At 38.0% G+C, this 246,170-nt stretch overlaps 1 protein-coding gene across 14 annotated transcripts; it reads left to right on the forward strand.

Annotated features, from left to right (window-relative positions):
- Window positions 1-1,514: 1,514 nt before the first annotated feature.
- nrxn3a (neurexin 3a) lies at window positions 1,515-242,413 on the forward strand. 14 transcript variants are annotated; one of them, XR_008963687.1, is made up of 25 exons: window positions 1,515-1,687; window positions 6,076-7,249; window positions 11,382-11,399; window positions 11,559-11,588; window positions 11,746-11,757; window positions 48,672-48,973; window positions 51,148-51,309; window positions 57,985-58,423; window positions 59,870-60,253; window positions 74,224-74,427; window positions 76,891-76,917; window positions 80,774-80,893; window positions 81,509-81,890; window positions 82,698-82,888; window positions 82,975-83,148; window positions 84,630-84,644; window positions 85,907-85,933; window positions 87,741-87,860; window positions 177,736-177,917; window positions 199,611-199,782; window positions 210,580-210,669; window positions 211,714-212,018; window positions 229,754-229,838; window positions 236,736-237,304; window positions 239,074-239,188. XR_008963687.1 is itself a non-coding variant. In XM_057344272.1 (25 exons), the coding sequence occupies exons 3-25, from the start codon at window positions 6,553-6,555 to the stop codon at window positions 240,003-240,005; spliced, it is 5,070 nt and encodes a 1,689-aa protein (XP_057200255.1). In that variant the 5' UTR covers window positions 1,515-1,687; window positions 4,034-4,129; window positions 6,076-6,552; the 3' UTR covers window positions 240,006-242,412. The 14 variants fall into 14 exon arrangements, 11 of the variants coding, with proteins under 11 accessions (XP_057200255.1, XP_057200256.1, XP_057200260.1 ...); XR_008963688.1 differs by having other exon boundaries at window positions 229,754-229,829; XM_057344272.1 differs by lacking the exon at window positions 236,736-237,304 and adding an exon at window positions 4,034-4,129 and having other exon boundaries at window positions 239,074-242,412.
- The last annotated feature ends 3,757 nt before the right edge of the window (window positions 242,414-246,170 follow it).

Raw genomic sequence — 246,170 nt, forward strand, 5'->3', positions numbered from 1 at the left:
GCAACACAGGAAGAGTGAGAGTGTGTCAGTCAATATGTTGTTTACTTAGTCAATCTAAGTAAATCTGCTCTGAACTCATACCTGCAGGCGCTGCATTGATCCACTTGACCCAGGCAGCTTCCAGGTTTAATTGAAAAAGAACGGCTGAGACCTTTATGAATTAACTGAAGAAATCAATATCTCTAGAATGCCATCCTGTAAACTCTTTCTGTACATGATGGTGGTACGGTACGAAATCAGCCATTGGGCAGGGTGCTTGTAGCTCTTGTGAAGGTAAATAGGTTTCTTTTGCGATGTACAGGTGTACTGTATTGTTTTACAGTATGTACTGTATGCATTGTTAGTAATTGCAAATTCAGACATCTGTTCCTTTTTTGTTTGATGTCAGGGAATCCTATAATGTGTGCATTATCAGCTGAAATCTGACAGCCATATTGAATGACAACAGGTGGCTGATATCACACAGTAATGTTTTAGTATAGATTCCCTTGAAGCAAGATTCTCATTATATATAATGCTTTACAAGTTATTTGAATGGCTCAAATTTAGACTGCATTTGTTGAAATGTTATCTTATAGGAGTTTTGAGCGCTTCTGGGTGTGTGTGCATAATGAATCATGTATATATTTCATCATGCATCTCCTTTTTTATTTGAAATCATGTCAAGTATTTTTGCATGTAGTGACAGCCTGTGGCAGATGTTCCAGAAGTGTCCAGAAGAAGACACAATCTCAACATGTTATAAAGATCTATTGAAGGAATCCCTTTATTGCAACATATTAACTTTGGCTTTGAGATCTAGCTCGGCGCCTTAAACACTTATCATCCAGCTTTAGATGCAACATGGAGTGGTTCGATCCATTCAGCACCGAGACGCTCAATATTCTGTAGGATCTATGATGGATCATTTGGGCTACAAATCAATGACATGGTCAACGCCTATCGATCGCAGTGTTAGTTTTTGAAGCGTGTAGATTTCACTCACGTCGCTTAAAAGTAGCAAACTATCGGGAAAATAGCTTTATACTCTTTCGGAGCTGTTTAGAAATGCACAACGCTTAACCCTCGGTCGATTACAATGTCTTGCGCAAGAGTTCATGGGTAAGTAAAAGTTCAGCACCAAGGACAGCTGCTGCGTAAAGCCAAATTAAAGAGCTATTTGTGCTTTTTGTTGTCTAACTACACGCTATTGCGTTCCATTCACACCGTGTTTATTTTGGTGATATGTCTTTAGAATCTATGTTGTCAACAATTTTAAGAAAATATGATGCGGTTCTATAAGGAACGCTTTAAATCGGCATGCATCAAGGCTTCGTTTGGAAACCTTGCGTAGTAAGTTTTTTGGTACACCAAATAGGTTTAGGATATATATTATCAAACAAGAACTCGTTTGTTTATGTTGAAGTTTTCCCTCTCAGATTTTACTACACCTTTAAATGGCGCGAGGCTCGAGGTAGGAGGAAGGCGGGGCGCGCGGCGCGCGTGTGAAATTCTCGTGATCGCTCATCAGACTCACTGAGCGAGCCGCTCTCCGTAACTGCACTCGAGCACAGAACGAGGAAAGTGTACGCGGGTAAAAAAAAAGACTGCCAAAAAGCGTTATTTTAAGTGACGTGGACCAAATAAGACCCTGTTTGGAATGTAATGTGGATTATTACGCGTTGGGATATTTTTTACGAAAACCGAGGTTAGTCTCTTTCTTTTTTTGGGCACAGAATCAATGACACGTCTCTGGGGTGTTATAAGTTTATCGCAGACTTCGATTACTTGCGCTAAGTTGACTTGTATTTACGTTGTTTTTGGTGTTATTGTAGATCGTTTTACTTTTGTTTATGTGACGTTGAGACGTTGACATTGTTTCGCGGAGAAGCGTGGTATAAATATGAAAAACACTGTATTATCGAGGGCCCTTTAGAAAGAATGCATGTGTTACACACGCTGTCAGGCTCTAAAAATACGTTTAGCCTATTTATTTTTCTTAAAGGTTTTTCGACATTCACTACAAACTAGGATACACCTCTATGTGGATAAAGTGGGAAATTCCAGTCATAGTTGACCGGTTTGCACAACACGGAGAGCGAAGTCTTGAATGAAAATAATTAGGCTATGTATTCGCTGCCTTTGAATATTAGTACGGGATATTTCGTTTATTTTATATGCGAATTAGACAATATATGCCCATGTTTTGGTTGTATGCACGTTGAAAAAAACCCCATTGAACATAAAACAAACAATTTGGCACCAGGAGACCTGTGTTTTTCTTAATCTGTAAAAGTAGCTGTGAATAATAAATAAGAGTTCTCAGGTGTCTGTAGAGTCCATGCAGGGGGCATCATGTTCAAATGCCACTCAAGAAAAACACCACGCATGCCCACTGCAGCTCCATCCTTCAGTTTATCCTATTTGACTGCACCTAGACATAGGCTGGTCAAACGAATAAAACTGCAGGTCAAGTATTCTATTCATTTATATAATTTTTAGATAAAAATATCTTATAAATAACCTTATTTTACTTGGTTGCATTAATTGTATTCTCTTACCACATGTAGCCTAGTGTAGTTAGCATAAATACAATTACAGATTTTTATTTTATGTTTTAAACAATTCCTTATCTAAAGCCGAATATTTTTTTAATATTCTAAATTATCAGATGTAAATAACTGTGACGTTTGCTAATCCAAATTCGAGGGAAAAGGGATTTTTGGCACGTTTCCTCACTTCGGGTCTTTTGTCTTCCTTTTGTTGAAGCGGTCAAGTGTGCAGCACATTATTAGAATATCTTAATTCACTCTCATCAATTTGTAGTGGGTAATTTTAGATCTTCCAGAATTTAATGGACTTGGTAATAATCCGCAATCACACAAAGGCATTTATTCAGCACACCCTCACACACTCCTTTTAAATATATGCTATCCAAGGCTTCGACCTTTTTAATACATTTTACGTTTTTGTTGAAATTCTACACACTGTATTTGTATCTGAATTGTGTTTAGCAAATTTTTAAAGAAACACATAGACACTACGTTAATGTTAAATGCGAGTAAATCGTATTTTTATAGCGCGGCCTCTTTTTCATTCTTCCATCGAGGAATTATTTCACTACTGCTAACAGAAATAAAAATGAACGCATTATTATGTATTAAAATAATAAATCACACATTTTTCGACCGCACTTAATTTTGCCCTAAATTATATATTATATAAAATATATATTTTGCCTGTGTTGCGTGTGACCTTAAAATATTACGCAATGTGCTCTAACCAAAACTTAAATTCTTATATTGTAGTGTGTGTGGATACATGTGAATTTTATCTGCACGACAGAAATCGCATGTGTTAGGTAATTTATTTGCGCGAGACAATATTAATTTGTGTATAAGACAAATGATGATGTTGCCTTTTTATTTAGAGTTTCATTATATTATTTTATTTGACATTTTAAGGCATTTATAGATCGTAAAATTCTGATATTTGAAACTGCTGCAATATAGCCAGATGTTCTGAGACAAAAAGGCTCAGTCATTTTTAACCCGTATTAACGAATTTTTACTTACAGTATACGTGGTCATTATTTTAATTAGGGTCTTTTTCATTATCTAGCCTATATCTTACGGTCTAACACATAAAATGGTTTAATATAAAAAATACGCATTTTGAGCTTTTAAATGAATATTGTGTCGTTTTAAAACACCTTATGTTATCGTTTGGGAAGATCTGTGTGTTTGTATCGTTTTTTTCTCACGCTTACTGTCCTATAATCTCATTTTACATATCAAGCCAAGACAGCCAAAATATCATAACATAGGCTGAGGTATTTTTTCCTAAAAATAAACGAAAATTTAAATAAATCAAAATTGCTTATTTCTTTTACTTATTTTTGAATAAATTATATAATAGTATTTCTGTATAAAACATTGCCTCTTTATAAAAAAATGTGGTCTGAATAGGCTATTTTATTGCATTTTATAACGAATATCGTTTTGGTCGCGTTTTAATATTATTGCCAAAAATCCCTTTTTTTTGTGTGTCGCAGAAAAAAATGTTTCCTGTTGGCGTTGTATAATCTTCAGTTTCAAAAACACTCCTCGAATGTGTGCTGCCTTCCCAGTAGGCTACGCCGCAGTGTGACGTGATTTTTCTGAACCCTATAACACAGACAGTCCGCACCCATGTTACAGTGATACATGCTGAGAAATAATAATACAAATCCCGTGGTAATGATTATGAGGGAGTATAGTGAATACCATTATAAGTATATTGTGTTTATATGGCATAGTGATGTAATGTTGTAAATAACTGCGGCAGAGCTGGTTTGCCCCAGAGTTGCTGGTGGTACCCGTGCCCACTCTGGGTAACAGAGGGGTAGCTGGCTGAGGCCAGGTAGAAGCCTCACGCCTCCCTCTCACCGGCTGGCAGCCCAGGAGGAGAGTGGCGAGCGGACGCTGATGTCATCCATTTTGGCCCAGCTTTCCTCGCCCCCACACCTTCACCACGCAGAAACTCGACGGTCGGTAACCGTGTCACGCTCGCAGCCGAGCTCTGCGTTACTCCTCTCAAACGGCGTGCGCCTCCTCTCAAAGCCTCCATGATATCATCGGGGCGCACTGGAGGACATTTTGTTGCAGCTTTTCTGGTGTAATGGCAGACCATAATTGAGGCACCTGTGGTAAAACCCAGCTTTGTGTGTCTGATGAATGGTTGGGCCTGCTGTCATTACCGTCCCTCCCCGCCCCCTTCCACCATTACACCTCCCTCTCCTATTTTCTGCCTTTTTAAATGGGATTCATATGCAAGAGCTTTATTTTGTGGTGTTGTGTGTGGTTCCCAGTGGGGTGTGTCAATCATGCATCAATGAGGACAATAATGTACTGAGTTTAGCCTTTTTACCTCTCCTCCCTTTCGCCAGCCCTTGCTTGACAAAAAAAGAAAAAGCACACATACATATTTTGAGGTGTGGGCGCGAGCCAACGTGGAGTATCTGTTACAAGCGCCCAGTCTCTGGCTCTTTTCCCTCTTCAGCTGCGGCAGGTAGAGCAGGCATCTGCCTTTGACGGCATGCATTGTGTTTCGGCTTGGCTGAATCGCGTGGGCTGGTAGCACTATTGTCCTGATGTACCTGCTGCCTACGCTTCTGGCAAAGACACGGGCAATATTAGATGTCTATTGGGTTACAGCGTGCATGTTGCCATGTAATTGGAGCCTATTCATTTATGCACATAGATGACACATGTTAAGAGGAGCCGGAGCTGCGTTTTGCTTTCACAAAAGTCTTACTAATCTGTGTTGGTTGAGGGCCAATCATGAGCTCAGCATGCGAGTCTTCTGTCATATTTATAGAGGGATATTTTGGTTGGGCATTTAGCAGTTTGTGTTTCTTTAATAATCTTTTTTATAAGGATAGCATTTTATTTCACAAAACACTGCATCGCCTTTTTTCTTTTATGCTCTACTGATACAGGAATCCAACAAAAGCTATTAGACACATTAAATACACACTTTTATTTGAATGTTGTCTTTATGTATTAGTTCTATTTTTGATTTGTTTGTTTTTCAAAATGTATAGCCACGACTTAAATAATTATGTAATATTTTCTAAGGATTTGTAAGGAATGGCATCTTTGGCTGCTAAGATGCTGGTAATGTGGAGTATATGTCATGGAAATGTGTAGACATGCATATCATTCTATTTATGCATTGTGCATCCCGCAGAATGCCTTTTAATTTTCCACATCATCAGATAAACGCAGGCTCTGTGCAAGTGACTGATAGCTGGAGCTGCCATGTGAATAATGCTGGTAATTTACGCACTAGATGACCGATAACACTTGAAGAATCTTATGGGTAAAAGCCTGAAAAACAGAAACTTTTAATTAGTCTTTATCAAGTGTTATCTTACAATTGATCTATGAGTGATGTAAAAGACTTTTTAAATTATTATGAGGGAAATTGAACGGAAGAATTATTTTGTTTTGAATTATTTTTTATTCTTATATTACAAAAATGCTTAAATGCAAACTAGATAGACTGACGCGTCCACGAATTCATTTGTAATTTGATGCTTTTCTGTTTTGACAGCTAGTGTGCAGTAGACAGGCCGGATAAACCGTGAGGACTACATTACCCACAAGGCATCATGAAGACTGTGCTGCTTTCCCAAAATATCAAAAGAGTCTGGATGGTCGAGAAAGTGTGTTAAATCTGGGGAGATACCCGAAGGAAAACAGCACCTGAGCAGGCACGCACCACCGCATCCACTGGTCTTCTCAAGTTTATTCATTCCAGGAAACAAAGAAAGAGAACCTTTGAGAGATTTGAATTGTTGTGCAATGTAATTGGCCTTACGACTGTTACTTAAGACTGTTCTCCCTCTTAATACCCTCTCCTCTTTTAGGATATTCTTTTTGTGTCTCTGCGTTGACGATCTCACCTCTTCTACTGCTATCTCTGGGTATACTGTGGGATGTACTTTGGATATACGGACCTTTGAACCAAAGCAAATTCAATGATTTCCTCCTGTTCAGGATTATAACCCCGATCTCCAGCACTTTGAAAATGAATTTCATCAGATTCCCAGTCCAGTTGCAGCTGCTGATGAGTACTGTGCTTGGGTTCTGTTCGGGCGTGGAGTTTACAGGGTCGCAGGGCCAGTGGGCGCGCTATCTCCGCTGGGACGCCAGCACCAGAAGTGACCTCAGCTTCCAGTTCAAAACAGACGTGTCCACTGCCTTAATCCTGTACTTTGACGATGGCGGCTACTGCGACTTCCTGCAACTCATGGTGGTTGAAGGGAAGCTCCAGTTGCAGTTTAGCATCGACTGCGCCGAGTCCACTGTCGTATCGGACAAGCGAGTCAATGACAGCAGCTGGCATTCCGCCACCTTGAGCAGGTACAACCTGAGAACTGTTCTGGGGCTGGACGGAGCGAGCAAATCGGCTGAGGTGCGGCCTCAGAGGCAGTACATGAAGATCGTAAGCGATCTCTTCCTGGGTGGAGTCCCTCAAGATATTCGCATTTCTGCGCTCACTCTCCCGACAGTGAAGGATCTTCCGCCATTTAAGGGAATTATCAGGGAACTGAGGTACAGTAACAAGGAACCTACTCTGCTAAGCAGCCAATTGGTCCGCATGGACATAGAGGGAATCTGCATGGAGAACCTGTGCGAGAACGGCGGGACGTGCTCCATTGTCGATGGGGAACCGATTTGTGATTGTTCTAAGACGGAATATGTTGGCCGATTCTGCAACGAAGGTAAATATATTTAATTTGCATTGGTTATGCATAGGTAAAAATGATCGAAACATACAAATTAAATGGTTTAATGCTCTTTTGTGCAAAATATATTGCACCCACTTTCATTAACATTGTCAGTCTTGGTTGGTGAAATGTAAACAATGTTTACATTTGTGGAAACAATGTCCCAGATATTTTATGTTTGGCTGTTTCATGCAAGTCTTATGAGTCAGGGTGTGACTCTGGGGTCGAGGTTAATGGCGTCTCTTAGCCTGTCTACAGAACGCTGCCCCATGTCTCCGTTCTGTGCAATGGCAGGTGTTTCGTGCTGGGAATTCCTCGTTCAGCCTCGATAAGACCCTCCTCTATCCCCCATCGCTTCTCACGGTCAATTGAAAATGAATGTCATTGAAATGTAGTACAAGCAAAGCCTGAATTTGTTTATGCTCTTTGTTGTGTGAGCTTTTTGTGTTAATTGTGCCAGGCTGAGGAGGGGGGGTTGATACAATGTTAAGGTGCCTTTTCAGATCCTTTGGTTTTTTTTCTGAAGTGGCCATTTTAGTTTCTCTGGGGATTTAAGGAAGCCATTTCACAGCTCTGGGTTTTCTTGTTGCACCTCTTCAAAACTAAATGAATCAATGGCAGGGGATAATTGGCTATTTTAAACATGTCAATTTCAATTCTTTATAGTGTTGTTACTGATGAGAATTTCATGACCTTTCTTAATGCATCTACCTAAATGCTTCGGTTCATGCACGTTTATTTAATTGACAAATTTTGCAATTTTTGCACAGAAGAAAATGACATCTTTGAGTTCTTCCCCATGAAAGATATTTTACATTCTGGTTGATGGTCCTGGTAATGAAAGGTACATGATGTACATGTTTGTTTTTTCATACTCTTCTGTTGCATTACCAGTGCTCTTTGATTAAATTCTTTATTTTAAAGTTTTTTATATCCTGGTTACTACACAATGCTTTACATTGTGGAAAGACGAGTCTGAACTATCTTTATCTGATTAAATGAATATTACATTTGAATGAGAAAGCATTCAGACAAGAGAACGGCTGTATATCCTGTCTTGATTGGGTCTAAACTTTTCTTCCCTTGTGATTGGAGTGCTTAAGCTGGGTGATTGATCTGTGATCAGTGCTCTGAGCCCATGAGTTGTTACCCTCATTGTAGACACAACCTCTCCCTTGATCCTCTCCTTAATTACACAATGTGATTAAAACGTCTGCGTACACAATACCAGGGTGCACTGAAATAAAGTGTGTATGCATGTACTTTAAAAGTATTTACAGCATTATATGTGTGCGTGTGTGTGTGTGTGTGTGCGAGAGAGAGAGAGAGAGAGAGAGAGAGAGAGAGAGAGAGAGAGAGAGAATGTGGTATGTACTGTATAGCGACCATCAGCAGAAGACCAGGCACTAGGTTTAGATTTATAGGCTGTAAAGAGCACAGAGTTTTGGGCTTGATTTATAGCTGTTGTTCCTCTCCATCTTGTTTGGCTGACTAGGTCCTGCAGTCAACTGATAGGAGCTAAAGCCAGACGTACAGTAAAAGCAGCTTTGATGGCTTTGAATGCTGGGAATTGGTTCAGCCAATCATGAAAGAATAAATAAACCTTTTTGGGGGGTATTTTGGCATGTCGTGCAGTATGTGTGGCTTCTAACCCAAAGGCTACAGCAAACCAAAAGTCCATCAAAACTGATATTATGAAATCAAAATACATTGCTTAAAAAAACTGTTCCCCCAAAAATGAAAATTCTGTCTTTATTTACTCACCCTCGAGTTGTTCCAAATCTGTATAAATTTCTTTGTTCTATTGAACGAAGAGAAAGATATTTGGAAGAATGCTTGTAACCAAACAGTTATTGGCCACCATTGACCACCATAGTAGGAAAATTGCTTTATAAATTTCTTTGTTCTGTTGAGCACAAAAGAAGATATGCAGGATTGAAGAATGAATTAAAGCAAACAGTTCTGGGGCACTTTTGACTACCATTGTAATTTTTCCTACTATGGTAGTCAATGGTGGCCAAGAACTGTTTGGTTACACGGATGCTTCCAAATATCTGCAAATCAATGGGTAGACCACCGTTGTTCGGTTACCAACATTGTTCAAAATATCTTCTTTTGTGAAGGAAGCAAGAAAGTCAAACTGACAAGAGGGTGAGTAAATGATGACAAAAATTTCATTTTGGGGTGAAGCATCCCTTTGATGTCTGTCAACAATATTACAGATAATTTAATCTTAAAGGGATACTTCACCCAAAAATGAAAATTCTGTCATCATTTACTCACCTTCGAGTTGTTCCAAATCTGTATACATTTCTTTGTTCTGATGAACACAGTATCCCTTTAATCTGGAGTGTCTGCAAGGTTTTTAAACATCTGTACATAATAAATATCGGGTCAGAGCCATATGGCAAGCTGATTTGAAGTGTTAAGCATTAGCCTTCTACGTACGTTTGACTGAATCCGATTGCTATAGCAGCGGCGGCAACAATTTGACACTTCTCTCGACGGCCAGATGGCTAAAATGGCCTCAGAACAGTTTTTCGTCGCTGTGGCGTATGTTCCTCGCTCCATGGCCAGCGCGGCAGCCATGACGCTACATCATTTGTGAAAGCGCGTAATCTTTTGGCGGATTAGTATAATAAACATTTGGCAGCTAAACCAATACTCAATCTGTTTTCCCATGTGGATGCTGTTTGAATTGGTATGCTGAGGTTTATGGTTAAGCCTGCCACTGTTTACAAATCTCCTCGCATGTTTTAAATGTGAGCAAAATGAAATTGAAAAGCGCCTCAAGAGTATCAGAAGTACAGTTGCTTTTAAAAATGTCAGTTTTATTCCCTCTGTCCAGAAGTTTTGGGTATCCTTAGGCGACTTTTCTAAATCATCGAAGAGAAGTACAAATTAATTTCATTTTCACCACCCTATCTGATGGGTCATTGTGGAGGGCTTGATAGTACACGCAGATCATCATTTTCCAGTCAGACATCAGAACTCCAGTGCGGGTCATCTCAAGAGCTCAGCACATCAATCAATTCACCATAGCACTCACATCCCCAGAGTAACTCAGCGTTCTCCTCTCTCCAATCATGTCCTAATATTTTCCCCAGCAGGTTAATGCATCTCATCAGAGGACTTAATGTTCTGTACCAGACTTTAACAGGCACGGCAGACAGACACACACTTACACACTGGAACGTGTCCTGGAAATGAGTGACCATGAGAGACAACATATTACGTTTTCAGCCGGTCCGGACAGCAGCACATACAGCACTAAATTAATGTCTAATGTAGCCGTAATTACTTTGCACTAAAAGCGTTTCATGGAGGCAGACCCCATCAGATCCCCCTTAATTTCCTGTATTAGATGCAGTTGTGCATTGGCAACAGAAAAATCTGTTCTTTTGCCTGTCAGCGCCGGTACTAAAAACTGTAATCCTTTAGGTTTAGCTGATAAAAAATATCTATATCTGGATGATCTTGGATTGCCAGAATAAATTAGAAAAATGGTAGATCGGCTGTTCTGCCATGCCCGTTTATCATCATTTGGTTCAAGACAGGAGTGCATTAATGAAATAGGTTAGTTTGCAAGTTAAACCCAATGCGACAGTGCCAAAGTCGGTGCCTGGTGACAAACAAAATGAGAGAGAGAGTGTGTATGTGTCTACAATGATAGGGAACACTATACCCGGCTCCGAGTATGGAACGGTGCTCTAGACAAACATCAGCGTCTCATAAATCCACAACCCTCTCTAAAGGGAACAGGTTCTGTTGCCTGTTTGGATTTATGACCCAGGCGTGGATGTGGGCTTTGGGAAAGTGTGTAAGACATGGAAGATGAACTAGACCTCTTATAGTAGATGCTGGTGTGGCGTGGTGGGTCAAACGCCACAGATCCGATCACCCCGCTCTACTTCCCTGTGAGAAGAGGGGGCAGATGGATGGTTTGAGAGGGTTTTTTAAGTGTTTCTGTGTACATGCACAGGGCAGATGTCTGCTTGGTGCATGCTAGTACGTGTGTCAAAGTTTGCATGATAGCATTCATGCAAAGGCTATGTGAGTGGGCTCTAATGGCTGCAATGTCTCTCTCCTTCCCCCCCCTCTGTGTCCTTTGCTGCAACGCAACCAGAGGCCAACAGCATCCCAGGTGAGTTGATAATATTCTTTATCACATATGTTTGACTTGTGATAATTCTTGCCTTTTGTACATAGTATGCGTTAGTGATGTACAATATATGGGTGGCCATATGTACAGTATGTTCTAAAGAAACTTTTCTCGCTCTGTTCCTTTCCGTCTTCCTCAAAGGTTTCGCACACATGATGATGGCAGATCAAGGTATGCCACGCCACTTGTGTCACTCTGCTCCGATTGATTATATTCCGCATGCCTGAATTTGAATGCATAGATGTGCTTTAACTGCTTCTTTATATTTCCTCATGCTTGCCTTCTGCGGATGCTCATTTCTATGTCAACTTTCGTCTCTTTTCTAAAGCCAAGGGAAAAGGTACAGAACCTTTTGATTCCTTATTGTGCTGTGTGTTTACATACTTGTTTTTAGCACACCTTTCGCTAATAGCTACTCGCTGTGGGTGCCTGGATCAAGAGTGTAATAAATGAGAGCTAAATGAGGGCGTACACACAATGGCTATTCTGAATGGTGTCGGCCACCCTGGTGGTCATGTGCCCAATAGACATTTGTGTCAGCTGCTAAAAATACCTAAATCTCACAGTGTGATTATGTCTCTTGATAGATTAGCTTAGTGAATAACGCTTATTTTTTCAGTCTCAGTTTGTTGTAGTTTTGGGTCTTGCATGTGGAAATCGGAGTTTTCTCTTTGTCTAAATCTGTTTTAAGAGTAAACTAGGCTTGATTTATTCCTGGCTTTTGTTGGGTGCTTTAACTGTGTGTGCAGATTCAAGTTCATTTAGCATTGAAGTCTGGCTTGTTTTGTTGAAGTAAATCTGCGAATAAGTCAAACCTGTCATGAAATCTGACCCTACCTGTGAAAACCCAGCCATAGTAATTTTTTCTGCATAAAATCATACACAATGTAAAGAACATTCAGTGAAAATATAACCTTAATATCTTAAAGACTTTAGTCTGATTGGGTCACAAATCAGATTTGTCACGACACGGTTGTAGTGGCCAAACGAATTTACAATAACAATATTATCATGGTATTTATCAATATGTTTTTTAAAGCGAAATAAATGATGCCATCAGTCAAATTCATCTTTAATATCGTGCTCTGTCTGTTATTTGGTGAATGAATTATACTTAGAATACAAGTGCAGGGATGCAAAGCGAAATTGTAATTATTAAGGCAACTTTTTAAATGGGTGCTGAATAGTTTTTAATATTACGATATGTGTAGAATGAACACAATATCGATAATCGTGGTTTTTAATATCACAGTTATTGTCAATACTGGTATGTTGTGACACCCCTAGTACACACTCAGAAATGTCATCCAGGTGATAACACTAAAGGCCTGTTTACACCAAGAATTTTAACTATAACAAAGGACGGTATGTTATCTTTTTTCTGAGTTTGTGGAACAGTTTTACCATTGAAATGCACAAGACCTTTGTTTGTGAGTGTTTCAAAAAAACGCTTAACAATATCTGTCCACTGTATAGTTATCATTATAGTTTTGGTGTGGACTCAAATTTATCTCAAATTTTGAAAATTGTTCAACTTTATTTTCATAGTTATTGTCCTTGGTGTTAACAGGCCTAACAGTGTTTGCCTAAAAGAGGTCAATAAAAAGAGACAAGATGCACATACAGTATATTTATTTGTGAAAATATATGCATAGTACAGTATAAAATATTCAATGTAGCCTGCAAGAATTCAGAATCAAACTAAACTGAATACAGGCATATGTTTCAATTCCTCTAGTCAGCCTGGTTTCTTCCCTCAACCCATCTTAAGTGCTAAGTCAGAGCCCAGTCAGCAAGAACCTGGCAGACAGACAATAAAGTATATCCAGTCCGATGCATTAGCACACATTTGCTTGCGTTGCATCAGAAGCCCTGTCACATTGTAACGTGGTTTCCTGCACTGTCTGTCTCTCTCGCTATCGCCCTGTGTTTAATCCTACTGCAAGACGGGAGGACATTATTACAAATCAGCCTGGCTGTACGCCCAAGTTAAGACGGCAAGAGCTGCCATTTAGTAGCCTATTTGCATTTCTGCTGTGCGGAATGATACTATGAACGTTTATCTGCTGTTGTTTCTGTTGCCGCATCTCATCCCTACCTGTCATCACTGCACAAGTTTGTACAGCACATACATCTTGCAACCCTACTCTCTTAAACCTCAGTCACATCAAGTAAAACCTCAGTAAGGGTTTAATTGTAGTGCTTTGTAATGTTTGACAGTGTTGTGTCTGTGGGACTTAAATGGAAGGATATGAGAGGCAGCAGCTGGTTCGGGTAGCCCAGGGCTCGACGCTGGTATCTACGTGCCTCAGTGCTTTCAGTTCCTCTGAGCCCATCTGAAGTCAATCATATCAGTCAGCACGTCGCTCTTCACAATGGCACAGGCATATGTCTGCAAACAGTGGCAGGTCATAGGACAAAGATGACGATGACAAAAACGGGTCTCCGGGGACTTTCGATCTTTCAATGGTTATGGTTCAGTCCTCTCTCTTCAGTCTTTCTCTACACCCAAAAATGAAAATTCATTCATTTCAAACCTGTATGACTTTCTTTCTTACGCAGAACACAAAAGAAGATATTTTGGCACCCATTCACTTGCATTGGTTTAGTTGTCCATACAATAGAAGCGAATGGGTGCCGGAGTTGTTTGGTCGATAAGACTTGTTCAAAATATCTTCTTTTGTGTTCTGTGCAAGAAAGAAAGTCAGACAGGTTAGAAATGACAGGAGGGTGAGTAAATGATGACAGAACTTTCATTTGTGGTTGTACTATGCCTTTAATAGTGTGATGTAACCGGTTTTTCGTTTACTTGGGAGGACAAATTTCATGAGACTCAATGGAGTTGAGTCATGTTTGTTTTTGATATTTCTTCAGAATTTGTGCAGCTCTGTTGGTGGAGCATTGGCTTAAGAGCCGAACGTCTGTGAGTTTGATTCCCACATGCGAATGTACTTTCAATGGGAAGTTGCTTTGGATAAAAGCATCTGTTAATGCGTGAATGAAAATGTAATTATTTCTATAGTACAAACAGATGTGCTGATGAAATCTGAAATGTATAATGCTTAAAGGGATAGTGGTTCTTATGACTTTTGTGGAACACCAAAGAAGATTTTTGAGAAATGTCTTAGGGGTTTTGTGTCCATACAATGGAAGTCAATGGGGCCAGTGTTGTTTGGTGACCGGTATTCTTCAAAATATTTTTTTGTGTTCTGCAGAAGAAAGAAAGTCAAGCAGGTTTGAAATGACACAAGGGTGAGTAAGTGATAACTGAATTAAAAATCTCCATTTGTTTTCCATTTAATCTCATTGCAGTCCACAAGAAACAAATGCCTAAAGATAGCAAGTATTTACCTCTCTTTGCATTTTCTGAGCATTTGTAGAGATGTTCGTGGTCCATTTTAATAAAGTTTAATCAATACAAGACTGCGAATTGTTTGCTTTGCCCAGTGCTGAGATATTAGGGACTGTGGCACCGGTCCAGACCTCTTTTCCAGAGATTTCCGAAGGCATTCAGCAAGTGTGCCGGCCTTTGATTGATATTAGTTGGTACAGGAGCCAGTAAGTTAGTTGACCTTTCCGGATGGCAAGAGAGGGGCAGAGCTTTGTTACAGGACAGAGGGGAATGGAAACACTGTAGCTCGCGCCGTGCTGATGAACTCACATGCAAGGTAATGAATTGCGGTGCTATTATGCAAATGGTATGCTAATTATCTAATCAGATTTGATTCCATTAAGGATGTACCCAGCTTCCTAACCTTGAGAAGGCACTGATGATCAGAGTCTGATCAGCTCACTCTTCATCCTTCTTTCTTCTATTTTTCTCTTTTTCTTTCTGAAGCACAATAGATTAGAGGTGGATTTTATCTAAGCTCTTTTCCTTCCCTTTGCCTTTGCATGCTACTTTTATCAATTGGACAGAAAGAGAGAGAAAACAGGAAATGATGGAAGATCAATTTGAATTCATATAGGCCATTTGTGCAACACAGCTCAATGTTTCAGGAAACATTAGCTAACTGATAGGTCGCAGCTCTGTTTAAATGTTTTTATTTCAAATCAAGAGTCTTGTTTGTTTCACACATTTCCACTTACTTTCTGTAGTATGAGAAGCTCATGGGAAGTCAGTGATTAGGGTTTCTCAGAGTGGGTCGTTTTCATGGCACAGAACAGATTTAGCACAGTGTTACCACACATCTGAAAGCAGGTCTCCCTGACAGTGAGGCGTGACACACGGCGTGTGTGAGAGGCAGATAATGAAATTTTTATCACATGTTTGGGAAGCCTGTAATTCCATTTGCTCAACTAATCCCTCGGTCATTCATTTACTAAACAAACCTGCCTAACCAGAATTCTGTTGATCCACAGTTTAAACTAATTTAATTTAACTTTTGAACACAACATAAAATTAAAATACATAGATGCATATTTATTAAAGAAAATTTGCTATTCATACAAAGACGGAAAAAATTCAGTAACAATAATTCTTGAATCATTTACTCACCCTCATGTCATTCCAAACCTGTATGACGTTCTTTCATCTCCAGAACACAAAAGAAGATATTTTGGAGGACATTGGTTACCAAACAACATTGGACCCCATTGATTTCCATTGCATGGACAAGAAAACCACTGAGGCGTTTCTCAAAATATCTTCTTTTGTTTCACAAGAGTCACACAGTTTCTGAATGACATGTGGCTGAATAAATGATGGCAGAGTTTTTATTTTTGGGTGAACTATCCGATCAAAAATCATAGCCCACAAAATTCTGATTTAAATGTTTAAGTATAAGTATAATTTCCTGTTGTCTGAAATGCAACATATTAAAAACATATTACTGTAGATGATATGTAGTGTTGCTTTAAGCAAGTAAACATTTTTGACTAAACTTGTTCAGTACTTTATTTTTGGAGAGCCATGACACTCAATATTGACCGTATTTTTTATAGTTTTTATTTCAATGTCATGCACGGAAGACTCCTCAGACCCCATCAGTGTAGGAAGAGCTCTTAGAATAGCCTGATTGAACCGCCTCGCATGCTGTGTACTGATCAGAGAGCTTCGACCTCTCTTGTGTAATCAGGAGCAGCCACACAGGGCGTCCTCTAACAGAATAGCCTCATCACTTCCCCCCCATGTGATCTCCCCCCTCTCTATACGCTGTAACCGAGACAACAGAACCCCTCCTCACGGCCCTCTATTTCCAACTCCCAGAGGCTCTTTGAGCGTAACACTGAAAAGAACATCAATCACAACCTATACACACACACACAAACAAACATGCGTCCTTACTCCCCCCTTCCACTCATCAGAATGCAGTTATGCCCATAATTGCCTCCAATTTTTCTGAGTCACACCTGACATATTAAGCTACTGTACACAACGATTTTCCTTCTGGTCCCCAGAGGAAACAAGTGCCATTTGATTATGGCTAAATGTGATTATTGTCCTCTCCTCCAACTGGCTTGTAGCGGTCTTTTGTCCCTGACAAAACAAGAGAACGGGCCGATCACTTTGATTGTGACGGACCGGCCTGGATGCTGCCCATGCCGTGTGAACAAAAAGATGTTAATTATCTGTTGGAATAGGCAATCGTGACAGAAATGAGCTGTGAGGAAGAAATCAGATGCACAGAAATGTTTGGGTAAAAAACTTTTTCACACGAAATATGATGGGAAAATGATCATTTGAAATGACCTGGTTATTTCAAACCATGGTTGGGTGAAATACAGTATGCACAAACCCAACCGTTGATTTAAATTAACTTAGAAAATCTCTATTTTTGACCCATTTTTCCACATTTATCCAATGATAGGTTGAAACAACCTATCCAAGAGTGGAGAAAAGAATGAAAAAAAAAACACTTTTAAAAAACACAATTCTAACTCTGGATCTGATTGGATGTGTCATTATGTCAAATTTATATAATTTGAGAATGCAATTTGTGCACACAAACCCCCCTGACCCATGGTGAAATGGCTGTAACAAATGTCCTTGAGTGGTTAATTGCTTTAATTCATCTGCCTGTCTGTATGTTTTCAGAGCTATAGACGGAGGATATTTTTGGCCAGGCTCATTAGACATGCTCAAGTAGGAGGTGCATTTGCAAAATGGACTGCTTATTTAAAACCACTTCAATTAGCAAGCTTCAACTCACAGTAAAATCGGCAGTGTTAAAAAAGGTCAATTTAACACTCACAGTGTTTATGTAATCAAATATTATATATATACTGTGCGTGTTAATTTGACCTTTTTTAACACTAGCGATTTTACTGTGTACTCCATTCTGGTGAGAGAGAATGTGCATGGATCAATCCAAACCTGTTTTATTTTTTATGACAAATGACCTTGAATAGTTGCTGTCTCCTTTTCTTTTTTCTTTTTTTAAAGTAAACCATGCATCTCTGCTATTCAGGTCCATCTCTGTCTCAGTGTTTTTTGAAACATCTCAATCACTAGGTTACATCTTTCTGAAAATGTTTTATGTCAAACAATAATAGGAATCTTTTCTTCATATGAATAAATGGTATCGCTCTTTTATTTGTCATTCTGAAATGTCATGTTCCAGTAATGGAAATTGATTCAGAAATGACACAGCCTGTCTTGATGACATTTGACAAAAATAAGACTGCGGCAGTGGACCTCCTGGCCGTTTATACAACACTTTGAATATGTGCAAATAATCTTTTTATTTTGCCTCTGTCCAACCTCTATAACGATCCATTTAAACTGCATTTAAATTGCATTTAAATTATTTCATTTAATTGAAATATTTTTCCAGAAATTTTCCAAATGTTATGTTTGAACAGAGGATTGTTTATGTTTTTGTCTGTCTGATTCTGAGGTCACACAGCACTTGTGGCCGAGCTGTAATTGTGTTGCTAAACATGGGCAGAGGTGAACATCTGGTGTCCAGCGATACACCTATTGATCCTCATTACTCTGTGTACTGGAGACAACAGAGGACGTTCTTTCCCACAATCACTCTTTCATTGTGCCATGTACAAATTGAGCATATTTAGGCACTGTTAACGGCTGTTGATTCAGACTCTGTGTGTTTGCAGCATATTGAGTCTTGTGTACATAATGGGCCCACAGGGCATCTTTATGTACTGTTTATTTAAATGATATAAATCAATATAGGATCTTGATTCAGGGATGCCCGGTTTATCTAGAACGGACAAAAGGCATGACAGAAGGCGTATTCAAAAAGTTAGAAATTGAGAGATAGCCCAATGTATTTCTCCATTATTTGATGTACTGTATAAACTATACCAGCAGTGATACATTTTTGCCTTTTTCTTTAAAGATTTTGAACTTATGATTCTGATCGTTATTGTCACTTAAGCTTGAAGTAAGCTGAACATGACAACCTCTGACTTTGGAAACATTATGGGACATCTGCAAAAAATTATTTTAAAAAAAATGTTTTCTTCAAGGATTTGGGTATTGTTTATGGTTACTTATAGGATAATGATGCAAGTCTGTGGAATGTCTTCATTGGGATGTATGTAATATGAGAGACATACAATACACCTGCCAGTAATTGACACCTAGGCGGAACATGGCCGCCATGGTTACCCTTCCCAAACTGTTTGAGATGATATGATGTGTAAGCGTAATGTTTGGCCTGGTTTGGGTAAAAATCCTACTATCAAAGTGGACAATTGTGTGCATCATTAAAATGTACTTTGAATTAGTCATGAAATAATGGACCAGCTCATGCAGCACCATTTTTCTTGACATCTAATCCAAATGTAAGATTAAAGTGTGTCAGAGTACTGACTCACACTTTCATAAATATCATTAAGACTTTAGCATTTGTCATGTGGGCATCTCCCACTGCGTGGATGCATTTACAGAATACAAATAGCTACTTCAACACCGAAAGACGTCATTTCCAGTGTACTGCATGAGCAATATGAGCAATATACGCCAATCAGATCAGCGTGAACAATTCTGAGTATATGTGTGACACAAATACAAACACAATGGCAGACAGGACAGAATGTTAAGCCCATAAAACGAATAACTGAGTCATATGCATTTCGGTTGAATACTTGTATAGACCTCAAAAACGGGAAGAATGAAATAAAACAGAACCAAATGGTATACACAATGGCTACAAAACATAGATAGATGTGTGTTTTTCTCTTTCCAAATACAGATCAGAGAACAAAATGACTCATATTTTACACAACACTTGATTCTGATGACTGCTGCAGGAATCTTTGGGTGGATGGTAGATTCTGACCCACTTTTTCCTCTAGTCTGGCTAACCAGCCGTGTTTGTGTGTGCGCGCTGAGCGGCATTTCAATTGTGTGCCTTGTGAAAAATGCATGAGTCTTGCCTGGGCAAATAGCCATGTGGAAGCAGGTCAGTCCTGGCCTGGACTTGAGAACCTGTTAAGTTTACACACATACACACACGTACACACACATACACCCTGGACTTCACCTAGCACATGTTGAACAGCAAGTATTTTTAGTACTCACAGTAACAGATACAGCTTATGTCAGGCCTGAATAGGAAAAGGTGATTTTTGTCATATGCTCTTAGTCTTGCTTTTATGGTTCTGGTACTGTATAGCAGTGCATTACTAATATTTGTCAAATTATTACTAATGACTAATTCATGTTCCACCTCATGCTTTTATAAAAAATGTTGTGCATGCAAGAGTCACCATTCCATACATTTTTGTAACTGGAATATCCTTTGGCTTGCCAACCACCTGTAAATGCTCCCTTTCTAATTTTAATGGGTAGCGCTTTGATTGTACTCTTGTGAGACAGGATCCCCGGCACATTGTGCTCACTCTGACCTGTGCTTTTGGTTAAACGCTACACATCTTCTCTTACCTGAAACACACACAGACACACACACACCGAAAGTAACTGGTATCCGTGTTGTGCTACTGTAAGGTTTCAGTAACACCCCCCTCAGTGTTTTTGGAAGCCTGATATAGTCACCTGATCTGGCCTCACTGTCAGAGCATCTTAAGTCAGGTGACGTGCCTTTCCAACAAGAGCCAGGCAAAACAACAATAATGATGGATGATGGACTCGGTTCTTAAAGGCAAACAGTATGTCACTAGAGGGCTGTGTTACTACGTGCAAAGAAATGTTTTAACTCACTTTTAAATCGAGCCCTCTGATGATGTTTTGCAAGAGATTATACGTTTGCATACTTATTTCTGCAGGATGTTTGAATTGGAGTTTTTACAAAAAACATACACTACTGGTCAAAAGTTTAGGATCACTTACTCATTATTTATTTATATTTTTTCCACATTTTAGAATAATAGAAAGCCCATTATACCCAAGAATAACAAAATGTATTATATATTGTGACAAAGAGCATACAGAATAAGTTGTATAAATCCAGCTTCTTAAGGTCTCAACCTGCGAAGCTTTTTAAACAGTATTGAAGGATTTTCCATCAATTCTGGACTCTTATTGGCTGCTTTTTATTCATCCATTTAAAAAAATATGTTTTTAAATCATTTAGTTTTCTAATGAAAGAAATTTATAGGTTGGCACAATTATATTTTCATCTACAAAAGTAATTTTAAACATTGAAACATACACCTTCAGTTTAAAATATTGAAGATCATGAGACATTTTTTCTCAAGAGATCCTATCTTTTGACCGGTAGTGTTTGTAGTTACCATTTAACATGTAATCTGTCCTCTATACCCTTTACCGTGTCTTACAGAAATTTACATTGGAAAACAAATAGTCAACAATATGTCGGTGTTGGTTTCAGATTTATCACAGATTTTACCCAGTTATTCTAGTTGCCTGAAGTATGTCAGCAGAAGCGTATGCCAAGAGAAATCCGGTGCTGTTCCTTTAATAGTGTCATGATATTATCAGTAGTTTCCGTAAATCAGTTGAGAAATCCCGTTGGCCCAAAGGACAGTTTTACCTCAGGCAAAGTCAGCAGAGGCCAGACTATAATTTATCTGGTGCACACATCTGTTGTGTTTCGAAAACATACTGTAGGGGCCAGACACCACGAGATCCACTTTACAATTCTTAAATGTCTGTAAAAGCATTCACTATTAATACACATTTTAGGTTATTTTTATATAAAATATGGTAATGATTTTCAATGTTAATGTGAAATAAGTCAATCGAATGAGTGTCTGTATCAATGTAGAAAATGTCAATACAGTGTTACTTTCTTGTGTAGAGCAGAGAAAATATATAAAAATGATTTAATTAATATTCAACTCAGAGTATGAAGGCAAATATTTTTGTTTCCTTGTTGAGTAAGTAAATCAGAATCAGAAAAAGCTTTATTGCCAAGTGTGCTTGGACACACAAGGAATTTGTCTTAGTGACAGAAGCTTCCAGTGCACATACAGGTTTAAAAAGTGACAAGGCACAGGTAACAAAACGTGAAAAATAAATATGTGAGAGACAATACACATTTGACAAAAAGGACAATATTAGACAAAAGGACAATAGACAGTATATTGTATGTATAAATGTGCTATACAAATTATACAGTGTTATATACAAGTTATGCAGGGGAATGTGGATAGCTGAATATTAGATCAACAACATATGTTTAATAAATATGAGTATATATATAGTTGTGTATTGCACGTGTTTTTATTGCACAATAGAACATTTAACTGTTCACGAGGTAGATGGCCTGAGGGAAGAAACTTTTCCTATGTCTGGCTGTTTTGGTGCTCAGTGCTCTGTAGCGCCGACCAGACGGCAGCAGTTCAAAGAGAAAGTGTGAGGGGTCCAGCGAGATTTTGCGAGTTCTTTTACTCACTCTGGATGAGTACAGTTCTTGTAGATTGGGGAGGTTGTGCCAATGATTCGCTCAGCAGTCCGGACTATCCGTTGTAGTCTTCGGAGGTCAGTTTTTGCAGCTGAGCCGAACCAGACAGTTATGGAAGTGCAGAGGACGGATTCAATGACAGCTGAGTAGAACTGTAAGAGCAGCTCCTGTGGCAGGTTGAACTTCCTCAGCTGGCCTTTTTGACAATAGAGTCAATGTGAATGTCCCACTCCTTTGAGATGGTGGTGCCCAGGAACCTGAATGACTGAGTGCCGGGGTGTTTCTCCTAAAGTCCACTGTCATCTCCACACGCAAGTAAGGTGGGTGTACCTGTCAGCACAATTGCTCTGGAACCTGATGTTCCAAATATGGTAAGAGGCGTTACATTTCCTTCACACGCTTGCAGTATTCGACCAATCACTACGCTCTGGTTAACTGGCCAATCATAGCACACCTCGCTTTTCAGAGCGATGAGTTTTGTAAAAAAATCTGCGCGTTTCAGAGAGGCGGGGCAAAGAGGAGATACAAACATGCACGGTATGTGGAAAATACAGCGTTTTTGAACCTCAAATCGTGTATACACATTACATTACATCTAAAACAAACGATACTATTCGTTTTAACCCTGTCATATCACCCCTTTAAGGCCACTCTTTGCAGTGTTTAACAGGAATCCAAAGGACTGCCATTCCTTTGAGGGAGCGGTTAATGCTTTAAGGTCTTCAGATCCACAGGTTTAAAAGCATAGGGAGAAAAAAGCTCTTCCTTTTTAATAAACATTGTGAGGCCTTGTCTCTTCCGGAAAGCTCGATTTATGAAATGAAAGACTTCAAAGGCAGCGTTTTACCCTTTCATGTCGCCAGATTAAACATGCTATGACTGCAGGAGTGGGTTTACAACATGCGGGGAAATCCATGCTGATGTGCAGGCAGGGCATTATTGGCGTGTGTGAGGTCTTGACACAGCCGGGTATACCCGGCTCCATGAATTCAAGTTTGGTCACTGTGGCCGAAATGTAAAAAAATCACAGTTAAAGGCCATATCTATTTAAACCCTTGTTTTGCTTCCTTCTTTCTGCATATTTTGAAAAATGCATTAAAAGCATCCTTTGTGTTCTCTAATTACCCATAATTCTTTGCACACATAGGTTCCATTGTGGGGCTGGCATGATTTGTGGACACGTGCTTTTACTGTACTGTTTAAATATAGAAGCTTGAAAAGGACTGGTCTAAGAATGCAAGAAGACTTCCAGTTGGGTACCACCCATAGATGTGCACTTGGATAGGATCGGTTTAATATTTTCTTGTATTCTCACTTGATGGTTATGCTTTTTTGTTTTGAGCATTATAATCTGTGGATGTTGTAGGCGGGTTTCTATTTAGACACAGCAATTACAGTTTGGTGTCATGACTCTGGATTTGTATAATGTTATAATAGCAGCGAGGACTAGATGTTCGCAGATAATGCAAAGTGGTGGAATAAAGCAGGACCTAGATTTGAAAAATCTAAGGTCGGTGAGACTTGTTTAAGTTTTAACAAGCAATATGGGAAAAATGTAGTTCATTTGAATCGAAAACTCTTAGATGATAAGATATGCCCTAGAACTGCCCCTGTTTGATGCTATGGTGTGTGTTTCTTTCTATTGTGATCTTTTCTTGTAGTACCTCAAAGCACATGGATTCATTTTGTATGTTTATTTGATCAAAAAAGTCTACATTCTACACATTAGGAAAAAGGTATGGTTTTCCGTGCTTGTTTTTATTAAATGAAGATAAAGAATATTTAATATTTTTGTATGTATTTGCATTAGCATAACAATTTAATATATAGGGGCCAGTTCTAGTCAGAAATACATCATATGACACATAAACTTACATGGTGTCCTTGATGTGGCTTGTGGAGAAAAGCTGGCAGATTCGTTCTGAAGGTGTGGACTCGCTGTCAAGGGGTCACTGCTTGGATTACCATTTCCCCCGTCACTTTCTCTCGTGGATGAGCTCTGGGAGTGATAGGTAACGTGGCTGAGAGGGAGACCACCAGACATTCGTGCTTCTGGGCTAATCACAAGCTGTTGTTTGGATGTCATCATGTGTTCATGTGTCAAGTTTGCTGCCAGCGTTTTGCAAGTCTTGCTTGCCTGTGCCAGGAGCGTTACGTTGAATGAGGACTTCCTCTGTTTACACCCACTGGCATCCGACATGGCTTATGAATTTAACATTGCCGACCTTTGGTATGAGGCTGTTTGCTATTTTAGGAAGCTGGACTGTATTGGAAAAAATATTCAGATGTTTCAGTTTGGCTCTGGATCTGCTGTGAGAGAAACTGTTTACTTGAAATCTGTTCTGATGGCAGATGAGTTGTATGAGTTTATCATGTTGGTTAAAGAAAATAACAAGATATGTTTATTTTATTTAGGCTTTTTGCTTTTTTCAGCCTCATTTAATGAATCAATGAAAATTATTTTGTGTTTAGTTTCTAGTTTGAGATATTTTAGCCAAGCCTTCTAAAGTATCCTTGGTTTTGTTGTTAACAAATAGTATAAATAGATCTTGAGGTTTTATTGTCTTGAAGAAAGTATAGCACTGTGTATAGAAGTTGTGTACTGCCTATAAAGTCAGCATGAACACTCTAAAAATGCTGGGTTATTTTCAACCTTGGGTCAAAAAGGTACAAATCCCAACAAAATGAGTTAAATTAACCCAGAAAATATTCTTATTTAACCCAACAATGGGTTAAACAACCCAGCATTTTGGCTTGAAACAACCCAGCATATGTTAGGTTTGTCCCCTTTTGACCCAAATTCTGCGTTGAAAATAAACCAGCATTTTTTGGAGTAAAAACACAACAATCCGTTTTACTAGGAATCGTTTTCCTAGCAGATACATACTTAATATACGTAATATTCATTAATTATTTGGAAGTTGTTGAACTGCACTTATCTCTTGCGGCACGAATTAATCATGGTGCCCATCATGGAGTTCCAGGTTCAAGTCATCATTTCCAAAACTCAGAACCCTGCTTATATTTTTGGCAGGATTTAAAATTCTCTGTGGTTAGATTTTCAGTATTTCAGTAATTGTGCCTAGAGTTTTTTTCTAAAGAAAGAAGCTTTTTAAGTTTTGTTTCTGGCACATTAGCACTAGCTGACATTCTGATGTGGCACTTACAGCAGATGCGACATCGTCATAAAAACATTGGTTTGTTACGCTAGTGTCAGTGAATAATGACAGCTCGTTTTGAAACTTAAAATAATGACTGCTCCAGAGGTGTTTTTTCACATTCATCGAACATTTGGAGAGTTTAAAGTGTCAGTCCTCACCTCTGTCAATGAGCATAGGACAGAAGCTGTGACGAATAACCCACCCTTGTGTCACATGCGTCTTTCCAGATGTCGCGTACATTTGACAAGAAAAAGTCTCAAAGATGGTGAGGAGGTGCTCACTCCCATACAGTCAAACCGAAAATTATTCAGAGACCTTTGAATGACTCTAACATTTCTCACATTATTTTATTCAGTTTATTGGCTGTAGTTTAGAAAATGGTAATACAATATGACAAGTTAAACTGTGTCAGAACAAATTTATCTTGATACTGTCAGATAACTGGAGTAGATTAGGAGGTTGAATAGCTGTCAGCTTTTAAATTTAAATTCACAATTTGAAAATACCAATTTAGTGCAAACAATTACCAAGCATTGCTTAATTTTGTTCAGTCTGTGGTGTAAACAGGTCACATTAGCAATTTAAGAAAAAAACACTGACCAAAACATGGTCAGATCAAAGTGGCTGAATATTTTTTTATCAATTTTACTGGTAGTCCTCTTTAAGATTTTTTGTGTATAATAATGTCACAGTTTACTTTATTTGGCTGTCCTCACCTGCATAAATGAACTACAGTGTCCTGCACCCACTAGTAAAAAACATAAAAAAAATGATATCTGGTGTCTGAATAATTTTTGGTTTGACTGTATATGTTTTTGCCGATGGCACTTTGCCAAGGACTTATAAAAGCTTTTCTAAATGTTTTTGAAACGATTCTCTGTATTTTTTCAGACCTAAAATACTGCAAAGAAAACCAGTTCAGATTCACTTTTAAGCAATACAACAGTCACTTTTGTACATGTATTGAGGAAAAGTTAATTGCTACGTATTTTTAGCTAAAAAACGTTAAATATTTGCAAAGCTTGTACCTCATTAAGATATTTGTATCAGTACGTTTCCATAATTGTATCGATAAGCGATTGATATTTTTAGACCCCTTAACCTACCCCCAAACCTAAACCTACCCATTTAATAACAAAAATATAAAAGATATAAAATGTAATAGACCGAAATATGCAGGAAAATGATGATTTTAGTAAGAAGAATATACCATTAAAAAATATTTTATTGTTGCAAATCCTCCTCCTACCTCTAAACCTAACCTGTACTTTAACCTAAACTTTAAGTCTGTAAAGTTGTTCATATGTATATAATTAACATTTTATGTGTTGTCAATACGTCAGTATTGTGCGTTTAGATGCTGTAAATACGTCATTATTTTGCGTTTTAGTGTTTGTGCAAACGTAAGTAAATATGCGTTTTTTAGAACCACATTTTACGTAATATACATACGAATTCTCATGAGATCACGTTGGTCTTTCACATTGCTGTTGGATGACTTTATGTTCCTCCTGCGGTTTGATTTTGTTGAAATTCAACAGACACTGGACTGGAATGACCACAATACATCTAGAAATGCTGAATAAATGAAATTTCTCTCCGGCTGTATATTGTATAATCTCAGAACTATCGTTTAGTCCAAGACAGAGTGTGTATCTTCATAGCCATTGAGCCGACTGTTGCAACACCAACACTGATGTTCCGCTGGATGATTCAGGGCATTAACAGTGCCAGTGTGTTTATTTCTCCTCATTTCTATTTTTAGCAGCGGGCTAATATTAACAGTTTTGTCAACTGTAACAGTCTGCGCCTGTGGCAAAAGCACTTAAGTGTATCTTTTGCAATTTAAGTGACCTGCTTTCCGGCTTCGACTTTTCCCATTACTGGGAGTGACATTTCATTTAGGGCCCATCATTCATCTTTCTTGCGCCTGGGTCTGGGCCAAAAGCATCCGTGCCCTCCTGCAGCTGAACGTGCCTCCATGAGTCTGCTGGAGCTCTGCCTCTGTCCTTTGTTTTTTATCTATTTTTTTTACGTATTTCTTTTTTTAAGGATGGTAATAGTTTGGGTTTCTAGCAGTTTTGCCTTCTTAAAGTTATCATGTTTAATGTTATCAAATTATGAGACTTTGATATGTGGTATCCCTGACTGGCTCATACGTTATTGGTGCGGCTTATACAGTACATACGTTGCATAATGGGTTGTAGATCTTGTCCAGCACAGCAACATTACTTTCTTTACTATACATGGCTGGTAGATATGTGTGAGCATGTGTATGTGTGTTGACTTCTGTCACAAAGTGTGTCCTTCTGCTGGAAGCGCTATCAGATTGAGTCTGAGATTGCGGGTGCTGTGCATTCTGGGAAAATAACCACCCCTCCAGGGAACTGGCAAGATCCATTGATAATCTGATACAGAGGCAAACTTGATGTCTAATGCATGCCTGAAGAAAACCTCTATAACTTTGTCTATATTTTATTTATCTATTTAAATACATGAGCATTATTATAATTTGAAATAATGTGCTTTTCATGATTTTAGTTTGCATTTTGCATGTACGCCTTTATAGTGTTATGGCATCAGTTGTTAAGATTACACAAAATTATGTTATTGATATTTATTTAAAGTAGAGAAAGTTAGATTTTGTTGAAGATTTAGCAAGCAAACAATTTAGCATTTTCCGTGGAATACACTACACTGATGGTTGTTTTCCATTCACCATTGTTTGTACACTGATCTTGATGCTCTGATGCCTTTTGCCCTCATGTTCTCGAAACGGGTAAAAGTGTTCTGATTTGATACTGTTATCATTAATATTCATGTCTTGTATCACCAAGGTGGTATTCTGGTGAAATGTTTTTATTTTTTGGAGAAGTGTACCGGCAGCTTCAGCTCTGCCGCTGGCTTTCAATCAGGTTTGCCAAAGAAAATGTCTCATCTTAGGCCACCTCCATTTCCTTCAGTCACAATGATTGGAGAAACATATATTTTTTTGCCCGATTCTCCACAGTGGAAGAGCTCCCCCAGGGGAATATTCCAGCACTGAAATAGAAGTGTTCTGTGCATCCAAGTTTGTGTATTTTTTTGTGGGTTCTAATGTGCATCTATAGATATGTGCCAATATCAATCTATTTATTATGTGAGCTTGTTGTCCACAAATATGAATATATATATCAGTCCTATTACTGTCTCAAAGCTATTAGCCATAAAGAAAATAGTCCATTTTAATGGCACACACACAGGGAGATACATCTGTGTGTCCTGTGAGTGGGCAGATGGGATACATGCTGTATCATTCATTCCAATTCCTAGCTGGTCTCATACATATTAGGTTGCATGGTTTTGCCTTATGTTGCTTTTACCATGTACCACAGTTATCAGTAAGACATGTTCCAAACTGGTGTGTTTTTGATTGACCGTAAGATTTGTTTGGGGTGACGATTATTGCGCCGATCTAGTCTGAGCAAGTGATTTTGGGATGATTGGGAGGCTGGGAGAAGGTCCAAATGCACAGCGTTCCCTCTGAGTTCCTGCCAGAACAGAATGCTCCTCTCTGAGCCACCATCAAATTATTTATAGCTATTTACAGAACTTTTACATAACGATTGATTTAAGCGGAACCCAACATTATTTTATCTTATGTAAAATGTATCATTTTGATTGTCAAATTAAAAATGTATAGTATACAGTGCATATGTTCTCCATCATATATTACGTTCCCAGCTACCTGCTTCATTCCGGGTCATATCTGAACAAATAATCTCACAAATAAAATGCAGGTTTACTTTTGCCAAGCTAAAAGGCACTATAAGAATTAATTGAATTAATGATACACTGGTTGTTATTGGTTGGCAAGTGATGTGGCATTCTGTCTGTCTCCTGATTGGTTGCAGGAGCTCTCCGTGGTGCTGAAGTCAAGAACAATGGTGCTGTAGTGTAGTAGGGTGGCTGGTGCCCCAAGGACAGATAAGCTGGCCCTCTTTATTCTTCCTCTTAATATTTCCTGAAAGGATGGGGCTTCCACTGATTGCACAGGCTGAGTCTCATGTGATTTCATGGGGGATGATTTTGATGATTTCATTGAATTGGTTTGGGGTAATCTTCTTTTGTCTGACTCCCTACCGTTTGCCCACTGACATAAAATGGTGTCCTCTGAGTCAATTCATTTTGATGATGCATGGGTGCAAATTTCAATATTAATTTTATACATACACACATACATATCGTATATATAAATTGTTAACATGTAGATGTTCAGATGTTGCTCTACACATGAGTCCAGTCAGCTGTACAATCCTCCTCAGGCTGTTTATATAAAGCATGTCAATTCAAGCACATGTACTGAGAGAAAATTAACCCAATTATGCCCCCTAATCAGTACCCTGCTCCCATCCAAACGAGAGTAATTGTAGGGCTGTGATCAGCACTTTGAAATCGAAGGCGGAAGAGGCCCCTGTCATTTTTGGGGTTCTAAGATGTCATATAAAGCTACAGCCAATTACTGTAATCAGGTCCAGACAGCATAATGTGCTCCAGTCATGAACAAAAATGACAAAAGAAACAGTCTGTATCTTTGCTGTTTGGTCAGTTTCTTGGTCTTATATTGGGATAACAATATTGTCTATAAAAACATTAAAACTGTAAATAGATCTATTTTATCAAAAAAAATGAATAAATGTAAATTATAATAAATGCATGTATATATAAATATTACATCAATATTTCCTTAAAAGCTTTAGTATACTGAGATGTATGTCTGCTATATTGTATACTTTTTCAAAATCTGTAAGTAAAACATCAATAGGTTTTTTTTGTTTATTATTCAGTGGACCACGAATATAGCCCCGTAGATGCTGGAATGGCATTAAGAATAAATAAATAAGTAAACAAAAATAAATAAATATTATTATTTGCCATATTATAATCATTATTTATGGCATCAGCAGTTTACCTTGTATAGACATTTTTTTATGCATTAGGTTTAGGTTTTATACATAAGGTTTAGGTCATTTTTTATATATTACACGTCATTTTTATAAATATTTCATATAAATATAGTCATGTTCACAACAAACTATAGATAAAAGACGTAAAGGAAATAAAAAACAATATAGAATATTCACTATAGTAGAGTAGTACTAGTGAATGTGTATGTGTTTATGTACTTTGGAATAGATGCTGTCTGCTTGTGCTATATTAGCTGTTTCAGAAATGTATCTGTACACTGTTTTCCACGAAATTGAATTACTTTTCTCCAACAAAATCTAATTTGTTTGAAACGATTCTTTATAATTTTGTTGTATGAACTTAATTTTTTAGTAGTCTTGATTAAATTAATTTGTGTTATATACGTGCATATTTTACATAAAACCAATATAAAAAAACAATTTTATCGATTAGATTATTTAATGAAAGCACTCAAAAACATTTTATTATATTATACATTTTTAACATTTATTAGACATTACTTCATTTAACTTCAATAAAAAGATATTGAATTAATAGAACTCAACAGAAATGCAAATAAAGGCTTGTGACTGCCCACAAGCTAACCAAAGGCAACGCTTTTTTGAACAATGGTAACCACAAAACTCAAAAATATAACAAACTCTTTAAAACCTTAAAGATAAATTAACATTAAACACTAACAAGTGTTTCTTTTTATTGAAAAATGCATAAAACAACACTTATTTAAGAAAATAACTCTCAAAATGCAGTTATACGGAAAGCGTGCTGGGAAATATAAGTCTTCTGCCCAATTGTAACTGTTATATGTTAACACAACACAACTCCTTTATGTTGTCCCATCATGAAGGGATTCAGTTATATGACTAAACATAAAAAATCATGTTGTGACCAAATTTTCCAAAAGTTGTGTTCATTTAACTTAAGCAAGTTAAGTAAATTGAACAAGCAGCAAAAATCATTTTTTGAGTGTAGGTATAATAGTTATGGTTCATAGCTTCTGTTTCAGTGATATTTTCATTTCTTTTTCCTTCTGCTGCAGCACGCAAAACACGCACACTCTCGTTTAGAGATTAACATATTAACAGAAAATTTCAAAAACACATTACACTAAACGTCTTGTGTTCTTTCTTCTGTTGACTGAGTTCTCCAGGAGATTGTCTTTGAAGCCTGAAACAGGAAGGAGTAGAGAGTGATGCCTCGTGGGGCTAATGAGTGGAGTCACTGCGAGTTTTGTTGATTAGCTAATATTTGATTTCTTCGCTGCCCATGCCTTGCAGGAATTTAGCTGATCGAGTTTGTTCAGGAAAAACAGCGATGACTTTTGAAAGCCAGATTACAGAAACCAAAATTACAGAAAATCTTTTTCTTCGTTACACCTGGAGAAGGACCATGTACTTACAATTATGATACAATTTTTATGACCATTTAGTGTGATATTAATACGTATACATGAAAATGCTAAAGTATGGATTTAAATTTCTATAACCTCCTCCTTATAGCCCAATAAGAGTAAACAAACAACAGTTTTGTTTCATTTTGGGCAGTTGCTGTGTAATGGGAGGTGAGGGAAGGAAAAGGGAAGAGAGAGGATAACTTTTCTTTTGTTTTCCTCTATTTGTGCCAGTCACTTTGCGCTGAAACTGTCCCTTTAGATCTGTGACAGCCCAGCAGATTCAGATAAACAAAAGGGCTGCGTATGCACTTCATTGCGACTTTGACTGGAGCTCCTCTGGGAGATTCCAATCCTCTCTGATTTTTTCTTTCCTTTTGAGGCTTCTGGCAAACGGTGCGGCCTCAGGATTTTCTACATCTAACAGCTGAAGAATGTAGACATCACACTCTTTTGATAATGGAGATTACACTTGAAAGTCATATTTTAGGATCAACCCTTTGCTTGTCTGTCAAAGCTGGCTTTAAAATAATATGATGCTTCCTTTGATTGTGGTTTTCAGACCAGCAGTAAAAAAACAGTCCACCCAAAAATGAAAATCTGTCATCATTTACTCAACCTCATATTTAGTCCTTTGTTATAGTTAATCATGATCAGTTACAAAATGAAATAGATCCAATGGCATTTGGCATCGCTGATGACACAACGCAGTCTCAAGGGAATTTGTGGCATTGCCATGAACTGTAATCTATTAATTCGTGTTCATGGACATGTATTATTTTGATACGCGGTATCTTTCATATGTATAAATAAATATTTATCAACGCAATCTGATGGGAATTCATACCTATTTTACAAGGTGGCTCATTCCTGTGAATTCCTATTTTCTACAATCTCATTGGTATGTTTTGTTATGATTTGACTTTGCCCCTGTGCCTTTAGGTTTAGGGGCGTGGTTAGAGTAGCCATTTATCATTGCTTTGCCCCTTGTGAAACTCGCGTGTTTTGCAAAATTAGCCTTTGCTCCTGTGATTTTAGGGTTTGGGGTGAGGTATGGAGTTGCTTAGCCACGACCTAAAATATGTACGACTTCTTTTAATATCAGGTCATAAATAAATAAATGTACATACACTCGCTGTCTGTGTATTAAAATTTCGTGACTATGCCACGAACTGCCTTGAGACTGGGTTGGATGACATCATCCCTTTCTTCCTCAGACGATTTTTTTGGGTGAATAAACAATGACAAAATATTTATTTTTGGCATTTTTTCTTAACATAAGCCATGTTATGTCACATTTAAGTGAACATATCCATTAAATGAATAGATTTGAAACTAGGCTTTCCACAGACTGTCCATAAATGTAGATTAGTGTAAATGTACTGACCCCAATACTGAGCGAGTCGTGTTTTCTACTATCTGACGCATGCTTGTGCAGTCTTTGACTAGAAAAGGTCAGGACAGAATCCCTACAAGCTCTCTGCAGATACTCTGAGTAGATAAACAGTCCTTTCGTCACATCTCACCGGGGCTGTTACAGGCTGGGCCGCCAGAGCGATGAACAAACATGGCCGCCGTTCCTGTCTCTCTACTGTCTTTATGCTCTGAAGTGATTGTTATGTAAATTTTGTTTCAAGTCATTAAGTCTTAGACCACCTTTGACCAGACCTGCAGAATCTAGTCCGGTGTAGTTTTGACTGCTGTCTGCCACGTACAAGCTGATGGTACAAATTTAGATTGTTGTCATGGAGTCAGAGCCTTTGTTTTGTGCTCTAAATGCTAGTTAATTAAACAAGTGATTGCATTAGACTGTAAGCTGTCAGACCTGTTTGAGTCTGTAATCGTTTGTGACAGTATACGGTGTGTTATGTAATGTGCTTTCTTGTTGGTCCCTTCACCTCTAAAACCAAAAAGCTGAAATTAAACAATACCAAGACTAGACCAAAGTAGGCCTAGACTGAGTCAAGATCAAACCAGCACTCTTCAAATTCAAACGAAAGACGAGAAAACAGCTTGGTAATAGTAATATTGCGGTATAACATATTAAAAACAAGTTTATACAAGGTTTTCTGGTTATATTTTTTTAAACATTTTTAACACATCCCACTGCCATTTCTGACCAGGCACAACAGTAACACAATCAAATCAAAATTATCCAAATTTTACATCCATGTTGTGAACAAATAAATCAGAAAATGCACCAGCAATTTAATGATTGACATCTCCGCAGATTTGGTTTCGACTGAACTTGAAATAAAATGCTGAGTGTTCTTTTTCTGAGACCTAGACAAACCAAAGACCTTCAAGAATTCTTGAGACCAAGACCCGTCTTGATTACTTCAACCGTAGTGTGTGACGTCAACTCATAAGGAAGATTTTAGTAGAATAAACAAACCTCTAAACATCCTCTTGCGGTGTCAACTCTACAGAATAAAAAACAAGTTTTCCATTCAGGTGCACAGAGCGGTAAAGAAAGAGGGACGGCCAGACATGACACTGTCAATCTTTTCTTTGAAAAGCTACATGTGCAAAAGCAGGCAATCAAGCCGGTGTGTGGAGCTTCACACACGACTGGCTTCCACTTACCCGCCCTGCCCATCTCCAGACAGAGCCAAGCCAATCCAGAACGGCCCACATGACAACCCACACACACCACTAGCCATACCTCATCCAACTCTCTGTGTTTATCCATCAGCTTAAACCTGGCTGGGAGCGGGCCTGCGGTGGTAGCCGTCCTTTGTTTGGTGGCCGTTGGCCCAGACTGAAGGAGAAGAATGATTTAGACTCAGGTCATGGAATAATATCATTCGCTTTATGCCTGCGTTCTTCCATCATTCCTCTTCGCTGAGCAGAGGTCTCAAACTCCACACCCACCCTATCCCTCTCTCACATACAATACAGATAAACATTTTACAGTAAGAATGTTATTTTGGTACATTGTGTGGATTAGCTTTGAATTTGTACTAGATAGTGTTGTATGCCAATGTTTGTTAAATATTCACGCATTTATTGAAATTAAATTATATAAAACATTATTGATGGCTTTACCCATGAAATATGGAGCCCAAAGCCCAATGGTTTATAAAAAAAATCTAAACTTGAGTCAACTCAGCAACTATGTACAACCACTATGTAAAACACTACATGAATAATAATGATGATGATGATGATGATTATTATTACTATGGGTAATCATAACAACAACATCAATGAATATTATTAATAATAATGATTAATACAAGTTTATTTGTATTATGATTCTGAAGATTTTTGTCTATATTATTATTATTTGTAGTAGTATTAATACTATTATTATATTGATATTAATCATTATGGTTGCTAAAAGTAACTACTGCAATTATTATTATTATTAATAGTAGTAGTAGTAGTATTATCATTATTAATAATATTATTATTAATGATTAACAACAGTTGGTTTTTTATGATGATAATGATGAATATTATTATTATTATTGTTGTTGTTGGCTTGACAAAGCTAACATACTGTTGTTTCACTTATTATTACACAATTATTATCATTATTATACAAGGAGAAGCTCATACTGTACACATTCAATTATTAAACATACCTTTTTATTTGCTACATTTATACATCCTCATATCTTCAGCAGCCTCCTTCCCAAAAAGCGAGATGTCAGAGAGAATTTGGGACAGATTTAGACAATGCGGTCTGAGGAATGTCAGACTGTACTGCATCGAGAGACAGTAGGGAGGGGGAGATGGGGGGAGACGTTCTGAAAGGAGATGATTACGGGTCTCCTGGGGACTCCTTCTGTCTGGTACCCATGAGAAAACGGGTTAAAAACACTTAGCCCAGGGGGGCCTGTTGGGGGAAGGGGGGCTGTATGGATAGACTGAAGTAGGGGGTATATGAGAGAGGAGGGAAAGAGAACAGGCCTTCCTAAGGCCCCCTGTGGATAATATGGACTTCTGAGAGTCTTTGCAGGGTCATTGTGTTTGACACTGGCTTGCCGTAGGGCTCATCCGTCGCTGCTGGCCTGGCGCCTGGTTCCTCTGAGGAAGACCCCAGCAGTGGAGCTGTCAGATGCATCTGTCTTTCTGTCGCTTACAGTTTATTGAACGTGTTCACGGCCGTGTCTACAATCTGCGTTTAATCTGCAGATTCATTAAAGTGTCGTTAATGCGATGAGAAGCCGGTTTACTGTAGCTTCTTGAAGAAGAATAATTCTAAAGCAGGACGTGAAAATAAATATATAGCTAATTTGAGTTGAAGATGAAAGAAACCAAACTATTATTCAAATACTGTTTTTTGTGCAACAAACAGTTTCATTTTATTATTATTGTTATTAACATAAGTAAAACATAATGTATTGATCATTAGTTTGGGAATATTTAAACATTGAAATTTATACATTGCATATAAAAAAATGTTGTACGAACATTTGGCAGTTTTTCCAAAACAGAGTTAACACAGCAGAGCAGTGCAGTGTTGGCTTGCTCACCGGGAGACTGCATTTATTTATTTATTCATTTATTTATTAGATATTATTTATTATAATGATCTTGCTTGGTCTATAAACACCATGAACTGTGCTGTGTTTTACCTTTCTGTGTTTTTCTTATTTGCTCCTGTAAAGCTGCTTTGGAACAATGCACATTGTGAAAAGCGCTATATAAATAAAATTGAATTGAATTGAATTAATATTTCAAGTGGAGTTTTTTGTGTGCATGTGTGTGTGTACTCGACCAATATCAAGATTGATGTAGACAGGCGTATAAATTGCCTATCATTGTCATTACAATTAATGTTCCCAAAATGATGAAGCTCATTTCCCAATGCCAAAGGGCATAAATGTGGCCCTGGGGAAAACAGTCCAGACTTTTCATACAGGCATACAGATTAAAGCTGTATTTTCCTTTTCCTGATGTCTTCCTAGAGGCTAGCGTGTGAACACATGCCTGCGGCGTCTTTGTGTTTTTGTATATTTGCATTTGTTTCCTGCATCTGTAAGATAAATAATTGGGCTTGTTTCTTGACTCAGGTCAATAGTTTAATTTAGGAAGAACAAATAGAGACAAAGGGATTTGTACTATTCTGGAGACTTTTTTAAAATTTCTCTGCTCTTGGGATAAAAAAGCAAACCCTTCCGTTGTTTTTATGGAGATAAGTTTATTGTTTCTGCCACGGGACTCAGTACATGTAGTTGAAGCTGGTTTTGTTTGCATTTTATTTTAATGTATTTGTGTGCATTAATGTGTTTCTATGGCTTACACCGTCCTCCCAAAAACACTATACAATGTACATTTGACATGTAAAATGAAGTATGTCTGTCAGTTATCAGTTTAATCTGCAATGACCTTTCCTTAGCCGTTGTCATTTTTCTTGAATAACATTTTTGTCTGTCCATTCCCATTCACTTACATAACAAGAAAACACATTGACTTTAATATGCGTAATTCATCACAAACACTCTGCATGCTTGCGTAAATTAGTTTAACATTTTGATTAATCTCTGCTTGTGCGATTTTTCATGTCAAAGCGCAATTACTTCCTTTAACGGGTGGAAGACAGTACGGGCCTTATGAAGAATTATGAAAATCGGACACGACAGCTGTCTTCAATACTTCTGAATCCTGTGCGCACACATCTGCATCCTTTAAGTCTCTTTAATCACTAATCATTCATGGCTAATAATATGTCAAAGTTGATTCACTAGCATCTTCATATAGCGTTTTGCGACCTTTCATTGATTTGCAGGCAGGAAAGACATGGAGTGTTAGGATTCGGCTTTTCCTTTTTCTCACTCAGATGAATGGGTGTATGGATGAATGGAGCGATATCAAAGGGAAAAGATGCCCTTGGTGATCAATATCCTTTATCACTGTCCCCTGCTCTTTCTCTTTGGAAGTGAACAGCCTATTACTTTGTGTTTAATGGTGTTTGTTGGGTCGTGAGGCTATTGACAGGTGCAAGTCATGGATATATCTCGGTGGAAAGTAAAGGTCATTCTGTTTATGTATGTCGAGCAGGGTTAATGTGTTTTTTTGGGCATATGTCTGTAGGGGACATAATGTGCCCTCTTTGTCCTTTTGCGTCGGTGGTTGTAAACACTGCAGATACTGTTTTGTAAGTTAAAGGGACTGTTCATCCCCCTTAAAAAAATTTTTTTTTTTTTTTTTTTCCTTAATTTTTTTTTTTGTTCTGAGGTATACAGAGAAAGATATTTGGAAGAATGTTTGTAACCAAACAGTTCTTGGCCACCATTGACTACCATAGTAGGAAAAATGACAATAGCAGTCAAAGGTGCCCCAGAACTGTTTGCTTTCCTACATTCTTCGAAATATCTTCTTTTGTGTTCAACAAAACAGAGAAATTTGCTAAGAAGTTCTTTCTACTATGGTATAGTCAATGGTGGCCAAGATCTGTTTGGTTGCAAGCATTCTTCCAAATATCTTTCTCTGTCTTCATCAGAACAAAGAAATGTATACAGATTTAGAACAACTTGAGGGTTAGTAAATGGGTGAACTGTTCCTTTAACCTAAAATATTTTTTAAATCTTTAAACTTGAATACATTGGGTGGTACAATTTAAAGTCATTTTAATCATTTCACTTTTGGAATCTTGAGTTGTCTATTTTTCATTACAGATGGGAATGGCTTTGAAAATATATGACAAAAAAATCCCATAAGTGATCTATTCTAACGCAAATCATTGCAATAGGTGCAATTTGTTATTTGTTTTGGTACGACATCTTCCCCTATTTTAATATAAATTTTAAAAAATCAAGATTTTATATGATGTATATGTACTTGTATGATATGCATTTACATGATGTACTATGTACGATTCTAATGGCCTGCCATTTTGTATCGCAGTTGAATTATGTATTTAGCCTCTCACCACTTCTACGACAATGCATCTTTCCTGTAACATCCCGCTGTACGTTATAAAGCAAGCTATCTCTCACTCTTTCTCTCTCGCTCTCAGGGTGTAACAACATGTGAGATGCAAATTAAGGGGGTTGGAAAATAAATATTGAATTTGGGCTGTGGCACTAAATGCCTGTCTTATCTGGTTCAAGTGGAAAATGATGGGCCAAGCTCCACTGCCCTACACCGGCACGTCTCCACGGCAACGCCAAGGCAGCTGAAAAATGGCATCCAGACATAGATGCCCCTTCATTAAATATCAACACAGCGGCTGACAGCAGAGATAATGGCCAATAGCACTGTATTACGTTGAAAGTAAATGAAATGCTCGTGGGACTGGCAGTCACGCCTCGGGCTGGAAAACAAACTGACCAAAAGAACGGGTGTACTGTATATAAGCAGTCCTGTAACGCATCCTTTCTGGATAACTCACAAACGGCGGGTTAGTGCTCAATTTATGCCTGCATGCTTAAAAAAACACACACCTCTATGTCAATGTTGTTGCCTCGTCATTTTATTGAGCATATTTGGACACTATGTACATTTTCTTATTAGATTTAAAAGAACAGCAGACGTCATGAGCTGTTCATTGTAATGAAATGACAGGCAGCAGTATCTGGCTTTTGTTCGAGCAAGATCTGTTGTTTCTTCTTTGTGACGTTAAATTCATTGACATCCGGGCTTTCCGCTGGTTACAGGGACTAACAAACGACTTCTCTTGTGTGTGCCGAAATTGCTGATGATTATCTGGCTCTCTTCCATTGGTGGAATCTCTCTTCTCCTCTCTGGCTTGTCGCGTCTCATTTTGAGGTGTAGTTTAGCTTTCCTGTCCCTGCTTTGCCCCCGAGATGACAGCATCGCTTTCCTTTGATGCCGTGCTTGTTCTAGTTTTTCCGCGCCTTTCTTTTGCCTTTTTCAGGATTACATCAACCGCTCAGTGCCATTACACCAAATTACAGCAGTAGTAAGGCAGCCTTTCAGAGGGAAATGTCACAATAACTCTGGAGTAGAGATACGAGGACATTTTCAGGGAATGTAGATGCTGGTGAGGAGCTCATGTGGAAGAATCTGCTTTTCCTCTTGTGCTTATTGAATCCCTGCACTTAATAAATGCGTGTGACACGTCATTAGCGGCATCATTACTCCTAAAGCTAACAAAATCTCCAATGGTGCAGGAAATGCAGCTTCAGTACCGCATCCTCAAAAGATTTGGTTATTTATAGGCTGTTTTAGATGTCCTTGAATATATCATTGTTTTAATTTTGTATAGTGATATTATTATTTTTACTTACCTTCATGTTTTGAGTCATCCATGAACCATGCGGTATATAAGGCGAAGATATCTATTTGTCATAATGACCCGCTGACTCTGTTACTCCACTTATTTCACATCTGTTTACCAAATATATAGTATGTAAGACATCAAATACTGAATTATATCAAAAATTATAGTGTAGTAAACAAAAAAACAGTGGAGAGAGTGTCCTGTCAAACGGTCCATTGTATAATATTTTTTCAGGCTGATCTTGTATTACTGCAATATTATCACCTTTTGATCTCTCTTAGTAAAATCAAATGTACTCTGTATTATTAAAGAAAGTTTATTTTTAGAAATCACATTCCCTTAATAGCTTACCTGTGGTTATTTCTCTGATCTGATAACCAGTCAAAGCAGTTCCTTGTTTATGTTATTATAAAAAATGATTACATTCATTCTTAAAAATAGCTTTTCTGCTGTTGAACTGACAGTGCTTTAATAGTTTTGTTTTCTTCTACTCGGATGGTCTCTCCATCCCAGAGCGTCATACCTGTAATTGAAAATATGAGAAAAAATTAATGAAATACATTTAATGCCGGAGATCAAAAAGAGCTGGCAAATTTGAATTAGCTGGGTATGAAATTGCTTTCACTGGATTGTGAAAGCAAAAGCTTCAACAGTATCCTAAAGCTTTTCAAAAAAAGGAATAACAATTTCAATGGAATGGGACAGCGATGCTGATCTGTATGTAGCATGTAGTTTTAGGTTTGCAGTAGTAAATAAAGGAGGCAAGAGAGGCGATAATATTCTCATCTCTGACAGCTGGGCTGATGAACCCTTTAACTGGGAGGAGAACGCTTTTATCTTTTCGTTTCTCATTCCTCAGTTCTATGAGAAAAGGCTTTGCTGGGAAATGATCTGGTTTAATCGTATCCTTCTGTGTTTGAAAAGAACTCATCCAACTAGATTTTAAACAACAGGGAATGTTGATTAATACATGTTTTGTAACATTATAGATACAATTTTTTGTTTCATATAAATCTTATTGCATTAATTCTAAAGCTATTTTATTTATCTTATACAAACCATGATAATTAATTACATATTTTCTAAATTACTTTTATTGTTTTCATGGCTGTACCTAAAAGAGCATAATGTATTAAAAATACATTTTTGCATATGTAGTTTCAGTTATTCACAAGAACATATAACAAATTATAAAGTACATTTTAATTGCATTATGCATTCTACATTCCTATACAGTGCGTTGTATACAACCTATATTTTATATTTGTATCAGAAAAAAAGTGTAAATGCACTATGAATTATGTGACTGTCATGTTTGCTTGCTCTGAAAAAGACCAACAGATGGTCTGATCTGGAATTCCTGTCTTCTCACACCTGGTCTGAGTCCAGAACTTCCCGCTGTTTTTACTCCCACTCCTGTTCTAGCTAGTCACGTCACACACACGCACACAAGATCACGCACACAAGATCACGCACACTTCCACTTACTCCACATACCACAATAATAACATTACGTCATCCTTACCACCACCATATGCACATCCTCCGGTATGAGAACTCTGTTGTGACCTACTGTTCTGTCTGTAGCGCAGCAACCTTGGGTCAAGGGCATTTAAGGGATCTTCTGATGTACTGTAATCATGTCAAGGAACATCAAATATTATAACTTCATCTCTTTCTGTGTTATTCAGCATACAGGTTTTAATTTTTCTTCCAAGTAAAACAAGCCGACAGGCACCCAGACACCTGCAGGAGGCAGACAGTCTGAGAGAGATAGACAGAAAAATGAGAGAGAAAGCTAATAGTAGCAGCCAAAGCTGCAGTAGGGAGGAGCGAGGCATTGAAGCGGAACTTGGACTGCGGCAGGCCTCTCTTACCCAAATGTTCTCAGAGAGGGAGATTTAAACACACATCAACAGAAACTAAATACAGCTATTCTACTTATGTAACTACATCATTTAGTAGTGACAACGGCTCAGGTTTAGTAAAGCACTTCTTTGTTCCACAGGTTGCACTTTAATGCTACATTGTCGAGCGATATATAGCCTAATGAAACTCCCGCTTGCATAGCATTGAGAAGTCCAGTATGATTTAATTATACATTGTTCAAAACATGGTTTCATTTTAAAGGTTTGTTTTTAAAACCTAGCTAAAAATTTTAAATCATCTTTTTTTGTTTTTAAGTATTACAATAGATAAAACATCACCATCTCTATTAGATGAAACAGTGCTATTTTCATTTTTTGGGTGAATTATCTCTTTAAGTGGGATCCTTGTTTTTGTTCTAGAAAAATACTGCTTAATTAATTGTATCTGATACATAAGTCCAGTGTATGAAATTTAGTGGCATCTAGCGGTGAGGTTGCGAATTGCAACCAACTGCTCTTTCCACCTCTCACTTTCGAAAGCATACGGTGGCTGACACAGAACTTAGATGTCTTCACTTTTTTGCGCAATGAGATAACGTATTTACGAAACTCGCTCTGTAGGGCAGTTTGTCCGTTTAGGGCTACTGTAGAATCAACATGGTGAATTCCATGCAAAGGAACCCATGGTGTATGTCAGTAGCGGTTTTTGGCACGGGCGAACCGGGCAGCTGCCCGGGGCGGCATTTTTTCATGAAACATGCGGGGAGGCACGAGCAGTTAAAAATCCTCTGCACCGCCACCGCGAAGCGGTTTTCTATTATCTGTCATTTCACTGTGTGGGGAATTGGCAAATTGGCGCCCCTGCTTGCTGAGAAGGTGCCGTGCACAGAAGCTGTGTGAAATGGCTAATAAAATTGGGTAATACAAAACGATTATGTGGTCACCATTAGAGTGTTTTCACGACGCGTCATCAATCAATACTTCTCGTGAGTGAAGTTCAGAGTAGAAAATAATTAATTATACTGCACGTGATGTTACAGCACATGGCTATAGCGATTCTGGGGTGTGATCGACTTGCATTAAAGAGCTTTATTTTCACAGTTATTTCTAAAGAAGAATCATTTTTTCTCCAGCAAAATCTGCGATTTCCATTAGGTTCAATAGCAGTGCTTACTTTCAATGCCTCCAACATGGCCGACTTCCGGATTGATGACGCGTCGTGAAAACACTATTGGTTTAGTCTTGACTTCTGGTTGTGTTGGGGGGATGGGAAATCTGTTGATTGTCGAGTGCCAAATAAACACAGAGATGGACAGGAAAAGGTCAAAGCCATCAGGTGCCCAATTTAGAAAAAAAAAGAAAAGAAGAAGAGGAGAAACGAGCAAAAGCTCGAAGGGGGTCTCACCCAGGGTGTAATTCAATGTAGAACCGCCACTGGTGTATGTAGATAGAAATAGCTCATTCGAAAGCCCTGTTTGGACGGTAATTGTTTCTCATAGGGATGTAAGATATTTTCACCATTTACGGGGGTAAATGGTGATTTTATTGCCGTCCGAATCTAGAATGTCTTTGTTTTTTTCTCCAACCACCGGCGGAAAAATCCCCGGCCGAATAACCTACCGTTTTTTGACAAACACCAAGGTCGTTTATAACAAGTTTATAACAGGTGTTAAATCCCAAATATGTTTTGTAAGTCCGTTCTGACCAATTAAAAGCACCGTAGAGTTTTGCTCTTCAAGAGGTTCAGGGATTATATTGTCTGATGCATTGAAAATACCATAAATGGCAGCATAAAAAGTACAATATGACTCACGTGCACCTGAAGCGATTCTGCGAACGGAGAGAAACAGTTCACAGACGGCAGAAAGTGCATCCTTTTGGCTTTATTTAACAAAAGCACAATGTTTTGTGGTTATCGTGGATCTACGCAAATAATTAAAAAGCTTCGAATGATATCATACGTGTCTGTATGATGACCAGATAATACAGAGTTTAATACGTTTCGGCTGTTAACGTGATCATGTAGATGCATTACGCGAACACACACAACATATACGCACGCACAACATATACACACACACACAAGTTCACATAAGTTCTAGCTAACTTGACCGGTCAGGATCGCTGCTTCACTACAGAGAGGGAGATGATAAGAACAGAAAGACAAAAAAACCATGAAAACATTCGACATTGGCATTTTAAAATATAGATTTTATTCCATTATAATGATTAAATACGTGCTAATTGTCATTTTACTGAACACGTGAGAAGTGCATTTTCCGGGTTCGCAGGATTACAAACTCTCACCTACACCGTGAATTTATGTTTGTCCGAATGCATGAGTTTTATCACCAAGGAGCAATGCAGATTTCTTTTTACAGACGTCCTTTTGAGAAACAATTATCGTCCGAGTAGGGCTGTATATGGTAATAAAAACATAACGCTTCATTATGTAAGGTCTTTATACACCTCTAAAGACATAGTTATGTATATTATATTGCATTTCTGTCCAGATCCTCCAAAAAATGACACACTTGACCTTTAAGTAGTTATAGGCTACTTTTCTTTTGTATAATAGGCTAGCAGTGTACACGCACCCATTAGTAAATGCACTCCTGGCCCTCGGATCAGCGAATACCACCTGCCATTAGCGGTTCAATTGACAGCAACCTAAAATCTATGTCTGGAAATGAAGAAAACAAGCACTTCAATAACATCGGCCGTGACACAGCTATTCTCCCTGTGACTTCACTTTTTTTCAAAATCAGTCCTCTGGGCTTGCAGAGTACAATAGACATATAATTGCAGCAGTGGGCGGGTTCGGTTGAAGTTTGATGCGAGTTAACAATTGAAGGTTATTATATGGTTGTTAGAGTCCGGTGAGTCAGCAGCTGTCCGTGACGAGAGTGCAGCATGGACACCAGGGCCTCTCCAGGTCAGCCTGAGGGAGACGGTCCCCGGCCCTGCTTCTCTCTGTATTGATTCTCTCCGTCACCGCTGCATGATGGATGCTCAGGCCGCCCCGTCTGGAAGCTCCCTCTGGATCTGCAGGGATAGATTAGCCCTAACACTACCCATAGTTGACAGATGAGAAGAGAGAGAAAGACTGATTAGCTCTCATTATTTACTCCATGCAATGTGATCATCGATTGATCATTTTAAAGATGGCTTGATTTTAAACCCAGATGTGCTTATAACTAATAAAGAATAAGAATAATACGTGTATATACTGTATATATATATATAAATTTGATATCATGGCAGTCATTCTAACATGCATCTCTATACAGGGGTCCATCTGTGTCTGTCACGGTGGGCTAGAGATCTGTGAAGGGCACTACAGCAAGTGGCACACTGCAGTTTTGTTTTTGAAGTTGAGAGGCCGATTGGGCAGAATGTTGCCTGCATCCTCACACACATGATTGACAGCTTGAAAGCTCTCACTCTGTAATGGTGTCCTCCCCAAAGCAAGCTGGATTTGATGGCTTCCCTAACGACACTACTTTTCTCCACTGACACCTTTACGCACGAGCACGTCTATGACCACTGCGCCACCGCAATCCTCTTCTGTGTATCGGAAAGAAAAAGGCATTAGTGAACCATTACAATTATGACCTGATAACAATCTCTGTCCCCAGTGCCAATTTGACTAATAATGATGTTTTCATTAAGATTTCATAATTCAGCACAATTGCTATCTCAGGCACAGCCCGTAACCTCACCCCTCCTTTCTGTTGGCTCCCCTATTATAGAGGAGATTAAGTACCTTTGCCCCCCCTGAGGATTTTCATTAAAAATCTATACAGATAAGGTTTGTTTTGAAAGGAGTGTGGTGGGGAGACGGAACTGCATGGGGGAAATGTACTACAGTGCTTGGGGTTTTTTGTTCATTCGCTGGACTGCGTGGTAGTTCAGATTACAGTCTGGAAAATGAAAAGAAGATATGGAAATCTGTATTGTAAAGCTGGAATCCGTAACTTTTCGTCTTTGTCGTCTTCTGTGTTTGAAACGTAAATTGCAAATCATACCTGACAGCTTATTTTATAAAACATTTTTTTAAAACTTAACGTAATGAACTTTTTCATTCCAGGACCCACCAAGTACATTCAATCTCAAGACCCACCATAATATTTTTAAATGGAATACAAAAACATCCTGGTTCACAACAGGGGGCAGATTTTCTTTTCTTTTTCATATGAATGAAATATACCCACACACTTTTCCCACTGAAAACATGATCAAAAATGATCATTTTGCCTAAGCACATAAAAAGTAAATTCAGAAAAACTGAAAATAGGTATTTTTTTCTGCGGCTGTATATCTCTGTATTCCTTTTTCACTAATTGACCCACCTACTTTTGTGTATCCATCACATCATCCATTCTGCTCACTGTACATGCCCACATCATACCGGACCAGTGTTGGATGATTCATATAAACTCTTCAAAGCTCGAGACGAACGGTCAACATCTGGCAGCAGTGCAGAGCAGTGTCTTAATAAAACTATACTCTGTTTAATTCATAATTGATCAGTACTCTCTCTAGGCACTTTAGCGGCGTGGCAGGTTCTCAGCTATGCGGTTACCTCGTCGTCACAGTCAGGAGGTGGGAGATAAGGTGTCAAGGAGCTATTCAGGGGCTCTCAGAAACACCTTGCTAACGGTAGACATACTCGAGGGAGATCTAATGCATCTGTTGAGGTGTCAGCAGAAGCCTTCAGTGTTGCCATGTAACATGCAGTAAAACGTTTGTGTAAATAGGATAAGAGCCTGTTCAGCAGGGAGAAATCAAGTTTGTTTTTTGCTTATAGTTGAGGTTTTCTGATCTGTTTTATACAACAGGTGCTGGCAGGTGACATTGGTGAAATATCCTCTTTGTTTTATACTCCATGCATGCAAATGTCATTTTTATCCTGAAATAAACGGCTTTGAACAGAATGCCAACAAAATATCTATGCTTGGTTGAATATCAGGTCAACTGACTCGATGGCAGACCTAATTCATTTTGAAAATACTACGTTTTTCATAAGCCCACATGGCCCTGTCTAGTAATCTTTACTGGCTAAACATTAAGCCCTGTCTGTTTTTGTTCTGTACAGCTTAGCCAAATATTAATGGACTTGGGAATCGGTTCAGCAATGTGGGATTTTCACTTCGATGTGCCAAGTATATCTACCTGCCACTATTTGACACATAGATTTCATTCCCATACGCCCATAGCCCTTCCTGTTATTCATTGGCATCTTACGTTAAAGGGATAGTTCATAGACATGTGACTTCTGCAGAACACAAAAGAAGATCTTTTAAAGAATGTTGGTAAGCAAACAACATTGGAACCCATTGACTTCCACTGTATGGACACAAAACCACTGAGGCATTTCTCGAAATATCTTGTAGTCATATACAGGTTTCGAACAACATGAGGACGCGTGTGAATGATGACAGAATTTTTATCGTTGGGTGAAATATCCCTTTAACTCTTCTGCTGTATAGGGACTGTAGAACTGGATTGTCGTATTTGGTTACATTATGCTGGGACCGAATCCTTTCTAATGGAGGGCTACATATAATGTTACCAGCTGCACCCCGTGTGCTTCCAATACCTTCCACTATCAGTCAAATTCCACCGTTTTTAACCCATGAAGTTATTACCATGTGAAGTGTATTGCAGCTGGGCACCAGCACCAGTCTGATGAGGAAATCAGCCCAGCAACCCTGGACTCCATTCAGTCTGATGTATTTCAATGCAGAAGTAGCCAAAATGTCTTAAGGCATCAAATCCAGCATTCACTAATGCTGATTGCTTAGGTGGAACGTAGACTTGGATGTGTGAGATTTAGCAGGAGAATATATTGACCTCACAGTGGCCCATGTGAGGTGCTGATAAATCAATCCTGCTATTAGTGCTTCTCCTAATGTAAATGTACAATGTTGGTTTGGAGAACTGTCTGTTAGATGTGTATTTTTGTCCGGTCTGCACCGCACGGCCGTAGCTTAGTGATTAATGGACTATGGTCCAGAGGGACCATCAGTGAACTTATTTCCATAAGTGTGCATGTAGTAGATCTTCTCTGAATTCCAATGACCACTGGGCCACAGGACATCTTTTTATTCATCCTGACATATAAGCTACATTGTAGTATATTGTATTTTGTTGGAATAAAATACCCTCTGTAACATTGTATATTTTTGTCCTTAAGTCACACACAAGTGTTATTTCCATACATAAACCGCATGTTTAACTTTGTACTTTACCAAATACCACATTTGAAACTGTATTTGACTTTTTTTAAACTAAAGAATGAATGAATGAATCAAAAGCTTCATCATCACCTCGTGTGTTACTTCAGTTTTGGAAGCGCTGACGTAACGTGTTTTTAATTTCATAGTGAGTTTTGAGTAATTATTTGTTAAAATAATTGTTTCATTTCAGATATTTTATGCACTTTTGTATCTCATTAGCTATAATTACTTTGTATTAAGCTTCCCAGATATTGCCATTAAAAACTCGCATCAATCTTCTCCAAACACTGAAAAAATCTGAGGGGGCTGTGCAATTTATGAGCCAGATGTGCTCACCAAACATATAAAGGTTTAAAGAGAGAGATGTCATTGAAGATGAATGATCTCACTGATGGTCTCACCAAATGTATAGCTTTAGATCCACGTTATCTAATGTCTATGAGGACATCTTGCTTACAGTCCATTGGCTTACCTCATCTCATAATTTTGTGTCATGTGGCCTGCTTTTATTTATACATTTATTCTTTAATGGACAATCCCCGCGACACCAGGTTTTTCTTAAAGACAAGCGTATATTCAGGTTGGTTTTGTATCAAAACGTTCACCTCCACTCTTAATGTGTTCTCTTACAGCACGAGAAGAGAATGTGGCTACGTTCCGAGGCTCTGAATACTTCTGCTATGACTTATCTCAGAACCCCATCCAAAGCAGCAGCGATGAGATCACGTTGTCCTTCAAGACCTGGCAAAGAAATGGTCTCATCCTCCACACCGGCAAGTCCGCCGATTACGTCAACCTGGCTCTGAAAGACGGGGCCGTTTCGTTGGTCATCAACCTGGGTTCCGGAGCTTTCGAAGCTATCGTCGAACCCGTCAATGGAAAATTCAACGACAACACCTGGCACGACGTTAAAGTCACACGCAACCTCAGACAGGTAACGCTAAAGAGGCGGGAAGCTGGCCTTTTGTTCTCAAATTTGGTTCACAGAAGAAGACAAAAAGTGCAGTATTATATATATTTGAATGAGCCTTCCATGCCAACACAACATTTCTCCTCTGAGTTCTTCTACCTTTATGTTTTGCTTCCTCAGGCAGTAACCTCTGTCTGAAGCTATCAGCAGTGTGATGGCTTCAAGAGGCCGTCTCTCTTACACCTCTAGATATGCACCTCACTTTTCCAAATGGTCGCTCTTATCAGGGCAGTGGGGAGAGGCTCAAACCAACCACAACCGTTCTATTTACCCACAGCCAATCCTTGTTGAACTGTTAAATCACTCCACCGCTGCATTTTGAAATATGTAAATATTTAGGGTGGTTTTGCCCCTCAGGAGTGTCGCTTTTGTGCGGGAGTGAGGGGAGGCGCAAGTGCCCACGAGCGTGAGCTATTTTGGCTCTGATCCACTAGGACTGCATCGTTTTTTCCCTCGCCTTGTTTAATAGCTGTTTTACTTTCACATGCATTACAAACACCTTATGCAATTGCCCGGGGAAAGTCAAAAACGACGTGAATCACAGCGAAGAGGTAGTTAGAGGTCACCGTTCATAGTTGTTAATAAATGGCATGAAAATGAGATGTTACTTTACATGAGAGATTATAATGGAAGGTAGACATGTTTTGACAAAATAAATAATACAAATAGGAAAGTCTTGCTAAAGAATATGCTCTATTCTGGAGGGCTTTTCATGTATGTGCTCACATTTTTGTTTTTCACACAAATCCTCAACCTATTAAAAATTTTACAGGCTTTGGATAAACCTTGAGTCCGCTTTATTTTTCGTGTTCCCCCAACTTCTCTTATTCTCGCTCATATGCTTTGCTTGTCTCTTGATAACATTTTGTTCAAACCTGGACTAACCACTCACGTACCATTGACTAGAGTCTTTCATTTTACTAACCAGAACCTAGACTAACATGCTAGCGGCTTGACTACTCATCATGACTTCTTTTGAGTTTCCATTTTATTAACAACCCTTTTGTTCATTGTTAAATTTCCTTTCTTCCTCCTTTTCTCAAAGCATTCAGGTATTGGACACGCTATGGTAAACAAACTCCATTGTCTGGTAGATATCATTTTTATTGTCCTTTTTTGGGTTTTCCGTGTGTTTCCCAGCCCTCTTTCTTTATCTTTTTTGGGGGTTACATGGCATCATGAAAAATACACAAGCTGGGGTTTGTATTTCTGGGATTTCTTCCTTTATTTCTAACATCACATTTTTTCTCAACAGCTTTCCATCTTTTTTCCTTTAAACTTCCTCTTCGCTCCAAGTTTTCAAAAGGCTTAGAATTGTTTTATTTTTCAAAAACTGGCAGAAGCTTTCCAAAAACTCACAAAGTGATGGACAAACAGCAACATAAAAGTAAATAAGGATGAATAATAAAAGCAATATCAGCACGGGAGCTCTGACAGTTGATTCCAGTTGTTTGCGCATGACACGCTGACCCATTCATGCATTAAAACATCTGGATCGGTCTGTTTTGCCCTCTGTTACTAATACCTAACATCTTGTCCGAGCAACTACCTGCCTCGTATGTCTTGTCCTCTCTGTGTTGTGGTGAAGGTCACGACTTTATGTATCCTCCTTCATTTCCCTCATGGCTTTCGGTTTGGTCGTGCTTAACATTGCATGCTCCTGCTTGATGAAGTTGCGCTTCTACACATTTGCAGTCATGCATCTCTCACTTTTATTAGTAAGAGACTGTTGTAATTTGTTGCATGCTCATTTGTGGTGTTATTAATAAGACAACTAGCTCATTTTGGATGCATGCATATCTGTGTGTGAACTAACCCAATGTGCACTAAATTCGACCTAAAACAAGCACAAGCAAATTGTCCATGGTTTGTTACATAACGCCAAATCTCAACAAACGTCCCAGAGCTCATTTCTTTCACCATCAAAGATAAAGAAAATATGCCGCCAAATATTTTCTTTACCTGTCCTCTATCCAATACAAGACAAGAACGCTCTGCTTAAAATCCCAAAGTCCAGGTGCTTGGCGCAGCCCTCATCCAGAAAAACCAAAGATAAACTTTTCCTGTTTATTCCTATTAATACCAAGACGTTTATGAATGGATCTCTCCCTCTCCTTTTTGTTGTTCATTCCAAACAGGTAACCATATCTGTGGACGGCATCTTAACCACAACAGGCTACACCCAGGAGGACTACACCATGCTCGGCTCGGATGATTTTTTCTACGTCGGAGGAAGTCCAAGTACAGCGGATTTGCCAGGGTCCCCTGTTAGCAACAACTTCATGGGCTGCCTGAAGGAGGTATGGTCCTGTGGTAGACTGACTACAACTCTTCCTGCTGCTAAATACATTCATCATCTTACCATGTTTTTGTCTGTGTTGAGAGAGTGAAAACAAGAGTAGACCATCCGAGAAGGATAATAGATTCAGCACAGCTTATCTTGCAAAATGGACATGGCAGACATCATAACCCGTGATGTGTTTCTGAAATGAAATGCGCCGGAGTTATACGTTTTTGCCCCTACGTGAAATTGTTTCAGGCATATTTAATTTGACTTTTCAATTGTGGTGAATCATTTGATTAGGGTTCTAGAGAAGGCAATGTGATTGGATGAGATAGGACTTTGCATAATGATATGCATCGTGCTCAGTGTGAGTCTGGAGGTGATTTGGGTTTCACACTAAAATCTGAAAAAAAAACATTAAAAAAAAACTGTTATTAGGGCCATTAAATTAGAAGCAGCACAAAAATACTTTTTTGTGCAATCATTTTTAGAAAATATATTTACGTTCATTCACCTCGGAGATGGTTTTATCCAGAGTGATATTTTGGGACATGTGCCTAAAATAATAATAAAAATAAAATATATACATAATATTTAATATATTGGTACTGTATTTCATTGTAATTATATCCATAATTTTTTATGGAGGTCATTATATTTTTGTAATAATGTATAATAAACCATATACATTTATTCACTTAAATTTACCGTCTTGCAGAAGTTAAATGTCATTCCCTTAGATCAGCTGTTCATTACCACACTTCTCATTCATCAAGTCTGGATAACATTATCAGTAACTGGATTGATCTCTAATTTAGCAAGAAATAGGCAATTACTTTGTTGTGAGGTCCTTCATTAATTCATCCTGAACAAACAGCAGACAACACAACCTCCTTTTTCTCAGCAAGCGCTACAACCGTCTGCTATCTTTTAATGACCCTCCATCAAGCTATCGCTGCCATTTTGATCTCCGAGCATTTCTCCTATCACACGGCTAAAAACATCTGCGTTTTTGCGTAAGAAAATAAAAATTTAATTTGTACTTTATTGTGCTAAATTTTGGAAAAGTCCCACCCGTGTTACAGATTACAATGAATTATGAACTGTGATATAGCGAATATGGTTACGTAACACTCACTGATGTGTTTGCTGGGCAAACAGAATGGTAATTTCAGCTTGAGACGATATCAGTCAGAACTCACATTTCCTTCACCCGTCACAAGCGGCCATAATAAAAGAAACCGAATTCTCATTCCTCATAATCTGACTTTAGGGATAAAAAGAAATGATATACACTTCTCATCTATTACAGCCTCACATTTGATTCACAAGTAGAAAATGGCAGTCATTACAGATCATGCATGGCTGCTCAAAGTCCGTAATATGGCATGAAAATGTGCCCATCTTTTCTGGATGTCTTGAGCGTTCCTGGTTTCTTATCCACCCTAATGTGCTCTTAGCTGGGTGGAGTCTACCAAAATGTCTATTTTTATGTTCTCTATATTAAAATAGCATTCAATATATTTTTTATTTTTTTAAGTAAGCAATATTTTACTACACTGTATGCCATTATTCCATTTCCAACAATAATTCCACTTAGGTTTACGAACCTTTAGCCATGCTAAAAAAATATTATTTTATTATTTATTATTATTATAATTCCCCCCAACACATTTTCTGTTCTATGGGGTATTGTAATCGGACACTTTCTTCATAGTAAATTGCTATTGGATCTGTAGTGAAGTGTAGTAATGTGAAGTGCACCCCCTTGTGGCATAGGATCCTTACTGCACTCACAGTCGAAAAGAGAATGTAGAGAAACACCTTTTATCATTGCATTATATGAAAACTTTGCTCTATGAAAACTGTTATAGTAATGCTTTACTTTTATTATTTAATGTCTATGCAATCTTTCAAGTTCTGATTTTTTAAGCACATAATAATACCAAAGGAATCTGTTTCTTTCAGTGAGCCAGGCTATTGTTTGAATGTAACTGACAATCACAGGCCTGCACAGACCAGCCTTGCGTCCGTCTCTGAAGTTAAGTGTGAAGGGCAGTAATCAGAGTATGGCGGGGCATTTGGTGGCACCAGGGGTCTGCCAGCACTCATGACTGTGGACGCTGCTGAGCTGGACTCAAGTGATCTCTCTGTTCACGCAATCAGCTTCAAGGATGCGTGCATGGAGACTGTCATTTGGTACTGTGCTGGGCTGGCTGGATGAAACTGTCTGTGCTCTTTAGACACTTGTTCGTGAGCCAGCACTGCTCTACGGATGCAAGACAGGTCTGAGAGTTTTGATAAATAGGCTGACCCAGCTGTCTCTCTCTCTCTCTCTCGCTCTCTGTCTCTCTCGCGCTCTCTCCAACATATTTCTGTCAATGTTTATTACTACATGAATATTTGGCAAGATTTCAGAGTAGGGACACTGGCCAGCCATTGAAAAAACCTAATTGAAAGACACATTCGCATTAAGCCATGTCTTGTAATTTTCTAGTAATGTTTTCTAGTAAAGTTATAGTAAAGTTTGACTTTAGTTGAGGTTAGATCCGTTTCTCTACTGTGATGCCCACTGTATAGCTGATCCTGACCTATACTATGTCCAACCAGGCCATCGAGGACTTTTCTGCACCTCATTGCCCTAAGCCCCCATGCAAAACATCCACAAAGGGCCACCTGCTACGCTTGACTAGTGAATAATCTATACCGATTTCCAAGTTTGCTTCAGTCCGACCTGGGGGCTATTAATTCCTTGAAAGTGGTGGGTAGGCACTGTAGGCAGAGATTTATAGTAGAAGCAGACGGCTGTGGATGATGAATGCGGGTGCCACTGCAGGCCCACCAAAGACAGAGAGGAGTCCGCAGGCATGGGGGGACCCTGACAATGTGCCACTACTCCAGTTCTCGAATCAACAGCATGAACCCCATATAGTAAACAAATATATTTGGGAAGTTGTATTTAATCACAGTACAATATATTGAATGGATGGTACTTTATATATCACATGGGCTGTGTTACAGAACCTAAAGAGCTGTTTTGATGTCTACCACCTAGATAGGCAGAATAAAAATACAAAGCACATATAGATATTGTAAAAGTTTCATTATATTGCATTCCAGCATTTAAAGTTACGGCCATTCTGACTAGTCTGGATACAATTTTTCATGAAACTCGTTGCAATGCATTCTGGGATTGAATTATATATAATGCAAGGCTGTTTTCGAATTTGGCCAAACTTAGATGTTTAGAACCCCTATGATACCCCAACGTGCTATCTAGCTAAGCGGTCTTTTATAACAGAGCTATGGTGTCTATTCTAAATCAAGTCTATTATGGAACTGAAATTTGTCAAACGCTGAGTTTGGATGTTACAGTGATGGCCTTTTTGGTTGTAAATAGCTTAGTTGTACAGTAGAAACTTAAAAATAGATCCAAAAATAAAATATTGGTCATCATTTTTCACCTTCGTGTCGTCCCAAACCTGTATTTGAATATGTATATTTATATCCCTCTTTCCTCTGCATAACACAAAAGAAGATATTTTCAGAAATGGTTTTGTGTCCATACAATGGAAGTCAATGGGGCTCCAGTGTTAAGGCACCAACAATCTTCAGAATATCTTTTAAAAAAGTCATACAGGTTTGGAATGACACGGGGGTTAATAATTGATAAACGAATCTTCATTTTGGGACGAGCTATCCCTTTAAGACACTCCCTTTTTTAGTTTCTCCTTTTTCTAGTTGATTTCAGAAAATGTCTGCAAGGCAAGATAACAACCTGATGAAATTCTAGTCCATCCACACGTTCAAACAAATTTCTTTCTGAGTCTGGAACCAGTCAATCCTTTCGTTCCCTTGCGGCCGAACCCATAAAGCCGAGATAGCTCTATGTAGACAGATTCATGGTGTGAGTCCCCTCATGTCTATCTGTAGATTAAGACTCAGTTACACCTGCCTGCCTCTCCTGCACCGCATCTCATACCAGGTGTTGTTAGATAAAGCCTTGGCATTATATTCAAATGTCACATTTCTACAGGCCTTCCATTGAAGCAGTCGCATCTTGCCAGTCTTTTCTCCCAGGTGTGACATTTGGTGCTTTTTTGGTCTGGTTTGCATCACACAACAAAAGTCAATTAATGGCATAAAGACTATTTGAGGTTGAACAGTTTGGACAACTAGAGTGTGATTTCTCAAGCTTGGTTACAGAATCAGCGTTCGGGATATTTCACAGTGCCGGGCATCTCATCAGCCGAATTAACCGGCTGACATTTCATGGGCCGTCTGAGCGCATCAAAATGACAATGCCACAGAGCAGCCCGGATTGCAGAGTATCAATTTGTGTCAGAGACAATAGCTGCCCCTGGTGTTGTGGACAATTTGCAAGATGAAACTTGATTTAGATAATGAGAAATGCACCAGACAGGCATTTGGAGGATAAATAGAGCTGATAATGTTACAAATAACAGCAATCATCGTCTAATCAATGTCTGCCAGTTTTCAGTCATGTATAAGTCCTCAAGGTCAAATTTGCACCTGTGAGGGCGTGCTAGGATTTTGTGCGCAAAATAAAATATCTCTGTCTCTCTCTGGTAGGAAAAGATTATTTTTGTATCTGTCCCTGTGCCTCTATTTAAAAATACCAAACAGTGTTTCGTGGTCTTAAATAAACTGCATCTGTCGAATCATTTCATTGGGTCTTTAAGTGCTTTAATTTGTTTATGTAAAAATCTGTGACTAAATGAAAAAGCGTAGGCTTCGCTCAGTGCACAAATCAGCAGAGCTCTTTCTGTTATGAGAAATGTATAATATTTTTGTAATGTTGCTTGATCTTGAACTTCAACTACCAATATTAAAGCTGATCGATGATGAAATATACAAGTTAAGGGTATAGTTAACCAAAAAATTGTCATTTTACTTTTGTATCATTTAAAGTCTGTATGACTCTTTTAAGGAAGCACTGAATGAAACATTTGACCAAAGGCCGAATACCGAACACTTTTTTTCTGTTTATTTTTTGCCAGTTTTTTCACTATTGCATAAACTGAATGCATGTGCTTTTTCTATTATGTCTTACTTTTCAAGACACAACACTGAACATTTAACATTCCATAAAAAGCACAATATGATTAAAAAAAAGTAAAACTAACAAATTAGTAAAATACTGTCAAACCGCTCGCTCCCCTCTAAAGTACACCAAAAGTTACCGACCGGTAAATGCGCTTTCGTTTGGAAATTTACTCTTGCGCCGTTTCTTTCTCTGACACTTGCCTACATGTTTAATGAATTTATAAAGCGTGCTCGTCTCTCTCTCTCTGTGCTAGTTTCTGCTGATCGCATCATCAAAATCAACAGTGTTTGGTAAATTGATTAGGCCATTTCACTTAATCGGTCGAAACATGCTTTTCTTGCTATTTTCGGTCGAATAATTCCGGTTGCCGAACAATCTGTGCATCCATAGACTCTTTCTTCTGTGGAAGATAAAAAATATATTTTGAAAAATGTTGCAGTTTTGTCCATACAATGGAAGTCAATGAGGACCCATGCTCTTTGGCCACCAGTGTTCATCAAATATCTTTTGTGTTCTGCAGAAGAAAAAGAGTCATACAGGTTTGGAATGACATGGGTGATAAAATAATGAAAATTATTTTATCACACTTTGTGTGAACTATCCCTTTAACAGCCTACAAACAGGACAGAATTTGACATCGTGGTTCACGGTTATGCCTTAGTTTCGAAGCAGGCAAAGAAATCTTACCTTCAAGATCTCAGACTTTAACACAGCCAGGGTGTCAATCCACCTGACAGGACCGTGATGGTTTACAGAAAGCAAGAAGAAATGCTATTTTCTGAAAGAGCGATAGGAGACTGCAGCAAGTTTTAGTCTTCTAGAGAAAAGTAATGGTGCTTGTGTGAGATGTGAACCAACGTAGGCTCTGTCTGAGAAATGGATCCCCCTCCGGGAGGATGATATTTATGATCTATCTGATAAGCAACACGACAGAGGAGAAAAGCCTGGAAATCTCGGTGGCTTTTCTGCAGGAACACAAGGCAATCCTTCTATTCCTCTCTGCCCTTTTGCCACCTGAGAGGAGGTCTGATATATGCCCACCACCTTTAGGATTAGCTGTAAGGGATAGAAAGCGTTTTTTTTTGTCTATTACATGTATTCCTAAACAGAATCTAGAAAAACATTTACATAAATAGATCTCTCTCAATTACTGTAGGTTCTGCAGACACACCTGAGAGATGACTATTTCATCTTTATTATGTAAAAAAAATCTGTTCTATTTTGATGGGTATTGTATCTTACATTTGGACTGGCATTAGGACCCTGCGGATGATTTTGGAAGCAGGCAGGGGGCAGGCCTTGCTTCTCAGAGCTTTTGTGTTAGAGAGCGCTGTTCCAGCTTTGTCGACCCATTACCATAGTTATCAAGAAAACCAGACCCGCATGCCCGTGCCAACGCAGCCAGAGTCAATTACCATTAAGAGACAGTCATTTTCAGGCAGTGGCTTGGCCTATTGGTATTATCACCGGTCATATTTGAATAAAGTCACCTTTCCTGCTCTCTCCATTTAGAATCCTGCCTAAAAGCCTCATTTGCATATTCACATTCATTATCTCTAAAGCCAGATAAACATATCTCATACATCATCATCAGTCGCTGATTCTGCCTTTACATCCACGCAGGTTATTTACAAAAACAATGACATCAGGCTGGAATTATCCCGCCTCGCACGAATCGTGGACCCCAAAATGAAGATCCAGGGAGATGTGGTGTTCAAGTGCGAGAACGTGGCCACCCTGGACCCCATTTCCTTCGAGACGCCCGAGGCCTACATCAGCCTACCCAAGTGGAACACTAAGCGCATGGGCTCCATCTCCTTCGACTTCCGCACTACTGAACCAAACGGACTTATTCTTTTCACCCATGGGAAACAGCAGGAGAGGAAGGACGCTCGCAGCCAGAAGAACACAAAAGTGGACTTTTTTGCGGTGGAGCTTCTGGATGGAAGTTTGTACCTGCTGCTGGATATGGGCTCGGGGACCATCAAAGTAAAAGCCACGCAGAACAAAGTGAACGACGGGGCCTGGTACCATGTGGACATCCAGCGAGATGGAAGATCAGGTCAGTGTGCCAACACCTCAAAGCAAATTAAACCATTTTTTAACACAATTCGTGTCCTTTTTCTTTTTTATATCCATTTTTTATACAATGAGAGAAAAATAGGGTCACATAAATTATATTCTACTACTGTTGGTACAAGAAATTCCATGAGTGGACCTCATATGAAAAAATACTGTTATTGAGTCTAAAAATATGCTTGTTTAATTTAAGACCCCACACATACATTGCACTTTTTTTTTTTAAGTACAAAAAGCACCTCCACTCGGTTTCATTATTAAAACAGTCAGAATCTGTAATAGCTTGTGTGTTTTCCAGGAGCGTTAAGCTCTGCAGCCTAAAGATAACAGCTTTAAATAAAAAGCACAGTGGTTATTCATCATCTACAGACAGATTTAGTCCATTGCAAGTTGACATTTCCATCCACGTTTAATGTGATGAAAGTCTTAATCGCCGCCTTCTTTTTCGTTATTTTTCTTTCGCTTTCCTTCCTCTTTCCCTACCTTGAATCGCCGGTAGTGTTGCTTAATCGATCGACGACTACTCCATATCACTTCATAGCACGAGACCCTTGGGAGGTCTTGTAGGATATCAATAATGCAGGCTTTTAGACCGAGCCATGTGGGTGACTGGCCCAGTGTCAGTTCTGAGGAGATTATGCTCATTGATCCTCTGTTTCCCACATACGATGCATTGTTTACACCAGTGTGTCCGTCACACACACCTGCTGAGGTCATATATAGAAAATAAATCCTGGGCGGACCCCCTTCACACCCCTTTTCTTCTCTTTTTCCTGCCCTCTTTTACATACTTTTTGTCTATAAATTTGGAGACACATGGCACAGTGCCTCAACTCTACAAATGAAACCATTGCCAAATTACAACACATCCAGAATTCTGATGCTTGAGCTCTCACATGCTCTGAGAGATGTGCAATTGACTCCTATCCTTTCAGTACTTTTCTACATCTCTGTGCATCTCAAGTTAAAATCTTTCCATTGACTTCTAATTGCTCATGATTTGTATTATTTTGTGTTTTTATTGTTAAATGTTTTTATTTATGGTTGCATATATTTTAACAGTTGAGTATCCTTCAACGGTTTTATTTATACATTTATTATTTTATTTAATGTATTATTAAAAATAATAATATTAATAAGCTTAAGCCAACTTGTGCCTTGATTGCAAACAACCAAACAGTTTATTTATTATTTTATTTTTTAGTATTAATTATTATGATTTATTATTAACAATTGAGTAACCTTCAGCATTATTTATTATTATCATCATTATCATCATTATAATTATTATTGTCATTATTATTATTATAAAGCTTAAGCCACCAGTGCCTTGACTGCAAACAACTGAACAGTTATTAAACCTGTTATGCTATTTTCAAGGATAAATCAACTTATTTTTCTTTTTCTCTCTTGTCCAACTTATCTACAGGCACCATATCCGTCAACAGCCGTCGCTCCCCGTTCACTGCCAGCGGCGAGAACGAGATCTTGGACCTGGAGGGGGACATGTACCTCGGCGGTCTCCCCGACAGTCGAGCCGGACTGATTCTCCCCACCGAGCTGTGGACCGCCATGCTGAACTACGGGTATGTGGGCTGCATCCGGGACCTGTTCATCGACGGCCGCAGTAAAGACATCAGGCAGATCGCCGAGGCCCAGAACGGAGCGGGAATCAAGCCTTCCTGCAACAAGATGACAGGAAAGCAGTGCGACAGCTATCCGTGCAAAAACAAAGGCATGTGCAAGGAGGGATGGAACCGGTTCATCTGTGACTGTACGGGCACCGGCTACTGGTCACGTACCTGCGAGAGGGGTGAGTGAATTGTGTTTACCTTCACCAGTCCCTGTAATCTAACAAAGCTGGATTTCCATAACACATTTCTTTTGTCTCGGCATAGGAAGGCGGTCTTAATTTTAATTGCAACATTGAATAAAAAGTATTTTCAAAATCACCGTCACGCCTGTATGTTTAGCCTTTCACCTGTAAAATCCCATCTGCTGGTGTTTGTAAACAGCGGATTAGCTCGCGCATAATCAGTTGAACTGTAAGCTCATTAATATCTCGGCACGTTGCCGTATGGAGTCGTACTTAGGGGTTTGGGAGTATTGGCTTTAATGATGTCATAGGTTGGAAAACGTCCAATCACAAGTTCAATGTTAAATTATTTTGTGCTGCTGATTGTAATGAGAGTTTTGAATGGTCATGGAGTTTTTGCTTGCAGTCGTGGCTGCATATGGTCGGGTAAGCAGGGTTTCGGGTAAAGTTGGTAAATGAGGGCTAGTGTCGCTTGTTTCTGTGAGGTTTGTTTAATTTTACACGAAAAATGTTTTTCAGTGTATCTGATGCATAGCTCTGTTTGGTGTTTATTAAAATGCGAAATCCTCATAGACCGCAATGTAACACTCCATTGACAGGGAGGCGGACATTAAATCAACCTTCCTGCACGTTCATTCACCATGAATGTCAGTCATGATGATCAACAAGGGCATCAAACTGTGTGTGTCACCTCGTATTATACAGAGCGTGAGAAGAGAGATGCGCCACTGACATACGGACCAGAGTTTTGTCATTCTGCTACACAAAACATTCAGCTTGTCAGTCACTCACATACAATCACACACACGCACGCACGCACGCACGCACGCACACACACACACACACACACACTCTTCTAACTAAGAGATATTGATTATTTGTGTGTGGGTTTGCATTTGTATGCACTATCATGAAGGAGGTGTGTGTCGTTCATTATGTGATGGATAGCGAAGCAAATTGCATGCACCTGGTCTGCTTATTTTCACGGTTCGTGTCAGAACTAATATCCAAATGTTAATATGACCCGACAACCTATACTCTTAAGAGAGGACATTGTAATTATTATGAATGCGATGCTATAAATGCAAAGCTGCGTTTGTTTAAGGCTTTTACAATGAGTGATTTAGAAAATTTGTGTGTGCAATATGGTCAGTAAACAGACTGTAGGCAGTCACTGACACTAGGGCTAATGTGGACCAAAGTTTATGCCGTTGGTCAAATAGCCCTGCAAGACTACATCCTAACTCTAAACCCACACTATGCCAAGAGTGCACACCCAGCTCTACCTGATGTTTGTCCAAATATAATATCTGCTCCATAGAAGCCTGTAGCACACACCACGCTCCATTCCTGTCAGTACACATCACACCTCCGATTTTCTCTGATGCACACTCAGCATTTCAATACTTACAATACGTGCGAATACGTGTTTTTCTGTGTCTTTGGTGTGTTATAAGTTGCCCGTGCATGTATTAGACAAATAAAATTGCAAAATTTTAAGTGTCGGAACACAAGATGCATTCTATCTAAAAGCGAATGCTCACCCAGACCTGCCTGAAACGCCTCGTGTAACCACACCCCCACAAATCTACGTCAGTTGGTGGTATGATTTGACGAGGACCGCCCAAATGTATACGCAAGTGAGGTGGGTGTACCTGTCAGTACAATTGCTTTGGAACCTGATGTTCCAAATATGGTAAGAGGCGTTACATTTCTGTCACACGCTTGTAGTATTCGACCAATCACTACACACTGGTTAACTGGCCAATCATAACACACCTCGCCTTTCAGAGGGATGAGCTTTGTAAAAAATGTGCGCGTTTCAGAGAGGCGGGGCAAAGAGGAGATACAAACATGCACGGTATGTGGAAAATACAGCGTTTTTGAACCTTAAATCGTGTATACACATTGCATAACAACGATAATATTCATTTTAGCCGTGTAATATGACCCCTTTAATATGTTCTAATGTCCATTTTGTGTGTTTGATTGGAATCAGTTATATTATAAAGAACACTGCTCTTACAAAGATTGCCCGAATATCTGAATTCGTCCATATTCTTCATTTTACAGCTATGATTTGTCAAGGTCATCACACTGTATATCCTACAGAGAATAGATAGAGCTAGAGAGTTAGAGGATAGAGAATAGTAAAGGCGTTCTTAAAGAAATCACAAGTTTTAATGCAACACTGTGCAATTTTAATGTTGTATGTCTTCTACAAACACTTTTAAAAAAAGAAAGGTTTTGTTCTGGTTTAAGAATAAAAGAGAGAAAAAGAAATGTCATTCACTCTCACCCATCTTTCATTCATAATATAACACAGTATAATTGCCTCAATGCTTTTATTAGGGGTTTACAGCATATAACAAATTTTAAGGACACATAAAACAATAAGTGATAAGTGAACAATAAAAGATAAGTGTTGAACTATGTAAACCTACCTAGTTTTAGTTTTTACCCTTTTTTCAGAATTATGGTTTGTCAATTTTTCACAACCTGCAATGCTTCAAGTAGCTCACAGCAAAATAAAGTAATACTGTGTACACAGGTAAAATCTGTTTTCATATGGTAATTGAACTCATTTTACCGCATCGTCTGATGTGCCTTGCCAATTTAGTGCTGAGATTTCATTTCGCAGATTAATCCTGTCAGTCATTAATGTAGAAAATGAGTTTGCTTGGTTAATAAATGCATAACCTCATTTCCGTGCGAACGGCCCCGATCATTACAAAAGTTCCTCAGCGGGTCTTGCCTCAGTAATGCTAAATTAAATAACCAGATCGGACGATAGCGCTATGAGCTGATACGTTTATAATTGGCTCAGATATTTTGCTCAAATGCATGGCTTGCCATGCGGATTGCTAATATCACTTGTACATGTCCACACGCGGTGCGTTCATATGTTTGCAGGCCGGGTATACTGGGAACTTTGGTGCTTTTATAAGCGTTTGAGTTAATTGCTATTGATTCAGGCAGGGTGAAGGTCATCTATGCTGGGCTGGCTGGTGGCCTCAGTGAGCCCCAAAGCCAGGACCCTGAATTACCAGAGAGTTCCCTGAACACTACAGCTATGGTTCCCTTAACGACACTCACAAATAACTATTTACACACATCTTCCTTTCTCCAAGGGTTGGGTTTTTTCCATCTTTGTCAATACTACATTTCTTCCAAACTTTATTGCAATGAAGCCCATGTGACATGGAGGCCTTTACGATTAGTGTAAAACTTGATAACACAGACTGCAGGGTCCCTCAGTAGGGCACTACAGTTTTCTTTTATGTTCCAGTTTTACTTTCCCATTTTAGCACCAAAGGCTTTTAGCATACATTGATTTGATACTGTAGCGTCTCTGATTAAGCCACAAAGAGCATATAGAGTTGACATCCGTGAGGGTTTATCTTGCAATTACTCTTTCAAGCCTAATCTAGGTAATTATGTCAGTGATTTTACTATTTCCTCAGGTTGTCTTTTCTTTTGATTGCTTTCTCTTTTTTTTTACATGATGAGGAGGAGGAACTTTGTAAAAGGCGCGATGATTGGGGTATAACTCTAAACTCACGAACATACAGAACTTGCAATGTAAAAAGCTCTAGATTTTTACAGCTTATACACACACAAACTAAATACATATACAGTGGCCCCCAAAAGTTGTTTGCACCACGCACTTTCATCTCCTTTTTTGGTACATAAATCTGTTCATTTACTTAATACATAAAGCAATGATTTGCACTCACAGAAGTTAGAATTATTTTGTTATATTTTATTTTAAACATTCCACCAGGAGGACAAAAAACAAACGGTTAAAACATGTGTGTGTTTTTCCTCCTGAATATCTAAAATAAAAAATATCAAAAGAATTCTTAATTTTGTCATCATGGCTTTATGTTTTAAAGGTTCAATGTGTCATTTTTGGAGCATCTATTGATAGAAATTCAATATAATATATATAACTATGTGTTCAGAGGAGACCTTACATAATGAAGTGTTATGTTTTTATTACCTTAGAATGAGATATTTCTATCTCTATACACTGAGGGGTCCCCTTGCATGGAATTCGGCATGTTGTTTTACAGTAGCGTTTCGTAAATACATTATCTCCTTCGACAAAAAAGTAAAAACGTGACGACATCTAAGTCCTGTGTCAGCCACCGTAGTGCTTCGAAAGGGAGGAGTGGAGTGAGCCGTTGGTCGGATTTCGTAACCTCACCCCTAGATGCCACTAAATTACACTTGACCTTTAAGCCCCAAAAGTATTTGAAGATAGAAAGGGGTTTGACATTTCTATGTTTAAACGACATAAATATACAAGGTCTTCTCATTATTTGATAGCATAATATCCAAACCATGTTCCTAAGAAATATCTTTACTTTTCTTAAGCATTTTCACCTATATAATCTTAATCATTCACCTAAATATGAAAATTTTCTCATTATTTCTAACATACAGATCAGCGCAGTAAGTGTAAATATGACGGCACGTCGAATCTTGAATGTATACAGTATAGTAGTATATAATATAGTGTTTATGTTTTACTGACAAAAGGAAGACACATACATCTTGCATGTGGGCAATTTGTGAGAGAATTGTGTTGGTGAATATGAGTTTGAGAACCAAGAAGTGCCCCAGTACTTGTTGTCTTATTTTAAACAACTTGTGAACTGTTTCATCATTTAAAAACTCTTTAAAAACATTTTTGAAATGTAGGGCCACTGTATAGTGCCACAGTATGAACTAATAAATCGATCGCACGCTTACAGTAGACACTCAGACACGCCCATATAGTTGAGCTAGAAATGTTGTTTTTGTGAGGATGATGATCGACACAGTAAGTCAGATGTTAAGAGTAAACACGATAGTATAAGATTTCATAGTTGTCTCGAAACCCTGTTATATGCCCCTCCCCTCGCTCTTTCCCTTGCAATCTTCCTGATTTCACAGCTTCAAGAAATCAGCTCATATTCTGCAGATTGTCCCTCCCTATCATTCACATCTCTCTCTGAAAAGTCTCTAATCAAGCTGAATAGCCAATCAGTGATCCGCTAACAACAGCATTCATTTGGCCCCGGTACACAAGCACATCCAGTCAGAGGTGAAAGTGAATCGAGTGTCTGCATTTTGTGTAGCTCTTCATTTGGTGACCGGGTAAAAATGATTCCTTTTTTGTGAGCTGCATCAGTGTGTTGACATACCAAACTCCATCAATAGAACATATTCAACATGAGAGTACAAAACATGCCATTCCATCCGGAGAGGGTAGAGGTAGTCTCACCTGCCGCCTGAGGAAAAGGGGAGATAGCATTGCTTTATACCTGACAGTTGTGGATATTGGATATTTCAGGCTGTCAACGTTTTCTCTTTCCAGTTTTCTCACTATTCTTGCACCTTTTATGTATTTAGAATACATTTTTTGATACTTTAAATTGTAGATGTGTTCATCCACATGAAGCATGCTGCTGACTGGCTTTCTGGTCCTCAAGTTATGTTTTTATAAAGGGAGGGAATTTAATTCGGACAGGCCTGTGAGTCACTACAGTTTAACCTCTTGGGTCTAGGACGAAGAGGTCATTCTGATCAGCATATTGAAGAACTCAGACTTAACAATTTATGTGAATATTATTGATTGATGAACATTTGAATGAACTAAATAACGTGCAAACTGACATGACATAAATCTGGCATAATATATTTTTTGCACAATTATTTGATTCACTATCTTAAATGTCTTAAAATATACATTTACGGTGACTTAAATGAAACCGTTTCACGTTTAAAAGCATTCTAATAAATTATTCATCAGAGAGAAATTCTAAACATGCTAAAAAATATCTTCCAAACATATTTTGTGTTGGAGCCACAACATTTGACTTATTATGTTTTAGGCAAAAACAACAGGGCAGAACACCGAAAATCTTCTCTCTAAAAATCTTTTTTCTAATCTGTCATCTTTCAAAATGTGAGTGTGGCATGTAACACTTCTATGTTCCTCTTATAGACCGATAATAGTGTTGTGTTGACTGTACAGGAAATATTTCAGGGTCTGTGTCTGTGATTTAGCACAAAACATGAACGGGAAAGACAATAATGATTTTTCCGTTGTGGCAAAAACATGATTTTGTTTCAGTTTACAAAGAAAAGGAGAAGCCACATTTCTTTGCAAAAGGTAAAGTTGTTTTTTCCTCCTCTGTTTGTCTCTGTGCTCTTATCTGTCATCCAGACATGAATAATGATTGAAACAAGCAGACTGAAGAATATTGGTCTGTTGAGTTAGCACAAGAGTGATAAGTGATAAGAGATGAAGCTTTTCTTGGTTATATCAGTTCATCTGCCACACAAATATGTGTGTGGATGATTTTCAGATATATAGCCGTTGAGAACATTAAGAGACCATTCCAAAGTTTCATTTAAGAAGCTTTTATATATGTACTGTGGTCATTCCAGTCCACTGTCTGTTGAATTTCAACAAAATCAAACCTTAGGAGTGACATAAAGTCATCTAACAGCAATGTGAAAGACTGACAGCATGACACATGAAAACTGTGATAAAAAAGGTTATCACATAAACATAAATTTTTCCCTAAATACATGTACAAATACTGTTGTATTGCTTAAAAGGGAATGTGAACTTGTTTTCTTTGCAACATCTGAGGTCTGAAAAATACAGAGCATTTTTTCTGTTATTTTGACCTGTTTCTCCCTTTTTCATTTTCTGCAAATGAATAGAACAAATATCTTTATTTGAAATTTGGGAGAAATATTGTTAGTTGGTCACAGAATAAAACAAAAATGATAATTTTACCTAAACGCACCTATAAATAGTCAATTCAGAGAAACTGAAAAACAATTTGAAATGGTCTCTTCATTTTTTTTCAGCGGCTGTATTTTATTTTAGATTTAAGATTTTATCTTATGTTTTTTATTATTAAATGAAAGTATTATTATAATTAAAATATTATTACGATTTTTATATGTCATACTGTATTTTATTCTTATTTTAAGGTTTACAAATGTAGGAATAGGCTTTTGAAATACACATTTTACACATGTGTAGTTAAATCAGAAATCAGTGATGCTGGCACTGTATATTAAAAAAATATTTACTGGATCCCATCGATGTGTATTCATGTGTAAAGTTTGCAAGATTGCGTTCAATCTTTAAAACAATTCTGAGTTTTGAGACACCATCAGTGCAAATATAATTAAACACCGCCTGGATATTTCAATTTGCTGTTGGGCTATTTCAGACTTTTAGAAATATGCTATGGTTTGTCACTTCACATGTTGAATTTGTTTCCGTGTCAACCAGACTTTATGCTGATGCTCAAAAGTCTGGCTAATCGAGACTGCAGACTCTCAAGTCACTGAATAGTAAACAGCATTTCAAAAGTGTTTTATTACATCGCAAATTTAGGCTGGCATTATGTAAAGTAGTCATCATTGAGCACTACACAGTATCTCATTTTACATCAATACTTTTTCTTTATTATTTCCATGCATGGAGGCCAGGTCTCTCTCTCTCCGTCACTGCTGGTTAGAGGAGCAAGAGGGGAAGCCCCATGATAATCCAGCTAACATCCTTTCAGAAGACCATCACAGGCATGCTGAATTTTTCAGATTGCAGGTGTTGGCAACCTCAAAAACCTTCATGAATTATTGTTGGTCGAGGGCTTTCGTGAGGTGAAACCAGCCTGTCTCACAGTTTCTATAGTAATTTGTGCCAGGCACTATATCATTCGTCCTTTTCCCCTAAGAATTAAAAATAAGACATTAAAGAGGAAAGCAAAAGTGCAATAGAGGACGCAATGTTCCCAAGACACTTTGAGGCTCATATACACTCTAAAAAAAAATGGTGCTATATAGCACTAAAAGTGGTTCTTTGCTCGTAATCATAGGGGAACCACTTTTAGTGCTATAGCACCATATCTTGGTGCTTCAGGGGTTCTTCGGAGGTTCTTCGGGGTGACCGAGGTGCTATGTAGCACTGTTTCCGTATGAAGAACCTGTTAAGCCTCTGTATGGTTCTTCAGCGGTTCTATATAGCACCTCAGTCATCCCAAAGAACCGCTGAAGAACCACTGAAGCACCAAAATATGGTTCTATAAAAGTGGTTCTAAAAAAACTATTTTTTTACAGAATGTAGGTGCAAAAAATGGTTTGAAAAAGACGTGTCTGAGCTTTGCCGTCAGCTTTTATTGTACTGTACATCAATGTACTCATTTGTTTCTATTATTATTATTTCTATAACTTATTTAATGCTCTAGTGTTATTTATAAACAACTATCGTGATATGGTGAATAGTAACTTTGCAGTATTTAAATATGTAAAAAAATAAGTACTGTACTTAGCTTTACAGCATTAACATACTGTAAGTTAATGTATGCTATAAACTACTGTAGTTATTTTAATTGTAATTTAACTGTGGTTTAAAATACAGAAGCTTGCTGGCTATTTGTTGCCAGTAAGTTACTGTTGATTTTATGGGAATTTTTTTACAGTGTGACGTATACGATGAAAGCATCAGATCCGATACTGTAATTTGATCTTTTTTCAGAATTTCATGTGAAATGAGTTTTGCATTACAGTTTTTCGTTGTTGGAAACATTGGAACAGGTTGGGGCTTTTCCCGAGAGACGAAAGCGAAAATCTTCGTTTGTCTCTACTTGATGTCATTCCTACTTAGCAGAAGCAATATAATCTTGTGATTTTTCCTTTGTAGGCCTTTTTGCCCCTATAGGAACGTCCTGCCAATAAGGAACCAAAAATATATCCAATGAAGAAAAGAGAAATGGAAGAAAAGGAGGGAAGTAGCCAGATAAGTTTATGAAGGGCCTTGTGTTTTTGCTTTAAGCGTCGCCGCTCCACGGGTGAAAACGGTTCATTTTCAGTGGCAGGAGAGTTATTGAACTGTTTCTAATCGTCGCTGAAGTTAAATGAGCGCAGAGGAGAGTGGTCCGCAAGCAGCTTCCACGATCGCAGCTGAAACAGAACAGAGTAAATCCTTTTGTTGCGGTGTAGGGAGGAGCAGAGGAGGATGTGCCTACTCCTCTCGTTTTAAGGGTCGCTTTAAATTATTCAAGTTGTTGCTGCAGTATAGCTACAATTCACTGTGTATTTATGGCAACTGCGGGTGTCAGAAACCCCCCTAAGGCTTTCACTATAAACTGATCTGGGCCCGCACCAGTCATGTTCTGGAGCGTGGGAGCTGATTTGCACTTTGAAATGGTTTTTGAGGATGCATCACAACCTGAACATTATCTAACCCTGGGTACTACTATACACGGATGGCAAAGGTTCTTTCCAGTTGTTAATTGTTTACAGTGTCAGGATTATTTAAGTTTAACTTAGAGCGTTTAATGTTGGTTGACATTAAATGTGCAAATATCACTGCAGTGTTATGACGGACATTGATATGATGTGGCATCTGCCTCCATCTAGTGGCATTTGAGGGATTTTTTTCTCCGCTTGTAAGATAGAGGACATTTTAAGGACAGATGCTATTTTCTGGATTTTTATTCTGTTTGATACTATTCATAAGAGAAGTGTTGAGTTTAAGGATCAGATTTAATTGTTCAAATTATTAAGATGAAAATGTCAGCGAGATACAATATGCATTCTCTGTTTTTAACCAATGTGTATTCTATTTGTTATTATTTCAAATACAGTAGTGTCACAATCTATTGTAAATAAGTTATTTTAGGGTGGGTAATAGCAGTCCGCACACACGCATGCGTGCGGTTTAGACATCAATGTTTTATCCACAGAGGCAGAGAGTGTAATACACTAGCGTTCTCTATATAAAAGTGAAAAGCTCGTCAGTATTCATTTGACCATTTAGATGCCTGTGATAGGTGAGGAGTGTCACTTCCCACAGTCCCATTCAATCACAAGGACAGATACATATCAACTGTAGAAAAAAATAGACATTGTACAAGTACAAGTACAGTGTTGTTGACAGTAAAACCTGTCACTGACCTGCAGTGAAACCCCATTAAATTTGTGATATACTGTTTTCTACATAAAATTATACTACATCATACAAAGAATATTATGTAAAAATTTAACATTGATATCTTTAATATTGACTCAGTAAACCATGTCGAAGATTGAAACCATTAATGGTTGTAATCAAACTTTGATGCTCATTATCTCATTGGTCTGCTTATAACAGGCAGGGTCGTGTTTGATAGGATGAAATATTAAAACTGAGTTGTATTAGTATAAGGTGTCATCAGGAATGACCTGAAATCTAAATTGTCCAGATGTCAGACATAGAAAAAATCCCTCTCTTTACATCTTAATTTGCAGCATGGTGCACCACAGGAGATTATAGAGGCAAAGAGACTGAATCAAACAGCAAAAGACAGAGGCAGCGCCTCTTCCTGTTTTGAAGAATTGCCCATCAGATGGGCTCACGTGGAAAAGGTCCAATTGCTGCCAGCATTAATGTTCTTGTCATCCTCAGTTTGGGCTCCTGGTTTGCTGGTGAACAGCAGGAAGACTGACAGTTTAATGAACATTGATTGGCTTTTGATGTCTGATGCTTCTCTCATTATGTCATTGAGACAGATCCGGGTACGGGTCATCCCGGTCCCTCTGCGCTGTGTAGATGATGATGATAGATCATATCGCAGACACACCTTAATTAAGCCTCCTGCGCTCACTCAATATTAGAAACAAAATCAATACATTTGTATTCCAGAGCCGTAGCCGTTCGGGTTAATCGAAACATCATGACACAGACATGTGCCTGTGCCTCAAGCAAGGGACTTTATGAGAATATAAACATAATTCTGTATGTGCTTGCAGATGCATGCGGGATCCATAAACTTGTGCCACATCTGCCAATGACTGATAAAATAAGAGCATTTATGAGCTATTAATATTTTTACTAGCATTACTTAATTAAATGTGGCACCCCTTGAAGTACTTCTTATCTTTTTAAAGTGGTTTTAGTTGAGTTACAAAGTTGCAAAGCTACATTTGACATGCATCCGCTGCTTGGTGAGTGTTAATATTAAAGACTTTGCATGCACAAATGTATTTGGGTAGACAAAAAAAATATTTTTAAGATTGGGGTCAAAACTGGTATAAATCTTATATTTATGTTAAATATGTCATATGCCATATTTTTAGTTAACTTATACAGTATAGTCCTGCTCCTGCAGGATGACAAATAAATTGATAAAAGTGTGTACAGTTTAGTCCACAAATTGTTACGAGGTCTTAAAACTGCGTGCATAATAATAAAATAATTAGAATAATGCATTTTTCAATAACATGTCACACTAAAGTGCACGGGCATTTCAATTACCCATTTCCATCCTCTAGAACATGCACAAATACTCAAATGTATTAATGCAAGACCTTAATGCTTACTAATAGCACTTATAGCAGTTGAAGATAACATATAGTGCAGATTCTGCGAAGAGAACAAAAAATCTGATTAAACATTCAATGCAGTCATCAATTAGTAAGATGGAATGTCAGTTAAAGCCCTTTATTTATTGAATTAGCCTCTCCCATGAGTAATGCTTTTTTGCAGCTCATTTGACTTTCATGAACTGTTTCATTTGGGCATGTGATTGAATAAGTTCTGTGTTCATTATTTACGTGGGAAAACAAATGCAGGCCTTAATTAATGTACTGAAATGTCGGGTGTGATTTTTATACAGCTCTGTGTACTGCGTGCATCATCTTATGGGGGGAAACAGGGCGAGACGTGGCCGACGGGTGCCCTCGCGTGTTCCGAAACGCATTTACGGGAGATTAAACAGCAGTGTATCCAATCTCACAGACTCGCTCAAAATGGCCGACCGCGTGCTGTTGTGTAACATCGGCCCCTCATTGAGACCCAGTGCCACCCTCTGAAGATCTCATTCCCTTCAGTGAACTGTCACTTCTGCCATGTCCTCTCTGCCATGTTTCTGTCCGCCCGCATCAACACGCCGCTCAATAACATTGAGTGAAAGCATATCAAAATGATTTTGCATCAGAGTTTATCGTCAGATACTGTCTAGAGGTTAGTCCCACTTATCTTTCTCTCTTTCTCTCTGTCTTTAATAATGGCAAGTGTGACCTCAATTTCTCTTTCTCACTCTCCACTCGCTGTGCCGTGTGAAATTAAAATTGGCGCGGCCCCGGGCATGCGGGATTGAAAAGCAGCTAATCGCACATAATAACATATTGATCTCTGCATGTGTAATTGTAGAGTTTGTCAGCGGTTCATATGCATCGATTAGGCATCACAGTATAGGAATGACTTAGATGCATTGCCTTTGTGTACCCTGCTGAAAATAAAACAATAGAACTTTGCCCAAAGCACAAAATATTTAATGGATTTAATGGTTATAATGGGAATTGTAGTGGTTTTAATAGAAACTATAATGGTGTCTACTGGAATAATGCCCAAAACACACTACAAAAAAATTGTAGTGGTTTTAATGGAAAATGCGAATGTTTCAAAATTATATTTTAATGGAAATCATTAGAATTTCTGTAATGATTTCTGTTGGGTTTGTAGTTTTTTTTCAGCAGGGTGTTTTTGAAACATTTATTTGTGATTAATCATGTATCTGTTTAAGCCACTCCAAAATTTTTTTTTACATATTGACACCTTTACCAACTCATAATAAATAAAATAATTAACATTGTTTTTGTTTGATTTTATAGATCCATGTCTGTCCTTTTTTCTTGCAACATATAATCTTGGCTGATATAGGGTGACCATACGTGCCATTTTTCCAGGACACGTCATGGCCAGGATTTCGGGTGCGAGGTTGTATTTGTCCACCGCATACGTTTATTATTTCAGGTTTTATTTCAGAAAAGCAACGTTAAATTTTTTTACGTTAATTTTTCAACGTTTAAATTTTAAAGGTAAGAATGAAACTACAATGATCATATGTCTTAAGAGGAATGTTAATTTTATAAAAAAATTTAACTGAAATGTGAGAACCTCGATGACGTATGCGGTCGACAAATGCGACACACCTGAATTCCTTGCCAGGACGTGTCTGGAAAAAATGGGATGTATGGTCACCCTAGGCTGATAATCTTACTGTCCTGGTTTGATATTGCGTACAAAGTAGAGGTGAAGAAAAACTTGACACAATAAAACTTTTCCCTAGACAATGCCGTGTCGCTTCAAATTCTGTCTTTATTGTCTTTCGTTTTCATTCAACACACCTGCTAAAACCCATGGAGTCAAAGCCGACATTTAATGCCTGGCTGGCTTTTCTGATACTTTCCAATAAAGTGAATGACAGTTACAGGCTCAGGATGGAGAGGGAGGGCATCGCTGCGCTGTCAGTCCCGTAGCAGTGTGCCTGGCTGGGCAGATGTGTGGCAGCTTGCTGAAGTGTGCAACTTTTCCCATGACAGGACAAAACTGTTCATTTACCTGTTGAGCAAGTGCACTGAAACCTGTGGGAGGCTGAAGCATGTTAACTCAGTTTGCTCTGTTTTAGTCACATTCCACCAAAAGAAAGACATATGCACCCTTTTAAAAAATATATAGTCTCATTGAGCTTTTAAAGGTGTTAAAGTGAAAAAACTGTCATCTTTTACTAACCCTCTCGTCATTTCAAACCCGTATGACCTCTTTCTTCTGCAGAACACGAAAGAAGATACTGTATTTTAAAAAATGTTGGTAACCGAAGGACTGCAGTACACATTGACTTGCATTGGTTTTGTGTCCATGCAATAGAAGTGAATGGGCAATGCTGTTGTTCGGTTACCAACATTCTTCAAAATATCTTCAAAATGGTTTGAAAGGACAAGAGGGTGAGTAAATGATGACAGAATTTTTATTCTTGGATGAGATAAGGTCAACATGAAATGGGGTGATTCGTATGCACAACAATATTTCATAGACATTTCTTTTTTTGTCTTGTTTTCTTTTTCGACAGAATGTCAAAGCTTGCTTTTCTCACTCCTCTAAAGATAGCTCTTGTATTTTTTGTACACAGAGGCGTCCATCCTGAGCTATGACGGTAGCATGTACATGAAGGTGGTGATGCCCTCTGTGATGCACACTGAAGCGGAAGACGTGTCCCTGCGCTTCATGTCTCAGCGGGCGTACGGCCTGCTCATGGCCACCACCTCCCGCGACTCCGCCGACACTCTTCGGCTGGAGCTGGACGGAAGTCGCGTCAAACTCACGGTCAACTTAGGTATTGTATATAACCCCCTCCTCCTTCAGGATGCAGTGCCTTTCTTTTTCTCTTTCTCTATGTTCATCATTCCAGCCTCTCTTGACTCCATCCACATTACCCTCATTAATAAGATTGTGTTTATGGTTTGTTTTATTTGCATGCTTCACCAGACATTTGTTCAAATTGATTGGTTGTTTTTAATAACGATACTGATGTTAAACATCTCAAATTTAACTTAAATTTCAGGTACTAATTGACATTAGGGCTGGGCGGTATGACCAAAGTCACCCTGTGATTACTTTTTAAACATGACAATGTATATACACGCATGTATACATATCACAATATCATTTTTGCTGTAAATTCTAATGTTTGTTTTAATGCCTTTTTTAGTTAATCTGGCAAATTAAATATGTAAATAAAAGTTACTAGGTAATCTCATTTTATTCTTTTACATTGAATTTAGTGGCCAACAATAAAAATATATGATTTTTCACAAATAGTAAATAAGTCTGCCATTAAATGTGAAATCTGCTTTACATTATATGATGCTCAAGTTAAGAACAAGAGAACATATTGTGTAACAGATGTGTCTCTGAATACAGAATCGATCAGCCACTTTTAAGGATGTTTTACCTTTTTTGCACTCTCAAAGTGTGGATTATATATACACTGTGAGAGTTAATTTGACCTATTTTAGCACTGGTGATTTTGCTGTGTACCAGTTGCAACTCATTTTCACATCCTCCATATTCTTAATGCGCTTATGCAATATTAACAGACATCAATAATACCCATGCAAATGTATATGGCAGGAAAAATCTATAGCCTAAGTTTACACATTTCTATTATCTTAAAAAATACATAGCAGCGCCATACCGCCCAGTCCTAATTGACTCAACGTTTGGTGCATCTTTTAAATATATTAACCATGATCATTGCCGAAGTGAAGGCAAAATGTCCTTTGAGACAGTCACAGCACTGCCTAACAGATCTTTCTGTTTGATATTGGGTTTTTTTAAAGATGGATAATTAACTGGAATTTCAGACACTTCCCAAGTGTTGTGACTTTCTGTCAAACTCAACACTAATTCTTATCATCTTTTCAACTCGACAATGTCTCCATTAACTCTTTTCTGACAAACCTCATTTTCTGTCTCAGTTGGTTCCGTTTGTGCTTCGGTTGGTATTTTCTTTCCGTTACATCACCACCATCATCACTCCCCCCACCCCCCCCCCGATTTTCTGACACACATTCTCCATGATATGTCAAAAGATGGTATTCACCCCTTCAAAGGCCCTTTAGCCTGCGGCCCGGTCGGCAAACAGCCCGAGAACAGAGCTCTCAGCTTCACCTGCAGCTGGTAGAACCTCTCAGTCCTCGACCCAACACCGTTACTGTTAGAAAAGACACCTTAAAGAAAGTGACGACTCACACCTCACTGCACGTAGAGACAAACATACTTACACTGTATGCATACAGTATAGCTCTGAAAAAGACAATGTGAATGTCTGCATACTGTACACACAGAAATCCGACAGCTTTACATCTTTAAACTGTACTTTAATTGTATACAGCTGTGTGTTTATTATTAGAATGCACAGGACTGTCCAACTTTCCAAAATACACGGTTATGTTACTGTTAAAGTTATTGTAGGACACAGTAGCTCTATATGGTTATGCATTTACAACCAGGACAGCCCGTGTGTCAGATCGTAGTATGTTAAGTGCTCATTGGAGTGGTACAATACACACACTCAGGAAGATGTAGTTGTAGAGGTACGGCGGCCACTGCACGGTGCTGGTGCTTATTGGATCGAGGCTGTTTGCTCCCACTTTTCTGTTGCGGTTGACGACACATGGTAAACCCAGCCACACAGAGCCCAACCCAGAGCACGATTATCTTTATTTTAACATTTTATAGCAATATATCATGTCAATCAATAACCATAAAGTAAGCATAAAGCATGATATTGAAAAGTCAAATTGCCCCATCACCAACTTCTTGCTAAAAGCTTAAAGCATATTTAGCTAATGAGCTGGTGTGGTTTCTATGGGGCAGGACCTCAGATAGATCCAGAAAGAACATTCATAAAATAAAAAAGCTCTGGGTTGCATAATCTTTGTGGTTGGTGAGCTCCAAGCGGCCATTTTAAGATCTCGTTTCTTACTGGAATATTAGTTATTTGACATTTTTTGTAAATGTGTAAAAATGCTTACTTGTAACAGAAAATCAGTAATACATTCGATTTATTATTATTATTTACCGTATCAAATATTCTTTAAAATAAGATGATGGACAACTGCAGCAAAATCATTCAGTGCTTTCACATTTAACTGTAATGCTTTTGTATTATAACAAAATGGCCGCCTCTTTGCATGTGGACGTCCCCGGAAGGGTGGAATTATTGTTTTTGGATGTCTGCAGCTGTAACCTTGAAGGATGCAATTTCATCTGTCACTTATTTTCCCCCATCTAGACTGTATCAGGATAAACTGTAACTCCAGTAAGTTAAAACTCAAGTTTCATTTTGCTCTTAATGATTCTCATGTTGAAAGAAATGTCTTAAGTCTTGTACTTCTTCCTCTGTTAAGTCGAGGAGAGTGTGCATCTAGGGTCAGTTGATGGACCTCTCCTAATCTCACGATTACCGATTCTGAAGTGGTGGTGACTTAATAATCATGGCTTGCTTTTGACGGCCTGTAATTTATCTGTCGCGTGAATTTATTTCCTGCTCTATAAGCATCAAATGAGAAATAGCTTGAGGCTCTTAATTTGTACTTTGAGATACATTCTGAACTTTTAGTCTGGTTATTTACTGCTTTTTATAAGGAATGCAATATTTGGGAGTAACACGGGTGCATAAATATGAGAACATCTTGTGCATGCTGTGCGGTGCGTAAATTTGAAACATCTTGTGCATGCTAAAATACATGTTATGTGTTTAAGATTTTTTTCCGTGTGCAATAATTACATTTTGTGAGTTAGCTTTTAAGTCACATTATAAAGTCACCACATATGAAACGCTTTTTGATAATAACAAATAAATACTCATATAGAGCATGGAAAATACATAATGCTAATGTTTTCGTCATGTTTATGTTTGTTTGTTTATATGGTGTATGTTTACTGGGTTACCTGTTTTTTTAGGTCAAACCACTGCCAGTTATTTAAAAAAGAATCCCAATAATTCCCTGTTATATGTGTATTTCAAAATGTGCACAGGAACACTTTATTTTAAGTACATTTTGGATTTGTATAGCATAATAAATGTATAATTCTAAAAAAAATTGTTTAGGTTGTTTTAACCTATGGTTTGGTCAAATATGGACAAACCCAACCATTCTAGGTTGGGTCCATCCATATTTGACCCAAACATAGGTTTAAACAACCCAGCACTTTTTAGAGTGTAAAAAGAATAAAGAATATAGAACAGAACTGAATAGAATAGTTGTTTATTTCAGGTATATGACTCCTAGAACAGAAGTATCAAATATCTTTTTCAATGCTAGTACACTGTTCTTTAGCTGTGATTTTTCTGGCTAGTTGTATTTTTGAAAAGTCTACTTTTTGCTTTTACTCATAAATAGGTCTTGGTGTCTCTCAATGTAAGCATTGTAACTCAGTAAAAATATTTTAATTTTTCTAAATAAATTAAACCACCATGATTTTCTCTCTTGGAAAGGTACGAGTTTTCTTATATTAGCGGACATGTTTAGGCGTTTTATAGGAAATATGTACCTCTGTACACTTTTTGCAGCTCCACAAAACACATACCATCAGGTACATATTGCTACAGTTTTGAGACACAAAAGTCCACTGGGGGCGCTAGAGAGAAGAACTGTATTGGTCCGCTAGAGCAGTGGTTCTCAAACTGGGGCCCCCGAGATGGATCCAGGTGGGCCACAGATTTTGTAGTATTTTATGAAATGTAGAAAGCCAATGGCATTTCACTGTCGACGCTGACGTAACGGTTCACATACTGGTGGCAATTTTAAATTCTGTCACTGTGTGCAGCCGGTCCGGATTTGAGTTTTTTGCCGGACTGAGTAGGGCATCGCTTTCGGGTCTGTTCTTTGGCCTCGGATCGCTTGGAATAATTTAACTTTTTGAATGAACAGCATATGTCGCCGTATCTTCCTATTACATGTTGTATTTTATATTGTATAACATACAAACTGTTTAGGGGCGAGGTTGGGTTACGTGCTCAAATACGACTAAATTGTGCGCACGAAATAATAAACGTACACAAAATACGACGTCTGATTAAATTCAAAATCATTACACCCCAATATAATATAATTTGGTGTTGTTAATCTTACTGTTTTTGGAAATCCAACTGTTGGAAATTGTGATACTGGGTTGCAATATATACCTGATGGTACGTATTTTGTGGCACTGCAAAAAGTGTACAGAGGTACGTATTTCCTATGAGACCAGCTTGGTTTTAAAACATGCATTGCTCAGCCTTTAAATCAGCACTCATGTTGAAGGGTACTTATGACACGGCTAAAACTAATATTATGGTTTGTTTTAGATGTAATGCAATGTGTATACATGATTTAAGGTTCAAAAACGCTGTATTTTCCACATACCGTGCATGTTTGTATCTCCTCTTTGCCCCGCCTCTCTGAAACTAGCAGATTTTTAACAAAGCTCATCACTCTGAAAAGCGAGGTGTGCTATGATTGGCCAGTTAACCAGTGCGTAGTGATTGGTCGAATACTGCAAGCGTGTGAGGGAAATGTAACGCCTCTTACCATATTTGGAACATCAGGTTCCAAAGCAATTGCACTGACAGGTACATCCACCTTACTTGCGTATACATTTGGGCGGTCTTAGTCAAATCATACCACTAATTGACGTAGATTTGTGGGGGTGTGGTTACACGAGGCGTTTCAGGCAGGTCTGGGTGAGCATTCGCTTTTAGATAGAATGCATCTTTTGTTCCGACACTTTAATTTAAGTCTAATACATGCACGGGCAACTTATAACACAACAAAAACGCGTATTCGTGCCATATGACCCCTTTAAATGCTTTATCATTTTAAAGTGTTTGCCAGTCTAACTTATCGAACATGGTACATGTATCTGTTTGATAGATGTTTGTTCCTAAATTATATATCCATTTTTATTGTAAAGGTTTGTTGATAGATACCTTTGATTAAACCTTTTTCTGCTAAATAAGCACGTAATCCACATGTCATTGGTTCATCAGTTCTTCTGACTAAGCAGACAGTTTATTCTGTAATATCTCACATCATACTCAGTCTTACTTCTTTACCTCTACTAGTTCATATTTTTTGTTATTCAGGTTACTTCTTTTACTCAGAATAATAAAATGACATTAATTTGAACAATGTGCTTATCAAACTTTTTTGCAAATACTTTTTGGCAGAGAAATGTTCTGCATGGCAGTGAAGTGTTGGTTATTATAAATGCAGGTGAAATAATTATTAGTGCGAATGAGGTAAACTGAGCTGAGCCAGTTGGTCTAAATGTCACATTTATAGCAGCAAGATGTAATTATGTACAGTACTGGTTGCCGTTTTTAGGCATTGCATTGAGGATTCACAAGGACATACATACTGTACAGAATTAAATTGTCTGCTTCACTGAACATTGTCATGAGCATTTAAGTGTGACAGTCAGTAAAACACATTGATGTTAGTGTTGAGGGTGGGAGATAATATTCTTTTTATGGGACTCCCTGCATGCTGTTAGGTTGGTAACACAATTTCCAGAGAGCTGGGGGATTTTCGGTTTCGTGGTGTGTGAATTTATAGCATGAGCTGAGCTGAGTCTAATTCAAAACTGACTAACTTGTGGAAAAGAGTTAACAATGTACACAATACACTTCTGTACTTGAGTGAATTTAGGACCTTTTATGAGTAAAAGCATTATTATTAAGTTTAACACAGTACTACAGTTCTAGTTTACACAGTACTAGTTTAACACTATTGTTATTTTTTGAGACCTACTGTATGTTTTATGGTGTTACAATTCAATAACATCTGAACCAAACCTCTGCTTTTTATTTTGCATGAATTATCTTGCCTTTGTTACAATGTTTACAAATAACAAACAGTTGGTAAGAAAAGTCTCTTATTAAAATAATTCAAACATATTTTGCACATAGGGCCGCCGGAATGAATAGGGCCTGGGACAAATTGTAAAGTATAGGGCCCAGCGGTTCAGAGATGCAGTTTGTTCCACAGGGCCGGGGACGTTATTCCCTGTTGTCCCCCATGATGACCGAGTCAGAATCAAATTGACATTTTTTCACATTTATGCATTCAAAGCAAAGGTTTGGTCAGAGAGGCACCAGGTTGGCATTAACGTTTCATGACCGTCGTTCTCAGGCAAAGGACCAGAGACACTGTATGCCGGACAAAAACTCAATGATAATGAGTGGCATACTGTGCGCGTCATCCGGAGGGGCAAAAGCTACAAGCTAACGGTTGACGATGACGTAGCAGAAGGTATTATCCTTGGTCTTTAATCTGAAAGACAAAACAGACTTTTCTTTCTTGCTTCAGTGTCAGCATCTGTAGATGAGTAATGCGATAATACATACAGGATACATACAGAAAATCCATTCCATTTTGCTGTAGCTCCTAAATTTCTACAGCTTCAGTTACTTTTACAGTATCTGAAATTTGGCATTTTGTTAGATTGCTTCTTTTTGGTTTGCCGTAATAGAAAGAGAGGTTCGAAATAACATGGGAATGAGTAAATGATGACTGAATGACTTTTCTGAAAGTACTGTATTCAGAAACAAAACAGTTTTGGCATACAATACACATTTGTGGAAATAGGGATGTTCTGCAGGTACAAGGTCTTTCAGAAATCGAATGAAAATGCCACATAGTTTATAATCTAACAACATCGTTCATTGTTACCAGAACATAATGTACTGCAGGACTCTGGGGTTTCTGTTTTGAGTATCTCTGTGAAAAGTCCTTGACTTGATCTCCGATTAAGGGTCTTGACACACAGCATTCTTATGCCTGTTCGGTGCGGTGTTTGTTTCTTTGAGGGCGTAGTATAGCAGCATTTCTTTTTCTTTTCCCCCACCCACCCGCTGTGGTTTGTAGGTCAGATGGTGGGCGACCACACCCGATTAGAGTTCCACAACATCGAGACGGGCGTGATGACGGAGCGCCGTTTCGTCTCCATGATCCCCTCCAGCTTCATCGGTCACCTGCAGAGCCTCAAGTTTAACGGCATGCTCTACATCGACCTGTGCAAGAACGGCGACATCGATTATTGCGAGCTCAACGCACGCTTCGGCATGCGTTCCATCATCGCAGACCCCGTGACGTTCAAAACCAAGAGCAGTTACCTGAGCCTGGCGACCCTGCAGGCCTACGCGTCCATGCACCTGTTCTTTCAGTTCAAGACCACCTCTCCGGACGGATTCATTCTGTTTAACAGCGGGGATGGGAGCGATTTCATCGCTGTAGAGCTGGTCAAAGGGTAAGCATGTTAAGGAAAGAAATTGTCACTTTTTTGTACTTTTTAGGACGAAGGTGATGTTTCACATATTGCCATCAGACAACACAAACGGAGAGTTTACTGACTGTGATGTGCACAAAACAGCAGGAACTTGTTAGTTTGCTAGGTGAAGCTGGAGTAAATGTTTCTTAAAGGGATAGTTCACTCAAAAACAAACATTCTGTCATCATTTACTCACCCTCTTGACATTTTAAATGTGTATGACTTTCTTCTGCAAAACACAAAAGAAGGTATTTTGAAGAATGTTGGTAATCAAAAACCGTTGGTCCCCTTTGACTTCTATTGTATGGACCCAAAACCAATGCAAGTCCACGGGGTTTTGTATTACCCATATTCCTTAAAGTAGCTTTTTTGTGTTCTGCAGTCAAGAAAGTCATACAGGTTTGAAATGACAAGAGGGTGAGTAAATGATGACAGCATTTTCATTTTTGGGTGAACTATCCCTTTAAAAAAGAATGATCTAACATTTTAAAATTTGTGGCATGATATCTTTAAAAGATCAGTTGAAATATACACTCGATGTTCTGTAATATGACAGAACATACTGAAATAATCTGTACATATCTCATGTGGATACAGAAATTTGGTTCTGAGGTTTAGAACTTTACGGAGACTGCAAATTCATTTCTAAAATTACTTTATTGCTATTGGTTTATTTTATTGCGACTAAAGGCCAGGTAAAACATGTTTAATGGGTATATTCAATATGTTGCTCAGGTAAGCACATTTTTAGCCGTGAGTTGACCTATACTTTTTTTTTTTTTTTAGGTACATACATTACGTGTTTGACCTCGGAAACGGTCCCAATGTCATCAAGGGCAACAGTGAAAGGGCTCTTCATGACAACCAGTGGCACAATGTCGTCATCACTAGAGACAACAGTAATGTCCACACATTGAAAGTTGATGCCAAGGCGGTGAGCCAGGTCGTCAACGGCGCTAAAAACCTGGACCTAAAAGGTACATAAACAACAAATCCCTAAGCATTCAATCAGATATATTTGGCCACGCTGTGTTCATAACATATTTTACTTGCGTTGGACTAGGTGACCTCTACATCGCTGGACTGGGGCCCAACATGTACAACAACCTGCCGAAACTCGTAGCCTCCCGGGACGGCTTCAAGGGTTGTCTGGCATCCGTGGATCTGAACGGTCGCCTGCCCGACCTCATAAACGACGCCCTATTCCGCAGCGGTCAGATCGAGCGAGGATGTGAAGGTACACCTTCTTACAACTCTAGCTCGAGGAGTCCGTTCTTTCTCATGAATGCAAACAGTAGCTCCACCTCCATCTCACTGAACCATCACTCCATCTTTCTCACCTTGCTTGTCACATCTTTCACCCAACCAGCTCTATGTTAAGGCCACTGGCTGCTTGATACTTTTATGGGCCACATTGGCCATGCTTAGAATCAGCCAAGTCCTTGTTTGCATTAATGGGTGGCTTTAGTACAAACCTCCCTTTAGAGGAATATTTACATTGCAGTATTGTGAGTCAAGGTGGAACTTGCGAACAGATGCATAAAGTTCTGTGCATGTGTTTTTGACATAAACCATAAGAAAATACAACAACTACAACAACTAGGTGTTAAATAAATACAGCTTTTGTTTAAATTATTGTTTTTTAATACAAAGTTTATTATGAAAGAAAAGATATATCATTTTTGAATGTAGAATTGAATGAGAGTGAAATTGCATTGTGTACTTAATTTAAGTTTCTGTGCATCTGATTTCGTATCATGCTTCAGTTCTTTTAATAATCTGACTGTAAATCAGTACAAGGGATCCAAATTTACAAAAAGGGACTGACTATTCTGAACAGAGAACTAAATATAAATGTAACAATTTAATTGAAGTTGGGTAGCGAAATAGATTTCAAAAGTCATAAAGACATACATAAAACTTATAGAAAAGCTTATATTGCATGATCAATGCCAAACATGTTCGCTAGATCAACGCATGCATCATTATGTTGTGTATGTTTATTTTATTTTGTCTGTTTTACTTTTTGTTCTCTTATTATTTTATTTTAGAAATGTCTTGTTTTAGTTTAACTTTGTGTATGAACATTCGTATGATCTGTTTATTCATCACCACCATCACGACTTCATCATTCATCACATCGCAATGTTGTCTTTTTAACTTTTATGTTGAATATCCTATGTTATGTTTACATGTTCTTGAGCAAGTTTAAAAATAAAATTGTATCAACTAAATTTGTTTGGTCTTTTGATGTATCATTTTTCACATTATGTTGCTTGAAAGTCATTGTGTCAATTTGTCTGTGTTGGAAAACAGTTCATACGTTACAAAAGAAAAATAACACACGCACGCACGCACGCACAGCACGCACGCACGCGCACACACACACACACACACACACACACACACACAAACTGCTGTGTTCAAAATTTGCCAATAAATGAAACAATCACGTTTGATGAATGCTAAATATTTATAAGATAATTCTATAAAAGCCACTGATATTTTATCTTATGACTTTGTCTTGATTATTGTGATCTGACTTGCTACAAAATGATGCAGTTTTGGGTTTTTCAACACAAGTAAGCTTTATGATGTATCTGTCCTATTTCAGACACAGATAGAGACATATCCAGCACCATCTAAATTCAGTTTCTCATTTCATTCATGAATAGAACAACTTTGTGTGTGTGTTTTACATTTATCTCTCCTGCACAGCATCCAAAAGTGAACGTGAGTAGGTTTTTATGTTCGCAGACCAGCATGAAAAATATTACTTTATATTTGCACAGTTAAACTGTAAGGCGTGTTTGGAATGGCTACATGATGGCAACAGAATTGTTGCTAGAATTGTTGCTAGGCGAATGCGCCGCTCTGTTGTAAGGACGCTTTTCATCCACCAGATGGCAATGATGCACCTTTGCTTAGGAAGGCGAGGATTACATGCTGCAGTCATTCAGGGGAACATTTGTCTTTTCATAATGCAAGATCATTAAATGTCCCCATATTATGTGCCACACCAACTGCTTACCTTACACTGCAATTCATGTTGATTTACGTAAACCATTACCCCATTATCATATCCATATGTGTGCAACTGGATGTCATTTTGCCATTACAGTATAAAGGAATTGACTATGCTATATGCAAATTAACAGCTTCTGCATGTTTCTTGACTGTAGGTAACATAATTTATTATGGTAAAGTTAGCCTGGAGGAGGTGATGACGCACACACAGCTGCTTCAAAAATCTAATTGGAACCATTATTAATCTTTAGTTTCGAAATACTGCTACACACAACTTCGAACCCTTTATGAATCTTTTGAAATAAGTCAATTTTCCAAGCCACAAAAAAAATTAATTAGGCTATAAGTGATTTCAGCAACGATGTTTGATGATTATAGCAATTCTTCCACATTGCATGTTTATTAAAACATTATCACTAATAATACAATTGATTACTTAAATTATTATAAAGATATTGTAATTTTGTAATGTTATAATGTTTTGTAGACTGTAGAGTGATGACGTTACGCAATTGGTGATTACAGCATTTTGTGCGCACGCGCACTTGCAACAAAGCGCTGTTGAGTTAGCAGGTTTGACCATTTCAACATTGGTGGTAAAATTAAGAACAGTTATAGAGAATAGTAATCTATGTGTTAAATAGTAGAATAATAGAAGTTTTAAAAAGCGTCGTTTCTCTCATCACTATCTCCAGGCCAGTCGGATGTGCTACGATCAATCATCAACATTCTGTTTAGTTTTATTTGCTCAGCATTTGTAACTTTCGTTAAACACCGTGTTTACAGTACCCAGCCATGCAGCATTAACTCATCAGTTTTGTTGTTTTTCCAACAATAACCCAAGAGTGTAAACCCTTCCTAAGAATGGTAAAGCATGTCCAGTTAGTAAAGCGGTTGCTTTATTAACAGAAGCCATCGACCACATTCTTACCTGTTTGATTGTTTTCGCTTTTCTGTTTCTTTCAAAGTTGGTTTCACCAAAGCAGATCTACAAGGTATATAAGGTTCAATTCCATTTTGAGCTGGGCTGAACGCTGCTGTTTGTCTTGTGTCGGTTTGTTTCTTACTTTGTCCAATACCCAGACATAAAGCGGACAGTATATCTGGTTCACTGTAACAATGTCTTGGTATAAAATGGTTCACTTCTTCTCAAAGAAAGTAACTTCTAAGGTTGAAATTTGCAAACCGAGAAAAGTAATGATTGCAACGGAGAATTACATTAGTAAAACATGAGTCCTCCTGTATAATTAAGACCCCACATCTTGTTTTGCGGTATCTTGTCTTGTTTCGTTTTTTATGCTAAGGACATTCAGCTGAGAGAGGTTGAAGCTGGTTCAGAGGAATCCTTTAAAAATCTCACCATGGGTTATGGATAGCAAAAATATTTATAGGATTTGAATAAAACCAGAAATGTCAGTACACTAATGCAGGCTTTATTCAAACAGCGTCCCACAAACCTGTTCAACATTTATAAAATAAAAATAAACCATAGTTTTATTAGAGAAGTAACCATGCTTCCTGTGAGCATTTAATTTAGCCTATGATAATTCGCTAAGTAAAAACCCTGCAGAGTCTCAAAGTACTAAGGATAAACTTTTAAACACATCAATAAATATAGGGGGTCAGGGTCAGCTGTTGTACGCAATAGTACGAGGCGTCTGTGATTGGCTTAGTGACGTCACGTAGGCGGGGTTCTTGTACTTGAGGTGAGCGGTTTCCCGAGTTAGACTCGTGCCTTGTACCTCATATTTCTGACCCGTTATAGAGCTTTATTTATTTATTTATTTGCTGATGTAAAGATTTTGTAGCGCCCGTTTAGGTCGTGGTACTCTAGAAACACCGCGTGCTAAGCAACCATGAAAATTCGGTTCGGAAGACGCATGTGAAAAGTGCGTACAAGCACTTGAAAAAACAAGCGTACCGCAACACGAATTGACAGATGGACGGAATTGTAACGTTACAGTTTAAATAATGAGATGTTTGACTTTCGCAATGTAAATATTTAGTTTGCGTTGATGGAAAATTAGAGAAAACTGTCATAAACTCGTTAGATGGGATGGTTCTCTCTGATTCTTCTCAAGATTTGAATAGTAAATCCTAGGGGTGAATCATTTTATGTTAAATGAGTACATGGTACTGAAGTTGCACTGGGTTGCGCAATAAATGCACTTATAGTCTTTGTTTTTTCCTTTTGTTCAACTAAAGTTGATGTTTGTGGTTATCTTGCTGTTTTAACGGTTGTATTTCACATGTAAAATGCACTCGAACCCAGTTTATTTGCCGTTGTATTATTTACATGGTTAATTCAGGGGGAACGTTCTCGCTTCCTTGCTCTGAATTGACTACTGAGTGAGCTTTGGTCCATCCTGCATTCCCTAATAAAACAAACCCGAGTGTGCCAAAACACAGGATGTTTAGAACACACTGATCTCTGTTTTGCACGTGGCTGGTGTGCACACTATTGTGCTTAACATTTCTAACAACAGTACATACTTGACTATGTACACATCTTGCCATTAAACGTTGTCATTGACCTTTCCTCTGTGCAGATGTGAGAAAGTTCATGCTTGGCCACATGTATGGATTTACTATTGTATCAAGCCGTGTTGAATATGTCTACAGTTTGACGTTTTGTTTCAACCCTGTATATTACTAAAATCTACGTCTACGACAGCTTTCGAGTTTTGAGTACCTCTACTAACCCAAACTGCATGCACACTGATACACACACCTGCATGGCACCTAAAGGCATGATGGGAATGTTTACCCCTAGTATTACATTGCTCTGCTTTGCTACCATAGGTCCTAGCACTACATGTCAAGAAGATTCTTGTGGCAACATGGGGATCTGCATCCAGCAGTGGGAGAACTACACCTGCGACTGCTCAATGACCTCCTTCACAGGAACGCAGTGTAATGACCGTAAGTGACCCTTTTTCCTCTGCGACGTCTGGATGTTTTCCTTACATTGTTTATCTAGATTATTTAAGAGTATGTTCTAAATAAGTCATTGAACATGCAAAACACACAAACCAAAATAATGTTAGCTTGACCAAAGCTTATAAAGATAATTAAGAATGTGTACAAAACATCATGCATTTGTGTACTGAAGACTTCATGCAAGACGACAAAGGTACGTGATTTTTAACATTGTCAGATACGGGTGGAACATGTCGTATTTTCACTAATACTATTAATTGTTTGTAATGTAATTAACGGAGTTCTAATAGTAAGTATGGTAAGAATCATACAGTGGTCCCAAATAGGATTTGAACACTTGAGCCACACTTTTAAACTGTTCTTTCATTGGATAATATAACAATCCAAGAGGCATTTATTTTACTCTAAGTGGGGCATAAATATCCAAATATTCCACTGTGTGGTATTATCTTCATCGAGTGTATTGCTCATGATCTTAAGCATTTTTTGAAGTGTCATTAAGCCGTGAGATGAAAATGAGATTTTATGATAGGCGCAACATCGTAAAGTCTTTAAAGTTCAAATCCTTAATCACTTCACTGAACTCTTCGTGGATTTAATCAGATCTGATAATATAAAACGTGGGTGTTGAAAGTAAAAATGTGGTAACAGCACATTGATTTAAGAAGACACAATCACGAAAATGATTCTCACATCGATTATATAGACCTTTCGGGACTCCCGCAGTTTATCTGTTTGGGTGACCCTTTGTATTTTTGTTACATAGACTACATTACTGGTTATCTTTTGCATCGTGTCTGTCAACAGAGGAACGGAAAATAGAACAGCAAACAACGATCAATCAACAACAATGTACTTGTGCCATGAAAAGACCAGTCATAATGATGTCATTGTTTGACATCACCGCCACAATAAAAGGTGTTATCGGTAAGCTGGTGAAGATAAACGCAATCCCGGCAGAGGCAAAAAGCATTTCATTGAGTCTCTGATATGACTTTGATTGCCTTCCTCCCCTCAGCTGCACGCACAACACCGTTGACCTTCCAAAGATAGACGAGTGACGTGCGGGATAGTGTGCTACTCTGCTGCTTTGACACCTCGTATTTTGTGAGAGGGTAGCAGTGAATCAAAAGCGTGTTAGTGAAGATAGGGACAGGTGTAATTGAATAATGCAGAGAGATTGATGTGTGTGTGTCGGCTTTGTCAGTCTGAGAGAAAATCTGACTTGCTGCCGTACAAGAGGTGGACTTTTTTTCACGGTGTATTTCTTTTATAGGGATTTGAAAGCTTAGGGATGTGGTGGGTCTGGTAGAAAAAAACGGAAATGTTTTATATATAGACATTTTTTTTAATAGGGTTATTCATTTGATTTTTATAAACAACCAACTATGAGTGCTGCCTTTTTGTGTTGTGTATGTGAGATGTTTAACACTAGGTGGCAGTAATGCATTATATAGAGAAAGAACTGGCAATATGGCATGCACCAAACATCATCAAAATCGGAATATTTGAATTATTGTAAATATTACCCTCAAATTTGTTCTTGCACATTTCCTGCCATTAATTTTGTTCAGATGTTTCGATATATTTTTATAATGTGGGTCAAGCCAGAAAGGTTCTCAGTTAGTGATAGTTCATCCAAAAATGAAAATTCTGTCATCATTTACTCATCCCCTTGTAATAACAAACCTTTATTACTTTCTTTCTTCCACAGAACACAAAAGAAGGTATTTTGAAGAAAGTTAGAAACCGAACAGCACTGGCCCCATTCACTTCTATTCTATGGACACAAAACCAATGCAAGTGAATGGGGGCAGTTAACAACATTCTTTAAAATATCATCTTCTGTGTTCTGCGGAAGAAAAAAAGTCATAAAGGTTTGAAATGACAAGAGCGTGAGTAAACTATGACATCATTTTTATTTTCGGGTGAACTACCTCTTTTTATATGTAAGCCATATAATATGGAACTTTGAGAAAGTGTTTAAGTTACTTTCTTTTTAAATTGACCTATAATGGGTTAAAAAATTCTGAGACCTCTATTAAAAATATTTGTATTTTGCTAAATTAATTCCATATATTTTTTATTAATTATACAGCATAATTAATTTGGAATAATAAAACGATTTCCCTTTTTTAAGTATTCTGTACTTCTGTTTATTTGCAAATTATATTTTATTCTCTGTTTTTTAATGTTTTTAAAAAACAAAATTAAAATTAAATAAAAAAAATGTGTGTTTTAAAAAACAGACCACTGAAAGGATTAAAATAGGCAAAATGTTTTATTGAAGCAAAATTTGAGTGTTGTGTTGTTGTCAATTTGCAACCTGCTTAAGTTAATATGCAGGACAGCTGAGATTTAATGACAAGTCTGTGCTCTAATTAGGTCCTTGAAATCATTTAACCTTTAAAAGGTCAAATCATATTGTTTTATATTAAAAACTATAATCATTTATATATTAGTCATGCTGTCTGTTACAATTTAGGTCTGTAACAAATAGCTTTTTATTTCGGCCGGAAACTCATTTATTCATGCACATCTCTTTGATCAAAATCAGACTTGCATTCTAAATCGAACCAAACTTGATATTTTCTAGATTCAATTCTCTGCCCTAGTTTTAATAGTATGTTTTTGTACAAATGTATATGAAATCCCCACCTTGTAAAATGTTTTCCCTTGAGATCAAGTGTCAAACTCAATATGTGAAGAAACATTAGACTAGCACAACCAATAGAGTAGATTTACTTAGGCCGACCATCTCTCTTATGCTAATTTCCCAATAAACGAGACCAGTGATGATCAAAAAGCTTTTTTGTATAGTGCTGTATTCATTGCATACTCATTTTTAACTTATGGCAGACGTATTTACCCTCCTGTCCTAAATTAGGATGAAATGTGTGTGTAGTGGTATTGCATTAGGCTGGGGCTCCGTCGAGAGCATGTGTATGGATGAGATGCATTAGCTGCCTCTGTCAACAGCTATAGATAAACAAACACCAAATTGTGACCGCAGTTGCCCCTCACATCCGAAGGCTTTGCTTATTAATTTGACACACTCTGCAATCGCGTTGATTGAGTCGCGGTAATAAATGACTCGTTAGCAGCTCCATTGCCTGTTAAATGACCTCGACACAATGAATATTGCTTAAAGGAATTAACCAGCATCTACCAGACTCACTGAGCTGTTTATTCGGGAGTTTAAATGGCCTTATTTCATATGGCATTCATATAGTTCTAAAATCCAAAGCACTCGGATTCCACGAGCCGTTCACAGATGGCTTTTGAAGGAACTGTTCTATGCCATTGCTAATGAATTCCCCGAGGCTTCAGTTAAGGTGCCTGTCATTTTCTTGGCGGAGGTCCCTTGATGGCCAACTCATGTCACATCTCCATGGCTTTATACTTAAGGTTTCAGATATGGACTTCGTATCTCCTCATTTGAAGAGATTTATGTCTTGGGGAAGATTAAAGTTCCTTGTGGTGCCGTTTCATAAAGAATGCATACCTTGTTTTTGCTTTTCTACTGTATTTCCACACAACATTAATTACCAGGGTTAATGTAAAATATTGCTTTGCATCACACGAAACGATACCCATAGGCATTCATCATTCCCACCATGTCCGGCATTCATTTATAAATATATTAATAAACAGACGGATACGAAAGTAACATGCTGGGGGATGTATTCGTTTTCACCCATGTGTATCTGACATGAACAGAGTCTCTGTAATTAAGGAGCATCTCTGTGCTTTGTCTTTGCTGGAGTGTTGGATGGAAATGGGAGGAGGAAACTTCACGCCCCTGCTGGTACTGAGACTTCATCAAATCTGTGGTCTCTTCACTCCATTAGAAACTGGAGAACCCATCTGAGCCACACCATCAATTAAGATGGCAACAAAAGCAAAGGCGCACCTTCCGCTATCTTGTGTCCAATGTAGTGTTACCCAGACAATACGTCTCTGCAGGGATCGGGAAACACATTAGAAATGAACATAAGACCAAGTGTAGTCTTATGTAATTTGACTGAGGAAACAAATGTTCTGTAATTTAATAGTCAGAGGTGTAAGTGTGACTGTGATTACAAAGTGACTTCCTGTGTTGCAAATGGCTTTTGAAAGATTTTTTTTATTTCATTATGAATGGTGCTTTAGTATTTATATTGGAAGGTTTATGCAGTGTTCGAATTGTGTCAAGGCTCTTGGGGGGTCCCTTAACCAGTCCTAAAAAAAAAAAAAACGAGGGAGCTGCCAGTACAAGCATCAATCACATGATAGTTTGGATCATTGTAGTAATTTGACCACATTGCACGCATAAATGTCCTTAACATGTTGATAATCCATTAAAAGAGATCCACATGAGGTAGAGATTAAAAGACATATTTCTTTGTTTTGTTTTTTGCAGTGACCATGCTATCGATCTTGCTGTTAATTTTTTTTATTTTGCATTGTTGCCTAGATTTTTTAAATAAGATTTTGCCTAGGTTTGATGTCTTGCTGAGATTTCACTCATTGTAAAATCTCTTATACTTATTTATAGCAATAAGAATAACAAGTTTTTCAAAATGTATGATAACATTTTTCTTACTAATTGAGATTTTCCTGTCCTCCTTATTTTCCTTATTTTTTTCTTGTCCTTTGATTCTTGTTCTTTATATTATTGTAATGAGGTGCTGTTCCCTTTTTTGAAATATTAATAAAAATCATTGGAGCCAGTGAGGGAGAGGACGCATCACCTCATGCAGAAGCGTATGAGCGTTTTAAACGTGATTCATCTCCTGGTAATGTAGATCAAGTATATGAAAATAATCCATATGAACCAATGCAGAATAAGAAAAATGAATGTCATTCCTTTGACGAGAAGGCTACCCTTCTGCTTTTGCCCAAAGTCGGAGCTCATGTTTGCAGGAGGGAGCGCAAAATAATCTCTGGGAATGCGAAAGTTTTCTGAGGGAAAGAAAAATATTCTTGGGGAAATGCAAAAGTTTTGCAAAGGAACGCAATGTTGGGGAGAGCAAAATATTTAAAATATTTCCACTCCCTTTCCTATTTTTCCACCACCTGTATGTCCCTTTAGTGGCTCAGTACCGCGTCGCATCTGTTTTGACAATGTGAGATAACATCGTACATAAAGAAAGACTTGCATATCAAAATTATACTAGGCTAACTGTAAAGTTTTAAGATAAACGCTTTCAATATGAGAGGATCCGCACGCAGCCAGTGTCTTGCTGTGACATCTCTGTACATGTCTTCATTGAACACTGTGTGGCGCGCTTGAGCATGCATGGATTTTTCAGATAAAAATGACATTTTAGTTTTATGAAATTTGTACAAATATTGGACAAATGTGTTTTGTTTTAGCATGATAATTTGACAAAAAAATAATAATTGTCTTTTTAGTTGTCTAGTTTTAATGAAAACCAGGGGTCCCCCAAGTTCACTTTTTTAGACCTTATGAGACGTCCCTTAAGGCTTATGAGGGGTCCGTTTTTTTTTTACGAAAAACAGCTGTTCATCTCCCTCCAGAACTCGCACTACAAAGGATCTGCCCTTCTAAGTGCGTGAGGCACATGAATGCGATTGATTTCACCCGAAGATGCGATAATAGCATTCAGTTTCTTGCACAGATCAATTGATTTGCTTTATAAGGTGCCAGTCACAAGGGGCAGGGATTACTTTTGTGCTGAATGTATTAGCGTTTTTTACTTTCATTGATTTGACTTTAATTAATTCAACTAAATATCTTCATAAATAACTTCTTGAAAACAATGCCACCCACGTCTTGGATGTACTGGGGGACTGGGGGTGAGGAAATTAAGAGCAATTTCATTTTTGGGTAAACTAATGCATCAAGGAATATAAAATAAAACTAAAAAGACAATATCCCTTTTAAATAAATATCATGAAAAGGCAAAAATACTGGATGCAATATTCGTGTGCATGTTTTAATATATGACCTACAGTATAAGTAACAGCAAAACAAAAACAGTATGAAAGGAACAAAATGCAATAAATAACAAAAATACAAAATAAGGATATGGTAAAAAAAACTGGTCTGCGTCCTATTTTTGTAATCTGGCCCTCAAAGAAAAGTAGTTGAAGACGCCTGGTTTATGGGTTTGAGATTTGCTTTAAGCTTAAAGTGATAGTGCACCCATTTGTCATCATTTATTTCCCCCTTTGGCATTTCAAACCTGAATGACTTTCTTCTGCAGAGCACAAAAGAAGATATTTTGAAGACTATTGGTAACAATGACATAACCCATTTACTTACTCTTATTTATTTACTTAAACCAATGCAAGTCAATAGCTACCGCTGTTGTTCAGCTATACCAACATTCTCCAGAATATCGTCTTCTGTGTTCTGCAGAAGAAAGAAAGTCATACAGGTTTGAAATGACAAACGATGACAGAATTTTCATTTTTGGGTGAACTATCACTTTAGTTCAAAACGACACCGGTCTAAATCTGTAGTGCATTTCTTGTAAAAGACTCAAGGCACCGTTTGGGGTTTGGCAGAACCTTTTAGGAACATCACTTTAAAAAACGTAAAATATATGTATATATCAGGTTTAAAGACTGTTTACGGTTATTCAAGTAATCACATTATACTATAAAATCTCTGAGGCACTCCAAATGTATGTTTAATGTGTATATCCTCCAGTCAGTTAAAGAATCCCAAATGGTGCCTTAACATATCTTTTCCTTTTTGCAGTAATCAGATAAGCTACAGGTCATCCCTGGAGCATTCACGCTAATATTCTTCTATGTAGTACATCATTTACCAAAGCTTTTTCTCATTTTTAAGAAAGCAACAACCCTTTTGGATATAGAAAAGGTTACTTGGAAACACAGTCAAAATGCAGAGTGTATTATAATAACTCAAACAGAATAATGCAATGAAAAAGTATGTTTGGATGAAATATGGATGGTTTTAGCAAGAACTTTGGGTTAATGTTGTGACCCTATTAATATTCATGAATCAAGGTTTATAATGTGCACACACGCACACATAAGCCTTCATGCCATGCGTAATGTAAACCGTAGGTTTATGACTGTCCAGTAAAGAAAGATTTGACTTTCAGTCTGTCAGACTCGAAAGCAGAAAATCTTATTTGTTTGTGCAGTTCATATACATCAGTCATCAGACCCTTTCTGGACGGGTTTGTAGAATGCCATAGCTCATGCCGGGCTATCTGGGTGGGGCTGTTTCCCTGACTCTCCGTTAAAAATGCTGTCGTTGATGAAAAACCCAAAGTGCCCGCCAAGATGAATCGCTCATGTGAGTCCATATTCATCACCCAGGTGTCCCGCACTTCCGATGGCCCCTGACACATGATAAAGAGACGTGAGACAGGGGAAATGACCTCATCCGACTGCCTCAAAGAGAACCAACAGCACAATGGAAATAAATTGGAGCGTTCGCAGGAAATATTACGGCACGCTGTATTCATGATGTGTGGTGTGATGTGCTTCGGCCCGCCAATTGAATTGGAAGCATTTTATTATTTTAGTTTAGTTTACGGTGAAGCGAGCTGATGAAGGAGCTGTCTAAAAAATACAACCAGATCGATCTGCGAAGGTTTAATATCCTTCATTTCTTTCGATCGACCCGGTGATCCTCTTTCTGTCACGGTGTTATATACTGTATGCGTCTTTGAGTCTTGCTAGTTTGCTTTGCTGTCTTTCTGGTTGCTTTTGTCTGTAATGACAGTTTGTTTGCGTATGTAACAGTAAATTGTTTTCTTTCCATAGAACTATTCATATTTAATCCGATTGGCCAGTCAAGTTCTGTTGGTGTTACTGTAATGATTGAAGGTTTATGTGTTTACCACAAGACACCTTCAAGGCCTCAATACAGTATGCTTTAAAACTGGAATGACATACAGCAGTATTTAACATTTCTTTTGAAAACAAATTCATTTGATCTCTCACACCTCTGCTAAGAAAACAAAAAACACAATCTATTTATCTTTAATGCTTTTCATAAGCCAACATTATATTCTCTGAAGTCCTCGTTTAACGTGTGAAATCTATCCCAAATCAATACTGTTGAGGATCTGTGCAGGCTACCTGCGCTCTACCAACAGAAGCTCCCGACACGACCATCAAACATGATTTCCAGCGAGTGACTTCATTCAGTATGGCTCGTAAAGAAATAATAGTGGGCAAAAATCCATTTTTGGTCTGGCAAGGTGACCTTGTGGGTGGGGAAGTGATCTTTGCTGTAAGGTTTTGTCACTCAAGTGGAGCTATCCATCACTGCGCATTTCCAGGAAAAACAAATTATGCCATGTACCAGCACATAAACATGGACAATCAATATCTCTGCCTGGCCTCAAATGCCACACATTTTACACACACATTTCTAATCGTCTCGTCTTTCCACCTCTGCATAACTCAATGATGTGTTTCGTATGTATTTACTTTTCTTTCTGTTATATCATTATTTTTTACTTGCATATGGTTGCTAAAGGAATAGTTCACCCAAAAATGAAAATATCTTGTCATTCCAAACCTATATGACTTCTGCAGAACACAAAATCAATTTTATTATATAAACACAAGCCCACCGAGACTTCTCAAAATATCTTCTTTTTTGTTTCACAGAAGAAAGAGTTACATACAGAAAAAATGATAACTGAATTTTTATTTAATTATTTGGTAACTAACTATTCCTTTAAAATGTGAATTTTAATGGCTTTATCTTCCGAGCTAATTGACTTTGTTGTTTGAATCAGTAGCACGGCTCTTTCAAAACGTGAGATTTTTCAGATGATTTTTTAAATTATTATTCTTAACTAGGGGTGTAACGATACTTCGTATTACGATATTTTGCGATGCAAAAATGTTACGATGCGCATCGTAGAGAGATGGGGATATTTTACGATATGTTTAATTCTATTCGTTCAGCGGTCAAGACGCTACCTACTCTGCGCCAGCGCGTCACGTGTGCTTATCTCACATATGTGACCCTGGACAACAAAACTAGTCTTATGGGTCAATTTTTCAAAATTGAGATTTTTACATCACCTGAAAGCTGAATAACTAAGCTTTCTATTGATGTATGGGTTGTTAGGATAGGACAATATCAGGTGGAGGTAGGACAGTTTAAAACTCTGGAATCTGAGGGTGCAAAAAAATCTAAATATTGAGAAAATCGCCTTCGAAGTTGTTAATCAGAGGCACTGTAGCAGGCCATCCACTCACAAAAATAAAGTTTTGATATATTTATGGTAGGAAATTTGCTAAATATCTTCATGGAACATGATCTTTACTTAAAATCCTAATGATTTTTGGCATAAAAGAAAAATAGATAATTTTGACCCATACAATGTATTTTTGGCTTTTACTAAAAATGTTTCTGTGCTACTTAAGACTGGTTTTGTGATCCAGGGTCACATATGCGGTAGAGAGAGAAGCACAAGACACAATCTGTGTCTCCAAGTGGTGTACAAAGCATCATATTTTCCTTCACAATCGCCGTTAAAACACAGCAAACTTGAAGCGTGACTGCAGGCGAGTCACCCCGAAACTCATTACAAAGGCAGCACAAACGTTTTTAAATGCCAATGTTCATTTATCCGCTAACGTGAGCTGCTGCATAACGTGATATGCAACATAAAGTAAGCCAAAAGAAACCAGCGCTGTTCCGATCAGAGAAGCGATGAAGTGAGTCGTACTGTATATTAAAAGATCGAATGACATGCTAAAAAACAAGTATGTGAATTGCATGATTGAAGAAATGTAATACAGTTTATGTAATATGTTTTTTTGAAAGATTTTTCTCATTCATTACTGTCTCTGTCTCAAGCAAAGACAGCGCAGCTTCAAAGAGACACGAGCCAATAGTGCTTCTGTGTGAGCTCTGTCAGAGCGTTTCATTGGTCGAATGTACTGAATGAACACGCCCTTCACTGAACGAACGAGTCAATTGAGTCAAAATGAGACTGCTACATGTCGTTCATGGTCTAATATTAGTGTTACAACAACTTTACTCAACTTTTCTGAAAAATAAAGGTAATGACCTGGTTTAATTTAATTCCAAGGTAAAGTAAATTATGTCGAAACAGTTAAATCTTTGTATGGAGCATTTAATTACACCAATTAAATGAGTTAATCCAGATTAGTAAAACTAAAACTCCCTTACAGAAAAGACACATGAACTTCACATGTTTTTTACATGTTTTTCGCATGTGATCACATGTATACAACATGTGTTTAACATGTGCAAAAAACACGTGTGATCACATGTGAAATGTGTGTTTTTGGAACATTTTGGTGTGAATTCCCACGTGAAACCCATGGGATAACATGTTAAAAACCCATGGGATGACATGTGCAACATGTGGTGACATGTCGCATATGTTATCCCATGGGTTTTTACATGTTATCCCATGGGTTTCACGTGGGAATTCACATGGAATTCACACCAAAATGTTCCAAAAACACACATTTCACATGTGATCACATGTGTTTTTTGCACATGTGAATTTCGTGCGTCTTTTCTGTAAGGGCTATGATAAATTGGGATGACTAAAACTAAATTGCATTTTAGTCAAAAGTCTATGACTAAAACTAAATCAAAATTTGCTGTCAAAATTGACACTGATCTTAAAAAACCTTAAAATGTTAAAATTCTTTAAGTTGTATGTGCAACAAAATAAGTTACTGAAATTGTTAATATTTTGAAAATAAATGTTATTTGAATTTCAGTTTCATTTTTGAATTTTGTTCAAAATATCGAGATGTGTATCGTATCGTGAACCCAGCATCGAGATATGTACCGAATCGTGAGCTGAGTCTATTGTTACACCCCTATTCTTGACTCTTTCTGGTTCAGTGATGTGTGTACATACTACAGTAGCAGAAGAAAGAATACTGAAAGCTGATTTTGAGTCAGCCTTTTTAAGCCCTTATCCCATCGTATACTGGCGAGTATGTTTAGTAATCTAGTTCTTTAGTACCATCAACTGATTGTATGGACAGAATGAAGCAACCCAGTCTTGTCTTCCTTGTTCAAATTGTGTTTTTGATGAGTAGTTTGGAAGGAAGTGTTCGGAATAAGTTGGTATAACAGCACTAAATAGCCTTTAAGCAGTGTTTCCTTTCTTGTCTTAGAAACCCTCGCTTCATTCTGTTTTATATGTTTAACAAAACAAGATCTTTCCCCCTGGAATCCGCTTCCGTACCCCCTGAGGTACAGTAGACATACCCCTGGTTGGGATTCACACGTGTGCAGCATCTAAATTAGACGCTCGATACCACCCCGTGGATTTACAAAAAAAACCTTTAACATAACAAAAATAAGTGTCAGAGGTATAAGGAGATATTGAAAAAGGGGATAAAAACGTGAGATCCATTTTTAGATAAACTCCCAGAGTTTGTTTTTAGGATTTAAAAAAAATCTACCCGGATTGGGTTTTTTCTCGAAGCGAACCGTTTCATGTTGCCAGAGAAATCGTTACAGGGAACGTGGTCGAAGCTCCTCTGTCCTCCTCTCTTATCTGCACAATCCTGCTCTGATTGAAGCGCTAACTCTCGACTGTCTTTGATCACTTCGTGTGTCACTTACAACTCCCCTGAATGGAGTCTCATCTTTTTCAGCCCGCTGAAATCCAGATCGGCTTCGGCTCTCATCAAAACACAATTAGAAGGGGTTTTTTAAATAAAAAATGCTCTTTCTTAATCTTGCGATCAGTTGCATCTGTCCTTATTCATCCGTATTTTAATCTTCTCGTTTTGTGTTTAACAGCATATCTGTTTATTGAAGAATTACCCATCCCCCCTAGATGGATTTTCCGTTGCAGCCCAATAATCAGGTTTATGTATTTATAAAAAAAAATGTATCATGTTATTTATGTTTAGGTTGGTTTTTGCTTTCATTAGACAGCACAGATCTGAGATGAATTTGGCTGCTGTGTGATGTAATTTCTTTAACTCAGTATCTTTGGCCGCCGGTACTGTCACGCCATAGACGATTCTTCTCTGGTAGACAGGCAGGACTTCTGGAAAGCATTAATTACCGCGGAATGGGACCATTAATCAGAGCTGTCTATGCCAGACAAAGCAGAAGGCAACAGAGGAGGACTCCTCTCTGCCTGCACGCTGAATGACTGGAGGTGTTCTTCTGCATAGCGCACCAGTGCACAGGAGAGCTGCAGCCAAACTAGGACACTGACATAATGAAGACAGATCTGCTTTGGGGACCTTAACATATTTATATGTCCTCGCAACAAGGGACAAGGAGGTCCTAAAAGGCCTGCTCGAACTGAACTAAAATAACCTTTATGCACTCTTGACGTTCTGCAATAATTGCAGATGGAAAAATGTTAAATGCATTCTGTCTTCGTTTGAAAATAGTTTTAGCTGTAGCTAAATTTATATTTATAAATGTATAATTTCAGTTTGACATCATTTTACTTCAAGCCACATAAAGTAACCTGCAAATTTATGTTACAATCAGAGATGGCAAAATAGAGGCAAACGTTATGGATTGCAGCTTTAACAACATAGATGATTTTACTCCCAAGGTCCCAATGAGTCTTCGGACCAAATTGACTAACGGCTTGCGGCAGCGCAAACGCCTCTTTTGGCGTTAAAAAAACTACTCTAGGTATTTACTAAAGAAACGCAGTGAAAATGTGCTGAAAAGGCATGGACACAGCTGTTTTTGTGACTGACCTTATTGCATATGCATTTGTAGGAGTTTCCTCTTCAGACGCAAGCTTTATGGGAGGAGAGTATTTAAATGAATCACGCAACACAATTTACTATGGTTCTAGCTTGTCATTGTACTAGTATTTGCAGCTTTATTTAACGACCATAAAAAGCATGTCTTAAACCTGCTCTTAGTAGATTACATTGGTTATTATGGGAATATGATATTGCGTCGTCTTAGTAAATAACCCGCAGAAATTTCCACTTCCATTTACTTTTTGTTTTTAATTTACTCTCTTGCGCCATTTTGCCCTGTTTAGTAAATCTGGCCCTTGATCTATAGGTTAAAAAATAAACTTAATTCCTAAGTGAAAGTTTTTGTTTTTTTCAGACCCCATTGGCATGTTTTGTTTCATGAAAATTAGCATTTTTTTATATTTAGTGCAAGCGTGGCCAAAACATTGACGGAAGATGTGCATCCCAAATTGTGCACTTATGCACACCATTTTGTAGTATTAATGGTGTGAGTAGTGTGTTCACATAAAAAAATCCAGATGATGCACTTATTCAACTGAAAATATGAAATGTGGAACTCTGGACACCACGTTTTATTGACATGCATTGTGTTATGCAATCGACATCGGTTGCCTTCATCCGGTAAACCGTTTCCGGTTAGTATGAAACTGTTAAGTATTCCATTTGATACGATACTACCCTTCTTAAATTTATACTCTATGGTACAGTGCATACAGTAAAGCATAGTGTATATTATGTCATTTGGGACACAACTAAGGTTTCATACCCCTATAGAGCAAGGCTATTCAGCTTCAGACCTGGAGGGCCTGTATTCTCTACCAGCTCTGTTTAAACGTACCTGTAATTTTCAAGCGATCTTAAAGACTTTAATTTGCTTGTTCAGACGGGTTTGATTAAGGTTGACACCAAACCCTGCAGGACATTGACCCTCCAGGACCGCAGTTGAATAGCTGTGCCCTAGAGGATGCTAATTTTGTCAATAGTGTGCAAATACTAATAGACTTTTAATGAGCTTAACACATCTGATTCAATAGTAAAATCAATTTAAACAGCGCTGTTAGCTGCAGCCTGTGGGGAAACAATACGACAAACTTTGCTAGAACTCCCTGTAGACTTGGAAGACAGTTCTGTATATATATATTATTATACTATTTATATTATATATATATAATATATATATGAAGACTTTGGTTCCAAATGAGATAACTCCATTTTTACAATTTTTCAAATATGTTTTTTATTGTGCATTCCAATTAATATCAATCAAACTGCAGTTGGTTTGTTTTGATTTAAGCCATAATAACTCAAAAAACACAGCTAACTAACACAATAAAAACATGATAACATAACATATATATATATATATATATATCGTAATGTTTTTAAAGGAAGTGAAGCAGATTCTTTGTTCCTTTTCGGTATTTTGCAGCACACGTTCAAAAGGAATTTGGGAAATCTCATTGATCTCTCTCACCAACCACTTAGAATGCTCTGTTTAATGTTGCATCACATCCCTGCCTGTATTTATTGGAAACCTCTCAACTTGGATAAAATGCCAAATGTTTTTGAACTTTTTCAGGGCTTTACTTAAAGTTTGAGCTTTGCCATAGCTGTGTAAAATGTATGTATAATACGAAAAATGCCATTCGTTTTTTATCAGTGTCTTACTCTGTCGTCACAGCCTGATCTCATGGAAATTCATAGCTCCTTTAATTCGTATGAATTTGTGCGATGTGAATCATACAAAAACATCCTTTTTAAAACTGCTATATTGAAGCGCCACCCCTAACCCTAACATCACTGGCGCGAAAACATATCGTACTTAAGAATGAGGTTCTCCGAATTATACGAATTAGCCACCTCGTAAAATAGTTAAAGGAGCAATGTGGATTATTTAGCGACATCTTGCGCTGAGGTTGCAAGTTGCAACCAACGCCTTACAACACCCCTCCCTTTCGAAGCACTACAGCGGCTCTCACAGGACAAAGATGTAGTCGCGTTTTCGCTTATTTGCGGAAGGAGATAACATAACATTACATTACATTTATGCATTTGGCTGACGCTTTTATCCAAAGCGACTTACATTGCAATGTATTATACATATTTTTTGTTTGTTTCTGACTATGTGCAATCCCCTGAGATCGAACCCATGACCTTGGCATTGCTAGTGCCGTGCTCTAACCACTGAGCCACAGGAAAGATAACGTATTTATGTAACTTGCTCTGTGGTTCTGTTTAGGGATACTGTAGAAACAACATGGTGAATTTCATGCAAGGGGACCCGCGGTGTATGTAGATAGAAATAGCTCATTCTAAGGTAATAAAAACATAACTCTTCGTTATGTAAGGTCTTTATACACTTCTGAAGACATAGTTATGTAAAAAGTAAAAGATCCTCCAAAAAATGACATACTGGACCATTAAGAATTGCTGTGAGATTGTGTTGGACGTTATTGTCGATGATGTCATTTTCCCCCCAGAAGTCCATGCACAGTCCATCTTAAGAGCAGCCGTGCACGTGTACGTTTGGCAATCCAAATTCTGTCTTCTGCCTGTTGATGATCTCCTGCAGAGAACTGATTTACCACTAGCACGTTTTAATGGCCGTTCACTTTGCAGCCAACACCGGCTAATGAGTCCACAATAATTAGTTGAGGTACACTGAGCAGCGCCAGTAAAAGTCCAGGTGGTGTGACTAATTACAAAGGTGCTCAAGCCCTTACACAAGAACAAGAGAGGAGAGACCCTTTGCCCGTGCTCAACTCTTAAGTCAAAAACGGCAAGTTCTATCAATATCATTTAGAGATCATTTCCACTATAATATCTCCAGTTAACATTTATTCTTGTGCAAGTGTAACCGGTCCCACTTGCCCCGCTCTGCACGGGCCTCGAACCGGCGACGGTCCGGATGGGAGACGGGCGCTCTAACGAGGAGGCTAAAGACCGCAGTCTCTAGCGTCTGTCGCTAGAGCATCTCTGTTGGTCGGGGAGTGAGGGTTACACACTGCACAGCTCTTCACTAGCTGGCCTCCGTTACACTCACCCCTCTAAACCTCACTCCCATCCGGGTCACGGCACCAATGTAACCGGTCCTACTCGCCCCGCTCTGCGTGGGCCTCGAACCGGCGACGGTCTGGATGGTAGACGGGCGCTCTAACGAGGAGGCTAAAGACCGCAGTCTCTAGCGTCTGTCGCTAGAGCGTCTCTGTTGGTCGGGGAGTGAGGGTTACACACTGCACAGCTCTTCACTAGCTGGCCTCCGTTACACAAGTTAATCAAGTTATTGACAGTCAGCTTTAGAAATGAGCAGAAAGTCTATTCTGTTGCTTTCCACAGCCACTGCAACCTTTGTGCATCGTTTTTGTAAGAAAATGAAACATAGTCTGTTGACATGATATTGGCACTTATTGCATTTCCTATATTAACGCCTAGAACAGATGCTAAATATATTGCTGCATATTTTCAGTTCTCACACCCAAGCTGTCAGTTTGGCTTTGGTTACCTGTAAGATCCCTCGCCCAGGTATTTTTTTGAAGTCTCTCAGGCGCTTTTTTAGAGGGAGGCACTGCTTAAGATGAAAGAGGAAGTTCCCTCGCAGGATTATGTACACTGAATAATTTAAAGAGGAGGAAGAAAGCTCAATTCTGTTAACCTTGTAAGTTATTTATTGTTTTTAGATGGCTGTCATGTTTGCTAATATCCTCCCCCGTCAGTCACAACTGAAAATGGAAATTCGGCAGAGTCGTTTTAGAAACGTCATCTTCAGCGTGCATGCACAATCTGACGGATGACTCCAACAAGGCCGGAATTTTTCTGGTTGGGAGGAAGCGCAGAAACGCAGATGAGCCTTGAATATTTATGTTTCTTTTTCTTAACCTGGATAAAACTATAGATGTTGCTGTTGAAGAATCCTCATGAACTGAAAACCGAGTCAGGAATGATTTATAGTTAAGATTAAAATGAAAATTCTGTTATCATTTCTATATGTTACTCTTAACCTTTTCATATAAACAACATGAATGAGGACTGAGGCTGTCACAGTTCACCCAAAAATGAAAATTTTGTTATCATTTACTTACCCACAAGTTGTCCTAAATCTGTATAAATTTCTTTGTTCTGATGAACACAGAGAATGCTTGTAACCAAACAGTTCTTAGCCACCTTTGACTACCATAGTAGGAAACAAATTATTTGTCATTTCTTTCTGTTGAACACAAAAGAAGATATTTTAAAAAATGTAGGAAAGCTAACAGTTCTAGGGTATTTTTGACTACCATTGTATTTTTTCTATGATGGTTGTTAATGGTGGTCAATATCTTTCTCTGTATTTATCATAACAAAGAAATTTGGAACAACTTGAGGGTAAGTAAATGATGACAGAATTGTTTTAAAATTTAAACAAGTGACAAAAAAAGAAATGTAGTCTTGTAGACCAGTGGTTCTCAAACTGGGGGGCCCCAACTGGATCTAGGGGGGGCACAGATTCTGTGGCATTTTATGAAATATAGACATTTATCATAAATTGAATGCAATCATCAGAAAAATAAGCCCACCAACCAAAAGAATTGTTGTTTCACCATTGTATAACTGACATTTTTTTATTTTATTAAAAATTTAAGTCTTCATTTGGGGAGCCGCAAAGTGATGCACCCTACACAAAGGGGGTTTAGATTTAAAAGTTGTGGCTGCGATTTTCAGCAAAAAATGACTTTCAGTCAGGTTGACAGGCAAATCGTATCCCTTTAAAGATGTGAAATGTAGCACAAGACCTATATAAGACAAAAATTGTCTTATTCACTGATGCTTTTGTAAAACATGTACCACCTCAGTCCTTAATAACTAAAGAACAAATTTAAAATACTTATTTTTGTGTTGCACACATGTAAGAAAGTCACAGGGGTTTGATCTCACATGAAGGCTTGTAAATTATAACAAAAGGTGCTTACATTTTCACATCGTTTCATATTTGTCTTTCAAGTCACAGATACTCTTTGATGAAGAACATTTCCAAATCATAATCCAGGCTGTAAACCGTTGAAGGTGATCACTCTGACGCCCAACCTCTTTTTTTACCCCTCCCAGGATAATAAAGTTCCTTCGCAGTCGTTTAGATGAATTTCCAAAGCACTTCCCTGACAGATGGCTTCTTTTACAGAGTGCCGTGATAAATAGATTGTGATATAAAAGGTGAGACACAGGCCAGCATTTTTATGGTTTGAAGGTGCAAGCTGCTCCAGGTGCAGATGCATGAAAAAAGTGTCTGGGTACTAAAACACTATATATCTGGGCCAGGGGGAGCATTTGCCAAAGACTGGTTGATAAGGAGGAAAAGATAATACTGATGAAAGAAAGAGTTAGTCGAAAGAAAAAAAGATTGAGAAAATGGAGGGTGATTTTTACGGACATCAAAGGTCAACCGGGACCAATTTTCATGCTTTGGCTTTCCTCCCAGGAAAGGACGAGGTTTAGCTGACTTGTTCTTTATTTTATATTTTCAATTTTCTTAAGCATTCGCTCAAGGTCAGCGTTGACATGTGCGAGTTGACACGTACGTCAACATCACAACTGCAGTGCAGTTCATTTCCAAACAATTTCACGACTTTAGAAAAGTGACCGTGTGAAAGTTACATCTTGAATCAGTTTAGCATTTATAGCACCTTTTTTACACTTTTCTGATTCATGCATCTTTCATTTCTTAAAGGAACAATTCGTCCAAAAATTATTTACTTACCCTCAAGTTCTGTATACAGTTCTTTGTTCTGATGAACACAGAGAAAGATATTTGGAAGTATGCTTGTAACCAAACAGTTCTTGGCCACCATTGACTATACCATAGTAGGAAAATTTGCTTTATAAATATCTTTGTTCTGTTGAACACAGATATTTTGAAGAAGGTAGGAAAGCAAGAACAAAGAAATTTATACAGATTTGGAACAACTCGAGGGTGAGTAAATGATGTCAGAATTTTTATCTTTGGGTGAACTGTCCCTTTAAGCCATGTATAGATCTTTAGATGCTCTCACACAGTTTTAAAACACCCATCAGAGTGGCAGATGTTCGGCTGTTTACACAAAAAGTCTAGGTTCTCAAATGTCCCCAGTTTCCAAATGTCCTTTCCACGTCCTCCCGTGGTCATTTGATAAATCACACTGCCTTTATGTGGCGACCCTGTGCCTTTGAAGCCCACAGAGCTACTTTTGGCACAGCATCACTAGGGTTCTGAAAGACTGGAGGTAAATTCTGAAGCCCTCACTAATTCTCTCATTGTTTCTGGTGTTTTCCTTCCTCAGAGCAAATGGCTTGTCGTGTATCTCCCAGAGAGAGTTTGCCCATAGCACTTGGCTGCTCCTATGGCACATTTAGGGTTTTGTTTTACCTGGACAGTTCCTAGGACTTTTGCCTATCTTCACCGGCATTACATTTCTTCATTCGCTTGTGAATAATTCATGACCTAGCAGTGTTTGGTTTGGGGCGGTGGGTCTGTTTTTCCCGCAGGTGTAATGAGAGGCAGAAGTGGTGGGCTTTGAAAAGGATTTTGTATGGACGCATGCCAAAGCTTTTCTCCCCTTCCATGGGTTCAATGTGACCGTGGAGTGAGCCATGCTAAATTTACCTCTAATGTCTCTCTAAGATCCACCTCCGCCCCCCTCTGTTCGGTAATAAGACCTGTTTACTTCCACTGGCATACGCCACCATTTTCCCTTCCCTCCTAAGAGGCTTTGCAGCGTTTTTTTGTGAACTCCAGACCTTGTCTTTCTGAAACACATTAGTTATCATGTGGAGTGTAATCTGAGCACATGTGATGTTTTTTTCCCTGGTGTAATGTGTTTATAGAATATGGCAGCCCTGTCAGATCAATAAAACCAACACGGGACGACTCGGGTTGAACAAGCCTGAGAACCAAACAAAAAGAGCCGCTGTATCACATGCACGGCTATCGTTTCCTATCCCGATATCATCTGAACTCCTGCAAAACCCGTCAGATGCATCATGACATGTTGTCTGTGACACATTTACGTAACCGACGTGTTCACTCATGCTGTCGAGCCGATTGGACATCTCGACTGCCCTGGACTGACCGTCTTTCAGACGATGAGATTTTGTCAGTATGGTACGAGACATTTGTTAATGATGAGCTGATTTGAGGTTTTATTCGTTCTGGTTCCCAAACATCTCAGAGAATAAGTTGAGCAGAAGAGACAAAAGACTTCAGGCAAGAAATGACGGTGAATTTTTCGTTCTGTTGCTTTTCAGAGCTGTTTTTTACCCCCTGCCCTTACGTCGTCATTACTGGCATGGGCCACAACCTCCATCGGAGTTGTATAGATACACAGATGCACATTCAACAGACATGTTAACAATTGCCGGCAATTATAGCATTTTGGAGCAGACGGGAACATAGAAGGGCATGAGGGCAGGTCAGTCAACATGACCTGAATCGCAGTTGTTTGTGCTCTGTCATTTTCTTCAACAAAACGCTCTCGTCCCTTTTTTCTTTCTCTGCGCTTTCATCTCTTCCCTCTGAAAAGTTCTCGCGAGGGTGATTTTGATTATGGTTGGCAACTGGATCTTGTTGCGCAAATTCTGTCGAAGGCTTCCTTACGTGACAGTTTTCCACTGACAAATTTATTTTCTGCCCTTAAATGTCTCTGGAGGAATGTTTTCATGCAATGACAATTTTCTTTCTATTTCAACATTCTCATTCTTTTATTTGTTTGTTCTGTGTGACGGTGCATTAGAAAGCGAACAAACCAAATGCTTTTGTGCAGTAGCTTGTGAAGTTCAACCTTCCTGCTGATCGGAATTGTGTTGTTTCGAGTTTTTTTGGTTGTTTGTTTGTTTTTTCAAAACTAGGCTTGTGCCATTTAACTGAATTAAAAATATCCTAAACCAATTAAAAAATATATATTTATCATTTAGGAATTGGTGAAAAATTATATAAAATTAAAATGTAACAAATATAAATAATTGTATTATTATATTTATTATATTATAATATTAATTTATATTATAATTAATCTAGGGCTGTCAAACGATTCATCGCAATTAACCGCATCCAGAATAAAAGTTTGTGTTTACATAATATATGTACTGTGCATATTAATTTTGTATTTATAAACGCAAAAACATACACATACACGTATGTAGGAAATACAGTGCCCTCCACTATTATTGGCACCCTTGGTAAATATGATCTTGATTTTGTGTTCAGTGACCCATTTTTTTAAAAAAAATTTATGTTTATTGAGTGCTGATGGAAGATCTAACCATGACCCATTATAATATTTCTAGCAGAGCAAGTCAGGTTTTGATTTTTTATTTGTTGGCATTTGATATAAAACACGATGCCATGTATCTGAACAAGATGTCCAAGACCTCTGGTATAAAAGTAGGTTCACAACACTCAATTCTTTTGAGTAAAGAACACTAAACACATAAGTATAGTAAACTCAAAATTATTCATTTTGAATAAACTTCATTTTTCATTTTACATTTACTTGAGTTTAACTTATCAATGTTGTCATGAAGGAACAACAGCCTGTAGCATTATCAATGTAATGCCTTCAGATAAAATTTGAAATGAGTCTGTTTTCCTCCTAAGCAAATGCTCTACTCGTCTGCACAATGGTAACCTCATTAAAATCACTAATGTCCCAAAACTCTTTAAATAACAGAATAGAACAGAATACTAAACATGTATAAGCCTCCTCCCATTGTAATTTTGATATAAATACATAAAATAACACTTTATTTCGAGATTTACTTCCATTATCCAATCCACACAAAGCATGCTGGGAATCGCTCTGATGTCATTGAAAGATATAATTACATTTTTTGAGTTAAGTGACTTCTTATTTTTGTGTCCCTGGAACTCAAAATATCAAAATAGTTAAACACACTTAAAAGATGTAAGATAAATGAACTTTTTCACAGTTTTGAGTAGTTTGCTTATTTTTGATGAGTAGATTATACTGTTTGGGAATACAGTTTCAAGCAGATTTTCAACATCTCCAGTGCATTAAAACTTCTTGATCATTGCCCTGATGTTGGAAATGAGATTTTATATTGTTTTAACTATTTCCTTAAAGCCATGTTGTATTTTGTGTAGCTCAACAGAACTATATTGCACATCAGAACTATATTCTTTGATTTTATCCGTTGTGATAAATTATTAAGGGGGTTTGGGCTTTGTGTTACTAATATTTATTCTCCTGTGCAACAAGAAGTCAGGACAACATCATGTTTCTAGTCACCTTGGTGTGCTAAGAAAATGTAAATATCAATGGGAAGGGTGCCAATAATTGTGACCAGGGTGTATAAGAAAAAAACATTTTTTCATAATGTTATATTTCCCCCACTTCAAATTGTTTTACTTGAATGAAATGTTGGAATATTGTAGATTTTTTAAATAAAAGATCAAAAAGGGAAACAATGCAGATTTATTTTTTTAGCCTTCTTTGCTCATATTTACCAAGTGTGCCGATAATAGTGGAGGGCACTGTATTTAGATGGATTTATTTATATTGACTAATAATTTAAATTATATATAAATGTTTAGATTTTATTATATTTATATTTTTTCTTAAATATATGCATGTGTATGTGTTTATAAATGCAAAATTAATATGGAAAGCACACCCGACATACAGTATATTATGTAAACACAAACTTTTATTACGGATGCGGTAAATCGTTGGACAGCCTTAAATTAGTCTAAATACGTATTTTCACTTAATAATAGTCAAAATGTTGTATGTTGTGGTAGCAAAAAAATATTTTTTAGCTTCTTGTATTGAATTCAATTCATTGAATTCCATTTCCTGTAAACATTTTCAACAGTGTAAATTACAGTTTTTTTTCTTGAACCTGTTCAACCCTACAGATTATCCATATACACACAAAAAATATGCTATATATAATGTATGCATCACAAGTCTCTGAGTGATTTCTTTCTTACCCGTACTTGACAGGCCGTTCTCTTCATGAATGCATTTTGAAGCGCATCTACCTCACCACCTGTGCATGGGATGCACCGCGAGCTGTATTCAAAATGCTTAGCAAGGAATTCGTTCATCGATCGTCAGCAAAACACGTCTTCGAGACACGCGCTTCCTCTCTGCTTCTCAATGTTTCATCAAAACAACATTAACCCCTTCGCATGACTCAGCTCTTCACCGCGCTTATTGTCGTACGTTTATTACACCGTCGTTTTGATATCGTAGTCAACCGTGACGCCCCATTAAGAAAGCTCATTGTCGTTTGCCGTATTTCACGTGAAGGCCTACGCAGGTTTAACCAATGGAAACAATTACCCCTGGCGTTCAATAATGACCCCATAGTTTATATTTGACCTTGCGTGGGATTTGTCTGCGCCATAAACAAGAGCATGTCAGGTGGGAGGGGGTCGTCTGAGCGGTCATTAGATTTTGATTATCTTAATCTCTCGCAGGGACTTTACGGCCACGCCGTGGATAAGCAGGATTCAGCAGTTTCCTGGAGGTTAAATCTGCTTTTTTGGCTGATGTTCTATTACGCGAGCAGCTGTGCAATTTTCACTTCTGCCTAAAAAGCTATAAAATTTTATTTGAGTCTTTCTTAAGGTGTCATGATCCTCAGATTTCCAGGTGTGATGTTATGATGGATGTGCACCGTAGCAAAGCTTTTTTCCTTGGGTCCCCAATGTGCCTTCAAGCACCAAACTGTAAATAACTGAAGAGCTGTATATATTATCATTGGTTTTATATTTGAGCCGGCTCTGACAGTAGGTCATATCTGACACATTTATGACATATTTGCATGGCCATATGGACTTATGGTATTAAGGGGTCTATAAGCCTTAATGCAGCATTTAAAATTCATGTGTGCGATATGTAATGGAGCACGTGAAATACTTCATTAAAACTCATAGATCCCTCAATAGAAGTCCAGATTATATGATGTGTGAAGATGAAGTTCGTGAGTCCTAAACTTCATCCTCCCATCTGTGCATCCGCAAATTGAGGCAATTAGGCATCAAACCACTCAAGCAGATACTATAGTATGGTCTGTATAAGTCTATGTGTTGTGGGGCATCTTTCCTCATGTAAAAAACAGGATGCTGTCAGATGTTTGTAATGCAGATGTGAGATAAGTGGGCATATGCTCTTCTGCAAACATTAGAATTAATCACCGGTTTTACGACGATGACAGCCCATCTCCAGCTTGAGCCACGCTGAGATGATTCTGTTGGGTTAGGTTTATTTTTTAATTACGACTGTCTGACTGTACATGATCCTGCTTATTTCATTGCCACCTGACACAAAATATTGATTTTAGAAAAAATAGTTTATTGGTTATTTTTTGACGTGATGCATTTAAACAGCGCCAGGAAAGTAGCCACTTAATCCTGCGGATGTGCGGCGGTTATTGACAAAATATCAGAATGACGCGATCAACCAATCAGAATCGAGTATTCCACTTGGCCTTGTAATAAATGATGTTATCTTCTGCTCCTTATCTATAAGCAAGGATTCCTGTATTTCACCGTTTATATTGACTTAACATTGGCAGCAGCTTCAGATGTCAACCTCTGACCTGCAGGAACTAGAAGTCGAGTTTGGTTACTGGCGCTCGGTGAGGAAACGAATGCCGTCCTCCGGTCACTGAGGCTGACGTGCATTCGTTACGGCTGCAAGTTCCCTTGGTAGAACAGATCAAAGGGAAGGAGGTGTGGCTGACAGCTGGCCACAGAAGCGGCTATCGGAGGCTGCATCTAAAAGATAAATGCATGCATGTCGAGAGCTTCCTCTGGCCTCCTTCCTGTAGAGAGACGGGTGTAATTGAGAAATATGGCTTCTGCCAAAGAGGGGACACAAAGTCCTCTACATGCGTGTGTTCCTTCGGCTAAACGAGGTGAATCTTCTTCCAGAGCTCGCAGTGTTAATGTACTGAACTCCAGCCAGTCCTGTAGACAAATGGTCCCATCTCCAAGAGGTGGGACTGGTGTAAATTATGGGTTATTAATGTTCCTCATTGAAGGCGTATTTATATCTCGCTGTGAGGAAGCTGATGATGTTGCTTTGCAAGAATGACTTCGGAGAGGAAAGAGAAAAACTCTCAGAAATCTTTCTCTCTGTGTCTATTGACATTCACACTGGTTTAATTTGTTCATTAACATACTCAAACATACAACTACATGCATCGCATGAGCATTTCTGTTTCTAATCTCATAAATGTCTTATAACGACATCCCCAACACGCATCAAACGATGGATTGTGTTTAATAGCATTTTGTGATGAAAGTGGCGGTGGTTGAAATGACATTTTAAGGACTTTATAGATGGCATTCTGTGTATCCTAAATAGAGACTATAAGTGCCTTTTTACACTTTGAATTACACTTTTTTTAACGTTTTAAATTATAGTTTGTTATAAGTGGAAAAATTTACATTCAAAATTGATATTCAAAATTTACATAAAAACATTTGAAATTCTCTTAATTTTATTCCCACAATTGTAATTTGTGTAAACATATATATATATATATATATATATATTTTAATATACTACACTAAATGTTTTACTTATATTTAATAATGAAAAGGATCAAAGAATTGATTGAAATATATGTATTTTTTAAGTTTATTGATTTTGTGAACCAGTTGAAACAAATGAACAAAATTAGTACAGGTCCAAAACACAAAAATGATTGTGTGGCTGTAAAGACAACCCAATTGTTGGAATATTTCTTTTGTTTAAAATGAAAGTGCTATTTTTATGTTTTTTACATTTTGATTGAATTTTGGGTCTTGTGAATCAAATGACACAAAACTCTTTTAGCAAAAAAAGAGGAACGATTGAGTTTGAAAAATGTTTCTGATGGTTTAATGTGTAAAAAAAGCTTTGTGTCATGGATTTGTGACAAGACTGTAGTACAGCTAAAGAAGAACCCTCACAGTTTACTCTGCAGACATGTCAGTGCTATCAGCAGCCTTAAAGACCCTCGCCCCTCTCATGTGTACCCATCAAACGCGCCCATTCTCTAATGCCGCCTGGAACCGTTTCTTCTCTCCTCTGCCTCGTCGTTTTAGCCTAATTGTGCTGATTCACAGGCACAGCGAGCCGCATGCATAATCGATTCCAATAGTCAGACAGTGCGAGAATCCCCGGCTTTCCGCACATCAAAGCCGCAGAGCCTGCCAAGACCAGCTGGTTATTCTCGCCCCTCCGTCCCCCACCATATCAGCAGGGGAGGACGGGCTGAGGACAAACGTTTGTCACAAGTCGGCGAGAATGTTTTCATACTGTAAATATGTTCTCCTTCGCACTGTTAAAGGTGCGATGCGTAATGTCTCCGCTGAGTGATGACTCCGGTAAAAGTGACGGCGTAAATGAGATGCCCGACTTCATTTCGCTTCAATTGCGGACACTGTTATATGGCCTCCTACTGAATATTTTCTCCCTTGGCCAAGTATCCAGAGAGCTATTCGCATAAAGGAGTCTGATTGTGCCAGATACTTTAGTGATTCATGTTTGCAGTCCGGCAAAGTAAATGGAGGCGGTCCAGATGGCCCATCGGAGAGGCGATATCCTACTACAACCCCATTAAAAAGTACACGTCCTCTCTGAGCACTTTTCCGTGTCCTCTGTCCTGCGGCCCTTTTTTCTGTCGAATCGCACAGGTTGTGCTCAAATGAAGGGTTTGATTTAAAGAGCATTTAGCATTGTGGGTAGTTGTCACCCTTTTTACCCCAGGTTACATTTCTTATTTCAAGTTATATTTTTTTGTTTTTTGGCCCTTTAGAGTCTTGAATTAAAAATATTCTTACGTTTGTGGAACCAACACACAAAAGCAATGCTAGTGTAAAGTTGGACATCCGACTCCTTACCTTGAAATTGGTACTGTGACAACTTACTCCGGTCTCCCTGTTAGCTGATAGCTGTCTCTAAAGAGCTTGTTAATCGACGTCACGCCGCGTTGAATGTTGCGCCATCTTGGTAGGATGGCTGCTAGTGCGTTCAATGCAGTGTTTTGTTTTTCTTGTTTGATTAGGAAATATAACTATGGCAGGTCGGACTTGCTGTGTTAAAAACTGCAATAGCATTACGCAGAGTCGTTCAAGAAAAGCCCTTGGTTCTTTCTCCTTAGTTTTCTCCATATATCAAATGAAACAAGTAACGGTAGTTATCAAAACAATGATAGCAGTGGAGTATTATCCTCCCAAGATGGCAGCGCCACTGCAACATGCAACATAGGGCGTGACGTCAGCTTCACATTCTCTATTGTAATCATTTTTCATTCGTAAATGTCAGTGGATTCCTTGTATGTGTGTTGTATGTATGCTTTAGCGATTATAGTTTATACAGTGTAACCAAGTTTCTGCTTGGAAATGTGGGTTGGCTTGTGCACATTATTCCTACTTAAGGCAACGCGGTGGTGTTAATGCTCTCGTACTCAGCTGGGAGAACATTAAGAAACAATGCACTCATCATATGATGAATAGTTACACAAGCCTATTAAGACGGACAACAAGCAATGCCTTGGAGAGCGACTTCTCAGTATCTAACACATTATAGGAAACTATAGATTGCTATCACACACACACATACCCAAAGGGACGTGTTCATCTCGATCACGTCTTACATGGCACGAGATAATGAACTGTTGGCTCAGGGAGCAATTACACTTGTGTGCCCAACCAGGACAAACACAAATCTTTGACAATGAATTATATTACAGTATCAATCCAAGATCAACCCAAGTGTGCGTTTGTCAGCCCTTTCTGCTGGAAACGGTTTGGCATCGCATCCCTACTGCATACATAGTCAAGTTGTGAATGGAGAGCATGGATTTAGCGGGATGTTAACTATTTTTCCTTGTCAGGAATGAGATCTAATAGAGGCCACATGATGAAAAATAGGGAAATTTACACTAATACCTGAGGTGGACTGAGAACAGATCGAATAAATAAACTTCAGTGAAGTTGTGTTTTCTTCATTTCTTTGCTTTATTTTATTTACGTTCAGCTTGTCATAGACAGAACCCTTTATCGGTGTAAATTAAAGCCGGATCGTTTTTTTTTCCTGATTTTTGATGGTTTATCTAAGGAAGAGATATAGCAAAGGATTTTGCCTCCCCTGCTGTTCTGTTGAAATAACGCTGGCTTTGATGTCCAAAGGATGTGGCAATGCTGTTTTTCTTGTTTTCTTTATGTACCATTTGCGTTTTATCAAATTTATGGATAAAATCATAATGAAAATTTGTTAAAAAATAGTGAAAAAGTAAAATAAATGAAACACTAAACAATATCTGCAGCCCGGTTTATGTGCATAATATAATGTATTTCTAAATAAACAGGGTTCATTTGTAAAAAAAAAAAGCCGGACTCAGCCGGACTCATTTCATCCATTGGGCGATGAAGGGTTTAAAAATATTTTGGTGTTGATCTTGGTGATACCATTGAACATTTCTATACAGATTTTATTAAACGTACAATCACATGAGATGAAGATTGTTGTCAGTTGACTAGAAAAAATAGTTGCCATGCCATGTCACATGACCTGACAAAATACTATTCCTTTATTGGAGATTTTAGCTCAACCAGCCACGTGAATAACACAATTTTACAACAGCATCAGTAACTGAAAACAGTGTGCACTAGTTTGTTCTGTGACTCACCTTCTACAGTAGTTTTGGTCCGGCTCACGCCAGGCTCCCTGAGGTTTGAAAAGATGAGGCTGTGAGGTAGTTTGCTGTCATAAATCCTCTGACATAATCATGCCGTGTGAGCCAAACTCCCTTTTCTGTATTATTACCATTACATGTCTGGTCTGTGTAGTGAAACAAGCTTGAAAAGTTAGATTCACCATAGGCTGCTTTTTGTTTACACTTAACAAGAAAGAAATGTTCTTTGAAAACTTCACGGCACCTACATAGAATAACATGCCCTGACACTATCCTGCTCGGTTTGCATGCCGAAGAGACAAATGTGTCTTGACCAATCGATAGCATTTGTTTCAATTACACTTAAAGTCAGCTATTATAATGATTTGCCGTGCCATACGATTAGCAGATCGCTGATGTATTTCACACTCGGGTGTTTGATTAGATGGCAGCCCTCCAGTTGATAGCACTATATGTACTGCTGGTATTGATCAATAAATGGCATTAAACTGCTTCAGCTCTTTGGATGAAAGTTACAGTAGTGCCTCACAAAGAGACCATCTCGCAGAATTATAGCTGGTGTACAGATCTCTTGGTTACATGCGGCTCTTTACCAGATAAAAGCGGTAATTAAAGTGATTAGTACCTCGTAAGCAAAAATCCTTATCGGCTATTAAAACTGGTATGTGTTGGCCTACCCTAAACGCATGAAACATAATGTAGATGTTAAAGTGTTAAAAATGTTAAAGTGAGATGTTTGATTTCATATAAATTCTGTTTATTAATTTCACAAACCTTACATTTTGCAGATCGATCATTAAAAGTTCAACATCACCTGCATGAGTTGTCTATAACCCTGTAGCGGTCAACGCTTTATTTATCGGCATCCCGTGCTAAACTCAAAAAAATTCAAACATTGGGGGGCATGTCCCCCCAAATCCATGCCTGTGGGCATTTCCAAGAACGCCCTGCGCCTTTGTTATTGTCGATATAAGCTCAGGTTTGTGTGTGCTAGCTGTTTTGCTCAGAGGAACAATATTCCAGTAGAGCGTTTTATGCTGCCTGCATCAGAAGATCGATGTTCCATTAGAATAAGTGAGCTGTTAAATTCATTTCAACCTTGGCGCTATTATTTGATTTGAGGTCGTGTTACGACATGTTTGCCTCCTCTCTCCCTCCAAATGTTTCGCCTTGTCCCTGGTTTAATCCATTTTATGATGACCAGCAAATGCCAATCAATATCACTCATTGTAGTTTGCGTCTGCATTCTCTCAGTGGGGCCGTGTTCTGAAACAGGATTGAGTTTCTTCGGTTTAAGGCACTCGGGGTAGCGGCTCGCCCGTCGACTCGATCTCACCTCGGTTTCTGCTGGCTCATCTCTTCCACACCTGCTTCTCCGTGAACAAACAGACGTCTCTTCCTTACAGCTGCTAATTAAATTAAGACCATTAATCTTCATCAAATCGGGGTCTGTGCTCTCGAGCTTCTAGTACATGCGGCAGGCTCTCCGGAAGAAAAGCACTGAACAAAATTATTTCATAAACGCTTTAGCGAATCGTGCCTAAGAGTTTGTCTTCAGCGCGGAAAAAAGAACTGACAACCGGTTGAATAGGAGAGCGTAGCCTACAGCGGTTTAGAGAAACCTCACTGAAGGGCACAGTGGTGTTAATGCAGGGCCGTAACCTCAGCCCAACAGGTGCCGATACACTCTCACCCTACAGCTACTACTACATGAGGAGGATACAAAATAGAGGCTGAGAACCTCAACAAATGTTTGGTAAAAAGTGATGCTTAACCTTCAGAGCCTGTTGATGGTCAGTTTCGGGACTGCGGGGTTCATATAAATAAACTAAATATCAAATATTATGTATTTTATATTTTTGTATCTGTTTTACGCATGCTTCGCAATTTTTAAAGCCCTTTTATGAATATATATGTACATATATACAGTATATATATATATATATATATGGAATGGAATGTTATTACAAACAATGCTTAAAACAGGGTTTTCAAACTTTATGATGCCAAAGACCCCCAAATAAGCTGAACCTATTGTGATTGACCCCCTTTCTAAAATGCATGTCCGTCTAACATTTTTTTAGTCATATTTTAGGGGCTTTTAAACAGGACAGGATAGTACAGAGCTGACCGGAAAGAATTGGGCAGAGTTAGGGGAGCAGGTTCGTTAAAGGACTCTCAAGACAAGAATTAAACTCGGGTCGCCATGAGCGCACTGGCACTATATGTCGGCGTGTTAACCACAGGGCTATTTGCGCCGACATCCATCTATAATTTTAAATAGAATTGTAAATGTTATGTTATAAAAACACCATCTGTTTCCAAACTTAAATTATTGGCTATTCTTGTTTGATGTATATACAGTATATATATATAAAACAGTCAACTCAAATGTATTTATACAGTAGCAACTTTCATTTTGAGTGTGAAAAAAGGAACTATAGTAAAAAAACAAAAAAAGATACAAATATAAACAATTTTGGAAACTTTGCTTGTAGCAAAAAGAAATAAACACTTTACTAAACAGTTTACTATTTTTTCTTTATCCTTTTTCTGCGGACCCCAGTTTGAAAATTCAGAATGTTCCTGGAATTTTGTTTAACATTAAATAAGAAAATGAATTCATATTTTAAATGCTAAAAGTACGTCAGATTAGCTTAACTCTCTAAATTGCTAAACTCTTGTTCAAAAAGAACATTTTGATCTTATGGGTAACGGTGCAGAGAAGTCAACACAACAGTATTTGTAAAAAACTGGAATGAAATTCATAAGCTTAAGCTGTTTATGGGGGGGGGTTAACAGAAGTAACAGGGCTGTATGCCAAAGGTGTGACGCCGCTAACAACCTCTATTTGGAAATCCTGATCTTTAGCTTACCATTTTCCAATACAGTGATCTGGTTATATTTAATTTATTCGTTCTCAACTGAAACTTGCTCTTGGTCAGAACCAAAACACATACTCGGAATTCATTAAAACTACAGCATTGTAATGAATTCAGAGTATGTGTTTTACAAACTCTCCACATCCCACTTCAGCAAGCGCTTGGTGAATTTAAAGCGAGTGAAGCGCCAGGGCTGGATTTGGCCTCTTCTTGGTTCTCTTCGGTTTTACAGTTTTATCTGATTCCTTGATAATGGAATATGTGAGATTATAAGGACCTTGTGTGAGCTACTTGTTGAACAATCTTATCTACTGCGCTGCATAATTATTCAGCATGTTAGACACTTTTTGCTTGATTAATTATTCTTTTGTAGGGAGATTTTTCTCTTCCCTTTGGCAGACAGCTATCGCCACGTGCCTCATTTCACTCATGCTCTGCTAGGTTTTAGTACAATATGAAGTGGGGTCTTAAAATCTGACGGCAGCAGAGAAATTTATTTTTATTTTATTACAAGCAATTATTGTGCACTTAACGGTTTGTGAAAAGTTGATGTGACTCTTTTTAAGAGTTTGACTTTATTAATAACATGCACCTGAGCTGACATGAAGTTCAGAGCGAAGTATAGAATGTATGTGGAAAACCTTGATTATTTATTTCATCCCACCACGATTCGAGAAAGTTCATTGTTTGCTTCACTTAAAGCCAGCAGAAATGACCTTTTGTACAAAATTAACAGTCTGTGACTTGAATTTGCTTATATAATTAGTGACCTAGAAATAGTGGTGATTCTTAAATATTTCTCATTAATTTTGTCAAGTAAGTTTTTTATTTATTTTAAACTTAACTTTGCTCAGACTTTGAGACCCCACTGGATATTAAAATGTTTGTGATGCCATGGCCTTTATAAAATCACACTTTGTGTTTCTTAAGTCACCTGCTGAATTTAAATATTATTTCCATTTTAAAGCAGCCCTTGTAGAGACTTTACACAATATATACATTTTTCCCTTGCCGAGTTGTTTGACGTTTGAAGTAGTCCCTCTAAATTATTTTTTCCTAAAATATAAACCTTTATAGACAAGAGTGACCAATGTTTCAAATGTCTAGAACTTGTTTGCTGACTGATATTCCTGTATCCATGTTCAGTACGTTGCTATTTATTCAATCCATCAATCAAATATGGCTTTATATCATCTTCTTTTAATGATTGAAGTGATTCTAAAAGCTGCTGACCATTCTTCAGTTCTCTCTTAGCTTTGTTTTTCTGAGTAGAGCCAAACATTTCATTTTTAGAAATCTAATATCGTTGTCGTGTTGGGCTGGGCTGGAAAATCACATCTCTTTGAGAAACACATAACACGGGTAAATTGGGTTGTAAGTGAAGTTCTTACTTCAAAAATGTGATTGTAACTTTTTTAAAGTGTTGTTAAATCGAAATAATATTGATAAAGTTGCACATATTGACTTCAAGAGGTACTCGAGGCATGACTATAAATAAATGTAGCTTATCTCTTCAGTCTTCACGCTTTATAATGTTTGGGCACGCCTCCAATGGGCAATATATTGTAATGTGGCTAAGATAATACATTATGCATGAGGATGTTATTGTCCCATTGGAATCTGGGATAATAAATAGCACAAGTTTTAAGACTTCCTAATATAGAAGAGTGCAGTCTGGGGAGATGTTAGCCTCTCTCATGTACAAGTGCAAGTATACGACACGCTTGGCCTCTGCCATTTTTAAGTACGCATGTGAATATTTAATTTTCCTATATACACACGTGACTTCATACACATTCAGCCAATGCCACTATAGGATCTCTCTCCGTCTATCATTCTTCCTGTCCTTGTCACAGATGATGGTCTGTCTTGTCATACAGTATTGTGCTCTCAATGCCTCTCTTAGCAGACAGATGAGGGCTGCACAAAGTGGTCTAGGTTTGGTGTATGTAGCCCCAAATGGTAGATTCTGTAACTACACCCTTCAATGAGCAAAAAGCCATTGCCGGCCTTTTTCCAGGTGTAATGCACCTCCACGGCTGAATATTTTAACACTAATGTCGCTTACCCTCATCACTGACCCCTAAATCCAGCTTTCCAGAGCTGTCGACATGACAGTGAGTTTTCACCATTGACGAGCGGTAAAAAACCTTTCGGTGAGACCCTCTTTGATGCACAAATCTCTCGGAAACCTCCAGCCTTTGGCCTCCTCGGCCGGCGGAAAATTCAAGCCGCGTAACATGACCCCGGTGCCGTGCTAAAACCCCCTGAGACGAAAGACAGGCGTGAACGGGCGTGTCACGATCTGATACCCGGAGATGACACACTCCCTCGCCTCACTCAAGTTTCCCCTCAGCCTGATCAAATGGCGTCGCATACAGCAATGTCAGAACACAACAGCGGCAGCCCGGAAGCTCTGTCCATCAAAGAGCTCCCGGGAGCTCGGACGCCGTTTGAATACGAAGGGGATGCTCGCAGGTTATTGTGTGCCGTGACGGAGCCCAGGCTGGCTATCGCTGGGGTGACAGAGAGTCTATTTTCTACTTGACTGGGCTTTATTTCAACCCTGCCGTGAGCGAGATCACAGTGATTGATTTTTCTCCTCTGCCATAAAGCGCTGCGATTATGCACAGCATCCAATCTTTAATCAGAGCTAAGTGTCTTAATCCATTATTTCTGGTGGGGAGAGGTGGGCATGGAATCATTCTAGTATAAACTCCATTTTGATTTTGGAACAGACACGGGTTGTGGGGGAAGTTGGGGTATCGAGAAGTTAGTACCATCACTACTTTTAGTTAGTTACTACCCAATAATAGTTACATTCTGTTGGTTTTTCTGTAACCATTTTTTTCAACAAGCAACACTTGGATAAGTGTCTGCTAAATGCATGAATGTAAATAAGCTACTCATAATTTAAAGTAGGTACCCAACGCTCAAGATGGGCTGCCATCGAAGTCTGTATCACGAGCGATATAAATAATGTCTCGGCACCACTAATGTTTGGTTGATAAGAAATGGATAAAGTGTTTGTTGACCTTCACCTTGCTTTGGGTTTGGGTGAATGTGCAAGAATGTGTTTTCAGACTCCAATGAATCTGTGCATTTCTATTTCACTGAGCATAAATCTAGAGCTGGGGGCAAATAGAGAGAGAAAGAGAGAGAGAGAGAGAGAGAGAGAGGGGGGAAGGCAAACAGCCATGCATCACCATGGACAGGTCATTGCAACAGTGCAATGCTGCGTCTGAGAGTTTCAAGATTAGAGAGGCTAATAATTTTTGAGGGCCATGCTTTATGTTAATGTGGCAGCCCACGCTGTATATTTCTGCTGAGACGGTGCCTTTGTGGCGCTTAATTTTGCTTTAATGGAACTGTTGTGTTAGTATCTGCAGCAGACCCTAAGATTTAAGCCCCTGGAATTAACTGGCTTTATTGCAGAGGACGTCCTGTGATTTATCTGGCGTCTCCGGACATCAGGAAGGACACGCGGAACCAAACAAGTAGAAAATGCTGGGAAAATTAGGTTGTATCGCAATATTTCTGGATCTGTGGATTAAAGATCTGGCCTTTAGATTAAAGGAAAGAAGGTGAAGAGCGTTCGGGGCATTAGCGCTTGTGAGTTGTTTTCTGGCTTTGTTCGTCTCTACCAGACAAGTAAAGCAACTCAACCCTTGTAAATAATGGACAAGTTAGGAATTCTGCTGGCAAATAACAGCTAAAGCAGAGCAAGACTTTGTGAAGTATTTCTGCCCTTATGGCTGTTTCTGAGAGGGTCGATATAGAATCTACTGTAAATCTGCACCAATTGTTGGGAAAAAAAGGGGAAAGATATTTTATGGGTAACAGTATATGTATGCATGTAAATAGGCTACACTGTAAGATATTCACTATTCACTAAAATAAAGATATTTCACTTTCTACTTGTACGGTACCAAATCCATGGTGCCAGATTTATGCAGTGTTCATTTTTTCTTGCCAAAAGTTCAATAGCTGTAATATAAAACCCTGTTTGAATCATTTATGAATTTGGGATTAATATTTAATCTTTAATGTTATGCACTCGTTTTGCTAAATGGTCATTAAATAATGTAATTTGTCTTTAAGCGAAATATTGCTCAACATTTTGTTGGTTTTCCTATAAAAATAATGAAACTAGTTCTTTATTTATTACCATTTTTTGTTTATTGTTTTCTGTTAGGATAACACTATTTTCTCACACCACAGTATGTGGCATGAACTCTCAGGGAAATTAGTAGTATTTTCTTCTGACTGAAATGTGCACCGAGAATTTGTGGCACAAAGATTTTCTAACAATTTGTTCAGATAGATGCAGATTGATGTTTTTTTCATTGAAATCTGTTCATCAAGCTCCTACACCACAACACATTCAAATCCATAATCTGACCTACTTCTTTATAGGAAAGCGGGCTGATAAAGGTCAGTCTCTCTGGGACTGTTTCATTAGCTAGTGAACCAATTTTATCTGTTTAATTTAAATAAATGGAAAAGTCATTATACGTACACGCTGGGTTTGCTCCTTTATTGCAGTCAAATTCAGATTCATATGCAAATTAACCATTAGGAAATGCATTTATTGTAGTAAATGCACAATGCAGGCCTACTACACAGAACATTTTAATAAACATTTTTGGTAGATAAAGAAAAACAATAATGTTACAATGTAAATAGCTTTGAAGTTTCATCAAACTAAGGCTTTATCGTCCCCGCACAGATTCAGCCGAGCACAAAATGGCACTTTTAGCGTGTTGCAAAAAAAGTATCTGTTGTAGAATGTACGGATTTACGGATGGCTGAGAAATGCTTAATATGTGGATCCAACCCACCTGCTACCGAGAGCAATATTCAATAAGACTTTTTTGTCCTTGGGTATTCTTATTGAAGTGTCCGATTTTGGAGTGTGTGGCGTGTGAATGTAGTTCAGCATTTAAGTGCTGTAGTTCAAGTTCTTGGACAAAGAAAATGTGTCTAAAATATATTCACGATCCAAGGTCTGTGTCCTATCTTTGTGTCATGATCATTTTACCGTAACCAGATTAAAAATATTTTAAAAATATTTCCAGATTTGGAATTTGTCACATGATGCATACACATGTTTAATGTGCTTTCTCACTCACAACATTGTGAACCTGTTCCTTTTGATCTTAAAATTACTCTGAATGCACAATTTCACAAATTGTGATCAAGGTTAGTGCATAATTTACAATGAGAAAAACAACCGTTTTATTGTTGTTCTGCCATGGTTTTGAGGAAAAACGTTTTTCTGATGAAAATCCCGATAAATATTTTTTCAGACTAGATTTTGCAGCCTGTTTATGGTTGCTAAGCAACACGGTACAAAATATAGAATCCAATTGTGTGGTCACAGGTGTGTGCATATTGGCTAATTTTACAATGGTTTTGAGGCTTATTCGATCCGATCCTAGAGCTGATTGTACAGTATCATTTTATGATGTAATAGATGTTTTGAGGGAACTTTGCCGATATGGGATTCCACATGCATATGCTCCTCTCTATATATGCAAAACAGGCGTTTTGTGGGTAGAAACTTTTATAGCCATCTTGTGAAAAGTGTCCTTCAGAAGTAAAGGCTGACTTTGCATTAGAGCTGCTTTTAGCTGTTGAGGAAAGTTAGACAGCGCTCTAGGTTAGCCCAGAGGCTAGGTTAGCCCAGACGCCTCCTCTACCACCACAGTCCCAGAAGGCCGAGGGGAGAATCGAGAAGAAGAAAAACAGGAATGCAGAGAAGAATTTTTCCTAACAAAATTCTACATGTACATGTTTATTGTATACATACATGTTATATACTGTATGTATGCACAGCTTTTTAAAGTTCTCCTGCTTGGAAGCATTTCAGATGAACACTTCGTGCAAGCGTACTTCACAGACTTCCAACACTGGGCTCTAAAAAGCCTCGTGTCATCGCTGTGGGGCTGTTCACTAATATTGGCACACAATGCTACCAGCTGTTTGGCACCGATGTGAATTGAATTATAGACACAAAATGTAATATTCATATAGCCGTACATTTTAATCTGTATGATCCTTGTGGTGTGCAAAGGGCAATACAGAAGGAACGAGGAGCCCGCTGGGCGTCGTGAGCCTGGCTGCTCTGGGACAGAGAGTTTTCTGTGAGCTACACGGCACATTTCATCACACACATTGCTCAGCAATTGTGTCAGTTTTATGTGTCAGTGTTGTGAGTGCACACGCATAAAATGCATGATTCATGATTTACAGTTTTGTTATTCATTATTGACAGCAGGTATTAAATATTTATGCTAGGTTTCCAAACACACATGTTTTTTTCAACAGTCTAACTTTCCTGCACGATGCAGGTATCCCATCTGAAAACCACAGTAACTGTCAACCACATTCAGTCTCTATGGGTATTGTTATATTAATAATAATAAAACTGTTAACTTTATTCTGTTTTTTTTATACAAATTGAAAAGTAAACTGCTTTCACTGTAGATTTTGTATATACTATAATTGTATATCAAAAATTCAGCCAATCAATTATTTTTTAAGAAAATTGATTTATTGTTAAACAATTAGTGTAACAATACAATATCATTCTTAGACATAGTTGTATATGCATCTTGTATTAAATGAACTCTACAATCTTTGTTTCTGAAAAGTGCATCTTGAAAAGCAGAGATATGTGTAAAACTCGCACATACAAACCAATAACAGTAACAATAAATGAATGCCATTAAGTAAAAAGACAAGCTTCTAACAAATCAAAAACAGCGATAACAAAAACAGCATCCCTAAAGTCAGCAAACAGCATAAAATATGTGCGATTGTACTTTTCGCTGCATAATTTATGCTGCGGTGCATGCCTGGGATCTATCAAATCGACTACATTGTTCAATTGTTGAACTCTAGTAGTAGAGACAACATTTGGGGGAATATTATTGTTTTTTAATAATGTTTTTAAGTCAATTCCAAGTAATTTGTTAGTATCTGTGTACGTAGCTTATTCCTTTTTTACATTGTTTTGCAATGGTAATCTTGACTATCACATTGTCCTTGAGAGTCCAGAGTTCGGATGCTGAATTTTGGAGTGAAGGAGTCAGTCATCGCAGTGATTAGTTTTTATCTGTGCTTTAGTGCTCTCTGATTTTACAGGTCACCAGGCTTCAGCTCTGACCACGTCCACAACCCTTTCAGTCTAAGTGGGTGCCAGTGTCAGGCCTGTCTGAAAGGCAAGAACTCTCTCTCTCTTTCTGTGTCTATTACCCCCTTCCTCTTGAGGGACACGGGCTCACAGACTCCGAGCTTTCATTGTTTGTGAAGCCGGACAATAGCGGAGATGATTGCCTCAGAAACCTCTGGTGATGCGTTGGGTCCGTAGGCGTGGCTGGAACCACACACACGGTTTGTGGAGATAAGACCATTTCTCCTATCTGCCATCCTTCATATTAATATTACACATAAAATTACAACCGATCGTAATCATTCAAGTGCTGCATGTATAGGTAAATGCACGAAAGCAAGTACTTGTTAAGTCTGTGTGAGTGCTCTGTGAAAACACAGATTCCCCATCATTTTTCAAAACTCGCTGAGAATTGCATGAAATTGTGCCAGTTCGCTCCTTCAGAGGCCTTCATCTAAATCTTGATCTGACGGCAAACGCTAGATTTTTAAACCAAAAAACGCAATTTCCCTTTATTCCATCAACGCCATGCGTTATAGATTGTAATACAAATATACTTGATTGCTATGATTCATTATCTTTTAATGCCACGGTTGACGATCAGTTGTTTACAGATACGGGATTTTGATATACCGTAAATGCTTTCATACAATCCTTATCGTTCCAACAAGGGTTCCAATTAACTAGAGCGTGAGGCTTCCATTTCCTCTCGTACCGCATTAAGCCTCATAATGAATCATTGTCAGCCACACGGAGGAAGAAAATAAATTGGATCTTGAGTCCCGGGGTGTTATTTTATGACTGCCGTGTGGCAATTCAAATGGTTACATGTTATTATTGAAATTATTAAGAATTATTGGGTGATAATTTGACCGCCGTAACCCGTCACATTACAGTTGACTAACAGGAAGAGAAACGGGCTTGGGCAGAGGAGCGCTGTGTACTGTAAGAATCCGGGATATATGAAAAAATAGGAAAACAGTGACGGAAAATCTATTGGATTTAATTTAGACTAAAGGGTTACTATAGGGATGGAAATGAAGCATAGGGCAGTCGGACCAGAAGCTCATCTCAGGGAGCAGGTTGAGTGCAATGAAGCTTCTCGGATCTGTCAAAACACGGGCAGATTTTGTCAAGTTTTATCAGAATGCCAAGTGGCCTGTGAATGCGGGATGCGTCTTTCCACCAGATGCTAAATTTAAACAAATGTTACCTCTTCTTCGCTGTTAATGGGGTCCCAGCAATGTATGCCGGTTTCCATGCATATAAGATTTGTGTTGAAGATAGGAGACCGGGGCAAGTTGTCTCATAGGGTTTAGAGTACGTTTTCGATTGTATTCTTTAGTGTTTTTTATGTTGGTTTAAAACACCACATTGTAAATCTTGTTAAATTTGTTGTGTAGAAAAAAACACAAAGCCCAAGACTACAAAAATGACTTGAAACTTCCCTGAGAAATGTACACTGATAAATGGCCCGCTAGCCTTGAATTTCATTTATATAGGCTGTGATTATGATTTATTTTTCAGCTGGTATTGGTGGTTATTTTTTAATCTAAACACAATATTACCATGTGTCTTAAAGCCAGGTCATTTTATATACTGCTGAATATAAATTTGCTTTATATGCTATTGTGTGTAGAATTCACATCGTATATTAGTTACATGAAAAAAATCAATAAGCCATAAGGCAGAACATATTTCTTTTTGATCAGACTTAAAGAAGGAATTGCAAAAGTACATGATGATTTATTAATTGTTTGTAAGTAAAATATTAACCTATTCGAGAGCTAGTAGTTGCATGTAAAAAGCTTTTCGCACATTACAACAAGATTCTATTCGTTAGCCTCATCTAAACTGAAGTGGTTAACTCCAGCATTTATTGCTCTTAGCTTTTGTTACTTTCAAAATTTGAAATGTAAAAGACTGTGACGAGGGAGGCGGGACGAGAGCCGTGGGAGGAGGAAGAGAGGCCGGTGGCGCGAGCGATAACGAGGATCAGCTGGGCGTCACACCGGCCTCGTATCTCCCACGGAGGAGATCGGAAGCATAAAAGGCCGAGCGACAGGAGGAAACGGCGAGAGAGGACCGGGCCCGGACATATGTTAAGTTTTGTTTATGTTTGTGTGGCCGGCAGTCCACCGTGACGTGGCTGCCGGCCTTTTTACTGCTGATTTATTGTTTATTTATTTTGATTAAAAATGTTTGAATGTTCGCCGGTTCCCTTCTCCTTCCTTCCCGTTTATTACAAAGACTTTTAACCAAAGAAAGGTGTTTGCTAATACATTAACTTAATGGATGTAATTTTACTAATATGTGGATGATTGCATCTATTTAAAGTGGCAACGAGTAACTTTTTGACCTTAAAATAATGTCTCTAAAATTATTTTAGTGGTAGGACAACTTTTAACTGGACGAATTTTTCTGCTGTTACTACCTAAGCAGCCTCCTATCGGCTGAAATTGCACTTGTAACTTTGGTGTTCGGGCCGGTACAAGCCCCGCCTATCCCCTGCTTTACGGCATACGTCACGTTTTAGTCGTAGTCTGGGAGAAGTTGGCCAACAGCAGAGCTAACAGTAAGACGAAACTATCCAAAACATCACCATGGCAGAGCCAGCCAAAAAACCAAAGAGGGTTTTGTCGGAGGAAGCAAAGAAAAGAAAGCGAGAGAGTGATCTGACGGTCACGAATCAATATTGGACGGGCTTACACTCGGTGGTGCGAGCAGCAAGAGGCAACGGGTTGCAAAACGGATGCAGACCTAGTGGTCCGGCTCCTGGATTTGTAAGTGTTATTTGTACATTTTTTGTTACTGTCCTGTACTTTTGAACGTATTTGTTATTAGTGTGTGTCATTGGCGCAACACCGGTTCGCACTTTATAAGCGTAAGGTAGCTGAGAGATAATATATGGTTGCCGGTGTCGATAGCTAGCATGTTGTCGTGTCTCGTCATGAATGTGTGTAGTAGTGCTTGTAAATAAAGACTAAACAACCACACTAAACTTGTTGTGGTAAAAATTAGCAGATTATTTTGTTCAGACCAGTAAACCACGTGAATGTTGAACAGTTCAGTCTTTGATTAGGCTAATGTTGTCGTTATATATATATGTACATGCTATGCGCTGTTTTCATACCTAGTTGATTGTAGTTATTACATATATTACACAAAACACAACGCCTGGTCTCGACTGTGTTTAGTGACTTCTGATATAATAACAAAAGAAAAGTACTATAGGTTACAAAACACTTTCAAGTCTATGCGTTGTGTTTCGGGTAAATACAAATGTTCCATGTAGCTAGCACGCTCTGTGCTAACTTCTAACAATCAGCTGCTACCCCCGAGTCTACTTTGAGGTTGTAGTATAGAAGAACATATGGTAACACAGACTACTTTACTTGACCGGTAGACATATTTTGAACGACGTATCTGGGTCCGTCGGCTTAGTAAACAAACTCACGTGTATTGAGCTGCCAGCGGGAAATCTTTGCGACAGTTTTTACGACACTGCATACAGACAATTCCGCTAAACAACCACGTGGGGTAACAGTAAGCAAAAGTTACTCTTTGCCGCTTTAAAAACTCAAAAGGGCAAGCATTGTAAATGTTTTAAATATTTGAAGGAAAGTCTATTATAGAAGCCACTGGTAGCTGCACATTTCTCTGTTGCTTTCCATGCTTTATTTAAAAGACTTATTTGTAGTACTTCTGTCATCTTTTACAATAGTAAAGTCCTTTAAGGTGAGCATCCCCACGCCCCTCAGAGCGGCCGGCGTGAGGACATAAGTGCGTACAGTTCATAAAAGCTTAAACTTGTCCTCTGCTCATGAAATTTAGAAAGCTTGGCAGATGTTTGGGCTCCGGACATTGTGCAGAGGAGCTAAACGAGGAATTGCACTTAGAGATGATTCCGTATGAGCCGGAGGTAAATGGATATTCCATTTGGAAAATGAAGTTGGAAAAGTTTTAACATGGAGAAGAATGTGAGAATATCAGATGGGCAAGACTCATTAATTGTGGGTCACTGCTCCAATGAGGTTCTGAAATGGCCACAGCTGCTACTTCTCTTAGTCTTTTCTAGTTCTTTGTTTTTAACAAGTCCCTTTGTAATTCATTAAAATCAAGAAAGTAATTTTCTGAGGAAGTTTATTTTTTCCTGAGGAAGACGTTCTAGCATGTTTAAATGTGTGGTTAAATTTATTTGTATACTGTAGTTAAAGGTCCAGTGTATGAAATGTAGCATCATCTAACTGTGAGGTTGCGAATTGCAAACAATGGCTCACCCCAACCCCTCCCCCTCCCTTTCGAAGCACTACGGTGGCTCTCACAGGACAAAGATGTAGTTTGTCCGTTTAGGGCTACTGTAGAAACAAGATGGCGAATACCATGCAAAGGGGGCCAATGGTGTATGTAGATGGAAATAACTCATTCTAAAACATAACGCTTCATTATGTAAGGTCTATATACACCTCTGAAGACATAGTTATATTGCATTTCTGTCAATAGATCCTCCAAAAAGCTGTCTGTGAGCACATTTTTTTATGGAGCCAACATTTTGAGCTTTAGTGCATTTCGAATTGCAGCTGTTTTTGCTTTTATTCAAGTCCCATTGTTTGCTGTTCTGGGTTATTTGTCTTTCCCATCACCAAAGATGCGGCAGCCAAGATTTCGCGTAAAACACATAATTACCAACATTTCACGTTCATGTGGTCTGCTAAAGACAGCTTCAACACCAGCCGCCCTCTCATCTTCAATAAAAGCACAGGAACTCCATGTGGAGAGAGAGAGGGAGTTTTAAGAGCGCTGTGATATCACTATACTTCAAATTTACTTCAGGTAACAACCCACAAAAAATGGATTCTGACATATAATGCTGAAGGTTTTAATGGCATAGCGACAGTGTTAGGTAATTAAATGTGGGTGAAAATAAGAACATGCTTGTGTGACATTACAATAGATGGTCTTATGGCGTGAATAAGACAGGAAATCTTATTCTTAAACCAGGATGCTTTAGAAAGCAAAAGCTCGCTGCAGAGGACATGGGGAAGTCTCATGGATCTAAAATGAGAAGAACACAATAGGTAAATCTCTGACAGAAAGCGAGAAAGAAAGATGAAAAGAAAGGATAAACGGTTACTGTACAACATGAGCGCCGGCTTCCCGGCGTGTGGCTCTTTAATTTTGCCGAGCAGCTCAAATAGATCTTCTCTTGCCCTACTTGACCCCTTCCATCATTTAAAGTCTAAAGGTAAAGAAAGTCCCAGTTCTCGCAGTGAAATTGCGCTAGGAAGCAAGTTCATAGACCGTATTGAGAGGAGTCACCTCATTCTGCGGCAGTCCAATCTATCCCCCATAGAGACTCTCTCGCTGGCCGATCTGGTGCCAGACGTTCCTGGATTGGCTATGATGCCTTCCTCTCCTAGCTGTTGATTGTGCATTATCAGTGGCCCTCACACACCGAAAATTACAAGTAGCACCAGGGGTGGCCATGACAATGATAGCTGGTTTCCATGGCAATCAAAGGACCTATTGGAAAGTGGTGAGGCCTGTCGCATTGTGATAATAGCCCCACTCATTTTACTCTAATTGAAAAAGCCTTTGAAAAGAAAGAGGTTCCACCTCCAAATACCGTCTGTCTCTCAATGTGAAGCTAAAGCAAGGTAAATCGGCTGGTGGAACGCACTTTGAATTTTCATGCACACCATTTTGTGAGTTGTGTCTCACCGAAAAGCATTATTGTCCGTTTCATAAAGATGAGGTCACAATGGGGCGTTGTGTTTTGGATTTAGTTTTTTGTTGTTGTTGTTTAGGAATGTGTTTTTATTTGATCATAGATTTGGAGCTGGGCCATCCTCCCTAGACCTCGATATACAGTGCAGATCTTTGATACACCTGCTTTGTGCGTAAGAGGTTTTTATTTCAATAAGAAAGCAATTAGACAAAAACATAAGCATGCATTTGTATTGTATGGATAAGAACCAGCTCTTCTGCTTTCGTGTTTCAGAATTTTTTTTATATGAGTTTAAAGTGGCATGAGAGTGCGTAGATTACAACACTTTCATTTTAAAGCCACAGTAATTGTCCAAATTTTTCAAGAAGTTACATCACAATCCACTTAGCTCAGAAATCTGATGGGTAAGACTTTCTTTCACCATTCAGAGAATCCTCTCTTGAAACTCTTCTGAGGTCACGTCTATAGACGTAATATAATTGTTTTGCAGTCTCGGTTTTGTAAAACTCAACGTGAATATGATGTCATCCTCAAAACAATACACAGGTGACCACATGCCAGTGTCTCACGGGTCCATTTGGAACTGGCAGTCACAGGTGATAAGCACGTTATTTCAGAGCCATTGAATTGACTGTGAATAGGAGTGTCATTGAAATTGGAGCGCATCAACGTTAAGTGAAGTGTTTACCTCATTCTGAAGGATTCATTGGGCGCTGAAAGGGCCCTCGATGCAGCCAGGAGTGCTGTGGAACTCTCTTACTATTCTTCTTTTATACTCTGAATGATTCTCGGATTTACAGAGAGATAATTAATTAACCTCTTAACAATTTATAAAAATGAGTACATCTTAATGACTCAATTGTGTTTGTGAACCAAATGACGCTTGGACGGCCGAGTGAGATGAGTCAAGTGTGTAACAAAAAACTTGAAAATTATCCAAAAAAATACCCCAAAAATACTCCGTACCGCGAGAACCTTAGCACGAAAGGTACCGGACTGCATTTCCAAAGTCAGGGAGCCCGTCACTCGGCGACTATAAATCAATTTCTATTTAGATCAAGCAGATTCAAATGTGAAGGCCTAATGTGGCACTGAACAAACAGGCCGTGTGAATGATGAATGCGAGGGGGAACGTAATGGGTCGAGCGACTGATAGCCCGCTATCACAACCATCCATCTTCTTTAATTCCTGGTGCATTCTGCTGGATCCTGTCCAACACATTCAGATGAATTGTCAAAGACACAGAGAGGCATTTTGAATCACCCTGTTTGAGTTATAGCTGTCACTTCTCTGCCTAGCAAACTTCACTCTTTTCATCCCTGTGAAATATCAATTATTAAGCTCTGCTTTAGAGGTGTGCATAGGTTGCGTGGACTCTAAAAGTATGCCGAGAAGAAAGTGCACACTCTTATTTCAACATAATCTAATGAATTGTAGGTGGAACATCGAGGGTGTCGTGGCTCTCCATGAGACATCATTCATGTGATTTGTGAAGAGGTCCCGTGAAGACCCAAAGTGTAAATGAGGATTCATTGGTGTCGTGATACTTCATATGTGCATGTGTAAAAGTCATAAATGTTATTTCAGGTTGCACGTTGATGCAATGGAGATGAAATCGAAGTGTCTGTGATCGTGAGAATGTTAGATGGTAACACCTTGGTAATGAACGATTGACATATTCACACACCATGGTATGTACACGGTACCTCAAGATACAGCATTAGCATAGTGCCTGTTCAAAGAACCATGGTACTTTTTTGTATGGTAGATAAGTCAAACTTTAATGTTGAATAAATCATTGTCTAAAAGGTTAAGAAGCCTTGAAGCATTTAAAGTACAGAAAGCGTCACACTTTTATTAATCTGCTGTGCAGGGGTAGATATTTGAGATCATCAAAGATGATTGTTAGTTTATCAATGACATAAAATAAAAAAATGTACTGTATATGCTTGTATTTGTAATCCTTGAGGTATCAAAACTGACTCCAACATTTATACCTTTTGGCTAATGCATAAAGGTTGTCAAACCAAGAAAATACAACATTTGTCATGCCTCATTGATAATTTACATCCCTTTGCTTTAAGAGGCAGATTTATTGTGCATTTTCAGTATGTATTCAGCGAAAATAGACTAGAACTACATGGGGATTATTGTCGAGTCTGTTTTACTCTCAGCATTTGAATCTCTGGGTGGTAAATGTCTGCCTGACAGCTATAATAATAATAATAATTCATGAGATGTTGCGGAGATACAGTATGTATTTATAGTGCGAAATGCAACATGCTATAAAGTAACCCAATAAGCGGGATGAGGTCATTCCAGCACAGTCATCGAACAATGCCATGTAATACAGATGCTCTGTGATATCGTTGACGTTTTCGCGTTTTGAAGTGCAAGCGGGTTGATGTTTTAAAATTGGTCTGTTTTGTGTTCCCGCTGAGCTCTCTATTCCGTTTGCTCTTAATATTTGTTGAGTACATTGTTGAAAAGCCAGCATGATCTATTCAAGTAAACCAGTTAACTCCTTGAGAGCCAGGAGCAATAAGGCAATCAAAACCAATGGGCTATAGAGATGCAAATAGTCTTAACGTTTCTTCATTTCTCTGTCAGTGCAGTTGTGTAACTGGTGGTTTTGATAAAAGTGCCAGTGTTAACCAAGGTGAATTGGTGGATATATATCTTTTTGAGCAGCCTCTAAAGCAGAATACTGTATATGCAAATTCATAGTTTAGTTCATTTGAAGCCATCTCTTAACAGAAATATTACCTTGGAGATAACTTTCACCAATGTTGTACGTATACAGTATTTGAGGTTGGTTACTATATCCATGTGTTTGTGTATATGGGTCAACGACGTATAAGGATTTTTGACATTCCAACTTCAAAATACAAATAAATAATCATATCTATTGCAGTTATTCAAACATTAAGAATGTGGTTTACACATAAGTGCCAATTAAAAGTGATTTTAGTGTTTGTCATCTTGGCCATAGCCTTAAAAATGTCATGTGGTGCGACCGTGATTTATCTTAAAATTAATTAATTTCCTTGACATGCCTAAACATTTTTTTAAAATAATTGGTATTTAAAGTGTTTAGAAACAATGTATTGGCATTTATTTGAGTTTTGGTAAGTAATCATTTCATATTTTTTATCTTAAATTTACAAAATTAATAAACTTGTTCTTCCTGAAAATCGCTTACACCTGATGTAAATGTTTGAAAAAATACTACTCACTTAAGCATACTGTATCAGTGATTTATATTTCAGCAACAAAAAATGTATATATTTTGTTTTTAATTTAATACAATTATTAATATTATTGCTCGCAACACATGATCAGTAGTCGTTATACGTCATTGACCCATATATATTAATATTTTTAAAACATAATCATTTAATGTCTGAAATATGCATCATAATGTGGCACTGGTATGATATGACAATAGCAATGCCATGGGTTCAATTCTCAGGAAATGTACGGCTTATATAATACAATGCAAAGCTCATGCCGCATGCAGAAATGTAGTTGTTTTTCCCCACAATTCCACTGCCCTGTCTGAGATTTTAGACTAATTTTAGACCATTTTCCACCCTTATATAATCTAATGCAATGTTGTCGTTCCATGCTCAGACTCTCAAGTCCTCCATTTTGGCTCATGCGTCTCATTTTCGTAGTACTTGTGCAATATGCTGGATTCCAATTGACATGGTAGCGAGTCCTGTCTCTGTAAAGCAGAGTGACTCAGAGATGAGCTCGTCGAGGGGGTAATGAAACATGTTGAGAGCAGACATCGGGGTGTTATGGTGACCTCAGTCTGGTCTGCTCTGCCAAACTTTGCATGAAATAGGAAGCATTAGACATCATTCAGAACGCATGCCATTCAATTCGATTTGGCTAAATTAAATGCTATTTTAATATGCTCTGTCAGATTTTGTTTTTCGCCACGCTCAGCCGCATGAATCATCTACAGTCTGCAAACTGTTGCAGCCATTATATGGAGAGTGGCTTTTAGAACAAAAAAAAAAACAAGGTAACAGCTGCTGCTGTTTCAAGAAATGCTTCATTTAGGTGATCATTACACTCATTTCTTTAATCTATTAAAGTCATTTTCTAATTTTCCCTGTTTCCTTTTTAAGAATTCTTAACGAACCTTGGTTTATTTTTTAGAATTTTTTTGTAGCCCACATCCGCATTATAATTATTATAAGTTGACTCGTACATCGTAATTTTTGTTGAAACCCATAAGTCAATATTAGATTAATCAAGATTAATATCTCCATTTTTTTTTCTTCAAAACATCAAAAGAGAATAAACGGAGAGCATTCTCCTTACTCTCAGGTATGTCTCAAGACAGAACTCCCGGAAATCTGACAAATGTCTTCATTAGAGTTTCAGAAGATCTTAATAATGTCACAAACTTAGATCAGAAGTCTCCCAAGAAGTCAAATCGGATTAAAGATTTTAATATGAACTCAAACATTTCTTGTCAATTTTACCCAAATCCAGATTTTTTAACCTGTATAAACTACATTTTATATTAATGTATTTTGACAATTGTCTATTTTTATTTCTTTTAAGCAATTTTAAGAGAAACATGCGAGACTAAGTTGATACTTAAAGGGATAGTTCACCCAAAAATGAAAATTCTGTCTTCATTTACTCAGCCTCAAGTTGTTTCAAACCTGTTTACATTTTATTCTTCCGCTGAACACAAAAGAAGATATTTGGAAGAATGTTTTTAACCAAACAGTTCTGGGGCACCATTGACTTCCACAGTAGGAAATGAAACTATTATGGTAGTCAGTGGTGCCCCAGAATGGTTTAGTTTATTATTCTAAATATCTTCTTTTGTGTTCAACAAAACAAAGACATTCATACAGATAACATGAGGGTAAGTAAATGTCAGAATTTTCATTTTTGGGTAAACGATCCCTTTAAAATAAACACAACTGAGAACTCCATCAAAACAATCTTAAGATCTCTTCTGAAACTTATAGCTGCAAACTTGCTTGTAAGTGATTCATCTCTGGCAATCTGACTTATGTTTTGTGTCTTATAGTAATTTATGTTTAAAATATGCATAGGTCTACAGTATGTCTATTTTTATTTAATAGAGCTGAATTTCATTACAACAAGATCCTTTTTAGGCGAATAGACTGAAACATTTATAAACAACATGCTGCATCCTCCCATCAGTGTCTCTTATTAGACGCAACAGTTGCTCACGACAGACTGATGTCTGATGCAGTAAATACGCCAGGCATCTGGCACCTTCTCAAATGAACCGCATGGCTGTCATTCGTTATTGAGATATTTAGAAAAAATCAATACGTAAAACCTCTAATTAGACCCAAATTAATATTGATCATTTAGTTTGTCAATTATAAACTGTGCAGATGCCAGACGAAGCACATAAACAGAATACTAATAAGTCATCGTGCAGTCAGGAACTTCTTCGCATGTTTAGAAATGATAATGATTTTCCATTCTGTTGACAGACCAAGTGAATATCATCTGTGGAGATATAATAGCATCTTAGTGTCAGAAACATGGTGACTTGAACTGTACCATAACCTCTATGACAAAGAATGACATGGAATTACTTTCAAATGCTTCTCGCCAACTGGAAATCTGATGCTTTTTTATCAATTATTTATCTGCCCAAATCCAATGAACGTGATGTGTATATTTTCTTTCTTGCGTGGTATTTGCTCCAACATCATTTCACGTAGATGAAGTGAAACGTCAGAAAGTGCAATTTAAGATAATCCTTAAAGTTTTTTTCAGTTTTTTCTTCAGCAGTTTCTTAAGATTATAGATAGAAAACAGGCATTAACTTTTAAAAGGAAATTCAAAGTTTTACCCACAGATAGTTTATGCCGTTTCTGGCAAGAAAACAAGGAAAAAGAATTAAAAAGAAGCATGGTTGCATGAAGCAGAAAGCATTGCTGGCTTAGGCACCTACACAGGTGTTGAAAGGAGAAGAAACTTGACGTCATATTTTCATCAGATTACACAACCGCTGTCTGATTTTTTTTAACCAAAAAACGAGTCTGTCCTCCAAGTAAAAAAGGACTCAATAGGTCGTCTGTGCACTTACCTTATTACGACAACAGTTCACGTTTTAAATTTAAGCTCCCTCTGTCGATTATGAAAACAACCCCATGCCGTTTTGTGCAGTCATATAAAGACGCATTTATTTTTGCATTAGTAAAAGTAATGGTTTAATAAATGTTTATCGATTTAAAGATATTTTTAGAGCACCTAATCCCAGTCCCTCTCCTTACCCTAAACCTAACCACTTGTCAACCATGAAACACAATACACGAGTAAAAGTACAGTCACATGTATTTATTCCATAAATTTAACAAAACGGTACAAACGTATTACAAACAAGTCGCGTTGCAAACCTTCTGAACTGAAGCCAGACGATAACTTTACACAAGGAATTCCGGGAACGGACATCAACGCATCTTTAAACTAAACTAAACGGAATGGTAATCTGTAACGAGAGCCAATATCATGTCACACTCAACGCTGACGCAACGACGCTGTCTGTAACGAGACAGACGAAAGCCAATGATATTTCACTATTTGCTGAGGTAACTTGGTGCCAGATTTGAAAATCTATATATTAATGGTTAGGTGGGCAACAGTGTATCTGCATCTTGTGTGTCTGTATGCAGCAAGTGAGTGATGGTTAGTGCGTAAGTTAGTTGCGGTTGATAACAGATAAGTACAGTCTGTCAGGCCGGCGCTGTGCGTGATGCCATCCGTGCTCTTGTCTGGGTGAGATATTGGAGAGCACCATAATTAGCAGACTAGCCTGCTGAGTGCCGAACGCTCCCGGGATCTGTCCTCACTGTGGCCTGCCTCCATTTTGACAACCGTTTGAGCTGTCATTCTTATCTATCGCTCCAGTTTATATTCATGGAGGAAAGCAGATGGGTAACACATAGTCACGCTGTGCAAACTTTCCCAAGACAAAGATCTCAAGGCACAACATTAGAGCTCAAATGTGCTGGTGTGGGGTATGGCAGCTTATTCCATGGAGGTTTTCCTCGTTTTATACGTACAACTGAACATTACAAAACTCTAGATTTTTGCTATTTTTCCTCTAGTTTTAACCCCTGTTCACTTTAGGAGGTAGTGATCATAATAACAATTCTTATGAACACCTTTGAATTCTTTCTGATTTTCATCTACATTTTTTTTCTCATTGATATGTATCCTATTAGAGATGAATAACAGGCCTAAATCATAGAAATGAAATGGTTTTGGTGATCTTGGAAGCCGGCTAAAAGTGTAATGACACTCTTCATAATAAGATTTTCCACCGACTGTGATCGTCATTTCTTTCACACCAGGATAGTAAACACTTATTAGAATCTAACAGATCTGCGCTGTTAGGAAATGTCCTCCCTCACCTTTGTTACACCGCAGGCTTACAGGGTGAAGTGGCGTTTACCCATAATGCTTATATTAAAGCCATTGGTTTTTTTAGGCCATTTGCTTTATAATTATCAGCTATTTAAAGGTCCCATGTATGAAATTTAGCAGCATGTAGTGGTGAGGTTGCGAATTGCAACCAACGGCTCACTTCACCCCTCTTTTTCGAAGCACTATGGTGGCTGACACAGAACTAAGATGTTGTCATGTTTTCGAATCTTTGCCGAAGGAGATAATGTATTTACGAATCGCGTTCTGTAGGGCAGTTTGTCCGTTTTGGGCTACTGTAGAAACAACATGGTGAATTCCATGTAAGGGGACCCATGGTGTATGTAAATAGAAATAGCTCATTCTAAGGTAATAAAAACATGACGCTTCTTGATGTAAGGTCTTTCTACACCTCTGAAGACATAGGCTGTATGTGGGTAACTATTCCAAATAATTACAATAAAAATAAGCACATTACAACATTTTCATGCCATACTAAATTTAGCCCCAAGTCACGTCAGCCAGTGTTCGCTGAAGCCGCATCTTGCTGTCTAACACTACCCGCTGCTTTTGATGACAATTTCAGACCTGATGATGCAATATCACGCAACAACATTTTATTTACAAAACATCTTCCTTGCGTAGTATTAAATATCAGTTTAATTCGCAGCGTTTCCGGAGTGGTTAGCGTTCCCTGTGTTCATGTTTCCAGAACTGTCTGCCTTTTCAGGATGGGGAAATCACCCTAGAAAAGGACACGGCTCTTCACGCGGTCATACTGAATTCACCATGCGTTCTGTGAGGACGGTACCCTGAGGCAACTAAAAAACACCAAAGACCAGCCATCTGAAGCACGAACATGCATAGGAATACCAAACAGCCATTACAGTCGTCACAAAGTTTACTTTATTTAGTTCCTAACTAGTGCTCTGCAAGGGTTGCCATGAGACCCACTGAGAAGTGTTCTCAAAACCCTGTGAAAAGAGAGAGAGAGAGAGAGAGAGAGAGAGAGAGAGAGAGAGAGAGAGAGGAGAAGGCCTTGTATGTGGCTACTGGTGGTTTGTTTGCTAATGCAGTTCTATAATGTTTGTGTTTGTGTGCATCTGTGTGATGTGCGGAGAGGCTGTATGAGTACATAAGGACCCCGAGGCAGAGTGATGGGGAAGGAGGGTCCTCGGGGTGAGCTGGAAGGTTTTAACATTACAGTGCTAAATAGGCTAAGAGGTTGTGGAGAAAAAATGCTTTTAAGAACGGGCCAAACTGTATAAGGCTTTGAAATTAATAGGAAATGTCAGGATGACAAATAAGCGATGAGCTAACTTTCAGATGTTTTCTTGTAAAACAATATTTTGTTATGATGAAGAGAATAGTATTTTAATATAAGAGAGGGTTTTTAATTGTTTAAATAAAGAAGAATCTTTTATGAGGTTTCACGGCTGTGTCCTGTGTGCTTTCACGGCTATGTCCTTATGTTTTAGCAACGCTGTCACATTTAAAGTTGCAATCTGTACCTTTTTGTTTTCGGTTAATATAAACAAAACATTTTTTTATAAATATCATTTTACATGAAAAGATGAAGAACGAAAAGGATCTTACAATTATTTGTTTTAAACAGAGATAGGCAAAAGGTACAGATTGCAGCTTTAAAGGGGTCATATGGCGCGAACACGTGTTTTTCTGTGTCTTTGTTGTGTTATAAGTTGCCCATGCATGTATTAGACACGTAAAATTGCAAAAATTTAAGTGTCGGAACAAAAGATGCATTCTATTTAAAAGCGAATGCTCACCCAGACCTGTCTGAAATGCCTCGTGTAACCACACCCCCACAAATCTACGTCAGTTGGTGGTATGATTTGACTAAGACCGCCCAAATGTATACGCAAGTAAGGTGGGTGTACCTGTCAGTACAATTGCTTTGGAACCTGATATTCCAAATATGGTAAGAGGCGTTACATTTCCATCACACGCTTGCAGTATTTGACCAATCACTACGCACTGGTTAACTGGCCAATCATAGCACACCTCGCTTTTCAGAGTGATGAGCTTTGTAAAAAATCTGCGCGTTTCAGAGAGGCGGGGCAAAGAGGAGATACAAACATGCACGGTATGTGGAAAATACAGCGTTTTTGAACCTTAAATCGTGTATACACATTACATTACATCTAAAACAAACGATAATATTTGCTTTAGCCGTGTCATATGACCCCTTTAAGAAAATATTGCAAAAGAATGAGCAAAATCAAAATACTCTTTATTTTTAGATGATATTAGTTTAACAAGGCCACACAGGTTCTGCGAGTTGTATAGCTCTTTTTTGTTTGTTTTGTTTTGTAGTTTTAAGGAACAATGCTTACATTACATTTAGTCATTTAGCAGACGCTTTTTATCCGTCTTTAAATATTTCAAATCTTTGTGTTCAATCCAAGATATGTAAACCCTGTCACACAAAAAATTGTGTCATTTTTCGATAACTTTCTATTAGTAGCTAAAATGTCCACAGCATTTAATAGCTTCTGATATGCAAAATATTGTTATCGTATCACCGCCGTACGCTGTCAACCCCGTAAGATTTTCTCTCTGACTGAGGTGACAATTCAATAGATGGAACTGAAAATATATACTGTAGACTGTGCAGATTGTGCGATAATGATGTTTCAGCCAAGCTCATGATCCAGGTCCTCAAATATAGCTCCGGGCAGCTTAGCAGATGCCACAGCGAGCTAAACGCACACGTCTGCACCTGATTCTGAGTGCTGATCCCAAAGCTGTCGACCAAGATGGTCCATGTCCTCCAGGTGGCTCCAAAGTAGATCTCCTGCTGATGTGCTAACATGCATCTCATTTCACAATCCTGCTTTAAGTTGGCATGCAACTTGTATTGCGATGTTGAGACGTGCAGTTATGGAGGTTAATTACAGTACATCGCATCGAAACGCTGAGTGACGTCCTTTTGGCTGGAATGATAACGTTTTTAGATGTACAGTATTTAGATATATGTGTGCTTAGATGTATGTATCAAACGAGCGTTGAATGATTAAACCGAGGAGAGAAGATGATTGTACAGGCTCACGTTTATTGATGATGAATTTCTTGTGTAAAAATGGCAGATATTTTTCTCTCTCATCAGAAGCGCGGAGGCCACTCACCCGAGAAACGCCACAGGCAAGGCAAAATCAGCTCTGAGGACTGAGTTTGGAGTTTAATGAAACGAAAAAAGACACAGCAGACGAAATAAGCAGTACATTTGATAAATGAGTACCTTTCCAAGGGTTTTTTTTCTGGCGTCTATCTTTTCTACGCTCCCATCTGTGGAGTGAATATGAACTGATTATAGTCACAGAAGATTTAAATAAACAGTTCATTTGAAAAGACTCAAATGTTAAGAGAGTCTTTCGCCATGGTTATATCAATGGAGAGCTGATTTGCTGTTGCAGTCTCATTGTCATGCAGATACCTGCTGTCTGTGAATATCAGTGGTGGTTAGACATTTAAAACGTTTTGCAAGGTTTCAAAACGAATCTGTTTTAGAAGTGACATTCTCTCATTTTTCTAGGTCATATAATGTAAAACAGGCTTTGCTTTATTGAAAACAAGAACTCAATCTACTATATAGTTATACTCCAACATTAAGAATGCAAAGCATCCAAAGTGAGGGAAATACCACGTTAAAGTGATAGTTCACTCTAAAAATAAAAAATCTGTTATCGTTTACTCACCCTTGACTTACTCTTGTAGTTTCAAACCTGTTTGACTTTCTTTCTTGTGCAAAACACAAAAATATATATATTTTGAAGAATTCTATACTAATATAAGTGTATAAGTGCCATGGTGTTCGGTTACCAACTTTCATCAAAATATCTACTTTTGTGTTCTGTGGAAGATTAAAATAAAAAAGTTGCAAAATATAGTAAATTGCTTTAAATGGCAAATCTTGTGATGGCAAGCTTTGCAAGTTTTCTTTCATCTAAAGCTCATTAACACCTTCATCTCATTTTGGGCACATGCAAGTGTTGCCAATTAACGTCTATTTTAAAGCAGGGGGATGCACATTTTCCTCATTCAATTATCACATTTTGTTTTCCTGTTCTCTTACATAAGTTGGGTTTTACTGTGCAAATTCGGGTTCCGCAGATCCATTTTTAGGAGGCAGGGACAGATCCAGTCAGCCATGCCACCTATGCTTGCTGTCTTTGAGACAGGGAGGAGATTTTATTCCAAAATATAATGCTTTATGTTAATGTTTTTATAAGACGCAAGGTTAACCACCCACTTTATATTCTTAATATTAATGGTAGATTAAAAAAGGATGTTGCAATGCAATATTGAAATGTGAATGCATATATACGTTTTATTTTGTAATATTAACACAGATTTGAGCAATTAAGCATTTTCTAAAACTGTATATATAATGCATGAAATCAGACTGATTTGTGGTTTCAACAATAGCATATAAATTCACTTAAGCTCAGTCTTGAAAGGTTTATACGTTATCAATTTAAAATCAGATTTGTATGAAAATATGAATGGGATTTTTCTTTCAGAAGCTCTTCAGGAATACTGTTGAATTATTTTTATAGCTTTATAAACATTTGAAACTGATAGCTTGGCTGGACATCTACAGAGTTTTATGTAGTCTTATTTTGCTTCGTTTTTTCGTCCGTCATTGTTTCTTTTATTCCCTTTATCTCTCCGTTTCAGCTTCCCTCAATAATATCTACAAGTTCATCTCCATCTGAAAGAGCATCTTCCTCAGTTTTCTGTGGGGATTTGTATCGGCATCCACATTTTTCCACATTTCTATGCTCCAGCACACACACACAATCGCACGCGCACACAAACCACACATTCTCTTTTCATCCCAGTCTGTTTGCTTTGTTTCACCTGTACCATTCTCTCTCTCGTGCTCTCTCTGCCTATCGCACGCTCCCTTCTGCTCTCTCTCCCTCCTCCCTTCCTTCAGTGTCTCTCGTACGCTCTCTCTCTCCCTCCCTCACTCACTCTCATTGCTTTGCAGAGCAGCTGAAAGTGCGTCAAGCCTCTGTCCAAATACAGACAGGCTAAGAAACACTAATTTCAGGAGGAAGAGAATCAGAGAGCGTGTGTGTTTAAGTGTGTGTGTGCGAGCGAGAGAGACCTGCGTTTCAGTTCGAGCTTTTGTATTGCAACACCTTTGGAGCCCTGGAGTTGGACAGTGCCGTGAAAAAGGAATTTTGTTTCATTCTAGATTTTTTCTTTTTTTAAAACCCCCCAAAAGTCTCTTTCTCCGCTTGCTCTTTTGTGCGGGATGGACAGTGAATGATTGGCAGAGGGTCGGGTCATGACCCTCTTTTCCGCTGGGTAATTGTCTCCTCTTCAGGTCTTGTGAGCGACAGAGCCGTGCAGTGCCGCGTGTGACTTATGCAGCGGTGAGAAGAGACGAGAGGATCCCATCGCTGACGCTCCTTCATTCATACGCTCACCAGCTGCAAAAGGGGGCTCACCTCCGCACCGAGCGCTTCTCCACGGGAGCCGGTTGTGGGTGCCTGAGGAGGAGGTTGTGACTCCTAGCATGGGGTTTTCTCCATCATGAGCAAACTCTGTTCTCTCGGTTCTCCGTGCCTAGTGTTTAAGAGCGAGTCGGGTGAGCGTCATGCGTCCCAGCAGAGCGGCGTCGTTGTTTCGCGGTGGTCAAGAGGGACACCTCTCCCGGTTAAGTTGGACCCCCTGGATGTGGTCTCTGACCTTGGGATGTATTGTTGGTTCCGTGTGGAGCTCCTCGCCTTCCGGGAGCACGTCAAACTTGGATAATTCTGTGGTTGCCGCCGGACCCCCTGGGGCGGCTTCCTCGTACACCCACCCCGAGCACCCTGTCCACAGTGGTCGGCGCCACAATTCACCTATTTCAATATACCGCTCTCCAGCTTTCCTCAGGAGTGGCCACGGTGAGTTTTAGCAGTGCTCCTAAATCGTTCCTCTGGACTGCAGATTGCATTCTCGTGTGTGCTGTCCAGATTTTTGTTTGAGGGGTTTGGCTTGCTCTCTTTCCCAACAGTCATGTGCGATGGGGGAATATTTAAGATTTCGTTTGTTGAAGGATGCTTGTGTCAGATAGAGCTTTCAACAGAGTTGATCAGATTTTGTATCTGTGCTCTCAGTTTAATTAAAGCAGGAAAGATAGTACATCTCTGGGGCTATAATAAGTCTGGGTTTTTGGAATAGGGGGATCTGATAAGCGTTGAGCTATTTTGTGGTTACAGAGAGCAGAGATCTCTCTCCCAAAGCACACAGGCAATTACCCTATTAAGGCTAAACCTAGCCGCGGAACTGTGCTTTGCTGTGATTGCTCATTCGCAGTGTTTCAGTGTCAACAAACCTTTTTCAGTGTATTTAAGATAATGATGTAATGCCCGAATGAGGTTTTCAAAGAAGTGCAAGTACAAAAAGAAAAGTTGCCAAGTGTGTTTTAATGTGATTAATGGCAAGCGTTGCTGGATTAAAGCAGAACTTTGGTAGAGTACCTGTAGATGCATGTCTCTGAAGTGATGCATTTCCAAATGTAAAGGACTTACCTCTTTTTACCTTGCCTCTTGCAGTCAATTTGCCTGAATGAGGCAAATATTGTTTGCTTTGCATTATTGAAATGCTGACTTTCAAAAGGTGCACGCAGGTCCATTCAAATTCCAGAGGACATTTGCTCTCGCCCAGGTACATGGCAACTGGGAATAGAAGTCTTTACTCAGCCTTGAAGCTGTTAGCTCATTAGGGAAAAATATTGCTGTAATTCATTTATTGTAGCAAGCCAAGCGTTTTTCTCCCCACAAAAGCTTCATAAATACAAACGACACGTATTCACCTCACGAGGCGTGTTTTCCCCTTTTCCGCACTTTATTTTTAGACGGATTTTACTTGTAAGCTGTGTGTGGGAGTGTACGAGCACTTTAAATCCCTCCGTCTAATTAAATCAATAGATACACGTTTGCATACTCCAGTCGGAGTTAATTTACATGAGGGGCAACAGGAAATTCTGTATTGATTTTCAGATCCTCTTTGTAATTAGTTGTTATGGTGTTTTCTCCGGCTGATGGGGTTGGACAGATCACAGGTGTATTTATCGTGTGGTAAATGTGTTGAAATGAAATTTTGTTCTTTCATCACAGCTGTTCGGTTTCGAGTGTTTACCTTGAAAGCTTCTGGCAATGTTGAATAGTAAACATAACAGAGATCTGTGACAGTGTTTCTACTTGTAAAGGCTATTTAATCATAGATTAACTGTTATCAAAATAGTCAATTTCAATATATTTCAAGTTTACATTCATACACAAGTGCTGTCAATTGATTAAAAAATGTAATCTGATTAATCACACATAACATTAATGTTTTAAATATACTTTTTACATTCTAATAATTTCACATTTAATCTCCAAATTAATGTAGAAACGAGAGATTTCTTTAACAACATCATTTTATGAATGAGAGCCAGCATTCTGATAGTACTGCAACTGATGTCTCCATTAAATTGATTATTTTTTCTTTATTTTAAAATGAATTATAGCCATTCAACATTGAAGTACAGTAGCCTATAATTGAGAGCTATCACGTCTAACAGGTAAGAAATATATAGAGTTTTCAAACACTATACAGTCTTTAATGCTAAATTCTAAATTAAATACAGAATTAAAGCTACAAAACACACTGAATTCCTCTCTTCTTTTGTTCTTTGATTAACATGACTGACATGAGTCACAGCAGCAGGTAGGAGTGCGGCCTCTTTAAGAGCTGCCGCACGCAGATATGACGCCCGTTCCCATTGTCACAACTCTGCATTCATTTAGGATTTTATTTAACACGTTCAAGTCTGTGCTGACAAAATGGGGTTCCTGGCATAATTTTGTGTGGTTTTGTTTATTCAAGCACGAAAAAGAATTTAATACTGGTGCGCTGTCTGACAGAGATTCACTGGCGCAGCCTTTAGCCCGTGACTGTAGGCTATTTACCAGACGGGACCGCTGTCGCGTTGCGTTGTGCCATATCCCACAGCTAGAAGCAGTATATATATGCTGTTTTAAATCGTGGTTTTAAGGCCTTTATATGAATAAGACCGTGATTATGTAATGTAACGCTAGACAAAGGATGACAAAACAAACGGATGCTGCGTTAATTGCGTTAAATATTTTAACGCGTTAATCTGAAAAAAATGTATCGCATACGTTAACGTTGACAGCCCTAATTATAATATACAATACATTATATAAATACAGTTTACTTATATACAGTATATCACATATTTTCATAATTATTACTGTAAATAATTATTTGTTATATTCATAATTAATTATATATAATTTAAATTGTTTATTTTTACTTTCATTCTTAATCCATTATCATTTCTGCTTCCTTCCCTGATTTCTCAGTAGAGCTTTTAAAATTGGCGTAATTCGTAGTCCGTCTGAAAATCTTGGTGGAGCGTTGTGCTTGAAGACTCTCCCTCCACTCACTGAAGGCCCCTGAGGCACGATACAGCGTTAGATATAGATGAAAAGTGCTCTCGCGCGCTCTCTCCTACCCTCTGTTTACGCGTGTAAGCAGAATCCCTGGATTAAGTCTCTACATCATTAGCTGTTGTTGTTATTTATTTATTTTTGTAAAAGCATCCATAGATCTTTCTGCACCCTGGCCTGCCGATTCTTTCAGAGATTCGTTCAATTTGCTTGAACATGTAGCCTGCATTCTAGTGGTCCGAGTTGTACTCTTACTGTTGTTCGGTACGTGGAGAGTTACATGCTGTATGGAGGAGCTGTGCGCTGTAGTGACAGAAGGGAAAATATGCATCTAGGTGAAGACTCTTCGAGAAAGCGCCGCTAAGGCAGCACAATATCCCCCCAAAGCCCCAAAACGAGATGAGAGTATGACAGGCAGAACAGAGTGGATTTCCCCCCCTCACTTGTTTACCATGATAGTGTGCGTGCGCTCTTCCGTTAGCGTGACTGTGCATGTGGTGTGAGCGTGCCTAAAATCGAACGTGCGAACGTATTTGAGAATGCTGAAACTACTACTGCATTAAGGAATATTTACGAAAGCCAATTCCATTGCTAGGATTTAGTTGGGATTTACCTAATAGTGTAAAGGAATTAGCGGCTCAAACTTGTGGATTATGTGAGTGCACCGTTTTTGAAAATCTCTACATTTTGATTCATGTTACTATTACCGAGGCATTTTAAATCATAACCCTACCTCTAAAGCATGTACTGCCAAGGGTTTTAGCAGTTTACCTGCGTAGCTGTAAGGAGTACATAAGGCAGGTAAAGATGTCAGCTCTGAAATTCGTCCTCTTACATTTCGTTGCTGTCCTTCCGAAACCTCGGATGTCTAAATTTTTAAGGAGGTAAAAAGACACTGTACTTTTTAAATTATGAAATACTGTGTTGTCAAAGTTGACAAGCATTTTTTAATACTTTTTATTGGTTAGATATTTGCAAAGCCCAGCATCAAACATAATGGGTGACTAATAATAGTGATTTTTGGCAAAAATAGGGAGATACAAGGTTTCAGAAGGACTGCAGCGATTTGTACGTCACTGACACATTGCAGGACGTGCTGCTCTTCAAAAACAATTTATTCTGGCACGAGCAATACTTTATTCTATGATGCTGTTCAGAAAACCACTTTCACACCAGATTAACCCAACACTGATGGCAACAGGTGTGAAGGCACTCTTAAATCTTTTCTACACATACTTAAAACATTTTTTTTTATTAGATTGCATGTATCTATTAGTATGTGTGCTTTGATAAATTGTTAAGAAAAACAGACCGATATATTCATGGCACTATATTTAGTGTATATGTGCCATGTGTGTATGCCGAAGTTTAATTAATTAACATCCAGTCGCTCTCGCACAGACAAATTTAACTTTGCTCGTTTTATCATGCTTGACAGAAACCTTGAATCGTAATTGCAATAATTGCAGTAATTGGTCATTATAATCCTGATAAAATAGGACGTTTAACAGGCTTATTGTCAATATCCGAGAATTCTCGTTCACTTATCACTCTTCAATCTAAAGAGACAGTTTTAAACCCATTGGCACCTCAAATTATCTTAATTTATCACTGTTTAAAAACCAGTGCTCTCATCGCGTTTTGATGAACTGTCTGGCGTTCCACTTGAATGACAGAAGCTGCCCGATGGAACGCGCTTCACAATGGAAGTCTTTGTCATAAACTCCTGCACCAACGGCTCAGGTTTGTTTTTATTCTTCACGTTATTCTATACGCAACTCGGCAAACACAGAACAGGTTAGCACAAGATGCTAATCCAATAGCCGTCCAATAGTCCATTTCGTGTGTCGTGCCGGTATTCAACGACTCTTGCCATTGGGTTAATCGTGTCAAGGCAGCGCAGGTTGTGTCATAGGAATGAGATGCCAGGTTTGGCAGTGTATACTGAGGCAGCTGCTCTATGTAAAGACCCAGGGACCGAGTCTAGTCTACTGGGGAGGGGGCTGCTGTGCTGCACAGCGAGTGTGTCTCTTTACCAACTCAAATTTGGATCAAAGGAAAGTTTAGACCTGTATCCTCAGGATAGGGATTAATGGAAACAGTAAGCGTGTGGAGGAGTGTATGATAACAGGATTTAACAAGGCCTGTGACGATGAGACAGTGTGTTGGAGAGAGGGGGATAATTCAAGTGTGAGAGAGAGAGAGAGTATTAGGAGGAGGAAAAGGGGAGCGAGATTGGGAAGCGGGTTATGAGAGCTGCCGTGATATTCACATGAGAATTTCTCTGTGTATCTGCCAAAATTCTCCTTGCATTGCTGGAGTGGCATTACATTTATATAGTTGATGTGCTATTATTAAAATTTGGATTCAGTTAATGTAGTCTATCGTATTATTAAATATTGAACATTTTGGTTGGGTTTGTCTTTTGAGATAATGATGTAGTTTTGTTCCACTTGCCTTCTCATATCTCAGTTCAATATGCAGAACCCCATAAAATGTAAAAAAAACTTTTTGGTGTTGTCAAAATATTTGTTTGAGCTTCCAGAGCAGCCCTAGATTGCAACATTGGCTTAACCAATGGCATACATTTGGGGGCAGGGCTACCTGCCTGACTGACCAATGGCAAACTGGAGGATTGTGATAAATTGAAGGATCAGTTCACCCAAAAATGAAATTTTTGTCTTCATTTACTCACCCTTAAGTTGTTCCAAATCTTTATACATTTCCTTGTTCACAGAGAATGATATTTGGAAGAAGGCTTGCAGCCAAACAGTTCTCAGTCACTATTGACTACTATAGTAGGAAAAATTGCTTTATAGATTTCTTTGTTCTGTTGAACGCAAAAGAAGATATTTTGAAGAACGTAGGAAAGCAAACAGTTCCGGGGCACTTTTGACTACCATTGTTATTGTTCCTACTGTGGTAGTCAGTGGTGTCCAATAACTGTTTGGTTACAAGCATTCTTCCAAATATCTTTCTCTCTGTTCATCAGAACAAAGAAATGTATACAGATTTGGAACAGCTCGGGGGTGAGTAAATGATGACAGAATTTTTATTTCTGTGTGAACTGTCCCTTTAATTGAAGGGGAAACCTGTAATAAGAAAACCTGTAGTCATTATTACGTTTCAGATTTTACACATTATTTTAATTTTTTATAGCACAATGTCCATTTAAATAAATAAAGTATTTTTGTGTTGCAGTAGAACTGTATGAGCATTTAACATATTCTTCTGCATATTGAATTTGTCTGCTAAGGCACAGTACGTCAGCAAAAAAGCCAAACACTATATGCTGGCAGCCACACGATACCAGAGATCTAATGGAACAGCGCGCGTCTGCCTCAAAGTTCAGGATTTTAAGAGCCGGTTGTGCAGTCGGTCTAAAGCTCTTATTTCCCACCTGTATCACTGTGTCAGCGGATCAGTGACTCGGTTCATTCAGCACAGATTGGATGAATTCAATCTGACACACTGTGGTAAACCAGAACATCAGTGAATGCTGGAAGGAAAATGCTTCATTCGTCCTAAGGGCCACTTTACATGAAAAGGTCATCATCCAGTTAGACGCAGATGCTTAGAACAAAGTTATGCCTATAGAGCTCAATGTGTTTCAGTGTAACCTTAATAACACCCAGATAAAATGAGATTTATCCACTATTAGGATTTTTTCAATCACGCTGTGATTCTGGAGGTGTCATGGAGGCATTCCTACTCGCATCTTGTCTTTTTTCAGAATAGACGCCCTATAGGACCCCTGCAAAAATACTTGAGAGAATAAGCAGGGTTGGAAAGACTTAACCGTGTTTACCCCAATGAGAAGAATGCTTAATCAGAGCAATGAAGAAGCCCCTCAGTGAGAGAGATAACATTCAACACAATGGATGTTACTCTGTGTCTACACAAAAGCGTTCACGCCGCAACCACTGCCAGGGAATTCGCTGCAGAAGATTAATCCCATTATGAATGAACAAATTCCTTCCCTGAGATCTCACAGAAAAAAAAACAATTAAATAAAAGCTGTTGGTTTTATGAAAATGCAAATGCCAGAGTCGGAGCATAAATGGAAAGATCACAAAATGCCATGCGCATATTATTCTATAGAATGTCACGTAGAGCCCTGGGTGGTAAACTCAGCCAGGTCAAGATTAGATACGTTTTATGACTTTATGTTTGCAAGTTCTACATTACATATTAGCACAGTTTGAAAACTCCCTGGTGGTCACAATCCAGAGAGGCGAAATAACTCTCGAGCTTCCTCTTCCTGTGGTTTGTCTGCGAGTTCCCAGAAGCCATTTTAAAGTGCTGTCAAATAAGATAAATACCCCAAGTCAGTATCTGTGAGCTGGGTACCTTGGAGGCCACACTCGTCAGGTATAGTTTCTTTTTTATGTTGCTTTTATCCTTTTTTCCTGCAGTGTGAGCCACTGAAAAAGTACAAACGCACCTGGAAAGTGGCAGACAGCGTTGGCGAGAGAGCAAGATCATCTTGATTATAATCACGACTGTACAATCAACATTAAACGGCGCTCCGCCGCAATCGCGCACGGTTTGTTGTAACACATGCGTGCATCTAATTCGAGGCTGTACGACATCAAATTAGTCCTCGTTGCACAAAACAAACACATTCCACAGCGTTGAATGGCACTTCCCGGCCTCTGAGGGTGTTAAACGGAACAAATTGCACATTGCTTTACAAGGTCACCAGGCACCTTAAGATCGGCCAGCCATGCTTACCGTTAAGGGAAGGTAGGTTTTCCCCAACACACAGGAAATGGCAGGTGTCAACACCTCACGCTATGAGTAACTATTCATGTCAGTGCTAATTATAAGCTGACACACTCTCTGTCTTAATGGGCCGTTCGAGCCACTGAGAAATGCTAATGCTACTGGTAGCAGCCAAGGCTAGTCACCTGCTTACACAGCAGTTCCCTATATTACACACGAGCCCCCGATTGTACTTTGACAAAGACAGACACCTCGAGTAACTTCAGGCTCGGTTTCGGGGAAAAGTGCTGATGCTTCATTATGGCGCGATTCTTTTAACATTTTTAAAGAGATGCTTGTACCTGGGCGGGGGGCTATGGGGGGGGGGGGGTCGTGAGGATTTGAATGATTATCCTATAAGGAGGTATTCTAAACAAAGCAGTGCTACTTTATGATAACATATTGGGGTGGTTTCCCGGACAGGGATTAAACCAGAACACAACAGAAGACATACTTTACAAAAAAAACATTACTGTACGCATCAACAATCACACTGATATATTTTAAGATACTGTATGTCAGTGCTAGTTGTTTTCGATCAAGACACCTCTAACATTCAATTAAGTCTGGACTTAAGCCCTGTCCAGGAAACCGCCCCATTATAACAACATTCAATGCTATAAATGAATGACATTACTTCAACTTCTTATTTTTATAAATTACAACACATCACTGGACAAAATGTAAAATAGTAAGCTGAAATTCCTTGTCAAGCCAATTTGATTGTACTTAAAAATTTAAGGCAGCAAAATACAGTGTAACCACATATTTACTTAACAGAAACCATAGTTAGTAACCATGGTATGTGTGGTTAAACTATTATAAACAATTCCGTCTGCCCCAAAAAAGATGGTTACTTCAGTTTTACTATAAGAAAGACATGTAAATTAAAACAAAGGGATGAACAGACAATCAGCAATTAAGTTGAACAAAACCCCAACTACTCTCAACATGGTACCATACATTTAAGCTCTGAAATTTACTACAAAAGATTTTAGTTTGTTTCCTATACAGCGTTACTGTTATATCTTTACACTACTTTTTTGATACATTCATCATTTTTGGATCTTGGCATTATAAGTCACACTTACTGTATAGTAAATATTTCATGCATCACAGAACAAAGGAAACCATAAAAATTTGAAATGGCTTTTGGGTGCACAGATCCTTTTAATGGGCTCAAAATTGCTTCAAAGTCTGAAATTCATCACTTGCAAAAACCAGCATCTTTAGTTTCCAATCCCTGGCTTTCTTTGTATCTTTATAGCCTCTTCTTCTCTGTCACAGACACAACCCCAGCTGCTCCACTTATCTAGGTTATTGCTGGCTTTGTAACAGAATTCCAATAAATCTATGGCTGTTCTATTTTCAGAGCTGCTAATGTTCACCGTAGCCAGCGTACCGTTAGCATCCTCACCCTCCAGACTCCTGTGTGGTTAGATGTCTCATTTCCACTCTTTATTTTGGTCAGAATATCAAAAGACTGCATTAAATGGCAGAAAATATAAATAATAGATTGCGGATTTTAGTCCAACATTGAAGGTCAATCTCGAGTAAAATGGAACTATTGAATGGAGAATCAAAAATGTATCTGAGCGCATGCATGATTAAGTGAGATGAATTTGTATGAAAGTCTACAAGCACTTATCTATCAGGGCTCACCTTGACAGCGCACATAATGACCAGCAGCACTTCCTAGCCATCCCAGAGAGACCTATGATTACAATCTAAGAAACTGCAGGGCTTTATAATCACACGTCCATCACGCCGGTTCAGCCGCACACAGATACAGCCGGAGTAGACGCTACACTGCTAGCCTAATTCAGCTTTGAAAGTTAATAGGCATAGGTGCCAACCATTGCTCCCGAATTGGCCTTCTTTTTTCACACCGGTCGAAAAATTACAGTTAAAGAAACATTGGGGTGTACCTGAAAAAATGTATAAATAAAAGCGTAATGTGATGTTGCCTTCGGAAATGATTGCACTCGCATTTTCAGCGTGCGCAATTTAAATAGACAGGTAATGAGACCTTTGTCTGCTTTGAACTTCATTTTGGAAAGTGCACTCTGAGTATTTCAGCTCTCAGGTTTGAGGTGCGTACGTTGAAGCGTCCGACATCAGAGAATGCGGCGATGCATTAAACCGAGTTATGTGCTGCTGCTGATTGCCTGCACGTGTGCACGGAGAACACAGACACCTAATCATGGCATCTCATCTCATACACACACATTTTCAGATGAGAGACTACAGCTTTTAATTTCATACTCGTTCACCCTCTTGAGAACTTCTGCAACTGCAAGACAGGCGAATCATATAGCGGAATTGCATGCTGTGTCGTTGGATTTCATACTTCTTTTAAGAAACTGAAACATGTACTTCACTTTTGATCTGGAGTTGCAAGGTTTTCATAGAATTGTGTTTAATAATGGTCAATGCTGGGTGCAATGTGAACGCAGATTCTTATTGTTTAAAGTAGTAAAATGATGTTACTTTTTGAATATAGAATAATACACAAAAGTTGGTTTTATTTGAAGGTGAGCATGTTTTTGTATTTTAGTTTATATTTGAATATTTATTCCACATTTATATGCACACACAACTATATTCTGTTCTATTTTTATTTTACCCGGAAAGGTGCAAACACGCATTCTAGAAATTTCTTTACTGAGAAACACAACTAAAAATAAATGTCTTGCTCATAACATAGTCAAGTAGGCCTGCGCACACTAAAACCAGAGCGATGTTGGTGAAGTCGCTTCGCACGAACATTTTGTGAAAAGTAAAAATGTTAAGTAATTAATCATCTTTTTTTGTGGTAATGTTATGACTTACATTTGAGTACCTTTTGAGTACCGGATCGAAGACTTTTAAGATATTAAGAAAGGAAATATTTGCTCACATTTAATCTAAATCAACCTTTTTTAACTGCACACACGTAGGCCACTTGCCGTACTCATTGTATTGAAGTTTTACATATATTTATTTTCTTAACCTAAAGATTGTCAAAAAAACCTTTTGTAAATGCCCTCCACGACTTTTAACTCGTAAGCACAGCAGTCGACAAAAATCATTAGTGCCGTGTTTACCAGGCTGATAAAGAAAACAGAAACTTAATGTTACTCTCCTAAGGCAGTGGTTTCCTCAGTTGGCGCATGGGGATGAGAAGCGATCTGGCAGTCCCAGCATGCTTCAGCCCACTCCGCTGTCTGCCGCATCACTTCCTCCATTTAGCCAGGAGCCATTCTCCTCCCAAACATGGACTGCTACTGCTCAGAGCCCAGAAAATACCTTTTCTCCTTCAGGTCTCTTCACAAGACAACAAAAGGAGTCAGTGTCACACTTTTTGTGCTGGAAACATGGAGGGAGAATACTGTGAATGCACTCTTTCTCCTCTTTGTTCTCTAAAGTCAAGAAGTGTTTGGAGCTTTGATATTCTCTATTTTAGTCACTGCGTGTACAATATTTAATAACTTAGGTAATTGAATTGTAATTTTAACAGCTTATTTAGATGAGCATAAGTATTTGGTGTAGTACAGATTGACTTGCATTGGTTTTGTGTCTGTGCAATAGAAGTGAATGGGTACCGTCATTGTTCGGTTACCAATATTCTTCAAATTATATTCTTTTGTGTTCTGCAGAAGAAAGAAAGTCATACAGGTTTGAAATGACAATAGAAGGTGAGTAAATGATGACAGAATTCATCACTTTAATATAGTTTGAATGCAACAAAAAAATCCTCCAAAATAAAAGCATTTTTACGAATGCTCTCTTTGTGTCCTACTCTACCGTGATACAAAATATATATTTTTAAATATAATTGGAATAATAATGGAATTTTTACACACAGTGTTTTTTTAACACATTATCAGTCAATTTGTGTTAAACGAAACACAAAATGGGTTGTCCTAAACTAGACACAGAGATGTGTTCAATTCGATTCTCACTTTTCCCTCAAAACAATGTGAATGTTAGTAGATAGACTATACAGCATTAAGCACCCAAATGCATGTAAATGTTGGGCGGCTTCCCACATGTGCACAGCCGAGCTCCTATCATGATCAGTATAGTGCAGGTCATTATTTCCCAGCCACCAGCACTGTTCTCAGATGCGTGTAAGCACTGGCAGAGGGGTGAATGAAATCTGTCGCAGGCGTCGGTCCGATAAGCTGCTCGTTAGGAAAATTAAAACAATCGACATCATCAAACTTTGCACATCTTTCAGACGGCCATGCTGTTTGTGTGTTTGTGAGAGAGTTTCTTCGAACGTGTGAAATGTTAATGGAACACCTCTCATTATGAAATGGTAATGGCTTTTTTTGCCTTTAAACAGGATTTCTTATTGTGAGCTCTACTGGCTTTTCTCTTCATATTGAAATTGCGATTTTGCTTAATGGATGTATTCACATGCATAAGTGTGACGCGACTTCTATGAGGGAATGTCTTTTCCATTTCCATAAATTACACGCAGAAGTTTGAGTATGGATGTAATTTTGCCTGACAGACAGCCACTCATGAGTTCCTCTGGTGCCGCGAAAGAGCGGAGCGACTTGAAATTGATTTTTCTTGTTTCTGTTACATTGAGAAGACTAGCAGAAATGCCACATCTTCTAAGTTAGATTTATGTGGAAAGATACTGCGGTTGTATTTAAACATAGGGTTCAAACAAAACAGAAATGATTACATGCAAATATATCTTGACAAAAGTGCGAACATTAATAATGCATTGTGTATTTTATTTACTAGTGCTGCCATGATAAAATGATAGAAACGGATTGAGAGAGAGCATTGAATGTCGTCTTGTGCTAAAGCTGTCATTTGTTCGTTTTGTTACCCAGCGAAACGACTTCTTAATGTATAACTGTCTGGTTTCATTTCTTCAAGGATAGTGCAGAATTCACTTTGCCTGCAACTCAATTCAGAATAACATGCAGGCTCAATTATAATGTGGTTTTGTCTTAATATGTATCACAACTGGGTGGGCATTCTGGGATTGTACACCTACCTATGAATATGTTATATTCTATTTTCCATAGCGAAGTGATGGATGTTACGCGGAAAGCGAACTGGTCTCCGGTCAAAACGTGTCTATGGGGATACCTGCGAAAGGTCACCTGAACTGAGTTTAGATCAGGATGTGGGTGACACGGAAATAAAGAGCATGTTCTGTAAAGAGCGAGAAGCGGGCGAGTCCTTCAGAATCTGAAGGAACAACGGTCCAAGGGTATTCTGGGTAAATGTTACGCATTTACAGAGGTCAGAGGAAGTGAGCTGGTGCAGAATTATGAGGGTAGGTGCAGGTTCGTGGGATTATCAGATTTAAATGGTATTCAATGACACAGACGTCCTGTCTTATAGAATGTTATCATATACTGTATAGTACAGTAGGGTCCACAGTTCTAAGAACACAAAAAATCTGGGATTCCTAATGTGATATAAAAAACATTGCATTTATAAGACAAATTTAAAGCTGCTGTCTGTAACATTTTTTAAACACTTAAACGTCTGTTTTTAAGCATATCAAAGTATTTAAGTACAAAACTGTTTGCAACAGGGATTATATATCGATTTTATATAGTGATTTATCATTTGAGCTGTCAGGTATGATTTAGAAGGAATTGGCAATTTTATGGCCAACTCTTTTCTCCTGCAGAACACAAAAGGTATTTTGAAGAATGTTGGTAACCGAACAACAGCTATTGACTTTCATTGGTTTTGTGTCCATACAATAGAAGTGAATAGGTTCCGCCATTGTTACCGATATTCTTCAAAATTTCTTTTGTGTTCTGCAGAAGAAAGTCATGCACGTTTGAAATGACAAAAGGGTGACTAAATGATTACAGAATTTTCATTTTTGAGTGAACTTTTACTTTAAGTAACCTGCAGTTTTATGTTTCAAACAGAGATGGCGATGTACAGTACAGGCAGAAGTTACGGACGGCAGCTTTAAGATTGTAAACCATTTTTGGGTCACTTATTAAATCTGACACTGACTATGTAAAGTACTGTTTATAGCGTAGGATGTCCTTGTTTCCACTGAAGCACACAATATGCTCTGGGTAACGTTCTCAAATCAAGCTGGGATGACATTGTTGAGTCCATGCCAGCCAGCTCGAGTGTTTTCATTAAAGCACAAGGCAACTTTTCTCTCAAATTGTTATGCTGATAGTATAATTTGCAATGAGGAAAAATATCTTCAATTATAAATGAGCAAAATAAAAATATTTGTATTAGTGCTCTTTGGACACCACTGTGTGTGGTTTAGTAATATATTCCGCAGCCTGCATGTGATACATCTTGGTAGCGGCTCGAAATGTTTCATGCAAACACTTGTAAACTCTCCATGTATAATGTATGAAGATATTGAAAATGTAGGATTTTCTGGTTCCATAACCTAGGAAATTGTTATAGTAGAAAGAGTACTGAACCTTGCATAAACTCAATCAGTTTCTGTATGGTCAGAGTGGAGGCTTCCTATGCTACTTGGTTCCGAACCCAAAATGGCGTATTGCATTTTTAAAGAGTACGAAATTAGTCTGCTTCTCAAACTGTATAAGGTTGCATCGGTCGCTCGGGGCTTTGACATGCATCACAAAACTACAAAAAATAATACGGCACCAGAAATAAATAGGTAGGCTAGCACGTTTAACTACGAAACACACAGTTCTAGGTACGTTTTTGCATAATAGCTTTCATTGCTGTAGGGAGCCGTGAATTGCTTCACATTTCTCACCTTGACATGGCTTCAGTTGTGCAGCACAGGGAATGCGGAGCGAGTCTTGGGGGCGGGTGGCGGGTGGCTTTGTGGAGGGGGGGGCACGTCTCTCATTCCTACACTGACAAATTAAAAAGGTTACATTAGATTTTTATCATCAAAAAGAATTAAGTTCTGTAAATGGAAGCGTAAAGTCCCTCCTGGGCTTTTTTTCGGAACTATTTTAATCAGCGCTGGGCTCTGGAACAAGGCCTCTGATGAAACGGGCCGGCGCAGAGACGCTGAGTGACGGGGGACAGGTCTCGGTCTCTCTCATTCGCTCTCTCTTTTATGAAGTACATATGCTATACGAATACATTGAGAAAGACATTTTTAGTGATAAAACTTGGTGAATAGGCTTTTTTTATTTGGAAATGCTGTTATCCAGCTGAACCGTTATGATGGTATTGGGTTAGGGTTATTGAATTAATATTGAAAGTTACAGAAATAGGCGAATTCTTCTAGGGACAGCATGATGTGCAAAACAATCCTCAATCAACCAACAAACTATAAAAGGATTGCCGGCCGATATCTTTGTAGCATTTGCACGCGGAGTTAAACAAATAGACTTTGTATAAATACATGAAAGGACTTGCAGACACTTCATCAATGTCATAATTGTGAACATTACCACCGAACCCGCTGCATAATTTCCCCTAATGCGACAATATTGCCAGCCATCGTGAGTTATCAGCATATTGATACATCAGCCACTATTGAGTATTATTCTGAGCACAAGCAGCAGACAATTTCAGTTTTCTCATTTACATGATCGCCCTCACTTTAATAACTCCGAGCGGGTATTAATGTAGCTGTCAGGTAAATCTCTGGCCCTCTATCCTAGCCAGTTGCACATGGGAAATGATGCACTCCATAAGAAATAAAGCCCTTATTAAGAGTGGAAGAAGACGAGAGCTCAACCAAGCGCTGGGGACTTTCATTAAAGTAGAGCAGAATATTATGAGAGATGCAGGTTCAAATGCATAAGTCTGCTGCGCGCTGCCTTTAATGTCTGCCGAAATGTTCCTTCTTATGCATAAACTTTTGGCCCATCCGTTTTATAATTATGCATTTTCTGCTTGGCTTTTAATTGGCTTGGAACCTCTTGACCAGCTCTGTAATAAATAAAACGTTTACACGATGAGGCGCAAAGTATAAAAGCATTTATTTACTGTAAAGGAGAAATTAAGTTTATGTGGAGTTCAAACCAATTTAGCTCATTATAAGGTCTACAGAAGCTAAATTAGAGTCAGGGTTAAACTGAACACTTTTTTTAAATGTTACTGTGTCTATCAGTTCTATCATGCCCTCTCCACATGAACACGGGTATTTTCAAAACCGCAGTTTTTTCTATGCGGTTTGGTTGTTCGTTCACACGCAAACGCAGTACTCGGTCACTGAAAATGAACTTGTCGTGATTCTGCCTCATCATGTCATGTCTTTCTTGGTCTTGTGGCAGGGTCATGGCAGAGCCTCATGTTTTGTGTGGGGAGAGACATATTATTGTTGTCTTGACATAATATGCGCTCTCCGGTCTTGTCTTTGGCCCCGCCCCCTCGTTTCCTCGTTTAGCTTCCCGCCTGTGTCTCATTACCCTCACCTGCCCATTGTTATCTCCCTTGTTAGTTCCCCTTTAAAATGCCCTCGTGACTATTGTCCTGTGCTCGTTCGTTTTGCATTGTTACCTTGCTTGTTCATCGTGCCATGCGTTTGTCTGGCCTTGCCTTGCCTTGCAAGACGTTGTGTCATTGTGTTTGTATTTAGTTTATTTTTTGCCCCCTCGTGGGAAGTGTTTTGTTTTGAATTCTTATTTTGTTACCGTGTTTCCCCATCGTGGGTTTATATTTTTATTCATTAATTAAAGTCTTGTCTGTTAACACCTTAACCGCTGCCTGCATCTGGGTTCTTCCCTGCCACACTCCTGACAGAACTTTTAGAAGTCGATAGAATTTTTTTTAGAAACTCCGGTTTCAGTGTTGTCGTGTAGATGGTGAAACAGAGATTTGCCGTATGACGTTTGAATGCGTGCCGCTATCTCCTTTGTTTGACGTCAGATTCCAGGCTTCTGACTGGCCAACGCGGCTTTATGGTTAGGGTTATATCGCCACCTGTTGGTTTGGCATGCTTTTGACAGCCCTTTATTGCGTGTTTTTGCGTTTTCGTGTGGACGCGAGGAAAAACTCATGTACGTGTGGACTAGGCCTAAAAATGTACCAAAAACAATATCCTCATATTTGCTACTGTGTAAATTAGTATATATCTACTACAGATGGGTGGTGGTAAATAATAGAAATCATTAAATTGTTATGATGTTAATATTTAAATGAACCTTTTTCAGATATATAGCGATTTCATTTAATCATTTAACTGACGGTGCTCCTATATGAAATTGAAAATGTATTATTGAAATATTTATTAACTTACATGTTAAACTCTGAAAGGCCGGCCAGTACCACTCTGGGATCTGCTCTATGTATTGTGCTATTGATCTTGATAATTCACTAGACTACTTACGTGCAAACTTTTCATGTAATAGAGAGCTTTCATTTCATTTTAAGTGAAAAGAAAATAACTGTGCGGAGCTGTGGAATATTATTACATCCATTCATACACTGTCATAGAAATGGTCTTTAAATGATTTCATGCCACTCCATAGGTTTCTTTAAGTACACCTTGCAGTGAAAATAGTCTTTGAAATAGAAAAAAACAACAACTTTATACCTTTATACCTTACCTATAAAACACATTTCCACCATGAATGATATGCTGACAAATGATCAGTTTTGAAATAGATTTTAAACGACATGAACATGTGTTGCGCTGAAAAACTAATATAAGTTCTTGGGAATATGACCCGGTATGCAGTCTGATACATTTTCCTGCATTTTCACTCAAAAACACCGAACTAACATGTGAAATTAGAAAATTGAAAAATCTCCAGAGAACACCAGTGCTGCGTTTTGAGATACCTAAAGGATATTAAAAAGACCCACGTGATTCAGCTCATGCAAGGTTTCTGTTTTTAGCGCAGGTAATGGAGTCTGTGAACATAACTTCAGTGTGAAAATTGTTTTCACCTCTGTGTTGAGATTGTTTCAATGCATAGCATTACATCTGTGCTTTTGCAAGTGTTGATGTGGCATGTAAATTTTTCCTGACACAGTACTAAAATGCAAAAAAATCTAAAAATGTGTTGGTAACACTTTTAAATAAGGTTGTATTTGTTAACAATATTAAATGCATTAGTTAATATGAACTAACAATGAGCCATAGCCTATAGTTTTTCGGTACGCATTAATGCTTTTTTATGTTAGTTCATGTCAATACAATTATTCATGTTAGTTCATTTTGCATTAACTAATTCTTATATGTAAAGCATTAGATTTTAAATGTATACAGAAATTTACACAAACTAAGATTAATAAATGCTGTAGATTATTGTTCATCGTTAGTTTATGTTAGCTGTTTAACTACAGTAATTGTTAACAAATACAACCTTATTATAAAGTTTGTAGGTTTTTATTTGAATGAAAATGAATCAGTGCAAGACTGGGTTGATTTATGAGTTTATTTATTGATTTTTTTTCACACTTCTTGCAGTTATGTTTAGCGATGCTAGTGGCACGGATGTTACACACTTCACCTTTTACATCACATTTGAAACCAATGTTATTATAAGGCATATTAAAGCATTTCCCAGCTCGGTTCTACACATGTATCATCATTAACAGGTCTACTCTAGAGACCTAATATATTTCACAGTTTGGCCTTTAATGAAGGGCACTGAAGATGAATAAATGTGCCTCAAATATCTTTCCTTCACAGTATATCTATTTCCTTTGCACTAAGCCCTTCTTTTCTCATGTGTAATGTACCACACACCTAGTGATTAATCCGTGAGTTGCATCAGTGCGATGGAGAACATGCTCACTGTCGCCCACCTATCACAGCACAGGCCACATCCCAGCGCTCGGATGCCGTGTTCGAGCACCTGAGTGAAGCAGACACGGCCAACCAGGTGTAAAATCAGCAAGGCCACCACCTGAATGCATGGTGACAGCTCTTCATGCTTGGGAGCCTTCCTCTATCCAACGTTCGACCCACACTAGCACCATTCCTCTCCAGTCACCCCCCTCAGCTCTTCACTCTGTGCTTCTTCCATTTATCTCCATCCTGCAGGTCACACATGCACAGCGGACACTAATGAGTCTGTCCCGCTGTCCCTGTCACCCGCCCTGATTGATTGATTTATTAACTTTACAGAAAAGATTCACGGCCAGGCCCGCAGATGCCGTTCAGATGCGTTGAGGGGTTGATGTAAGTGTGTTTTCGTGTTGGGACAAATTGGACATTTTGTTTTATCCTTGCCGAAATCTTAGAAAACTAGGAGAAGCATGTGAGATTACTAGTGACTGTTTTTTCATGTCAAGATTTTGATTTCATTTTATAGCTGTCTAGGATAAATTATTAATTTTCTTCCTTAAAAAGCCCTTTAAATTTGCTCATTTTTAGGAAATGGAAAAGCGCTGTACTTTTCGAATGATTAAAAACTGTGCTTTGTCGATGTTGACGAGCACTTTTTAATTTTTTTAAAAGTCATTATTTATTCATCTGCATTCTGTAGGACACACAAAAAAAGATATTTCGAAGTGTTTGGTTACCAGCATTCTTCAAATGATCTTTGTGTTCTGCAAAAGTCATACAGGTATGACTTCTTTGGTATTTTATTTGTAAAAGTTGAATTTGTGCAAAAAAAGTGTTGGTGTCCTATTACTTTTGTAAAAGTTGGCAGTCATGTCCCTCGCCTCCCCTGCGACTTCTACATTCTTGCTCCCCGGGTTCTTTATGTCCTGACTGCTTTGTACCGACGGTAAAAACTAAAAGCTCAGCTAAAACTGCTTTATTTTTCATCCTGCAATGTGTACATTTAAATACAATCGTGTCAGCCGTCCACCCACGGGAAGAGACTGTCTCCTGTTCTTTCAAGGTATCGGTTTGTTTGCGGGGCGCACGTCAAGCTCTCTGTAAGTGTGTGTATATGTGTTTGGTTGAAAAATAGGTGCCCTGAAGAAAGTGCTGTGTTTGGGTAGACTGCAGCCGTCGTCGTAAGCTGCCAAGCCTTCGGCTATGTAATGTTTCATCCCATTCTTCTAAGTGCGTCTTCAAAGGAAGTCGGGTTTAGCAGCTTGCAGGGAGGGAGAAAGGAGTGAGAAAAAATAATGCGCTGATCGAAATGAAAAAGAGCGCGCGCGTGCACGCATAGGTGCTCACATCTTTCTGCAGCTGCTGGCATCGGAACGCCGAAACCATTGTTGCTTCGAAAGAGAGACGGAACAACAAAGCGCGTGCTATCAGGAGCTTCCACGTTCTGCCTTCTCTGGCCTGCTCTCTGCCTCGCTCTGAGGCAGCTAATGCGATAAGAGGCACGTGCTGACGCGCGTGGCTAGCGGGTAGAGAGAAAGAAACAAAGGAAGAAAGTGTGGAAGATGGAAAGGCCACCGTTAGAACTGAGCGTTTTCTCTTTTTGAGCTCAAACTGCTTGACGGCGCTTCGGGAGTCCAGGGTGCTTTGTAGTTCCTGTATTAAACTGCACTGCGGATACCTGCAACACTGATGATAACCGGGGCTTTGAGCTTTATTTTGATGCTTTTTGGAGATCTGTGGAGGCTTTGTTTCTTTTTGAGCTTTTATTTATTTCGTCTTGGAAATCCCACCAAGTTTGTTTGCTTGCACTTGTAGTCTCAGAGCATGTTCGTACACGCTGTTGCTATCTGGAATCCGTGGGGTCTCTCTTGATCCATATCTTCAGACATCAGCTCAGTTTGTTTGTGTGGTTCTGTCAGATATAAGGCCGCAAAGACTGGACTTGATTATCAAGTGTGAACGCTCGTGGGGCGAACCGAACCATGAATCATGTATGTTGGCCAAGTTCTGCCAGACTCTGCAACAGGCTCTGGAGAGCTTATTTAAGATATTCTCTTATGTACAAGATGTCCAAGATAAAGATCATAAAACCTTAAGGACACTGTGTGTGGTGTGCTTGTCTTAAGTGGAGCGGTGATAGAGTGTCAATGTGATGCGTGAAAGCTGGTTTACCAGCCTGGTCAGGCTAGTCTAGTTTGTTGGATTTTTGGCACTTGTTTACCCCAAATAAACCAGCAAAAATCAGTTTGAGAGACCAGTAAACCAGTTAAGAAGGGTTTACTCATTTCTAAGCACGGCACCAAACCGTTGATAACAATAACTGTTATGGGGATAGTTCACCTGAGAAATATCACACTGGTTTTGTGTCCATACAATAGAAGTCAATGAGGGCCAGTGTTGTTTGGTTTACGTTTTTCTTTTTTCTTAAAAAGTCTCATTTGTAATGAACAAAGCTGTGGCATACATTGTGATTAAAGATTGCATGTAAAACCATAGAAACGCTGGCCTTCATGGCTGTAATAATGTCGCAACTAACTTGAAAGCATGATTTTAGTCTAAAACGTTATTGTGAATTTAAAGCTCATTGTCGTTCTTTTCACTGCAAGCCTGTAGCTATGGAACTGCGTTCCTAGGGGACATCAAAGCATTTATCGCCAACTTTAGATCGTTTATCCCCAAGCAAAGGTCCTGCTGAGTGTATGTTTTTGGTTTAATTGGACATCTACAGCAATTTAAAAGCAACTATGCAGAAAGACATCTTTGGATGTGGATGTGGTCTGTTCCAAACTTCACACTCAAACCACAAAGTTCTGGGCACAGTTAAAGTTTGTGTGTTTGGACCAAAGTTAAGGAAGGAAAGAGGACATATGGATACAGAGAGAGAGAGAGAGAGAGAGAGAGAGAGAGAGAGAGAGAGATGTTTAATTAGAGTCATAAATAGTGAATGTGAGGTGAAGCACATACCCTCACTGAGACCGGAGAGACTTCACCTGATCGTAAAGTTCGGGAACTTCTCTCATGATAACTATATCGTGTTCCCACCACCGTGTACAGTGAAGAGGTTGTTGTCATGACAACAAGGTGGCAACACTTATTCAGTAGACCAGGGAGGGAGAGTAACAAGAATTTATTGGACATTAAGGAGGAAGGCTTTGGAGAATATAACCATTAGGCGCCAGCAATATGTGTCACAGTGTACAAAACGACACATAAGAGGATGAGACAGCCAAACATATACCCCTTATGCTGTATTAAGTTATTTATGTTTTTGCAAATCCAATATACTTCACATAAACAAGACCAGCATGAAAATTTTATGTTGGCTTGATGTATATAGTTTCTTTTTCTACGCCAAAGAGAAAATAAATAAATAAACGATTTTTAACCTATTACCAAGGCTGGCTTAATGCCACTTCCTAAAGTGTAGAGCAAATTGGATAATTTGTCATAATATAACCTTACGAAATCTTAGAGAGTGTGACTCTAAACACAAAGGTAGAAGTAATGGCCAATTATCCCAGTGAGCAGTCAGTGTCAGACAGCTGGGGAACACAGAAAGCGGTAACTGTGAGGGTACGAGATCTGGGCTGTGGCTTTAATTCTTTCTATTGTTTTGTGTGGACTTTGTGACCACTTTGTTTTAAAATGAAAAATGAAAAGTTTCAATGGAAACCCGTCAAGCTATTTTCCACGCAAACGTATATTGCTTCTCCAATTAGTTTCCCACTTTAACTTCATTTCATTAGATTTGGGGTTTTTTCCCCTTTTGGTCATAAATATGCATTTTTGGCTAACACACTTGGAACATTTTAATCTTTCTGAATAATTGTGGTGTGGGGTGAGCAAATACACAGACGGCGGGTGTGATGTCAGGCCTCGGACAGGTGTTTTTTTAAAGCTGACATCTCTTGTAAAGCCGATTTCATTTAACTTGAATTTTTAAGGCAGCTTTTGAACTAAAGTTTTGAACATTTTTACAGTATTTTTTTTTTGAGATGTCACTTTTTGATTTTAATCTTACAAACAATCCTTGAAAATCACCTGATCAAACTAGAAAATCCTTTCATTTTGTAAAATAACATATCAGCAAATCACTGCATTTAAAGCCAGATCATCAGCTGATGATGCACTTTTGTCCTCTCTTTTTGTAGCAAACACTCTTCGAGATTATTCACAGGAGACGGGCACATTCTGCTTTAAAGCCTGCCATGAAATACAACCTGACATGAACTTGGCAGAAATGTTCACAGTCATCTGTGCTGTTAGTGATGTCATCATTCAGGAGAAAAAAGCCAGTCTCACTTCATGCTAGCAATGCTACGTAGCTTAGAATTGTGTGACTTGATTTGGCTGCCCACAGGACATTTTCACAATAGATGTTGCCGCTGCATGTGTTTGAAGAATGGAAGTCATGCATAAAGCCGCTGTTTAGTCACCTTACAAATGTGTTTTCTAATCTCCTGCTGATGGTGATAGAGAATCAATTTGCTCTGTGTTATAATGGTTATCCTTCATGGTTTGGGTTTACATTCTTCTTCTAAAAAAAACATAAGCAAACATACAGATTTTTTTCCACATGCATGATTGTTAAAACATTTGATGACAGCTGAAATGCCAAATGTTGTCTTCATTATTTTCTGTAAAATATCAGGGCAATGTGCCCTATGATGTGGCAAGCACCAAGCGATTGGCCCAGTTCCTGAACAGTGTTTATTTAGTCTGACAAAAGACCCTTAATCTCCCAAAAGCAAATGTCTGATTTTCAGTGATGAAGAGGAATGAGGGATTTAGACTATTTTTTTCTTTCTGAAAGCTTCAGTTTTTTTGATGTACTATAAAATGAAAGGACATATGTGTTAGCAGTTATGAGTGCAAATTTAATTCTCTTGACCATTTAAGACATAATGACATTTTGCTTATGTTAGAAGGTAAACAAGACGTGGCGGCTCGATTAATTGTTTTCTAATTTCTGTCATTGTCCCCGGTGTTCATGATTTGCATTTTTATTCATTTTTGTTGTGCGGATTTTATATTTGTATGGGTTTTTGGTTGGCAGTCTCGCTCTTGAGTACTGGTCCTCACAGTAATGATTACCTCTATTGAATTTTGCTCTCTTGGGAAAGACAAGACCGCCAAGCAATGTGGCCTCAGCAACCCCACTTCATGATTGAATGAAAAAGACTTCTCTTGAGTAGATAAATATGCTCTGCATAACTTTTGGTGCGGTGAATGGAAAATTGCTGAGTTTTTTTTTTACGTCTGACATCTTCCAATCCTAGCCATGCCAGTTTAGCATATTCCCTCTTTTTGGAGCCACAATGTGCTGCGATATCTTTGATATTATGCTGCCGCTAAATCTGCTCCTCCTTTCTTCAAAAGTCTTCTTTCTCAATTGCTAAAGCGCTTACGGAAACTTTCGTAGAAGAAAAGCCAGTATCCTACTCCAAAATGAAGGAATATGAATGTTATTCGTGTGGTTTCTCACATGCCTCGCGGGCAGAAATGGGTTTATTTTAACCCACAGATCTTCTTTGGGTTTCGCGCTGTGATAGTGTAAGCATAACTCCTCATTTGCTAGTTAAATTAAAAAACCAAATCGGAATGGAAAGAACTTGTTGAATTGATGGAGTGCACAACGTTTGTCTCGATACCTTTTGTCATTTTGTACGAAGTGAGAAGACTACAGCGACCAGCTACTGACAATGCTCTTGGAACTGAATTTGAATCTTTCAGCCGACAGGACTCCCACCTGCTCTCTTTTCTAATCGTTCCCTTATCTAAGCAGCTCAGAACCAATTGCTGAGCTGATAGACTTTAAATCTCCAGGCGCTCCCTGCAAAGAGCAGTTCTGTACTGTTGACTTTGGAGATCATTCTACCACAGTGTCTGACTGCTTAAAATACTCTATTTCAGGTATCACATCCTTGTGTGTGTGTGTCTGCGGTGTCGCAAGCAGTTTTCGCATGTGCACAGCATCTTGCTGAAAAGAAGTACCAGAGATGTGTGTGATCAAATGTGTGCTTCTGAATGATTTCATCTTACATTCAAATATGGGCGAACCGGGTACCGCAGCGTTATTTCCATTTCACTCTTACAGAATATCAATAGAGCAGGTGCGGCCGAATCTCATATTCAGTGAAGGCATTTCATTTTCACTTACATTATGATCATATAGATGATCGTGCGACAGGTCTTTGAACTTCTGTCTTTCTCAAGGATTTTTTTTACGCACAGGCCCTTGCATGCTGACACGTTGAGGCACAGTTCTTTTGTCTGTCTCGCTTCGGTGTGGGTAATGGCCTTTTTATTCCAGTTTTAATACTGCCGTCTCCACTGAGAGACATGCGGCGGATAAACTTTTCAACATGTGTGCTTTTGCTCTTTAAAGGGAGAATTTTATATTAACTTACCATCGTGTTGTTCCAGACGAATACTTTGTTGTTTACGGTAGAACAGTTTTAATGTTAATGTGTACAAAAATTATATAGGTTTAGAAAGGCATTAGGGTAAGTAAATAACAGAACTTTTTAATTGACTTTTTAAAGATGATATATACTGTATATATATATATATATATATATATATAAAAGCAAAATAAATAAAATAAAAAATATATATTGTTAGCTGTCTGTCAAGCTATGTTTGAAGAAAAATAAAATTGTTGTTGCAGCTGAGCTTTAAAGCTTTGTTTAAATAAACATTTGTTCACAATAGAAATTTTTTTTGTTAACAGAACATTAACATGCAAAACTAGAACATTTAGCTATATTTTCTGGACTGGGATGAGTATGGCAGGATCTTAATTTTGCTTTCAGTGACCCATTGTTGGTTGATTTGGATGCTTGTTTTGAACCAATGTGCTGATGGAAGATCTAACCACGACCCATTATAATATTTCTATAAGAGCAAGTCAGGTTTTTATTTTTTTTATCTGTTAGTATTTGATATAATAAATAATGCCATGTATCTGATCAAGATGTCCAGAATCGCTGGTATAAAAGTAGGTCCGCAAGAATGAAGATCTGGTGGTATATTTAACTGTGGACATGGGGCATTCTTTTATCCCTGTGTGCACCAAACCTATCTTGTGTTATTGCTGCCAAAAGAACTATTTTTCATTTCATATGGCCGTAGACCCCATCCCTGGTTGAAGTTCCAGTATGGAAGATTAATATGGTGGAGTTTATTTTTGCATGAGAGCAGAAGATTTGTTTCTTATTTTCATTTTATTTTTCTGAAACTAAAATTCAATTAATTTCTGCAATTCTCCATCTGTGATCTTTGAAAAGTATTTGGCCACTCAAAATATTCTCTTTGCTGTGCATTAAGACAATATAGACACACATTCTCTTTCAGGCAGATTTGCAACATCTCCAGTCCATTAAAACTACTTAATTATTGCCCTGATGTTGGAAATGGGAATTTTTATTGTTTCAACCATTTTATTTTAAATCCACTTTATATTTTGTGTAGCTCAACAATCTTTTGCTGCACATCAGAACTATTTTCTTTGGTTTTATCCATTGTGATGAATGATTAAGGTGGTTTGTGCTTTGTGTTACTTAATATTATTCTCATTTGAAACAAGAAGTCATGACTGGACAACATCATGTTTATAGTCAACTTGATGTGCTCAGAAAATTTAAATATTAATGGGAATATACTTGGGAGATAGTTTACTCATGAGAATGTCTAGGGGTGCCAATAATTGTCACCACGGTGTATTAGAGAAAAACATTTTTTTCACAATGTGATATTCTCTCCACTTCAAATTGTTTTTGAAATGTTGGAATTTTGTAGATGTTTTAAATAAAAGATCAAAACAAGAAACAATGCAGATTTATTTTTTACAACCTTCATATTTACCAAGGGTGCCAATAATAGTGGAGGGAACTGTATTTCTGTCATTCGTTTGTACAACAGGAATTCACTTGCAAGCTTGTCAGCAGGGGATGCAGAATGGCCCCCCTCAGCCCCTTTCACTTCTACTGACTTTTCAAACTTGATGGTGGAAAACAGGCTTTTCAAATCCTCTTTTCTTTTTCTCTTTTTGCCACTCCTTGATCCTCCCGCTCTACTGCTTGGACCAGGCTTGTTTACTGCAGATATTTGGTGAAGTTAGACTTCTTCCTCCATTTCTCCAACAAAACTGTCCTTAAATCTTGGATCGAGTAATGTTGCAGTGTTAAGGACAGTTTTGATTGGTCTGCTTTTATATATTGCTGTGAGTCAGTTTTTATTTTTTTATTTTATTTCACATGAAAGTGAACCCTTCACTGTCAGAGAGAAAAGTAGTTTCCATTTGAGGGGCAACACAGAAGACAACGTGGGGTCCTTTTCCAATTAATGCACCTGTAAAGCTGCTTAGTGGGCCTAGGACATCTCTAATGATGTCTAATGTTGCCACATCAGAGTCTCTAGCATCAGAGTCCACTTCTTCCGATTTTCAGCCAAAACAGCACAGACAGCTTGTTGCTGAATACAAAAACTGACCACCATCTCAAAGGAGAAGTTCCACCATGTAGGCTCATCATGAACAAGCTTTTGCACAGGTTTCTGAATCCACTTCTCTCAAATGTATATATTGGCACCTGATTTGATAATTGATAAATTATTCTTAAATTAACACTTTTTTATATTTTACTTTCTTAGTTTAGCAGCCAATACAGATAGCAAACTACTTCTGAGTGACACTGATTTTATTATTTTAAATTTTAATCTACCTAAAAAACAACAACAATAATGTACTTAGTTGATCTTAGACCTTTACTTTTACTACACAAGTAAGGTGATGCAATGAGTCAAGACATTCAGTATACTTTCTAGTGTGAAGGCTAATAATTATAAATTTAGATAATTTCCACGAAGTTCCAGATTCACAGTTTTTCAATATTTATGTTTATTATTCATCCTTATTCCTTACTAAAAATGTAGTTTATTTACTGTTACGTTTTTCCTTAATTTCTTTCATACGGCATGTGTATTTAAAATTATATAGTTAGCACAAATTAAGATATAATAGTANATTTCCATCGACATACACAGCGGGTCCCCTTGCAAGGAATTCGCCATGTTGTTTCTACAGAATCCCTAAACGGACAAACTGAGAGCGTGTTTCGTAAATACTTTATCTCCTTTGGCAAAGAAGCAAAAACGTGATGATATCTTTGTCCTCTGTCAGCCTCCATATTGCTTCGAAAGGGAGGGGTGAAGTGAGCTGCTGGTTGCAATTCACGGCTTCACCACTACATGCTGCTAAATTTCATACACTGGACCTTTAAACCAAGTTCACACATCATCACATCTACCACAGTTTCAAATACTAGTGCACGATGCAATGACATGCCATTAAAATGTCCTCTTCAAGTTTAGACAACTAGGCCAAAGACTCTGAGGAAAGTCCTGACATTTTTGAGCCGTCAGTGGCTGCTTTTACCCACGTTCCCGTACCACTAGCGATCGGATCCTAGGCATGAATAATGCCTACACCTGGGTCAGAAAAGTCATAATTCTTCAGACTCGTATCCTCAGCAGAGCCTGCTGGAAAATGCTGTGACCTATCCAAGTTAAATATAACTCTTTCCAGGGAATAACAGCATGGGCCATTGATGAATGAATTCTTCTAATATCATGCATTATACAAGGCAGAAGGTAAATGCAAAATCTTCACCTGGAAAAGTGAAAGGGCGATAATTCTTCTGGATTTGACATGAGTGAATACTGAGACACGCACAACGCTGGCTTAGCAAACAAAAGAACTGTTGGGTAAACTGCATTTCATGGGACTATTTGTTTTGGACAACAGTTTGGACAGGAGGATCATGGGTAGACAGCCATTCTGTTGATTTTTCATCATGTCGAGCCCCGCTTTCAAACCTCTGCCGACAAATGGCTGCTTGTGCGGTCGGAAGGGGGACAGCTGGCAGAACTGCCCTCCGCTCAAGGGGCCTGTCAAGTGGAACATCTGGCCCTGGAGCGGATCATGCACTCGCACAATATATCGCTTCCCTCCATCTCTGGCAGATGCGCTGCCACTCACTGTCCCTTTACAGTTCTTATTTTCAATTTCAGCCTTCTGAGTCATCGATGTCGGGGTGTCAGGCATTAGCATGCAATGTACAGTATATGCAAGATGTAGCCGCCAGATACGATTCATGGAAGGATGCTTGGCGATGCATTCACCATTAAAGGTACATTTCGTCTCCAAATGAGGACTGGGCATTTCAATCTCTAAAACTATTACAAAAAAAACCACCATAAAAGGTATCAATATGACTATATTCCTCAAGTTGTATTGACCAATTTTCACCTTATGCGTTAAATACAAAAGAAAAAAGTCACAGGGTTCGGAATGACACAGATCACATTCTTCACAACTATAAGTAACCCTAATAAATATATCCATATGGTGTCCAAAACTACTATGTTTCTTTTTCTTGTGCAAACCTCATTTGCACTTACTTGCATCTGCGTTTGAATGAAAATCTGAAAATGATTTCAAGGTAATGCATTTAATATCATAACCAGAGGCATGAATTCTGTTGGTATTGCATTTTTACTCGGAAAGCACTTAAAGGTTATTACCATTTATTTGAGTGACGTGGAGGTGCTCCAGACTTGCGCTGTTATGTCAGACATAATGACTGCGAGGCTTTTAAAACAATTAAGAAGCATAAACGCGCAGTTCCTTTCAGAATTTTGATGAGCGTACCGATGTTTCCGTAATGCGTCTCAGATTAAGATGTAAAAAGGAAATGAAGCAGAACATTACGGTAAAGAGGAAGTGGTGTCAACGGTTTACTCAAAAGTAGCGCCTGCCTGCAGAATGGAAGATGTTCTCTTAATAAATTAGCTGCCAGCTTCAAACAACCCGGCTAATGTGAATCTTAACCTGATAAGCATTCAAATGAGGACAGCACGTCGCAAACAGAAAAAAGAAGAAGAAAGGGCTTATTGAGACACATACGATATATGTCTCAAAGCCTCAGGAGGCTGTTTTAGGATTTCAGGCACTAATGGTTGCCTTGGTTAAAATTTTCCATTAAGAAAAAGGCGGTATCTATTTGCGTTTGACTTTGTCTTCAAATGGAGGGTTTTCTACCATTAATGGACAGTCTTCCACTAACCTAGAATACACAGGTGAATGGTGAGTCATCGATAGCAAAACCTCATCCAATCAAATTCCTTTGACCCTTTTATCCTATTTACTGACATTGCAATACGCTAAGTATCATTGCCTCTATAGCTATAAATATGCTATTTACAAACCTTTTAAGGTATCAAGGAAAGCCAAAAACGTCTGAAAAAGCAAGACATATAACAGTGCTGTGCATTACTCACAAGGTTCTGATAACTGATCTCATCCCGGTTTTGATAGCATGATTATAGTAAAAAAATTAGTGGCATAAAAAATATACTAAACTTAACTAAACTATAATGAAACAAAATAAAATAAAAAATATAAAAAAGCAAAATAAATAAAATAAAAAATATTATATATATAATATTTTTTATTGTATTTATTTTGCTTTTTTATATTTTTTATTTTATTTTGTTTCATTATAGTTTAGTTAAGTTTAGTATATTTTTTATGCCACTAATTTTTTTACTATAATCATGCTATCAAAACCGGGATGAGATCAGTTATCAGAACCTTGTGAGTAATGCACAGCACTGTTATATGTCTTGCTTTTTCAGACGTTTTTGGCTTTCCTTGATACCTTAAAAGGTTTGTAAATAGCATATTTATAGCTATAGAGGCAATGATACTTAGCGTATTGCAATGTCAGTAAATAGGATAAAAGGGTCAAAGGAATTTGATTGGATGAGGTTTTGCTATCGATGACTCACCATTCACCTGTGTATTCTAGGTTAGTGGAAGACTGTCCATTAATGGTAGAAAACCCTCCATTTGAAGACAAAGTCAAACTCAAATAGATACCGCCTTTTTCTTAATGGAAAATTTTAACCAAGGCAACCATTAGTGCCTGAAATCCTAAAACAGCCTCCTGAGGCTTTGAGACATATATCGTATGTGTCTCAATAAGCCCTTTCTTCTTCTTTTTTCTGTTTGCGACGTGCTGTCCTCATTTGAATGCTTATCAGGTTAAGATTCACATTAGCCGGGTTGTTTGAAGCTGGCAGCTAATTTATTAAGAGAACATCTTCCATTCTGCAGGCAGGCGCTACTTTTGAGTAAACCGTTGACACCACTTCCTCTTTACCGTAATGTTCTGCTTCATTTCCTTTTTACATCTTAATCTGAGACGCATTACGGAAACATCGGTACGCTCATCAAAATTCTGAAAGGAACTGCGCGTTTATGCTTCTTAATTGTTTTAAAAGCCTCGCAGTCATTATGTCTGACATAACAGCGCAAGTCTGGAGCACCTCCACGTCACTCAAATAAATGGTAATAACCTTTAAGTGCTTTCCGAGTAAAAATGCAATACCAACAGAATTCATGCCTCTGGTTATGATATTAAATGCATTACCTTGAAATCATTTTCAGATTTTCATTCAAACGCAGATGCAAGTAAGTGCAAATGAGGTTTGCACAAGAAAAAGAAACATAGTAGTTTTGGACACCATATGGATATATTTATTAGGGTTACTTATAGTTGTGAAGAATGTGATCTGTGTCATTCCGAACCCTGTGACTTTTTTCTTTTGTATTTAACGCATAAGGTGAAAATTGGTCAATACAACTTGAGGAATATAGTCATATTGATACCTTTTATGGTGGTTTTTTTTGTAATAGTTTTAGAGATTGAAATGCCCAGTCCTCATTTGGAGACGAAATGTACCTTTAATGGTGAATGCATCGCCAAGCATCCTTCCATGAATCGTATCTGGCGGCTACATCTTGCATATACTGTACATTGCATGCTAATGCCTGACACCCCGACATCGATGACTCAGAAGGCTGAAATTGAAAATAAGAACTGTAAAGGGACAGTGAGTGGCAGCGCATCTGCCAGAGATGGAGGGAAGCGATATATTGTGCGAGTGCATGATCCGCTCCAGGGCCAGATGTTCCACTTGACAGGCCCCTTGAGCGGAGGGCAGTTCTGCCAGCTGTCCCCCTTCCGACCGCACAAGCAGCCATTTGTCGGCAGAGGTTTGAAAGCGGGGCTCGACATGATGAAAAATCAACAGAATGGCTGTCTACCCATGATCCTCCTGTCCAAACTGTTGTCCAAAACAAATAGTCCCATGAAATGCAGTTTACCCAACAGTTCTTTTGTTTGCTAAGCCAGCGTTGTGCGTGTCTCAGTATTCACTCATGTCAAATCCAGAAGAATTATCGCCCTTTCACTTTTCCAGGTGAAGATTTTGCATTTACCTTCTGCCTTGTATAATGCATGATATTAGAAGAATTCATTCATCAATGGCCCATGCTGTTATTCCCTGGAAAGAGTTATATTTAACTTGGATAGGTCACAGCATTTTCCAGCAGGCTCTGCTGAGGATACGAGTCTGAAGAATTATGACTTTTCTGACCCAGGTGTAGGCATTATTCATGCCTAGGATCCGATCGCTAGTGGTACGGGAACGTGGGTAAAAGCAGCCACTGACGGCTCAAAAATGTCAGGACTTTCCTCAGAGTCTTTGGCCTAGTTGTCTAAACTTGAAGAGGACATTTTAATGGCATGTCATTGCATCGTGCACTAGTATTTGAAACTGTGGTAGATGTGATGATGTGTGAACTTGGTTTAAAGGTCCAGTGTATGAAATTTAGCAGCATGTAGTGGTGAAGCCGTGAATTGCAACCAGCAGCTCACTTCACCCCTCCCTTTCGAAGCAATATGGAGGCTGACAGAGGACAAAGATATCATCACGTTTTTGCTTCTTTGCCTAAGGAGATAAAGTATTTACGAAACACGCTCTCAGTTTGTCCGTTTAGGGATTCTGTAGAAACAACATGGCGAATTCCTTGCAAGGGGACCCGCTGTGTATGTCGATGGAAATAGCTCATTCTAAAGTTATAAAAACAAAATGTTTCAATATGTAAGATCTTTATATACCTCTGAAGACATAGTCATGTGTATTATATTGCATTTCTTTAATTCAGGTTTTGTCATTTTTCTTTCAGCAATGTTGTGTTCTAGTAAGCAACGCAGCACTTTTCTTTGGCATTTTCAGTTACATTTAAGTGAATTGTAAAATATATTTTATTCTTAAGTCCTGTTTTATGGTTATGGGACATGCTACAAATTCCTCTTTTATATCTGTAGAGAGGTCCTATAATTTGTTTACAGTGTTCTTGTGATACTATAGTTCCTCACACTTTAAATAGGTTCAGAGTCAAGCACTCAGTCCTACAAATTCTTTATTTTCTTTATTCTCTTTTACAGCCGGAACAACGTACATCTTTGGAAAAGGAGGGGGCCTCATTACCTTTAACTGGCCGGCCAACGAGCGCCCGAGCACTCGTACAGACAGGCTGACTTTGGGCTTCAGCACCTCCATCAAGGATGGTGTCCTCATCCGCATTGACAGCGCCCCAGGCCTGGGAGACTACCTCATGCTCCACATTGTAAGTCTGCTAAGAAATCTAATTCACTTTCTTGTTCGGCCCGGGTGACTGCACAACATCTCTTGTTTAGAAATTATGCTCAAGTAAAACAACAAAAAAGGTAACAATTTAATGCTGCAATCGATAATTTTAGCATTTCTTTCCTAATCTCTGTTTAAAACAAAATTGCAGGTTACTTATGTAGTTATGTGGATTAATGTAAAATGACGTCAACTAGGGCTGTCATGATTATGAAATTTGGCTGACAATTAATTGTCTAATAAATCATTGCGATTATGACGATTAATTGTCTGTTTTAGAGCTTTGACTTTTAATTCTCATACATTTTTTATTCAGCTTTGAAACGACCATATTGTTCTGAATATGAAGACTATGTTCTTTTTCTTGGAAATACATAGGAAAAAATGGGGTCATCATACTTAAGGTTTAGGCTTTTACCTGTCAATAATACAATAGCCAAATACTTGTAAATTAAGTCAATTGATCAGGAGTGAATTGAAGCCACCATTAAAATGCTATCAGTCATAGAAAAGCTTCCAGTCTGTTTTTTTCTCACTTGCAAGACTGCAATAAAAGTTTACTTCTATTTCAATGAGATTTTGGTAGACTGGTTTTCGCACTGAAATAATATTAAATTGTACTGCAGGTTATTTTTGTGGTATATGCTTTAGTTTATTTTTAAGTGATTGTGTTGTGGTGGTACATTTGACAAGTATTACCATGCTTTAGTTACAATATATACACTAAAATATGCAATATGCAGATGCACTACAGCTCCCCCTAGTGTCTTCTATAGAGATGTGCAATAATTGCGATGATCTGAAACCATCGCGATGAGGTCAAACAATCGCGATGAGACGATTATTGTGACAGCCCTAACGTCAACTCAAATTGTAAATCATTATTATAAGCTCACCGTTACGCATCGCAGTAGGTTCAATTTTGAAGACTGACTCTTGTTTATTTTTAACTAAAAAGTTATGATCTGCAGCTTTAAGTATATAAACAAACCTTCAACGTGCTGAATTCCATGCAAAAGATCAAGGCCCAGTCTTTTGTCTATTCTTGGAGTAATCCCTCCAGCACCTTCTGTGAACTTATTATTTTGTACAGTGTGATAAAAATGTGCAGAGTTTAGTTTTTAGGTTTAATTAGAGCACAAACTCACACACTGAACATATGCTCGCAGTAGAGTTGTTAACACGTGTTTTATATTCTTTGCATTTTGTGCGTTATAGAACTTCTGTGAGGAAACACCTTCGGGGGGTTTTCTATCACAAATCTTTCGTTTTTTTCACACGTCTTTATAAATAATCAATTCAAGAATAATGACGCTTCTCGCAGAGCTCCGTGCTGGATGTCAGCCTCACTGTTCCATTTATCTTTGTATTTTAAAGTGTAAGTTCCAATGAGACGTTTGTCGCTTCACTGTAACATTATAAAAAAAATCCTTTGACCATAACAATGGTGAATTGCATTAAAATTGGCATAATTTTGCAGAGCTGCACAATGTTCTTTGCTATTTAACCACGACGAGAGCGTCAATTTGACTGGATGTGTTCGTAACGTAAAAACAATCTGCACTCATGTAACAGTTGGTTTGGAAATTAACCTGCTTTTCTGAAAAAATAGGTTTTTAGCTCATAAATTAACATCTGTACTATCGGGCCAACGTAGGTGTAGATGTAAATGCTTTTTTTCATCTTTTGCACATCTAATGTCATTTCAAACCTGTATGACTTTCTTTCTTCTGCAGAACACAAAAGAAGATATTTTGAAGTTGGTAACCGAACAACGGTGGTACCCATTGACTTCTATTGTACGGACACAAAACCAATGCAAGTCAATGGGTACCGCCGTTGTTCGGTTACCAACTTCAAAATATCTTCTTTTGTGTTCTGCAGAAAATAGAAAGTCATAGAGGTTTGAAATGACAAGAATTTCCATTTTGGGGTGAACTATCACTTTAACAGGGAGTTGCATCAGATCTTCTTTTATGCACATTTTGTAAGGGATGTGAAATAGCTAAACTTATAAATTTGAATGGGCTACTTACCTTGCAATGCAGAGTCTTTCATGTCAATAGAAAAATGTCCAATTATATTTTTTAATACATTTCTGGTTTATAAATAATATAAATACACTTTTTTACTGTTCATATATTTGAACTCTCCTGTATATTACTGTACAATAAAAGCGAATGTCAACACAGGAAAGATAATGCGAAAAGGTTGTGCATAAACAAGTGACCTTGGAGTTTAATGGGGGACCGGTTTCCCTTTTGATCAGAATAGGGAACATTTCTCTTGCTATCTGCATCTGTCCACTTGTTTTATTGTGGCCTGTGATGGAGGTCCACAGGGACTCTTGTGGCTCTGGAATGGGCAGTATAACTAAGGGCATTTCACTAAACCCTCACCCTCCCGCCTACCCTTTATGGCACACATACACGCTCACCCCATTATAGCAGCGTAGCGCTGATGGAAATGAGCCTCCTCTGCCAAATGAACTAAATCTAGAGCACAACTCCAGTGTAAAGGGAATTAAGCTGCCCTTTTTTTACGATCCCTCTCAAAACTTACATAACTAGTGATTGGGAGTTGCCTTTGAGGAACACGCACCGGTCTGGTCTAATCTTTGCATTGGGAACAGTATAAAGTGCTGATTATGAATTACTCCCCCTATTAGATTGGCCCATTTTTATATTTAAATCACTAGGGTTTAATCTTTGTAACCTTAAACCTTTCACAGTGAATTATTTTAAAGCTCTTATGTGTTTACGTTCACCTTTCGGATAATAGTGATGGAGGGCAGAGGGTGACGTCAGATTAGGAATGCTTCCCCTGACCCTGTTCCTTTGCACTGATAATGAGAGCTATTTTCGGCAATAAATTTCTCTCGCACTTCAGAACTTGAAGTGGCTGGTGACTCTGTAGAATACTTTGTTAGACAGTTTCCGACAACAGCTGAAATGTCAGTGCCGTTCACCTTCAAACATGCCACCTCTGAAATGGCAACCTCAGTGATGGAGTCTGCTAATCAAACACTTGGCCTTGTTCACTGTAATCTTAAAACAAACCGTAAAATGTAGAAGAGACAGATTGGGGTTGAAGACTAATATGTCTGAATATTTAGACGATAAAGATGATTGACATCTTTTAAGGTGATATAATTTGATATAAGGGTGGAATTTATATAAAGTCGCATGGTTTAAATACTTTATATCGTCGCTGACCTTCCGAAACCTCGGATGTCCCAATTTGCTGTTTTTCAGAAAATAGAAAAAACTGTAATGTTAAGTACTGTGTTGTACTGAGTTGACAAGCCCATTTATTATTCTTTTTATTGGTTAGATATTTGTAAAACCCAGTGAAAAACATAAAGGGTGAACAATAATAATGATTTATGGCAAAAAATAAAAATCACGAAAATATGGAAATTTCTGAAGGACTGCAGCGATATAATATTGTACAATACAGTATATCGCTGCTGTCCTTCTTAAACCTTGTATCTCCATATTTTGTGATTTTTTTTGTTGTTGCCATAAATCATTATTATTAGTCACACTAATGTTTGTCACTGGGTTTTGCAAATGTAATATGTAATGTAAGTATGTAATAATTTACAGTACAGTGTTTTTTCCATTTCCTGAAAAGCAGCGATACAAGGTTTCTGAAGGACAGCAGCAATATGCTAAAATTTAAATGACTTTTTTTCAGTGGACAAAAAATGACAAAGCTGTATGAATGATTAGTCATCTTTCATCTAGAATAATTCTTGGGCTGAACAACATGTGAACTGTGCATCGCCGACATTAACTTCCATCTGATAGAGCAGTCTGGCATCTCCACACACGGTGTTTCAAAGCAGGGAACATCTGTCCTGTGTACATTTTGTCATCTCTCACTCTTGAAGTCATCTGATGTTCCATCGGTTTGAAGGAGTGAAGATACAGAAGTGCCATCCGCTTCTCCCCATGTATTTTGTAAATTATAAAACTTACGGCCGCGACGCATCCCCCTTGTTGAGTGCTACAGCGGGTGTGATCATTCCCTGAAAACTGCCCTTCTTGTACCTTAATGGAATCAAATTGTGAATGTAAGTTAGCATAGATATCAGAAAATTTAACTGAGCAGAACGTTTTGTGGGAGATAACAGAGCAAAAAAGTTTTAAAAATGTATCAAATGAAACATACAGAGGATCATTGAGATCACTTTCACAGTGATATTTTTTACAGCTGATGAGCAATGAAACATTGACAGCTAATTAAATCCACATGAATTATAGTTATCATTCTTGATGCCTTAATATGGCAAACATTTATAAACATGTTCGAAATAACTTTTTGTTTTTTTGGATGAACCATGCACAATAAGAAGTGTGTATTAAGAAAGTAAACAGGATAAATTCTGGTTTTAAGTCTAACTTCTGTCAACACTTAGCCTAATCAACATGCAACATGCACAAATGTTTTTTGCATTTATTTGTGTATGTTAAATAGTCGCTGATTCTCCACTCCTAGCAGAAAACCATTCAGACCGGCATGCTTGCCATCTGTTGACCACGGTACGCTCACATGGGAAAATGGATGCACTTTTGTAAGTCGCTCTGGATAAGAGCATCTGCTAAATGTCTTTGTTTTGGTTTCTTGGAGAGAGAGAAGTAAGAGGCAAGAAGAGATACTCATGAAAATCCTCCTGCTGTTCTGGCTGATTATAACGTCTCTTTATCTCTTATCTGTTTCTTGATGACCAAAATCAAAGAGTTTATAGACCACTTCAGAAGACATGAGCAATGCTGGTCCAGAAAAACGTCCTGTTTTAGAATTTTAACACTGCACAAACGTTATACCAACAAAATACAACCAACAGAACATTTATACCCGAATCAAAATTCAACAAATATCTTGAGATTTAATTATATATGTAAGATTTTTAAACCAGAAGTGCTGTTTGAGCAGGGTTTACATATAGCCAAGTGGTCTATAGTCCACCTTAGCAGTGCACTTAGGGCATTCATACTTGTAGTTCGGTTCGTTTGGTTCTTTTGGTCCGGACCAAAAAAAAATTTGTTCTGGCACTGGCATTTTAAAAGCGAACCTAAATATTTCGAACCTAACAGCTTACGTGTAAAGTCGCAACGTGATTGGACAGCTGTCAAGCAGACTGCTGAAAAGATGGGTCTCGGTCCACTTTCAAACGAACTCTGGTGGGGTTCAATTGAAATATGAATGCAACACGGACCAAAGGCATCGAACCGAACCAAAACCAGGAAGTGATAACAATATACGACCCAAAAATCAAGTGATTTGGTAATATATAAGGAGTGTTTATTAGATATGTGCTTGCTCATGTAACTGAGGAATTCTTGGCGTCGATTTGACTGCTTTAAACACTTAATGAGGTCTTCGCGAGTTACCGGCTTGCTAAAAATAACCTCATATGTGCAGGCATACATTGAGCATGTATAACCCATGCAGCACTATGCACACAGCATTGTTTTGGATGTCTGGTAAGATCCATTTTAAAATATAAATCATAAAAGCAGTCCAATCACGTTGCGACTTTGCACGTAAGCTGTTAGGTTCGATATATTTAGGTTCGCTGTTAAAATGCCAGTCTGAACGCTAAGCGAATCAGGACTAAATACATTTTTTTCTTATGTGGTCCGGACCAAAATAACCAAAATAACCGAACTAGAAATATGAACACACCCTTAAATTCTAGTGTTCCCAAACATTTAAATATTTTTAATATGACTATTTAAATATACTATTTTGACTATACTCTTTGACTGGTGAAACAGACCAAAAAGCAACCAACTAGTAAGTAGCAAATCTTGACTTGTGATGTCACTAAATCCCAATGGCTGTTTAACAAAGATCCCCTCAAAGTGAAACAATAGATGTGGTCATAAAATGCTTTTATGTTGTCTTCAGGACTTAAACACTTATTGGAGAAAGTTTCAAATGAAGAAAGTTAAATGCAATTTGAATTCACTCCCCCCAACCCAAACGGCAGCGTCTGCACAGTATTACGTATTGGTTGTAAGAATGTTGGGTACTCATTAACAGCAAATGGCTTCCCTTTCTCCAGCTGCAAAGCTGGATATAAGGGTATAATTAGGATAAAAAACGAAGCGTTTCCACAAATTGCTTGTGCCCCCATGTTGTATCGCTGCTGCATGAGCAGTCGGATTATTTCAATTTGCTTTAAAGGTCTGTTCCACCCCCTACGACGCTAAACACATACACTATTTCCCATTTTAAATAATATGAAACAACGTCTTTTGGTTTTCGAAGCTTGCGGTTTGGCCAAATAGACAGGGGCCTAAAATGACACGGTCCAATGATGAGGCAGTCATTTTAACTGAATTACATTGCCGGGTGCTTTCCACATATTGACAGAGCGGCATAAGGATAAATGGTTTAGACACCGGCAGTCTTGGCCACCAAAGCTGTTGACTGAAATCCTATAGGAGAGGATGATTTAAGTGTACAGAAAATCAATGGTGTTGATCTCTTTTAATCAGTGAGCAGCATAACTACACATTGCCTGTTGATTTTCAATCCTGCAAGGCTCTTTTTGCTGAATGGCCCCCTGCCACAGGCTTCCCACTCCACTTCCATTCAGCCTTAAAGTGCAGAAAGAGTCTGCTGGAGAAAAGTGAGGGCAATTACTATTTGGATAGCTTGTTCCATTCGGCGCTTGGAGTTCACAGTTTCTATAGCAAAAATGGTTTATTTTCTCCTTTTGAATGTTTTATATGCTAATTCGATTGTTCCTGTAATTTTATCACTGTATCTAGTTGAAAAGTTTAACTGTGTCATTTATTGTTTTTTTTTAATATATTTAGTTTATCATATTTAACCATCAGTCTTACTCAGTGTTTTTCTATTGACATTTCTTTGCCTGATCGCTGTTTGAATAAGGGTTTTTAAACTTTGCAAATGCTGTATGGAGTGTGTTAAACGAGGCCTAAGGAAAACGATTTTTGTCAGGTCTAAGAAAGTCTGGTGCACCTCATACTTTCATTTAAGAGTAGTCCCTTTGTGGTTCAGATCTTTCTAAAAACCTTCCTAATTGGTAAATCAAATTTTACACTTCGGCATTTGGCAGAAGTTTATGTCTTGAGTGACTTTTGATGCCTTCAAGGTTTACATTTATCACAACATGATAAAACATGTTTCATGGGAATTAAACCTATGACCTTGGTTTTGTTAGCAGCATGATTGACCAGTTGAGCTACAGGAATGAAAAAATGATTTAGAATCAAATAGGAATAATATAAAAACATTGTTGCGGTATTTGCTATTTTTCGATGACAAGATTAAAGATTTTAAAATAGGTATGTGGATGGTTTTTATGCTAAAATTGTAAAATAATATACTTTGTTTACTTAAGCTATAAACGCTCTAAATTTAGATAGATATAGTTTGATTTTATAGTAGCCATTTCCCCTATAAAATGTTGCTTACATTCCTTTATGAAGGGCTAATTGTCATTATCCTCTATATGAATTCCTTCCATATTTGTTTAATATGTTTACAGGTATTCAGTATGCTATTTAGATTTGTCTGAAAGAGAAGAAGTAGTTAAATTGGGTCATTTGTGCACCGTAGCAGCCATTCGCTGAACAGATGTTGTAATGTTTGTAATTTTATGCATATTACTGCATGTCTCAATACTTTAACATTATAAGAAAAAACACATTGATTACATCTTGGTAACTGTTTTTTCCTGAATACAAACTAATACTAAACAATCTGGAAAAAGTTATTAATTATATAAAGCTGTGACGGAAACGCTTACATTAAAAGGCTTATTATCGTAAACCATCTGTAATTGTAATCTCAAAACGTTCATACCTGGCTTTATTCCAGTGGCAGTTTAGGAATGCAGGTGCAGTGCAACATTTCTGCTTCATTTTGTTATACTTTAAAATATTTATTTAGTTTACCTGGCACATTTAGCAGAATGCTCAGGTTTGAGCTCGTGCACGCACAGCTGTTTTGGCAGCTTCTCTGCACTGTTGATGCGGTCAGCGTGGTAAGAAGGTCCAGCCGGCTAAATGAACTTGACAGGGAAGAGGCTGTTCTGAATGCGTTCTAAGTTTCCGTTTTCATGGTCACCCTCATCAAAAGAATCTAGCTTTCATGTCTCGTACTGCTGAGTTATAAATCAATATTTCAGAGTCTAACATTACCTTCTAATGTTGTTTGAAAATCGAAACACTCCAGGCCTGCAGCCTGAACCTTCACCTGGCCGCCTCTATAAATAATCACATTCTTTATGATCAGAAATGACACGGCCGCTGCGACACAAAACTTACTATTATTATTGAGAGAGTACTTGTACAAAAAAAACCTGAACCTTAATATGAGCTGTAATTCAAAATCTACATAATATATATTTAAAAGAATATGTAGGCATATATTATATATTATGTATTATATGTATACTGAATATATTGTATATTGTATATATACACACATAGAAGTATACTGCAATTTCTAAGGCATAATGTAAATGACTTACAAAGTGGTTAAAATAAATAAATCTCAGTAAATAATAAATGCAGCAGGTGTAGCTTGCTGTATTTATACAACATTTAATACAATTATTATTTAACATTTCAGATGTTATTTCATCTTATCCACAAAATTTGTGACCAAGTTTTTGATGCCTTAAAATAAAATACAATCAAATATAAAATTGTTCTATTTGTTCATATTGTATGAAGAATTGAATCATTTATTCAAAAAAAGTCAAACAAAAGAAAATATTCTCATATTTTTGTCATAGTTTGGTGTCAAGGTAATTTTAACAGAACAAGCATTTTTTATTTGTTCCATACACAATACATTAAATCAATTTCAGTGTATGTTGATTCTAAAACAATGCCCTTTTCACATCAAACGAGTCTTTCAGGGTTCAGCCTTTTTTCCATAATCGAAAAAATTATATAATGGACATTATATGTATATAAACAATCAAACGTCTTTTCTAGCCTCAAGCTAATCGGTTTATAATTAAAGTCCTATTTTGCCACTGTGATAGTGTGCTCTAGGGCTCCGGTGTGGCTACAGGCGCGGATGAGAATGTAACGCAATCCCCCCAAAGGTATTTTTGATCTGGAAATTGCGTTAAATTGGCCAGCAGTTGAAAGCAGATGAAAGTAAGCCATGTCTGAAATGGAGCATAACGTGAACGCAGATGGAGAATAAAAAATGCAGATGCCCTCGAAGGTCATTCCAATCGGAGAGCATTGATCCTCTGGGTTCAGTTTAGAAATCTCACACACATAAATAAAAGGAAACAGACACTTCCTCGTGGGTTTTGCTTGTGTGGGTTGAGTTTCGGTGACCTCCCAGTATATATTTTTTTTCCAGTTGTCTCGTTAACCTTGACATTGATTGATTGGTACTTGCATGCTTTTACTCCACCCACTAACAAAATAGTGCAAAGTCAAAGTTATTGTAATAGTTGTTTTAACATACAAGCCGTTAAATGTTTACGTTAAAATTATGTTAAAAGACTAGAATTAATCTAGATGCAAAGCAAATTTAACGGCAATAAAAAGATTCTCATGTTTTGCAACCTGTAGTGGGTTGTTACTCATATCAATGTCAACAAACAGATCTGAAAAATTGAAACTGTAGCAAAACTTTTTTCTCTAAAAACTGCCAAAAACCCTTATCACATATTAAAGGATGCTGGCAGCCGCAGGGCACAAATTAGCTTTATTTTGTCCAGCCGCATGTTTTAATCTGTCACAGGGTTGCCACTCAACCCGGACCTTCATTACACGACCCACTTTCCTCACAGCATCTGCTGTCACCCACAACTTATGAAGAATCGCAAATGCTCCATGAACTGGTCAATCTCTTTGATGTTTATCTGAGCAAGACAGACATGGATGAAAGACACAGGTGCCTCATCCAGCACATTCGGGCCATTTCAATTGGATTTTTAGTCTTTCCGTGTAAGAAGCCTCTGTATTTACTCGGCTAGGGCGAGTCTGGAAGTATTATTTTCAAAAGCGCTTCATCATGTGGCTTTGCATTCCCCTCACGGAGATGGTAATTGTATGTTCTAGGAAAAATTGCAGACTGTCAGACTGCCTCCCCTGCAATTCTGTAACCGGGGGTCTGTACAGAAATCAGACAGGAAATGTGTTCATTTGGAGTGACCTCCCCTCCGAGCCGAACCTTCGGATGGGTTGAGAAGAACCGTGTTATTCCTAGCACGCGGTATTCTCTGCTTACAATGATCAAATGCAATCACAGCGACTGCTTTGTTCATTTCCATGGATTCGTATGTATTCTTTATATTAATTATGCAAATAGTCGTGTCCACTTTTGTCATCAGGATGATTGGGTTTCTTTCTTTGCAAGTAAATTAGAGTACGAGCTAAATATAGAGTGTTACCATGAATTTCGCTCTTATAAGCTTGTTTAATCACAGTTACCTCAGCGAGCAAGATCCCAGAGAGGTCCAATAAAGCTGCATGGTGGTACAAGTGAATCAGAGCTTTGGTGTAATGGATGAATCTTCTGCTGTAAACACAAAAAGCACTTAAACTGGGATTTATTCAGCAGTGATTTATAGATGCCTTCCAGTAAAGTGCACCTGTCCGTTTCCCTGGTGTCGGTTGTGGCCAGTGGGCATCAAATCTATAATATCTTCTTTGTTTCCTGACACTTCTCAGCAAGTTTCACCCTTGTTCATTCATCAGTATCTGTTGAAAATCTAATGTAATATTTATGTGTAGTGATTCCTCGTCCATTTGGTTATCATCTTGTAATTCTTGAAGATGTGCTATTATTAAAGCCATAATATGGAATATTTGGACCGCTAGATGGCTCACTAACAACAACAAAAGGCGAAGCTAAATGACGTTATGTAGGAGAGTGGAATCATGGGACATGTCGTTTTCACCATCCAGAGGCGTATTGAGATCGCCCGGCCCATCATGTTCACGGACGAGGTAATGAATGAATTTTATTTTATGTCATCGTAATGAATTAGCTTGCAAGAAACGTGGAATGTAATGCTACGTTAGCCCGCGACTGATATTGGACTTTGTCCATTGATTTGGTAGCGTAATGCTACACAGTTTTACCTGTTTAAAACAGTCATACAGTCGTCGTTTAAAAAGTAAATTTGAACGAACCCACAGTATTTACAAGTAACGTTATTGGCTACATATTTTTGTGCGACATATACTGTATTTCATAGGGTAACTGCATAACTATTTAATAATCTGTGCATGAGTATTTCGTGTACAATGAAAAAAATGTGCTTGCTTGTCTATTAAAACACATGCAAGAGCGGAGTCTCTGTTGAGTCCAAGTTGGTCGCGAAGCTCTCTCCATTTAGAACGCCGATATTAATCCTTGTTTTATTTCTTCGTTTGTCCATAAGCCTGATTGCCTCATTTGGCCTGTGTTTACACTTTTTGGTGTTTCCTTTACTCGCCAAAGAGTAATCGTGATCCATAATAACAGAACAACAGATGCTGCGTCCCAGATGCTGTATAAACACTTCTGCATTTGCGTGTTGCCGTAGTTTCTACAACCGTAAACTGAGGGTAGTGCGGAGCAGCGGATATTAAGTCACTGATATGCGACAAATACAAGGGAGACAAGGGACGGGCCATTATTTTAAATAAGAATTCCTCTGGATTTGCACATTCTTGGGAATATTTGGGACAATGTAAGTACACAACTGCATGAAATATATCACACCGTGCAAGTGATTTTTGGATATTTCATAACAAAATTCTTCCATATTGTGGCTTTAATGCTCTCATCTAAACTAAGGCTGCATGATATTAAAGTAAAATGTGATGTTCATTAACTTTGTTTCAAAGCAGCTTTACATAAAAAAGAAAACACAAAAGAGTACAAACAGAGAGAACCATCTTAATAATCCAATGGTGAATAAAAAACCTCGGGAGAAACCAGTCTCAGCCAAGAGGACCAGTTCTCCTGTGACTTGTTTCAGCTGCAGTCAGTGACGTATGGATGCGAAACAAAAATGCGTCAAATCATTTTGAATATTATTGAAATATATTTAAAAATTCTTTAAAAAAAACTGTTTTTAAAAACTGTTTCAAACACACATGCATCAACCAGGCTACTCTACACTGTTAAAATCGTTTTTTTCTAAAAGGCTATGTAACTTCGTAAAATCCTTTTTTCAAGTAGTTAAGAGGAAACTTTGATTAGTTCCATGCCAAATGGATTTTTTTTAGCGATTAAATGATAACATTTGCTGAACTAGTAGGGCTGTAAAGGGTTGAAGCGTGGCTTTGTCTAATGGTAAATTGAGATAACTACAGCTGAGTGTTCTCAGAGGAAAAAGTCATGTTTACAACATGCTGTGAAGCCGCTGAACGTCTGTTCCTTTTCTTTTCATTTCTGAGGTAATGCATGTGATTTGAGCCCTGCTGTGATTTTAAGACCTGTGGGGGAAAGAAAGTTTTAAGTGTTCTGGAAACTAAATTGCCTAGGATCCACAGTGGGAATCATCAACCCAAGAACAACCTAACAGTTCCTAGTAGCCATCAGACAGTTAAAAATGACTTGCTCATATTATCCACTCAAATGGACCAACAATTAGGCTAAAAGGAGAAACCTTCACTTTAAAGCACTAGATGGCCAGTTTCTCCTTGAATTCTAAACCGTTTGATGGCTTGACCGTGGCAGTTTGATAGATTCTTGTTGTTTTATTTTGCCTCTTTGTAGAAGAGAGAAAAGTTTTTCCTTTCCTACAAAGACTTCTCGCTCGCTGGTAGCCGGAACGGCTGGCGGTCAAGAAATTGTGTTGACTGCCTCTATTATTGATTTTTCAGGCAAACGTTGCGAAATGCATGATCCAGAGTTCCTCATCCTGTGTGATGCAACTGAAGACCTGCAAATCCATCTTTTAAAGTTACTGTGTCGAAGAGAGATTAAAGCTGTTAATTCTAGTAGAGAACGGTGGAACACCTTTCAAACAAGTGCCTTTTGGACATTTTAAAAACACTTCCGGAACATCTTTGGATGAGCATCATTGTTTAAAGAATCTTTTAAAACTCATTGTATCTGTGAGCATCTGTCACTAACTCTTATAAATTCATATTGGTTTTGTACAAATCCCAAATTTGTGCCTAAATTTGAATTATTATTTGCAGCATTCGATAGTAGCTTAGTCAAACTCCAAGCGAGTTATTCTGAGGTCAGAAAAATGGCTTTATGTAATCCCAGAAAAAATACTACGTGCCGGCTCCACTTTTAATGAGAAAAAACTTTGTGTAATTTGTGATTTCCAGCTGTTTGTTTGGAAGTGTGAAACTTCTTGGCTTGCTGAATGGAGAGAGACATCCGTCTTATCAAAGTGTTAATGAAATTGCTTCGCTAATCTTTGTTTGTAAAGGACTCGAAATCATTTTAATTACTTTAGCGCCTATACTCGCAATATTGCATGCAAATCTGCTTATGGACCGGTTCTATTGGCTTTACCTGCTGCATTATTGCATTCAATCGTGGGTTTTGATTTACGATTGTTTAGCTTTGTCATACATTTACAACTGACTAAAAGACTTTGCAATTCGGTGCTTAATCTCTCTACTTAATGATTTTAAGACAGACAAACAGGTGAAAGTCAGATTAGTCTCATTTGACTTTAACAAGGTGTGATTTTTGTTTCTATGCATAAAAACGTAAGGAAAACGTTTTCAAGTATAATAGGAAATCACACAATTTAATAAATCAAAAGTTAAAAAAACAACAAACCAACCAACACCACAATAACAAGCTAAAATGAGAAAAGAAATAGTTTTTACAACAAATAAGCCTCTGTCATCACTCAGACTTGTTCAGAAAAACAATTACAAGCCGCAGCGTTTAGCATATCTGTGCAATAAACATGTCATTTTTGTAAATGATAGACTGCAGCCGGGCACTTTTATTCAGAACACACTCAAAAGTGATTGCATCTATGCATGTTCTTTCAGAGGCTAAAACATAATCTAATGCACACAACCGCTCCTGGTAATCGTAGTCTAATGCAAATAAACAATTAATGCATTTCATGAAAAGAGATAATCACCCAATTGCTTTTTAGCCTCACTCATTTGGGCTATTTATGCAGGCCGTTTGTTGTTTATTTATTTTCGAAAGGTTGATATTGAAACGATTCTTTTTAGAAGCATTTACCCATCAAAACACTCACTAGCTTTCCATAATTAGGGTAGTGCCATTTGCCATCTTTCAAAAAGTAAAATTTAAATGTTCAGTAATGCGGTATTTGATTATGATCACTGCGTGCGCATTGCTGCGCTCAAATCTCATCGTGTTAATGTTTGTTGGGTTGCCACAACAATGACAGATGTATTCTGTGAGGGGTCAGATCAAACCCGATGTTGTTTTAGATATCTCCTCGCAGAATGTGGCTGCTGCTGCTGTAACCATGGCAACAACAGCTTTGGGGTGATGGGGTTATAGAGGAGCAGAGTGCATATCTGTTGTCTTTTTCAACATCTGCTTTGAAAACCAGTCTGTCTAACTAAACCTTACGCTGTAAACATTCTCAAAGGTTGAGACCTCTGTCTCCAAGCCTCTTTCCCTTGATCACATGCCTGATGAGAGTCAGGTCATACGAACATGGAATACACAGAGCCACTTAACAGTCTCGGTTAGAAAACAGTATGTCTAACCCTATTGACTAATTTCCTCGCTCTCCATCTCTTAAAACCCTCTTAAGATGTCTCATTGCACTCCACGGTTCTGGAAGAATATTTTCCATTCATTTTTTATCCTGATCCTATTTATATCTTGTCTGTTTGCAGTAAAGCCACTATAAGCTAAATGTCTGTCATGCATCTCATTAGCATCTTTTTCCAATTGCAGTTAGCGGCTGGGAAGTATGGGTTGTGTTTTAACCCGACGTACCCCACATAATCTGATTGCCCCCTCCGGGTAATGGCGATCTAATTACCAATAAAGTGCAACGAACCGTCAGAGTGTAGATGATTTTGTGACGGCCTGACTTTCCCCTTCACTTTTCCAATCTCGCTGGAGAGAACATGCAGGACCGCATGCCATTTCGACACGTTGCGGCATGGAGTGCCCTCGCGTTCTGTTGACAAAGCGAATTAGAAAAGTAGAAAAAATAGCTTCCCCAGAATTCTTTCTGCTTTGCTTTGGTCTGCAAAATGAATCTTTGTAAATAACATCTAATGGACATTAGCTCAAGGTGAAGTAGTTTGTTTCGGAAGTATGTTTAGATAACGTTTTGACTGATCAGCATCAAATGTAGACGAAAAGAAATGTCTTTGTCTTGTGACCTCGGTGCGGATGTACCTACTCATATTCTGCTCATACGACAGTTCTTATATTCAATCTTATATTTTTTTTACTGGATCTTATATTCAATATACAGTATACTGTGGTAGGCTATATGAGACCAGTTTTATTGCACTTATGCTTTTTGTTGTCCTTATGTTGTTCCAATTGCTTCCATTGTTTACCTCATTTGTAAGTCGCTTAGGATAAAATCGTCTGCTAAATGACTAAATATAATGTGAAATGCAATATCATACATAGGAACTGCAACATTTTTTTTTATACATTTTATCCTCTATATACTCAAGGTCTGAGGTCTGTGTTTATGAATGGAGAGATGAAAAATTCTATTAGGCAATGCACTGGAGTATTATGAAGTGCTATGATGTGTTTTGCGTCGTAGTCTTTTTCTCTGTTACCTGACCATAAATCATTACTTGAACGTGACTTACATTCAAACACTTTGGACCTTCATCAATTTTCCCTTTTTGTTTTAAAAGGTACAAAAACACTGCTGTACTGCCCTTGAAACCCACCCCTCCTTTACTTACACTATAATAGGACCATTGAAGGCCACTCGCTCACAAATGCAGCGCACATTTTTGTGCTTCAAATAAGAACTTTGACTTGGTTTACTGTCAGCAAACTTCTTTTGTACACAGGCTCTGCCCTCGTGTTGTTCTCCACTAGCCGTGGAAGAGTGTCGATGTAGCAAGTTCTGGGTAGATTAAGTATTGTGTGGCAGCTGTCTGTGTTTTGTGGACCCGATAGCCTTGGCAGGCAAATCGGCAGCTAGCAGTGAATTAAAAGCGCTTTCTGCCTCATCAACATGTTTGATATCTCTGTAAACTCATGTGGAAACACAGCAGCTCTTCAACACAGATGTCCCACGGACACCCGGCTCCCTTGAGATTTGGCGTACATCAGCAATCCTAATTGAAAGGTTGCAGAAAATGTTCTTTGTGTTGTTAGTAGTTGCAATGAGACTGGTTGTAGAGTAATTTGTTAGGTTTGTGTGATGAGGGTCAACAGTTTCTGAACTGTTCCATTGAATAAATCCATATTCATTGTTTAGCTCCTTGAAGACAGATTTTTGATTGTGATGTGTTTAATAAGTTATGTTCAGGTTCCGGAAAGGTTTTTTTCGTGATCGTCTAATTAGTGTGACAAACAAAACGTCATATATATGCTATTGAATACATGGGGAAGTGTATTTTGTGTGTTACATGTAATATACTTTCATGTATTCTTTCCACGTTTATTCTTATACGGAATAGTAAACCTACACTGTAAAAAAAAAATATTTTACAGAATTAGTTTTTTTTTTTTTTTTTACAAATTTTACAGATTATTTTAACATTTTTGAAATTCGATTAAAAACTGTCAAATTACAGAAACCATGTAATTTTACATGAAAGCTAATTTTTACAATATTTTTCTGGCACCCCAGCTACCAGAAAATGTGTGTTTTTTACTGGATTTCTTTTATAGTGTATTGGAAATATTTTAATTCAAAACTAATTAAATGGAAAGGAAAATATAAGGGTATTACTGTATGTGTAAGTATGTTTAAGTTTAAGTAACTTTTTTGGGACCAGTACACAACAAAATCGTCAGTGTTTAAAAGGGTCAAATTAACTCTCACAGTGTTTATATAATCCACACTTTGAGAGTGTGGATTATGTATACACTGTGAGTGTTAATTTGACCTTTTTAACACTGGCGATTTTACTGTGTAGAAATACATTGGAAAGTACAAAACTATCAAAATAATACCAAATTTTAATTCAGAAAATGCTAACCCTTTTCCTCTGTAATTCTTTTATATTTTACGAGACTTATAACTTCTTTAGTGGACATGTACAGAAGTAATTTCACACCTGTATCTAATTTCTAATTGTTTACACTGAAGGTGTTGGGACTTCTCTCATGTTGCAATACAATGCACACTCACTTAAATACTTCAATGACACAACAGTGTAAAATTGCTCAATGAGCATTATGTATTATCCTTTAAAATATATGTGACATTGTAATTCTGTGACTATTCTGTTTACTACCACTTGATCATCTTTCATTTATTAATTGTGTGTATCAGCTATCGTATAATTCCAGTTCCCATCTTTTTGCCTACACATCCTGTAAACAGACGATTAAATGGAAAGTAATGAAGTTGTTACAGAAAACATCCCACGCTATGCGGAAAATATCGACTCTTATATTGATGAAACAATCAGCAATGAAAAATTGTCACTTGCATTTTCTCTTTACTACCAATTGAGGGGCGTCTCTCCTTATCAGCTCACCACAGACGGCCACTCACAGAGAGAGAGAGAGTTCATCTTTTAAACACTCATCAATTTGTCCAGGTGATACAGTGTGCCAGACCCCTTCACACAGAAGAGAAACGCAAGAGCAACAGAATTGATGGCTGTAATGATTTGAGTCTGCATTCTGGAGTGACTCAAACCGTCGGACTATCTCCAGGAATACAAATAAGACAGCACTTTGTTCCACTGCTGTCATTCATTACTTGAGATATTGTTGTTTATTTTTCCTGAAAGGCATTTCAGTATGATGCATCATGATATTTTGATAGAGGTTAACACCAAAACAAATGAAGTGGCTTAATGGAAAAACAGGGTTATTCAATTATGAAAGACATGAATTGGGGTTTAGTTGTGATGATTACCGGTATCAATTTAATGCATGCTCTTCAGTGGGTTATTATCAAACCAAGTATAATATATATATTTATATTGGGTGGTATATATTATACGAACACCAACCAATATAAATAGATAGGTAAATAATATTCATATAGGTTTTTAGATTTTGATTAGACTGAATACAGATAAGGATTTACATATTAAAGGGATAGTTCACCCAAAAATGTTTTTTAATCATTTACTCACCCTCATGTCCCTCCAAACCTGTATGACTTTCTTTCTTCTGCAGAACACAAAATAAGATTTTTGAAGAACTTTGCTAACTAAGCAACATTGGACCCCACTGTAGAACACAGAAGAAAGTCATGCAGGTTTAATGAGGGCGAATAAATGTTGACAGATTTGTAATAGAAAGCTGTATTAATTAGCGGTATTAGTTCTTTTTAATAAAAAAATTGCTTAATTATACAGATTCTGGACCAAAAGTCTGACATCTTTGTAAAAGTGCTTGCACAAATTTTCTCATCTTTTACCTTAGAAATACTGCAGAATCTTAAAGGGAGAGTTCACTCAAAAATAAACATTCTGTCATCATTTACTCACCCTCAGATTGTTCCAAACCTGTATACATTTCTTTGTTCTGCTAAACACAAAGCAAGATATTTGGAAGAATGTCAGTAACCAAACATCTCCCATTTACTCCCATAGTATTTATTTTCCCTACTATGGCAGTAAATGGTGGATGAGATCTTTATGGTTACTGACGTTCTTCCAACTATTTTCCTTTTGTGTTTAGCAGAACAAAGAAATTTATCCCGAACTTTCATTTTTGGGGTAAATAACCCTTTAAATATAAAGGCCTACTATTTATTTGATATAATTTGTATATTTTAAAATAAGTAATGTTTACTTAATATACATTAAATATTCTATAAATGTACCCCATTGTGTATATCCAAACCCTATAATAGGCCTTCGTTCAAACTCTAGTGTTTATACTGTTTTTTCTCCTTCTCTCTCTCTCTCTCTCTCTCTCTCTGTCTAATTGTGTGTATTTATTTTTTGCTTACAAAATCATTATGCGGCCCATTGTTTCAAACTCTTTCTGGCAACCAGTGGTTATGCCCTATTCCATTTCAAATACACAATGAATAATTGGATGTGCCAATCATTTTACACTGCGTCTGCAGCTGAGTTGGATATTTGGCTGCACAAGGCCGAGAGCATAAATGTGCACTTTTGAATGAAAACTACATCCCAAAGAAAGCAACAGCATTCTCTCAAATATTCAACATCTGCCTTATTTACTCCATTTTCTTATACTTTTCCTCCACTGAAATATATTTAGATGGTTTTTTTTCCAATAAACTATTGTGATCCCAAATGGTACTGTATTCTATCCACAGCTTATGTCACCATATTGAAATATATGAGCACGGAGAGAAAGTTATAATAGAAATCACACATAGCATGTGCTTTATTTGCACACAGTCCCTGTGTGCAGTTCCGGCGCGCGGCTCAATATAGCGTGTGTGACAGACTATTTCCTTTCATGTATCACTTGCTCTGAAAGAGTAAGAGTTTATTCGTCCTTTTACCCTCCCAGATACAAGCACAGCAGTATTGGAAATGAACGTGGAAAGAGGGTGTGATGGATGAAGAGAGAGACACTTACAGCGAAGTCTTTGATGCTAAATGTAAAAGAGTGTTTCTGTGATCAAACAAGTAATACAGCAGGATCTTTCGGGGGCTAAAAGTGGCAGAGCGGTTGGATGTTTCACAGCGCTGCGCTTCTGCGCACGTCTGTGGAAAAGGTTTAGCAAATTGCTCTTTATGTGTTTTGACTCATTTTCGTCTCATTAATATTCTATAAGGGGACAGAGATATGTTTTCTGTAGCGTTTCTCACAGGAAGACAGGCAGGGTTACAGTAACACACAATCCTTCTTCCTCTAAAGATGCTCTCAGAGGACTTCAAGTATCATTGAACGCAAACACTTCATTAAATTCCCTACCACACACTGTCAAGGTTATGAATATCTTTGTAGATACATTTATAAAGAGATATGTACATATAGCAACAAAATGGGTGTTTCTCAGAATGCTTGTTCTTACCCCATATTTTGATCTCATCTCTCATTGACTCCCATAGTATTTATTTTCCCTACTATGGCAGTAAATGGTGGATGAGATCTTTATGGTTTAGCAAAAAGATGTCACTTTTTACTTTCCCTGTGGTTTATTTTGTGATGAAGTTTCAACTAAACTAACTTTCAATGGCTATAAGTATTTTTTAAATAGAAATATGTCAGTATTGTTTTAACCCGACAAAGACCTTAATTGTTTAACTGTGTTAAATTTACATGCAATTACAATCTGTACATTTCTTTTAATTCCAGTTCAAATTTAGCATTCTTTTGGGTTTAACTATATGTTTACATATCAACGTCCGAATGATGCACAATAATACGATAACCACAGAAATCATTTTTAATAAAGAAAGGCCATCTCGGTATTAAGCAAAGTCTTCCAAATGAACTTGAGAAGACTGGCCCAGATTTTGCTTGCAGAGATCTTGTTGTGATAAATGCACTGCATGGTGATAAACATCTCCCTTGATACAATTTATCATCTGTCGTCATTTTCCATGCTGTAACAGATAAGAACAACGGCAGAATTGGTTTAGCTTGACCACAAAATATATCCGTGCAACCCTGAAGGATATTGAGAGGGAAGAGAAAATGCGTTGTGGAGGATGAAACTAATGTAGAGAAAAGAAACGCAAAATGATTACAGAAATGATTTGTTTATTTATTTGTGGGTTAGCCCGTGTTTTTTTATGCAGCATTTTACTATTAAATACTATCAAACACATTACAATGAATAAGTATATTGGTTAGTATTGGAAAGTTTCAGTCATTTTCTAAACGGTCTATGTGGAACTTATTTTTAAGTTGCAATGTTCAAGATGTTTTATTATGAATGCATTTATAAATCACGTTTATCTATATTTACGGATATTACTTCCCCGGTGTTTCCTGCTCTGTCATTGCTTGTCGAGGATGAGCTAATTAATTTATAGTGAGAATCCTTGCCGCAACATTTGCATGTACCCTTTCGGATCTGCGAGGGCAATCACTCGGCACCTTTCTGTTCATTAATCATTCTTATCTCTGTCTCTGCTTTAGCTAACGCTATTGATTTAGTTCACTTTCCCTGCATTATTTAAATCAATGTGCCTGATTCCTCACCCCCAAAATGGGGAGGGTGCTAATGGCTGATGAACACTTTTTATCAAGCGGACAAGTTTATCAGGGGTTACTAATGCTAATAGATTATGCAGGATCTCTCTGGAACAAAAGTAGAACAATAGGCAGCAGATTTCAAGGGCAAATGTTAAAACTGAATCTGAATCAAATAAAACGTACGTTCTCAATGTCAATCTGGTTTCGGGATGGAACAGATTATACATGAGTGAATTCAAGTAAAACGACTAAAATATCTACAAGTGGCCAAATGTTGATAAATACATACAACTACCAGATGCTTTAATCCAAATTGATACATGCACCGTTTGCAGTAGAACCCATGACCCTAGCAATACTGCCGCCATACTCTGCACTTAATTCATTGTAAATGGTGTAGATCTTGTTGACAAAACTAAAACTGCGTTTGTCCTTGTTGTGTTTCCAGGAGCAAGGCAAAATTGGAGTCATATTCAACATCGGAACGGTTGACATCATCGTGCAGGAGAGCAGTATGGCAGTAAATGACGGCAAGTACCATGTAGTGCGCTTCACCAGAAATGGGGGCAATGCCACACTTCAGGTGGACAACTGGGCCATCAACGAGCACTTCCCCTCAGGTAAGACCTCTCACCCACCGTTTCAACCTTTGGCTTGCAACATCAAGAAGATATATGGACAATACACAGAACTGGACAGCAACTGCTTGGGAGCTATTTGTAAAGTCGTTCTGTCTCCCAAGTGACCGTGTAGTGTATTTTCAACCATCCTGTGTGTGCCTTTGTTGCAAACAGTAGGCTGGTGGACCGAGCCTTCCCTTTTTCAATGAGCTTAATTGGGTAACTCTCACAATGAACTCACATGGCTGCCAAATGACAGCGCTGATATGTGGGTTTCTTTGGAAACCGTTGGCCGTGATGGCAAGGTGGACACCAGATGCAACACATCCTATTTACAAGTCTCTTCAATTTGATGCTTTTTGTGTCACTAAAAAAATTATGTTTTTTATTTTATTCCATTCTATCTCTCGTTTTACAATATTTAAAGGAATATTAAGCAGAGATTAGACTATGCAGACTACTTCCTCACACTTGAGTCACTCACAAAACATTTACTTAAAGTGATAGTTTACCCAAAAAAGAAAACTCTGTCATCATTTACTCATTATCTTGTCATTTTAAACCTGTGTGACTTTCTTTCTTCTGCAGAACACAAAAGAAGATATTTTGAAGAATGCTGGTTGCCGAATGCTGGTTCTTTAAAATATCTTCTTTCGTGTTCTGCAAAAGAAAGTAAGTCATACAGGTTTGAAATGACAAGAGAATGAGAAAATAATGAAAGAATTTTCATTTTTGGGTGAACTAACCCTTTAAAATCTGCACCTGCGGCTTTAAACCGACTATTTTCTGCAGGAGAACATCATTTCCTGCACATTACAGCATTACCTGACTGTACTCATTGAATGAGCCAATCAATTCTGTGCTGTTCTTTCACCGCCTGACTATTATAAAGTTATTTATAGAGTTTTCACATACTACACTTTTTATGAAGAGATATTCCTGCAAAACTTCTCACCCTGCGAGGGAAAATTGTGAAGTTCTGTACCATTTTGTGGAACATGCCTATATATGCAAAGCTGGCACATGGTATTTTTTCTTGTCTATTATGCCAGACTTTCCGTCTTTTTTCTGTTCAAGCATCTCAGGGCATCGTTTTTTGTTCCTGACGGCACTGTATAAACCCATATTATGTGGCCAGCTCTGCTAATGCATCTATTTATCAGTCTGCCATTAATATGAATGATATTAGGCATGAAAAATATACACCAGAGTGTGGCTGTGGATGCATATGGATGCATTATACAGAAGTCAGTGCCCGCCTGCGTTTTTAGGTCTAAAGTTTCATTTTTGCCTGCACGGCCATTTGCACCAGACAGACATAAGAGGCGAGGAAATATATCATTGAGATTTATAGGTGGCACAGTTGTGTAACACTTCTATTTAAATGTCAGCAAAATTTACTTTCTCTGCCAAAGTTTCAACTTGATAATAAAATATTTATGTATGCACACGGCCACCTGCGAATTGTATATGATTATGCCTCAAGACAGATGTCCCCTCATGGCAACCTGCTCTTTGCTTTGGCTCCCGTTTCTTCGTAATGTTTGATTTTTCAATTTGAACTTGTCAGGATATTGATGAAGAAATATCATCTGCGGATTTGAGATGTCGTGGTGTGTTTAACAAAGGCTCTGTTCTCATAACTGATACGTTGTGGTACCGTGGCGTGATGTTTTTTATTCGATTTAAAGGGTAAATGGGATGTAAAGCATTGAACCACATCAAACATCTGGGTTTTATTTTCTTATTATACTGCAGTTGACCGTATTAAAGTTTTATACCACTTTGTCAATTTACCTAAGTTATTACTAATAGCCATACAGCCTGATACAGCAAAATGACCAGAAACAGATCCTGGCCAAGGAAAGTGGCTAATTTACTTTTTATTTAAATTGCTTAATATTTATGGTAGACACGCTCTTTTACCATACTGACGCAACTGACCGAACATTTTGAAGGACATTCTCTCTATTTCTCTCTCTCTCTCCCTCCGTCACACGCACATCTGTGTTAGTCGAATATCTCCATAGAAGTAGCCCAAGCCATAAATACTAGTTGTAAAGTCATGCTTTCAAATTTGTAAGACACACCATATATTATTTATTGCACTGCAATATGCCGAATATGCGAAGAACATAGTTCTACACAGACGTTTTAGGGACAAAATCCTGACAAATGTCTTCAGGTGTGGTAACCATGGTATAGGCAGAATAATAACTTCGAACCACTGAATAACTGAAATTAATTTAATGGTCTAGAAGTGTTTTACATTTATGCATTTGTCAGACACTTTTATTCAAAGCGATTCATGTTTTACATTTTATCAATACCTTGCCTTTGCGAGCACCGCGCTCTACCAGTTGATCTACGGAAGGTTTTTTTACCGCATTGTTTCCAGAGCTGTGCTTTTGCCTAGTTATTAAACGTAACCTTGCTGTGCTAAGCACATACAAATAGAGAGGCCAAGGAAGCTCATTGTATCTTTCAAGCGCACTCTATTTATCTCCCATGGGTCCCGAGGGGTCAAGCTGAGATGTCTGCAGGGCCACGAGCACAGGCACCTAAAGCTTATGAGTGTCATTACAACGCACCCCGAGGCCATGTGCAGAATACTCAGAGAACTTTACCCCAGCCGTCACTTTGAGAATAAATTGTGCTGTGCTTGTCCATTCACCTGACTTAAGCCAAGTGTGCTAATACAATTCGCTCACCCTCCGGTAACGTCTAACGAATATGAGTAAGCATTAAAAAAGCTACTTCCATGCTAGTGTGACTTTTTGCTGGTAGGCACGGATGTGCCTGGATTTGCCTGGATTTTTCCAGAAAATGCAGGGGAGGAATTTGACGATTTTTGTATTTAGGTTAGCGCTTGCAATCTGGAGTTGAAAATCAGCACAATCTTCTCTCAACCGTTTCATTTCACCATATAATGGACTTATAGAGTGGAAATGTAGTTTCCTAACTTACTGCAAGAGTCAGATAAGCAGTTTCTTTTCAAAGCTGTGCCTTCCTCGTGGACTAACAAATGCAAGCAGTAAGACGTTATATTTAGAACATAGTTGATGCTAAGTCTTATGAGGAATTATCCTGCGTTGTTACTGATAGTCTAACCACATTTACATGCAAGAAAATGTTTGTGAATAGCATTGGGTTTTACTATGAATCTGATTTAATCTGTATGTTATGAGAGAAGCACATAGATTAGCATTAAATAAAAGAGGTTTATCAACCTCCTTTATGGTTTAGTAAAGTGCTGTGTCAACTGACTGAACCCATGTCTGTATTGAAAGACCCTGAAAAATAATAGATTTAATGAGTTTTTGCATTTAGAGAGGATTTTAAAGAGTAAACAGATGGAGGCTTAATTCCTTTGTTGAAATGCATCACTCAAACGTTTCTCTAATAGCTGTGAGTTATGTGGATATCTAGAGAGATTTGTAGTTTTGTTCTTTGAACTCTTAACTAGATTCACTGTTGGTAGACTGAGAGACGTTTGAAAAGCTGCTCATGTCATTCTCTTGTTCGGGATCTCTGATCATGGTTGAGCATTGACACGGATCACTGAAACAATACTGCAGAGATGCCGTTAGATTTCATTACACAAGTTACAACAAAACATGATTTGCAGATAGAAACTCAATCATTTTCACTCTCATTCACTGAACACGGGTATTTTAGTGCTTGAAAGGAACGTAGAATCATAACCAGAATCGGAAAGGCAATGGGAATAATGTTCAGAAAAATAGGAAAGTTATATGTGTAAAATAAATGCAGCTGTCCCAAAATTGAAAAATAATTTTTAAATCAAGCACTACTGTGTAATTTATTGGATGATCTATTGACAGAAATGCAATATAATATACATACTGTAACTATTAGGCGTGTGACGAGATGCTTATCCCATGAGACGAGACGAGATTTTCAGACATTTAAAGAAATACTCAATGATGAAATATATAGGGGAAAAAATATTTTATTCACATAAGAAACACAAAATACAAAAAAATGTAGGCATTATAAAATCAACTTGTGCTTTATGAAACAAATAAAATTTATATTTGAATGAATTACTGTATATTGCAGTCATAAACAAAATGTGAACACTGCAAAATGTTTTGTCACAAACTCAACTGAAAGGCAGTAATCGCACAAAAATTATGCTTTGTTTTCTTAACAGGTGCAGCTTTTAGTAAAGAGCTGTTGTTGTTTTCTCTATATGCTTTTGCATAGTGCTCATATTAGCAGATGTGGTGATCATATCACACTGTCAATCCTCCTTCCTCCACTGACTGAATCCTCATAGCCTTAAGAGAAACAGTTAAAACTACATAAAAACATCATGTTTTTTGCTAACATTGCACATATGTAAAAGACATATGATCAGTTTTTGAAGAGGTTTTCCTGTGAATGTATTTAAAATAACGTAATGTGAACTTGCAATTGCTATACTCTACTTGTGGTACAGTCCGCTGCTGTTCTGTACAGTCATGAAAACAGATCACACCACAACAAATGTGCACTCACACAAATGCTCTCAAATATGTTTTGAGGTCGCACAGGTTAAATTTAGGGAGCATATGCGACTAAAATGGTTGCAATTTCGAGCCCAGCACTCCATCTTGCTAATTGCGAGAGGATATTGTGTTCGCTCGAGACCTATCTGATCTCGCGAGATTAGGTGTGATCTCGTGCCACGAGATTTCATCACACCCCTAGTAACTATGTCTTCAGGGGTGTAAAAAACCTTACATAATGAAGCGTTATGTTTTTAGCACCTTAGAATGAGCTATTTCTATCTACATACACCGCGGGTCCCCTTGCATGGAATTCGCCATGTTGTTTCTACGGTAGCCCTAAACGGACAAACTGCTCTGCAGAGCGTATTTGGTCAATACGTTATCTCCTTCACCAAAGAAGCGAAAACGTGACGACATCTTAGTTCCGCCGTAGTGCTTCGAAAGGGAGGGGTGGGGTGAGCCGTTGGTTGCAATTCGCAACCTCAACGCTAGATGCCGCTAAATTTCATACACTGGACCTTTAAGAGTTCATTAATAAGATAACATTAATTTAAATTCTATTGTATATTTCAGTTCATTGTAATTGCTGTGCTGATTTAACCTTCTAAATGTGGCACAAAAATGTATATTTGCAGAGCAACAGTGGTTGTGTTAAATATAATCTGTATGTACAAGAGCAAAACTTTATACGAATTTACACTTCCGGAAAAGGCCAAACAGAAATACAGTTCAGTGGTGTATAGAGCATCATAAAATTTTTAGTTTATAGGCTCCATTGCTAACAGATACACTTCCTAAAAAATGTATAGCTTGGATATATTTTGCTGTGAATTAAAGTTACTGCCAAATGCATGAATGGCATTGCAAACATTACATTGCTTTTCCACTTAAAAATGTGTTTAAAAGCTGCAGAGTTCAAAAATATGATTTATATTTGTGACCGCGTAGTATTAAATCATATATTCTCTTTAGATGCAACCATAGACTAAATATGTTGCACAGACTATCATTTTTATTTACTGTTAAACTAAAAAAAGAACATCTTTATCCATACCTTTACACAAAGCAGACTAAATTGAATCGGACTAAATCTGTAACACTCCATCTGCAGTACTGCACAGTCCCACACGTCTCTTCAGTTTGGCAGGAAATGTCAGTGTGTGTCAATCACACGGGAACTTGATGCCATGTTCGGTAGACAAGCGTGTTCGTAGGACAGGGCTTATGCAAAGGACCACGGGGGAGTTATATCATTTCTGACACACGTGTACACAACATGACGGCTCAACCGCGTGTGTCCATATCTACATATCTTTGTGCGCGTGTGCGTAAAATAGGTGGGTTCTTCATTCTGTACGGCTGTGCAGGGGCTTTTTGTCATCTTTGGAAGCTTCGACCCAGGCTGGGTAATAGCCAATGACGGTGGGGAAAACGGTAGACGATTACACATGCAGTGGGTCCTGCTGTTATGCGGTAGCACTGACAACGGTTCAGACCGCTATAGTTCAGTCAAATCAGCATATCATTTTGGTGCCATCAGCGCAGTCGGTATAGACTCATTTTCTGTCTCTTCATGCGCACCCTTCTGAGAACTGTTCATCTTGCTTCGTTCACCAAGATGCTCTTGCATGACTAAAAAGCAACTAGTCTCTGTTTTAATGGTTTGATACAATTATATATTTATATGAATAAAAAAAGAGTCACTTTTTGAATGTATTAAGTGCGGAGCCATTAAGGTTTTTCTAAAGGCTGTAACAGCCCCCTATTGCGTGTGGTTGGGAAATGTATTGGTTTGAGCTCACAGGTATAATCATGTGTGCTTACCTCACGCTGTTTCATGCTTGTGGTTACTAAAGCAACCTTAGAAATGATGCTGTAGGGTCCTATACGGCCCTGCTCGCTATAGCAGTTCGAAATTATAATGCTCCGCAAATACATGTAACATGTCACGTCATTTTAATGCTAATGTCTGGATGTCATTAAATGGGCTTACGTAATGATTTTGGCCTGTTAGAACATTCTGAGCTTTTCCTTCTGCAATTGACGTTTGATGGCTTATTGCTGGTGGAAAAACAAGTTCTTGCAGTAAATTGCGGTGAAATAGCCCCACCTGCTCAGAATGGCTTTGCTTGCCTCCATTATCTTCTGTTTTACAGAGATTGCTTTTATTTGTATAGCTGTTAATATGAATGAGACATTTTTTTTTCATTTGAGGACACGAAGCAGATGACCTAAAATATTTTTCATAATGCATATGCATAACCTCTGGAACCTTCTGTTAAAAGAAGAAAAAACGCAATCAAACATCTCGGACGCAACATAATGTCTGCAAAGATTTGATCGTGTCCCGTAGCAGTTCCTTATCAGAAAACGTCCCATAGGAGTATTTACATGCAGTCCAGTGAAGTTCATCAAATCCAATCGACGTGTTCTTCCTTCAAAATGTCCACATTCAGAAAGACCGAGCATCCCTTATCATAAAATGTGCAAATTATGATAAGGAACCCTTAGTCTTGAGTGAGGAAATATTGATGTAAGGACCCTCGTGATGCTTGACTGGGCCACACGAAGGCAATTATCTCTCAAAACAAAAAGACAAGATTGCGTTTTTGACAAAGAAAAGAATCTTTTATCAGGAATAGTTTCGAGGCAGGTTTCCTACGTGCGAAACAGATACTCGTGTACCCTATGAGCCAAATACAATTACTAGTATCAAAAACAAAATCTGTTGCCCTTATAAATCTCTCCAGAGGGGGAAGGAGATAAGCTTTCAATATGAGCTGTCTTTCTAATCCCACGATTAAATGAAACCACCAAGGATGGCCAGATAAACGTTCCCACTCTCATTGTCTCCTCGGGACTGAGGTACGATCCTCCGTAGTCACATTTCTTATTTGGGAATGTGTTCGGAGCGAGATAATGTGCAGAAAGGCTCTTTCGATTGAGACACAAGCCAAGTGTAAGAAGAGTTAGCTGGAGAGATGCAGGGGCCACGAGGCAAGTGTTTTACATTTGAAACCAGAGAAATTATCTTTCAACCATTATATTGGTCTCCGTGTGAAATGATGCTGGAACTACGATGTTCCCTTGTGGTGACTTTTTCTTTGGATATATGGGTAGTTGGCAAATGTGCCGTAAATGTGTCCTATAATGTGACCGCAAACATTTAAAAAAAACTAACAATGAAGATAAAGCTCTCTTGTGCTCTTTTATTTTAAACATATGAATATTCATGTTTTCTAACTTTCTACAGTTTTCTAACTGTTTTCTACATTTTTTATTTATGTCAGAACATAGGACACATGTATGGTATATTAACTACATAAATAAATCAACATAACTGTAACATACTCCAAAAAAGCAGTATAATCATGGTTTTCAAATACTACGGTAATACCGTAATACTTTTCTGCAAGTGTGACTCTTAAACGGTATATTTTTAAATCAGGCAATAGTTGCCAAGAGAAGAGACACAATGGAAATAATCTGTCACTGGGCAACACAACACAATAGTCTTTATGTGATTTATTTATTTATTGGTGGCTTTAATAATACTTGGAAAGTGTCTTGTGCAATAGGCTATATTTGTTTTCAGCGATGATGCTCCATAGTAATTCATCACTCTGCAGAGAGAACGAGTGCACGCAGCATTGCAGGATTACAGCGGGAATATGTTCACAATCACGAGGATGTTCTCATGAATTATTTTGAGTTGTTATTAGTAGTCTCTTCCATGGAGAGGGAGATGCGCTCATCACATTGAATTATACAAAAATATAACCATTTCTATTAAACATCTCATACATTTTAAATGTAACGCCACGCTTTTTTTCCGTGCACTCGTGGTACTGCAAAACCATTAAGGGCTCCGCTAATTTGGAATTAAAGGAAATTAAAATGTGCAGATATCACACATTCTTGTATGTGTTCGTGAAAGTTAATCACAGTGGGAGGAAAATTCCCCCGCAGCGTGTGATCCTGTGCCATGTTAACACCTCGTGCCGCTGTTTCATTTTCAGAGAGCTTTTCATGTCCTCAGGAGTGAGAAAAGATGTCGTGGCCTCTATACCTTTGGATCAAAGCGACACAAATCCACAAATGTCTGTGATGTAGGAAGCCCTCAATACTTACTCCCACTTCCCCGAAAACTACAATAAAGCTCCAAAAATATTTTACATGCAGTGCGGTATATGATCATTTAGTTTACGTAATGATTAAGAGATTTAGATTTTTTTTTTAGATTTTTTTAGATTTTAGATTCAATTTATTGTCATTGCACATGTACAAGGCAACGAAATGTGACCTCTGCATTTAACCCATCCAGAGAGTAGTGAACACACGTACCCCCGGAGCAGTGGGAACATTAAGTGAACATTAAGTGAACATATATAAGAGAACTTCTCAGTAGCTTATTTTTGTTAGGTGTTTTGTTGAGAGACAAAGTGGGAAGGTGACAAGACAATCGTCTGGCAAGGAGCAAGGAGTTGTGCAGGTGTGGAGAGAAGAAATATTCTGTTTTAAGCCGTTCTTCTCTGAGTCAGAGAATTTGTTTTTAGCATCCACCGTTCCTATAACTGTGCCAGAGCATCTGTGATGATGGCTCACTGACCGTCTTTAATAAAATACATCATCAGGCTAAACTCCAGAGCCACTACTAATAACTGCATGACAGAATGACACCAGTCGATGTTTCTTCCCTCTTCAGGGCCCAAAACGCTTTTTTATCGGGGTAAAATTAAATTTGGCACTTGAAAATGTACTGAGAGGATGGTGAATGGGAAAACTACGTGTGTGTGGTGAATGGGAATTTGAGAGAGGTCATGGCCTCAGTCTGCTTTACTCCCTGTTTTTGATGGTAATAAGTGTCCCAGTCGTTCTCTCCATCTGTTCTGTTTGCACTACACCTCTTAGCGTCCCACAAGGGCCCTTCATGGACCACCTGCAACAGTAGTGCTTACTGACATCTGTCTGAGCTGGCACATGGTTTAAGGTTTGTGCCGGTAACATAAGGATTGCAGGTTGGGTCACGGGTAGGGGTGACCCTGTCAGAAGTTCACCCAAAAATATTTACTCATCCTCATGTCATTCCAAATCTGCATTACTGTTGTACAGAATACAAAAGATTATATTTAGCTGAGCGTTTGTAACTAAACAACACTGACCACCATTGACGTACATGGTAATGGATACAAAACCACAGAGAAATATCCTCTTTTGTGTTTCACAGAGTCATATACAGATTTAAACATCATGAGGATGAATAAACAATGACTAAATAAAATTTTTGGGTGAACTGTCCCTTTAATTACGCATCATATTCATCCTCTCTTTTGCAGCACCTTGCAATAGTCCTGTTTTCTCAGTTTTGCTTTAACTCTCACACGCCATTGGGCTATTGTGACTCAAATTCTAGGTTTTGAGGATATTGGTTGTACCTCCCGCTGTCTGAAGACAGCCCTGCCAGTTATGCAGACCCCCTTTGGGTTCCCCCCTCCCCGCATACCCCTCCACAGAGTCCTGAAATTTGGCTCTCGTGACAACCCGCAGTGGTGCGACACCCTTGCCACTTGAAGTCGTTGTCGAAGCAGCACGACATTGTTAGCCTCCCATCCTCAAATGACACCCACACCCCCCCTCTGATGCTTCCTGTGTCTCTGCTAACCCCCAATGGTATGGAATATCAGCCGCTAAAGCAAACATCTACAGACGCATCTCAACTCGGTCCCGGCTCATTCATCAAACATGTTTTCACGACTGTATCATTTCCGTGGCTTTCGAAACCGAAGCAGCTGCTGTCTAGTTCTTGTTTATCCATGATTGGCTGTGTTTCCATATGATTATGACTGTTGATGTGATTTACTGTGTGAAAAATGTAACATTTCGACCGGCATCATTAGCAATCAGCGGAGAAATGTGTATGTAATTATGTGAAGCATGAAAGAGTGCGTACTGTCATCTTTTGATGGATAGATGGATTGACCTCAGGCAGCTAATCTGCTTGCTTTCATTACATGTCTTTTGCAGACGAAGGCCGTATTTTTAATTATAAATATGTTTTTGTCAACTCTGGTAATGGCTGATTTAATTACAAGAGAAGAATGAGTAGCTTCTCAGTTTAAATAGCATTTGATTACTAGAGGAAAAATAAAATTAACTACTGTTTGACTATGAAAATGAACTTTTTTGAAATAGCACATAAATTTACATGACTAAATATCTCTAAAAGTGTTTAAACAACTTGTTAAATATTGTCCAAATTGCTGTCTTTTAAACTTCAAAGGTAACAGCGATAATGAGAGAATACAAATGGCAAATAAGAAAATTCCTTTCAAATATGCCCGGCCCGTAGAGGAGTGGCTTCAGGAGAAAGGTAACTCCTCCCTGTTTTTTTCTCTTTTTTTCTTTTGTTATCAGTTACATTTATTTTTATTTACATTTATGTCATTTTTTGCGTTCATTTGCATTAATTTTAATCTTCTTTATAAATCTTTCTTTTTCTTTTGCCCTTTCTAAGAAAGGGTTTCATAAATATTTGTCTTGTTCTTAAAGTCAGACTAAAACATAAAATTGTTATTGTTCATTGATTATGTATTGGCCTAGTAAAGCTTTTTTGAATGTTTTTAAATGTAAATGTTAAAACAAATTAATTGCGTCATAAATTTAAATAGAACAGAATTGGAAAACACAAGAGCTGCTGTTACAGGACAGCACTGGAAGTATCATCTGAGATGAATAAGACAGCACGATAATTGTTTCAGACATTCATTGCATATCATCATGAGTCCAGCTCATTATAATCACTGGAATTACCCACCAAATTAGGACTTTTTTATTGTAATCATTTCAGCTGTAGTTGGGATGATTTTTGCACTCATTTAACCAGAATGAAATTGTTTATTTATTTAGCTTTTGTGATATCTGTCTTGCTGCATTGTTTTCCACACCTAGTGAAATTGCACATTTAATTTAGTCTCTTATCGATAACATTGCAGTCAAATCAGTGGTGTAGAATTTTTTTATTAGCCTTTTAACTGTAACAAAGCACTACCGTTTAAATCTTAATCAAACCTATATCTTAGTAATTTCATGTCCCTGAGAAATCAAGTTTCTCTACTTATAGAAACAATTACAGTGAAAGTTACTGCAGCCATCGTGGGTTTGTAGATAGACTCATTCAGCGAGACGTAATGGGTCTGGTTTATTGTCTGGCCCTGCGAATGTTTACGACACGTCTTATGGTAGTATAACTTTTAGTATTTCAGATGGCAAATTAGGCTAGAGTAAGCCAACGCAGCCATTGTCTTGCGGTTGAGTTTGTTAATTGTACAAGACTGCTATTAATTATGTTACTGAAGGAGATGTTTTCTCTGAAGCCAAACCAATGAATATTCTTAATGTTTCTTTGCGTCCTCAGGGCGGCAGCTAACGATATTCAACACCCAGGCTACGATAAGAATCGGTGGTGCGGATCGCAAGCGTCCGTTCCAGGGCCAGCTCTCGGGTTTCTACTACAACGGCCTGAAAGTGCTCAACATGGCAGCTCAGGGCAACCCCAACATCAGAATCAACGGAAGCGTGCGCCTGGTGGGAGAGGTTCCCTCGGCAGGTTCGGCCCGAACCACGGCCCTGCCCCCAGAGATGTCCACCACCTTTATCGAGACCACCACTACCATGTCCACGACCACCACGAGAAAACACCGCACTCCACCCACAATACAGGTACATATGCCCTTAATGCAAAGAGATGTCCGGAAAAGTATATATTTTACATACCTATACATATAGTATGTGCCCAAATGTCCAGTTTGCCATACTGGAAATACAATAAGGTTGCATTTTTAACATTAGTGAATGCATTAGCTAACATGAACTAACAATAAAAATATAGTTTTCAGCATTTGTTGATCTTTGTTAGCGTAAATAAAATTGTTCATGTTAGTTTGCAGTGTATTTATTAATGTAAACGGATACAATTTTCGATTTTAAAAAATTATCAGCAAATGCTGAAAGCATGAACTTGGAATTAAAAAAATAAAAGTATTGTTCATTGTTGGTTCATGTTAACTAATGCTTTAAGTAATGTTAACAATTACAAGCATATTGTAAAATATTACTAATACTGTATCTATATAAAGTTATACATGTCAATTATATCTGAGGTTTACACCTAAAATAAAAATGAACATTGTGTTCAATTGTAAATGTGTTGGAAAACAACAGCGGGTGACTCTTAGCAGGTGTAAATGCGTGAAGCTGCCTAAGGGTTTTAATCATTTCTGATGTGGGCCAGCTTGCACTACACCACAAATAATGCATGGCCCAGATTTACAATTAAAAAAAAGAAGGACACAACTTTGTTGCAACACAACATTAGAAATAAATCTCAGAAGTGCATTTTTAGGAGGTCTACCGCAAAGCTTTCATTCTTCAGAAAGTCTTAATTCCCAAAATGTCTCGGTGTTCACTGTGTATATATTTTGCGAGCTTTGTTTTTGCATTTTCTCGTTTTTTTGTGTGTATTGTTTGTAGATTGTAGTATTGATTGTTAATTGTAGTATTGAACTAAAAAACAGTCACCTGTAGACTAAATAAATTACAAAAACACATACTCTGTGCTTATGTCAAACCATAAATATGCAAAAGAGAAGCTTTGTTTCATTTACGAGAAGTCACTCAACCAGGTGTGTTTGAATGATTTTCAAACAATATGCAAACCACTCGCTTCATTTAAAGTGAGTTCAAGCCTCCCTCAGAGACGGCCACGGCTGTATTTTAATAAGGTCAAGCGCCTCTCTCGCACGTTTTTGTTTTCATGTTCTTCAAATCTGCTTATGCGGCTGACGGTTTGTTTGTAATTCCCCGCGTCCTTTAGATAAAGCCATTCACGTGCACTTGACAACCGCGCAGAGCGCCACCCACATAAAGTTTGACCGGGAGCCAATAAAACACTGTGGTTTGGTGCAATGTGATTAGACTGGCCATTTCATAGGCATCCTGGTACAAATTGAGCTGGTTCAGGTGATATTAAAGCCATCAGTCTCTCTTGTCTCTGACACATTTTGGAAAGACACATTTATTTCCATGAAGCTCCACAGTTGACCGCACAAACAAAGTTTGTGTTAGACTATTGCTAAAAGAATCAGTGCTACAAATTTCGTTTCGCTGCTCGGCACGTTTGTGTAGTTTAAATGGTTACTAATTGGATCATTTTTTTATTTCCTTTTTTTCTTAGTTATTCATAGCTTTAGCTTAATTAGGGCTTCACAATTAATTAAATGCATTGAATGTCTTTCTTTTAGTAAATGTATAATTCTTTTAAATAGATTATTATTTAAAGGAATAGTTCACCTTCAAAATAAAAATTCTGTCAGTATTTACACGCACTTTTGTCATTTCAAACCTGTATGACATGACTTTCTTCTGCAGATCAGAAAAGAAGATATTTTTAAAAGTGTCGGTAACTGTTGGTCCCTGTGTCCATACAGTAGAAGTAAATAGGCCCCATGGTTTTTGGTTACCGACATTTTTCAAAATATCTTCTTTTTGTGTTTTGCAGAAGAAAGAAAATCACACACGTTTAAAATGATGACAGGGTGAGTAAATGATGACAGAATTTTCATTATGCAGGTGAACTATTCCTTTAAGCGTTGTAATAAATCAAAGATTTGTCCGTTGCAAATTATATAAATGTTACAGATTTTTTAAGCAGTTTAATTCACAGATGCATTTTTCAAGTTGTTACATACAATTAGGCATTGGTTACTGCAGTAAAGAGAAATGGATAAATAAATAAGAGACACAATATATGGTACTTTAATACATGGAATTATTGCAGTTGTTCGTAATACGATATAAATTGATCAAACAAATCAAAAACAGTGTCATTGCTGTCAGTATTTGTGAACATTTTATGCGAGGCCGATATGCTTTTACCCAACTCTTTTGGCTGTTGACAGATAGGTAGCAGATGTTAGATGACAGCTCCTCTTAACCTTCAGGTCAAGATACATGGATAGTGCATCGCTCTGTTAAGAAAGAGGGCACATCCTAAACACAACCTACTTCTGCCCCAGCTGCGGTCTGCTAGAAACCCCCACCAATGCTAGAGGGTGCAGAGCGTGACGGCCCAGGTCCCGTGAACCGCGGAGATGGAATTTCCATTTACACCGAAGGCTGAAGTTGACCATATTCGACTTTAGCTGGAAACAGTAGATGCTCAGCCAAGCATCAGACCGCGTTTCAATCTGAGCACAAACAGGCAAAACACATGCAAACATTGCGGTATCGATGGAGCATGCGTCCGCCTGCAGCGCACCAGAGAATAAAACAACTCTCTCTGACGCACTCCCAAGCAGCTCTGCTGTAGGTCTTGTTTGCCTTTTTGAGGCAAATAAGATGCTACAGAATACACAAGAGTTGATTGTGATGCATTGAAGCACATTCACAGTTTGTGTCTTAGAGGCTTACTTTTATTTCGCTGGCGTCACTGAAAATGACAGGAATTAAGCTTTTGGGAATAGATAATGATACTCCCACAATCATTTCAAACATGTTTATATTTGTGTGTTCATTTTTTAAATCCTGTCCCACGCACGCTGGCCCATCTTTAGAATAAGGCACCTATTTCTGTTAGTACTCATCATTTAAAAATGACTTGAATTCTCCATTTGGGTGAATTTATCATTCTTTGCCTCATAATCCACCTTTTTGTCACTTCGATTAAAAAAGAATCGCGTGATATCATCCAATAACCGTATAGAACCGAATAGGTTTTATATAATCAGGGACTGGGTAGAAATTAGTGATTGAAATGAGCTTGAAATGAGAATTTTTAAGAGAGACAGCAACCCCCTTCTTTTCTCATCTTCTCAGGATGACTAGAGGATTGTGGGTACTTCAATGCAATCGGCAGGAGAATTCTGATTAATTCCAATCAGTCTAGTAGGTCAACAGGCTGACGTTGTCATGTTTGCTTTCTCATCCTAATTTGTGCAAACAGGATCAGTAAACAAGTAGTCTGTTACAGTAGGGGAAGCGATTTATTTGCGAACCGCAATCCCCATGCATGTATGGTGTCGGGATGAGGCTTCTATTTTTGTTCCATTTGCATTTGTGTCGAAACTGGAACAGGGCCTGCTCATTTTATTCAGCTTAATTAAGATACGGGCTGTTGAGACAGAGAGGAGATATCGCGGTGTGTATGGATCGCGGCGCAGAACTCTGTCGAGATTCGGTTAAGCTTCTTCAAAGAAATGATCGTGGAAAAAAGTCTTGAGAGGGAGATCAGAGGAACGTTTTTTTTTCTGTTTGAGGGGTTTAGAAAAAATTAACGTAATTTCTTGTCTTTGACTGACAGAAGGTAAACTTATGGTATTATAAGTATATCGTCGGTGTCCTTCCTAAACCTCGGATGTCCAAATTTGCTGTTTTTCAGGAAATGGGAAAAACACTGTACTTTTTAAATGATTAAATACTGTGTTGTGAAAGTTGACCAGCACGTTTTAATACTTTTTATTGGTTAGATATTTGCAAAACCCAGTGACAAACATAAAGGGTGACTGATAATAATGATTTATTGCAAAAAATAAAAATCACGAAATATGGAGATACAAGGATTCAGAAGGACGGCATCGAACCCATGACTTATGCATTGCTAACACAATTCCCTACTAATTGAGCAACAGGAATAATTTACCTGGAAATAAAAATTGTCATGATTTTTTTTTATCTGAATTTTTGATGCATGTTTAAACAGCTTTAGTTCATGGTAACTGTCTTCTCTTAATTTGAATCTTGAGTTTTAATTTTGAGTGTATTGTTTCATTAAGAATATTATTTTGAAGTGAATATAGAGAATCTAAACATTAAAGATGTTCAAAAGTATATTCAGCACATTAACAGCACAGTCAATGTTCTAGAAGTTAGGAAAATTGACTATTTCTTTAGCTCGCGGTCTCTCATTATTCCATTAATGTATTTGAGATCATCGGGCAGACTGGGAGGACGGTAAACCTTACATATGAGAGGTTCGGCGATGGAGGAATGTTTTCCTCTGGGCGTCTGAATTATTGATGTACGGCAGGTTAATTGAGCCGCACATATTTTCATTTCAGAGGTGTGAGATGATGATATGCCTTTCATGGCAACCGTTTCATTTATGTCTGCGGACGACAGAGGGACCTGCACGCGGTCTCATATATCCTTTAGGCTTCTAATAGCGAGACTTTCAAGCCCTTAATGGTCGTGCCATCTCGAATTCACCAAATCCTTCCCGTTTGCTGAACTGCTGAAATATATTACATTAAAGGGCCGAGTGCCAGAGGGGATCAAACCCGTAGTGAGACATCACACAAGGTTTCTCCTCGAATTAGCCCACTTTCAAATATGTTGTCATAACCGCTCTAATTGCTTGAAATGGGATACCAGACAGACCGAGAAAGGATAATGCATATGAAGGCAAAGTTGATTTTGTTAATGTTCTAACTTGTATATTAATGCCTGACAGAGTCAGACAGGGTTTCGTCTGATGCAACCTTTAACAGATGTCGTAAAGATTATAGTGTCTATGTCTAAAGCAATAAAAGCAGAGGTTACTCACTATAAGATCTAAATATAATGAACTAAATGTACATTCTTGTGGTTTTATTTTAGACATGTAAAAACGTTTTAAAGAAAAAGTATTTTGTGCAATTAATGCAGATGGTTTGGTCATTTTATGCTCTTGTTTTGAAGTTGTAAAACCCTGAACGTAAGGCACGTATGTGGCCAATTTCAGGGATTGTTGTTTGTCACCTTGCATCCGCTGTGCACAGCATCCTCTGTCTCTGGCTGTGTTGTGGTTAGGAGGACGTGTCGAGAAACAAACAAATTACTTTAACGCTGTGATGTACCTCAAGGAAACAACAGGTTTCGGTGCATTTAATTAAGCCACCGCTCTGGGACCCTTATAGTTGTCCACCATGGAAAAAACAAATGGATTTCTTTTATTAATTGCTTTTTCGTGGATTACTTGTAGATTTAGCAGTTTTGGACTGTGGGTTCTAAAACAGCAATTATCACAACTGACCGTACTTTAGCAGGAATGTAAAAATAATTCAAATAAGTAAATAAACAAATAAATAATTGTAGTATATATGCTTGCTGAGTTTTCAAAGTCTGTCAGCGTCGAGTCACCTGAAGCCCATCAGTGTAGCACACCTGTTTTTCAGGTTGGTCCAGGTGATTTGCATGCATGTTCTGAAGTAAGCAAATAAGCAATTCCTTCTTTCACAAAGGTGATTGGCTCCTGTAACCGAAAGGTGGGACTTCCATTCCTACAGCCACCATATACTGTAGTGTGCTGCAGGGATCGACTCGGTCGGTGTCGTGTCATAGCTGGGGGCGGGTCCTGGGGCGGAGTCGGCGTGGGGGAAATGCATGGCGTAAGCCATTATGGTCTACGTAAAATCAGTTCGTATTAAGAGAAAAAATCGAGCCGTATTGGGTGGGAGACTCCGTGCAGTATCTGTGAATGAAGAAACAACCCAACGGAATGGCCTGGAGGTGTCGTTTCACAACATTTTTGTACCTGATTGAGTTTCCAGCTAGGAGACGACTGTAATATCAGTATCCCAGGGTCATTCAACAGTCTATATTTTTAACCCATGTTCATTAAAGCTGTGATATCAAAAACTAGTTTGTCTTAACATGTTAAATTAATACATTTTATGCGCAGTTTTGACTGTAGCACGCAGCGGTTTCCCACATAGAAGTCATTATAAGGAAACGTGGCTCAAGGCAGCGATAAACTAAGTACACAAAATTTTCTGTTAATATGTTGATGTTTGATATCAGTGGTAAAGAAATGTATTTAATTATTTGGTTATACATTGTGATTGTTTCGGTTTTAAGCCACGAAGCTGCTTTCTTATAATGGACGTTTATGGTGAGGACAAAAGTATGTGTAAGGGTTATTTTAATCAAATAACAGTTCAGTATTGCAATTAAGAACCACATAACCATATCTTTTATTTATGATTTAGAGTTCTTATGATTATGATTAACTACAAAACTAACTCTATGAATAACTAGTCACACAAACAATCCCAAACTCGGAGTACAATTTACCAAATCATAGAATCACTGAATGAATATATGTTTTTTACGTTAAACGTTTTAGAAAGTCCCTGAGTTGCTGTGCAGGGGATGATCTGGTTTTTCCGCAGTATATAAAACTTCAGATCAGGGTTTTTTTAATTATTAGAGATTCAGAACACCACAAAGCAACTTTTCGACACTGCACCAAGTATAATGCACTCGTAATTATTACAAAGAGCTAAGATCAAGTGCCTAACGAGGTCCACACGCATTGATTTTAATGGATTGTTTTCCCCAACGGCACAAACGGAAATTACGGTTTTGTGGGCGTTCCCAGCAATGCCGACCAAGTCTATGACGTATTTTTGTAGGCCAACCCAGAAGCTAGCACCGCAATGGTTCCCCTCGACCAATTTTTTTTTCAAATTGTTACCATAGACTTGGAAGATCGCAAAAAATAATCTTCACAGATTAACACAACATTTAACCTTTTTGAAACCTAAATACAATCGGCAGAAGTAAAAACCTAACATGAGGCTATAGACTACACCACAGTTGCTCGTCATCAACGTCACCACCACAAAGCCTCCGAAAACGTTTTCAAATTTTATTAAAAACATGTTCTCTGGTAATTCATTTTTCAGTGAATTAATCCCCATGCACATTTTCGGAGATTAGCGCCCATATTTGTGAGATTTTTGTGCGTGATGACGTTTAAAGTCCCCCCCAAAGAATGTAGCCGCTTTTAGCAACTTGTTAGAGCAAGCTTTAAAACTCGTTAAAGCTTTAAAAACTCACAAGCAGGTAATTACTGGTGTGTTTTATTTTGGAATGCCTTTTGTTTGAGGCATTTAATCAAAACCATACTCGCTACAATGCTAACCCGCTTTGGGTTTTGCGTACAAAAATACTCTATTAAACCCTACGGTTTCTCCCAACAATGGAATTGATGTCATGTTTTAAAAAAGACAAAACCTGAGTGTGTGCTGAGGTGCAACGAAAAAAAGTTTAAAGGCATATTGTTTTCCTCTGCTTGAGAGCTGGCGAGACAGTTCAGGGGTTAACCGCACAATCCAGTGAGACAGACGAAAAACTGTGAGCGAGGGATGGTGCTGCGGTACCACAATAAAGACTAATATTTCTCCAGAGTTGTGTTTAGAATCCAATTATACGGAGGTTGGGGCGGCCGACAGTGGCTGTGGTGCGGAGGACTGATACGTTTCAGTAGGTGCTGACGAGCCACATGGGAGCAGGATATTACGCGTGGGCAAGAGACGGCCGCTATCCCTAAGAGACGGCCGCTTCGGTTTATTGAAATCGTAGTTAAAAGTGCCAGAGATATAGGAGAGCCGTTCAGGGTGCTTCACAGAAGACGCCAGTTCAATCTCCAGGCCATACTGGTGTATTGAAATGTGAATCGAGTTACAATTCGCTAGTTTATTTTCCTCTTGAGGAACAATGCTTCTTATAAAGCAACAGACAAGGGGTGAGCTATTAAGGAAGGACATGTTTGCATTACAATGGCAGAAATATTTAAGATGCAGTTTCACATTGGGCTCGTTTCCCATCCGTCATTGGTCAGAGATGCTTAGAAACCTTTTTCATTGATTTACAGGATCACAGCAACTCTCATCTTTATCCAAATGATAAAAAGGATGATGTTTTGAAAGTGAGACATTGCATCATGTTACTTGCACAGGCTAAATATATAACTGATGAATGAAACCACAAACTAATAGAGACATCTAACCAACATGTGCGTTCGGTTTTAAAATCTTTGCTGCCTGCTGCTTAAACATCACGAGAGGCTTTAGATGTGCAATGTTGATTGAGAATTTTGAATGGCATTAATAAAAATAAAACATAATCTGTATTTAAGTACACTGAACTATATTTTATCGATACTTTTAAGTGTACTTGTTGCAATGCATTATGGGATTGCTTTCACAAAGGATGTATTGCTGCCGAAATAAGGAGCAACCTTAGGAGGCTGTGTATGTCATCTTCCACTTAAGTCAACTCCATATACATATCACATATCACTACTTTCTTATTAATGTCCCAAACTTCATAAATGTATCTTCTCGTGAGGACAAATTTCTCATATTCTAATATCAATCTGTCCAGGTAATGAAGTCAGACTCATAGATGCTGTCTGAACTCAATGTTCCTGTCTCATTGCTCCATCTCCTGTCTCGATCATCTCTGTCTTCCACTCTTCCTCACACACCTCTGGTCCCCCAAGGCCATTTTCATCCCCTCTTCAAATTAAACAGGTGCGGCATAATAAAAGACGGCACTTTAGATTTGAATCTATAATTGAAACAAACTGTGTATTGCTTTCTAATTTTAGCCGGGACACAAAGCGGAGTGCTCGGCAAGCTAGTTTGTCATAAGGTCCCGGGCGACCTTGCCCTCCTCAGCTTGAGAGTGATTAAAGATAAGGTGCGGGACCATTCCTGTGTAAACAGGAAGATGAACGATGGCTGTTTGAAAGCTCCAACGTCGCCTCATGACAATTGCACTTCGCCGTGCAGCACAAAGGAAGTTATGAGTACATAACAGAATGAAGTGTTGTGGATGGAATCGTAGCCGCGGGCCATACTGGTGAAAGGTGGCTGGTAAGGTGGGCTCACTAAAATCTATACGTCAATAGCAAGGTGAGCTACAAGGGCTATAGAAATGAAGACATAATTTACTGAATGAAACATCCACCCATTGACACTGGTGTAGATACCAACTTACCTCATAGAGTAAAGTCAATGTCAACAAAACGGAACATGTCACTGAAAAATAAATCGACTTAAACATTTTCGTTTAATAGCTGACTTCAATTTTTAAGTTAAATCAAATTGGCTTTATAAGTCTATCCTATTTATCCAATAACTTCATTTTTTGTGTTATATGAAATACAGGGTACAACTATGATTTTTTAAGTCATTTGAATACAATTAAAATTTGATTTTCAATTTAATTTAACTTAAACAGGCACTGTAAAACTTTGCTGTAGTTTTTGCAAAAGGTTTGCCAGTAACTTACTGTATCTTTAATTACTACTTAATATACTTTCCAGTTAGTACTGTTTTCAATTACCCTAATCAAAATTAAAACACTTTGACTTTTGAGATTCAAATTGAGCAAGAAGAGACTGGCATTAGCACAGCAACACTGCAAAACATGACATTCTTCCTAAGCATTTTTCTCTTGTTTTCTGTAAAAATATTTAAAACTTCTTAAATTACGATACATTTACATAACAAGAAAAGTGACCCAAGATATTTAGTCTCGTTTTATGAAAGAAAAATATATAAACTAGGTAAGTTTATGCTTAAAACTAAATTGTACATTAAATCTACTGTACAGTAAGTTACTGGCAAACCTGCTGCGAAATTACAGTAAAGTCTTACAGTGTGTAAATGTCCAGTGTGTCATTTTTGGGTGGATCTATTGACAGAAATGCAATATAATATACATACCTATGTCTTCAGAGGTGTATAAAGACCTTACATAATGAAGAGTTATGTTTTTATTACCATGGATTGAGCTATTTCTATCTACGTACACCGCGGGTCCTCTTGCATGGAATTCACCATGTTGTTTCTACAGTAGCCCTAAATGGACAAACTGCATAGCGCGTTTCGTAAAAACTTTATCTAAACTTTATCTTTATGCCGCTACAATTTATACACTGGACCTTTAAAGCAGCTCTTAAACTAATGTTTTTAACATACTTTTTACAGTGTAGTTGCTGTACTTTCATGTACTTTCAATAGTAGTTTCACCATCTATCATAAGTGAACTGTATACTGTATACTGTGAGATTACGGTGAACAGTACCATAATTGTGGTGTTTTATATTTAACAGTTTAATTATAATGGTGTAGCTATGTGTATTACTTTAGTATTTAGTTAAAATAAACTTTAAAGTCCTAGTTTTTTTTTCTTCAAATTTATCAAAATTATTTCTATAGCTCTTTTTTACAGTTTTTCATTGTTTCAAATCTGCTTTACAGAAATTCCATTTTAGCAGTAGAAACAAGAAAAAACAGCATTGAAATTAAGAAATAAGATAAGGGACAATTATAATAAACATGGTATGAAGAGACATGGTATTGCTATACATTTTCTATAAGATGTGCATTAGCATTACTAACTGTAAAAATAATTGTCTATAGAGAATGTGAAGCTATGTCATGGCGTGTTGAATGTTGCGCCATCTTGGGAGGATCACTGCTACTATGCTCAATGCAGTGTTTTGTTTTTCTTGTTTGATTAGGAAATATAACTATGGTAGGTCGGTCTTGCTGTGTTAAAAACTGCAATAGCATTACGCAGAGTCATTCAGGAAAAGACCCTGGTTCTTTCACTCTCGATTTCTCCATATATCAAACAAAACAAGTAACGGTGCATATCAAACAATAATAGCAGTGGAGTATGATCCTCCCAAGATGGCGACGCCACTTCAAAACGCAACATAGGGCGTGATGTCAGCTTCACATTGTCTATAGGATTGTTAAGCGTTGCGTTCAACGTTGACTTTAAATTATTATTATGTTTAAGAAAATTGCAATTCAACCTCAAAAGCAATATTTTCTGGTGCACCATTTCTTCTGAAAATCTTGCACAGACACAGCTGTTGGTCTGTCCTTTTTCTTGGAGAAAACGAAATGTGCGATAAGATGTCAAATGGCTGTCATCAGACAGAGAGGAACTCTGAATCGTTCTGAAAGCGATCTTCTTCCTTCTTATTGATTCAGTTTGTAATACAAGCTGTTCACTCCTTGTAGTGCCAAAGTGGAGATAGACATGATAAAATCAAGGCCAGAGAGACCCACAGGAGGGATGAAAGAAGATGATTATCTGACGATCATTCAGCAAACTTTTGTTTTCGTGTCTACTTTTTTCTGGCTCCGGCTCCAACACAGAATCCTTTGAGAGTATGACATCAGCTAGATTTTTTTATACTGCCCTTAGTCCTTAAATCTGATTGAACACGAGGTGTTGCTAGAGACCAGGACTGCTGTATGATGCTACATGATAACAATAATGACAACTTTATTATTGTCCATACAGACAGTAACATTATGTTTACTCCAAGCTCACATGCTGCAGTTTCACATTTTAAATGCACAAGCTTTGTATTGCAATAAATTTAAAGCTAAATTTGTCCATGTTTAAATATGTTAAACTAACTAATCTATATACTAATCAGGACATATTTTAGTCACAAGCTACTGTACAATAACAGACATTTTTTATATAGGTGAGAAATGCTACACCTCCCACAAAGGATGTGATTTGGAAAGAATGTTTAACGGCAACTTATTTCTGAGTCCAGACTTCTGAGTATTTATCAGCTTGTCTTTTTCTTCAGCACTTCATTGCTGTGAATTAGATGATTGAAAAGTTCATTTAATTAGACCTGTCTGATTAAGTCTCATGCATTCGATTAACCACAAATGCGCTTTCTGTTAGCTGTAAACGTGAGAGCTGTGAAGACTGCACAGTTTATATTTCCTCCTAAAGAAAAGTTATTTTCCAATAAAGATGTACATTTATCACAAACGTTTCCTTTAGCTCAGTGGTAAATGTGACCATGATGATGATGTCAGCACTACTCCCAGTAATTATGACATCAGCATCATAACAGTGATAACAGTCATTCTCTCTATCTTCTAAACAAACCGCATCTTCATGTTGAGTACGCTCAAATGTGATCAAAAAGGGCATAAAAAACATGACAGGAACTTCCTAAATCTCAGAGATTATTCTAGTGTCAGCACTTTCTCTGGTGCTATAATCGATTAGGAGTCGGGGGCTCCTGTGAAATGAACGCTCTGGTTTCTATATGGATTATAAATCACTCGCTTGCTCCTATATCAACAGGATTTACATGCACAGTCTTACAGCAGAGGATATGCTGATCTAGTAGTGTGTGCAGTTCATCTTAGCTTGGCTTTTACAAAATATGATTGTAAATATGTGCTCCTTCATTCAAGGAAAATAAAAAAATGATTTACATTTGACAAATTCAGAAGCAGTTTCATATTCCCAAGCGAAATTGTTTATCTCTTTTGTGTGAATAAAGCAGGTGTAGCGGAGCTTCATAATAGGCTTTCTGTGTTAATGTAGTCTTTCTGAGTGTTCATATTGCGCTTATTTCGATGCTAGAAAGGAAATGTTGAGCTCTGTTGTTCACAAGCTGCTCTCTGACCTCAATTAAATCACCCTGCTAGACAAGCCAAATGGAAAGAAATGATTCAATAGAAATAGTTAATGCCAGGGTCTTCAGGTCAGCCGCACCAACTTCGTGTAGCTTTTTATCAAGCGCTTAAACTATTAAGCCGCTACACCTCAGAAATGTTTATACTAACAGACACTGATTAAAATTAAGTCACTGATTTTATGCGGGACTATCAGCTGAGTAATTTAAGGTGATGACAAATCTCACCGGTGTCAGCTCTTGTCAGCTTTAAGAAAATTAGTTTCTCCCCAGAGCTTGCTTGTGTTGTGGTGAAAAGGGAGCATTTTTCAGCACGAGTCAAAATTATTTCACAACATGATAAATTGTATTTTGGTGATTGCATTATGAGAAAACTGTGCCAAACAATATTAGGGCTTAAAAATATTCTTTTACAATTGATGACCATTTTAAAGTTGTAATTAAAAATGTAATTAGCCTCAAAAAAATGGATTTGGAATTCGGGCCCACAGGCAAAGATGGCAGACTAGAAATCCAGCTGAGAAACTGCCATTGAGATGCATCTGTCTGTTAACTTTTTCCAGCAAATTATAGCCATTTTTCATGAACCCATCTCTTATTGCCAACACGCATGGCAATATCTACATTTATTTGTATTTACACGGTTTTATCAGACGCACACGACTGGCCCGAAGTTAACTTTTGGTCTGTGTTTATTTTATGTTAATATTCATTTATTTTATTGGTATTAAATGTATTAAATTAAATAAAAACTACTCAACAGTTATAGATTCTTTGCGGAGGAGTTAAGTTTGGGCCACATAACATTTATGTTGTTGCCATTGAAACCGTCTACAAGCAATTTAGCCATTGAATTAAATGCTTTATATTCACATAATGTGCACATAAACAAAAAAATATGCTGACTTTGTCTATTTCAATGTGTCATGCCCTGAAACCAACTGGTCAAGATGACTTTACGAGTTAGTTTAGATTATTTCTAATCTGTTTGTTTTACAGACCCTTTTTGATATCAGCAAGTTTTGAGCAGACCGTCTCCAAAAAACGATATGTTTCTTTTTCATAACCTTCCTTCGGGTTTCCAGAATAACCAAATTCGCTCTAATTGAGATGCTGGCCTCTGTTTCTCTGTCGCTCTTGTTCCCTCCTGCTTTCTCTACCCAGTAGGATACTGGCACGGCTGGCCCGGCCTGTCAGTTATCTCCGAGCAGAGCCATGGTAAATATCCTGCATTGATTAAGCAGATTTGCATAGTCAGAGCAGGCCTTTAGGCAAAGAGCTGAATGCTAACCACATCCACAATGTCACGGGCCCAAGATACCATCTCGCCCTGCAGCTGCAAAGATATTCTGCACTGAGAAGGAAAAGAAGGTAGTCTGTGTGCTGGCCGCTTTGTGGAAAGTGTCCTGGAAGTTGTCAACCAAGTCATGCCATATTTGCTATGAGTCATGACTTCGAACTTCTCTATATTGACAAGAAAATCTGTCTCTGAAAACAAGTCCTTTTTTGGAAAGAATGATTTTCTTTACCAGAGACTGTATTGGACATTCCATACCATGTCTCCCATTTATTTGAATACAAGTTGGACATCTTCACAGTGTAATGTCTCTGTCTACACTGAAGTTGATTCCGCATGATTTTGGTTTCAAACCACTTACTGGGTGAACAGCTATTTCACATTTTTAACAGAATCTGAACAATACGGGATTTTTGCCCCACAGACTATCTAGCTTTTGATGCAGCCTGGATAGTGATAGTGAATGAGCTTATCTCCGTATGACCGCAGAGCTTGTGGCACCCGGCTGCACTGCACCTAGATAGGAAAAAAAATTCCAAACACTGTATATACCAGAAACGTAAGTGGATTTCAATATGAACTCAAATTATCAAGTAGGTTAGATTATTTTGCAATATGCATTTCTCTTAAGCAATTTTAGGAGAAACATCGCAGACTAAGTTTATATTTGAATGAAACTCAATTGAGAACTCCATTAATTCTCCTGAGATATGAAGGAGCAAACTTTGAGCAATAAAACTTTCCTCTATGTATCTCTATATGTCACAGAGTTAGTTTTTTGCAAATTAAAACATATTTCACAAGATTTGTTGCTTTATTTTATTTATTTTAATTTATTAATTTATTTTATTTCATTTATTATTATATTTTACTGTATTATTTATTGTCACTTTTAAAACTGCATTTCAAAGCCTGCAAGGTAAAAAAAAACTGCATTATAGACATAAAAACCTCTTCTAAATAAATTAATTTACAGATTTTACGTGATTTTGAAGTTGTTTCTATATGGGTCTTAGTCGCTGCCAATCCACTGTGACTCACTATTATTCAAGCACAAGGAGAAAAATACAAGGCTGTCCATAATGACCTTTATCACGTCAAGGTAAAATAATCAGGTTTCACTCTGTCTTTGCCTCAGCAGACAGCTCCCTAAAACTCAATACACAGCAGAGCTGCTCATTTTCACCCGGCCAAATGGATAGCACGTCCACAGGGCCCTGTCATCTACAGCTATGTAGTCCCCAACCTGTACAGCTACGTAGTCATATTTTTCAATATAAAGCACCAGAAAGCAATAGACTTTAGTGAGAGTCTGTTTATTTAACTTGACATGAACGATAGGGAGGCTGTGAAGGATGGAGTTACGGTTAATTTAATATGTCGTGCTTATGTGTACACAGGTGTTGATGGAACATTGGAAACGTCTTTTCACAAATTTTGGGTGGACTCGTGAAAATTAAATGTGAGAGAAAAGTACAAGACTGTTGCGCAGCCTATTTATGTCACTGTCAAATAAAATGTGACGTCATGGACAGTTAATAGACACGACAGAAAATAATTCATTGGAATGTACTGTAGAAAATATTTTAAAGCTATGAACTTCCAAGCCACTGGAAAGGTCTATCAAGCCTTATTGAATGACGTTCAAAAAAAAATCAATAAACATTTTTTTTATCTCGCCAAGTACATTGTTTTTTAAATATGCAATTTTCTATAAGACTGAAAATAAATTGGATGGATTTTGGTGGATTTGCTTATCTGTTGGACATCATGATGTATTACAGGCTTTGTGAAGAGTGAAAAAATAAACTAATCTTCCAGCAATAAAACATTAAGTTCCCGTCACTGTCAGGCCGAAGGGGGATTAAGCTCTTCTGCAAAGATGAATGCTGAAAGCTTATATACCATGGAAACACATTTTAACACGGTTACTATATGGATAAGGCTATTTTCTCATTTCCAACAAAAGCGTCAATAAATGAGTATAAATACGATGCGGTAGCTCTCCGGTGCATTGTTGGTCTGAACTGGTGCTGAGCTTGTGTAATTGTGAAAAAGATATGGAGGATGGCTTTCGAGATATTCATATGCTGTGCTAACAGATTCCCAAAGGTGTAAATGTACATTTGCTGTATCAGATGTGCATGCATGCAAAGACATACAGTACATATTTAAGCCCTTTGTGTCAGTCGCATTTAATACTGAACACCGAGTGGCTTATTTAAATGCTGCATTTTGCCATCGCTCAAAAGGAAACATTTTCTCCGCAATCAGTCAATTACGCTTCTCATTGCTTTCTGCATCTGTGGTAACCGTCTCCCCTTTTAGCCATGAAGATGAGTTGTTTGCCACACTAAATATAAATCCAATGAATAATTTTATATACGCAAACCGATATTCCACACCGCTTCCTACCTGGTCTAATGTGCATTCAAATGCATTTATGCACACAATATTTTAATCCTCATTCCAAAACTTGGATAAAAAAATATAATAAAGTCTTTACTGGCTTAGTCCAACAAGAATATAGAGGAAAAATATTTTATAATGCTGTCAAACCTAATCATATTTACAGCCCGTGCTTTCACCTACGCTTTCTATTGCTCCCTCCGTTATTTAAAAATGTCATAAACTCGGTCAATGACAGTACGTATTTTGCTCCACATTCTAATCTGCTTCTAATAAAGACATGCCAAGCCCAAGATGTGAAAAGCGGGCTCACTGCAGCGTTTGGCATGAGTAAGGGTGTGGATAAATCAGAGTCGTAGACATCGGAGACACACAGATAATCTCGGACTGCCGCTGTGCGTTCGGTCCTCTCCTCTCAACGGCCGTGATATACAGTGATGGGAAATCCATGCGGACTTGCAAGAGATGGAGGTGACTCACATTTAAGCAGTTTTTCAAAATACAAGTAGTTTTTTTTCTCAGTTTGGAATTGAGATGATCACAGCAAACCCAATATCTATCAACAGTGAATTAATATTTATTGACAATAAAATAATGAAGTATTGCATATGAGCAGCTCCATGTGGAAAATGCGCCCGCGGACCATTTGGTCATGATGTAAATGAGAAGTGACAGCAGAGCAGAACAGAGATCAGAAATGTAATTCATTTTGATGTTTTTGCATCAAGATCTGATGTTTAATGTGTGCACCCTCTAGTGTACAAACATCACAGCCGCGTTAAAGTGATTTAAATGGTGCAAACATACTAGCCAGAATTACTCTGTATATCTTTTGCAGTCAACCGCGGGTGTGCGGATTTTCATGTAACCTGGCACACCTGGACTGTGCTTGTGATTTCTAAAAAGAAATTGCTCAATGCTGCTTTCAACGCTTTGGCTGTTTTATGTATCGCTATCAATCCCACAATCCACCTTGAGAGCATTATACCACGCAAAGCCATACTGAAAATGCACGAGTGGAAATAACAGTTTTTGTCTACAAGCGGCGTACAGAATATCCTGACGTAAAACTTGAATGCATTATTGGCGTTTACAACTAGATATCTTTATTGAAGTAGATTTTTCAGCAAAACACAGACACAAACTGTGGGTAGAAAATAATATGAGACTAAAACTCTCCAATGCAAAGAATGTTGTTGCACAAGTCTTTTCACACAGCCATCTTAAAAGTAAACCATGATATTACTTTTGTGTGATATAGAGAGATTTTTCGTAGTCAAAAGTGGTGCATGATTTTAATATTGCATTTTTATGTGTAAAATTCAGCAAAAATATGTATGTGGTGAAATAAAATGCACTTTGTGTGACTGTTATGGGGTACGCCAATGTAAAAAGTTGCCTTAAGTATCTTTTGTTGTTTGTCTGTGGTCTTGTTTGTGTGTCCCGCAGACCACAGATGAAATGGTCTCATCGGCGGAATGTTCCAGTGACGATGAGGACTTTGCTGAGTGCGAAGGACACGCAGGTGGGCTAGGTCAGTTGAATTTTGCTTGCCTTTCTGTGGTGACGTTTCATTTGCAACTGAGGATCAGATCCTCAAAGCATCGCCTCCCCCCATGGATAGAAAAAGTGTAACTTCCCAATCCAACCCATGTACACCAATACAGAGATGTATTCCGATGCCTTTAGAAATAGGTAATCTAAATAGGTATGCATTTCTAATTCTTAGTCCATTTAGTAGCACAGAATCCAAACTAACCATCCCCACTCCCAAACTTTTATTAAGAGCTACACTTGGCCATGGGGTTTTCCGAAGTGGTTAACATGGTCACACTGACTACTAATTTTGTTCCCAGTGCCTACAGTGAGAGCATATGCACAAAATTAGTACAGCAAAGTGACATGTTCTCTGCATTGATGCTTCAAAATGTATCATACTGAAGTTTTGTCATGTGATAGTGGACCGCGTTTTCGTATATGATACATTTTGAGATTTCTCTTGAACTTTGCTTTCAGCCAAGTAGATTGATATCTCTCAGATTAATTGCTTCTGGAGCAGTCCTTTCTATTCCTTTACGTTTCCTCATTTCAAGAGGCTTGATCTAAGTTAACTTTTCTTTTAAAAGAGAACAGATATCATCGAATTTCTGTGTAGAAATTTCTTTTTTGTGTCGTTATGCTTACTTTTTAACAATATCATTTTGCCTCAGTGTGAGCAAGTCGTTCTGCTAATTTTCCTTCCAACCCAAATATGAAAAATATAATACAGTAATTAGACAAAGAGAGAGAGATATACCCATAGCGAGAAAGAAGAGAGAGCGAGATTTGGGAGAAGCTGGGTTTTGGCTTTTTTACCATAATGATAGCTTTGAGAAAATAGTCGGTCATGTCTCTGTGAAAAATGAAAATGTATGATTGCAGTTATAGTCATACTTTTACAAACTACGATTCCAGTCCATGTATTTCAGTAAAAGCCCGACATTTTCCTTTAAACACACTTTTATGTCTCAGAATTTTAGTTCTGTAATATTTTTAACAACCAGAAAATTATTTTTATATGTAGATTTTATGATTCTAACTGTGGTTCTAGTCTTTTCTAAATCCACCGGGTCAAAAGAGTTTATAGTTTTGTCAGATTCTGCATTTTCTCCCGTCTGAAAAATGGCCTGGCACATAACAAGAATATCAAATCATACTCTCAGCCCGAAGCCATTTCATGGCCTGTTAGTTTTATCTATTGGCCTATAAGGTGGACACAGAAACGTACAACATGTTAGTGTCCCATCCGCTGAAATTGTATACGGTTATGTTTTCACACAGACATGACAGGCTAGAACTGCTTTTAAACCCGCTCTGACCCTCCGCAATTCTCTCAAATGTCAATCCCAATTTCTTCCGAATGACAGTCATCAGGTTAGTGGTTTGAGAGTAATATCCATCTTTCTTAAATCTTTATGTACTCATAAAGAAAGCTATTGACAGGGTCCCAATCATCCAGTCACGTTTACACAGAAATTCATGCCATTCTAACCTCTACATCAGGTGATGTGAAGCCGCATGAAACATAATCGCTGCAGGGGTCCGTCCTCATGTCTGGAGAGTATTCTGTCACGCATGTGTGGAGTACTTGTCCTCTTAGTTTCATTGGCTTGTTTGTTATCTTTCAATAAAGTCCTCTGTTTTTTCCCGGCAACATTCCTGTCATCTCGCCTCATCTTGTTCCGCATGATATTTTGGTGTTGAAATCGTTTTTTTCCAAGCATCTGTGGCATCGAGCTTGACCTGTCCTTGACCTCTGCCATTTTTTACTAACGACAAAAACAACAGGCAAATAAAATCTTTTCTTGCCATCAAAAGTATTTGATAGTAATCTTAAGAAAGTTGTGTTAAAAGAATGACCCTCTTTAACAAAGCCGTTCTGCATAAGAAGTCGTTTTTGAATGCAGATGGCACAGAAAGAGTTTTATTGCCACAAACTGTTCGCTTCTCAATGTCATGCTTTCATAAGCAGTCATTTGTGGCATGTAATTCGGTAACTGCTAGTCAGAACCATTTTCTCGAATACGGTGTCATTATTCCGTGCATGGCATCATTATTCTGTGCATATCTTTACCATCGGACTAACCTGTAGTGCTGTATGTTTAGGCATCATCCCTCAAGCTTATGGTTGCAAAGATTTCCGCTGCATCTCCTGTAGTCGTGTTTCTGTCTATCAATCTGTCCGCGTGTTGATGTGTTGTCATGCGATTCTGTTCTCTGTTCGCAAAATCGTTGGGTTTTCCCTTTTTATCAGGAATTCCATAGGGGGGCTTATGTTGATTTATGATATGCTTTTCTATGATAAGTCCAATTCTGTTTTAACTTTCTCCAAACTTTCTTTGCTTACAAATCTCATTATCTAAAAGTTCACGTCTGCATACAAAACCGCCTAAAGAATGATTCTATCAGGTTAAGTGGTATATTTTTAGAAAGTGCTAAACAAACTCCCCAAATTTTTATTCGTTGCTAAATGGCTCTCGTTTCAGAGCGTTTAAAATGATCACGTATTTAAGCATTTCTCTTTGAACAAGAGGAAAGGTGAAGTGAATTTGGAATTGAGGGCAAGAAGCCTCCAGTGACTTCATTATCTGAGTGACTGATGCATCTCCTACTCTTCTTGTTTACGGTAAAGTTTGTACAATGTATTTACTCAAAAGTTGTTTCGCAAAGCCATGTCAGCGTGTAGTGTAATACTAATCAGATCTAAAGGTTAAACATGTCTGCAGCCGTATGATTTGTTCAGGCTTATCTCCATTTCATATTGAGGCGTTTGATTAAATTATTCCAATTAATATAGCTCTACCTTTTCTTTTCAGTCCCATGATACTTTGCTTTCATTAAAACCATCAGCTCAGCACAAAATAGTTTTTATTTAGTGTAAAACAATCTATTTCGAGATTTACACATCTGCCAGATATCATTTATAAATGTTTTTACTATCTTTTATCATTTTTAGTGAAAAAGTAGATACAGCGATATAAGCTATAATTTGATAACTTAATTTTGAATCCGTTGATATGCCTTTTTAAATACAGTGTAGAACTAAGCCATTGACATCCCTTACTAAATCTAAACATAGTTAAAGGAATAATTCACCTTCAAAATGAAAATTCTGTCTTCAATAACCCTGTTGTCATGTGTGACACAAATGAAGATATTTTGAAAAATGTTGGTAATGTGACTTCTGTTATATGGACACAAAACCGATGCAAGTCAATGGGGACCAACAGATTTTTTTCAATATCTTCTTTTGTGTTCTGCAGAAGAAGAAAAAATCATACAGGTTTGAAATGACAAGAGGGTGAGTAAATAATGACAGAATTTCCATTTTGAAGGTGAACTATCCCTTTAAGAAAGATAAGATTTTCCAATGAAATGGACTGGATGTTGTGCTTTAGCAATGCCCGTATACTAATGTACTGACTGTAACTGATGCATCAGTCTTCCCTATATGAACAGCAGATGGCATTATATGCTACACTCCAAATTTCAGACTCTCACCATACTACATGGGCTAGTTGCATAAACATAGCCGCTAAGTTAAGACTGTGTCTTAACAACTGGTCCCACCGACTAGCAACTAGTTAAGACTAATAAGTCTTGCTTTTTAGATTTTAATTAGCCCAGTCTTCCTTTTTATGTGACTGACTTAAAGAAGTTGTGACCAGTCTTGAAGAAAAAAATGATGGTTTCTCAAGTCTAGCTTGTGCCACGATGATTCAACAGAGGTGATCAACTTTAGACTCAAAGCAATTAGATTCTGTCAGAATGCATGAAATTGGGGGAAAAATGTAGAACAAAGGGAAGAATGGTCTAGATTATAGAGCGAGTTCTGCTCGGCCTTATTCTGTGCCAATGGTGGGGGATGCTTTTATCACGGGCCAGCAGGTGGATATTATGCATTTGAGCTACTGTTCAATTACCTATCCATAGTGGGACCAGAGATAAGAACACACAAGACTTCTCACATTGAGAGACACCTCTTGTGTGTTAACGGTTTGAATACCCTTCTCTGCGAATAATACTTGATGTGTGACAATGTTGGCATTATAATGAGGCATCCTTTATAGATTACTTGTATACTCACAAAGTAGCTTCCTAAGAGTCTTGCTGTAGAATTTTCATTTTTGGGAGAATTTTTTAAGGAAAAATTCACCCAAAAATGAAAATTCTGTCTTCATTTACTCGCCCTCGGGTTGTTCCAAATCTGTAAAAATTCTTTGTTCTGATGAACACAGAGAAATATATTTGGAAGAATGTCAGTAACCAAACAGCTCTTGGCCACCATTGACTACCATAGTAGGAAAAAATTCTTTATAAATTTATTGGTTCTGTTGAACACAAAATAAAATATTTTGAAGAATGTAAGAAAGCAAACAGTTCTGGGGCACTTTTGACTACCATTGTCATTGTTCCTACTATGGTAGTCAATGGTTACAAGCATTCTTTTAAATATCTTTCTCTGTGTTCAGAAATGTACACAGATTTAGAACAACTTGAGGGTGATTTTTGGGTGAACTGTGCCTTTAACTCAGATGTTCACAGTTTGTTAGATTGTTCATTTCTACCCTTTGCGAACAGCACCCCAATGGCTCAATAATGAAAATGATTGCTTTCATACCAATTGTAAACCATACCGAAGTTCACATGAAGCCCAGTGCTTCCTTAAAAATGTGTCACGCAAACCAAACCAGGAAAAGCATACAGTAGACATGGATCTCACTGAATCTTTAGTGTGAAAAAACAAGTGCACTTTTGTACGTTTAATCATCTTGCGGAAATGTTAGATATTAATAAATGCTTATCAAGCAAATACTTTACCACAGCGTATTGTTTTTATTTGCATAGAAGTTAGACTTCAATGACATTAAAAGAATGTTGGAACAAATAGGTTTAATTCAGTCGGTCTGGTAGTGCACAAAGAAAAAAAATGAAACAATCTGAGTTGTCATAGCTCAAGTAAACAAGGCTTGATGGTCACATAGCCGTACAATTTCATTTAGAACAAACTGTGCTGTTCACACTGATGATTGAACATTGAACATTGACTCTTGTTTAATCAGTCCCCTGCCTGTATGGGAACGTCGAGATTTCCCAGCATGCAATATTCTAGTATATACAGTAATGTTGGATAACACAACAAGAAACCCATATATTGCAGAATGGTTTTGTTTGATCCTTGAATCTTTGGGGAGTTCAGGCACTGTGTATTTTGACACATTGTGTTTTAATGAAAAGTCTGGTTCATATAGTGACAGAAAGGGAGAACTCTGTATAAACCTGCAGTGTAGTTTTTTTTTAGAAACACAATCATATTAAAGTGATATTTCACCCAAACTTTCTTGACTTTCTTTCTTCGGCAAAACACAAAAGAAGATATTTTGAAAAATGTTGTTGACCGAACAGCGATGGCAGCCATTCACTTGCATTGTGTCCATAAAATAAAAGTCAATGGGTGCCACCGCTGTTCGGTTATCAACTTCAAAATATCTTCTTTTGTGTTCTACAGAAGAAAGAAAGTCATAGAGGTTCGAAATGACAAGAGGGTGAGTAAATGATGACAGAATTTTCATTTTTGGGTGAACTATCCCTTTAAATCATATTAATTGTATTGCATTTTTGTCTTCAAATATAGACCAATGACTGACGCATATTGCTATTAGGCATATTTCTAATATTGCTATTAAAAATACAATTATTAGATTAAAGATGACATAAATCAGGATCGTTTACTTTAAAATGTCCACAAAGTTTGTTTTTATTCTCAACCCTCTTGTGGAATTCCTCAGTCAATTCTCTGCTGCTTTTGAACCAAAGTCTGTAGGCACAGTACCAAATACGATCACGGACGTTTCGTTTTTATTATAAAACTGTTCATTCAGACATAAGGACTTTAGATTACTGGTTGAAAAACATATATTTTACAGCAGTGTGTGGTGAAAGCGCACAAACAAGCCTCTGTGACCTACAGGCGCTGGTGAAAAGGCTTTTCTGACCTCAGTTAACTTTTGATGTGTGATTTGACCCCCAGCTTGCTGTATTGTTCGTCTACTTTCCCTAAATGCAACTTACTTTACGCATGCGTCAACATCTTGCAGTAAAAAAGAAAATTAACCCATTTTCAGCCAATTTTCCTCTCTCTTGACATACATCCAGACTGCACGCCTGTTACATGTTTAAGACTAACAATGACAGATATATTTGTCTCTGGGTCACATGAGAGAGGAAGCAGTTGTCTGTTAAACTGTCCCTCTCGATTGTGTCTGTTTTATAGTTTGTGCATCTGGTTGTAGTGTGTGAAAATTTGAATTGCTTTGTTCTTTCGTCTCTGGGAATTTTGTCTTTTTACTTTATACACACTCAAATCAATTTCATTTTTTTGTTGGTTACCATTTTTGGACTAGCTGAATTTTTGGGGTTCAAAATTAGTGGTGGAATTTTGCCTAGATGTGAATATCAAATCACGATTATCATTAATTTGATAACATGTTTTGATTTTTTTGGTCTTCTTTTTAAGATTTGGAACAAATTCAGTGAGAATTCCATGTGCTTCAACTGACAAATTCTAAATCACTTGACCAAAAGTACCGTTAGAATCAAAACAAAACCAATTTCACGTTAACTCGCGTGCTGGAGCGATCCAAACCGAATCTGGGAATTTCACAAGCACATGATCGTCAGTGAAAAGGTTCCAGATCTTGATATAATTCTTGCTTTTTCAAATTCTGCCAGTGATCTTGATAAACAATTGACGATTAAAGAATGTTTCAAAACTGCATGGCGAAGAAGTTGCAGTTTAGGGTTTGTCAGATTGTCAGTGTTAGAGTTTTGTTCTTTTTCGTAGATGGGCATGTATATGCTCATTGTTTGTATCCCCATCCCTTCCTTACAGCCAAAAACGTTAATGCTGCCCGACCGCTTCGTACTGCCTATACATGGACATGGCAACTGACTTACACAATCACCCCCATCATTATCATCTCCTATGTAGTATGTTCATAGGTCCGACACCCCTGTCACAACACCCCCGCCCTCCCCCCTCTAGCTATGGTCAAATATGTACAGTCATCCATTCACTCAAACCTGAAGATTAAAACCAATCTAAGCAAAAAGTTTAATTACTAGAATGTAGATATTTATTTAACGGAAAAGATGCTATATAAATCAATGGCTCAACTATGTACAGTTTTTGTAAGAAAACTGGATTATTTATCAAAGTAACGAGAAAACAGAATAATGGTGAAGTTTATTTTTCATGTTACGTGGTGTGGATGTATGTGTTGTTGCCTCCCTGTATTCTCTCATGTGGGAACAAAAGTATAACTATATATATATATCTAAGCAGAAACAAGATAACCAGTCGTTTTGTTTTCACCAAAAAACCTGTCCAAGAACATTCTTACACAACTTTCTTTTGTACGTTTTTTCTTCATGCCAAAATCATGCGAGCAATTTGTTGATGTAAGTTGACAAAAACTTGGTATGCTTTTATGTCTTCAATGTTGATAGTCTAAATATAAATTGCTTGTTGACATGTGTATATTATTAGATCAGAAGCTCTGATGTTGGTTTGCTAAAATATAATGTCAATTTTTATATTGCCTGTTTGTCATTGAGTATCGTACCGTTTGCTATGGTAACTTACAGTATGGCATTGGCTTTATTTTTGTTATGATTGGAGTCAGCGCTTTAATTTTGAAAGTAACTTTAATTTAGAATTTTCGTTTTTTGCAAGTCCTTTGGTACTGTGTGATTTACAGCTAATGGCAGTGTTATCTTACAGTTGCAATGGCAGTCTGAATATCTAGCCTGTAGAAAGTAGAAAACATTTTTTCAGTATATTTGGGAATCATTGCACGTCAAATAAGACATTTACATATTTATTCAATTTGTATTCAAATCGTTCACTCCTAACACTAAAGCTGTAGAGCAAAGCCAATAGATATTTTTTTTAACTTTTTTGGCATCTCAGTGGCTTTAAGGCCTGATATTATTAGAACACCTTAACTTTGACCATTTAATTGCATTACTTTAAGAAATGATTAATAAATTCTTAATTCATAATTGCATTATGAATCTTACACTTAAATACACCTAACAGTGCATTGCAATGTATTGTGTTGCTTACAAAGTATGTTTTACTGAATGTCCTATTACTTTAAGATGTGTTTTAGTCCCAGGCCTATAAAAAACGAACCATATCCATTTGGCAATAGCGAGATCATTCAGCTGTCGTTGCAGTACCTGCCATTAGAAAGGCTTTCTGAAGCCATTCAAAAGGCAAGAGTTAGTGTGCTGCTGGGGAGCCAGATCTTTCATTCTAAATATAATGTATATATTATGATAAGATACATGTATGTATGCATATATTCACACACAATCTGACTCACAGAGAGCACAGGATGTTTTTCTCAGGTAAACAAACACTGAGATACAATTTCCCTTCTTAAGTCACATATAATGTGAGGTAAGACGTCACCTCAAATTTTATGTAAATGAAGGAACTTCTTGTGGATTGTTTCTCTTTGACATTTATTTTTAAAACACTAGAACATGCATCTATTTGCACATGTACAGTAAGCCGTTACACTTTTCACACACAATGTCTGTTTCCGAAACCTGAAGCAACTCAACACAACGTCTGCCCAGTCAGTCAATGACTCAATATGCAGGTTTTTTTCGTTTTTGTTTATGAAGGTACCTCCTTCATTAACCAAGGCATGTCTAATGACCTAAAACAAATTCAAATAAGCTGCAGAAGATAATTATGCAAATTAATGACTAATGAAATCGCAAATTGATAAAAAAAATTTTAACTTTATGCCAAGCATCATGCTTTATAGGAAATCATTGGCAATTTTATGCAAACATTGGATTTGTACGCGTGCCTTATTGTTTTTCGACTGACCCTCCCCATACTGCCATATTTCGGACACTGACACTTGTTAGTTATGCAAATTCTAATTCAAATGATTACCTAAAACATTGAGCAGTTTATTTAAAAAAAGACCCTGGCTCACCCACGAAGCCCTCTCGAGTCCTTTTGATGCAAATTTATTTTAGTTTGCGTTCTTGGCTATTGAATATGGCTTGGCTTTTGTCTTTTGGTTTCCTTTGTTAAAGTCTTTTCTGCCTCGTATCCTCGTTTCCAGTCTTGCCTTATGAACGTGTTGTGGCGTGGTCTCACTGACGTTCCCTAACATGCCCTCCGTGTCTTTGTTCAATTGTAGGAGGTGAATTAGTTATCCCAGTACTTGTAAAGGACCCCTTAGAGCTCCCTTCCGTAGCCACTCGTACACCCTCCATACCCTTTCCCCCAACCCTCCGTCCCCACCTCACCATTATTGAGACCACCAAAGAGTCCCTGTCCATGGCCACTGAGGCGGGGGTACCTTGCTTGTCGGACCGAGGCAGCGATGATTGTGATGATGATGATGATGATGATGATGATGGCTTGGTGATATCTGGGTATGGCTCTGGGGAAGCATACGACTCTAACCTGCCCCCTACCGATGACGAAGATTTTTACACCACCTTCTCCTTGGTAACAGATAAGACCTTGTCTTCGTCGGCCTTTGAAGGTGGCTACAAAGCTCACGCGCCTAAGTGGGGATCCAAGGACTTTAGACCTAACAAAGTCTCCGATTCTGGTAGGACATCCACTACCACGTCTTTTTCCCCCAAGCTGAGCCGCTCCACTTCCACGCCACCCAAACCGCCTGCGGGCAAAATGAATCACAGGGAGCTAAAGCCCCAGCCCGACATAGTCTTGCTTCCATTGCCCACTTCCTATGAGGTAGACAACACAAAGCTGAAGAGCCCATTAATAACATCCCCCATGTTCCGTAATGTACCCACAGCAATCCCGACGGAGCCGGGCATCAGGCGGGTTCCGGGGGCCTCCGAGGTGGTCCGTGAATCTAGCAGCACCACCGGAATGGTCGTCGGGATAGTGGCTGCTGCCGCTTTATGCATCCTAATTCTCCTGTACGCCATGTATAAGTACAGAAACAGGGACGAGGGATCCTACCAAGTAGACGAGACAAGGAATTACATAACCAACTCGGCACAGAGCAATGGAGCAGTCATGAAGGACAAGCAGCAGAGTTTAAAAGGCGGCAACAAGAAGCAGAAAAACAAGGACAAGGAGTACTACGTGTGAGCGCGAGCGTGTCCCAAGCAGAGAGAGACCAACAGACACGTACACAGAGAACATTGAACTATTGCTAGCTGCGCCGAGAGGAGGCCACAGACGCCTGGCGCTGTGCTGAGACTGCGGTAAACTCTCACACGAACTGTACCATAAAGCACACTTACTACCAAGAAGATAAATAGCGACATTAGTGACCTTACTCTTCTATCCGGTCGGAGACGTTATCCGTGTAGAATATTCCACAGCGACATCATAATCCTAAGTGACTTTTAGAGGTACGTGATCCTTGGAGTAAATATTGTTTCTTTGGTTTCTCTTTCTTTTTTATTTGGTCATTTTGTAAAAAGAAGAGAAAGCTATATCGGCCGTATTGAGCATGTAAGAGACAGACAAGTGGGGCCGAAAAAATGTTTGTCATGAGCGAAAAAGGACTCCTGCCAACAAAAACACATATATATAAATATAAATATAAATATATATATGTATATATATATATATATATATATATGAGAGAGAGAGATTTGTATTGTTTATACATAACATGTGGTGTCTTATGATTCTTGCTCTCTGCAAAATGAAAAAAGAAACTGTCATATCTGCTAAAGTGACAGGTCGCTAAGACTCTGCCAGCACAGCACTGTTATGATTTACAATCAAAAATGATCGTTTGAATTGTACAACCAACTGTAATAATGTGCGAGTTGCCAGAAAGAAGTTACCATGTCTCAGTAAAGCGACTGATTGTAGTGCATGCCATCCCTTGCTTTCATGTTCAACGAAAAATGCTTGAACACGTCCACCTGGTTAATCCCATCATAAGATAGACCTCTCTCGTCCCTTACGGCGCCAACGTGGGGGACAACGTTCCTGAATTTCCTACTTTTCGTTGCAGCAAGTCGATGATTGGGACTTTTTCAATCGTATGTATGTTGGTCCATATGCTCTCGTCTCTTTTTTATAAAGCTGTCTGGTGCAGACTGGCGCAGTGCTCTAATACTGTTAAAGGATGTCTATACGAAAATAAATTTAATGTGAAAAGTGTGAAGAATTCTACTATCTGTTGTCACAGTCGACTGTGTCAAACGACAAATTTGTTTACATATTTTATTACATGATAGCGGTTGTACTTTGTAGGTAGATGATGTACATACAAACCTAAGTTGTATTTTTTTGAGTAATTCTACTGTACAGAGAGATCATTTGATTTATCAGTGTACTTCATGAAGAAAATCAGACGCTGTCTGTTCATGTGAACGAGCGAAAAATATACAGACGTTTTGTAAGGAAAAGCAGAGAATATTGTTAGATTAGAGGTCTAATCTTTCTCGCAGATGTTTCTAAATCGCATGGATATTTGACTACTTGAAGCTGTCAATCAAATACAAGACACACTTCTTAATTGTATCGGTTGTTTTATTTATAGAAGAATCAAAGAGATATGTAATAAAGACAGACGAACATGGACACACACATGCAGCTCACGTAATTTACGCTGTGTGATTCTCTTACCTTGATGTCTTAATTCAAGTGGCCTGGACTGCAGTAAACCTGTTGCATCAATGCACTTTTTACATTTCAGTTCCTTATCATGTATGTATAATTTTTTGTTGCCATTTTATATATTTGTTGATCAGTGTACCCATACCTATAATGTGGAGATGTGGCCATGTTTTTGTTTTTTTATTGTTTTCTATTCAACTTCATGTGCATTTTTTTAATTTTCATTTATGACATCTTAGTCATGCAGCTTCGCTTCAAAAAAAAAACATTGATGAAGGTCTATAATAAAACATTCCATGATGGAGGTTGATATTTCAGTTGTCTTAATGTGCACTTATCATCTGCTTTTTCAGTATATGTAGGTGATTTATTTATCATTCTGAACAGCATAAATAACATGTTCATGTGTTTCAGAGACATGGGACTGTCATTTGTCTTGCTTTAAGTGGATTAAATGACTTATTTTCTGTTTTAGAATAAGACAAGATGCAGTCTGCACTTGCAGCAAGTACTTTTATTTAATAGCTGGTGAAGACAGTACCAGTAAATCAAGATCCAACAGTTTTGCCAATTGAAAGTATAAAAATAATGTTTCCGTAGGCCTACCTTAGAAAAGAAACTGTTAAAGAAGACCACAGTTCTTACACATATAGCACAAAACAACTAGCAAAATATTCTGTTATCAAGGGAACGCAAATGTACAATTTTAAGATCTTACCTCTGTTAGAATTGAATTGCTTCATTAATTACAGTGATTAAATTATGATGTACGGTACAGAAAATTATAACTTTTATGTCGTATTGCTAGATGCAAACCCAGAGGAGAAAATCTATTTCACAGTGGTTTCTCTTTAATATCTCAAAGGTTCTCGGTTATGTTTCATGTCTCAAATGTTTTTTGTGTGTTTTATAATAAAATGCCCATTGAAAATGACAGATATACAATACAGTTATATCAGAGCTAACACAGATCAGATAATATGGTCTTGGAAGATCTTGATGACGATGTTTGAATGTTTGGTGTCTTGGTAAATCTGAGCACAGTTTGAGATGTTATATTTCTTCTGGATCTCACAAGAAGATGGGTATTACTTCCCTTCTCTCAGGAGAAACAATGCAGGAGACTGGCTCGATTCATTCTCCATCTGATTGCTGTCTACGAGAAGTAACTGAGCGAATTAAGAGATTGTGTCTTTTTTCTTTCCTTTGGGAACCTAAATCATGACCAGAAACAATTAATCCTTTTACTGAATGATCTTTAAAAGCATCTTGTGTAAAATACAATACAAGCACAATTTCAGTAATACAGACTGATACTGTGACATCATCCATTTATGCACAAACTAAGAAGACTCATGTTACTGTTTGGAATTTGAGTTACACTTATCATGCAAACTTATCATGCAGTCATTTGTGTAGATAAATAAAACAATATCCAGTAGTAGTATTTTATCTTAAGGTTTAAAAAGATTTCTATGGGTTTTTTTTTATTCAGTTACTTTGTTCAAATAGGTAAGCCCTAGTTTTTCCAGGTACAGAATAAGATGTATGCTCGCCAGTGGCAGTCCTTTTGAGCAGGTGAGGGAGGCTAAGCCTCAATAAAATGAATTTATACACTAAACAGGTTTAAAATGAAATGTTAAGTGTAACAGATGGCTGACTGCACATTTATAGATATTCAAAACATGATGCATTGTTTTCTTTAAGAAAAATTAAAAGGGCTAGAAATGAAAAATCCCTTTTTTTTGTTAATGACCATTAAATGTCAGAGGTGACCTTTGAAGCAAGTTAGCTTTCAGTATCGATTTAATAAATAATGCGTGTTTGTTGTCAACAATTCAGGTGAAGTCAGAATATCACAGATGTGAATAAATGCATGCATGTCTAAATGTCCATTAACGAAGGAGAGGAGGATGGATGTAGAGGTAAGTACATGCAGTATAGATGTTATATTTACAATATGTGAATGGTCATACTTTTTTATACTAAATGTTCATCACGTCTGTAACCTGTCATGTCAAAAAGTACTAAGTGCTATTTTAGCGTTTTCATCCAAATCTGTTAAAAGATTGTATTCGATCCATGTAAGAATCCAAATGTCTTGCAGCGGATTTCACTTACTTATTTTACTTTGTCCAGGTAGATTTGATATTCTCTTTAGCTTCGAGTCTTACTCTCACAGGCATGAAAATAAAAGCAGAGCGTGAAATGTACAATTTCGTAATGAACATCTTATTACATGGGTGGCTGGATTATTGAACTGCACTGACTATGGGAAACCTTTTCTGGGCAGAAAGTTAATTAAAATCCAACAAAGGCTTAAAATCCAATAATCCCCCCACAAGTTCCAGATAAATTCTGTTGATTGGGACAATTCATCAAAACAGACCTTTTCTCTGCTAGGAATTAGTCATTTGTTCTGTTGGAAAGATCTAGCCGCTTTAGTATTTTGCAGTTTAATCTTGTTGTCAGTAAAAATAAAGAAATTGTAATGAATGCACACGTTTTAGCACAATGTAGCACAGACTCTAATGACCCTGATTCCTGGATAAATCATGGTCCCATCCAATTCTAAATTTACAGACAGTATCTTTTTACTGTTCAAAATCTGCCTATTGTCTCTCAAATGAATGGAGAATCATCAAAACCATGCCAATCCAAAAATGCAGCAGGAACCTGATCCTCAGAGGGCGAGAGATAGAGAGAGAGAGAGCATGTGGTTAAATCCTTGATTCATTATTAATCTAAGCTGCAGAACACTGGAGATCAGCCATTGCTTTACAGGAATACTAACACACCCATCTAGGACATTGCTGTGTTGGACTGATGAGGATATAGTTTGTTTGTGCAAAACATACTGCTGTTTGAGGATTAGCTTTTCCATTCAGGCTACACATTCCAGCAAACTGCAAAAAAAATGTGTTTTTTCTCTCTCTTTCTCTCTTTTAGTGTAGTTTTTCTGTACACGTTTTAATTATTAAATCTGTAACTTTCAGTAGCTGAGAGATAGAAATGAAATGACGGATTACATTTCTGAAAATGTATACAGTTTAATGGTTACTGGTGACCACTTCAACTGATCATCAGATCAGGCATTGCAAAACAGTTTCGTGGCACATTTTCCAAACATTTGCAGTGTCATAAGAATTAGGGTTGAAAGACATTAAAATAATATCAGCAGGCTCACATACAGCACATTCACTCACAGGAAATAATGTTATGTATACACTGTAAAGTCTAAATGTCTGAGACGTTGAGACCTTAAGAATTCAAAAACTAAGCCAAAAAGTTTAACGATTTTGAACTATTTTTAAACATTGTGACATTGACCATTTTAAAGTCATATTAATCTTTTTTTTCTTTTACTAAAGCATGTACAATATCTTCGAGATCATAATGAATGAATAAATATTCATAAACATAAATATAATTAAAGCAAAATGTTGACAAAACATTCATTTCACTTTTTATTTTATTTTTCACCATTTATTTTAACTTTTTACTCAAATTGTTATGTTGATAATGTTGTATTAAAATCTCAAATAAAATTCGAAAAATAATACATTCTGGCATTTTCACATTACAGGTCTCATAAATCTGGAGCCCTCTATATTCCCAAGAAATTTGATAATATAAGAATATTAAGCAGACATTGTTGATTTTGTTTGACATCACTGAGTAACCTAATATTCGGTCATGTTCATAATATATTAAACTTACAGACAGTGTTGGGAGTAATGCGTTACAAAAGTAATGCATTACAGTAACTTATTACTTTTTCCTGTAACGCAGTAGTGTAAGGCATTACTAATCAATTTTCAGTAATATTTTACTCAGTACATGTTCAGAAATGATTGCGTTACAAAAAACTTTTCGCCGGCAACAAATCAAAAAACCCGCAAGTAAGTTGTATTTCCTGTTTGTGAATAGACGCGTGTGGTGTCATTCATCTCCCTCTGGCTGGTGGAACTATTTTGTATTGTAACGCGGCATGATTTCAGCCTCTGAGCACGAGGTCCGATGCTATTTGCCCCGCCCGGTTCGCTGTAAGCCCTAGCACAAGTGTTGCCATTTTGGCGGTTTTCCCGCACAATTGGGCTATTTTGAAAATGCAGTTGCGGGAAAAATTATAGAGTTGCGGGTTTTTGGGCTACTTTCATAATGTACTGTGGCCGCCAAAATGTTTATTTATATACTAAGGATAAATGTTAATTGATGAGATTCTTAATGTGTATTCATACTCCGATGACTACCTGGCCCAGGACCGGCCCGTTCTCAAAAGTGTGGGGAACGAGCATCTGACAGGCCGGCTACAGTACAGGGAGGGACGAGGGAGCTCAGCTCAACCAAAGAGTTAAATATAGCGGTGGTATTAGACAATGCATCCGAATTATGCTTTTACCAATGTTTCGTACTAAGGAGCATGTCACGTTGCACAATGAAAGAAATCACGCGTGAGTGATCAACAGTTGATTCTTCCGGCTGCCAAATATCACGCTTGAGCAGCGCTAGACGCAGTCTAGAACAACTAAAACATTGACGTGCTTGTACACATTATACATATGCAATACATTTAACCATGTTTATTTCTTTAGCAAGTTTTTGCATGTCTTACGAAGAGAAAACACGTTTCTCGTCCATTTCCGTGTGTGGCCTCGAGCACACGTGGGATCT

Source organism: Triplophysa rosa, linkage group LG10 (assembly GCF_024868665.1).
Source record: "Triplophysa rosa linkage group LG10, Trosa_1v2, whole genome shotgun sequence".
Lineage (NCBI taxonomy): Eukaryota > Metazoa > Chordata > Actinopteri > Cypriniformes > Nemacheilidae > Triplophysa > Triplophysa rosa.

Excerpts from the sequence above, each read along its gene's own strand:
- nrxn3a (XM_057344272.1), top strand. The coding sequence starts at position 6,553 with ATGAATTTCATCAGATTCCCAGTCCAGTTGCAGCTGCTGATGAGTACT. Across the intron at positions 199,783-210,579 it reads CAACGAGCACTTCCCCTCAG|GTAACAGCGATAATGAGAGA; the intron begins GTAAGACCTCTC and ends TAAACTTCAAAG. Across the intron at positions 212,019-229,753 it reads GCACTCCACCCACAATACAG|ACCACAGATGAAATGGTCTC; the intron begins GTACATATGCCC and ends TGTGTCCCGCAG.